This window comes from Pristiophorus japonicus, chromosome 3 (genome assembly GCF_044704955.1).
Source record: "Pristiophorus japonicus isolate sPriJap1 chromosome 3, sPriJap1.hap1, whole genome shotgun sequence".
Taxonomy (NCBI): domain Eukaryota; kingdom Metazoa; phylum Chordata; class Chondrichthyes; family Pristiophoridae; genus Pristiophorus; species Pristiophorus japonicus.
The window spans coordinates 221,353,968-221,642,325 of record NC_091979.1 but is presented as its reverse complement, the minus strand read 5'-3'; the positions used below and the strand labels follow the sequence as shown (position 1 = coordinate 221,642,325).

Genomic DNA, 288,358 nt, shown 5'->3' with positions numbered 1-288,358 from the left:
CCCATGAATGGCATTTCGGTAGGAGGCCACACAGATTACAGGTAGGTAGTCAGGCCAGGTCGAGGTCAATCGGGTGGGCCTCAGACTCTGAGATCGAGGGGATCAAGTGGGCCTTGGACAATGTGATCAGAGGATCGGTTAGCACTCGGACTCTGATCGAGGGATCGGGTGGGCCTCGGACTTTGTGATCGGGTGGGCATTGGAGTCTGTGATCAGATGTGAGGGTGTCAGCTGGGCGCGGAGTCTGTGATCGGGTGGATTGGGTGGGCCTCGGACTTTGTGATCGGGTTCAGGGGATCAGTTGTGCCTTCGGAGTGCTGTTAGGATGGAGACAGGGCCAGGAGGGAGATTAGAAGTTGGGGTCAGGACCTGAATGTCAGAGGTCATGGATTGCGGTGATGGGAGCAGCGGTAATTATGGTAAGTACTTACCTTTTTTCACTTACGTGTTGTTTAGAGTTGGTTTACCAGTGACTTGGCAAATCAACGTTACAGCAGAGTCCTGAAACAGGTGCTAGGCCCCTTATTTGCGTGTGCAAAAAAGGTCTGCTTCAGGCGTGGGTAAAGGATGCCTCTTGTTTGTCCTTACCAATATGGTGGGCGCCACACTTCCGTTTGTCATTTTGGTGTCTTAGGAGTCCGCATAGCTCACATTGTAAATGTTTTTCTCCTCAGGTATGGTCCGTCAAAATTGTCGTCATCACTCCCAACTCTGCCCCCAAAAATTCAACCCTTTTGACCTAGCAAACTATCGCCCCATCACCAACGTCTATTTAAACTGCTTTCTGTTAACTGCATTTTTAACTCGGACTAATTGTTTTCTGAGTCATAAAAGGAGACAACACAAACAACTCTTTGGGATCCAAATCTAATTATGTCAAATCTCGATTGAATGTTCCTTTTGTCTGTGCTTTGACACTACAGAAGTGTGTATACCAGATACCTAGGGGGAGAAATTTGACTGCTTTGCACCTGGGGAGGGAGGTAATGGGACGCTAATTCACCAATGCCTGCGAACTTCCTTGGCGGTTTTGCACTGGTGCGACCACTTCCCGCATTAAGTGCGCAGCATTCCGTTACCGCCTCGTATCAGAAATTCACTCTCGTCCCTTGCCTCAGCACCTGTCATTAGTAACAGAGGCGGTATGCAGTCGGATGGCCGCTGTAGGAGCGGTATTTAAAGACCTCAACATCCAGTTTATTTGCAGTCGGCAAAGAATGCTACCTTGCCAGATTGACATAGGCAAACAGCCATTTTCAGCGAATTAAACCTTTTTCAGTTTCAGGAGTCTTCTGCCTCATAAAAATTATTCAGTATCATTCAGGTGAGATTTAAAAGTGCTACATTCCATACATTAATGGGTGCTGTACTGGCACCTGACCTCGTCCTCAAGCGTGGAGCTTGACAGATGATCCGTATCTCAGGAGCGAGGACATTTGCTTGGGCAAGATTGCGGTATTGACCCATATCTTGCCTGTACAAATGTCCTCGCTCCCGAGATGTCTACGATCTGTCAAGCTTGACAGATTGAAAAAGCCGGTTTTCAGAGCGTGCGCATTGTGCACTGAAAATCAGCTTTTGCGATGCCTTCCCGGGTCCGTAGAAACTTCGTACGGGCCGGGACGTCGGAATTTCTACCCCATTTTGTTGTAAAAAAAAAACCCTGCCCACTACGTTACATTTATTTTTAACCATCATTAAAAAACTTTTTAAAAACTCAGAATTTTTTTTCTATGATATTTATTAACTTTAATTTTAATTATGAGGTCTATTTTTTATTTTTTATTATGTGTTTAGTGTGTTTGTTTTTTCCCCATTAATAAGAATGAGAACTCGTAGATACAGAGTTCTCATTGCTGTTAATGGGAAAGCTGTGGAATACAGTACCTGATTGCATCTTCTGCGAGGGAACCTGGAGGACGGGAGCACACTTAGCAGCGAAGACCTCCACAACGGAATTGCAGGCTCCTTCCTGACCACCAGGTACTTTCGTAGAAATGTTTCAGGTCCGAGGCAATTGCCCGCGGGAACCCTCTGACCGCAGTTTCAGTCCGAATGCAGTTCGCTGAGCATCGCCTCATCTGCGAGGTCACAGAGGCTGTCTACAGATGGAGAATGGACTACATTTCCTTCCCCATCACCAGAGAGAAGCAGCATGAGCGTGCATGTGGTTTTGCCAAAATAGGTGGCTTCTCCATGATGCAGGGCACCATTGACTGCACCCACATCACTTTGCAGGTACCGCATAACAATCCTGAGATCTTCTGTAACCGCAAAGTAATGCCTGTAGCTCCACACTGTGGACATATTGTGTTATTGCAACTAGAGTGTTTAATAAACAGACAGGTCACATGACAAGAAGCAGGAAGCTTCCACAGGCTTCCACAGGCTTCCGGAGATCTGCCATCGTAAAGACTTGTGTGCAGTGTGGCTCTGTGACTCTATCAAAAAAATGGCGACGATGTATGGGATAATCAGATAAAACAAAGCTGAAATTTTTGTTGGTGAAGGATTCAGCCAGCCGACAGAGAGACTTTGGAAGCTTCTCTGTTTTGATTACAGCTACAAATTCGAGGTAAATTACGAGCACACTGTTTGAAGTGCCAGAGTCTAAATGGTTGCACCCATTGGAGTAATGGGGCATTTAGGTGACTATAAACGCTACCGGGAAAGGTTCAAAATGTACGTGGGTTGGCTAGAAATGTATTTCACTGCAAATAACATAATCAAAGTCCCAGAGAATGCAGAGCAGAACCGGCTGTGTTGGGATGAAAAAGAGCTATTTTCTTAACTGAAGCTGGCCCTGAGTTGTATGAAATGCTGATAAATTCGCTTGTGCCTGCCGAGTCAAAGGACACAACACTTAAAGAGATTTTAATTAAGCTGGAACAGCATTACAACCCCGTTCCCTTGGAAATTGCTGAAAGCTATCGTTTCGGTATACGAAATCAAAAGGCCGATAAAAATATAATTGAGTACATTGTAGCATTAAAAAAGCTATCTATCAGTGTAATTTTGGAAACTTTCAGAACCGAGCATTGCGGGAACATTTTGATTGTGGGATGAAAAATGATGTGATCAGAAGAAAGTTATTGACAACGCCTGACTTGACTTTTGATTTAGCTTGTCAGACAGCTAGGTCGATGAGCATGGCCGACCAATATTCCCGAGAATTTCAGACTATTTTCAGTTGTCAGACAACCGAGGTGAATCGCCTGCAGGTTCAAAGTAAAAGGCGGTGGGGGCCCAAAGTCTCAGAAACTGGACACTAGATCGGTTTACTACAAGCCACATTCCGTACCATATGCACTCAAGGAGAAAGTTGAGCAAGAACACAAAAGACGAGAGGCTGAGAACATTATTTGTAAGATAGATCGATGTAATTGGGCTACACCCATTGTTGTTGTACCTAAGTCCAATGGTAAGGTAAGATTGTGTGGTGATTATAAAGTAACCGTAAACCAGGTTCTAGAGAGTAATGTCCCCAATACATTGCCAAATAGCGAAGATTTGTTCACAACACTGATAGGTGGTCAGATCTTTTCAAAACTGGATCTTACAAATGCCTACTTACAGCTTGAACTAGATGAGGAGTTCAAGTCATGTTTAACTATAAATACTCATCTAGGCCTATATCAATTTAATAGGCTACCGTTTGGAGTGTCTTCCGCCCCTGCTGTATTCCAAGGGGTGATGAACCAGATTTTCCAAGGTATCGAAGGGGTAGTATGTTATTTAGATGACATACAAATTTCAGCACCAAATAGGCAAATTCATCATAACGTATTGAATGAAGTCTTCAAACGGCTAGAGAAGCACAGAGTACGAGTGTCTGCTCGCAAGTTTGACTTATTTAAAAACTCAGTGGAGTACTTGGGGTACAGAGTAGACAAAGATGGTTTACATCCAACCATAGGAAAGCTGGATGCAATCAGAAATGTACCCACTCCCAACTTCGATCATTTTTGGGTCTTTTGAACTATTATGGGAAGTTCCTACCTAATTTGGCTACAGTATTACATCCACTGAATGAACTGTTGAAAAAACTATTGGAAGTGGTCGGAAGAATGCGATACAGCATTCAAGGAGTGTAAACGCGAATTGGTAGAGGGCACCATGTTAGTTCACTATGACATATCTAAGGAGATTAAGCTAGCATGTGATGCCTCTCCGTATGGAGTTGGGGCAGTGATCTCTCATGTAACACGTAGTGGGGAGGCGAGACCAAATGCTTTTGCTTCACGCACTCTCAGTGCCAGTGAGAGTAATTATGTGCAAATCGAAAGGGAAGCTTTGGCATTAATGTTTGGGGTCAAGAAGTTCCACAAATATTTGTATGGTCGTAAGTTTACCATCGTTACGGACCATAAGCTCCTGACAGCAATCCTCCATCCAAAGTCCCCAGTTCCAACATTAGCTGCTGTCCGAATGCAGAGATGGGCTTTGATTTTGTCAGCATATACATATGATATTGAATACAGACGATCAGCTGATCACAGTAATGCTTATGCTATGTCTAGATTGCCTTCCCCATACACCGGATAGGGAATAGTGTTCTATTTTTCATACATTGATGAACTGCCCATCACAGCTGAAGAGATTGGTAGAGCAACCAAACGTGACCCAGTGATGTCAAAGGTGTATGAGTATATTGCAAATGGATGCAATAAAGTCAATAAAGATTGTATCATGTGGGGTGCAAGAGTGGTAATACCAAATAAATTCAGGTCCAAATTATTAGGAGACCTCCATGACCAGCACCTGGGAATGTGCTTGACCAAGAGTTTTGCACGCAGTTATTTATGGTGGCCAGGTTTTGATAAAGATATAGAGTACATCGTGAGTCAGTGAACGACATGTCAATCGGTAAGTAAGCACCCACCATCAGTATCATTACAGCCATGGAAATGGCCTCCCAGAGTGTGGCAAAGGCTATATATCGATTTTGTTGAGCTAGAAGGTCAACAATTGTTCATTGTGATTGATAGCCATTCAAAGTGGGTCGAGGTGTTTCCAATGCGGAAGATAACAACAAGTAAAACATTAGACATTTTGCGAAGTTTATTTTCTTCATTTGGCCTCCCTGAAGAAATTGTTTCGGATAATGGACCACAATTTCGTTCAAAAGAATTTGCACAGTTCACGAGCAATAATGGTGTGAAACATACCAAGGTTCCACCATACCACCCTGCTTTAAATGGTGCAGCAGAGTGCACTGTACAAATTGTAAAATGTGCCCTCATAAAACAAATGTTAGATCTAAATCCAAAGAAATGACAGTTGTCATTGGATCACAAATTGGCTAATTTTCTAATTACATATCATAATACTCCTCATACAACTAGTGGTAGAACACCAGCAGCGTTGTTTCTCAAACGACAGCCACGAACCACATTCTCGTTGTTAAAACCATATTTGGCACAGTCCGTAGAAGAGACACAATTAAGACAGAAAGAGAATCATGATAGAGGTAGAATAAAAGAGAGATGTGTGAAATTAAATCAGAAGGTGAGAGTGAAGAACCATCACCATAAATGGATAAAGTGGTTACCATGAAGAGTGGTGAAGATATGTGGTCCTCGCACATATTTGATCAAGATGTTTGATAATAGACAGGTTAGATTTGTTCATATTGATCACATTTTACCCACAGATATGGAAGGAGTTGAAGGTTGGAATGATTCAATTATTTCTGACTCATCAGATAGTTTTGATATACCAGTAGCATATCCTACATCTAATGTACAGGAAACAAATCCAAGAGAAAATCAGAATTTAAGTCTGAGTCCGAGTCAGGAAAACAAAGAGTCTGAAGTTAGAGTGAATTCAAATGGAAATCAAAAACACCCCTTGGAGGAAAACTTTCCTCAGGATCAGCCTCGAATGAGTTTAAATTCGATACCATGTTTGGAAGGTTCTGTTCGAGAGTGAAGATATCCTCGTCGAAACAGAAAACAAGTGGTTAAGCTTAATTTGTAAATATGGCAAAATAAGTCCATATCTTTTGTTATGTATAACCATGCAAGTTATGTATGAAGTATGAAAGAACTTCACAAGACTGAGTACTGTGAGCTAAGACTGATGTGACCTTAGTCTCTTTAATACGACTCCAGAGTGCCTAAGCAGCATGGCAGACAACCTTTGATACTCGCTTGCATGAGGTGTGCAGGTGATCCTTGGGCTTCCAACAGTTGCGCCCTCTGGTGGCAAGTCTTACACAGTTACAATGTTTACATACATGACATCACCTCCACCCAAAGTCTTTGATACAAATTATTTACAAGTTGAGACGATCTGGGGCCCTACGCTCCCTGGTTGATTGTCTGAGTTCAAACTCTGGTATGGGTGAGTTGGTCAGACCATTGCTGCACTGCGGCGCGGCTGGTCTGACAGGACTGTTGGGAATGGTGGGTTCATCCTCTTGATTGACAGCGAGGTCAATTGCTGGTTGGGTGTGTGTTGGTGGATCGATGATGGTGATGTCCTCTTCAGGTTGTTCCTGGTTGTCGGTGAACCGCAGTTTGGTCTGATCCAAATGCTTTCTGCACGTTTGTCCATTCAATAGTTTGACTACAAACACTTTATTCCCCTCCTTGGCCAAGACAGTGCCAGTGACCCATTTAGGACCATGACCGTAATTAGGGACAAACACAGGGTCGTTAACATAAATGTCACGGGATACAGTCGCGCGATCGTGGTACATGTTTTGCCGGTGACGCCGGGTTTCCACATGATCATTTAGATCCGGGTGGACTAGGGTGAACCTGCTTTTGAGTTCTCTCTTCATTAACAATTCTGCAGGGGAACCCCAATGAACGAGTGGGGTCACGTCCGGTAGATGAGCAGAACCCGAGATAAGCGGGTTTGCAAGGAGCCTGACGTCACGCGTTTCAAGCTCTGCTTGATAGTTTGGACTGCCCGTTCTACTTGACCGTTGGATGCAGTCTTAAACGGGCAGACCTGACATGCTTGATGCCATTGCGGGTCATCAACTCATTGAATTCCGAGCTGGTGAAACATGGTCCATTGTCACTGACAAGGACGTCGGGCAAGCCACGGATGGCGAACATATCCCGGAGGATTTCAATGATGGCAGTGGATGTGCTGGACGACATGATTACGCATTCAATCTATTTAGAGTAAGTGTCCACTACAACTAAAAACATCTTTGTGAGAAAGGGGCCAGCAAAATCTACGTGGATCCTGGACCACGGTTTGGAGGGCCATGACCACAGACTCAATGGAGTCTCCCTTGGTGCATTGCTCAATTGTGAGCACGTGTTGCACTAGTATACACGTGACTCTAAGTCTGAGTCAATGCCAGGCCACCAAACATGTGACCTGGCTATAGCCTTCATCATGCGTATGCCTGGGTGGGTATTGTGTAGGTCGCGTATAAACGTTTCCTTACCTTTTTTTGGCAAAACCACGCGATTACCCCATAAGAAAGAATCCGACTAGATGGACATTCCATCTTTGCGTTAGTGAAACGGCTTAATTTCCTCTTGCATTTCCCCAGGAACGGCTGACCAGCTCCCATTGAGGACACAACTTTTTATAAGTGATAGCATAGGATTCTGGCTGGTCCCGGTCCTGATCTGGCGAGCAGTGACGGGTAACCCCTCGCTCTCAAAAGCATCCATGACCAGAAGCTAGTCTGCGGGCTGTGCCATTTCCACCCCGGTAGTGGGTAATAGTAGTCGACTGAGAGCATCAGCACAGTTCTCTGTGCCTGGTCTGTGGCGGATAACATAGTCATCGGCGGACAATGTTAGTGCCCATCTTTGGAGGCGGGACGAAGTATTGGTGTTTATAACTTTGCTTTCTGAAAACAGTGAAATGAGCGATTTGTGGTCGGTTGCAAGCTCAAACCGAATTCCAAATAGGTATTGGTGCATTTTCTTAACCCCATATACACATGCTAACGCCTCTTTCTCGACCATATTGTAGGCTTTTTCAGCCTTAGACAGACATCTAGACATGTATGCAACCGGTTGAAGTTGCTGTAACACAAACAGACCCCGTACGAAGATGCATCACAAGCTAGCACTAATCATTTACACGGGTCATACAGTACAAGTAACTTATTAGAACAAAGAAGATTTCTGGCCTTCTCAAAGGCTGTCTCTTGAGATTTACCCCAAACCCAGTCGTCACCCTTACGTAGCAACATGTGCAACGGTTCCAGCAAAGTGCTAAACCCGGGTAGAAAGTTATCAAAATAGTTGCGGAGTCCCAGGAACGAACGCAGCTCCGCCACATTCTGTGGTCTGGGTGCATTGTTGATGGCATCTGTTTTTGAGTTCTTGGGTCTGATGCCGTCTGCTGCAATCTTTGTCCCCCAAAATACGACCTCTGTCGCCAGGAAAACACACTTGGAGAGTTTCAGCCTGAGTCCCACTCTGTCTAGTCAACTTAGAACCTCTTCCAGGTTTGGTGCAGGTGTTCGATGATGTCACGACCGGTGATCAGGTTATCGTCTTGAAACACAATGGTGCGCGGAACCAATTTCAGCAGAATCTCCATATTTCTCTGGAAGATGGCAACAGCCGAGCGAAGATTCAGCCAGCTCCTGTGTTATGTAGGTGGAGGTTAGGTCCAACTTGGTGAATGACTTCCCCCCCTGCTAACATTGCGAACAGGTCATCCGCCTTTGGTAGCGGGTACTGGTCTTGTAATGAGACTCAGTTGATCGTTACCTTGTAGGCTCCGCAGATTCTGACCGTGCCATCGCTTTTCAACACCGGAAGAATCGGACTGGTCCACTCGTTGAACTCAATTGACGATATGATTCCCTCTCGTTTAAGTCTGTCCAGTTCGATCTCGACTTTCTCCCTCACCATATATGGAACTGCTCGAGCTTTGTGATGAACGGGCCTTGCATCGGAGACGAGATGGATCTGCACCTTGGCGCCTGTGAAGTTGCCGATGACCTGGTTCAAATAGCGATGGAAACTTGCTCAGCATTTGGGTGCACGAGGCATCATCCACTGAAGATAGGGCTTTGAAGTCATCCCAGTTCCATTAAATCTTTCCCAGCCAGCTTCTGCCGAATAGTGGGCCATCGCCTGGTACAATCCACAGTGATAAATCATGCACAGCTCCATCGTACGATACCTTAACTGCCACACTGCCAATGACTGTTATGAGCTCTTTGGTGAAGGTGTGCAGCTTTGTCTGAATCGGGCTCAGTTTCGGTCTTTATGCCTTGTTGCCCCACAGTTTCTCAAAAGCCTTCTATCTCATAATTGACTGACTCACCCCCATGTCCAACTCCATTGATACCGGAATACCATTCAATTTGACTTTCAGCATGATAGGAGGGCTCTTGGTGGTGAAGGTGTGTACCCCATACATTTCTTCCTCGGGTTGAGTTACCTTTCTTGTTTGTTCTGCGTGATCCACGCCAGATCGATCATCCTCTGCCGATTCTGCTACGTGGTGAGTCGTAGCACTCTTGCACATTCGCTGGAGGTGCCCCATTGTTTCACAGACCTTGCACACGTAGTGCTTGAATCGACATTGATGGGCTCGATGATTACCCCCGCAGCGCCAACATGGTGCTAATGGATTTGCATTCATACCCGATGGCGGACTCTGAGTCTTGCAGCTGCAGACGTGTAGGCCCTGCCATATGCAGTTCTGCCTGCTAGTGACGTTATTTTATGCACAGTACTTGCCGGTGAGCTTCGATGCTGGGAAGATATCTGTCTGGTATTATCGCTCATGGATATGAATGCCTGGGCTATCGTGATGGCCTTGCTCAGGTCTCGGGATTTGGCGGAACAACAGCTTGCGAAAAATGACCTTATGGCCGATGCCAAGCACAAAAAAGTCCAGCAGCATTTCCCACAAAAATCCAGCAAATTCGCAAATTCCCACAAGGCGTCTCAGGTCGGCGAGTCCACGTCCTGGCCCTCGGAGCGGTGGTGCGTGTCGAAGCGATACATGGCCATTAAGACGCTCTCCTTCGGATTGAGGTGGTTCAGAACTCTGGATAAGTCTTCTAGAAACATAGAAACATAGAAACATAGAAAATAGGTGCAGGGGTAGGCCATTTGGTCCTTCGATCCTGCACCACCATTCAATGGGTTCATGGCTGAACATGCAACTTCAGTACCCCATTCCTGCTTTCTCACCATACCCCTTGATCCCCCTAGTAGTAAGGACTACATCTAACTCCTTTTTGAATATATTTAGTGAATTGGCATCAACAACTTTCTGTGGTAGAGAATTCCACAGGTTCACCACTCTCTGGGTGAAGAAGTTTTTCCTCATCTCGGTCCTAAATGGCTTACCCCTTATCCTTAGACTGCGACCCCTGGTTCTGGACTTCCCCAACATTGGGAACATTCTTCCTGCATCTAACCTGTCTAAACCCATCAGAATTTTAAACATTCCTATGAGATCCCCTCTCATTCTTCTGAGCTCCAGTGAATACAAGCCCAGTTGATCCAGTCTTTCTTGTTATGTCAGTCCCGCCATCCCGGGAATCAGTCTGGTGACCCTTCGCTGCACTCCCTCAATAGCAACAATGTCCTTGCTCAAGTTAGGAGACCAAAACTGTACACAATACACCAGGTGTGGCCTCACCAAGGCCCTGTACAACTGTAGTGATACCTCACTGCCCCTGTACTCAAATCCCCTCGCTATGAAGGCCAACATGCCATTTGCTTTCTTAACCGCCTGCTGTATCTGCATGCCAACCTTCAATGACTGAGGTACCATGACACCCAGGTCTCGTTGCACCTCCCCTTTTCCTAATCTGTCACCATCCAGATAATAGTCTGTCTCTCTGTTTTTACCAACAAAGTGGACAACCTCACATTTATCCACATTACACTTCATCTGCCATGCATTTGCCCACTCACCTAACCTATCCAAGTCACTCTGCAGCCTCATAGCATCCTCCTCGCAGCTCACACTGCCACCCACCTCAATTTCCCTAACACAATTTCCTGACTAATAAGGATTTTATTCAGTGCCTCCTCCTCGCTAGACCCTCTGTCCCCTAGTATTTCCGGAAGGTTATATGGGTCTTCCTTCGTGAGGACAGAACCAAAGTACTTGTTCAATTGGTCTGCCATTTCTTTGTTCCCCATTATAAATTCACCTGATTCTGACTGCAAGGGACCTACGTTTGGCTTCACTAATCGTTTTATCTTCACGTATCTATAGAAGCTTTTGCAGTCAGTTTTTATGTTCCCAGCAAGCTTCCTCTCATACTCTATTTTCCCCCTCCTAATTAAACCCTTTGCCCTCCTCTGCTGAATTCTAAATTTCTCCCAGTCCTCAGGTTTGCTGCTTTTTCTGGCCAATTTATATGCCTCTTCCTTGGATTTAACACTATCCCTAATTTCCCTTTGTTAGCCACAGTTGAGCCACCTTCCCCGTTTTCTTTTTACTCCAGACAGGGATGTACAATTGTTGAAGTTCATCCATGTGATCTTTAAATGTTTGCCATTGCCTATCCACTGTCAACCCTTTAAGTATCATTCGCCAGTCTATTCTAGCCAATTCACGTCTCATACCATCGAAGTTACCTTTCCTTAAGTTCAGGACTCTACTCTCTGAATTAACTGTGTCACTCTCCATCTGAATAAAGAATTCTTCCCCAAGGGGCCTTGCACAACAAGATTGCTAATTAGTCCTTTCTCATTACACATCACTCAGTCCAGGATGGCCAGCCCTCTAGTTGGTTCCTCGACATATTGGTCTAGAAAACCATTCCTAATACACTCCAGGAAATCCTCCTCCACCGTATTGCTACCAGTTTGGTTAGCCCAATCTATCTGTAGATTAAAGTAGCCCATGATACCTTTATTGCACATATCCTTAATTTCTTGTTTGATGCTGTCCCCAACCTCATTATTACTGTTTGGTGGTCTGTACACAACTCCCACTAGCTCCGCAGGGCAGGCCACATAGTCCGCATGCCAGACACGAAACTCTCAAAGCAAGCGCTCTACTCAGAACTCGTCCAAGGCAAGCGAGCCAAAGGCGGGTAGAGGAAATGTTACAAGGACATCCTCAAAGCCTCCCGGATAAAGTGCGACATCCCCACTGACACCTGGCAGTCCTTGGCCATAGACCGCCCGAAGTGGAGGAAGTACACCTGGGAGGCCGCTGAGCACCTTGAGTAGCGTCGCCGAGAGCATGCAGAAATCAAGCGCAGGCAGCGGAAAGAGCATGTGGCAAACCAGATTCCCTGCCCACCCTTTCCCTCAACGATTATCTGTCTGACCTGTGACAGAGACTGTGGTTCTCATATTGGACTGTACAGCCACGTAAGAACTCATTCTAAGAGTGGAAGCAAGTCTTCCTCGATTCCAAGGGACTACCTATGATGATGATGATGATGATGAAAGAATTCTACCATATTATGGTCACTCTTCCCCAAGGGGCCTCGCACAACAAGATTGCTAATTAGTTCTTTCTCATTACGCATCACCCAGTCTAGGATGGTCAGCCCTCTAGTTGGTTCCTCGACATATTGGTCTAGAAAACCATCCCTAATACACTCCAGGAAATCTTCCTCCACCACCTTGCTACCAGTTTGGTTAGCCCAATCTATATGTAGATTAAAGTCGCCCATGATAACTGCTGTACCTTTATTGCACACATACTTAATTTCTTGTTTGATGCTGTCCCCAACCACATTACTACTGTTTGGTGGTCTGTACACAACTCCCACAAAGGGTTTTCTGTCCTTTGGTATTTCGCAGCTCTATCCATACAGATTCCACATCATCCAAACTAATGTCCTTCCTTACTATTGTGTTAATTTCCTCTTTAACCAGCAACGCCACCCCACCTCCTTTTCCTTTCTGTCTATCCTTCCTGAATGTTGAATACCCCTGGATGTTGAGTTCCCAGCCTTGGTCACCCTGGAGCCATGTCTCCGTAATCCCAATTATATCATATCCGTTAATAGCTGCCTGCACAGTTAATTCTTCCATCTTATTATGAATACTCCTCGCATTGAGGCACAGAGCCTTTAGGCTTGTCTTTTAAACACACTTTGTTCCTTTAGAATTTTGCTGTAAAGTGGCCCTTTTTGATTTTTGCCTTGGGTTTCTCTGCCCTCCACTTTTACTTTTCTTCTTTCTAACTTTTGCTTCTGTCCCCATTTTACTTCCATCTGTCTCCCTGCATAGGTTCCCAGGCAGCGACAAGTGCAATCTCGGGAGGAGTCCTCCAGGACTCAGTTGAGCAGGTGTCCCTTTTCATCGTTGTCTGCTGCATGCGGCACAACTTGGCCATCATGAGGGCGCAGACATTGCCACCAGGCATAGCCGCACCACCTCAGGAGGAGAAAGAGGGAGAGGAGGAGGATGTGAATGAGGACGAGAGCGAGGAGAAGGAGGAGGAACAGGGGCACGAACAGTAGCAAAGTAGGAGGCAGCCACTCAATCACCTTTGTGGAAGAACAGTTCGTGACCGCCTCATCAGACTTCAGTTCCGATGAATTTGAGTCCACATCACGGTTGCTCAGCACATTCCATCATTCCATCAACTTCTCATTCCATATTAAAGCACACTGCTAATATTAGACACACCACAAAATCTGCCACATCCCATTAACAAATTTATCCAATTCAGTAACCATGTATATACAACAATATTAACTTATCACCCTTGTGCAAATCCTCACTCCCCTAGAGCGCCTTTTGCTAATCCACTGCTCCTATGTAGTGTCTCCCCGGTGGCTGCAGCTGGGCTGGTAGAAGGTTGCTGAGTGTCGGTGCCAGAGACTACAGGTGGCCTTGCAGGACGCCATCAACCAGCTCTGGAAGGACCAGCTGTACACTGTACCACCTCAGGATGAGCGACGGCAGCGTGGGGCTGGCATGGACCCGTTGGGCCGAATTTGTGCCGTCTATCCTATAAGCAGCGACAAGTGCAATGGCGGAGTGGCAGTGGTGGGATCAGGAATGCTGTCATCCTTAGAGTGGACAGCAGGTTCCTGCTCCACTGACTCACTGACACACTGCCAATCCCCCGGGGCAGCACCTCAGCATTCTCGATAATCTGCTGGAGCACAGGTTGGTGGCCAGCTGCGACTGTGGCAGACCCAGCGATGATGGCAGCAGTCAGAGCTTGCATGGCATCCTGCTGAGACTGCATAACAGCACTAAGATGTTGTGTGGCTTCCACCTGTGCATCAGTGGAAACTGTCACATCGCTCATTACACACGTCATGAGGTTTGGGTACTCAGGATCTCTCTGGGAGTCCACCATCCTCTTCAGACTGGAAATGATGGTCTCCCTGGTGTGTGCAGAGCTCTGTGCAATGCTGGAAGCTGACTCCTCCACGCCCTTACCATTGCCGAGAGGCTCTTGGGCACCCTTGCCATTGTATCTATCATCTCCGAGTGCATGGCCATCACCCTTCATGTGAATGCCTCCCCATCGAGGCCCTCGTCTGAGTCCTGTGCAGCAGAACTCAATCGCAAACTTGCCCTCCGGGGTGATGGCTCCCGAGCTACACAGTTCCCCCGGCCTTGCTGCAGCCCGCTCGTCCCTGGTGCATCACCCAGTGCAGACCCATCTACTAAATTTGCCTCTAAAGATCGCATAGTGCCAGTCTCTGTGGCGGTGCCTATGGGTGAGAGCTGCATTTAGATGGTGCTTTGCTCCTCCTCCTCTTTCCCTGCCTCACTGTCAGTGGGAGGCTCAGGGACAGGCTGCTCATCTGGTTGCTGATTGTCTGAAAGTGTAAAGGCACAAGACTCGCATTGAGGTGAGGGCGGTGGGGGGGGGAAGGAATGGAGCAAGGAATGCAAACTGTGAGGGGGGAGTGGTATGAGAGGAAAGGGGATGAAGATAGCATTGTTGCCCCCAAGGGGGTCGACGTCACAATGGCTACATGCCCATCACCTGATGCCCAATGACTTGCAGCACTCCTCCTCCAGGTCTGTACATAAGAACATAAGAAATAGGAACAGGAGTAGGCCATACGACCCCTCGAGCCTGCTCCGCCATTCAATAAGGTCATGGCTGATCTGATCTTGGCCTCAATTCCACTTCCCTGCCCGCTCCCCATAACCCTGAAGTCCCCTATCGTTCAAAAATCTGGCTATCTCCACCGAGAGCGGAGGACAGACCCAACCCGGGAGCTGGGGAGAGAGCAGGTGCGATGGTGATTCCAGCCCCTGTGTCCTGTCCTAGTGTGATACCAGCCGTGAGACACAGTCGTTTCCGAAGGGGGCCCGAACACCTGGATGCCACTGGGGAGAGGTCTGGACATTCAGCAGCTTCTGTCCCTGGCTGAAGGGACCCCGTACCGGCTGCTTCTATCCCGGGCCAATAGGACTCTGCAACGGATTCCGAGGGCACCCAAGCGGCCGAGGGGACTCTGGGACGACCTGCCAAAGGGACCCGAGGACGTGGAACCGGCTGAAGGGACCGAGGCGTGGCGTCGTCTTACACCCCCAAGCAACTTTTAATTAATTTTTAAACTTTTAACCAACTTTTAAACTTATTAAACAATTTGGGAGAACTTTTAAAACTTACATTTTAGACTCTCAATCAAAATACTTTTAAATATCTTTTATTAATCGACATCTCTGACTTTTAACAACTCTTTGAAACTTTTTAAATTGGGGAAACTTTTATAATCTATTATTGATTTACATCTTGGACTTTTAACAACTCTTAGAAACTTTTTAAAAACTTTTTAACAACTATTAGAAATTTTTGAAATAAAGTGGGAATCTTTATCAACTTTTAACTTTTAAAATAACTTCCTAATACCTGCCCCCCAACCAAGCCTCGGGCCATCTACCATCAATGGTGTTACTCGGTGCCGAGCTTGCAGCCAACACTTTGCGTAGGCAATTAGGCTTATCGAGCTGTGTCTGGTCTCCAGTTGTCTTGGACCCCCTTGCCACTGGACCAAGACCTTGCTCGGTTAAGCCCGTGTGGTTGCCGATGTGCAGCGGCCACCCCACGTTAAAAGAACTCACGCACAGTCATCTTCCACTCCGTCAGTATGAAGTTCGGGACCTGGAACGTCAGAACCCTCATGGACAATCCCAAAAGCAACAGGCCGGAACGCCGCACTGCCATAGTTGCCCGGGAACTCAGACGTTTTGGCATTGACATCGCCGCCCTAAGCGAGACCCGATGGGCAGGGGAAGGCCAGTTGAAGGAACATGGTGGAGGTTACACCTTTCTCTGGAAAGGGAAACCAGAGGCAGAATGCTGCATTCGTGGAGTCGGCTTTGCCATCAAGAATGAGCTGGTCAACCGTCTCAAAGACTCCCCCTGTGGAGTTAACGAACGCCTCATGACTCTCCGTATCATCCTATCTCGGAACCAATGTGCCATAGTCATCAGTGCGTATGCCCCTACACTCGATGCAACGGATGAGGCTAAAGAGGGTTTTTATTCCAACCTCGAGACATCCTTGTCCCGTGTCCCCACAGGCGACAAATTGATCCTCCTGGGTGATTTTAATGCCAGGGTTGGCAGAGACACAGCCCTCTGGGGGAGGCGTGATTGGCAGAGAAGGGGTAGGGAAAGCCAAATCCAGCGGTACCCTACTCCTGACAAAATGTCTAGAACATGAACTCCTTATCACCAACATCCTGTTCCACCAGAGGGACAAATACAAGGCATCGTGGCAACACCCTCGCTCCAAACACTGGCACCTGCTTGACTATGTCATCGTCCGAGCCAGGGATCGCAAGGATGTGCGCATCACCCGCGCCATGACAGGAGCTGACGACTGCTGGACGGACCATCGCCTAATCCGATCCATCATCAACATTAATATTGCCCCAAAGCTGAGGGGGCAGCAGAAGCAGTTCTGCAAAAAAGTTAATGCCGGGGCATTTAGAGACCCAGCTAAGAGAGCCCAAAACAGCCAGCGCCTCATAGCCAATCTGGCATGCCTTGATGACCCTGAGATGGTGAATCCCCATAGCACTTGGTCTGCCCTCCAGGCCTCTATAACCAGTGCCTGTGAAGAGACACTTGGTCACTCAACCAGAAAACATCAGGACTGGTTTGATGAAAATGATCAGGAGATTGAAGAACTAATAGATCACAAGCGCAAAGCATTTCTGAGTCTCAAGCAACAGCCCAACTCGGGAGCTGCAAAACAACATTACAGACGGCTCAAGGTTCAGGTCCAACAAAAAACTCAGGACCTAAAGAACAGGTGGTAGATGGAGAAAGCACTAGAGATACAACAACTGGTCGACAGCCACGATATGCGAGGATTCTTCGCTGCAGTCAAGGCAACATACGGTCCAAACTCCCAAGACCCCACCCCACTCCTGGCCAAGAACGGGGAAACACTCATCAAGGACACCGAGGCTGTCAGGGCCTGATGGAAGGAGCACTTTGAACATCTCCTCAATCAAGACTCTGCCTTTAACTCAAGTGTTCTCGATTCCATCCCGCAGCATGCGACCCGCCACCAACTCAGTGAAACTCCAACATTGCATGAGTTAGGCAAAGCCATAAAACAGCTTAAGAATAACCAAGGCTACGGGTGCGGATGGAATCCCTGCTGAGGCGCTAAAATATGGTGAAGAGGCGCTGTTGGCGCGGATACATGACCTCATCTCTCTCATCTGGAGGGAGGAGAGCATGCTGGGAGATCTCAGAGATGCAGTGATTGTGACTATTTTTAAAAAGGGGGACAAGTCCGACTGCGGCAACTACAGGGGAATCTCCCTGCTTTCAGCCACTGGGAAAGTTATCGCTTGAGTTCTCCTCAATCGTCTTCTCTCTGTGGTCGAGGAGCTCCTCCCGGAATCATAATGCGGATTTCGTCCTCTACGGGACATAACAGACATGATCTTTGCAGCGCGGCAGTTGCAGGAAAAATGCAGGGAGCAGCGGCAGCCCTTATAACATGGCCTTTCTCGATCTTACAAAGGCCTTTGACACTGTTAACCGTGAGGGCCTATGGAGCGTCCTTCTCCGTTTCGGATGCCCCAAAAAGTTTGTCAACATCCTTCGCCTGCTTCACGATGACATGCAGGCCTTACCAATGGATCCGTTACAGACCCAATCCACGTCCGGAGCGGGATCAAACAGGGCTGCTTCATCGCTCCAACCCTCTTATCAATCTTCCTTGCCACCATGCTGCACCTCACAATCAACAAGCTACCCACTGGAGTAGAATTTAACTACAGAACCAGTGGGAAGCTGTTTAACCTACGCCGCCTCCAGACCAGGTCCAAGATCACCCCAACCTCTGTCGTTGAGCTGCAGTATGCGGACGACGCCTGCGTCTGTGCACATTCAGAGGCTGAACTCCAGGATATAGTCAATGTATTCACTGAGGCATCTGAAAGCATGGGCCTTACACTTAACATCCGTAAGACAAAGGTCCTCCACCAGCCTGTCACCGCCGCACAGCACTGCCCACCAATCATCAAGATCCACGGCACTATCCTGAACAAAATGGACCATTTCCCATATCTCTGGAGCCTCTTATCAACAAAGGCAGACATTGATACTGAGATTCAGCATCGCCTCCAATGTGCCAGCGCAGCCTTCGGCCATCTGAGGAAAAGAGTGTTTGAAGACCAGACCCTCAAATCTACCACCAAACTCATGGTCTACAGGGCTGTAGTAATACCCGCCCGCCTGTATGGATCTGAGGCATGGACGATGTAGAGAAGACACCTCAAGTCGCTGGAGATATATCACCAACGATGTCTCCGCAAGATCCTGCAAATCCCCTGGGAGGACAGACACACCAACATCAGTGTCCTCGACCAGGCTAACATCCCCAGTATTGAAGCACTGACCACACTTGATCAGCTTCGCTGGGCAGGCCACATAGTACGTATTGTGTTCCTAACACAGATGAGGCTGCACACAGGGAGGTTAAAGTAACAGTGACTTCAGTCTTTATGAGGAACAGGTCTTAGGGGCCAGCTTATATACAGTGCCCCCAAGGGATGCTGGAATCCCTTGGGACTTCAGGGGATGAGCTCCCTGGTGGCGGAACATGGGAGTGCATGCTTTACAGATACACAACATCACACCGCCCCCACCAAAGTCAAAGTGAAAACTATTTACAAGGTGAGGCAGTCGGGAGCCTTTCTTTCCCTGGTAGACCGCCTCGGTACAAATATCTGTTCTGGTGTGTTGGCTGTGCCCTCTCTGGGCTGGCGTGTTGTTGGCCCTGCAGGGCTGCTAGGTGAGCTTGGCCTTGCTGGGCTGTTGGACATGATGGATTCGATTTCCTGGTCCGGCGTGGTGTCGTTGATCCTCTGGGTGTGTTTTGTGGGCTCAAAAAAGGTGGTATCTGTTGTGAGTTGTTCAGGGCAGTCTATGAACAACAGCCTCATTTAGTCCAGATGCTTTCTGTAAATTTGTCCATTGTCTAGTTTGACTACAAACACCCTATTCCCTTCTTTAGCTATCACCGTGCCCGCGATCCACTTGGGACCATGTCCATAGTTTAGCACATACACAGGGTCATTCAGATGAATTTCCCGTGACACAGTGGCGCGACCATTGTTTACATTTTGTTGCTGCCACCTGCTCTCTATCTGATCATGCAGGTTGGGGTGAACCAGCGAGAGTCTGGTTTTAAGTGCCCTTTTCATGAATAGCTCAGCCGGGGGCACCCCTGTGAGTGAGTGGGGTCTCGTGCGGTAGCTTAGCAGTACTCGGGACAGGCGGGTTTGGAGTGGACCTTCTCTGACTCGTTTAAGTCTGTTTGATGGTTTGTACTGCCCGTTCTGCCTGCCCATTGGAGGCTGGTTTAAATGGGGCCGAGGTGACATGTTTGATCCCATTGCGGGCTATGAATTCTTTAAATTTGGCACTGGTGAAACATGGCCTATTGTCACTGACCAGTATGTTAGGCAGGCCGTGGGTGGCAAAAATGGCCCTCAGGCTTTCAATGGTGGTGGTGGCGGTGGCGGTGCTTCCCGACATTATTTCACGTTCAATCCATTTTGAAAAAGCATCCACCACCACCAGGAACTTTTTACCGAGAAACAGGCCCGCAAAGTCGACATGGATCCTCGACCATGGTCGGGAGGGCCAGGACCACAAACTTAGTTGTGGCTCTCTGGGCGCGTTGCTCAACTGAGCACATACGCTGCATTGCCGTACACAAGACTCTAAGTCAGAGTCGATACCGGGCCACCACACGTGGGATCTGGCTATCGCTTTCATAGAAACATAGAAACATAGAAAGTAGGTGCAGGAGTAAGCCATTCAGCCCTTCGAGCCTGCACCACCATTCAATGAGTTCATGGCTAAACATGCAACTTCAGTAACCCATTCCTGCTTTCTCGCCATACCCCTTGATCCCCCTAGTAGTAAGGACTACATCTAACTCCTTTTTGAATATATTTAGTGAATTGGCCTCAACAACTTTCTGTGGTAGAGAATTCCACAGGTTCACCACTCTCTGGGTGAAGAAGTTTCTCCTCATCTCGGTCCTAAATAGATTACCCCTTATCCTTAGACTGTGATCCCTGGTTCTGGACTTCCCCAACATTGGGAACAATGTTCCTGCATCTAACCTGTCTAAACCCGTCAGAATTTTAAAACATTTCTATGAGTTCTTCTGAACTCCAGTGAATACAAGCCCAGTTGATCCAGTCTTTCTTGATATGTCAGTCCCGCCATCCCGGGAATTAGTCTGGTGAACCTTCGCTGCACTCCCTCAATAGCAAGAATGTCCTTCCTCAAGTTAGGAGACCAAAACTGTACACAATACTCCAGGTGTGGCCTCACCTAGGCCCTGTACAACTGTAGTAACACCTCCCTGCCCCTGTACTCAAATCCCCTCGCTATGAAGGCCAACATGCCATTTGCTTTCTTAACCGCTTGCTGTACCTGAATGCCAACCTTCAATGACTGATGTACCATGACACCCAGGTCTCGTTGCACCTCCCCTTTTCCTAATCTGTCACCATTCAGATAATAGTCTGTCTCTCTGTTTTTACCACCAAAGTGGATAACCTCACATTTATCCACATTATACTTCATCTGCCATGCATTTGCCCACTCACCTAACCTATGCAAGTCGCTCTGCAGCCTCATAGAATCCTCCTCGCAGTTCACATTGCCACCCAACTTAGTGTCATCCGCAAATTTGGAGATACTACATTTAATCCCCTCGTCTAAATCATTAATGTACAGTGTAAACAGCTGGGGCCCCAGCACAGAACCTTGCGGTACCCCACTAGTCACTGCCTGCCATTCTGAAAAGTCCCCATTTACTCCTACTCTTTGCTTACTGTCTGACAACCAGTTCTCAATCCACATCAGCACACTACCCCCAATCCCATGTAACTTTGCACATTAATCTCTTTGTGAGACTTTGTCAAAAGCCTTCTGAAAGTCCAAATACAGCACATCAACTGGTTCTCCCTTGTCCACTCTACTGGAAACATCCTCAAAAAATTCCAGAAGATTTGTCAAGCATGATTTCCCTTTCACAAATCCATGCTGACTTGGACCTATCATGTTACCTCTTTCCAAATGCGCTGCTATGACATCCTTAATAATTGATTCCATCATTTTACCCACTACCGATGTCAGGCTGACCGGTCTATTAGTTACCCTCCATTCCATAGGAACTGATCCAGAGTCTATGGAATGTTTATTGGCCTTCAATCCCATCAATTTCCCCAACACAATTTCCCGACTAATAAGGATTTCCCTCAGTTCCTCCTTCTTACTAAACCCTCTGACCCCTTTTAAATCCGGAAGGTTGTTTGTGTCCTCCTTAGTGAATACCGAACCAAAGTACTTGTTAAATCGGTCTGCCATTTCTTTGTTACCCGTTATGACTTCCCCCGATTCTGACTGCAGGGGACCTATGTTTGTCTTTACTAACCTTTTTCTTTTTACATATGTATAGAAGCTTTTGCAGTCCGTTTTAATGTTCCCTGCAAGCTTCTTCTCGTACTCTATTTTCCCTGCCCTAATCAAATCCTTTGTCCTCCTCTGCTGAGTTCTAAATTTCTCCCAGTCCCCGGGTTCGCTGCTATTTCTGGCCAATTTGTATGCCACTTCCTTGGCTTTAATACTATCCCTGATTTCCCTTGATAGCCACGGTTGAGCCACCTTCCCTTTTTTATTTTTATGCCAGAAAGGGATGTACAATTGTTGTAGTTCATCCATGCGGTCTCTAAATGTCTGCCATTGCCCATCCACTGTCAACCCCTTAAGTATCATTCGCCAATCTATCCTAGCCAAGGCGCTCCTCATACCTTCAAAGTTACCCTTCTTTAACGTCTGGACCATGGTCTCTGAATTAACTGTTTCATTCTCCATCCTAATGCAGAATTCCACCATATTATGGTCACTCTTCCCCAAGGGGTCTCGCACAACGAGATTGCTAATTAATCCTCTCTCATTACACAACACCCAATCTAAGATGGCCTCCCCCCTAGTTGGTTCCTCGACATATTGGTCTAGAAAACCATCCCTTATGCACTCCAGGAAATCCTCCTCCACCGTATTGCTTCCAGTTTGGTTAGCCCAATCTATATGCATATTAAAGTCACCCATGATAACTGCTGCACCTTTATTGCATGCACCCCTAATTTCCTGTTTGATGCCCTCCCCAACATCACTACTACTGTTTGGAGGTCTGTACACAACTCCCACTAACGTTTTTCGCCCTTTGGTTGCCTGCAGCTCTACCCATATAGATTCCACATCATCCAAGCTAATGTCCTTCCTAACTATTGCATTAATCTCCTTTTTAACCAGCAATGCTACCCAACCTCCTGTTCCTTTTCATCATTATTATACCCGGGTGTGTGCTGTGGAGATCTGAGATGAATGTCTCCCTGCCCTTTTTGGGTAGCACTATGCGGTTACCCCACAACAGGCAGTCTGCCTGAATGGACAGCTCGTCCTTTCGCCGCTGGAACGGCTTGATTAGCTCTTGCATTTCAACGCGGATGCTGACCCAGCTCCCATTTTTTACTCGGGACAGCAGAGGATCTTGGCTGGTCCGAGTCCTAATCTGGAAGGCCATGACAGGTGATTTATCATTTTCAAACACTTCCATGATCATCAAGAAATCTGCGGGCTGCGCCACCATCAACAAGTTTTTAGGATGTGCAATGAGAGCATCCGTACAGTTCTCAGTGCCTGGCCTGTGGCAGATGGTATAGTTATACGCTGATAGCGCGAGTGCCCACCTTTGTATGCGGGCTGAGGCATTAGTATTTATCACCTTGTTTTCAGCAAACAGGGATGTGAGGGGCTTGTGATCGGTTTCCAGCTCAAATTTGAGGCCAAACAGGTACTGATGCATTTTCTTTACCCCGAACACACACACGCTAATGCCTCTATCTCAATCATGCTGTAGGCCCTCTCGGCCTTAGACACGCTCCTGGAAGCATAGGCGACAGGTTGCATCTTCCCCGCAACGTTAGCTTGTTATAATACACACCCGACTCCGTACGACGGCGTGTCACATGCTAGCACAAGTCTTTTACATGGGTTATACAATACAAGCAGCTTGTTGGAGCATAACATGTTTCTGGCTTTCTCAAAAACAATTACTTGTTTTTTTCCGCATACCCAGTTCTCACCTTTGCGCAATAACACATGTAGGGGCTCTAAGAGGGTGCTTAATCCCAGTAGGAAGTTACCAAAAGAGTTGAGGATTCCCAGGAACGACCGCAGCTCCGTGGCGTTCTGTGGCCTGGGCGCGTTCCTGATAGCCTCTGTCTTGACGTCTGTGGGCAGAATGCTGTCCGCTGCGATCTTTCTCCACAAAAACTTCACTTCTGTTGCCATGAAGATGCATTTCGACCTCTTCAGCCACAGCCCTACATGATCCAGTCGCTGGAAGACCTCCTCCAGGTTTTGTAGGTGCTCAGCGGTGTCTCGACCCATGACCAATATGTCGTCCTGAAAAACCACCGTGCGTGGTACCGACGTAAATAGGCTCTCCATGTTTTTCTGGAAGATCGCTGCAGCCGATCGAATTCCAAACGGGCATCTGTTGTAGATGAACTGTCCCTTGTGCGTGTTGATGCAGGTGAGGCCCTTCAAAGACTCCTCCAGCTCCTGCATCATGTAGGCCAAAGTCAGGTCGCGCTTTGTGAACGTCTTGCCTCCTACCAACATCGCAAATAGGTCGTCTACCTTAGGTAGCGGGTATTGGTCTGTAGCGAGAAACAATTAATAGTTAATTTATAATTGCCACAAATCCTGACCGTGCCATCACTTTTGAGTACTGGAACAATCAGGCTGAACCCACTCGCTGAATTCCACTGCGGAGATGATGCCCTCGCGTTGCAGCCTGTCCAGCTCAATTTCCACTCTCTCCCTCATCATGTGAGGTACCGCTCGCGCCTTGTGGTGAATGGGTCATGCCTCTGGGACTAAGTGGATCCACACCTTCGCCCTGGAAAATTTTCCAATGCCTGGCTCAAAAAGGGAAGGAAATTTGTTTAGAACCTGGGTACATGAGGCCTCATCGACATGTGATAGCGCTTGGATGTCATCCTAGTTCCAGTGGATTTTGCCCAACCAGCTCCTTCCAAGCAGTGTGGGGCCATCGTCCGGGACAATCCAGAGTGGCAATTCATGCACCGTGCCCTCGTAGGTGACCTTGACCATGACACTGCCCAGGACAGTGATAAGCTCTTTGGTGTACATTCTCAGTTTCGTGTGGATGGGGCTCAGGGCTGGTCTGAATGCCTTGTTGCACCACAGTCTCTCAAACATCTTTTTACTCAGGATGGATTGGCTAGCGCCAGTGTCCAGTTCCATGGCTATGGGTAAGCCATTCAATTTTACGTTTCGCATTATTTCATCGAAAATGTGTGCACCCCGTGTACTTCAGCATCTGCCTCCTCTCTCTGAGGGTTGAAATTGTTTTGATCCACCATGGACCGATCTTCCTCTGCCACGTGGTGGTTAGCAGATTTTACAGAGCTTGCAGCTCGTTTGCAAGCTCGTTGGAGGTGTCCCATTGTTCCACAGCTCTTACAAACATACCCTTTGAAGTGGCATGAATAGGCTGAATGGAAGCCTCCACAATGCCAACAAGGTGTGAATTGCCTTGCATTCATCCTTTGTTGGGGACTCTGAGTCATCTGGGTCACCTGAGGCTTGCTGGCAGTTGCAGACTCCTGGATTCTGCCCGGTACATTTCTGCTCGCAAACACAGTTCCAGTTAATTTATGAACATTGCTAGTGTGCTGAGAGATTTGTTTGGTGTTATCACTGGTGGACATAAATGCCTGTGCTATCGCAATGGCAATACAGTCAAAAGTTTTCGTAGGTGTCTCTACAGTCAAAAGTTTTCGTAGGATGGTCTCGTGGCCAATGCCCACTACAAAAAGGTTTCTGAGCATCTGCTCCAGGTAGCCATCAAACTCACATTGTCCTGCAAGTCGCCTTAGCTCGGCGACATAGCTCGTGACTTCCTGACCTTCAGATCGCTGGCACATGTAGAACCGATACCTCGCCATCAGCACGCTCTCTCTCGGGTTAAGATGCTCCCGAACCAGTGTACACAGCTCCTCATACGACTTATCTGTGGGTTTCACTGGAGCCAGAAGATTCTTCATGAGGCTGTAGGTCAGTGCCCCGCAGACTTTGGAGGACCGCTCTCCTTTTTGCAGCGCTTCCTTCTCCATCCAACTCGTTGGCTACAAAGTACTGGTCTAGCCGTTTGACATAGGCTTTCCAGTTCTCACCCTCTGAGAACCTCTCCAGGATGCCCACAGTTTGCTGCATCTTTGCATTGGATTCGTATTCTCATCGCCAGTTATTGTGTTCCGAACGGATGAGGCTGCACACAGGGAGGTTAAATTAACAGTGACCTCAGTCTTTAATAAGACACTCCAGAGTGAGGAACAGGCCTTAGGGGCCGGCTTATATACAGTGCTCCCAAGGGATGCTGGGATCCCTTGGGACTTCAAGGGATGAGCTCCCTGGTGGCGGAACATGGGAGTGCATGCTTTATAGATATACAACAGTACGCATGCCAGATACGAGACTCCCGAAGCAAAAGCTTTATGCGGAGCTCCTTCATGCTAAACGAGCCAAAGGAGGATAGCGGAAATGTTATAAGGACACCCTCAAAGCCTCCCTGGTGAAGTGCAACATCACCACTGACACCTGGCCTAAACCCGCCCGAGGTGGAGAAAGTCCATCCGGGAGGGCGTTGAGCTCTTTGAGTCTCAACGCAAAGAGCATGAAGAGGCCAAGCGCAGGCAGTGGAAGGAGCGCGCAGCAATCCAGCCCCACCGACAGCTTCCGTCGACGAATGTCTGTCCCACCTGTAACAGGGTCTGTGGCTCTCATATCGGACTGTTCTGCCATGAAAGATCTCACTTTGGGAGTGGAAGCAAGTCCTCCTCGATTCCGAAGGACTGCCTATGATAATGAAATATATTCAATGATCTAGCCTCCTCAGCTCTCTGGGTAGAGAATGTCAAAGATTCACGACCCTCTGAAAGAAGAAATTCCTCCTCATTTCTGTTTTAAATGGACAACCCCTTATTCTGAAACTATGCCCCCTAGTTATAGATTATCTCATGAGGGGAAACATCGTTTCTGCTTCTACCCAGTCAAGCCCCCTCAGAATCTTATACGTTTCAATAAGATCACCTCTCATTCTTCTAAACTCCAATGAGTATCGGCTCAACCTGCTCAATGTTTCTTCATTAGACAACCCCTTCATCTCAGGAATCCACCTTGTCAACCTTTTTTGATCTGCCTCGAATGTAAGTATATCCCTCCTTAAATAAGGGAAGAGCTGAAGTTGCGCATCACTCCCAGCTGTTTTCTGCTGCTCCCTCCTAGTGTGGGCCATCTTGGCTTGCAAGGGAAACCAATGTGTGTGAGTGAGAGTGCAGCTATGTTTGGGAGATGTGCATGCCATAGTTGTGTAATGTATATAAATAAGATCTGCCCACCACCAGAGGACTCTACTGTTGGAGATCCTAGGGTCATAGGGACACTCGTACTGGGCCCGGTATTTAACCTCTTCTTCACCTTTATATCTTCACTTCTGGAAGCCATTAAAGACTGACCAGGTTACACCTAGTCACTGGCTCACAGTACGGAGTTCATTGTATCATTTCATACACCACAACTGGCGATGAGGCAAATAGGAACCCACGCAAAAGTATGGCGAGCACAGCACGATCGAGTACTGTTGGAATTCTCAAGAGAGTCAATGAGGGAGAGGATTGGGGAGATTTCACGGATCGTCTTGACCAGTATTTCGTGGCAAACGAGCTAAACAAAGACAAGGATGCAGAGAAGCGCAGAGCAGTTCTTCTCACCGTCTGTGGCCCCACGATCTATGCACTCATCAAGAATCTGCTCTCACCCACTCTTCCTACTGAAAAGGATTACAAAGAACTGTGTGCTCGGGAACACCTTAAACCCACGGAGGAATCCTCATATCCTGATATCGCTTCTATATGCACGTTTGTTGCCGACCTGAGACATCTTGCAGGGCCTTGCAAATTTGGGCCTGCGTTGGAAGACATGCTGCGTGACTTTTTCGTGATCGGGGTCAACCACGAGATGATCTTAAGTAAGCTGCTGGCTACGGAGATGCCGGACCTCAGCAAGGTCATCACCATCACCCGGGCTTTCATGTCCATACAGAAAAGCACGAAGCAGATATCGCGACAAAACAGGAACTCCAGGGCAAGTACTGTGTACAAAATTGTATCGACAGCCGGCAGAGCTACACAGGGCAGGGCATACTCAACTGTGTCTGCAAGACCAGGAGCCGCTCAAAGTTTGCCATCGAGGGCCTACTCGACTGCGTATGCGAGAACGGGAGCCGCTCAAAGCCCACCTTCAGATGCAAATCCGAGCTCAACGTGTTGGCATTGTGGGGGCAATCATCGACCCCATCAGTGTCGCTTCAGGCAGTATGTATGTAGAGGGTATGCGAAGACGGGGCATCTTCAGCGGACGTGTCCGCAGCAGAGCAAGCGAGCTACGACACACCACGTGGATGATGATCAATTCAGCGTGGATCTGGCGATGCAGCCCGAGGCATTTGAGAGCTCCGAGGAGGAAGTGTATAGCATACGTGCATTCCTAACAAAGAGCCAACTGATCATGATGGAGGTAAAATTAAATGGCGTGCCGGTATCCATGGAGTTAGACACGGGTGCGAGTCAATCGATAATGAGCCAGAGGACTTTCGAAAAGCTGTGGGAGACCAAGGCATAGAGACTCAAGCTGAAACCGATAAATGCGAAGTTGTGTACCTACAGCAAAGAGCTCATACCAGTGATCGAGTGATTGGTTGTGCAGCAGTGAGACTGTCGTACAAAGAAGCGGTTCATGATCAACCGGTATGGATTATCCCGGGCAACAGCCCATCGTTATTCGGCAGGAGTTGGCTCGAGAAAATAAATGGAAATGGTACGATATCAAAGCTTTGTCATCAGTGGATGATGATTTGTGTGCTCAAGTGCTGAGCAAATGTCCCTCACGTTTGAACCGGGAATTGGCAGCTTCAAGGGAGTCAAGGGGCAGATTCACCTAGGCCCAGACGCAAGGCGCATCCATCACAAGATCAGGGCGGTTCCATAGAAACATAGAAAATAGGTGCAGCCCTTCGGCCTGCAACGCCATTCAATGAGTTCATGGCTGAACATGCAACTTCAGTACATAATGAGAGAAAAAGTCAAGCTCGAATTGGGCAGGCTACAACACGAGGGGGTCATCTCACCAATCGAATTTAATGAATGGGCCAGCCCCATTGTACTGGTGTTAAAGAGCGACGGCACGGTCAGGATTTGTGGGACTACAAGGTCACGATCAACCAAGTTTCGAAACAAGATCAGTACCCGCTACCGAAAGCTGATAACTTATTTGCAACGCTAGCCGGGGGAAAATCGTTCACCAAATTGGATCTAACGTCGGCCTACATGACACAGGAACTGGTTGAATCATTAAAAAAACTTACGTGCATCAACACGCACAAAGGACTGTTTATATACAACAGGTGCCCTTTTGTCATTCGTTCAGCAGCAGCCATATTTCAGAGTAACATGGAGAGCCTATTGAAATCCGTCCCCAGGACTGGGTATTCCAAGACGACATCCTAGTCACAGGTCATGACACCGCCGAGCACCTGCACAATCGAAGAGGTTCTGCGTCGTCTGGCCAAAGTGGGACTCAGGCTGAAATGTTCGAAGTACGTTTTCATGGCACCAGAAGTCGAATTCCTTGGACGCAAGATTGCTGCAGATGGAATCCGGCCTACAGACGCGAAAACAGAGGCCATGAAAAATGCACCCAGGCTCCAGAATGTGACGGAGATGCGTTCGTTCCTGGATCTTCTCAACTACTTCGGTAACTTCTTACCAAAATTGAGCATAGTATTAGAGCCTTTGCACAAGCTGCTCAGGAAAGGAGATGACTGGGTGTGGAGTGAACTTCAAGACAGAGCCTTTGAGAAGGTTAGAAATCTGTTGTGTTCCCACAAGCTACTGGTACTATATGACCCATGCAAGCATTTAGTTTTGACCTGTGATGCATCGTCCTATTGGGTCGGCTGCATACTCCAGCAACTCCAGAGTCAGGCAAACTACAACCAGTTGCATACACGTCTCCAAGCCTGTTGAATAGCTGTAATTATAGTCAAGGCGTTAGGTGTGGATCAGAGTTTTAGTAGGTGGAGATACTTGGTGGGTGAGTGGTGGGGGTGTGGTGGTTTGTGCAGTATGTACAGACTGAGGCCCATTGACCTGCGGAGGATGCGTGAGTGCCAGACAACTTACTTGGCCCCATCCTCCACCAGAATCAACTGGGAGAAATGTTCTGGACTCCTGGTGGGTCAGTGGCGGGTGGACTCCCTGCCGGAGGAGTTCAGGCCTTTTGCCTGGAGCACAATCCATCTCTATCTGGGAGTCTACCTTAGCCCTGACGAGGAAGCCTGGCCGGGGAACTGGCAAGAGTTGTGGAGGCCAAGGTCGCCGCTCGCCTAGGTCGCTGGACAGGACTGCTCCGCGTGCTGTCCTACAGGGGTCGAACACTAGTCATAAACCAGCTGGTGGCCACTATACTGTGGTAACGGCTGGTCACTTTGACCCCTCCCCCTGCGTTTGTCACCAAGACACAGAAGAAGCTGGTCGACTTCTTCTGGAACAACAGGAAGCACTGGGTCTCTGCCGCGGTCTTGAATCTCCCACTTAGGGAGGGCGGTCAGGCGTTGGTGTGCATCAGCACCCAGGCTGCGACTTTCTGTCTTCAGACCCTGCAGAGATACCTGTACGTCGAGCCCCCTCCTAGATGGTGTGTGCTGGCGACGTATTTCTTCTGCCAGCAGTACTGCCTCAATTATGACACGCAGCTCCTGTTTGTGAGCCTGGGGGTGCGTCAGGACTGCCATGTGGGGGCTGCCTGTCTTTTACCAGGAACTCATCAGGGTCTGGAACAGAGTCGCCACCAAGCGCAGTTCTCCCCCGTCTGGACTGGCGGCTGTCCTTCGGGAACCGCTGCTCAGGAATCTGTACCTCCACGACCGGGGTTTTAGGTGGCAGACGGACGAGAGGGCTGTGGCTGGCGAGGTGACCAGGGTCAGGGACCTGCTCGATGGCGGAGGAGCGGACTGGATGGTGCCAAACGAGCTGGCATGGTGCTATCCTGGGCCGACGTCCGGCGCACGACCAATGCCATTGAGTCGCTAAAAACAGCGCTGGGCCCTGACTCCATTAGGTGTGTCGAGGAGGCTCAAGCACGTGGGGCGATCCCATCCGAATTGACCCCCGTCCGGACGGAATTCCTTACCGGCGCCAAGTCCCGAAACCTCCCTCGGGAGCTGGCGCCTCACAACTTGAGCCTCCTCCGGAAAATCCCCTCCGTGTCTTTCAGTTCTGCGCAGAGGGGATTCCCGTACGGGCTGCTCCTGCACACTCTACCATCGGACATGCCATGGTGCACCATCTTGTCGTCTGGAGGAGGCCCAATGGAGTGCTCTCTACGTGGGAGTCCTCCCTTTATTTATTGGGGACTTGGCCTGGAGTGTCTTGCACGGAGCAGTCCCGTGCAATCGGTTCTGAAGTCGGTTCACGGGCTCCCAGGCCACTTGTAATTTCTGAGGTCTAGAGGAGTCCGTGTTCCATGTTTATGCAGAGTGTACGAGGTTGCAGCCCCTATTCCATTATTTGAAGGGACTGCTCCTCAAATTCTGGTTGCACTTCAGTTCCACATTCCTGATCTTTGGGTACCCTGTGTGGAGGGGAGCGGGTAGGTCAGAAGGCCTCCTCGTAGGACTGCTCCTGGGCATGGCCGAGGTGGCCATCAACCGGTCCAGGCAGCAGGCAGTCGAGGGGGTCATTCAGCCCGACTGCCTGCCTCTCTTCCGCGGTTACATCCGAGTCAGCGTGTCCCTGGAGGTGGAGCACGCAGTGTCCACCGGTACGCTCGCGGCCTTCTGCGAGAGGTGGGCACCGGAGGGACTGGAGTGCATCATCACCCCCGGCAACCAAATTTTTATTTGATTTAAGTTTACTGTCTAAAGTTCAATTTGTTTAAGTCTGTCGGTTTTAGTGGCCCCCCCCCCCCACCCCGCTTCCCTTTAATCAGAGAGCACTTGTATTAAAGTTTGCAACAAAATAGTTGTACAGATTGAGGTACAGATGCTGGTATGTAGGACCTATTGAAGCATCTACTCACCCTGACCAGCCAAGTAAGGTTGTTGAATTTCTTGTGGCACTGCATCAGGCTCCTCACAACCATACTGCTGGCCAAGACCTCCTGATCCACTTCTCTCCACATTGTCCTGAAGACCTGGGGCAATGGCTTCCTTCCAGTGGCTGGGAACAGCACTGTCTTCCTTCATTCCACTCCTGCAATCAATGCCTGGTTGCTGAAACGGCAAGCTCTCTCCCTGTGATCAGCCATAAGAATTTCCAGATTCAGTCACATTCACAGCCAGCAATGTTGATAATGATAATCTGCACAATGATAGCACCTTCTCTTTAAGAGCTGGAAGGAGCCAGTGTGAAGGATCATTCCTGATTGCATCACACCTGAAATTCATTATCGCTCTGCTGGTGGAGCATCTTTGCGGTCATTTGCGCTTGATTTAGCATTCCAGACCTTTCTTGGAGCGCTAACAGCCAATTTACCGGAAGTTCAGAATCATCAGCGCCTGGCGCTACTTTCACAACATTTCAAAAATTAACACCCCAAACGGGGAGCTACCGAATGTCTAGTCCATTATCTCCTTCTGCTAAGCAGACTTCATACACTGCCACACCCCCATCCCACAAACTACAATGTGCCTTTACATGCCCAATGTCTAGGTAAATATACGGAGATCCTGGGGGGTGAACAGACCGTTGAGCCACTGTACTCCAGCGTACTGAAATATATCACATGCTGCCATGTGATCGTCTCAATTTCGGTAGGTGAACGGACACCCTTTCAGATGAAGGCTCAGGCTATAAATGGACAAACAATTTTATTTAACATAAAACAGATAAATGAATAGCACTCAACAACAACAACAACTTGCATTTAAATGGTGCCTTTAACGTAGCAAAATGACCCCAAGGTGCTTCACAGGAAAATTTGATACTAAGCCACATAAGGAGATATTAGGAAAGGTGACCAAAAGCTTGGTCAAAGAGGTAGGTTTTAAGGAGCGTCTTAAAAGAGGAGAGAGGTAAAGAGGCTTTGGGAAGGAATGCTTGAGATTAGGGCTTTGGCAGCTGACGGTATGCCTGACAATGGTGGAGCAAAGAAAATCGGGGCTTCTCAAGAGGCCAGAATTGGAGGAGCTGAGAGAACACCGAGGGTTGTAGGGCTGGAGGAGGTAACAGAGACCAGGAGGGGGCAAGGCCATCGAGGGATTTGAAAACAAGGATAACAATTTTAAAATTGAGGTATGACCGGATCAGCGAGCATAAGGGCAATGCGTGAACAGGCCTTGGTGCGAGTTAGGATATGGTCATTAGAGTACTCAGTGCAAACACTGTATTTACAGTAGTTACAGAATTTACTTGTTGTATATCTGTAAAGCATGCACCCCCATGTTCCGCCACCAGGGAGCACATTCCCTGAAGTCCCAAGGGGTCCCAGCATCCCTTGGGAGCATTGTGTATATGCCGGCCCCAAAGGCCTGTTACCCACTCTGGAGTGTCTTAATAAAGACTGAGGTCACTGTTACTTTAACCTCCCTGTGTGCAGTCTCATCTGTGTTAGGAACACAATAACAGGCGACGAGTATATGAATCCAACGCAAAAATGCAGCAAACTGTGGGCATCCTGGAGAAGTTCTCAGAAGGTGAGGACTGGGAAGCCTATGTTGAACGGCTAGACCAGTACTTTGTAGCCAATGAGCTGGATGGAGAAGGAAGCACTGCAAAAAGGAGAGCGGTCCTCCTCACGGTCAGCGGGGCACCGGCTTACAGCCTCATGAAGAATCTTCTGGCTCCGGTGAAACCCACAGATAAGTCGTATGAGGAGCTGTGTACACTGGTTCGGGAGCATCTTAACCCGAGGGAGAGCGTGCTGATGGCGAGGTATCGGTTCTACTTGTGCCAGCGATCTGAAGGTCAGGAAGTGGCGAGCTACGTCGCCGAGCTAAGGCGACTTGCAGGACAATGTGAGTTTGATGGCTACCTGGAGCAAATGCTCAGAGACTTTTTTGTACTGGGCATTGGCTACGAGACCATCCTACGAAAACTTTTGACTGTAGAGACACCGACCCTCAGCAAGGCCATTGCGATAGCACAGGCGTTTATGTCCACCAGAGATAACACCAAACAAATCTCTCAGCACACAAATGCTAGCAATGTTCATGAATTAACTGGAACTGTGTTTGCGAGCAGAAATGTACAGGGCAGAAACCACGAGTCTGCAACTGCCAGCAGGCCACATAAGGACATAAGAATTAGGAACAGGAGTTGGCCATCTAGACCCTCGAGCCTGCTCCGCCATTCAACAAGATCATGGCTGATCTGGTCGTGGACTCAGCTCCACTTACCCGCCCGCTCCCCGTAACCCTTAATTCCCTTATTGGTTAAAAATCCATCTATCTGTGATTTGAATACATTCAATGAGCTAGCCTCAACTGCTTCCTTGGGCAGAGAATTCCACAGATTCACAATCCTCTGGGAGAAGAAATTCCTTCTAAACTCTGTTTTAAATTGTCTCCCCCATATTTTGAGGCTGTGCCCCCTAGTTCTAGTCTCCCGGACCAGTGGAAACAACCTCTCTGCCTCTATCTTGTCGATCCCTTTCATTATTTTAAATATTTCTATAAGATCACCCCTCATCCTTCTGAACTCCAACGAGTAAAGACCCAACCTACTCAATCTATCATCATAAGGTAACCCTCTCATCATCTCACCATCTCAAGGCCTCAGGTGACCCAGATGACTGAGAGTCTGCAACAAAGAATGAATGCAAGGCAATTCACACCTTGTTGGCGTTGTGGAAGCTTCCATTCAGCCTATTCATGCCGCTTCAAAGGGTATGTTTGCAAGAGCTGTGGAACAATGGGGCACCTCCAACGAGTTTGCAGACGAGCTGCAAGCTCTGTAAAACCTGCTAACCACCACATGACAGAGGAAGATCAGTCCATGGTGGATCAAAGCAATTTCAAGCCTCAGAGAGAGGAGGTAGATGCTGAAGTACACGGGATGCACACATTTTTGACGAAATGTCTACCTATAATGCTAAATGTAAAATTGAATGGCTTACCCATAGCCATGGAACTGGATACTGGCGCTAGCCAATCCATCATGAGTAAAAAGATGTTTGAGAGACTGTGGTGCAACAAGGCACTGAGACCAGCCCTGAGCTCCATCCACACGAAACTGAGAACGTACACCAAAGAGCTTATCACCTCCTGGGCAGCGCCATGGTCAAGGTCACCTACGAGGGCACGGTGCATGAACTGCCATTCTGGATTGTCCCGGGCGATGGCCCCACACTGCTTGGAAGGAGCTGGCTGGGCAAAATCCGCTGGAACTGGGATGACATCGAATGTTATCACATGTCGATGAGGCCTCATGTACCCAGGTTCTGAACAAATTTCCTTCCCTTTTTGAGCCAGGCATTGCAAACTTTTCTGATGCGAAGGTGCGGACCCACTTGGTCCCAGAGGCACGACCCATTCACCACAAGGCGCGAGCGGTACCTCATATGATGAGGGAGAGAGTGGAAATCGAGCTGGACAGGCTGCAACGCAAGGGCATCATCTCCACAGTGGAATTCAGCGAGTGGGCCAGCCCGATTGTTCCAGCACTCAAAAGTGATAGCACGGTCAGGATTTTCGGCAATTATAAAGTAACTATTAATCGTTTCTCGCTACAGGACCAACACCCTCTACCTAAGGCAGACGACCTATTTGTGATGCTGGCAGGAGGCAAGACGTTCACCAAGCTCGACCTGACTTCGGCCTACATGACGCAGGAGCTGGAGGAGTCTTCGAAAGGCCTCATCTGCATCAACACGCACAAGGGACTGTTCATCTACAACAGATGCCCGTTTGGAATTCGGTCGGCTGCAGCGATCTTCCAAAGAAACATGGAGAGCCTACTCAAGTCGGTACTACGCATGGTGGTCTTTCAGGACGACATATTGGTCATGGGTCTGGACACCGTCGAGCACCTACAAAAGCTGGAGGAGGTCCTCCAGCGACTGGATCGCATAGGGCTGTGGCTGAAGAGGTCGAAATACATCTTCATGGCAACAGAAGTGGAGTTTTTGGGAAGAAAGATCGCGGCGGACGGCATTCTGCCCACAGACGCCAAGACAGAGGCTATCAGGAACGCGCCCAGGCCACAGAACGTCACGGAGCTGCGGTCGTTCCTGGGAATCCTCAACTATTTTGGTAACTTCCTACCGGGGTTAAGCTCCCTCTTAGAGCCCCTACATGTGTTATTGCGTAAAGGTGAGAACTGGGTATGGGGAAAAAAACAAGTAATTGCTTTTGAGAAAGCCAGAAACATTTTATGCTCCAACAAGCTGCTTGTATTTTATAACCCGTGTAAAACACTTGTGCTAGCGCGTGATGCGTCGTCGTACGGAGTCGGGTGTGTATTACAACAAGCTAACGTTGCGGGGAAGTTGCAACCTGTCGCCTATGCCTCCAGGAGCTTGTCCAAGGCCGAGAGAGCTTACAGCATGATTGAGAAAGAGGCATTAGCATGTGTGTTCGGGGTAAAGAAAATGCATCAGTACCTGTTTGGCCTCAAATTTGAGCTGGTAACCGATCACAAGCCCCTCATATCCCTGTTCGCTGAAAACAAGGGGATGAATACTAATGCCTCAGCCCGCATACAAAGATGGGCACTCGCGCTATCAGCGTATAACTATACCATCCGCCACAGGCCAGGCACCGAGAACTATGTGGATGCTCTCAGTTGGCTACCATTGCCCATCATGGGGGTGGAAATGGCGCAGCCTGCAAACTTGTTGATGGTGGCACAGCCCACAGACTTGTTGATGTTCATGGAAGCATTTGAAAATGATAAATCACCTGTCATGGACCAGCCAAGATCCTCTGCTGTCCCTAGTAAAAAACTGTGTACTGCATGGGATCTGGACCAGCATCCCCGTTGGAATGCAAGAGCTAATCAAGCCATTCCAGCAGTGAAAGGACGAGCTGTCCATTCAGACAGATTGCCTGTTGTGGGGTAACTGCATAGTGCTACCCAAAAAGGACAGGAGACATTAATCTCGGATCTCCACAGCACACACCCGGGTTTAGTAATGATGAAAGCAATAGCCAGATCCCACGTTTGGTGGCCCGGTATCGATTCTGACTTAGAGTCCTGTGTACGGCAATGCAGCGTGTGTGCTCAGTTGAGCAACGCGCCCAGAGAGGCACCACTAAGTTTGTGGTCCTGGCTCTCCAGACCATGGTCAAGGACCCATGTCGACTATGCGGGCTCGTTTCTCGGTAAAATGTTCCTGGTGGTGGTGGATGCTTTTTCAAAATGGATTGAATGTGAAATAATGTCGGGAAGCACCGCCACCATTGAAAGCCTGAGGGCCATGTTTGCCTGACATACTGGTCAGTGACAACGGGCCATGTTTCACCAGTGCCGAATTTAAAGAATTCATGACCCACAATGGGATCAAACATGTCACCTCGGCCCCGCTTAAACCAGCCTCCAATGGGCAGGCAGAGCAGGCAGTACAAATAATCAAACAGAGCTTTAACGAGTCAGAGAAGGCTCACTCCAAACCCGCCTGTCCCAAGTACTGCTCAGCTACCGCACGAGACCCCACTCGCTCACAGGGGTGCCCCCAGCTGAGCTACTCATGAAAAGGACACTTAAAACCAGATTCTCGCTGGTTCACCCCAACCTGCATGATCAGAGAGAGCAGGCGGCAGCAACAAAATTTAAACGATGGTCGCGCTTCTGTGTCACTGGAAATTGATCTGAATGACCCTGTGTATGTGCTAAACTATGGACATGGTCCCAAGTGGATCGCGGGCACGGTAGCTAAAAAGGGAGTAGGGTGTTTGTAGTCAAACTAGACAATGGACAAATTTGCAGAAAGCACCTGGATCAAACGAGGCTGCGGTTCACAGCAGATACCACCTTTTTTGAGCCCACAACACACACCCAAAGCATCAACGACACCATGCCGGACCAGGAAATCAAACCCATCACGCCCAACAGCCCAGCAAAGCCAGGCTCACCCAGCAGCCCTGCAGGGCCAACAACACGCCAGCCCAGCGAGGGCACAGCTAACTCACCAGAACAGACATCTGTACCGAGGCGGTCCACTAGGGAAAGAAAGGCTTCTGATCGCCTCACCTTGTAAATAGTTTTCACTTTGACTTTGGGGGGGAGTGATGTTGTGTATCTGTAAAGCATGCACTCCCATGTTCTGGTACTCACTCTGGAGTGTCTTAATAAAGACTGAGGTCACTGTTACTTTAACCTCCCTGTGTGCAGTTCCATCTGTGTTAGGAACACAATATTACTAATCTACTAAAAATGTCAAAACAAGAAAGACGTGTCTTCTGTTGTTAACCCACAACTTACATGAGCTCTGAAACACAGTTGCTCATTTCTTGATTGTCAAAACACTACCAGAGCTTCTGAATGGCTCCATACCCCTGTCTGACTGCTGACTATGAGTTACCCAGGCACACATCTACCATTCACAATGCTTTCAGTATATGGCAGTACAAACTTGTATTTTTCATAACTAGATTAGGTGATCAGGTACTCACAGATTGCGAGTTACATAGGATACTTGTTCACAGAACCAAAGCTGCCAATTACAATAGAGTCCAAAGACACCTCTCAGCCTCTGTATGCATTCAACCAAGGAGTCAAGCTGACCAAATTGAATAGAACAACAAAGCAGGAACATGTCAAGAAATGTTACTTAAAAACAATTTGGAGCAACCGTTTTGTATCCCAGACTGTAATGTATAATCTTCACAACTTGTAAAAACAGCTAAGCTGATTATAACCCTGTGTATGCTGTAACTAGCAAGAAATAATCCAAAAGCTAATCTAACACAGACAGGGAGCTGTAGCTGAAATATTTCACAGCTCAGTAAATGCAAGAAGTTCAGTTCGATTAAACCAGAAAGACTATCCTGGTAGCTTATCTTCTGTAATAAAAACATTTATTGAAAAGCATTTAATGTCAGAAGATGAAATGATTACCCAACTTGGGTTTATCAAAAGCAATTCATGCATAACAAGCTTCTTGGAATTCTTTAAGGCTGTAACAGAGTTGGTGAAGGGGATGAGCAATGAGAGGTGGTGTGGTGGAATCCAACTAGTTCACTAATATCATTTAGGGAAGGAAACGATGGACTGGACATGGACTGGTTGGGCCAAATGGCCTGTTTCTGTGCCATTTATCCTATGAAAACTGCCGTCCTTACCCGGACTGGCCTATATGTTACTCCAGTCCCACACCAATGTGGTTGACTCTTAATTGCTCTCTCAAGTGGCTTAACATACAAGCCCACCACCACATTCTCCGGGCAAGTCGGGATGGGCAAGAAATGGCAGCAATCCCAGCGACACCCACATTCTGAGAATAACTAAAAACAAAGTGGTCATTGTTGAATTCTTCATGCGTGAGCCCAAAGAGTTTTCTTTTTTGGTCAGCCAGATCCCTGACTGCACGGATTCTCATCATCATTAACAATCTTTAAACTCAAGTACTGAGAAATCCACATGACAAGAGTTTCTATTTGTTAAGTTCAGAATAACTCCACGAGACTGTGTTGTAAGCTCAAACCATTGTGACCTTGGTCTCTTTAATATACTTCCAAAGTGAGGCAGCAGCATGGTGGACTGCCTTTTATACCTGCTTGCTCCAGGGTACACAGGTGACCCATAGGTCTCTCACAGGTGTGCCCCCTAGTGGCAAGTTTTACACATAGGTTAGGTTCACATACATAACACTATTTGCCTGATTTGCATTCTCTTTCCCCAAACCGACTCATCCTGCCCAGAAACCTTAGATGTAAGTCAGCGAGTACTAAGGTTTTGGGACCCTTAAATGTGTGCAGAGGTGCTGCTGGACTGTAACTGGATAAAACCACATAGCTTACCAATACAGACAGAAGAACACTGATTCTCATTGATTGTCCAGCAGGTGCCTCTACTTTTTGGGGCTTTGCTTTTCTGGGTTATCTGGAAGAATCCAAGGCCCCATCAAAGAGCCAACTGACTAATCAACCATCATCAGCCCACTGGAGTACAACAAGCCTGCCTTGTATAGGTCGGATATTATTAAGTTTGTCAAGAGTATCAATTTGGTACCAATCTCCCATTGCTAGGTGTATCATCTTGGAGCTAAGTTGTCTTCAAAGAGACACAGTTTGCAGCTCAGAGTGTCAAGAGACTCTGCAACGGGAATCCAATAGTCACACACAGACTACCAGCAGCGTCACTGAATGGCATTCAGAATCAGGAATCCTGCTGAATTCTTCCCTTTTTAGTTGTTAGCCTTGGTTTAGTGGTAGCACTTTTGCCTCAGTCAGAAGGTTGTGGGTTCAAGCTCCACTCCAGACTTGAGCACATCAGAACAGGAGTAGGTCAATCAGCCCCTGGAGCCTGCTTCTCCTTTCAATTAGATCATGGCCGATCTGTACCTCAACATCACTTACCTGCCTTTGCTTCGTAGCCCTCGATAGCCTTACCTACAAATATCGATCCATCTCAATCTTGAAAATTTGAATTGACCCAGTGTCCACAGCCTTTTGGGGGAAAGAGTTCCAGATTTCTACTAACCTTTGTGTGAAGACATACTTCCTGATTGCACTCCTGAATGGCTTAGCTGTAATTTTAAGATTGAGCCATCCATTTTTTCTGGATTCCCCCACCAGAGAAAGTAGATTTTCTATAACAACCCTATCAAATCCCTTTAAATTTAAAAAAACACGATTAGGTCACCCCTCAACTTTGTAAACTCAAGGGAATATAAGCCAAGTTTATGCAACCTCGTCTCATAATTTAACCCTTTAAGTTCTGTCTAATCTTCTGGTAAATCTGCACTGTACCCCTTCCAAGGCCAATATAAATCTTCTTGACGTTTGGTGCCCAAAAATGAATGCAACACTTCAGATGGAGTCTGATCAAGGCTCTGTACAACTGAAGCATAACTTCCTCCCCTTTGTAATCCAACCTTCTTGAGATAACTGCTAACATTCTGAAGCCTTTTTGACTACTTTTTGTATTTGTGGACTAGCTTTTATTGATTTGTGTAAATGGATACGCAAATCCCTTTGCTCCTCCCGAGTTGAACAACAACAACTTGCATTTGTATAGTTCTTAGTCTCTCTCCAATTCAACTTTCGGCTAACACTTCAGTGCAGTACTGAGGCAGTTCTGCATTGTTGGAGATGTTGTTTTTTAGGTGAGATTGTTAAACTGAGGTCCCGGGCTGGATTTGCGGCTTTGATGTTTTTGGGGCAGTAATGGTGGCGGGGCAGTAAAGTTTGCACCCGGGAACAGCTTGTGCCTCAGTATGTAACATTAGGCAGCAGGGCCGTGAGTCAGAGGGTGCAGTGCTAAGGGAGGTGTTGTACACTTCTCTTGGCCACTGGCATGGGAAACTTCCGAGCTAAAGAGCCGGGCCAGGCGCGCTCTGAGAGATGCCTAGTGGGGGAAAAATACCCTAAAAAAGAGGCACAACAACAATCATACTTACCTTAGGAGTCTATTGCTTACCCCTCTACTGTCGCTATCGTTGGCCGCCTGATTACCAGGCATCCACTGTGAGGCGCACCACCGCAAAACAGGGCCCGAGGATTGCTGCGGAGCGCTGGAGGCTGACCGCCTGCCGAGAACACCGCACCGCCGCCAATGCCGCCGTTTCGGGGCGAAAAACGGAGCGGAGAGGAGCCAAAAAACCACCCCCATCTGCCCCCTCAGGTGGATGTCAAAGATCCCATGGCATTCTTCAAAAAAGAGCAGGGGAGTTCTCCTCGGTATCCTGGCCAATAATTATCTCTCAACAAACATGATGAAAACAAATGATTTTAGTCATTTCTCTCATTGCTGTTTATGGGACCTTTCTGTGACCAAATTGGCTCCTAAATTTCCCTACATTACAACAGTGACTACACTTGTACTTAATTGGCCGTGAAGCATTTGGAACGTCCTGAGGCCATGAAAGGTGGAATATAAATGTAAGTTCTTTCTTTCTCTACCTTAGGGGATCTGAGGTTAACTATAATATCCCTACTGTGACCTCTCTGCGATCAACAAACTCAGCATAGATCAGGGAATCAAACCTAGACCTTTTGTTTTGTTGGCTCAGTGTTATACAAGGCAGTGCTGTTATCCATTGAGCTATTTGGGGAATGGGGACTGAATTAAGAAAGATTTGAAGCTCTTCTGATGGGACTAGGATCAGACTTGTGCTGCAATGCTCTCTACAATTGAATAGCAAGGTGATATTGTCTAGGCTCAGAGATGGCCATTTGGACAAGGTACATAGTGAACCCAGTGCCCGTGGAACTGTGCCCCAGCAGGAGAGACTTGGATGAAGGGACCAAGTGTAATGTAGCCAAGTTTGCTGAGGACACAAAGATGGGTGGGAAAACAAATTGTGAGGAGGACACAAAAAATCTGTACAGGCTAAGTGAGTGGGCAAAAAATTGGCAGATGGAGTATAATGTGGGAAAATGTGAGGTTATCCACTTTGGCAGAAAAAATAGAAGAGCAGATTATAATTTAAATGGAGAAAAATTGCAAAGTGCTTCAGTGCAGTGGGATCTGGGGGTCCTTGTGTATGAAACACAAAAAGTTGGTATGCAGGTATAGCAACTAATCAGGAAGGCAAATGTTATGTTGTCCTTTATTGCAAAGGGGGATAGAGTATAACAGCAGAGAAGTCCTGCTACAACTGTACAGGGTATTGGTGAGACCACACCTAAAGTACTGCGTACAGTTTTGCTCTCCGTTTTTAAGAAAGGATATACTTGTATTGGAGGCTGTTCAGAGAAGGTTCACTAGGTTGATTCCGGAGATGAGGGGGTTGACTTATGAAGATAGGTAGAGTAGATTGGGTCTATACTCATTAGAGTTCAGAAGAATGAGAGGTGTTCTTATTGAAACATATAAGGTAATGAAGGGGCTGGACAAGGTGGATGCAGAGAGGATATTTCCACTCTTGGGGGAAACTAAAACTAGAGGACCTAGGGCTAGATTTTACACTTTTGTGCAGATCGCCCAAAAATGGGCGATATTTCCGGCATGGGCGGTAAAAATGGGTTTTCAGATCACCAGCTTGTCACCCATTTTCAAAGCCCCTAGTCTCCATTTTAAAAATTGGGCGTTACCACGAGCGATCTGAAATTGGCGTTAGCATTAAATATCTCTGACCTTCCACAGTAAAGTGTCGCCGTCCTAAAGCAACGGGATGGGAACGCTCATTTCCCGCGATTCAGGAGGTCAGGGGTCATCATTACATGCGCAGAAGAGGAGACAGAGAGAGAGGAAGCAGAGAGGGACTGAAAGCATGTGTTGGTGTGGTATGTGCTTGTTTGGTTCTGTCTTCACTAAGGAAGACACAAATAACCTTCTGGAAATACTAGGGGACCGAGGGGCTAGCGAGAAGGAGGAACTGAAGGAAATCCTTATTAGTCAAGAAATTGTGTTAGGGAAATTGATGGGATTGAAGGCCGATAAATCCCCAGGGACTGATAGTCTGCATCCCAGAGTACTTAAGGAAATGGCCCTAGAAATAGTGGAGGCATTGGTGGTCATTTTCCAACATTCTATAGACTCTGGATCAGTTCCTATGAATTGCAGGGTAGCTAATATAACCCCACTTTTTAAAAAAGGAGGGAGAGAGAAAACAGGGAATTATAGATCGGTTAGCCTGACATCGGTAGCGGGGAAAATGTTGGAGTCAATTCTTAAAGATGCAATAGCAACGCATTTGGAAAGCAGTGACAGGATCGGTGCAAGTCAGCATGGATTTATGAAAGGGAAATCATGCTTTACGAATCTTTTAGAATTTTTTGAGGATGTAACTAGTAGAGTGGACAAGGGAGAACCAGTGGATGTGGTGTATTTGGACTTTCAAAAGGCTTTTGACAAGGTCCCACACAAGAGATTTGTGTGCAAAATTAAAGCACATGGTATTGGGGGTAATGTATTGGTGTGGATAGAGAACTGGTTGGCAGACAGGAAGCAACAAGTAGGAATAAACAGGTCCTCTTCAGAATGGCAGGCAGTGACTAGTGGGGTACCGCAGGGTTCAGTGCTGGGCCCCCAGCTATTTACAATATACATTAATGATTTGGATGAAGGAATTGAATGTAATATCTCCAAGTTTGCAGATGACACTAAGCGAGGTGGCAGTGTGAGCTGTGAGGAGGATGCTAAGAGGCTGCAGGGTGACTTGGACACAGAGTGGGCAAATGCATGGCAGATGCAGTATAATGTAGATAAATGTGAGGTTATCCACCTTGGTGGCAAAAACAGGGAGGCAGAATATTATCTGAATGGTGACAGATTAGGAAAAGGGAAGGTGCAACGAGACCGAGGTGTCATGGTACATCAGTCATTGAAAGTTGGCATGCAGGTACAACAGGCGGTGAAGAAGGCAAATGGCATGTTGGCCTTCATAGCGAGAGGCTTTGAGTATAGGAGCAGGGAGATCTTACTGCAGTTGTACAGAGCCGTGGTGAGGCCACACCTGGAATATTGTGTACAGTTTTTGATACGTCCTTACTACACAGTATAAATGCACACGAGGCCCATGCTTGAGAGAAGGTCAGTCTGTGACCTGTCCTTTATTCCTTAGCACTCAAGTGATGAAGGTGGGTGGAGCTTTTATACCTGAAGGTCCAGGTTAGGAGTGTCTCCCACCTAGTTGTCAGTGTTCTCACGGTGTACAAATTAGGTCAGTTTATACATGGGTTACAATGCTGGTTGAATACATGACATCACCTCCCCCCCCAAAGTCTTATTGGGATCACAGGTTGAGTTTCTCTGGTGGTTTACGCTCCCTTGTAGAGCGCCTGAGTTGGGGCTCCGGTTGTTGGGCGCTGGCCTGAGTGTCTGCTGTTTGCAGTGCCTTAGGCCTGTCCGGACTACCCACAGTGACGGGGCTCTCCTCCCTTTGGTTCCGGTGTTCGGTCACCTGTGGTGGAGTGAACTCTATAGCGTGTTCTTCCTCTGCTTCTTCTATGGGGTTGCTGAACCTCCTTTTTGTTTGATCCACATGTTTGCGGCAGATTTGTCCATTGGTAAGTTTAACTACCAGAATCCTATTTCCCTCTTTGGCAACCACAGTACCTGCGAGCCATTTGGGCCCTGAAGCGTAGTTGAGGACAAAAACAGGATCATTTACATCAATACATCGCGCCCTCGCATTCCTGTCATGGTAGTGATATTGTGACTGGCGCCTGCTCTCGACAATTTCTTTCATGGTGGGATGTATAAGGGATAATCGGGTTTTGAGCATCCTTTTCATAACTAGCTCTGCGGGTGGAACCCCTGTGAGCGAGTGTGGTCGGGATCTATAGGCCAACAGGAGGCGTGATAAGCGGCTTTGTAGGGAACCCCTTGGAATCTGTGCGTCCCCTGTTTGATTATCTGCACTGCTCGTTCTGCCTGGCCGTTTGAGGCCGGCTTGAACGGTGCCGTTCTAACATGGTTAATTCCATTGCCTGCCATGAAGTCCTGGAATTCAGTGCTTGTGAAGCACGGGCCATTGTCGCTGACCAAGATGTCGTGGGCGGCGAACATTGCCCGTAGTCTTTCTACCGTGGCAGAGGATGTGCTTGAATTTAAAATGTCACACTCGATCCATTTGGAGTAGGCGTCTACTACAACCAAAAACATTTTCCCCATGAAAGGACCTGCGTAGTCCACATGGATGCTTGACCAAGGCTTGGCTAAGAGGGGCTTCCCTGGGCGCATGGCCCAGCTGGGCACATGTGTTGCACCTGCGAACACAAAGTTCCAGATCTGCGTCTATCCCTGGCCACCAAACGTGTGACCTGGCAATTGCCTTCATCGTGACAATGCCCGGGTGCCCATTGTGGAGTTCTCTGATGAACACCTCTCTGCCCATCTGGGGCATGACTACGCGGTTTCCCCACAGTAGGTAATCGGCCTGAATCGAGAGTTCATCCTTGCGCCTGTGAAATGGTTTAAATTTCTCAGGGCATGCCCTGTACGTGGCTGCCCAGTCCCCATTCAGGACACATTTCTTGACTAGAGACAATAGCGGGACTCTATTTGTCCAGACTTTGATCTGACGGGCTGTCACGGGTGAGCCTTCGCTTCCGAAAGCTTCAACAGCCATGACCATCTCAGCACCATGCTCGGTAGTCCCCTCAGTGGTGGCTAGTGGGAGCCTGCTGAGTGCATCGGCGCAGTTTTCGGTGCCCGGTCTGTGCCGAATTGTGTAGTCATAGGCAGCTAACGTGAGTGCCCACCTCTGTATGCGGGCCGATGCGTTTGCATTTATGGCCTTGTTGTCGGCCAAAAGGGACGTTAGGGGTTTGTGATCTGTCTCCAGCTCAAATTTCCTGCCAAACAGGTACTGGTGCATTTTCTTTACCGCATATACACATGCGAGCGCCTCCTTTTCTACCATCCCTTTCTGCCTGGGACAGACTCCTGGAGGCATAAGCTACCAGCTGTAACTGACCCTTGGCATTGACATGCTGCAACACACACCCGACACCATAGGACGACGCATCGCACGTTAACACAAGTTTCTTACATGGGTCATATAGCGTTAACAGATTGTTGGAACATAACAAATTGCGTGCTCTATTAAAAGCCCTTTCCTGGCTGTCCCCCCAGACCCATTCGCGACCTTTGCGTAGGAGCACGTGTAGCGGCTCTAACAGCGTGCTCAATTTGGGAAGAAAGTTACCAAAATAGTTCAGGAGCCCCAGGAACGAACGCAGCTCCGTCGTGTTACGGGGTCTGGGTGCTCTCTGGATCGCTTCCGTCTTGGATGCAGTAGGGCTGATCCCGTCTGCTGCTACCCTCATCCCCAGGAATTCTACCTCTGGAGCTAGGAAGACGCACTTCGCTTTTTTCAGTCGCAGACCTACCTGTCCAGTCTGCGTAGCACCTCCTCCAGGTTGTGGAGGTGTTCTTCAGTATTGTAACCCGTAATGAGGATGTCGTCCTGAAAAACCACCGTCCCTGGAATCGACTTGAGGAGGCTTTCCATATTTCGTTGGAAGATCGCGGCGGCCGAGCGAATCCCGAACGGACATCTGTTGTACTCAAACAACCCCTTGTGTGTCGTGATGGTGGTCAGCTTCTTCGACTCACTCGCCAGCTCCTGGGTCATGTAAGCTGAGGTCAGGTCCAATTTTGAAAAAGAGGTCCTCCACTCTCGGTTGCGGGTACTGGTCTTGGAGTGACACCTGATTGATGGTGGCCTTGTAATCGCCACATATCCTGATCGACCCATCCGCCTTGAGCACCGGCACAATCGGGCTCGCCCAGTCACTGAATTCGACTGGCGAGATGATGCCTTCCCTCAACAGGCGGCCCAATTCGCCTTCTATTTTTTCCCGCATCACATACGGCACCGCTCTGGCCTGGTGGTGTACTGGTCTGGCGTCCGGGTTTATGTGAATCACTACCTTGGCCCCCATGAAAGTCCCAATGCCGGGTTGAAATAATGAGTCAAATTTGTCCAGGACCTGTGAGCATAATACTCGCTCCACAGAGGAAATTGCATTGACATCGCCCCATTTCCAGTTCATGACAGCAAGCCAACTCCTCCCCAGTAATGCGGGACCATTCCCTGGGACAATCCAGAGTGGCAACCTGTTCTCCGAATCTTTGTGGGTCACGACTACCGTGGCGCTGCCTAGCACCGGAATGATTTGCTTTGTGTAAGTCCGTAGCTGTGCGTCAATCGGCGATAATTTTGGCCTCCTGGCCTTGGATGCCCACAACTTTTCGAACTGTTTGATACCCATCAGGGACTGGCTAGCACCCGTGTCTAACTCCATTGATACTGGGATGCCATTGAGGAGCACTTTCATCATTATCAGTGGCGTCCTGGTGTATGAACTGTATACATGCTCCACATGAATTCGCTGAACTTCAGCTTCCAGCGATTTCCCCCAGTGTCCATTTCTGCAATTTCTGCAGGTATTTTGCTCATCTCTGCAAACTCCGGCTGAATGCATGCCTCCACGCCTCCAGCATTAGTTGCGGTTTGAAAAAAAAGGTCCCTTGCCAGTCGATCGTCCCTGACTGCCCCTGTTATTGTCCTTGAGTGCACCATTAACAGGTGTTGATGGCCCCATTACTGGCCGCATTGTCCCTTGCAATGGTGTGAATCACTGTTCAGCTTGCCATTGTCTCTGTCGAACTCCCCCTCTGGGTTCGACTACATGTTGGGGCATGCCTGACTGCCCTTGTCTGCCCGGAGAACTGTGTGCTGCTTTAACAATGTTGAATCTCTGCCCCAACCATTCCTTAACACAGTACCTCTCGTCTGTTCTGCTAGTGGCCATGCTCGCGTGGTTTAAATCCCAGTTTCTTGTCAGCATTGATACGTCCTTACTACACAGTATAAATGCACACGAGGCCCATGCTTGAGATAAGGTCAGTCTGTGACCTGTCCTTTATTCCTTAGCACTCAAGTGATGAAGGTGGGTGGAGCTTCCCCTTTTATACCTGAAGGTCCAGGTTAGGAGTGTCTCCCACCTAGTGGTCAGTGTTCTCACGGTGTACAAATTAGGTCAGTTTATACATGGGTTACAATGCTGGTTGAATACATGACAGTTTTGGTCTCCGAATCCCGGGAAGGACATTCTTGCTATTGAGGGAATGCAGTGAAGATTCACCAGACTGATTCCCGGGATGGCAGAACTGACATATGAAGAAAGACTGGATCGACTAGGCTTATATTCACTGGAATTTAGAAGAATGAGAGGGGATCTCATAGAAACATATAAAATTCTGACGAGATTGGACAGGTTAGATGCAGGAAGAATGTTCCCAATGTTGGGAAAGTCCAGAATCAGGGGTCACAGTCTAAGGATAAGAGGTAAGCCATTTAAGACCGAGATGAAGAGAAACTTCTTCACTCAGAGAATTGCGAACCTGTGGAATTCTCTACCACAGAAAGTTGTTGAGGCCAATTCGTTTGATATTTTCAAAAGGGAGTTAGATGTGACCCTTACGGCTAAAGGGATCGAGGGGTATGGAGAGAAAACAGGAATGGGGTACTGAAGTTGCATGATCAGCCATGATCATATTGAATGGTGGTGCAGGTTCGAAGGGCCGAATGGCCCATTCCTGCACCTATTTTCTTTGTTTCTATGTTTGGCTGTTGTGGGAGGCACGAGGGAGATTCACCAGCAGCAAAAAGCCTACTAAGCAGCAAGAACATAGCTGGCACCTAGTTTTTGTCCAACAAATAATACATAACATGGAAGGGATGGAGGAGACCCTGCAGCTGCTAGCCAGAGACACTGGTAGCAGAGGGCTCCCAGTGGTCCCGAAGCACAGCACTGCACCCCAAGGTGCCACAACCCCATTGCCAATGACACGTGAGAGCCAGGAGCAACATCTTGCTTCTGGCTCAGAGCACGTTCCCACCTCGGGACCGTCCTCCCCCGTATCCGTCCAAACAGCAGTTCTGCCATCATCCCCCCCGCCCCCCCAATGAAGCATCGCCTGAGGAACTCCTCGGCCAGGCGGCTTAGAGTCAGGAGGGGAAGGGGAAGGTGTAGAGGTGGGGATGAGAAGTGGGGGTGGGGAGGAAGGGTTGGTTTTTACAGATATACTTATGATTTCAGGCAAATGGTCGGTTTAAATGTTTTTTATTTAACATAACCTTGTTGCGCATTGGCTCAGACAGCTGCACCGTTACATGCTGGTGATTCCTTAACATCAAAGGGTATAATTACACTTAACTTCAATCAACTTAAAGTTTAACTGTCAACAAGGTGATGCATACCATTGATGTATGATGTGCACACCCAGCAGTGTGTCAACCTTGTAAATAACACCAATGTTCTTTCAGGCAAAGCGCTCATTTATGAGCCCCTGACGTAAGAGTCTTGCAACTAGGTAGCCATCACGGGCCATTTCCTGCGGTCTACAGGGGACGGGGGCATGGCTTCGGCATCAGCCTGATTATCTGGCCCAAGGTCATCGTCTACCTCCTCGTCCTTCTCTTCCTCTCTCTCCTGAGGTGGACCGGCAGTCCCTTCTGGCAATTCTTGTTCCCTCCTGATAGCCAAATTGTGCAGCATGCAGCACACCACCACGAATTGAGCTACCTGCTCAGGGTGGTATTGTAGCTCGCCTCCTGAGTAGTCCAGGCGTCTAAACCGCTGCTTAAGCACTCCAATAGTTTTCTCGACAATATTGCGAGTGGATCTGTAGTTCTTGTTGTATCACTTCTCGGCTTCGGTGTGGGTGTCACGCAGGGGGATCATCAGCCAGGTGGCGAGGCCATATCCTTTGTCACCAAGCATCCAGCATTGACCTTGTGGCTGATTGTCAAACAAGTCAGATACAGTGCTCTCATGCAGGATGTGAGCATCATGGATGCTGCCCAGAAATTTAGCATTCACTGCCATAATAATTTGCTGGTGGTCGACAATGAATTGTGAATTCAGGGAGTGGAATCCCTTGTGGCTCCTGAAAACCACTGCATCCTGAAAAGGTGCCCGTATTGCGATGTGCGTACAGTCTATTGCTCCTTGCACCTTGGGGAAGTTAGCAATTCAGTAGAATCCTAAAACCCTCTTAGTCTGAGCCTCCCTGGTCATAGGGAAGCTGATAAAGTCCATCCTGTGTGTGTACTGGGCTTCAATGACCTGTCTAATGCAGCAATGTGTGGCATGCCGAGACATACCGCAAATGTCACCAGCTGAGGCCTGAAAAGAACCTGACATGTAGAACGCCAGTGCCCTCGACGGACAGTACAGTCCTGATGGTGCTGGTAGGTTGCAGATCTCCCCTTATGAGCTGGCATATCTCACTGATAACCTCTTTGTGGCAGCACAGTCTCCAAAGGCAGGTGGTGTCGCATAAGTTGCCTGGTCCTTCTCATCAGTCTGTCACATCTTACATTGGGCATATGATGCTATCGAGCGTACCTTCTGCCATCTTGAGTCTGCAGCATGTAAGTGGTCATCAAGAGAGGGTGAGAAAGGACAGGCCCCATTCCAATAGCTATCTGTTTTCCACCGATTGTTCACAAAGAATGAATGTCCCACTAAGACACCTAGTAAATTCCAATCGTCCACAGTATAATAAGATGTTTGTTCAGATGTTCACATCACCTCCAAAGACCTCCAGAGTACACCTGAAAAGCCTTTTAAATGATGCGACATGTGATTTAGAACATGACGTCCATACCGCTGTGAATAGTTACAGTTAGTTCCACTTTTTCCCAATGTTTTTTTTCAGCGAGCGATACTGTGGACGAGATGTGTGCGAGGTGCTGAAAGTAAGGATGGGCGATATATTGGGCGTTAGTTTCGGCAAATGTGATCTTTACGACAAAAAACAGTGGCCAGGCGGTATTATTAAATCTCGGCGTTAATTACGTGCCAAAAGTAACACTGGCCGATATTATGGGCATTGGGATTGCCCATTCTGATGATGCCGCCCAAAAAACGTGGGTGGGCGGTATTATTTTTTCTCGGCGTTGCGCACATGCGAAAAGTAACGCTCGGTGATAAGTGACCGAGAAATGGGCGTCAGTTTCCATTTTGTGGCTAAATGTGCGATATCTGGGTGTTACACATCATTTCTGCGTTAAAATGGACATTAAGTGGGCGTTATGCCTGCAAAAATAATAGAAAATCTAGCCCCTAGTCTCAGAATAAGGGGACGCCCATTTAAAACTGAGATGAGGAAGAATTTCTTCTCTCTGAGGGTTGTAAATCTGTGGAATTCTTTGCCCCAGAGAGCTGTGGAGGCTGGGACATTGAATATATTTAAGGCGGGGATAGATAGATTTTTGAGTGGTATGGGAATAAAGGGCTTATGGGGAGCGGGCAGGGAAGTGGAACTGAGTCCATGATCAGATCAGCCATGATCTTATTAAATGGCGGAGCAGGCTCGAAGGGTCAAATGGCCAACTCCTGCTCCTATTTCTTGTGTTCTTGTGCCAGTGGAACTGTGCCCCAGCAGGAGAGAGCCCAGTGCCCGTGGAACTGTATATCGAATTCTAGATTGATACAGCACAGGAGGCCATTTGGCCCATAAATGAGTTATCTAATTAGTCCTCCTTCCCTGTTCTTTCCCCAGAGCCCTGCTATTTTCCTCCCTTCAAGTATTAGTCAAATTCCCTTTGGAAAATTACTATTTAATCCGTTTCCACCACCCTTTGAGGCAGTGCATTCCAGATCACAACAACTCGCTGCGTAAAAAAATTCCCCTCATCTCCCCCTCTGGTTCTTTTGCCAATTATCTTAAATGTGTGATCTCTGGTTACCGACACTTCTGCCACTGGAAAAAGTTGTTCTTTATTTACTCTATTAAAACATGATTTTGAACATCTATCAAAGCTCCCCTTAATCTTCTCTGCTCTAAGGATGACAACCCCAGTTTCTCTATTCTCTCTACGTAACTGAAGTCTTTCATCCCTGTTACCATGCTAGTAAATCTCCTGTATAAATGCTCTAAAGCTTTGACATCCTTCCTAAAGTGTGATGCACAGAATTGGGCCACAATACTCAGCTGGGACCTAACCAGTATTAGCAGAAGTGAGTCCACCCGTCCCCGCCCCCCGTGGAAATCTACCCCAGCAGAAGTTAGCACCTCTGGAAAGGAGGGGAAAATAAAATGATATAATAATGAGCTGTGTGTGTACAGAGCTGGGACTATCTGCTAAATGGGGTGGTTTGCTTAACACAGTGGCAACAGGAATTTGGTGAGCATGGGAATTGGGTGCAGAAGGGGAAGGAGGTGTTAAATGCTTTAAACCAAGGGGGCAACTTCCAATAATTTGCCTACCATTGAGGTTAGGCTGACTGGCCTGTAATTACTCGGTCTATCCCTTTTTAAACTGCTCTGACACTGATTTACCTTCAAGTAGCTGTTTCCAGTCTACTATGGCTAAATCACCTTTCAGCTTATCAAAATTGGCTTTTCCCCAATTGAGAACTTTTACTCCTGGTGTATATTTGTCCTTTTCCATAACTACCCTAAAGCTAACTGAATTATGATCACTAGCACCAAAATGCTCTCCCACTGGTAACCCTTCCATCTGCCCAGCTTAATTCCCTAAAACTAAGTCCAGAACCGCCGCCCTTCCTTGTTGGGCTTGCTACATATTGGCTAAAAAAGTTCTCCTGAATGCATGTCAGGAATTCCGCACCCTCTATACCTTTCACACTCATTTTATCCCAGTTAATATTAGGGTAGTTGAAATCCCCTACTATTATTGCCCTATACTTTTTGCACTTCTCAGAAATTTGCCCACATATTTGCTCTTCTATCTCCCTCTGACTGTTTGGGGGTCTATAGTACACTCTCAGCAGTGTGATCGCCCCTTTTTTGTTCTTCAATTTGATCCCTCATTTAATGATCCTTCCAACATAGCATCCCTCCTCACAGCTGTAATTGTTTCTTGAATCAGTACTGCGACCGCCCCCCTCCTTTTTTACCCCCCCTCCCTATCCCGTCTGAAAACCCTGTAACCAGGAATGTTGAGCTGCCACACCTGCCCTTCTTTCAATTATGTCTCAGTAATAGCTATAATATTCTGTATTCTCTGGAGCACAGAATGCTGCCAATATAGCAGTAAAGGAGGAGGAAGTAGCAATATTGGATAGGGTAAAAATAGATAAAGAGGAACTACTCAAAAGATTGGCAGCGCTCAAAATAAAAAGTCACCCTAGGGGTGGAAATTGGGGTTGCACTGGCCACAATCCTTGCATATAGGGATGGTCAGAGGACTGGAGGATTGCAAAGGTTTAAAAAAGGGGAGGGTCGGTAAACCTGGCAAATACAGGCCAGTCAGCCTAACGTTAAAAGGAAATTGATAGAGATGTTCAAAACCATGAGGGTTTTTATAGAGTAAATAAGAAGAAAGAGTTTCCACTAGCAGAAGGGTCAGTAACCAGAGAACACAGATTTACGGTGATTGGCAAAAGAACCAGAGGCGACATGAGGAAACATTTTTTTATGCAGCGAATTGATATGATTTGGAATGCACTGCTTGAAAGGGTGGTGGAAGCAGATTCAATAGTAACATTCAAAAGAGAATTGGATAAATACTTAAAGGAAAAATATTTCATCATCATCATCATCATCATCATAGGCAGTCCTTCGGGATCGAGGAAGACTTGCTTCCACTTTTAGCATGAGTTCTTAAGTGGCTGAACAGTCCAATACGAGAACCACCGTTTCTGTCACAGGTGGGACAGTCGTTGAGGGAAAGGGTGGGTGGGACTGGTTTGCCACACGCTCCTTCCGCTGCCTGCGCTTGATGTCTGCATGCTCTCGGCGACGATACTTGAGGAGCTCAGCGGCCTCCCGAATACACTTCCTCCACTTAGGGTAGTCTATGGCCAGGGACTCCCGGGTGTCAGTGGGGATGTCACACTTTATCAGGGAGGCTTTGAGGGTGTCCTTGTAACGTTTCCTCTGCCCACCTTTGGCTCGTTTGCCCTGGACGAGTTCCGAGTAGAGCGCTTGCTTGAGGAGTCTCGTGTCTGTCATGCGAACACAATGTATATAATTTAATCATTCTAAAGCATCAGCGGCAGCTTAGGATGGAAAGCAGGCTCATGGGGACACAAGTAAAATATTTTCTTATATATAATCAAAAAAAAATTTGCTGGTAAAATTATAAAATGAGGGATAAAATAGATGAGGCATAAAAAATAAATAATATAAAATTAGGATTGTGTATAACATCGAAGAAAGTAGACGACAGGGAAAAAGACAAGCTACAGAAATAAATAATGCAGATGTTGGAGATGTGAAGCAGAAACAGATAATGAACAGCAGGTTAGCCAGCCTTTGCAGAGATAAACAAGTTAATGGGCTCAATTTTCCCCAGTGATTTGCGCCATTTTTTTGGAGCAGGCTGCTTTTTTTGGCCTAAGTTAAAAATCCACAGTTTCCCCAATCAATTTGCACCAGCGTAACTCAGTTAGTTACGATTTTTTTAGGTAAGTTTTTTTTTTCAGCCAAAGGGGGCGTAACCAGCCTGCGCCAATCCTGACCATTTAGGGAACTTTGGCCAGCTGAGAGTTACTCCAGTTCTGCTTAGGCCAGCGTATGTGACCTCTCCAGAAAAACCTTGAGGAGAGTTAAAGATATCGGCGCAGGTAAGGAAATCGGAGGAAGCCCTTCGGCTTGGGCTAGGGGCGGGGAGTGGATGGGGAGTGCACTCGGATTGAGCATGCCCGTCCATTGGAGCGAAGTCAAAAATGTAAGTTATTTTTCCTGCGCATGCGCAGAAGGCCCGGCTTGATTTTTTGGCGCAGACTGCAGGCTCCAGCCTTCGAGGTGACTAAACACGTTGCACGGCTGCTAATTCAATTTACAGATCGGGGAAAGTTTGGACAAATATTTATGGTGCATTTCTGGCCCTAAAAACCCGGCGTAACTCTGGCAATACGCCTGAAAACGGGTTTGGCCAAAATTGAGCCCAATGTTTCTAGTTATACCAGACAGGTGGGTCCCAGGTCTGATCCCAGCTTTATACTGAGGTAGCTGTTCTGAGGGGCACTACCATCAGCACCCTGGGCTAAGGACAATGAGTCAGATTCCTGCCCGCAATCGCTATCTAGTGATGTCTGCTGGAAAGCACTTATGGATGTTGAATGAGAACAGTATCGTGCTCAGCTGTGGTGCCTCTGTCTGTCAAAATAGCATGTCAATACTCACTGGCTAGTCAATATTGTCTAATAGAAATCTCTTGGGTGAGCAAGAGAAGTTTTTGAATCCATGTTATGAACTACTTCTCTGCTTTACAACAGGAACTGGCAGTAATCTCTGCTACATGGAAGAAATGAAGAACATAGAAACAGTGGAAGGAAATGAGGGCAGTATGTGCATCAACACAGAATGGGGAGGATTTGGTGATAATGGGTGCATAGATAACATCAGAACAACCTTTGACAAATTGGTGGACTTCAATTCATTAAATTCTGGGGAACAAAAGTAAGTTAATACTTAATATATCAAATGACATTTATGAATACTTTTGCACAGTATAATTCACACAGTGACTGTGCTCATACATTAATTTCCTGTTGACAACGTTTTGCAATGCCGATTTTTTCCTCTCCTCTCCTGAAAACTCTCACCCTTGCTGGGTATTATGGGTGTAAGGTGCCCTTTAATACCCTTTATGTGTTTGGCTGGAGCTGTGTCATCAGGCTATTGTGTGAGGCATCACATGTGCATCATCAATCAGGGATCGTCAGAAAGTAATCAGGGGCATGATCCATGGCCCGGGACACAGAGACCGCCTGCTGCAACCTAACTCAGCACAGGCCAAGAATTGAAACTGAGAATCATCTTATAGCGCAGAAGGAGGCCATTCGGCACATCCCGCCTGTGTTGGCTCATTGTGAGAGCTATCCAATTAGTCCCACTTCCCCACTCTTTCTCCATATCCCGGCAGTTTTTTCCTTTTCAAGTATTTATCCAATTCACTTTTGAAAGTTGCAATTGAATCTGCTTCCACCACCCTTTCAGGCAGTGCATTCTAGATCATAACAACTCGCTGCGTAAAAATATTTCTCCTCCTCTCCCCTCTGGTCCTTTTGCCAATTATCTTAAACCTGTCTCCCCAGATTACACTCCTGCCAGTGGAAACAGTTTCTCCTTATCTATAATCAAACAGAGTGACTGCTGCCAACGAACCGGAAGCTAATAGAAGCTGCGCAGAAGTATTCTGCACATAACTGTCCGGTCCCAAATTTAAAAACTAATGTTCACCACAACAGACGGAGGAGCTGAGAAGTGCTGAAGCACATCACTAATAAAGTTTCATTAATGTTAAAGATTTCCAATCTAACGTCCCTACCACTGTTACAGGAATCTCCGAATGCTTCTAGTCTCAGAACAGTAATTTGCAAAATATTAACAAACCCAACTACCCATAGGCAAAATAGACAGTGCTGGGACCAAACTAGGCCCCACCTGAAAACTGCAGACTCTGACCAACCACAATTTAGTGCACAAACAAGTGGCTCATACCTGAATAAATTCTACATTTCACACAATTAATAAATTAAACTACAACTGAATAAGGTTTTTTTATCCACTTCTTTATTCCTCATTTTGCGAAGTCCACAACAACAAACAAAAAAACCCACTGGAACTGCACATGCGTAACTACTTCCGGTTCGTTGCCAGCAGTCACGTCCATCAAAACCCACCATGATTTTGAACACCTCTTTTAAACCTCCCCTTAATCTTCTCTACTCTAAGGACAACTCCTCCAGTCCCTCTACATGACTGAAGTCCCTCATCATTCTTGTAAATCTGTTCTGCATCCTCCAAGGCCTTGATGTCCTTCCTAAAGTGTGGTGTCCAGAATTGAGCACAATAATATAGCTGAGGCCTAACCAGTGATTTATAAAGGTTTAGCATAGCCTCCTTACATTTGTACTCTATGCCTGCATTTATAAATCCAAGTATCCTGTATGCTTTATTAACAGCCGTATCAACTTGTCTGGCCACCTTCAAAGATTTGTGTATGTGAAGCCCCCAAATTCCTCAATCAAGTTTGGCAGACATGAGTTGCCTTTCACAAATTTCTACCAAAATTCTCTAGACTCTGGGGAGGTACCAGCGGATTGGAGAGCAGCTAATGTAACGCCTCTGTTTAAAAAAGGGGGCAGGCAAAAGGCAGGTAACTATAGGCCGGTTAGTTTAACATCTGTAGTGGGGAAAATGCTTGAAACTATCATTAAGGAAGAAATAGAGGGACATCTGGATAGGAATAGTGCAATCAAGCAGACGCAGCATGGATTCATGAAAGGGAAATCATGTTTAACTAACTTACTGGAATTCTTTGAGGATATAACGAGCATGGTGGATAGAGGTGTACCGATGGATGTGGTGTATTTAGATTTCCAAAAGGCATTCGATAAGGTGCCACACAAAAGGTTACTGCAGAAGATAAAGGTACGCGGAGTCAGAGGAAATGTATTAGCATGGATCAAGAATTGGCTGGCGAACAGAAAGCAGAGAGTCGGGATAAATGGGTCCTTTTCCGGTTGGAAATCAGTGGTTAGTGGTGTGCCACAGGGATCAGTGCTGGGACCACAACTGTTTACAATATACATAGATGACCTAGAGGAGGGGACAGAGTGTAGTGCAACAAAATTTGCAGATGACACTAAGATTAGTGGGAAAGCGGGTTGTGTAGAGGACTCAGAGAGGCTACAAGGAGATTTGGATAGGTTAAGCGAATGGGCTAGGGTTTGGCAGATGGAATACAATGTCGGAAAGTGTGAGATCATCCACCTTGGGAAAAAAAACAGTAAAAGGGAATATTATTTGAATGGGGAGAAATTACAACATGCTGTGGTGCAGAGGGACCTGGGGGTCCTTGTGCATGAATCCCAAAAGGTTGGTTTGCAGGTGCAGCAGGTGATCAGGAAGGCAAATGGAATGTTGGCCTTCATTGCGAAAGGGATGGAGTACAAAAGCAGGGAGGTGTTGCTGCAACTGTATAAGGTATTGGTAAGGCCGCACCTGGAGTACTGCGTGCAGTTTTGGTCACCTTACTTAAGGAAGGATATACTAGCTTTGGAAGGGGTACAGAGATGATTCACTAGGCTGATTTGAGAAATGAGGGGGTTACCTTATGATGATAGATTGAGTAGACTGGGTCTTTACTCCTTGGAGTTCAGAAGGATGAGGGGTGATCTTATAGAAACATTTAAAATCATGAAAGGGATAGACAAGATAGAGGCAGAGAGGTTGTTTCCATTGGTGGGGGAGACTAGAACTAGGGGGCACAGCCTCAAAATACGGGGGAGCCAATTTAAAACCGAGTTGAGAAAGAATTTCTTCTCCCAGAGGGTTGTGAATCTGTGGAATTCTCTGCCCAGGGAAGCAGTTGAGGCTGGCTCATTGAATGTTTTCAAGTCAAAGATAGATAGATTTTTAAGCAATAAGGGAATTAAGGGTTACAGAGAGAGGGCGGGTAAGTGGAGCTGAGTCCACGACCAGATCAGCCATGATATTATTGAATGGCGGAGCAGGCTCGAGGGGCTAGTTGGCCTACTCCTGTTCCTAATTCTTATGTTCTTATGTTCTTAAATCCGTGTTGGCTGTCATTAATTAACCCATGTTGTTCCAAGTGACAGTGAATGCTGTCCAGATTATCTTCCGGAATGTATGGCTAAGTCTTGCACTGGCTGGTGGTTTTACACACCATCAGCAGGGTTAATAGACCATTCCTCCTTCAGGAAACAATGGAATTTATTTTAAAAGCATATCGATGGATGGGCCAAAACCAGGCAAAATCTTTAATAATCAATTAAACTTCATGAGGAATTGCAAGTTCAGGTTTAAGATAGGTCTCTGGTGTGGGAACCCAGAACAAGGTTACACGATCTTGGAGCTAGACCAGTTAGGTGTGAAATCAGTAAGCACTTTTCACAATGTTAAAGGTGCTACATAAATTCAAGTTGTTGTTGTTGAAAGGGGAGTGGAAATCTAGAACTCTCTTCTCCAAAAGTCTGTGGATGCTGGATCAATTGAAATTTTCAAGACCGACATCAATATATTGTAATTAGGTAAGGATATCATAAATGGAGTCGAGATACAGATCAACCATGATCTAATTTAATGGTGGAACATGCTCGAGGAACTGAATAGCCTATGTTCCAATGTCTCAGTCAGAGCCTTGTAATGTCTACAACGTAATAAAGTCAAAGGGTGATTTTATTTTGCTGTGAATCTTTTACTGTATCTCACAGTATAAAGTGCTAATTGTAGAGACCAGGTAACTCTAAGAGACAGTGAGACCTTTTAGACATTCTGCATAACACACATTGGTTTCTGCTTCTATTGGACAGAAGGTAGGTGGGAGGGAGCTCACTGGCCACACGATAAAAGCAGTCAGAGGCTCAAACCATTTTTATGGCTGGGCCTTATTTGAATTCCATTGGCAAATTGCTTGCACACTCCAGGCAGCTCTCCAATTGGAGCAGCTGGGAAATGTGGAGGTTCCTCTGAGTAGCCTAACCAGTCTAGGTAGGTTGGGGTGATAGAGGGAAGGCATGCCCAGGGTAGGCTGCAGTGGTTTGGGGGGGGATTTTTTAAATTTGAGTTTTTGGATGGCCAATGCTCAGGACATTCTATCCCTTGCACCAATGGGCAGAGAGAGCACTGCACAAGTCTGCCATTGATGTTCCAAAATTGCATTGGAACCTGACCAGTGGAAACAACCTCTCTGCCTCGATCTTGTCTATCCCTTTCATTATTTTAAATGTTTCTATAAGATCACCCCTCATCCTTCTGAACTCCAACGAGTAAAGACCAAGTCTGTTCAATCTATCATCATAAAGTAACCCTCTCATCTCCGGAATCAGTCAAGTGAATCGTCTCTGTACCCCCTCCAAAGCTAGTATATCCTTCCTTAAGTAAGGTGACCAAAACTGCACGCAGTACTCCAGGTGCGGCCTCACTAATACCCTATACAATTGCAGCAGGACCTCCCTGCTTTTGTACTCCATCCCTCTCGCAATGAAGGCCAACATTCCATTCGCCTTCCTGATTACCTGCTGCACCTGCAAACTAACTTTTTGGGATCCAAAAGAGTTTCATGCACAAGGACCCCCAGGTCCCTCTGCATCGCAGCATGTTGTAATTTCTCCTCATTCAAATAATATTCCTTTTTCCTGTTTTTTTTTCCCAAGGTGGATGACCTCACATTTTCAGACATTGTATTCCATCTGCCAAACCTTAGCCCATTTGCTTAACCTATCTAAATCTCTTTGTAGCCTCTCTGTGTCCTCTACACAACCCGCTTTCCCACTAATCTTAGTGGCATCTGCAAATTTTGTTACACTACACTCTATCCCCTCTTCCAGGTCATCTATGTATATTGTAAACAGTTGTGGTCCCAGCACCGATCCCTGTGGCACACCACTAACCACCGATTTCCAACCGGAAAAAGACCCATTTATCCCGACTCTCTGCTTTCTGTTAGCCAGCCAATTCTCAATCCATGCTAATACATTTCCTCCGACTGTGCGTACCTTTACCTTCTGCAGTAACCTTTTGTGTGGCACCTTATCGAATGTCTTTTGGAAATCTAAATACACCACATCCATCGGTATACCTCTATCCACCATGCTCGTTATATCCTCAAAGAATTCCAGTAAGTTAGTTAAACATGATTTCCCCTTCATGAATCCTTGTTGCGTCTGCTTGATTGCACTATTCCCATCTAGATGTCCCGCTATTTCTTCCTTAATGATAGTTTCAAGCATTTTCCCCACTACAGATGTTAAACTAACCGGCCTATAGTTACCTGCCTTTTGTCTGCCCCCTTTTTTAAACAGAGGCATTACATTAGCTGCTTTCCAATCAGCTGGTACCTCCCCAGAGTCCAGAGAATTTTGGCAGATTATAACGAATGCATCTGCTATAACTTCCGCCATCTCTTTTAATACCCTGGGATGCATTTCATCCGGACCAGGGGACTTGTCTACCTTGAGTCCCATTAGCCTGTCCAGCACTACTCCCCATAGTGATAGTGATTATTTCAAGGTCCTCCCTTCCCACATTCCCGTGACCAGCAATTTTTGGCATGGTTTTTTTGTCTTCCACTGTGAAGACCGAAGCAAAATAATTGTTTAAGGTCTCAGCCATTTCCACATTTCCCATTATTAAATCCCCCTTCTCATCTTCTAAGGGACCAACATTTACTTTAGTCACTCTTATCCGTTTTATATAATCGGTAAAACCTTTTACTATCTGTTTTTATGTTTTGCGCAAGTTTACTTTCGTAATCTACCTTTCCTTTCTTTATTGCTTTCTTAGTCATTCTTTGCTGTTGTTTAAAATTTTCCCAATCTTCTAGTTTCCCACTAACCTTGGCCACCTTATACGCATTGGTTTTTAATTTGTTACTTTCCCTTATTTCCTTTGTTATCCACGGCTGGTTATCCCTTCTCTTACCGCCCTTCTTTTTCACTGGAATATATTTTTGTTAAGCACGATGAAAGAGCTCCTTAAAAGTCCTCCACTGTTCCTCAATTGTGCCACCATTTAGTCTGTGTTTCCAGTCTACTTTAGCCAACTCTGCCCTCATCCCACTGTAGTCCCCTTTGTTTAAGCATAGTACGCTCGTTTCTGACACAACTTCCTCACCCTCAATCTGTATTACAAATTCAACCATACTGTGATCACTCATTCCGAGAGGATCTTTTACTGGGAGATCGTTTATTATTCCTGTCTCATTACACAAGACCAGATCTAAGATAGCTTGCTCCTTTGTAGGTTCTGTAACATACTGTTCTAAGAAACAATCCCGTATGCATTCTATGAATTCCTCCTCAAGGCTACCCTGTGCGATTTGATTTGACCAATCGATATGTAGGTTAAAATCCCCCATGATTACTGCCGTTCCTTTTTCACATGCCTCCATTATTCCCTTGATTATTGCCCGCCCCACCATGAAGTTTTTATTTGGGAGCCTTTTACGCTCAACAGTGACCTTTTTCCCCTTACTATCTCTAATCTCCACCCACAATGATTCAACATTTTGTTCATTAGAGCCAATATCGTCTCTCACAACTGCCCTGATAACATCCTTTATTAACAGAGCTACCCCACCTCCTTTCCCTTCTTGTCTATCTTTCTGAATCGTCAGATACCCCTGTATGTTTAATTCCCAGTCTTGGCCCCCCTGCAACCATGTTTCTGTAATGGTCACCAAATCATACCCATTTGTAATGATTTGTGCCCTCAACTCATTTACTTTATTTCGAATGCTGCGTGCATTTAGATAGAGTGTTTTAATACTAGTTTTTAAACCATGATTTTTAGTTTTGACCCCTCCTGCAGCCCCTTACAATTGAGGAAATTCATCCTCACTTTCATGTGAATCCACTCTTATAAAGCAGAGAGTCACTCTACAAGGGGGAAGGGAAATTGGGATGATAGTTGCAGCTGGGTGCTCTCTGGCCAATGGTCTGGGATATTAGAGGCAGCCTGGGAGCAGGATATGCTGTCCACCTTCATGGTGAAAGACGTCAGGGCAGGGAGATTAAATGTATATTACCTTCCCATTTTCCAGGGAGAGTCCCCAAATGGTGCATGAATGCACTTCAATAATGTGATGCCATATCCATGATAATTATATGCACATTTGTTTTGCATTTGTAGTGTATATGTGCAACTGTTAAAATATAGGCTTCTAAAAAGTTTTGCATCGCCACACTGCACAACCTACATTTTCTGTCCTAGCTACTTTGCTGTGCTCTCATCCTGTGTAGGGCTACACGTGGCAGGAACCCATATCAGGAATTCAAGTGTGCAGATCAGGGTACCCCGGAAAATATTTTGTCATTCAATGGACATGGGGACCTATAGACCCAAATTCCCATTATGCACTCACACCACATATAGCTCTGCACAAGGACTCCAAATTGGTACAATTCTGGTTACATTTTGAAATGTAATAACCATTGTTATGTAGGTAAAAACTGGATTCCGAAATATATTTTATTTTAATCAAACAAGGTCCTGCATTAATCTCTCTCTCGCTCATTTACCAGGTATGAAAAAATGATCAGTGGAATGTATCTGGGTGAAATTGTGCGCAACATACTGATTAGCTTCACAAAACAGGGGTTTTTGTTCAGAGGCCTCATCTCACAGAGACTAAAGACCATTGGCATTTTTGAAACCAAATTCTTGTCCCAGATAGAGAGGTAAGTAAATATAGCAGTATAAAACATGTATTATGCTCCTCAATGTTTTGATACAATGTTTGAAAACTTTTTTATTGAATAAGAACATTTATATAGCATACGTATATAGTGCCTGTCATATCTTCAGTGCTTCACAGTCAATGAATTACGCTTGAAGTGTGGTTATAGTTGTTAAGCAGGCTATAACTTTTTAAATCATCTGAATACAGTGACCGCCTGGCTCTGCTCCAGGTCCGTGCAATCCTTCAGCAGCTGGGCCTGGACAGCACTTGTGACGACAGTATCATCGTTAAGGAGGTGTGCGGTGTTGTTTCCAAGAGAGCGGCTCAGCTCTGTGGTGCAGGGGTGGCTGCTGTCGTCGACAAAATCAGGGAGAACCGCAAGTTGGATTACCTGGAGATCACTGTCGGTGTCGATGGAACACTCTACCAGCTCCACCCACAGTGAGTGTTTTGAGCAGTTCCAATGCCAAAATGACAGATCGTACGAATCTAACAGAAATGGGCATACGCTGGTGGAGAGTTGGGCTACCTGTCCAAAAGACTCTTTAAAATATGTAAATTTATTTTTCAGAAAATTAAATTTTTGTTTAAAATTATTAATTAAATTCCATTTTCATTTTAAATATGTAATGTTTTTATTTAATTTCTTATGTCTTTGTGTATTTTTAGGCATATTCCCATTCATACTTATGGTGATTCCGTACAGACGGAACTCACCACAAATATGAATGGGAATACCCCTACTTTGATTAGTTGGACCGGCTCACGTGATGCCATGGTCGCTTGCGAAACACTTATGTCCCTGGGAAACGTGGGCCTCTGCGCAGGTCTATGCATCGAGGCCCAGGCACAAGTCTCCAAATCTCCCCAACCACCAGACAAGGTCATAGATTTTTTTCAGGTCGGAGGCATCGGCCCACGGGAAGCCTCTGACCTCAATTTCTGCACCGATGTTTTGTGCAACAATGTTGAACAAATTAATCAACTGTGCCCGTCAAAGGATCTCGAATAGAAAAAGTCTTAAGAATGTAAGAAAACATGGAGCTACAAAACCATGTGCCCCATTAAGACTTGTCCTAATTAAATTTTCCATGTAACTAAATCAGTTTTCAAATGTCAAACAATCTCAAAATAACCTCTGAAAACCCATCTGTAGAATGGAAATAGCTACTCATAGCCATCATCATCATAGGCAGTCCCTCGGAATCAAGGAAGACTTGCTTCCACTCTTAAAGTGAGTTCTTTGGTGGCTGAACAGTCCAATACGAGAGCCACAGACTCGATCACAGGTGGGATAGATAATCGTTGAGGGAAGGGGTGGGTGGGACTGGTTTGCCGCATGCTCTTTCCGCTGCCTGTGCTTGATTTCTGTATGCTCTCGGCAATGAGACTCGAGGTGTTCAGCGCCCTCCCGGATGCACTTCCTCCACTTAGGGCGGTCTTTGGCCAGGGATTCCCAGGTGTCAGTGGGGATGTTGCACTTTATCAGGAAGGCGTTGAGGGTGTCCTTGTAAAGTTTCCGCTGCCCACCTTTGGCTCATTTGCCGTGAACGAGTTCCGAGTAGAGCACTTGCTTTGGGAGTCTCGTGTCTGGCATGCGAACTATGTGGAGCGGAGCTGATTGAGTGTGGTCAGTGCTTCAATGCTGGGGATGTTGGCCTGGTCGAGGACACTAATGTTAGTGTGCCTATCCTCCCAGGGGATTTGTAGGATTTTGCGGAGACATCGTTGTTGGTATTTCTCCAGCAACTTGAGGTGTCTACTGTACATGACCCATGTCACTGAGCCATACAGGAGGGCGGGTATTACTGAGCTTGGTTGCAGTTTTGAGGGCCTTTTCCTCAGCAATGGCAGATGGGCCTCTCCTCCACGACGGAGTCCTGATCCTCCTCAACGGCGACTGGGTCCTCTTCTCCTACGATGGCAACTGGCATCCCCTCCTCCTTCAGCGACGACTGGAGCTCTCCTTCCCCAATGGTGACCTGGCCTCGTCCCCATCTCCAACACGTGGTGAGTACCATGGCTGTGACCCTCCTGCCCTCCCACCCTGAACTTCAGTGGTCCACTGGCCCTCGCAATGCCTGCCCCCAACCAAGCCTCGGACAACCTACCATCAAGGGCGCTACCCAGCGCCGAGCCTGCAGCCAACATCTCGCCGTAGGCAAGCAGGCCTATATAGGAGTGCCTGGTCTCCAGTCGTCTTGGACACCCTTGTCACTGGATCAAGACCTTGCTCAGCTAAGCTGGTGTGCAATGGCCAACCTACGTTAAAAGAGCTCATGCACAGGCATCTTCCACTCATCTAACATGGATGATCAGGGCTGGGAACTCAACATCCAGGGGTATTCAACATTCAGGAAGGATAGAATAAAAGGAAAAGAAGGTGGGGTAGCATTGCTGGTTAAAGAGGAGATTAATGCAATAGTTAGGAAGGACATTAGCTTGGATGATGTGGAATCTATATGGGTAGAGCTGCAGAACACCAAAGGGCAAAAAACGTTAGTGGGAGTTATGTACAGACCTCCAAACAGTAGTAGTGATGTTGAGGAGGGCATTAAACAGGAAATTAGGGGTGCATGCAATAAGGGTGCAGCAGTTATAATGGGTGACTTTAATATGCACATAGATTGGGCTAGCCAAACTGGAAGCAATACGGTGGAGGAGGATTTCCTGGAGTGCATAAGGGATGGTTTTCTAGACCAATATGTCGAGGAACCAACTAGGGGGGAGGCCATCTTAGACTGGGTGATGTGTAATGAGAGAGGATTAATTAGCAATCTCGTTGTGCGAGGCCCCTTGGGGAAGAGTGACCATAATATGGTGGAATTCTGCATTAGGATGGAGAATGAAACAGTTAATTCAGAGACCATGGTCCAGAACTTAAAGAAGGGTAACTTTGAAGGTATGAGGCGTGAATTGGCTAGGATTGATTGGCGAATGATACTTAAGGGATTGACTGTGGATGGGCAATGGTAGACATTTAGAGACCGCATGGACGAACTACAACAATTGTACATTCCTGTCTGGCGTAAAAATAAAAAAGGGAAGGTGGCTCAACCGTGGCTATCAAGGGAAATCAGGGATAGTATTAAAGCCAAGGAAGTGGCATACAAATTGGCCAGAAATAGCAGTGAACCCGGAGACTGGGAGAAATTTAGAACTCAGCAGAGGAGGACAAAGGGTTTGATTAGGGCAGGGAAAATGGAGTACGAGAAGAAGCTTGCAGGGATCATTCAGACGGATTGCAAAAGTTTCTATAGATATGTAAAGAGAAAAAGGTTAGTAAAGACAAACGTAGGTCCCCTGCAGTCAGAATCAGGGGAAGTCATAACTGGGAACAAAGAAATGGCGGACCAATTGAACAAGTACTTTGGTTCGGTATTCACTAAGGAAGACACTAACAACCTTCCGGATATAAAAGGGGTCAGAGGGTCTAGTAAGGAGGAGGAATTGAGGGAAATCCTTATTAGTCGGGAAATTGTGTTGGGGAAATTGATGGGATTGAAGGCCGATAAATCCCCAGGGCCTGATGGACTGCATCCCAGAGTACTTAAGGAGGTGGCCTTGGAAATAGCGGATGCATTGACAGTCATTTTCCAACATTCCATTGACTCTGGATCAGTTCCTATCGAGTGGAGGGTAGCCAATGTAACCCCGCTTTTTAAAAAAGGAGGGAGAGAGAAAACAGGGAATTATAGACCGGTCAGCCAGACATCGGTAGTGGGTAAGATGAGGAATCAATTATTAAGGATGTCATAGCAGCGCATTTGGAAAGAGGTGACATGATAGGTCCAAGTCAGCATGGATTTGTGAAAGGGAAATCATGCTTGACAAATCTTCTGGAATTTTTTGAGGATGTTTCCAGTAGAGTGGACAAGGGAGAACCAGTTGATGTGGTATATTTGGACTTTCAGAAGGCTTTCGACAAGGTCCCACACAAGAGATTAATGTACAAAGTTAAAGCATATGGGATTGGGGGTAGTGTGCTGACATGGATTGAGAACTGGTTGTCAGACAGGAAGCAAAGAGTAGGAGTAAATGGGTACTTTTCAGAATGGCAGGCGGTGACTAGTGGGGTACCGCAAGGTTCTGTGCTGGGGCCCCAGCTGTTTACATTGTACATTAATGATTTAGACGAGGGGATTAAATGTAGTATCTCCAAATTTGCGGATGACACTAAGTTAGGTGGCAGTGTGAGCTGCGAGGAGGATGCTATGAGGCTGCAGAGCGACTTGGATAGGTTAGGTGAGTGGGCAAATGCATGGCAGATGAAGTATAATGTGGATAAATGTGAGGTTATCCACTTTGGTGGTAAAAACAGAGAGACAGACTATTATCTGAATGGTGACAGATTAGGAAAAGGGGAGGTGCAACGAGACCTGGGTGTCATGGTACATCAGTCATTGAAGGTTGGTATGCAGGTACAGCAGGCGGTTAAGAAAGCAAATGGCATGTTGGCCTTCATAGCGAGGGGATTTGAGTACAGGGGCAGGGAGGTGTTACTACAGTTGTACAGGGCCTTGGTGAGGCCACACCTGGAGTATTGTGTACAGTTTTGGTCTCCTAACCTGAGGAAGGACATTCTTGCTATTGAGGGAGTGCAGCGAAGGTTCACCAGACTGATTCCCGGGATGGCGGGACTGACCTATCAAGAAAGACTGGATCAACTGGGCTTGTATTCACTGGAGTTCAGAAGAATGAGAGGGGACCTCATAGAAACGTTTAAAATTCTGATGGGTTTAGACAGGTTAGATGCAGGAAGAATGTTCCCAATGTTGGGGAAGTCCAGAACCAGGGGTCACAGTCTAAGGATAAGGGGTAAGCCATTTAGGACCGAGATGAGGAGAAACTTCTTCACCCAGAGAGTGGTGAACCTGTGGAATTCTCTACCACAGAAGGCTGTTGAGGCCAATTCACTAAATATATTCAAAAAGGAGTTAGATGTAGTCCTTACTACTAGGGGAATCAAGGGGTATGGTGAGAAAGCAGGAATGGGGTACTGAAGTTGCATGTTCAGCCATGAACTCATTGAATGGCGGTGCAGGCTAGAAGGGCCAAATGGCCTACTCCTGCACCTATTTTCTATGTTTCTATGTTTCTAACATGAAGTTCAGGATCTGGAACGTCAGGACTCTCATGGACAACCCCAACAGCGACAGGCCAGAACGTTGCACCGCCATTGTTGCCCGGGAACTTAGACGCTTTGATATCAACATCGAGACCCGGCGGGCAGGGGAAGGCCAGCTCAAGGAACAAGGTGGAGTTTACACCTTCTTCTGGAAAGGGAAACCAGAGCAAGAAAGCCGTCTCCACGGAGTCAGCTTCGCAATCAAAAACGAGCTGGTCAACCGCCTCAAAGACTCCACCTGTGGAGTTAACGAACTCCTCATGACTCTTCGACTCAACCTATCCCGGAACCAGTATGCCACAGTCATCAGTGCGTATGCCCCAAAACTCGATGCAACAGATGAAGCCAAAGAGGGTTTTTACTACAACCTCGAAAAATCCCTGTTCTGCATCCCCGCAAGCGACAAACTGATCCTCCTCAGTGACTTCAACACCAGGATCGGCAGGGGCACAGCTCTCTGGGGAGGTGTGATTGGCAGAGAGGGGGTAGGGAAAGCCAACTCCAGCGGTACCCTACTCCTGACAAAATGTCTAGAGCATGAACTTGTCATCACCAACACCTTGTTCCGCCAGAGGGACAAATACAAGGCATTGTGGCATCACCCTCGCTCCAAACACTGGCACCTACTCGACTATGTCATCGTCCGAGCCAGGGATCGCAAGGATGTGCGCATTACCCATGCCATGACAGGAGCTGACGACTGCTGGACGGACCACCACCTAATCCAATCCATCATTGACATCAGCATAGCCCCAAAGCGGAGGAGGCAGCAGAAGCAGTGCTGCAAAAAAGTCAATGCCGGGGCACTTCAGGACCCAGCTAAGAGAGCCCTATACAGCCAATGCCTCACAGCTAACCTGGCATGCCTTGATGACCTCGAGACACAGAATGCCCACAGCGCTTGGTCTGCCCTCCAGGCCTCCATAACCAGTTCCTGCAAAGAGACGCTCGGTCACTCAACCAGAAATCACCAGAACTGGTTTGATTAGAATGATCAGGACATCCAAGAGCCAATAGATCTCAAGGGCAGGACATTTCTGAGCCTTAAACAACAACCCAAAGCGGATCAGCAAAGCAACATTACAGACGGCTTCAGACTGAGGTCCAACAAAAAAAAACCCTGCACATATCACTCTATGGACACTAACATGTTCATATAAAGTTCCTTTGTTGATTATTTTTACAGAGACATTAACCTGTTATTATTCACATGAAATAATTTCAAAGCCATTGTTACCTGTTAGCCTTGAGGAAGAGTTCATAGAGTGCATAAGGGACAGGTTCCTTGAGCAGTATATAATAGAACCAACCAGGGGGCAGGCTATCCTAGATCTGGTCCTGTGTAATGAGACAGGATTAATAAACAATCGCCTAGTAAAGGATCCCCTCGGAATGAGTGATCATAGCATGGTTGAATTTCAAATTCAGATGGAGGGTGAGAAAGTTGGATCTCTAACCAGCGTACTAAGTTTAAATAAAGGAGACTATGAAGGTATGAGGGCAGAGTTGGCTAAAGTGGACTGGGAAAATAGATTAAAGTGTAGGATGGTTGATGAATAGTGGCGTACATTTAAGGAGATATTTCATAACTCTCAAGAAAAATATATTCCAGTGAGGAGGAAAGGGTATAAAAGAAAGGATAGTCATCTGTGGCTAACTAAAAAAATAAAGGACGGTATCCAATTAAAAACAAGGGCATACAAAGTGGCCAAAACTAACGGAAGGACAGAAGATTGGGAAGCTTTTAAAAGTCAGCAAAGACTGACTAAAAAAATGATTACGAAAGGGAAGATGGACTGTGAAAGTAAACTAGCACAAAATATAAAAACAAATAGCAAAAGTTTCTACAGGTATATAAAAAGGAAAAGAGTGGCTAAAGTAGTGACTTACAGGACGAGACCGGGGAATCAGTGATGGGGAACATGGAGATGGCAGAAACTCTGAACAAATATTTTGTATCACTCTTTACGGTAGAGGACACTAAAAATATCCCAACAGTAGATAGTCAAGGGGCTATCACAATCACTAAGGAGATGGTACTCAGTACGGTAATGGGACTGAAGGCTGATAAATCCCCTGGACCTGATGGTTTGCATCCTAGGGTCTTAAGAGAAGTAGTGGCAGAGATAGTTGCTGCATTAGTTGTAATTTACCAAAATTCCCTGGATTCTGGGGAGGTCCCAGCAGATTGGAAAACTGCAAATGTAACGCCCCTATTTAAAAAAGGAGGGAGACAAAAAGCACGAAACTACAGACCAGTTAGCCTAACATCTGTGGTTGGGAAAATGATGGAGTCCATTATTAAAGAAGCATTTGGAAAAGTAAAATGCAGTCAGGCAGAGTCAGCGTGGATTTATGAAGGGGAAATCATGTTTGACAAATTTGCTGGAATTCTTTGAGGATGTAATGAACAGGGTGGATAACGGGGATAAAGTGGATGTGGTGTATTTGGACTTCCAGAAGGCATTTGGTAAGGTGTCACATAAAAGGTTACTGCACAAGATAAAAGTTCACGGGGTTGGGGGCAATATATTAGCATGAAGAGAGGATTGGCCAACTAACAGAAAACTGAGAGTTGGGATAAATGGTTAAATCTCAGGTGGGCAATCAGTAACTAGTGGGGTGCCGCAGGGAACTGTGCTGGGACCCCAACTATTTACAATCTATATTAACGACTTGGATGAAGGACCGAGTGTAACGCAGTCAAGTTTGCTGACGATACAAAGATGCGAGGAAAAGCTATGTTGAAGAGGATACAAAAAACCTGCAAAAGGACATAGACAGGCTAAGTGAGTGGGAAAAAATTTGGCAAATGGAGTATCATACTGGAAAGTGTGAGGTTATGCACTTTGGCAGAAAAAAATCGAAGAGCAAGTTATTATTTAAATGGAGAAAAATTGCAAAGTACTGCAGTACAGCGGGACCTGGGGGTCCTGGTGCATGAAACACAAAAGCTTAGTATGCAGGTACAGCAAGTGATCAGGAAGGCCAATGGAATCTTGGTCTTTATTGCAAAGGGGATGGAATATAAAAGCAGGGAAATCTTGCTACAGTTATACAGGGTATTGGTGAGGCCACACCTGGAATACTGCGTGCAGTTTTGGTTTCCATATTTAAGAAAGGATATACTTGCTTTGGAGGCAGTTCAGAGAAGGTTCGCTAGGTTGATTCCGGAGATGAGGGGGTTGACTTATGAGGAAAGGTTGAGTAGGTGGGGCCTCTATTCATTGAAATTCAGAAGAATGAGAGGTGATCTTATCGAAACATATAAGATTATGAGAGGGCTTGACAAGGTGGATGCAGAGAGGATGTTTCCACTGATGGGGGAGACTAGAACTAGAGGGCATGATCTTAGAATAAGAGGCCGCCTATTTAAGACTGAGGTGAGGAGGAATTTCTTCTCTCAGAGGGTTGTAAATCTGTGGAATTCGCTGCCTCAGAGAGCTGTGGAAGCTGGGACATTGAATACATTTAAGACAGGGGTACACAGTTTCTTAACCGATAAAGGAATAAGGGATTATGCGGAGTGGACAGGGAAGTGGACCTGAGTCCATAATCGGATCAGCCATGATTGTATTAAATGGCAGAGCAGCCTCGAGGGGCTGTATGGCCTACTCCTGCTCCTATTTCTTATGTTCTTATATCCCCCTATAAAGAATTCCAGTGGATGTCTGGGGCATTAACCATTGCTTCTCAAACCGTGCTGACTTCCTCAGATATAGTTGTTGCTTATGGCCAGCACTTCAATCCCTGGCTCGCGCCATTCACGTGGTTGTTTTTGAAGTTGCTGAACTCTGCGCACACTTTGCCCCAATTTATCTCTCCTGTTCGGCTAGAAATTCAATGCATTTGCATCTCCCGGAGGCCATGATGGCATCTGTTATGTATTTAACCCTTGCCACCCTATATCACACCACCACCAGAGGGTCTACCTGTTGGAATCCCAAGTGATCCCAGCATCCCTTGGGAGCACTGTATATAAGGAGACCATCCACGAGGTATCTGTACACTGGAGTCTTATTAAAGGAGCTAAGGTCACGATTGCTCATTGTTCACATTACTCAGTTTCATCCTTTATTATGAGCATATCAATTGGCGAAGAGGTAACGAACAACCGCGCGAAAATGCAAAGAACAGTTGGTATCCTGGAGAAGTTCTCAGAAGAGGACGATTGGGAGGCCTTCGTGGAGAGACTTGACCAATATTTTGTGGCCAATGAGCTGGAAGGGGACGAGAATGCTGCCAAACGAAGGGCGATCCTCCTAACTGTCTGTGGGGCAACAACCCATGGCCTCATGAAGAATCTTCTAGCTCCGGTAAAACCAACAACTAAATCCTATGAAGAATTGTGTATGCTGGTCCGGGAGCACCTAAATCCTAAAGAAAGCGTTCTGATGGCGAGGTATCGGTTCTACACCTGTCAACAGTCGGAGGGCAAGGAAGTGGCGAGCTATGCTGCCGAGCTAAGGAGCCTTGCAGGATATTGCAAATTTGATGGATTCGTAGAACAAATACTGAGAGACATTTTTGTGCTTGGCATTGGCCATGAGGTAATCCTTCGCAAACTTGACTGTTGAAACTCCGAATCTGAGCAAAGCCATAACGATAGCTCAGGCATTTATGTCCACCAGCGATAACACCAAACAAATTTCGCAGCATAAAGAGATTTCGGCCAGCATGCAGGTACAGCAGGCGGTTAAGAAAGCAAATGGCATGTTGGCCTTCATAGCGAGGGGATTTGAATACAGGGGCAGGGAGGTGTTGCTACAGTTGTACAGTTGTACAGAGGCCACACCTGGAGTATTGTGTACAGTTCTGGTCTCCTAACTTGAGGAAGGACATTCTTGCTATTGAGGGAGTGCAGCGAAGGTTCACCAGACTGATTCCCGGGATGGCGGGACTGACCTATCAAGAAAGACTGGATCAACTGGGCTTGTATTCACTGGAGTTCAAAAGAATGAGAGGGGACCTCATAGAAACGTTTAAAATTCTGACGGGTTTAGACAGATTAGATGCAGGAAGAGTGTTCCCAATGTTGGGGAAGTCCAGAACCAGGGGTCACAGTCTGAGGATAAGGGGTAAGCCATTTAGGACCGAGATGAGGAGAAACTTCTTCACCCAGAGAGTGGTGAACCTGTGGAATTCTCTACCACAGAAAGTAGTTGAGGCCAATTCACTAAATATATTCAAAAGGGAGTTAGATGAAGTCCTTACTACTCGGGGGATCAAGGGGTATGGCGAGAAAGCAGGAAGGAGGTACTGAAGTTTCATGTTCAGCCATGAACTCATTGAATGGCGGTGCAGGCTCGAAGGGCTGAATGGCCTGCTCCTGCACCTATTTTCTATGTTTCTATGTTTCTAAGTACTGTGCACAAAGTAACGTCATTTTCGAGCAGGAATATACTTGGCAGAACGTACACGCTGGCTGCTGCTGCACGACCTCAGATGGCCCAGAGTCCGCCATCATTCATTAATGCCAGACAGTTAACACCCTGTTGGCGTTGTGGGCCCATCAATGCCGCTTTAAGCACTATGCGTGCAATGGCTGCAGAACAATGGGACACCTCCAACGAATGTGCAGGCGAGCTGCAAACCCTGCAAACCCTGCAAACCACCATATTGTAAAGGAAGATCGATCCACTGTGGATCAGGCTGAATTGGAGACGTGAACCGAGGAGGCAGAAGTGTACAGGGTACACACCTTCACCACGAAATGTCCACCAATAATGTTGAAATTTGAACGGAACAATATTCCAGTATCCATGGAACTGAACACGGGTGCAAGTCAGTCCATAATGAGCAAAAAGGCCTTCGACAGACTGTGGCGCAACGAGGCACACAGGCCCAAGCTCAGCCCCATTCACACCAAGCTAAGAACTTACACGAAGGAACTGATCTCTGTAATTGGCAGTGCAGAAGTCAAAGTCTCCTATGATGGAGCGGTGCACGAACTCCCACTGTGGATTGTGCCAGGGGATGGCCCCACACTGTTCGGCAGAAGCTGGCTGGGAAAAATCCGCTAGAACTGGGACGACATCCGAGCGCTTTCGTCCGTTGCTGAAGCCTCATGTGCCCAGGTTCTGAGCAGATTTCCAGTGTTGTTCGAGCCAGGCATTGGAAGCTTCTTGGGGGTGAAAGTGCAGATCCATCTGGTTCCCGGTACACAACCCATCGAACACAAGGCACGGGTGGTACCATATATGATGCGTGAGAAAGTGGAAATTAAGCTGGGCAGGCTGCAGCGAGAAGGCATCATCGCGCCGGTGGAATTCAATGAGTGGGCCAGTCCGATTGTTCCGGTACTTAAAGGTGATGACATGGTCAGAATTTGTGGGGACTATAAAGTAACGATTAACCGTTTTTCGCTACAGGATCAGTACCCGCTGCCCAAGGCAGACGACCTATTTGCGACCCTGGCTGGAGGAAAGACGTTCACCAAGTTGGACCTGACCTCGGACTACATAACGCAGGAGCTGAAGGAATCTTCGAAAGGCCTCACCTGCATCAACACGCACAAAGGTTTGTTCATCTATAACAGATGCCCATTTGGGATTCGGTCAGCCGCGGCAATCTTCCAATGGAACATAGATAGCCTGCTAAAGTTGGTTCCTCGCACCATGGTTTTCCAGGACAATATACTGGTTACAGGTCGGGACACCATTGAGCACTTGAAGAATCTGGAAGAGGTTCTTAGTCGGTTGGATCGCGTGGGACTCAGGTTGAAATGCTCGAAGTGTGTTTTCCTGGCGCCGGAGGTCGAGTTCTTGGGAAGAAGAATCGTAGCAGACAGCATCAGACCCACCGACGCCAAGACGGAGGCCATCAAGAACGCGCCAAGACCACAGAACATGCTGGAGCTGCGGTCGTTTCTGGGACTCTTTAACTATTTCGGTAATTTCCTACCCGGGTTAAGCACCTTGCTAGAACCCCTACATGTGCTACTGCACAAGGGAGACAACTGGGTATGGGGGAATTCACAAGTGGCTGCCTTTGAGAAAACCAGAAATCTGTTGTGTTCAAACAAACTGCTTGTCCTGTATAACCCATGTAAAAGATTAGTGCTAGCTTGCGATGCAGCGTCATACGGGGTCGGGTGTGTGTTACAACAGCCTAACGAATCGGGGATTTTGCAACCGGTCACTTATGCGTCCAGGAGTCTGTCCAAGGCCGAAAGGGCCTGCAGCATGATTGAAAAAGAGGCTCTGGTGTGCGTTTACAGGGTGAAAAAAATGCACCAGTACTTGTTTGGCCTCAAGTTTGAGCTTGAAACTGACCACAAGCCGCTCATATCGCAATTCTCTGAGAGCAAAGAGATTAACACCAATGCCTCTGCCCACATCCAAAGATGGGCGCTCACGCTGTCAGCATACAACTATGTAATCTGCCACAGACCAGGCACAGAAAACAGCACTGATGCTCTCAGTCGCCTACCATTGCCCACCACCGGGGTGGCAATGGCACAGCCTGTGGACTTGCTCAGGGTAATGGATGCTTTCGAAAACGAGAAGTCCCTCGTTACGGCCTACCAGATCAGGACCTGGACCAGCCAGGATCCTTTACTGTCCTTGGTAAAAAAAACTGTCCTCCATGGGAGCTGGTCCAGCATTCAGGAGGCGATTAAGCTGTTCCACAGGCGCAAAGACGAAATGTCTGTTGTGGGGTAATTGTGTAGTCTTGCCCAAGAAAGGCAGAGAAACGTTCATTTGTGACCTACACAGCACCCACCCAGGCATTGTAATGTTGAAAGCCATAGCCAGATCCCATGTGTGGTGGCCCGGCATCGACTCAGATTTACAGTCTTGCGTGCGCCATTGCAACACTTGCCCTCAGCTAAGCAATGCACCCAGGGAGGCACCGCTAAGTTTGTGGTCGTGGCCCTCCAAACCATGGTTGAGGATCCACGTTGACTATGCGGGCCCATTTCTAGGCAAAATGTTTTTGGTTGTTGTGGATGCTTATTCAAAATGGATTGAATGTGTAATAATGTCTGTAAGCACGGCCGCGGCCACCATCGAAAGCCTACGAGCCATGTTTGCCACACACGGCCTGCCTGATGTCCTAGTCAGCGACAATGGGCCGTGTTTCACCAGTGCTGAATTCAAGGAATTCATGACCCGCAATGGGATCAATGATGTCACATCTGCCCCGTTCAAGCCAGCATCCAATGGCCAGGCAGAGCGGGCAGTTCAGACCATCAAGCAAAGCTTGAAATGTGTGTCAGAAGACTCCCTGCAGACCTGGCTGTACTGAGTGCTACTCAGCTACCGCATCAGACCCCACTCGCTCACGGGAGCTGCTCATGAAAAGGTTGCTCAAAACAAGGCTCTCTCTTGTCCACCCTGGTCTCCATGATCACGTGGAGGGCAGGCGGATTCAACAAAGTATGTACCATGACCACGCAAACGCGATATTGAGGTCAATGATCCTGTGTTTGGCTCGCTGGCACGTTCATAGCCAAAGAGGGGAGCAGGGTGTTTCAGGTCAAATTGGCCAATGGACTAACCTGCAGAAAACATTTGGACCTAATCAAATTGCAGTTCACCAACAGCTACAAACAACCTGAAGAAGACGCCACCAACTTTGACCCTCCAACACACACACAAGTGGCAACCGACATCATGGTTGACCACGAAGCCGAACTCACCATCCCCAGCAGCCCGGCAAGGCCGGCTGCCCAGCAGCCCAGTGAAGAACCAACCAACTCACCCACACCCGCATTTGCACCGAGACGATCGACAAGGGAGCAAAAAGCCCCAGATCGTCTCACCCTGTAAATAAATGTACTATTAACTTTACGAGGGAGTGATGTTATGTATTTAACCCTTGGCATCCTGTATCACCAGAGGGCCTACCTGTTGGAGTCCCAAGGGATCCCAGCATCCCTTGGGAGCACTGTATATAAGCAGGCCTCCCACACTGTACCTGCACTCTGGAGTCTTATTAAAGGAGCTAAAGTCACACTTACTCATTGTTCACAGTGCTGTTTCATCCTTTATTATAAACGCATCAGCATCACCCCGGTGGCAAAGTTCAATTTCAGTGCTTGTCTAGAAGAGGTGAATATTTGTGCATTGCCAAGAGAGTTCAATACACTAGCTATTATAATTATATGTGACACATTTAGAAAGGAAGGAGGGGAGGTAAAGTAGTGGTACTAGTTAAAGATAACATAATGACAGTAGAAAAAAAGGATGTAGGGGTCAAAATTGCGTAACGCTCCGGTTGGGGGCGGTAACCTTTCCAAGGCCGGTCATTGTGCCCCTGACGCAGAGGTCCCGCCCCGGAAGTGAAATTGGGGTTACTGCCCCTCACAGGAAGTGGAGCGCAATGTCAAGTGCTCCACTTCCTCTCAGGGCAGGATTGGGGGAGCACTGACACGTATCAACGCCCCCCCGGCTTCCGTTAAAGAGGAGGGACACTGCAAGTTCTGCAGGCATTTTGATGGGCCACCACTCGGCCAGCAGGGATGGAGGGTGCCGTGGCCCGATTCGTGACCTGCGAGGCTGACAGTGTCATCGCCTGCGGCAGCCTCATGGGGCGCTACCCAATTTCCATGCGGGTTGGAAATGTCATCGCCAGAGGCATGGCGGTCCGTGGCGTAACCAGCAGGGGCATAGCACTACTGGATTCGCGGCTCTGCTAAATCCCGTGCGATCACGTGGGAGTCTGTCACCTGGCACTTTCGCGCCCCGTTAGCGCCTCCTTGAGGGGCTAATGGGAGACGCACAACAGGGGGATTTCTCCTCCACAGAATCCATATGGATTGAGTTAAAAAATAAGAAGGGATCCATCACCCTAACGGGGTATACCATAGCCCACCAAATCGTGGAAGGGAATTGGAGGAAGAAATATGTAGGAAAATCTATGCGGTGAGTTGCAGGCATGGGATAATAATCACGGGGATGTCAACTACCCCCAAATAAGAACATAAGAAATAGGAGCAGGAGTAGGCCATACGGCCCCTCGAGCCTGCTCCGCCATTCAGTAAGATCATGGTTTATCTGATCATGGACTCAGCTCCACTTCCCCGCCCGCTCCCCATAACCCCTTATCCCCTTATTGTTTAAGAAACTATCTATTTCTGTCTTAAATTTATTCAATGTCCCAGCTTCCACAGCTCTCTGAGGCAGCGAATTCCACAGATTCACAACCCTCTGAGAGAAGAAATTTCTCCTCATCTCAGTTCTAAATGAGCGGCCTCTTATTCTAAGATCATGCCCCCGAGTTCTAGTCTCCCCCATCAGTAGAAACATCCTCTGTGCATCCACCTTGTCAAGCCCCCTCATAATTTTATACATTTCGATAAGATCACCTCTCATTCTTCTGAATTCCAATGAATAGAGGCCCAGCCTACTCAACCTTTCCTCATAAGTCAACCCCCCCCGCCATCTCCGGAATCAACCGAGTGAACCTTCTCTGAACTGCCTCCACAGCAAGTATATCCTTTCGTAAATGTGGAAACCAAAACTGCACGCAGTATTCCAGGTGTGGCCTCACCAATACCCTGTACAGCTGTAACAAGACTTCCCTGCTTTTATACTCCATCCCCTTTGCAATAAAGGCCAAGATTCCATTGGCCTTCCTGATCACTTGCTGTACCTGCATACTATCCTTTTGTGTTTCATGCACAAGTACCCCCAGGTCCCACTGTACTGCAGCACTTTGCAATCTTTCTCAATTTAAATAATAACTTGCTCTTTGATTTTTTTTTCTGCCAAAGTGCATAACCTCACACTTTCCAACATTATACTCCATCTGCTAAATTCTTGCCCACTCACTTAGCCTGTCTATGTCCTCCTGCAGCCTCTTTATGTCCTCCTCATACATTGCCCTTCCTCCCATCTTTGTATCGTCAGCAAACTTGGCTACGTTACACTCAGTCCCTTCTTCCAAGTCGTTAATATACAGTGTAAATAGTTGGAGTCCCAGCACTGATCCCTGCGGCACCCCATTCGTTACTGATTGCCAACCAGAGAATGAATCATTTATCCTGATTCTCTGTTTTCTGTTTGTCAGCCAATTTTCTATCCATGCTAATATATAAGAACATAAGAACATAAGAACATAAGAATTAGGAACAGGAGTAGGCCATCTAGCTCCTCGAGTCTGCTCCGCCATTCAATAAGATCATGGCTGATCTGGTCGTGGACTCAGCTCCACTTACCCGCCCGCTCCCCGTCACCCTTAATTTCCTTATTGGTTAAAAATCTATCTATCTGTGACTTGAATACATTCAATGAGCTAGCCTCAACTGCTTCCTTGGGCAGAGAATTCCACAGATTCACAACCCTCTGGGAGAAGAAATTCCATCTCATCTCGGTTTTAAGTTGGCTCCCCCGTATTTTGAGGCTGTGCCCCCTAGTTCTAGTCTCCCTGACCAGTGGAAACAGCCTCTCTGCCTCTATCTTGTCTATCCTTTTCATTATTTTAAATGTTTCTATAAGATCACCCCTCATCCTCTGAACTCCAATGAGTAAAAACCCAGTCTACTCAATCATCATAAGGTAACCCCCTCATCTCCGGAATCAGCCTTGTGAATCGTCTCTGTAACCCCTCCAAAGCCAGTATATCCTTCCTTAAGTAAGATGACCAAAACTGCATGCAGTACTCCAGGTGCGGCCTTACCAATACCCTATACAGTTGCAGCAGGACCTTCCTGCTTTTGTACTCCATTCCTCTCGCAATGAAGGCCAACATTCCATTCGCCTTCCTGATTACCTGCTGCACCTGCAAACTAACTTTTTGTGATTCATGCACAAGGACCCCCAGGTCCCTCTGCACCTCAGCATGTTGTAATTTCTCCCCATTCAAATAATATTCCCTTTTACTGTTTTTTTTCCCCAAGGTGGATGACCTCACATATTTTCCGACATTGTATTCCATCTGCCAAACCTTAGCCCATTTGCTTAACCTATCCAAATCTCTTTGCAGCCTCTCTGTGTCCTCTACACAACCTGCTTTCCCACTAATCTTTGTGTCATCTGCAAATTTTGTTACACTACACTCTGTCCCCTCTTCCAGGTCATCTATGTATATTGTAAACAGTTGTGGTCCCAGCACCGATCCCTGTGGCACACCACTAACCACCGATTTCCAACCCGAAAAGGACCCATTTATCCCGACTCTCTGCTTTCTGTTTGCCAGCCAATTCTCTATCCATGCTAATACATTTCCTCTGACTCCGCGTACCTTTATCTTCTGCAGTAACCTTTTGTGTGGCACCTTATCAAATGCCTTTTGGAAATCTAAATACACCACATCCATCGGTACACCTCTATCTACCATGCTCGTTATATCCTCAAAGAATTCCAGTAAATTAGTTAAACATGATTTCCCCTTCATGAATCCATGCTGCGTCTGCTTGATTGCACTATTCCTATCTAGAAGTCCCGCTATGTCTTCCTTAATGATAGTTTCAAGCATTTTCCCCACTACAGATGTTATACTAACCGGCCTATAGTTACCTGCCTTTTGTCTGCCCCCTTTCTTAAACAGAGGCGTTACATTAGCTGCTTTCCAATCCGCTGGTACCTCCCCAGAGTCCAGAGAATTTTGGTAGATTATAACGAATGTATCTGCTATAACTTCCGCCATCTCTTTTAATACCCTGGGATGCATTTCATCCGGACCAGGGGACTTGTCTACCTTGAGTCCCATTAGCCTGTCCAGCACTACCCCCCTAGTGATAGTGATTGTCTCAAGGTCCTCCCTTCCCACATTCCTGTGACCAGCAATTTTTAGCATGGTTTTTGTGTCTTCCACTGTGAAGACCGAAGCAAAATAATTGTTTAAGGTCTCAGCCATTTCCACATTTCCCATTATTAAATCCCCCTTCTCATCTTCTAAGGGACCAACATTTACTTTAGTCACTCTTTTCCGTTTTATATATCTGTAAAAGCTTTTACTATCTGTTTTTATGTTTTGCGCATGTTTACCTTCGTAATCTATCTTTCCTTTCTTTATTGCTTTTTTAGTCATTCTTTGCTGATGTTTAAAATTTTCCCAATCTTCTAGTTTCCCACGAACCTTGGCCACCTTATACGCATTGGTTTTTAATTTGATACTCTCCTTTATTTCCTTGGTTATCCACAGCTGGTTATCCCTTCTCTTACCGCCCTTTTTCACTGGAATATATTTTTGTTGCGCACTATGAAAGAGCTCCTTAAAAGTCCTCCACTGTTCCTCAATTGTGCCACCATTTAGTCTGTGTTTCCAGTCTACTTTAGCCAACTCTGCCCTCATCCCACTGTAGTCCCCTTTGTTTAAGCATAGTACGCTCGTTTCTGACATAACTTCCTCACCCTCAATCTGTATTACAAATTCAACCATACTGTGATCACTCATTCCGAGAGGTTCTTTTACTAGGAGATCGTTTATTTTTCCTGTCTCATTACACAGGACCAGATCTAAGATAGCTTGCTCCCTTGTAGGTTCTGTTACATACTGTTCTAAGAAACAATCCCGTATGCATTCTATGAATTCCTCCTCCAGGCTACCCCGTGCGATTTGAGTTGACCAATCGATATGTAGGTTAAAATCCCCCATGACTACTGCCATTCCTTTTTCACATGCCTCCATTATTCCCTTGATTATTGCCTGCCCCACCGTGAAGTTATTATTTGGGGGCCTATAAACTACGCCCACCAGTGACTTTTTCCCTTTACTATCTCTAATCTCCACCCACAATGATTCAACATTTTGTTCATTAGAGCCAATATCGTCTCTCAGAACTGCCCTGATATCATCCTTTATTAACAGAGCTACCCCACCTCCTTTCCCTTCTTGTCTATCTTTCCGAATCGTCAGATACCCCTGTATGTTTAATTCCCAGTCTTGGCCACCCTGCAACCATGTTTCTGTAATGGCCACCAAATCATACCCATTTGTAATGATTTGTGCTGTCAACTCATTTACTTTATTACCCCCAACCCCGTGAACTTTTATCTTGTGCAGTAACCTTTTGTGTGGCACCTTGTCAAATGCCTTCTGGAAGTCCAAATACACCACATTCACTGGTTCCCCTTTATCCATCCTGTTCATTACATCCTCAAAGAATTCCATAAAATTTGCCAAACATGACATCCCTGCTGAATCCATGCTGACTTTGCCTGACCAAATTTTGCTTTTCCAAATGTCCTGTTACTGCTTCTTTAATAATGGACTCCAACATTTTCCCAACCACAGGTGTTGGGACAGGAATAAACTGACAGGAAGAAGTAGCGAAAAGAGAAAAGGGAATGGAGTTTATACAGTGTAAACAGGACTCCTTTCTCACTCAGTATGTAAGAAGTCCAACAAGAAAAGAACCGCTGCTGGATCTTGTAATGGGTAATGAACATAAGAAATAGGAACAGGCGTAGGCAATTTGTCCTCTTGAGGCTGCTCCGCCATTCAATAAGATTCTGGTTGATCCGATCTTGGCCTCAACTACACTTCCCCGCCCCCTCCCCATAACCCTTGACTCCCTTATCATTCAAAAATCTGTCTATCTTCACCTTAAATATATTCAATGACCCAGCTTCCACAGCTCTCTGGGGTAGGGAATTCCAAAGATTCACGACCCTCTGAGAGAAGAAATTCCTCCTCATTCCGTTTTAAATGGGTGACCCCTTATTCTGAAACAATGCCTCCTAGTTCTAGATTCCTCCACGAGGGGAAACATCCTCTCTGCATCTACCCTGTCAAGCCCCCTCAGAATCTTACACATTTCAAAAAGATCACCTCTCATTCTTCTAAACTCCAATGAATATAGGCCCAACCTGGTCAACCTTTCTTCATAAGACAGCCCCTTCATCTCAGGAATCAACCTCGTGAACCTTCACTGAACTGCCTCCAATGCAAGTATATCATTCTTTAAATAAGGAGACTAAAACTGTATGCAGTACTCCAGGTGTGGTCTCACCAATGTCCTGTACAGTTGTAGCAGGACTTCCTTACTTTTATACTCTATCCCCCTTGCAATAAAGGCCAACATTCCATTTGCCTTCCTAATTACTTGTTATACCTGCTAACTTTTTTGTGTTTCATGTACAGATCCCTCTGTACCGCAGCATTTTGTAATCTCTCCCCATTTAAATAATAATTTGCTGAATTATTTTTCCTACCAAAGTAGATAATCTCACATTTTCCCACATTATACTCCATCTGCCAAATTTTTGACCACTCACTGAGCCTATCTATATTCCTTTGCAGATTGTTTGCGTCCTCCTCACAACTTGCGTTCGCAACTATCTTTGTATCATCAGTAAATTTGACTACATTACACTCGGTCCCTTCATCCAAGACATTAATATAGATTGTAAATAGTTGAGGCCCCAGCACTGATCCCTATGGCACCCCCCTAGTTACAGTTTGCCAACCTGAAAATGACCCATTTATCCCGACTCTCTGTTTTCTGTTAGTTAGCCAATCCTCTATCCATGCTAATATATTACCCCCAGCCACGTGAGCTCTTATCTTGTGCTTTAACCTTTTTTATGGCACCTTATCGAATGCCTTCTGGAAATCCAAATACACCACATCTATTGGCTCCCCTTTATCCACCCTGATCGTTATATCCTCAAAGAACTCCAGCAAATTTGTCAAACATAATTTTCCTTTCATAAAACCATGAGGACTCTGCTTGACAATTATGAACCAGAACAGATAGGAGAGGTAAGAGTAGGAGAGCATCTTAATAGTATTACAGTTCAAGATTAAGATCAAGAGTGATGTATGTAGGATGAAAAGAGCAAATTATGAGATGAGGATAGAACCAAATTGAGAGAAAATCTTGAAAACCGAAGAGACAGAAATCTTTAAAAGGGTAATCAACAGAGATCAAGATAAATGTATTCTACTAAAAGCCAAAAACAAGCAAGCTAATTATAGGGTGCTGTGGATGATAAAGAACTAAAGGTAAAATTAAATCGAAAGAAAAAGACATATAAGAAATACTTAAGATACTAAAGGAGAGGATGAAATGGAGCACAAAGAACTTAGGAGAGAAGTTAAAAAAAAACATCAGGAAGGCAAAGAAAAATGACAAAATCAAATTGTCAAGGAATATAAAATATAAAATGAAATAATAAAGTATTCTATATGTATATAAATAACAAAAGGAAAATTAAAGATGGGATAGGGCCATTAAAGGATGACCAAGATAAACTTACAGGTAATGACAGATAAATGGCAGAAGTATTGTTTAACCACTTTGCCTCAGCTTTTGCTAAAGAAGATAGCGAAATAGGCACTTCACTCGAAGAAGAGCTAAAAAAATATTAATACAGTTGGGAGAGAAAGATGGAAAATGATTGACAAACTAGCAGAACAAATAGAGGATAAAACCCCAGGACCAAATGTTATGCACCCACACATACTCAAGGAAACTAGGGTGGCGACAGCAGAGGCACTAATTGATATTTATATCTATATATATATACAGATATATATATCTATAGTTCCATAGAAAAGGGGACAGTGCCAGAGGACTGGCGGACAGCTAATGTTGTTCCTATATACAAAAAGAAAATAGTAAACCCTGGGAACGATAGGCCAGTCAGCTTAATGTCGCAGTGGAAAGATACTGCAATCTATAGTAAAAGTGATAAAAGAGCAACTAGAGACGGAAAATATAATAAAAACAATATTCAGTATGGATTCCGAAATGCTAAGTCATGCTTAACCAAACTGATAGAATTCCTTTGAAGAGGTAATGGAAAGAGTAGACAAGGGTAATGCAGTAGATATCATACTTTTGGATTTTCTTAATACCTTCAGTAAGGTACCATACGGTAGGTTCATGACAAAGGTTAGGGTAGGTGGAGTCGGGGGACAAATAGCTGAATGGATAACAAATTGGCTATAAAGAGAATAGGGGTAAAGGGTAGTTATTCAGATTGAAGGAAGCTAGAAAGTAGTGCTCCACAAGGATCAATGTTGGCTCCCACTGTTATTTATAATTTACATTCATGATTTGGACCGAGGAACATCATCGTCATAGGCAGTCCCCCGGAGTCGAGGATGACTTGCTTTCACTCTAAAAGTGAGTTCTCAGGTGACTGAGGAGATCAATGCAGGACCTGCAGTCTCTGTCACAGGTGGGGCAGACAGTGGTTGAAGGAAAGGGTGGTCGGGGAGCCTGGGTTGACGCACGCTCCTTCTGCTGTTTACGCTTGTTTTCTGCTTGTTCTCGGCACTGAGACTCGAGGTGCTCAGCGCCGGATGCTCTTCCTCCACTTTGGGCTGTCTTGGGCCAGGGATTCCCAGGAATTGGTGGGGATGTTGCACTTTGTCAAGGAGGCTTTGAGGGTGTCCTTGAAGCATTTTCTTTGCCCACCTGGGGCTCGCTTGCCGTGTCAAAGCTCTGCGTAGAGCGCTTGCTTTGGGAGTTTCGTGTCGGGCATGCGGATGATGTGGCCTGCCCAACGGAGCTGGTCGAGCGTGGTCAATGCATCGATGCTGGGGATGTTAGCCTGAGCGAGAACACTGACGTTGGTGCATCTGTCCTGCCAATGGATTTGGGATTTGCAGGATCTTGCAGATGCAGCACTGGTGGTACTTCTCCAGCGCTTTGAGGTGTCTGCTGTATATAGTCCACATCTCTGAGCCATATAGGAGAGCAGGTAACATTACAGCCTTTTAGAGCATGAGCTTGGTGCCGGGTTTGAGGTCCTGGTCTTCAAACATGCTCTTCCTCAGGCGACCGAAGGCTGCATTGGCGCACTGAAGGCGGTGTTGGACCTCGTCATCAATGTCTGCTCTTGTTGACAGTAGACTCCCAAGGTATGGAAAATGGTCCACGTTGTCCAAGGCCTCGTCGTAGATTTTGATAATCGGGGACAGTGCTGTATGGCGGGATCAGGTTGGTAGAGGACCTTTGTCTTACGGATGTTTAGCGTAAGGCCTATGCTCTCGCACGCCTGATTTGGACTGAGGAACAAGTAACTCAGTACCAACCTTTGCAGATGATAGCAAACCTGGGGGGGAGGGGGGAGTGGTACAGCTAACACTGAGGAAGAATGCAACATATAACATATAATACAAGAAGATATTAGAAAACTTGCAGACTGTGCAAGTTAAGTGGTAAATGAACTTTAACATAGAGATTAATGTGCAAAGTTAAAGCACATGGGATTGGGGGTAGTGTGCTGACATGGATTGAGAACTGGTTGTCAGACAGGAAGCAAAGAGTAGGAGTAAATGGGGACTTTTCAGAATGGCAGGCAGTGACTAGTGGGGTACCGCAAGGTTCTGTGCTGGGGCCCCAGCTGTTTACACTGTACATTAATGATTTAGACGAGGGTATTAAATGTAGTATCTCCAAATTTGCAGATGACACTAAGTTGGGTGGCAGTGTGAGCTGCGAGGAGGATGCTATGAGGCTGCAGAGCGACTTGGATAGGTTAGGTGAGTGGGCAAATGCATGGCAGATGAAGTATAATGTGGATAAATGTGAGGTTATCCACTTTGGTGGTAAAAACAGAGAGACAGACTATTATCTGAATGGTAACAGATTAGGAAAAGGGGAGGTGCAAAGAGACCTGGGTGTCATGGTACATCAGTCATTGAAGGTTGGCATGCAGGTACAGCAGGCGGTTAAGAAAGCAAATGGCATGTTGGCCTTCATAGCGAGGGGATTTGAGTACAGGGGCAGGGAGGTGTTGCTACAGTTGTACAGGGCCTTGGTGAGGCCACACCTGGAGTATTGTGTACAGTTTTGGTCTCCTAACCTGAGGAAGGACATTCTTGCTATTGAGGGAGTGCAGCGAAGGTTCACCAGACTGATTCCCGGGATGGCGGGACTGACCTATCAAGAAAGACTGGATCAACTGGGCTTGTATTCACTGGAGTTCAGAAGAATGAGAGGGGACCTCATAGAAACGTTTAAAATTCTGACAGGGTTAGACAGGTTAGATGCAGGAAGAATGTTCCCAATGTTGGGGAAGTCCAGAACCAGGGGACACAGTCTAAGGATAAGGGGTAAGCCATTTAGGACCGAGATGAGGAGGAATTTCTTCACCCATGAGAGTGGTGAACCTGTGGAATTCTCTACCACAGAAAGTTGTTGAGGCCAATTCACTAAATATATTCAAAAAGGAGTTAGATGAAGTCCTTACTACTCGGGGGATCAAGGGGTATGGTGAGAAAGCAGGTATGGGTACTGAAGTTGCATGTTCAGCCATGAACTCATTGAATGGCGGTGCAGGCTAGAAGGGCCGAATGGCCTACTCCTGTACCTATTTTCTATGTTTCTATGTTTCTATAAATGCAAGGTAGGAAAACACTAACAGAAACATCACCTACAACTTAGAAAATAAAAAAAACTGAATGAGGTAGAGGAACAAAGGGATCCAGGGATACAGGTGAATAATTATTAAAAGCAGCAACACAGATCAGCAAAGCAATTAAAAATGCTAACAAAGCACTGGGATTTATTTCTAGGTGTATAGAATTCAAAAGTAGTGAAGTTGTGTTAAACTTCGATAGGATCCTGGTCAGGTCGCACTTGGAGAACTGTGCACTGTTCTGGTCTCCATACTACAAAAAGGACAGAAGCACTGGAGGAAATACAAAAATGATTTACAAGGATGGCACCAGAGCTGAGAGATTACAGCTATCAGGGAAGATTGAACAGGTTGGGACTTTTAAGACTTAGAGGTTACCTGATAGGTCTTTAAAATAATGAATACATTGGACAGGGTAGATGTGGAGAGAATGTTGCCACTTGTGGGAGAATCAAAAATTAGGGGCCATAAATAGAAGATAGTTACTAATAAATCCAATATAGAAATAAGGAGAAATGTATTTACACAGAAAGAAGTTGGAATGTGAAATTTGCTACCACAGGAAGTGGTTGTGGCAAATATCTTAGATGTTTTCAAAAATAAACTAGATTAAGCAGTAAGAAAAAGTCAAAGCTGCAGGGCAGAGTAGTGATTTGGATAAAAATAAGCAGAGTGGGTCAGGAAGGGACAGCGAGCTTAATCAGGCATTAGTGACTAAGGTGACATCAGGGATAAATAGAAAAAGTTCAAGCTAAAGGGACTATATCTGTGCAAAGCATTTGTAACAAAATAAATGGATTAATAGCACAGATATAAATAAATGGGTTTGATCTAATAGCAATTACAGAGATGTGATTGCAGAGTGACCAAGGCTGTGATCAAAATATTCCAAGATTCTTTAATTTAAAAGAAATAGGCAAAATGGAAAAGGAGGCAGATGGGTATCCCTGAAAATAAAGGATGGGATAAAGTGTAGAGAGAAAGGATCCTAGCTCAGAAAATCAAGATGTAGAATCACTTTCGATGGAGATAAGAAATAACATGGGGCAGAAAATACTGGTGGGAGTAGTTTATAGACCCCTGAATGGTAGTTGTAACGTCGGGCAGAGTATAAATCAGGAAATTAGAGGTGCATGTTTCATGGGTAAAACAGTAATCTTCGGAGGTTTTAATCTTATATAGACTGTGCAAACCAATAATGTGGAGGACGTGTGCGTGGAATGTTTTCAATATAGTTTTCTAGATCAGTATGTCGAGGAACCAACTAGGGAGCACCCTATTTTTGAAACATGGTACGAAAACAGCCTCTGGGGAAGAGTGATCATAATATGATAGAATTTTATATTGAATTTTAAAGTGATTTAGTTAAATCTGAAACTAGGGTCTTGAATCTGAACAACAACAATTTGTTTTTATGTAGCACCTTTAACATAGTGGAATGTCCCAAGGCGCTTCATAGGAGTATTATGAGACAACGAATTTGACACCGATCCACATAAGGAGAAATTAAAGCAGGTGACCAAAAGCTTAGTTAAAGAGGTGGGTTTTAAGGAGCGTCTTGAAGGAGGAAAGAGAGATAGAGAGGTGGAGACATTTACGCAGGGAATTCCAGAGCTTAGGCCCTAGGAAACAGAAGGCACGGCCGCCAATGTTTGAGCGATTATAATCAGGGATGCTCGAGGGCACAATTAAAGGAACACAGACATCTCGGGGGGTTTTGGGGCTGGAGGAGATTACAGAGACAGGGAGGGGTGAGGCCATGGAGGGATTTGAAAACAAGGATGAGAATTTTGAAATCGAGGTGTTGCCTAAACGAGAGCCAATGCAGGTCAGTGAGCACAGGGATGATGGGTGAGCGGGACTTGGTGCACGTTAGGACACGGGCAGCAGAGTTTTGGATCACCTCTAGTTTACATAGGGTAGAGTATGAGAGGCCAGCCAGGAGTGCATTGGAATAGTCAAGTCTAGAGGTAACAAAGGTTGAGGACTTCAGCAGCGGATCAGCTGAGGCAAGGACGGAGACGGGCAATGTTACGAAGGTGGAAATAGGCGGTCTTAGTTATGCTGCGGATATGTGGTCAAAAGCTCATTTCAGAGTTAAATATGACACCATGGTTGCAAATAGCGTGGTTCAGCCTCAAGACAGAATTTGGAGAGAGGGATGGAATCAGTGGCTAGGGAGTGGAGTTTGTGGTGGGGATTGAAAACAATGGTTTCGGTCTTCCCAATATTCAATTGGAGAAAATTTCTGCTCATCCAGAACAGAATGTCGGTCAAGCAGTCTGACAATTTAAAGACCGTGGAGGGGTTGAGAGAAGTGGTGGTGTGGTAGAGCTGGATGTCATCTGCGTACATGTCGAAACTGACGCTGTGTTTGTTACTCTTCAGCAGTGAAAAAAACTGCATCTAAATTGCCTATGCCATTCCAACGAGCTCTTCAGGCTCTGTTCTTTCACTCCAAGCAATTACATCCAGGTTTTCAAAGATTGTGGCTTTGGAAATCCACAGGAAGCGCGACCTGATGTAACTGCTAGGATGTGCCCACCGTAGAACTGTGCCACCGAAGCTGCCAAAGGGTAGTGCACTGAGGGAATGTCCCATTATTTGAAAGTGGGAGAGAAGGTGGGGTATAGCTGTGGTGTCACATGGAGACTGTGATGTACAGAAGAAAAGACTCAAGTGATGAGATGTATTATCTCCATCGCTCTGTCTTCTCCTCCTTCTCCATGGCATATAAGGATATGCCCATAGGGAATGCCATACCTGCTCCTGCAAATCTCTCACTGCCGTGGACGGTGGGTAAAAATCTATTGGGGGTTTGACCCTGTGAGAAGCTGTCATAAGCAAGTCCGAGCATCTGTAAGCAGAATGATAAAAAATTTCTTTGCCAATTGCAGAAATCACTGATCAAACTCTCCAGGCTCAGATACTCTCCATGTTGCCGGTATCAGTTGATCCTGGCAGCTGCTGTGCCTCATTAAATCACAGTCCAAGTTACCAGAGTGAATTGGAAGTGTAGAATCAGGAATCTGGGAGCTGCAGCTCCCACTGGCCCTGGATATATGTTCATGGTGTGAGTGAGGACTCGGCAGGAGGATTGTGGGAACGCTAATATAAAATCAGTTTGTTTTTTGGTTACCTTCTTGCTGTTATAAGAAATTATTACTGTTCCATTTGACTTTGACAGCTCTGCACATTCCTGTGGGTTAATGTTCTGACTTTACACTGTTAAAAGACCTCACGCAAAGGGCATATCTGAATGTTGGACACACGATCTGCTAGGTCCATGTCGGGTAGCCTGGTGAATGCAAAACTTACTGTAGTATCTGCTGTGTCTCTATTTCGCATGCTTGGTTAAAAAGCAGTCACTGATCATCTCTATGGCATTGCTTACACTGAAATCTGCTTCCCTTAGTTTTCCTTGGTCCAACATTTCGCTGTGACATTTTTTGGAACCTTTTTGGCAGTCGTGCTGTTGACCAGCATGCGACTCAATTCACATCTGATTCCCAGGTATATTACTCCCATGCTAGATTTCAAATGTTTTGGCACATCCCTCGCCTCCCCAATATTGCATTTTGCCCATATAACATGGGCGTGCAACTGGCTGACTTGACCTTTCGAATTGTGTTGGTGTTTCAGTTTCTCAGAATGTGTGATTATATTTGGCTTATTATATAATTTCATCTATGTTTTTATTGCTGTATATGTCCTGTTGCTGCGCAAATCTATATTTTGCAGTGCAGGATTTTATTTACTACTTTTTATACAACAATTTTGCCTCTTGCTGATAGGAATTCCTTTTGGGGTTCAAATGGCATTCCATGATTTGAAGGATGAAGATCACGTCATGGCAAGAAGGCAGGTACAATCAAGCCTCAGCCGTATGCACACACCCCCTTACCCCAGGGCTCCCAATTACTGACCTGGGACTATTCGAGGAAAAATGTCTTCACATTGGAGGCTATTACATCGGTATGCACCTCCCGGAGTTCCATCTGCAGATGGCTTCCACCACAAACTTGACTCTTGCTGTGGGTGTGAAGGTCACTACAGTACAAAACTTCTACATCAGTGGATCCTTTCAAGCCAGCTTCCAGGCAACATATACCAAATTAATCAGCTGCCACAGATATATCAAGCAATGACAGAGTCACTTTCCCTGTGAGCAACACATTCATCACTTTCCAAGTGCGAATGAGTGAGGATATCGTAGAAGGGACCCAAAAGGCATCTGAAAAACAGGTTCCTGCTCCACCTCACATGTATACTCTGAATGACAATCTCCTCTCATTATTGGCTATCTGTGTCCTATGTGAAACTGTTTTTTCCAATCTTGGTCATTAGTAATGTTAGTAGATTCACAGCACAAAGTGACCACAAATTGGTAGTCTCATTCAGAGAGTTGGTATTAGAAATAGAAATATACACCAGCGCAGAAATAATACTTCTTTGAGGCTAAAGGTGAAGGACTGCTTTTGGGGGACAGTGTAGACGGAGCTTTACTTTGTACCTAACCCATGCTGTACCTGCCCTGGGAGTGTTTGATGGGATACTGTAGAGGGAGCTTTATTCTGGATCTAACCCGTGCAGTACCTGCCCTGGAAGTATTTGATGGGACAGTGTAGAAGGAGCATAACTCAGCATCTAAACCGCGCTGTACCTGCCCCAGGAGTGTTTGATGGGATAGTGTAGAGAGAACTTTAATCTGTATCTAACCCATGATGTACCTGCCCTGGAAGTGTTTGATGAGATAGTGTAGAGGGAGTTCTACTCTGTATCTAACCTGTGCTGCACCTGCCCTGGGAGAATTGATGGGACAGTGTAGAAGGAGATTTACTCTGTATCTAACCCATACTGTTATGTCTTGTATAAAGAGTCAGACTAGATAATGCAAGCTCAAAGTATGGTGTGATCGTAGTCCTTTATTACAGGTCTCAGATTGCCTCTCCAGCCTGTGAGGCCTCCTTATACACAGATGCTCCCAAGGGATTGTGGTATCCTTTGGAACTCTAGGGGATAAGCTGTCTAGTGGTTAGACATCGTATTTACGTACATAACAACACTCCCTCCAAAGTCAATAGTGTAACTATTTACAATGTGAGTCAGTCTGGGGTCTTCCTTTCCCTGGTTGATCATCTCGGTGCAAATGCTGGTTTTGGTGAGTCGTTTGTTGGGCCCTCGCTGGGCGGCTGCGCAGCTGGCCTTGCTGCACTGCTGGGGGTGGTGAGTCCTGCTGGGCTGCTGCAGGTGATGGGTTCTGCTTTGTGGTCAACCACTGGGTCGGTTGCCACTTGTGTGTGTGTTGGAGGGTCGAAAAAGATGGAGTCTACTGTGGGTTGTTCTGGATAGTCCGTGAATCTGAGTTTGGTTTGGTCCAAGTGTTTCCTGCAGGTGAGTCCATTTGAGAGTTTGACCACAAACACCCTACTCCCCTCTTTGGCCAAAACAGTGCCAGGAAGCCACTTGGGACCTTGGGACCTTGTTCAACACAAATACAGGATCATTTATCTCAATTTCGGGTGACACATTTGCGCGATCTTGGTATGTATTCTGTTGAAGCCGCCTGCTCTCTAACTATTCATGTAGATCAGGGTGGACTAATGAGAGCCTTGTCTTAAGTGCCCTTTTCATGAGCAGTTCAGCGGGAGGGACCCCAGTGAGCGAGTGGGGTCTTGTGCGGTAACTGAGCAGGACTCGGGATAAGTGAGTCTGCAGTGAGCCTTCAGTTACCCTTTTCAAACTCTGCTTGATTGTTTGAACTGCTCGTTCTGCCTGACCGTTGGACACTGGTTTAAACGGGGCAGATGTGACATGTTTGATCCCATTACAGGTGCCCTTAAACTCGGCACTGGTAAAGCACGGCCCATTGTCACTTACAAGGACATCAGGCAGGCCGTGCGTGGCAAAAATGGCCTGTAGGCTTTCAATGGTGGCAGCGGACGTGCTTGCCAACATTATCACACATTCAATCCATTTGGAGTACGCATCTACAACCACTAAGAACATTTTTCCCAAGAACGGGACTGCATAGTTGACATGGACCCTAGACCACGGTTTGGAGGGCCAGGTCCATAAACTTGGTGGCGTCTCCCTGGGTGCATTGTTTAACTGTGAACATGTATTACATTTGTGCACACAGGACTCTAAGTCTACATCGATACCGGGCCATCACATGTGGGATCTAGCTATCGCTTTCATCATTACGATGACTGGGTGGGTGCTGTGGAGATCACTAATGAAAGTGTCCCTGCCCTTTTTTGGCACCACTACCCGATTACCCCATAGTAGGCAGTGTGCCTGAATAGACATTTCATCTTTGCGCCGCTGGTACGGCTTTATTTCTTCCTGCATCTCTAACGGGACACTAGACCAACTCCCGTTGAGCACACAGTTTTTTACTAAGGACAGTACGAGGTCCTGGCTCATCCAGGTTCTAATCTGTCGGGCGGTAACAGGTGATTGCTCACTCTTGAATGCTTCCACTACCATAACTAAATCTGCGGGCTGTGCCATCTCCACCCCAGTGGTGGGCAATGGCAGCCTGCTGAGAGCATTGGCACAGTTTTCTGTGCCTGGCCTGTGACGGATGGCGTAGTTGTATGTGGACAACATGAGCACCTATCTCTGGATGCGGGCCGATGCATTCGTATTTATCCCCTTGCTTTCAGAAAAGAGGGATATAAGCGGCTTATGGTCAGTTTCCAATTCAAATTTGAGCCCGAACAGATATTGATGCAGATATTGGGCCTGATAGTCTGCATCCCAGAGTACTTAAGGAAGTGGCTCTAGAAATAGTAGATGCATTGGTGGTCATTTTACAACATTCCATGGACTCTGGATCAATTCCTATGGATTGGAGGATAGCTAATGTAACCCCACTTTTTAAAAATGGAGGGAGAGAGAAAACATGGAATTATAGACCGGTTAGCCTGACATCGGTGGTGGGGAAAATGCTGGAGTCAATTCTTAAAGATGCAATAGCAACGCATTTGGAAAGCAGTGACAGGATCGGTCCAAGTCAGCATGGATTTATGAAAGGGAAATCATGCTTGACAAATCTTCTAGAGTTTTTTGAGGATGTAACTAGTAGAGTGATAAGGGAGAACCAGTAGAAGTGGTGTATTTGGACTTTCAAAAGGCTTTTTACAAGGTCCCACACAAGAGATTAGTGTGCAAAATTAAGGCACATGGTATTGGGGGTAATGTATTGACGTGGATAGAGAAATGGTTGGCAAACATGAAGCAAAGAGTGGGAATAAACAGGTCCTTTTCAGAATGGCAAGCAGTGACTAGTGGGGTGCCGCAGGGTTCAGTGCTGGGACCCCAGCTATTTACAATATACATTAATCATTTAGACAAAGGAATTAAATGTAATTTCTCCAAGTCTGCAGATGACACGAAGCTGGGTGGCAATGCGAGCTGCGAGGAGGATGCTAAGAGGGGGACTTAGACAGGTTAGGTGAATGGGCAAATGCATGGCAGATGCAGTATAATGTGGATAAATGTGAGGTTATCCACTTTGGTGACAAAAACAGGAAGGCAGATTATTATCTGAAGGGTGACAGATTAGTAAAAGGGAAGGTGCAACGAGACCTGGGTGTCATGGTACATCAGTCATTGAAGGTAGGCATGCAGGTAGAGCAGGCAGTAAAGAAAGCAAATGGCATGCTGGTCTTCATAGTGAGGTGATTTGAGTATAGGAGCAGGGAGGTCTTGCTGCAGTTGTACAGGGCCTTGGTGAGACCACACCTTGAGTACTGTGTGCAGTTTTGGTCTCCTAATCTGAGGAAGGACGTGCTTGCTATTGAGGGAGTGCAGCGAAGGTTCACAGACTGATTCCTGGGATGGCAGGACTGACGTATGAGGAAAGACTGGATCGGCTTGACTTATACTCACTAGAATTTAAAAGAATGAGAGGGGATCTCATAGAAACGTATAAAATTTCGACGGGACTGGCCAGGTTAGATGCAGGAAGAATGTTCCCGATGTTGGGGAAGTCCAGAACCAGGGGACAAAGTCTAAGGATAAGGGGTAAGCCATTTAGGACCGAGATGAGGAGAATCTTTTTCATCCAGAAAGTTGTGAACCTGTGGAATTCTCTGCCACAGAAAGTTGTTGAGTCCAGTTCATTGGACATATTCAAAAGGGAGTTAGATGTGGCCCTTACGGCTAAAGGGATCAGGGGGTATGCAAAGAAGGCTGGGGTGTGGTACTGAGGTACTGAGGTTGAATGATCAGCCATGATCATATTGAATGGCAGTGCAGGCTCGAAGGGCTGAATGGCCTGCTCCTGCACCTATTTTCTATGTTTCTATATTTCTTTACCCCATAAACACACACTAACGCTTCTTTTTCGATCATAATGTAGGCCCTCTCGACCTTAGACAGACTTCTGGATGCATAAGCAACCGGTTGCAATTTCCCAAATTCATTAGCTTGTTGCAATACACACCCAACCCCGTACGACGACGCATCACATGCTAGTAACAAAACCTTACATGGATCGTACAACACAAGGAATTTGTTTAAACACAACAGCTTCCTAGCTTTCTTAAAGGCATTTTCTTGGCTTTTACACCATACCCATTCATCTTCTTTACGCAGGGGTTCTAAGAATGTGCTAAGAACCGGTAAGAAGTTACCAAAATAGTTCAGGAGTGCGAGAAACGACCGCAGCTCCATCACGTTCTCAGTGCGTTCTTGATTGCCTCCGTCTTTGAATCGATGGGCCTGATGCCGTCCATCGTGATTCTTCTCCCCAGGAACTCCACTTCAGGCGCTAGGAAAATGAACTTCGAGCGTTTTAGCCTGAGCCCCACACGATTAAGCTAACTAAGAACCTCCTCCAGGTTCTGCAGGTAACCAAGATGTTGTCCTGGAAGACCACGGTGCACGGGACTGGCTTCAGCAAGCTTTCCATGTTCCTCTGGAATATCGCCATGGCCGATCGAATCCCAACTGGGCATCTGTTGTAAATGAGGAGACCTTTGTGCGTTTGATGCAGGTGATCCCTCCAGCTCCTGCGTCATGTAGACTGAGGTCAAGTGAAGGTTTTCCTTCCCGCCAGCGTCGCAAATAGATCGTCTGCCTTTGGTAGCAGGTATTGATCCTACAGTGAGAAATGATTGATAATTACTTTGTAATCATCACAGATTCTGACGGTGCCGTCTCCCTTAAGGACTGGAACAATTGGACTGGCCCACTCATTGAATTCGATCGGCGAAATGATGCCCTCTCGTTGCAGCCGGTCCAGCTCAATCTCCACCCTCTCTCTCATCATGTAAGGTACCATTCTCACCTTAAGATGGATGGGTCGCGACCCCAGCATCAAATGGATCTGCACTTTTTCTCCTTGGAACTTTCCGATGCCTGGTTCAAACAGCGAGGGAAACTTGTTTAGGACCTGGGCACATGAGGTGTCATCGACGGACGAAAGCGCTCGGACATCGTCCCAGTTCCAGCGTATCTTCCCCAGCCAGCTCAGAACAGCATGGGGCCATCCCCTGGTACCACCCAGAGTAGTAACTCATGCACTGCTCCATCATAGGAGACCTTTACGGTAGAACTGCTGATTACGGGAATCAGTTCCTTTGTGTACGCTCTCAGTTTAGTGCGAATGGGAGTCAGGACTGGCCTTGAGGCCTTGCTGCACCACAATTTATCGAAAGTCATTTTGCTCATTATGGACTGGCTTGCGCCCATTCCATTTAATTCAACCTTCAGCATTATCGGGAGAAACATTGTGGTAAATGTGTGCACCCCATATGCCTCTGCCTCCACAGTCTGAGGCTCTGGTTCGTCGTGATCCACCGTGGATCTGTCCTCCTCTGCAACATGGTGGTTTGCAGGAATAGCAAGGTTTGCAGCTCGCCTGCACATGCGTTGGAGGTGTCCCATTGTTCCAGAGCCCTTGCAAATGTATCCTTTGAAGCGGCATGAATGAAAACGATGATCATCCCTGCTGCGCCAGAAGGTGTTAATGGCCTTGTATTCACCACCCTTGATGGTGGACTCTGAGTCATTTACGGATGTGCAGCTGCAGGCGTGTAAGTCCTGCCCTGTACATTTCGATTCGAAAGCAACGTTACTTTGTTCATAGTACTTGCAGCAGCACTCGTGTGCTGAGAAATTTGTTTGGTATTGTCACTAGTGGCGATAAACGCCTGGGCTATCGCTATAGCTTTACTCAAGATTGGGGTCTCTACAGTCAAAAGTTTGCGAACTATTACTTCATGGCCAATGCCAAGTACAAAGAAGTCCCTGAGCATGTACTCCAAGTGTCCTTCAAATTCGCAATATCCTGCAAGGCGCCTTAGCTCGGCGACGTAGCTCGCCACTTCCTGGCCTTCAGACCTCTTGTACGTGTAGAACCGATATCTCGCCATCAGAACGCTTTCCTTCGGGTTTAGATGCTCCCGGACCAGCGTGCTCAACTCGTCGTACGACTTGTCTGTGGGTTTCACTGGAGCGAGCAGGTTTTTCATGAGGCCATACGTTGATGCCCCGCAAACAGTGATGAGGATCGACCTTCAATTGGCAGCATTCGCTTCTCCTTCCAGCTCGTTGGCTACGAAGTATTGGTCGAGTTGCTCCAGGAAGGTTTCCCAATCATTTCTCTCCAAAGATTTCTCCAGGATACCCACGGTTCTCTGCATTGTTACGGTGGGGTTCGTCATTTGTATCTCGTAGCCAATTGTTATGTCTTGTATAAACAGTCAGACTAGATACTGCAAGCTCAAAGTAAGATGTGACCGTAGTCCTTTATTACAGATCTGAGTGCCTCTCCAGCCTGTGAGGCCTCCTTATATACAGGTGCTCCCAAGGGATTGTGGGATCCCTTGGGACTCCAGGGGATAAGCCCTCTGGTGGCTAGACATGGTATTTACAGGTTTCATACATAACACATACTGTACCTGACTTTGGGAGTGCTTGATGGGACAGTGTAAAGGGAGCTTTACTCGGTATCTAAGCCGTGCTGTACCTGCCCTAGGAGTGTTTGATGGGACAGTGTAGAGGAAGCTTTACTGTGTATCCAACGCCATGCTATACCTGCCCTGGGAGTGTTTGATGGGACTTTGTAGAGGGAGCTTTACTCTGCATCTAACCCATCCGTGACTTGGGAGTATTTGATGGTGTGTAGAGAAAGCTTTACTCTATATCTAATTTATGCTGTAACTGTCCTGAGCATGTTTGATGGGGCAGTGTCGAGGGAGCTTTACTCTGTATCTAACCCATGCTGCATCTGCCCTGGGAGTGTTTGATGGGACACTATCAAGGAACCTTTACTCTGTATGTAACCCATGCATCCCTAACTTGGGGGTGTTTGATGGGTGTGTAGAGGAAGCTTTACTCTGTCTCTAACCCGTGATATACCAGCCCTGGGAGTGTTTGATAGAACAGTGTAGAGCGAGCAAACTGGAGAAATGATTCATTCCTAGCTGTGATTTTTACCCATCGTGGGACAGCAAAAACATTCCCTGGTGAGGGGAGTGAATGGAAAAAAATCACCGTGATATCATTTAAAATATTCAGAGTATTACTGCACACGTTACTTTTAACCCAACAAATGACACTGTCTTATGCACTATTTTATGAAAGTTGTTAATCCCGACTTCATTAAAGTAGCCCACAAATGCATTTCAACCCCCCTTCCCCATTGCTGGCTGAGAGAAAATTCTTCACATTTTACTTACAATAACTTACTTCTCTTTCAGTTTTTCCAGAATCTTGGCGGACACAGTGAAGGACCTGGCTCCAAAGTGTAACGTGACCATCAGTCTTTCCGAAGATGGCAGTGGGAGAGGTGCAGCCCTCATTACAGCGGCAGCAAAACAATCTCCGTAAACTCACCAGCAATAAAATGACAAACAGGGCTGCAAAATCATACTCACTCATTGCATATGCTACAGGAACTGGGGACTAGTTGTGACATTGTTATCAGCTGATCAGTTTTGTCGAGATAAATTTATTCTTCAGAATGGAATTCTTAAAATATGTGTTTATAGCATAATTTTGTACATCACTTCATCTACAAATCACTTTTTTGACATTTACCAATATGGCCAATGGGGGGAAATGCCTGTGGAGAGTCCCCGCGTTACGAGTAATCAATTTAAGGTTAAAATTATTAAAAATACTAATCAATAAAAGGTCCGTATGTCATAGAAAGGAAACACGTGTTTTTGCTAAAATATGGTACACGAGTCACATTAGGATGGCCAACGGCAAAATTGTAATTACTTTTACATTTAGTGAAACTGTTTAAATCAGGCTCCTAATGGCCAGTAAAAGGCCTGCCTGGGTACATTTCATAATCAGCTGCAATGCTGGCACTTCTGTCATAAACAGATGCTTTTACGATATATGTTAGCAAAGATACATGCTTTGGTCCAAAATAAAATTGGGCAAATGGAAAGACTGTTGTAAATATAACATTCTTATAATGGACGTCTGTTCTTATACCGAAATAGGGAGAGATGCCTGAATCAGGGAAGTATAAGAGCAGACTGAAAACCTTTAATATCACAAAAGGCAGTACAAAGAGGATTAGGAGTCTGAAGGTATATAAGGGTCCAGGCCCTTGCAATTTCAATCAAGAGTGCAGGTTGAGTTGTATGAGGAGACTACAAATCCCCTCAGCGATATCTTTCAGAGTGCAATCGTTGTGTATAGAAGAATTCCACGAGGCTGAGTACTGTGAGCTAAACTTAGTGTGACCGTAGTCTTCTTTATTACAACTCCAGAGTGCCTAAACAAACTTTTATACTGGCCCTGCACGTGACCATTAGGACTCCAACAATCGCGCCCTCTGATGGCAAGTACTACATAGTTACATACATAACATCACTCCCCCCCAAAGTATTTGGTACAAGTTATTTACAGGTTGAGGCGATCCGGAGTCCTTCGCTCTCTGGTTGATCGTCTAAGTTTAAACCCTGGCGTGTGTGAGTTGGCCGGACCATTGCTGCACTGCACCGTGGCTGGTCTGACCGGACTGTCAGGAATGGTGGATTCATCCTCGTGATTGACAGCGAGGTCGATTGCTGGTTGGGTGTGTGTTGGTGGATCGTCGATGGTGATGTCCTCTTCAAGTCGTTCCTGGTTGTCAGTAAATCGCAATTTGGTCTAATCTAAATGCTTTCTGCACATTTGGCCATTTAACAGTTTGATTATAAACACCCTATTCCATTCCTTGGCCAAAACAGTGCCAGCAATCCACTTGGGACCATGACCGTAATTCAGGACAAACACAGGGTCATTAACATCAATGTCACGTGAAACAGCCGCGCGATCGTGGTACATGTTCTGCCGGTATCGCCGGGTTTCACCGTGATCATTAAGATCCGGGTGGACAAGGGAGAGCCTGGTTTTGAGGGCTCTCTTCATTAACAATTCTGCCGGGGGAACCCCGGTGAGTGAGTGGGATCGCGTCCGGTAACTGAGCAGAATGCGAGAAAGCCGGTCTGCAGGAAGCCATCCGTTATGCGGGCTTAAACGGAGCAGACCTGACATACTTGATGCCATTGCGGGTCATAAACTCGTTGAATTCCGAGCTGGTGAAACACGGTCCATTGTTGCTGACAAGGAGGTCGGGCAAGCCATGGGTGGCGAACATGGCCCGGAGGCTTTCAATGATGGCTGTGGACTTGCTGGATGACATGATTACGCATTCAATCCATTTGGAGTAAGCGCCCACAACTACTAAAAACATCTTTCTTAGAAAGGGGCCGGCAAAATCTACGTGGATCCTGGACCACGGTTTGGAGGGCCATGACCACAGACTCAGTGGAGCCTCCCTTGGTGCATTGCTCAGTTGCGAGCAAGTGTTGCACTGATGCAAGCATGACTCCAAGTCCAAATCAATGCCGGGCCACCAAACATGCATAGAAACATAGAAACATAGAAAATAGGTGCAGAAGTAGGCCATTCGGCCCTTCGAGCCTGCATCACCATTCGATAAGATCATGGCTGATCATTCCCTCAGTACCCCTTTCCTGCTTCCTCTCCATATACGACCTAGCAATTGCCTTCATCATGACAATGCCTGGGTGGGTACTGTGTAGGTCGTGTATAAATGTTTTCCTGCCTTTTTTTGGCAAAACCACGCGATTACCCCATAAGAGACAATCCGACTGGGTGGACATTTCATCTTTGCGTCGATGAAACGGCTTAATTTCATCTTGCATTTCCCCGGGAACGGCCGACCAGTTCCCATTTAGGACGTGACTCTTTAGTAATGATAGCACAGGATCCTGGCTGGTCCAGGTCCTGATGTGGCGAGCTCTCAAAAGCATCCATGACCAGCAGCAAGTCTGCAGGCTGCATCATTTCAACCCCAGTGCTGGGTAATGGTAGCCGGCTGAGAGCATCGGCACAGTTTTCAGAGCCTGGTCTGTAGTGGATAACATAGTCATAAGCAGATAATGTTAGTGCCCATCTTTGGATGCGGGATGAAGCATTGGTGTTTATATCTTTGCTCTCTGAAAACAGCAAAATGAGCGGCTTGTGGTCAGTTTCAAGCTCAAAACGAAGTCCAACTAGGTATTGGTGCATTTTCTTAACCCCATATACAGATGCTAACGCCTCTTTCTCAACCATACTATAGGCTCTCTCAGCCTTAGACAGACTTCTAGATGCGTATGCAACCGGTTGGAGGTTGTCTGATACATTGGCTTGTTGTAATACACAGCCGACCCCGTACAATGAGGCGTCACAAGCTAGCACTAAACGTTTACATGGGTCAGTCATAGTGTACAAGTAATTTATTTGAACATAGCAGGTTCCTTGCCTTCTCAAAGGCTGTGTCTTGAGATTTGCCCCGAACCCAGTCATCACCCTTACGTAGCAATATGAGCAAAGGCGCTAACAACGTGCTCAACCCGGGTATAAAGTTACCAAATAGTTGAGGAGTCCCAGGAACGAACACAGCTCCGTCACATTCTGTGGTCTGGGAGCACTCTTGATGGCCTCTGTCTTTGAGTCCGTGGGCCTGATGCCGTCCACTGCAATCTTTCTCGCCAAAAATTCGACCTCTGGCACCAGGAAATCACACTTGGAGCATTTCAGCTTGAGTCCCACTCTGTCGAGGCGACTTAGAACCTCTTCCAGGTTGTGTAGATGTTCGATGGCGTCACGATCAGTGATCAGGATGTTACCTTGAAACACAATGGTGCGCGGAACAGATTTCAGCAAACTCTCCATGTTTCCCTGGAAAATGGCTGCAGCCGAGCGAATCCCGAAAGGGCACCTGTGCTATATAGACAGCCCTTTGTGCGTGTTGATGTACGTCAGTCTTTTCAAAGATTCAGCCAGCTCCTATATCATGTAGGCGGAGGTTAGGTCCAACTTGGTGAACGACTTACCCCCCGCTAACGTTGCAAACAGGTCATTCACCTTGGGCAGCGGGTACTAGTCCTGCAGTCAGACATAGTGCATTAATCGGGTTCAGTTTGGGCCTTTGTGATTTATTGCCCCACAGTTTCTCGAAAGCCTTCTGGCTCATTATTGATTGATTCGCACCCGTGTCCAACGCCATGGATATTGGAACTCCATTTAATTTGACTTTCAGCATTATAGGAGGGCTCTTGGTGGTGAAGGTATGTACCCCATACACTTCTTGTTCACATTGAGTTGCCTGTGCTGCGTGATCCTCGCCGGATCGATCATCCTCTGCTACGTGGTGTGTCGCAGCACGTTTGCACATTCGCTGGAGGTGACAAAACGTTGCGCAGCCTTTGCACATGTAGAGCTTGAATCGACATTGATGGGCCCGATGATTACCCCCGCAGCGCCAACACGGTGCTAATGGATTCACATTCACCCCCGATGGCAGACTCTTGAGTCATCACAGGTCTTACAGCCGCAGACGTATAGGCCCTGCCATATGCAGTTGGGCCTGCTAGCGACGTCATTTTATGTACAGTACTTGCCGGTGAGCTTTGATGTTGAGAAGATATATGTTTGGTGTTATCGTCCGTGGCCATGCATGCCTGAGCGGTCGCGATGGCCCTGCTCAGGTCTAGGGTTTCGGCAGCCAGTAGCTTTCGAAGAATGACCTCATGGCTGATGCCCAGCATGAAAAAGTCCCGCAGCATTTGCCCAACGCAGCTCCAAAATCGCAAGGTCCCGCAAGGCGTCTCAGGTCGGCGACATAATCCGCCACGTCCTGGTCCCCGGAGCGATGGTGTGTGTAAAAACAATATCTGGCCATGAGGATACTCTCCTTCAGCTTGGGGTGGTCCTGAACCAGCGTGCACAACTCTGTATATTCCTTCTCCGTTGGTTTTGTCGGTGTGAGCAGATTCTTGATGAGGCCGTATATTTTAGCCCCACAAACGGTGGGGAGAACCACCCTACGCTTGGCCGCGTTCGTGTCACCTTCCAGCTCGTTGGCCACAAAGTACCGGTCAAGACGCTCGAAGAAGGCTTCCCAATCATCAGCCTCTACAAATCTCTCTAATATTCCAACAGCAGCCATGATTGCGTGAAGGTTCGTATTAACATAGAAACATAGAAACATAGAAAGTAGGTGCAGGAGTAGGCCATTCGGCCTTTCAAGCCTGTACCCTCATTCAATATGATCATGGCTGATCATGCAACTTCAGTACCCCATTCCTGCTTTCTCTCCATACCCCTTGATCCCTTTAGCTGTAAGGGCCACATCTAACTCCCTTTTGAATATATCTAACGAATTGGCCTCAACAACTTTCTCTGGCAGAGAATTCCACAGGTTCACAATTCTCTGAGTGAAGAAGTTTCTCCTCATCTTGGTCCTAAATGGCTTACCCCTTATCCTTAGACTGTGACCCCTGGTTCTGGACTTCCCCAACATCAGGAACATTCTTCCTGCATCTAACCTGTCCAATCCCGTCAGAATTTGATATATTTCGATGAGGTCCCCTCTCATTCTTTTAAATTCCAGTGAATATAAGCCTAGTCGATCCAGCCTTTCTTCATATGTCAGTCCTGCCATCCCGGGAATCAGTCTGCTGAACCTTCGCTGCACTCACTCAATAGCAAGAATGTCTTTCCTCAGATTAGGAGACCAAAACTGTAAATTCAAGGTGTGGCCTCGCCAAGGCCCTGTACAACTACAATAAGACCTCCCTGCTCCGATACTCAATTTCTCTCGCAATGAAGGCCAACATGCCATTTGCCTTCTTCAACACCTGCTGCACCTGCATGCCAACTTTCAATGACTGATGTACCATGACACCCAGGTCTCATTGCACCTCTTTTTCTAATCTGTCACCATTCAGATAATATTCTGCCTTCCTGTTTTTGCCACCAAAGTGGATAACCTCACATTTATCTACATTATATTGCATCTGCCATGCATTTGCCCACTCGCCTAACCTGTCCAAGTCACCCTGCAGCCTCTTAGCATTCTCCTCACAGCTCACACTGCCACCCAGCTTAGTGTCATCTGCAAACTTGGAGATATTACATTCAATTCCTTCGTCCAAATCATTGATGTATATTGTAAATAGCTGGGGTCCCAGCACTGAACCTTGCGGTACCCTACTAATCACTGCCTGCCATTCTGAAAAGGACCCATTTATTCTTACTCTCTGCTTCCTGTCTGCCAACCAATTCTCTATCCACGTCAATACATTACCCCCAATACCATGTGCTTTAATTTTGCACACTAATCTCTTGTGTGGGACCTTGTCAAAAGCCTTTTGAAAGTCCAAATACACCACATCCACTGGTTCTCCCTTGTCCACTCTACTAGTTACATCCTCAAAAAATTCCAGAAGATTTGTCAAGCATGATTTCCCTTTCATAAATCCATGCTGAATTGGATCGATCCTATCACTGCTTTCCAAATGCGCTGCGATTACATCTTTAATAATTGATTCCAACATTTTCCCCACTACCGATGTCAGACTAACCGGTCTATAATTCCTTGTTTTCTCTTGTCCTCCTTTTTTAAAAAGTGGAGTTACATTAACTACTCTCGAATCCATAGGAACTGATCCAGAGTTCCAACAGAATGTTGGAAAATGACCAGCAATGCATCCACTATTTCTGTGACCACTTCCTTAAGTACTCTGGGATGCAGACTATCAGGACCTGGGGATTTATCGGCCTTCAATCCCATCAATTTCCTTAACGCAATTTCTTGACTAATAAGGATTTCTTTCAGTTCCCCCTTCTCGCTAGACCCTCGGTCCCCTAGTATTTCCGGAAGGTTATTTGTGTCTTCCTTAGTGAAGACAGAACCAAAGTATTTGTTCAATTGGTCTGCCATTTCTTTGTTCCCCATTATAAATTCACCTGATTCTGACTGCAAGGGACCTACATTTGCCTTCACTAATCTTTTTCTCTTCCCATATCTATAGAAGCTTTTGCAGTCAGTTTTTATGTTCCCTGCAAGCTTACTCTCATACTCTATTTTCCCCCTCCTAATTAAACCCTTTGTCCTCCTCTGCTGAATTCTAAATTTCTCTCAGTCCTCAGGTTTGCTGCTTTTTCTGCCTCTTCCTTGGATTTAATACTATCCCTAATTTCCCTTGGTAGCCATGGTTGAGCCACCTTCCCCGTTTTATTTTTACGCCAGACAGGGATGTACAATTGTTGAAGTTCATCCATGTGATCTACAAATGTCTGCCATTACCTATCCACCATCAACCCTTTAAGTATCATTCGCCAGTCTATCCTAGCCAATTCACGTCTCATACCAACGAAGTCCCCTAGTCTCTGAATTAAATGTGTCACGCTCCATCTTAAATGAAGAATTCTACCATATTATGGTCACTCTTCTCCAAGGGGCCTCGCACAACAAGGTTGCTAATTAATCCTCTCTCATTAGACAAGACCCAGTCTAGGATGGCCAGCAATCTAGTTGGTTCCTCGACATATTGGTCTAGAAAATCATCCCTTATACACTCCAGGAAATCCTCCTCCACCGTATTGCTACCAGTTTGGTTAGCCCAATCTATATGTAGATTAAAGTGACCCATGATAACTGCTGTACCTTTATTGCACGCATCCCTAATTTTCTGTTTGATGCCATCCCCAACCTCACTACTACTGTTTAGTGGTCTGTACACAACTCCCAATAGCATTTTCTGCCCTTTGGTATTCCGCAGCTCTACCCATACAGATTCCACATCATCCAAGCTAATGTCCTTCCTTACTATTGCATTAATCTCCTCTTTAACCAGCAACGCAAGCCCACCTCCTTTTCCTTTCTGTCTATCCTTCCTGAATATTGAATACCCCTGGATGTTGAGTTCCCAGCCTTGGTCACCCTGGAGGCATGTCTCCATAATCCCAATTACATCATATCCGTTAACAGCTGTCTGCGCAGTTAATTCATCCACCTTATTACGAATGCTACTCGCATTGAGACACAGAGCCTTCAGGCTTGTTTTTTTAACACTCTTTGTCCTTTTAGAATTACGTTGTAATGTGGCCCTTTTTGATTTTTGCCTTGGGTTTCTCTGCCCTCCACTTTTAATATTCTCCTTTCTACCTTTTGCTTCCGCCCCCATTTTACTTCCCTCTGTCTCCCTGCATAGGTTCCCATCCCCCGGCATATTAGTTTAAACCCTCCCCAACAGCACGAGCAAACACTCCCCCTCGAACATCGGTTCCAGTCCTGTCAGGTGCAGACCGTCCGGTTTGTACTGGTCCCACCTCCCCCAAAACCGGTTCCAGTGTCCCAGGAATTTGAATCCCTCCCTCTTGCACCATTCCTCAAGCCACGTATTTATCTTAACTATCCTGCTATTTCTACTCTGACTAGCACATGGCACTGGTAACAATCCTGAGATTACTACCTTTTAGGTCCTACTTTTTAATTTAACTCCACGCTCCCTAAATTCAGCTTGTCGGGCCTCATCCCATTTTTTACCTATATCGTTGGTACCTATATGCACCACGACAACTGGCTGTTCCCCCTCCCCCTCCAGAATGCCCTGTAGCCGCTCCGAGACATCCTTGACCTTTGCACCTGGGAGGCAACATAGCATCCTGGAGTCTCGATTGCGGCTGCAGAAATGCTTATCTATTCCCCTTACAATAGAATCCCCTACCACTATAGCTCTCCCACTCTTTATCCTGCTCTCCTGTGCAGCAGAGCCACCCACAGTGCCATGAACTTGGCTGTTGCTGTCTTCACCTGATGAGCCGTCTCCCCCAACAGTATCCAAAATGGTATATCTGTTTTGGAGGGAGATGACCGCAGGGGACTACCTTCCTACTCCTGCTCTGTCTGATGGCCGTTACTCATCGCCAATTGTTGTGTGTAGAAGAACTCCATGAGGCTGAGTACTGTGACCTAAACTTAGTGTGACCTTAGTCTTCTTTATTACAACTCCAGAGTGCCTAAGCAACATGGCAGCCAACCTTTTATACTGGCCCTGCACGTGTGTGCAGGTGACCATTAGGACTCCAACAGTCGCGCCCTCTGGTGGCAAGTATTACATAGTTACATACATAACACAATGAAATTCATGTCCCAAAGGACTGAAGTAGCAAATGTCACTCCCATTTTGTTAAGGGCAAGAGATGAATCTTTAAATTACCTTGTTTGTGAGGAAAGTGTTCAAGACTTTGACGAGGGATGATATAAGAAATCATATGAAATAAAAATAAATGTTGCATTTATATACCTTCCATATTTTTAGGTCAATTAAGTACTTTTGAAGTGTAGTCACTGTAGGCAAATAGAGAAGCCAATTTGCACACAAGGTCCTACAAACAGCAGTGAGATAAATGAAGAAATAATCTATTTTTAGTGGTGTTGGTTAAGAGTTAAATGTTGAGCAAGACAACCGAAGAAATGCCCTGCTCCTCTTTTGATAATGCCATGGGACCTTTACCAAACAACTGAGAGGCCAGACAGGGCTTCCGTTTAACATCATCCAAGAGACAACGCCTGACAGTGCAGCACTGAAGTGTCAGCCTAGATTCTGGGTTCAAATCTGTGGAGTGGAGCTTTACAATCTTCTGATTCTGACTGCTATCATTGAGCCATGGCTAACTTATTCGGAAGGACAGGCTGTGATTATACAGAGCTAGAATGTGTTCAATAGTATCAGGTTGGATCTGAGCAATAGTCAGGTGTTACAAATCTTGGTTCTGCACTAGATGTTCCCTCGGGCTCAGCATCACTGGTCACTCCCATTAGTGGACCTTCCTAACAAACTACAGAGCCCCATGACAGCCCAATATCTAGCTAATTATGAGCATGATCCAGCGATTGTGACTCCTCGCTGTGTGCACTGGTTACTGCAAGCTTGATCATGCCACCATATGCGTCTTCTTATCTTTCGGAAGGTGGACTGAAAAGCACTCTAGTGACACGAGGCCAACTAGTTTCTTATATATATATATATATATGATATATCAATCAACAGAATAGTATTTTGGAGAAATTCATCTATTTCCTCATAACCTGAAAATAACAAACCTTGCACCCATACCGGAATTCTAGGTGAAAGCTTTGGCTTCGATTTTCCTTGCCGATACCCTCTAACCTCCCTTTCCTCTCAAGTCCTTGAACATGCTGTTGCCTAACCAAATCTGTGTCCATCTTTCCGGAACTCCATGTTTGAATCCCTCCAATCAGGTTTCCGCCCCTGCCACAGTACTCAAACGGCCCTTATCACAAAATACATCCTCTGTGACTGTGACAGTGGTAAACGATCCCTCCTCATTCTTCTCAACCTATCTGCAGCCTTTGACATGGTTAACCACACCATTCTCCTCCAATGCCTCTCCACCATCATCCAGCTGGGTGGGACTGCACTCGCCTGGTTCAATTCTTATCTATCTAATTGTAGCCAGAGAATCGCCTGCAATGGCTTCTCTTCCTGCTCCCACATCGTTACCTCTAGTGTCCCCCAAGGATCCATCCTTGGCCCCCTCCTATTTCTCATTTACATATTGCCCCTCGTTGACATCATCCAAAAACACATCAGGTTTGACATGTATGCTGAGGAGACCCAACTCTACCTCAACACCACCTCTCTCGACCCCTCCACTGTCTCTAAATTGTCACCTTGCTTGTCCGACATCCAGTTCTTTATGAGCAGAAAGTTCCTCCAATTAATTATTGGGAAGATCGAAGCCATTGTCTTCGGTCCCCGGCACAAACTTCGTTCCCTAGTCACCAACGCCATCAACTGTCCCTGGCAACTATCTGTTCACAACCTTGGGGTCGTAATTGACCCCAAGATGAGCTTCTGACCACATTTCTGCTCCATCACCAAGACCTCCTACTTCCACCTCCGTAACATCGCCCGACTCCAACCCTGCCTCAGCTTATCTACTGCTGAAACCCTCATCCATGCCTTTGTTACCTCTAGACTCGATTATTCCAACGCTCTCCTGGCCAGCCTCCTATCTTCCACCCTCCAGAGACTTGAGCTCATCCAAAACACTGTTGCCTGTATCATACTTTGCACCAAGTCCAGGTCACACATCTACATTGGCTCCCAGTGTGGCAACACCTCAATTTAAAAATTCTTATGCTTGTTTTCAAATCTATCCATGGCCTCACCCCTCTCTATCTCTGTAACTTCCTCTAGCCCAACAATCCTCCTAGATCTCTGTGCTTCTCCAATTCTGGCCTCTTGCACATCCACAATTTTAATTACCCCACCATTGCTGGCTGTGCCTTCAGCTGCTTAGGCCCTAAGCTCTGGAATTCCCTATTTAAACCTCTCCTCTCTTTTCTCTTTTAAGTTGCTTCTTAAAATCTTCATCTGTCCTAATATCTCCTTATGTTGCTCAATGTCAAATGTTGTTTGATAATGCTCCTGTGAAGTGCCTTGGGATGTTTACTACATTAAATGCATGCTGCTGTTGTTTTTACAGTAGATCCATAGATAACCTTTCCACAGAATATACTGACCTCAGCTTAACTCCTTACAAAAGCATTGATTTAGATGGCAATGCTTTCATTAGATATTGTTGGGGATTTATGCTAAGCACAGACTTGCAGCATATCTCAACAAGTAGCACAGCCTTGTCAGTGGCTGTTGACCTGACCACAGACCTGAATTTTTATGCCACCAGGTTCTTCCAGGTTGCTTTGGGTGACTTCTGTCACATCAGTCAATTGGCTGTGCACCACTGTATTAAAGTCACAGATGCTCTCTTCAGGGGAGAGTCTCAATTCACTTTCTCAATGAACCCTGCAAAGCAGAGTGGTTAACTTTTATAAGCTAGCAAGATTTGCACAGGTACAGATTTCATTGATGGTACTCATATGTTACTGAAAGCCCATTTGAAAACCTCCCTCAACAGGAAGGAGTTCCGTTCGATCAATATAATTTTACACATGAATGCGTGCTACCTAGGAAGCTTCTACAACTCATGTATACTTCGGCAATCAAACTGCATTGATGAGCCAGAAAACTGCATCAAGTTGGTTGAACATCAGGAATACTCCCTGCAGTATTGGCTGATGACATATCGAAGACATCCAGCCTCAGCAAGGACCAACTGAAAGAACCCGACTTGTTACATTGCAGACCACTGGAATCTTGAAGTCTCGTTTCAGGTGCCTTGACAGATCTGAGGGAGCCCCACAATAAAGCCCAGCAAGGGTCTCGAGAATAATTCTGGCCTGCTGCATGTTGCAAAATTATGCCATTCAGCAAGGGTTAGTCCATCCAGGTGCAGAGAGGATGACAAAGGAACAGGCCCTCCATCAACAGCAGCTCAAGAGAAATAACAACAAATTATCAACAACTCGTTTCAATAAATCTAACTCATGGAATACATCTAAGACCATGATTATTGAGGAACAATGAGGCAGCTACTGGGGAGGATTTGAACTAATTAAACTAGGATATGCTAGTTTATAAAAGTTGTAGCACATAGAGCAGATTGTCAGCAGAGAACACCCATAAGTACTAAAGCTTACAAAAATATACAGTAGTTAAGAACCACAAGGGAGGTTAAACCTTAAAGCAGAAAACCTCTATTAAATCTCCTCTTAGCCTGCACGTCTCCAATGGAAATAGGACCCAGTATCTCTTCCTAATGATACCTTCTCAGTTCTGCCATCATCCTGGTGAATCTACCCTATATGCTCTCGATAGCCTTAATTTCCTTTCTATAACGAGGAGTCCAAAACTAAACACAGTATAATCTGTTGCCTAACCATTGTCATGTACAAATTTATCATTATCTCTTTACTCTTGTACTATATGCCCGTGAGTTAGGAGGAAATACTGCATTTAATTGACATGTTAAAAAAAACATAAGGGATCCTAGATTTATAAGCAGGTGTAGAGAATACAAAAGTAAAGAATTAATGCTAAATCTATACAAATCGTTGTTGAGATCGGTGGTTCTCAAACCCTTTTGGTTGAAGGATCCCTTTTCACATGGATTAGTAATCACAGACCCCCCATCTAAATTATAATACTATATAATACTCATAATATGAAAGTGCTGCACATTAAAAGTGTTTTAATGATGCTTTTCAGAAAACGGGTATTTACTTATAGATATCAGTGCCTGCTTTCTTGTGTTTGAAGCTTTCTTGTGCAATATATGTTCAAAACCTTCAACTGTAAAGTGTAAGGGCCAAGGGCCTCTCATGGAAGGCTAACCGCTCTCCCGTTTACAGATGACCAGCAGCAGCTGACTTTATTTCACAGTAAAGTCCCCAGACGCAAGACATCAATTTAAACTAACAGCATTCGATATAACTCTAGACTAGTTCAAAGACCCTGGCCGGCTTCTTTAGATGCTCTATATTTCGAAGCAGATATTTTTCTACCATCTTAGATGCCATAGCCAAATAATAATTGTCATTTATTTCACCATCTTGCAATGACTATAAGTATGTAACTGTAACTCATGCATACTGTACCTGTACCCTTGTAATGCATACCTTGACCACAGGGAGTGAGCTCCTCACCTGGGCTTCCAGGTATAAAAGGGGAGGTCCCACCCAGTCCTGGAAATAAAGTGAAGGTCACAGAGTGATCGTGTCTGATATATCCATGCCTCATGTGAGTTTGTAACAAGGTGCAGAGACACTACATTTGGCGACGAGAATCGGGAATCACCGAACCACGAGGATGGCCACCGGTGGCACAGAGGAACGTTACTGTGTGGGTGAGGACTGGGACGACTTTGTGGAAAGACTCCAGCAGAGCTTTGTCACAAAGGACTGGCTGGAAGAGGCAGCGGCTGACAAGCGGAGGGCGCATCTACTGACCAGCTGTGGTCCACAGATGTATGCGCTAATGAAAGACCTGCTCGCACCCCAAGGGACAGCGGACAAGTCCTTCGAAGAGCTCAGCCAGCTGATTAATGAGCATCTCAAGCTGGCAAGTAGCGTACACATGGCCCGGCACTGGTTCTACTCTCACCAGCGTCAGGAGGGTCAAAACATCTCGGACTTCGTGGCGGAATTGCGGTGTTTGGCCAGTCTCTGTAAGTTCTCCAATGCCTGCAGGGGGGAGATGTTAAGGGACTTTTTCATCGAGGGCATTAATCATGCTGGCATTTTCAGGAAGCTCATAAAGACTAAGGATTTGACTTTAGAAGGGGCGGTGTTGATAGCTCAGACCTTTATGGCGGGGGAAGAGGAGACCAAGCTAATATATGCACACAGCCCTGATTTTAAAGTTGCGTTGAACCAGGGAATCAATGTAATAAAAATTACATAGAACTCCACAGGCAGGCAAGGGCAATTCGACATCATCCAGGCAGGCAGGCAAGGGCAATTCGACAGCAACAAGCTCCTGGCAACAGGGACAATGGAAAGGGGATCGGCAATTCACGCCATCATGAGGAACAATACATCCTGTGATGGGACAATTAACATCCCCCATCAGAGTGCTTAGAAACAGCCAAAAGGGCCATCAGAGAGGAATGCCTGGGAATAGTCCTTTTGTTAACAGCAATCTCAGCTCATGTTGGAGATGTGGGAGCAGACACACTGCAAAAATCTGCAGGTTCCAACTTTACACCTGTAGGATTTGTAATGTCAAGGGACACCTGGCCAGGATGTGCAAAAAGGCAGTAGCGAGGCTAGTCTGCGAGACAGACGAACCAGACGAGGGGTCTGAAATGTAGGATGAGGCCTGGGGGACAACCATGGATGCTGAAGTTCAGAGAGTTCATGTGGCCGACATCCACAGCTCATACACTAAAACACCACCCATGATGATGAAAGTCTTACTGAATGGCATCCTGGTGCATATGGAGCTGGATACCGGAGCTAGCCAGTCCCTCATGATCTTGACTTGGTGCGGGCTAGTACACGGGCTGCTGAGTTTTGGATGACCTCAAGTTTCCATAGTGTAGAATGTGGAAGACCAGCCAAGAGTGAGTTGGAGTAGTCAAGTCTAGAGGTAACAAAGGCAGGAATGAGGGTTTCAGCAGTAGAAGGAGCTAAGGCAGGGGTGGAGGCAGGCAATGCTATGGAGGTAGAAAAAGGCGGTTTTCGTTATGCCTCGGATAAGTGGCTGGAAACTCATTTCAGGGTCAAATATGACACCTAGGTTGCGAACAGTCTTGTTCACCCTCAGATTGATACTAGAGAGAGGGATGGAGTCAGTGGTTATGGAACGCAGTTTGTGATGGGGACCAAAGATAATGGCTTCGGTCTTCCCAATACTTAATTAAGTTCATCCAGTACTGGATGTCGGACAAGGAATCTGACAATTTAGATACCAAGCAGGGGTTGAGAGAAGTGGTGGAGAGGTACAGCTGGATGTCGTCAGCGTACATGTGGAAACTGACACTGTGTTTTCGGATGATATCGCCAAGGGGCAGCATATAGATGAGAAATAGGAGGAGACCAAGGACAGTTCCTTGGGGGACACCAGAGGTAATGATGTGGGAGTGGGAAGATTATGTAGCTACGATTAGATAGATAAGAATGGAACTAGGCAAGTGCAGTCCCACCAAGCTGGACGTTGGTGGAGAGGCGTTGGAGGAGGATGGAGTGGTCAACTGTGTCAATGGCTGCAGACAGGTCCAGGAGGATGAGGAGGGATAGTTTACCTTTGTCACACTCACAAAGGATGTCATTTGTGACTTTGATGAGAGTCGTTTCGATGCTGTGGCAGGGGCGAAAACCAGATTGAAGGGATTCAAACATTGAATTCATGGAAAGATGGTCACGGATTTGGGAGGCGATAACATGTCCAAGTACTTTGGACAGGAAAGAGAGGTTGGAAATGGGATGACAGCTAACAAGCAAAGTGGGGTCAAGGGTTGTTTTTTTGAGGAGGGGATGATGACGGCAGATTTGAAGGAGAGGGGGACAGTACCTGAGGAGAGAGAACTGTTAAAAATGTTTATTTTTTTGTGTATTTTCTTTTGCTCCCACTCATATCCACAGGAAAGGTTTTATAGCAAAAAATGTTTCAAGAAATAAATCCCTGACTTTTCATTGGTTAATTGACGAGATGTCGTGCGGCGATTGGATGGGGATCATGTAAGTCATTAGCAGCACGTTTGCGAGTATTTGAAATATTTCCATGCGAGAACAATGGAAGTGAGGAGGCACGCGTGGGAGCAATGGACAGTCACGGGTTTGCTCACGATCATCAGCAATAACCTCAGACGAGATTCACTAAGGTGATCCCAGACATGGGAAGCTTTAATTATGAGGAGAGATTTGAGCACAAAAATCTAGACTGACACTCCAGTGCAGTACTGAGGGAGTGCTGCACTGTCAAAGTCTTTCGGATGAGACTTTAACCGTGGCCCTGTCTGCCCTCCCAGTTGGATGTAAAAGTTGCCATGTCACTATTTTGAAGAACAGCAGGGGAGTTATCCCCAGTGTCCTGGCCAATATTTATCCCTCAATCAGCATCACTAAAAACAGATTATCTGGTCATTATCACACTGCTGTTTGTGGTATCTTGCTGTCTGCAAATTGACTGCCGCGTTTCCGACATTACAACAGTGACTGCACTTCAAAAAGTATTTCTGGATTTAACTTTGGGACGGCCGGTGGTCATGAAAGGCACTATATAAATGCATCTTTTTTCAATGGCCTCTTTTCATTAGAAAAAAGAAAATCAAGAGATTTGAAGTGTTCAAATTTATGAGAGGGTTTAATAAATTAAATAGAGAAAAATTATTTCCACTGATCAGTAAGTCAGCAACAGAGGGAATGCATATATTTAATATAATCACTAAAAAAAGGGAAGAGGTTAGTGTTACATATGTAAACCTGTAAATACAATGTTTAATCACCAGAGGGCTCATCCCCTAGAGTCCCAGGGGATTCCACAATCAGTATCTGGTCTGACTCTTTATTCAAGACTTAACAACTGGCGACGAGATACAGATGACGAACCCCACCGCAACAATGCAGAGAATCGTGGGCATCCTGGAGAAATTTTCGGAGGGAGATGATTGGAAAACCTTCATGGAGCGACTCGACCAATACTTTGTGACCAATGAGCTGGAAGGAGAAGCGAACACTGCCAAACGAAGGGCGATCCTCCTCACCGTTTGCAGGGCACCAACGTACTTGGCATAGGTCATGAAGTAATACTTCACAAACTTTTGACTGTAGAGACCCCAACCTTGAGTAAAGCCAAGTACAAAGAAGTCCCTGAGCATGTGCTCCAAGTGTCCTTCAAATTCGCAATGGCCTTCAGACCTCTTGTACGTGTAGAACCGATACCTCGCCATCAGAACGCTTTCCTTCGGGTTTAGATGCTCCCGGACCAGTGTGCACAAATCATCGTCACTGGTGGCGATAGCCCAGGTGTTTATCGCCACCAGTGACAATACCAAACAAATCTCTCAGCACACGAGTGCTGCTGCAAGTACCTTGAAAAAAGTAATGTTGTTTTTGAATCGTAATGTACAGGGCAGGTCTCACATGCCTGCAGCTGCACGTCTGCAAGTGACTCGGAGCCCACCATCAAGGGTGGTGAATGCAAGGCCATTAACACCTTGTTGGCGCTGCGGGAGTGATCATCGTTTCCATTCATGCCACTTCAAAGGATAAGTTTGCAAGGGCTGTGGAACAATGGGACACCTCCAACGGATGTGCAGGCGAGCTGCAAACCCTGCTAATCCTGCAAACACCATGTTGCAGAGGAGGACAGAGCCACGGTGGATCACGACGAACCAAAGCCTCAGACTGAGGAGGCAGAGGTATATGGGGTGCACACATTTACCACAAAGTGTCCCCCGATAATGCTGAAGGTTGAATTAAATGGACTCCTGGTGTCCATGGAGCTGGACATGGGCGCAAGCCAGTCCATAATGAACAAAAAGACTTTCAATAAATTGTGGTGCATCAGGGCCTCAAGGACAGAACTGACTCCCATTCATACTAAACTGAGAACGTACACAAAGGAACTGATTCCCGTAATTGGCAGTGCTACCGTAAAGGTCTCCTATGATGGAGCGGTGCACAATTTACCATTCTGGGTGGTACCGGGCGATCGCCCCACACTGTTCTGCAGGAGCTGGCTGGGAAAGATATGCTGGAACTGGGACGATGTCCGACTCATCCGTCGACAACACTTCATGTGCCCCGGTCCTAAACAAGTTCCTCTCACTGTTTGAACTGGGCATCGGGAAGTTCCAAGGAGCAAAAGTGCAGATCCATTTGATTTTGGGGGTGTGACCCATCCATCACAAGGCGAGAGCGGTACCGTACATGATGAGAGAGAGGGTGGAGATCGAGCTGGACCGGCTGCAAAGAGAGGGCATCATTTCGCCGATCGAATTCAATGAGTGGGCCAGTCCGATTGTTCCAGTCCTTAAGGGAGACGGCACCGTCAGAATCTGTGATGATTACAAAGTAATTATCAATCATTTCTCACTGTAGGATCAATACCTGCTACCAAAGGCAGACGATCTATTTGCGACGCCGGCGGGAAGGAAAACCTTCACTTGACCTCAGTCTACATGACGCAGGAGCTGGAGGGATCACCTGCATCAACATGCACAAAGGTCTCCTCATTTACAACAGATGCCCAGTTGGGATTCGATCGGCCGCGGCGATATTCCAGAGGAACATGGAAAGCTTGCTGAAGCCAGTCCCGTGCACCGTGGTCTTCCAGGACAACATCTTGGTTACCTGCAGAACCTGGAGGAGGTTCTTAGTTAGCTTAATCGTGTGGGGCTCAGGCTAAAACGCTCGAAGTTCATTTTCCTAGCGCCTGAAGTGGAGTTCCTGGGGAGAAGAATCACGGCGAACGGCATCAGGCCCACCGATTCAAAGACGGAGGCAATCAAGAACGCACTGAGAACGTGATGGAGCTGCGGTCGTTTCTCGCACTCCTGAACTATTTTGGTAACTTCTTACCGGTTCTTAGCACATTCTTAGAACCCCTGCGTAAAGAAGATGAATGGGTACGGTGTAAAAGCCAAGAAAATGCCTTTAAGAAAGCTAGGAAGCTGTTATGTTTAAACAAATTGCTTGTGTTGTACGATCCATGTAAGGTTTTGTTACTAGCATGTGATGCGTTGTCGTACGGGGTTGGGTGTGTATTGCAACAAGCTAATGAATTTGGGAAATTGCAACCGGTTGCTTATGCATCCAGAAGTCTGTCTATGTCTGAGAGGGCCTACAGCATGATCGAAAAAGAAGTGTTAGAGTGTGTTTATGGGCTAAAGAAAATGCATCAATATCTGTTTGGGCTCAAGTTTGAATTGGAAACCGACCATAAGCCACTCATATCCCTCTTTTCTGAAAATAAGGGGATAAATACAAATGCATCGGCCTGCATCCAGAGATGCGCACTCACGTTGTCCGCATACAACTACGCCATCCGCCACAGGCCAGGCACAGAAAATTGTGCCGATGCTCTCAGTAGGCTGCCATTGCCCAGCACAGTGGTGACGATGGCACAGCCCGCAGATTTAGTTATGGTAATGGAAGCATTCGAGAGTGAGCAATCACCTGTTAGCGCCCGACAGATTAGAACCTGGACAAGCCAGGACCCCTTACTGTCTTTAGTAAAAGAACTGTGTGCTCCATGGGAGTTGGTCTAGTGTCCCGTTAGAAATGCAGGAAGAAATAAAGCCGTACCAGCGGCACAGAGATGAAATGTCTATACAGGCAGACTGCCAACTATGGGGTAATCGGGTAGTGGTGCCAAAAAAGGGCAGGGACACCTTCATTAGTGACCTCCACAGCACCCACCTAGGCATCGTAATGATGAAAGCGATAGCCAGATCCCATGTGTGGTGGCCCGGTACCTGCACAAATGTAATACATGTTCACAGTTAAGCAATGCACCCAGGGAGGCGCCACTAAGTTTATGGTCCTGGCCCTCCAAACCGTGGTCCAGGGTCCACGTCGACTATGCAGTCCCGTTCTTGGGAAAAATATTCCTAGTGGTTGTAGATGCATACTCCAAATGGATTGAATATGTGATAATGTCAGCAAGCACGTCCGCTGCCACCATTGAAAGCCTGCGGGCCATGTTTGCCATACACGGCCTGCCTGACGTCCTTGTGAGTGACAATGGGCCGTGCTTCACCACTGCCGAGTTCAAAGAGTTCATGACCCGCAATGGGATCAAACATGTCACATCTGCCCCATTTAAACCAGTATCCAACGGTCAGGCAGAACGAGCAGTGCAAACAATCAAGGAGAGCTTGAAGAGGGTAACTGAAGGCTCATTGCAGACTCGCCTATCCCGAGTCCTGCTTAGTTACCGCACAAGACCTCATGATCACGCAAATGTGTCACGTGAAATCGAGATTAATGATCCTGTATTTGTGTTGAACTATGGACAAACCACTGTCATGGCCAAAGAGGGGAACAGGGTGTTTCAGGTCAAACTTTCAAATGGACTCACCTGCAGGAAACACTTGGACCAAACCAAACTCAGATTCACGGACTATCCAGAACAACCCACAGTAGACTCCATCTTTTTCGGCCCTCCAACACACACACAAGTGACAACCGACCCAGCGGTTGACCACGAAGCAGAACCCATCACCCGCAGCAGCCTAGCAGGACTCACCACACCCGCAGCCCAGCAAGGCTATCTGTGCAGCAGCCCAGCGAGGGCCCAACAAACGACTCACCAAAACCAGGATTTGCACTGAGACGATCAACCAGGGAAAGGAAGGCCCCAGAATGACTCACTATTGACTTTGGGGGGGGGGGGGAGTGTTGTTAAAAATGTAAATCTGTAAATACCATGTTTAACCACCAGAGGGCTCATCCCCTGGAGTCCCAAGGGATCTCACAATCCCTTGGGAGCACCTGTACATAAAGAGGCCTCACAGGCTGGAGAGGCACTCTGAGATCTGTAATAAAGGACTATGGTCACACCTTACATTGAGCTTGCAGTATCTGGTCTGACTCTTTATTCAAGACTTAACTGTTAGGAGAAATGTTTAGCAAAGAAGATTATTAGGAATTCCCGACAGTGGTGGAAGCAGAATCCAGAATAACTTTTAAAAGGGAACTAATAAATGTTTGAAAAAAAAAGCATTAAACAGATATGAGGAAAGGGCAGGGGAATGTGTCTAAGTGGATTACTTAGGATTACATAGGATATACATTACAGAAACAGGCTATTACGGCCCAACCAGTCGATGCCGGCATTTATGCTCCACTCGAGCCTTCTCCCGTCTTTCCTCACCTAAATCTCTCAGCATAACCTTTTATTCCCTTCTCTCTCATACGCTTGTCTAGCCTCCCCTTAAATGCATCTATACTATTCGCTTCAACCACTCTCTGTGGTAGCGAGTTCCACATTCTCACCACTCTATGGGTAAAGAAGTTTCTTCTGAATTCCTTATCTTTCAGAGAGCAAACACATGCAATTGGCTAAATGGGGACAGGGCAGGGGAATGGGACTAAGTTGATAGATCTTTCAGAAAGTTGACAAAATGCAAAGGGCCACAAGGCCTCTTGTGCTGTAAAATTCCTCTAGCACCAGTGTGGCTTGTGTTGTCTCATCTCTTTACTTTCTGCAGAAGGGAATGAAGGGGTTTTGATAGAGGTCTTTTAGAGGATTTGAGTCCAGGGAAGTGGTTCTGTTAAGTACAGGATTCAAGGACAATGAGACACAGTTTAAAGGTCCAGGGTATCGAAAGAAAATAAGAAATTTAGGAAACTGTTTTTTAGTAAGAGGGTGATAGAATTGTAAAGCAGATTGGCATCAGCGATAATGGAACAGAAACCATGGTAGGGTTTTAAAAAGTTGATGAATTCTGAGTCAGCACCATCAGGAGACCAGTGGAAAAGTGTCAAGTTTTCTTTCTGATGGTTTTCGTTTTTAATTCATTCATTTCTAAATAAGACACAAATTCCCTTATTGCTTCTTACAATTCCTCCTTCAATTTATTTCCCTTTTCTCCTGAAGTGGTACCTTTCCAAGATTGACTGCAGCTTTTCATCTCCTCATATAAAGAGCCATTCTCACATGTCAGCCTCAGTTAGTATCAGGAATTATTCCACCATGAGGGACAGCTCAACAAATCTAATCCTGTCATCATCTGATGTCCACACACAGGCAATCTGCAGCAGAAGTTACTGGATAGCAATCCACAACAGGAATCTTCAGTAATGTCAACCCTACTATTTCATAAATCATGACTCTTAAAATCATGTGATTTAGTAAGAAATCATGAGCTGCCTTTTTTTCAGCTCCTCAGTAGCCTTTGCTCCCGGACAGGAAGAGCATTGCTATCACCAACCGATTGCTAACATAAGAAACAGGAGCAGGAGTAGGATCAGAACCCCGCTGTCGCATCACTTGCAGGCCGGCCTTGGTCTGCTTTTGATCATTACTCTTTTCGGAACATTCAAGACAGAGATGAGGAGGAATTTCTTCATTCAGAGGGTTGTGAATCTTTGGAATTCTCTACCCCAGAGGGCTGTGGATGCTGAGTCTCTGAACATATTCAAGGCTGAGATAGATAGATTGTTGGAGTCATGCGGAATGAAGGGATATGTAGATCGGGTGGGAAAGTGGAGTTGAGGGCGATGATCAGCCATGATCTTATTGAATGGCTCGAGGGGCCATATGGCCTACTCCTGGTCCTATTTCTTATGTTCTAATATTCTTAATGTGAGGCCCAGGACATTTAATTTCCGGGCCTCATTTATGTTAAGTCCTGACTCTAATGTATTGACTTACACGAGACACATGCTGAAGTCAAGGTCACTCAGGACCTGCACCTTTAATTCCAGCTCTCCAGTGCTGCACTTTCCTGAGACCTCTCTTTATATACCTCAGTGGGACAGGTATGGAGTGTCTCCTGCAAGTGCACCCCTGGTGGTAAGGTATGCTTATTGTTACAGATCATATCAAGTTACAGTCATGTATAGCACGGTAAGATACAGTTATATACAGTAATGTGAGATACATGACATCACCCTCTCCCAAGGTCTTATTGCCTTTACAGATTCAGTCTCTCAGGTGGTCTGCGCTCTCGCGTGGAGCATCTTAGTTGTGGTTCAGTTGTTTGCCTTGGTGCCTGTTTTTCGTTCGGTGTGATTGCTGGTATCTCGCCTGGGCTGTCTGTTTCGTTCGGTGTGATTGCTGGTATCTCACCTGGGCTGTCTGTTGAGACTGCCCTTTCCTCAGATTGTTCCACCTGTCTGTTCACCAGGTGTGGTGTGAGTTCCACGTTGTAGTCTGCCTCTGGTTCTTCAGTGTTATCAGTGAATCTACTTTTTACTTGATCTACATGCCTCCGGCAGGTTCAGCTACTGTCCATTTGTACAACCAGTAGCCTGTTTCCCTCTTTGTCTGTTACTGTCCCTGCAAGCCATTTGGGACCCCGGCCATAGTTTAGCACAAACACTTTGTCCCCTATCTCATTCCACCTCCCCCTCGAATTTCGGTCATGGTACTCAGTTAGCTTTTGATGCTTAGCCTCAACAATTTCATGCATGTCTGGGAGGATTAACGAGAACCTGGTCTTTAAGGTTCATTTCATCAATAGTTGTGCGGGGGGAACCCCAGTCAACGAATGCGGACGAGATCTGTATGCCAGCAGCAGTCGCGACAGGCAGCTCTGCAGCGTGGGACCTTGGATTCTGAGCATGCCTTGTTTAATGATCTTCACTGCTCGCTCCACCTAGCCATTGGAGGCCGGCTTGAATGGTGCCGTCTTAACGTGATTTATATCGTGGTCAACGATAAAATCGTGAAATTCTGCGCTGGTGAAGCACGGACCATTATCACTGACCAATATGTCAGGAATGCCGTGCGTTGCAAACATGGTTCTAAGGCTCTCCACAGTGGTGGAGGTGGTGCTCGAGTTTAAAATGGTGCACTTGATCCATTTTGAAAATGCATCTACGACTACGAGGAACATTTTGCCCATGAATGGGCCCGCATAGTCTACATGCACCCACGACCACGGTTTGGTGGGCCAGGGGCTTAGGGGGGCCTCCCTGGGGGCATTACTGAGTTGGGCACAAATGGTGCACCGATGGACGCAGAGCTCCAAGTTCGCGTCAATGTCAGGCCACCAGACATGAGATCTGGCTATGGCCTTCATAAGGATGATCCCCAGATGCTCGCGATGAAGCTCCTGGACAAACGCCTCCCTGCCTTGTAAGGGCATAACTACTCGGCTGCCCCACATCAGGCAGTCTGCCTGTAGTGAGAGTTCATGCATGCGCCTATGGAAGGGTTTGACCTCCTCAGGGCAGGCATCACGAGCCTCTGCCCAGTCACTGGTTAAAACGCATCTTTTTACTAGAGATAACGTGGGGTCGCTGGTCGTCCAGGCCCTGATTTGGCGAGTTGTCATGGACGAACCTGTGGATTCAAAGGCATTGATTGCCATGACTGTCTCACAGTCCTGTTCGTCGGACCCTTCTGTGGTCGCCAGGGGTAGCCTGCTAAGCGCGTCGGCACAGTTGTCTGTGCCTTATCGTGTAGTCGTAAACCGTCAGCATGAGTGCCCACCGCTGAATACGCGCCGAGGCATTGCCGTTGATTGCCTTGCACTCGGATAGTAGGGACGTGAGGGGTTTGTGGTTGGTTTCTAATGCAAACTTGGCCCCAAAAAGGTGCATCTTTTTGACACCATACATGCATGCGAGCGTCTCCTTCTCAACCATACCGTACCCACGCTCCGCCCGCGAAAGTGACCTGGAGGCATAAGCAACGGGCTGCAATTTACCCGCATCATTGATGTGCTGTAAAACGCACCTGACCCCGTACGCTGACGCATCACACATAAGGACTAACTTTTTACCTGGGTCAAAAAAGGCTAAAACACTCTTGGAACATAGAAGGTTGCGTGCCTTATTAAAGGCACGTTCTTGGGCGACCCCCCAAAACCAATCATGCCTCTTTCTGAGTAGCACATGGAGAGGCTTCAGCAGCGTGCTCAAGTTCTGCATAAAGTTCCCAAATGATTGAGTAGCCCGAGACATTCTGGGGCCTGGGTGGCCAGGCGAATCGCTTCGGTTTTGGATTCGGTTGGGCGGATTCCATCAGCGGCAATCCTTCTGCCCAAAAATTCAACCTCAGGCGCAAGAAACAGACACTTGGATTTCTTAACTCTCAGGCCTACCCGATCCAATCGACTTAGTACTTCCTCAAGATTGCGGAGATGAGAGTCGGTGTCCCTGCCCATGATGAGTATGTCATCTTGAAACACAACTGCCCCCGGGATGGACTTGAGCAGACTCTCCATGTTGCGCTGGAATATAGCAGCTGCTGATCTGATTCCGAATGGGCATCGATTGTACACAAAAAGGCCTCGATGTGTGTTGATGTGGTGAATAGCTGAGACTCTTCGGTCAGTTCTTGCGTCATATACGCAGATGTGAGGTCAAGTTTCGAGAAAAGTTTTCCTCCAGCCAATGTGGCAAATAGGTCCTCCGCTCTGGGCAGTGGGTATTGGTCCTGTAGGGAGGCTCTGTTTATGGTAGACTTGTAATCCCCACAGATTTGTACGGATCCATCAGGCTTCATGACAGGGACGATGGGGCTTGCCCAGTCGCTGAATTCCACGGGAGAAATTATGCCTTCCCGCAGAAGCCGATCCAGTTCATTTTCAATCTTTTCCCTCATCACATAAGGCACAGCTCTAGCCTTGTGATGGACCGGTCTGGCATTCTGTGTGATGTAGATTCTAACTTTAACCCCTTTGAAGGTGCCCACACCTGGCTGAAAGAGATGTTCAAAACGGCTTAGAACTGTTGAGCAGGAGGTCTGTTCCTCTGGCGACATGGCGTGAACATCATCCCATTTCCAATTAAGTTCTGCTAGCCAGCTTCTCCCCAACAGGGCTGGGAGATCCCCGGGGACAATCCACAGGGAAAGTCGGTGCACCATCCCTTTGTGTGTGACTGAGAGCATGGCGCTGCCAAGGACTGGGACGATTTCTTTAATATAGGTCCTTAGTTTGGTGTCGATCTTTGTGAGTTTTGGTCTGTTGCTTTTGTGCGGCCACAGCTGTTCAAATTGTTAAACGCTCATGAGTGATTGACTGCCCCCTGTGTCCAGTTCCATGTTGACCGGTATCCCTTTGAATAGAACCCTCATCATAATTGGAGGCGTCTTGGTGTAAGAACAGTGGACATTGATCGTGTTAACCCGCTGTACCTCGGCGTCCCGTGCACTGTTCCAACCGTCTTCTGGTCTGCTTTCTGACTCTTCCGATTCGTATACCAGCTGAGCTGCTGTTTTTCTGCACATGCGAGCCAGATGCCCTGTATAGTTGCAGTTTCTGCAAATGGCATGCTGAAATCGACAGCCCCTTGTTGAGTGCCTTCCCCCACATCTCCAGCACAGACCGTTTCCATTGTTTCCGAAGGATGAGCTGCGTCTGGCTGATCTCCCTTGAGCTTCTCTCATTCTGTTGTTGATTGCTCACATTGTGGTTTGATGAGGTGTGATCGGCCGTTCATGTGGCCCTTGATTTTGATGGCTTCTGGCGCCACTGTCTGCTGTTGAAGGCCTGCTCTCCTGCCTTTGTCTGTGTGTGGGGGTAGCGGTTTGTTTCACAATGTGAACCCCTTGTTCCAATGCCTCGTTGGTTGTCATACCCGAAGTATAGATCAGCCTCGTTTCTTCTTCGCCTGCCAAGAACGCCTGTGCGACCAGTGCTGCTACCTCTAGAGTCAAGTTCTTAGTCTCTATAAGCTATCGGAATATGCCTACCTGGCCTATTCCTTCAATGAAAAAGTCTCTCAGTACTTCTCTCCTTAGTTCATCGGGGAACTCACATGATCTAGCCAGCCTCCGAAAATCCGCCACGAAGTCGGGTATGCTTTGGCCCACACAGCATCTGTAGTTATAGAACCTGTGTCTGGCCATGTGTAGGCTGCTCGCTGGCTTCAGGTGATCTCTCACCAGTGTGCTCATCTCCTCAAACAACTTGCTTGCTGGTTTCTCGGGTGCCAGCAGGTCTTTCATTAAAGCGTATGTTTTTGAGCCACAGCTGGTCAAGAGATGGGTTCTTCTCTTGTCTGCCTTATCATCGCCCAGCCAGTCTTTGGTCGCAAAGCTTTGTTGGAGCCTTTCTATAAAGTCATCCCAATTGTCTCCAGCATTGTATTTCTCATCTGAGCTGTTGGTAGCCATTCTGTGGATTCTGTGCTCCCGTAACTCGTTGCCACTGTTAAGACCTGACTCTAATATACTGACTTACATGAGACAGATGCTGAAGTCAAGGTCACTCAGGACCTGCACCTTTAATTCCAGCTCTCCCAGTGCTGCACTTGCCTGAGACCTCCCTTTATATACCACAGTGGGACAGGTATGGAGTGTCTCCTGCAAGTGCACCCCTGGTGGTAAGGTATGCTTATTGTTACAGGTCATATCAAAATACAGTCATGTATAGCATGGTAAGATACAGTTATATACAGTAATGTGAGATACATGTCAATTTAAATCATCCAAATCGGACTCACGCATGAATTTGGCTACTCGGCCAGTGGCGAGAGCGAGATTTTGGGCGACATGTGGCTCATGGGGACCCAACTGAACAGGCCCTGGCATATGGTAAGTTGTCATTGGGGGTGGGCATTTATTGGGGGGAGGGTCTGGAGGTGATCGCAGATGAGGGGTGGAAACCCGGGGCAGTGGTGGCCCAAGGTTCCGTTGCGCAGCCTGGAAGAGCTCCCGGCCCACAAGGAAAACCAACACTGTTTTTTCTAAATCCCTATGTTTATTTGCCTCTCCTGGCCCTGCTCCTGCATGCTGCTCGTGTTCATTCGAAGCTCAGGCACCAGGCAACACTGCGCGATCGACAGTTAAAATAATGTTGGGTCTGAATGACATCATCGGACCTGCACTGGGCGGTCCCAATGCCGCTGAAATACCAGCAGTTAAAATGGTGGTGGTCGTCAGTGTATCACAGAACAGCGGGTGGTGCTCCATCTGTTTCTGCCATCGGGCAGGGTTAATATCAGCCTTATAGTTGTTGTGAACAAAAAGCAAAAGACTGGAAATCTGAAACAAATCAGAAAGTGCTGGAAACTCTCAGCAGTTTGGACAGCACCCATGGAGAAAACAAAAGTCCATTGATGAATCAGGTATAAAGTCTCAGAACTGACAAGCATTAAAAGGGGGGAAATTGAGGAAAAGCAATTGAAGGACTTGTCTTGATCTGTCTTTCAGAGAGCATTTTTATTCTTAATTGCAATAACTTGTTCCACTTCTATTTGTGCCTTACTGCTTTATTGCTCAAGTAGAAGCCCTGTGTTAGCAGTAAGCACCTCACACAGCAAAACCTTTCTACTGTCTTCAGAATTCTCATTCCACATGGACCCCTCCCTCTGTGTTCTTACCCCCTCTCCATCTTTTCATTGGGAGCCGCCAGCGGGACTTTGGCTGTCTCAATTTCTCCATTCCACTCACTCAATCTAATCTATCTCCCTCTGAACTTGTAGCACTCCATTCCCTCAGGACTAACCCTGACATTGTCATTAAACCTGCTGGCAAGGGAGGCCCTGTTGTTTTTTTGGCAAACAGACCTCTACCTTGCAGAGGCTGAACACCAACTTTCTGATATCTCCTCCTACCTCCCCTTGGATGGGATCACAGTGCCGAACATCAAGCTGTCACTGACCTCAATCCCCCATGGCCTCCAAATTAATAGTCCCCCAACACTGCACAGTTCACATCTACCTCCTTCCCAAGATCCACAAACAGGACTGCCCAGGTAGACCCATCATTTCAGCCTGTTCCTGTCCCACAGAACTTATTTCTTCATAGCTCGACTCTTTTATTCTCCCTTGTCCAGTCCCTTCCGACCTACTTCCACAATTCTTCTGATGCCCTCCGTCACTTCAACAGTTTCCTAGGGCTAAAATTCTCCTTTACACAATGGATGTCCAGTCCCCCTGCACCTCCAACCAGCACCGGAACAGCCTGTGGGCCCTCCGCTTCCTTGAACGGAGGCCCAACCAGCTCCCAACCACCACCAGCCTCCTCCTCCTGGCTGAACTTGTTCTCACATTGAACAACTTCTCCTTTGACTCCACTTACTTCCTCCAAATAAAAGGCGTTGCTATGGGAAGCCGTATGGCTCCTGGCTAGGGCTGCCTTTCCATGGGATACACAGATCTCCTCCCTTATCCCTTTTTTCCAGTACATTGATGACTGTGTTGATGTCGTTTCCTACTCTCGCCTGAACCGGAAAATTTCACCAACTTTACTTCCAACTTCCACCCCTTCCTCACCTTCACATGGTCCATCTCGAGCTCTTGCTTGACTTCTCTATCTCCATTTCTGGGGCTAGACTCTCCACCAATATCTACTATAATCCTACTGACTCCCACAGCTACTTTGATTACACTTCCTTCCACCCAGCTTCCAGAAAGGACTCTATTCCTTTCTCCTAGTTTCTCCGTCTCATCTGTCCAACAATGCCACCTTCCATTCCAGTGCTTCCGATATGTCTTCTTTTTATCTTCAACCGAGGTTTCTCCTCTATTGTGGTTGACAGGGCCCTTGCCCGTTTCATTTCTGCTCTCACACCTTCTCCTCCCTCCCAGAACCACGATAGGGTTCATGTTCTCACCTTCCATCCCACTAGTCTCCACTTGTTTATAAACTATTAAATCTCTAACTTCCCATTCTGATGAAAGATCATTGACCTGAAGCATTAACTCTATTTCTCTCTTCACAGATGCTGCCTTGAGTTGCCAACTTTAATTGGCCATATTCCTGGAGGTTTCATCACATGACTTCCTGTCTGTAACTGCCCCATCCAGTCAAACAGCCTTTTTTATCATCTCCAATATTTTTTACAATGACTAAATAAAAATGCTCAAAGGAAATGAAAACAACATACAATTTATGATTTTTCTCCCGGTTTTGCTGGCAGCAGTGTGCTGGAGATTAATTTTTAATTCCTGAAGGGTTAGCAACCTTAATACTGCCCAATCTGCATATTCTATTTATATTTCACATTTCCAGCATCCACAGTATTTTCCTTTGGAAAAATTGTATCTGTCTTTTGATTATGAAATGTAATTTCAAAATGATAAAGTCTATATCTGATGACTCATGATTATTTTTATAGTCCTAGCCTCATAGGAGTAGCTGGAAACACTAGCAAAAATAAATAGTATATGAGGTACATGTAACGAGATTCTAGGCACATGAAACACATCTTACACCTTTAATTGTGGAATGATTAGTTAGGGGTTACTATGGTAATTTGTCAGTGATCATTGTTTGACGTGTTGTCTGGAGGCATAAATGTTTAATTTCTTTACCTTATAAGCCAAGCCAATGTTGTTAATATTTGGAAATGCCGAGTTTAAATTTGGATAGCTCTAACATTGCCACTGCTTATACACTGGCATTTTGATTAATTTGACACATTACAGTTTCTGACTGTAAAGTCGAATATTAAGATAGCAGCATGACAGAGTAAAAAGCTATTGCCACTGTGTGTCTCTTTAGTGCAATGTTCATTGGGCCATGGGGAAAGGGGGAGGGGAAAGGAGACAAACGGTGAGAGTGAGACAGGAGTTACGACTGACTGGTCACATGACGACGAATCAAGACCTGGCATATTCTCAAATTACATTGTGCAGCTTACGGCAGTTAGACTGTGAAGCATTTTACATTGCAGATCTCAAAGATATACTGTAGTATAAAGTGTAATACCTTGAATCAAAGGTGCACAATAAAATCATAAAACCTCCTCCCCAGAATTGTAGACTGTACGGTTCAGCAGGATTGGGATAGAGGGAGCAAAAAAAAATTATGTTAAATTATTTATGATGAGAGATCTTTTTATTCGAAGTATGCATCAGCCACTTAGAAAGAACTACCATAATGTTTAATGGCATTTGTTAGGTTAATTTGATGGTTATAATGCAAAGAACACGATTAAATGGAAAAAATGACCTCTGCATCTCTTGCCACAGGAGCTAGGTGTCAAAGCATTGATTTTTAAGACGTGAGGAGCGTGCTATGATGCATCAGTTACACCCAGGACTTCCCACACACACAGCTTCCTGTATGGGCCAGTCAGATCTCAAGAGTTCTGCTCCTTTCCTTATGCAGCAAAGGCTCTTTCAGTAAGCTGATTACAACACAGGAAGTGGGTTGGTCTAGGCCGTTGGCACACCATACCGAAAAGGCTACTGCATCTCTCAACTTGTACAAGAGGAAAAGCCCTCATAAGTGTAGGATTTTAGAATCATTTGTTTGAAATCATTCGAAGTCAGAAGGATTGTACACTTACACAAAGCTATAGAGAACTTGCTCAGCTTCAGCCAGCGCCTTTCGAAGCTCCTGTGTGTGAATTGTTTCCTGGATCCCAGGCAGGATGATAGCTGCACAGGTTTTGGCCTATTTCTTCACAGAATTAAAGGCTGATCAAGTCAAAAAGGTGAGCCTCCTTGTTCACATGTGGTTTATTGTTACTGTGGTAAATATATTGTTAGTGCTTTTTTGTATTTAATTAATTTGGGCAATGAGATCTATTTAATTCAAATGAAATATTAGTAGGAAACAATTGAGAGACAAGATACAGAAGAGCTAAGCTCTGCAAAATGGACCTCAAGTATTGTATTTATATGTGGTACCTGTAGTCTGATCTATAAATATAAAGGATTTGTAATGGCTTCCTTAATCTCTCACTGCAGTGTCCTTGAAACCAGTACCCTGTATGGTGGTGTCATTCATACAATACAGGGAGTGCTGTTTATATTTGTTATACTGAGGATGTTTTTTTGTTTTATTTAGTCTGGGGACTGATGGTAATCAAGGATAATGTGTGTAATGTCATCATTTTTTGAAGTTTCAAATCTTGATTGTTTTTCTATTGGCTTTCCCCATCTATCCTTTCTTAATTGTATAAGTGTCCTGGACTTGGGCCTTGCCAGGGTTCCTGTTTAAAAAGCTTTAAAGGAACAAAAATTATTTTAGTACTGGACATGCCAGTGAACACTTATTAATGAATTATTAACTAACCTGATATTAATGTTACAATAAAGTCATCAATGCAATAATGATATACTACATGCCATGGAAAATCAGTTTAAGTAATTATGTTATTTAGTATAAACTGAGTGTGAAATACTTCTAATTGTTTAATCAAGAATTGCCTTAACCAAGTGTCTACAGCTAAAATATAACCGGACGTGTTACAAAGCAGTAACATAAGGTTCTCTGTAAACCAACAGTTGGAACAAAAACCATTTATGGAAAAGCTTACTGTATTTTCATAAATATTTTGTACTGTTTTGCCCTGCTCCTTTTTAATAAATGGTGACCTCTATGCAGGATCTTACTGCCAATTAGCTTCCGGCTAGGTCATTACACCCCTCCCTACCCTTCAGGCCTAGCAGTTTATAAAAAAACCTATTATATTGTTCTATGAAAAATAACATTAATAAATCCATTTTCCACTGCCCTGTAGTACACAGGTTATACTAAAATTTGTCCAAATCAGACTATTTTTTATACTTTTCATCTACAATGCAAAATGGTGCTATTGCTTAGTTTAATAAACCAGCTCACAAAATGGAGAAAGGGGATTCCTCTCTACTACTATCCATTTAAGCAATGAATTGCAATCTCATTTGTTCATTCAACCCAATTAGCTAAAACCGTTGATTTAACTTGGCCTCAAGCAGTTGCATTTCTTCACGTCTCCACATCCTCCTGTATAAATAGCAGGCTGCTACAGCTTTCTGAGACTCTGAAACAATAAGTGGCCAAACGTGCAGAAAACCCATTCAGCTGCTTGAACTTTAACCTCCTCATTTGCGTCTGAGCTCGTCCAAAGATAGTGCTGTGTTCTGAATTTGAGCACATTGGCTATTTGTGCAGTTGTGTCTGTTTAAATTAAATGTGTTTTCTTTTTTCAGTTTTTTTTAACCATCCCTGCCAATAATTGATTAAAAAACAATGATTGAGAGCTTGATAGTTTAAATTAAAAATTGTACAAGAATGGCAAAAATGGCACAACATGATCCAGTGCAATGAAATGAATTGTCAGTTCATCTGTTCTTGGTGTTTGTTGAATGAGGAATGTTGGCCAGGACAACAGAAGAACTACTATTATTCTTTGAATAGTAGCATGAAATCTTTAAATAAACAACTTGTATTTATCGAGTGCCTTTAACATAGTAAAACATCCTATGTCTATCCTTCCAGTGGATTTGCAGGATCTTGCGTAGGCAGCGCTGGTGGTATTTCTCCACTGTCCACTGTCTACTGTATATGGTCCACGTCTCTGAGTCATATAGGAAGGCGGGTATCACACTGGAGGCAGTGTTGGACCTCGTCGTCGATGTCTGCCCTTGCTAATAGTAGGCTCCCGAGGTATGGAAAATGGTCCACGTTGTCCAAGGCCGTGCTGTGGATTTTGATGATCGGGGGGCAGTGCTGTGTGGTGGGGTCAGGTTGGTGGAGGACCTTTGTCTTACGGATTAACCACATTCAATCAGCTCCATTGGGCGGAACTCATCGTCCACATGCCCGACACGCGACTCCCAAAGCAAGCGCTCTATTCGGAACTCCTACACGGCAAGCGAGCCCGAGGTGGGCAGAGGAAATGTTTCAAGGACACCCTCAAAGCCTCCTTGATGAAGTGCAACATCCCCACCGGCACCTGGGAATCCCTGGCCCAAGACCGCCCTAAGTGGAGGAAGAGCATCCGGGAGGGCGCTGAGCACCTTGAGTCTCGTCGCTGAGAGCATGCAAAAACCAACCGCATACAGCAGAAGGAACGTGTGGCAAACCAGACTCCCCAGCCAGCCTTTCCTTCAATGACTTCCACCTGTGACAGAGACTGTAATTCCCATATTGGACTACACAGTCACCTAAGAACTCATTTTTAGAGTGGAAGCATGTCTTCCTCGATTTCGAGGGACTGCCTATGATGATGATGACATCCCAAGGTGCAACATAGGAGCATTCTGAAACAAGATTTGACACTAAGCCACATAGAGATACTGGGATAGGTGACAAAAAGCTTAGTCAAAGAGGAAGGTTTTAAGGAGTGTCTGAAAGGAGTATAGAGAAAGAGAAAGAGAGAGAGAGAGAGAGAGAGTTTTGGGGAGGGAATTCCAGAGCTTTAGGGTCTTGACCGGTGAAGGCACGGCCATCAATGTGGAGTGATTAAAATCAAGAATGCGCAAGAGGCCAGAATTGGAGTAGCGCAGAGATCTTGGAAGGTTATAGGGCTGGGGGATGCTACATAGGTAGGGAGAGATGAGCCCATGGATGGATTTTAAAGCGTGGATGAGAATTTTATAATTGAGACATTGCCGGACTGGGCACCAGCTTAGGTCAACGAGCATAGGGGTAATGGGTGAACAGGACTTGGTGCGAGTTGGGATGTGGGAAGCAGAGATTTGGAACATCATGTTAACCAGCACAATGGGCAGCCTTGGTTTAACATACCCTCTGAAGGCCGCCACCACTGATAATACTAAACTAACTAACATGGCCTCGCCGCTCCCTATCTCTGTAATCTCCTCCAGCCCCACAACCGCCCCCTCCCCCCCCCCCAAGATGTCTGCGCTCCTCTAATTCTGCCCTCTTGAGCATCCCTGATGATAATCGTTCAAACATTGGTGGCCGTGCCTTCTGTTGGCTAGGCCCCAAGCTCTGGAACTCCCTGCCTAAACTTCTCTGCCTCTCTACCTCTTTTTCCTCCTTCAAGACGCTCCTTAAAACCTACCTCTTTCACCTGCGCTAATTTATACTTATGCGGCTCGATGTCAATTTAAAAAAAAATCTCATAATACTCCTGTGAAGCGCCTTTGGACGTTTAGGCGCTATATAAATACAAGTTATTGTTATTGCTTCAGTACTGGACTGGAGTGGCAGACTAGATAATGAGCTCAAAATTCCTGAATGGAACCAGAACTCACAACCTTTTAACTAAGAGCCAGTTAGGGGTGGCATTGGAAGTGTCCACCCCCCATCCCACTAGCTCTCTGCCAATTTTCTGTCTCCCCTAATGTGATTGTTTAGGATTCCATGAGCACTAGGTACCTTCTCCAACCTCACATAAGTGACTATTCATCATTTATGAGCCTATATGTTGTGTTGGTACACTATTCAACTGTGGGCCACCACAGCCACCTGGTGTGCCTCCCCCCACATCATCACAAGTTTGATCCATTCTCCAAGTATTTAAACAAAATGAGCGAGCCTCGATGTGAGGGTTACGCGGTTATTCAACCGTGGGGTACTTCACAGCGAAGCCTGACCTGAATGATGTCCACACATGCTGACTTTGCAGCAGAGTTACCATAGTAGGAGCCCTGGCTGTATTTCTTCCTCTCTAGCCTCACACTAATTGTTGTAACAATGAAATCTGCAGTAGGGAGTGATTGTCCTCAGTTACTGAGAAAAAGTGTTTTGTGTGGAGAGCTGTGGATCTGGACATTGCAAGCATGCGAAGGATTTAATTCATATCTTGGACTAGGCCCCTTTACACTGAGGAGCACAATCAATACTTGTTGGGTGGACGTTTTGTTGAAAGAAGCCTGATTTTAACTTTGGCTGGCTGGTGGGAACAGGGTGGGCAGGTCATTAAAGTAGCGGTTGGACACTTTCCGCAGCATTTCCAATTCATTTGATGTCGCTGCCATGTTAAGCTCGCTGTTTCTGGTTGCTAGTGAGGGCACTTGCCACAGCTAGGCAAAGGTGTCAGCAAACTTTAAAGGTCAGGGTCAGTGGGTAGCACTCTTAACCTCTGAGTCTGAAACTCGTGGGTTCAAGTCCCACTCCAGGGAATAGAGCATGTAATCCAGGCTGACACTGTAATACTGAGGGAGTGCTGCACTATCGGAGGTGCCATCTTTCGGATGAGACATTTAAACCTGGGCCCTGTCTACCCTCTCACATAAAAGATCCCGTGGCACTATTTTGAAGAAGAGCAGGGGAATTATTCCCGTTGTCCTGGCCAATATTTATCCCTCAATCAACACCACTAAAACAGATTATCTGGCCATTTAATCTCGCTGTGGGATCTTGCTGTGCACAAATTGGCTGCAGCATTTCCTAAATGAAAACAGTGACTTCAAAAGTACTTCATTGACTGAAAAGTACTTTGGCACGTCCTGAAGTCATAAAAGGTGCTGTATAAATGCAAATTTATCTGTTCTTTTTCTTTCAGCCCCACTGGGCATAATGATCCACACCACATAAAGCACAGCAATAACATCCCCACCCCAACAAAGCAGAAATATTCGTATGTACCTTCACACCCCCTCTGACCCCTACCACTGAGCAGGTCAGTACACAAACTAACAAATGTCCAACAACAACCTCCATTCAACAAAAACACACATACTAACTCTCATCTCCTCACAGCAACAATTCAACCAACCGTCCCACTAAGGGCAATCTCTGTCTTCCTCGCCACATCTGAGGACAGAACAAATCCCCACCCCTCACTGATCTGAAGCATGCTCCCATACCCCCATTTAGAACAGATGTGGGACTATTCAAGTCCCCACAAATTTCCCCCCTCCACTCGCTGAGAAACAATGTACCTCTCCAGCCTTTAATCTCAAGGATGCTGGAATACAAAGAGGGTGAAATGCACCTCAGGCTGTTGAGCGAAGTAAAAGAGGAAATAGCAGAGGCCTTGATAATCATTTTCCATTCCTCTTTGGATTTAGGTATGGTGCCGGAGGACTGATGATGTGGTACCCTTGTTTAAGAAGGGAGAAAGGGATAGTCCGAGTAATTACAAGCCTGTCAGCCTAACCTCAGTGGTCGGAAAATTCTTGGAAAAAATCCTGAAAGACAGGATAAATCTACATTTGGAAAGACAAGGATTAATTAGGGACAGTCAGCACGGATTTGTTAAGGGAAGATAGTGTTTGACTAACCTGATTGAAATTTTTGAGGAGGTAACCAGGAGGGTGTACGATCTAGTGTATATGGACTTTTGCAAAGCTTTTGATAAGGTCCCACATGATAGATTGATCATGAAGGTTAAAGCCCATGGGATCCAGGGCAAAGTGGCAAGTTGAATCCAAAATTGGCTTAGAAGTAGGAAGCAAAGGGTAATGGTTGATGGATGTTTTTGTGACTGGAAGGATGTTTCCAGTGGGGTTCCAATACTGGGTCCCTTGCTTTTTGTGGTATACATCAATGATCTGGATTTGAATATAGGGAGTATGATTAAGAAGTTTGCAGATTACACTAAAATTGTCTGTGTGGTTGATAATGAAGAGGAAAGTCATGGACTGCAGGAGGATATCATTGTACTGGTCAAGTGGGCAGAGCAGTGGCAATTGGAATTTAATTTGGAGAAATGCACTTTGGGAGGGCTAATAAGGAAAGGGTATCTACACATTAAATGGTAGGCCATTTAGAAGTGTAGATGAACAACGGGACCTTGGAGTGCTTGTCCACAGATCCCTGAAAGTAGCACGCCAGCTGGATAAGGTGGTTAAGAAGGCATACGGAATGCTTGCCTTTATTGGCCGAGGCATAGAATACAAGAGCAGGGAGGTTATGCTTAAATTGTATAATACTCTGGTTAGGCCACAGCTGGAGTACTGTGTGCAGTCCTGGTCACCGTATTATAGGAAGGACGTGATTGCACGAGAGAGGGTGTAGAGAAGATTTACTAGGATGCTGCCTGGAATGGAGAATCTTAGCTATGAGGACAGATTGGATAGGCTGGGTTTGTTCTCATTAGAACAGAGGAGACTGAGGGGAGACCTTATTGAGGTGTACAAAATTTTGAGGGGGCTGGATATAGTAGATAGCAGGGGCCAATTTCCCTTGGTGGAGGGGTCAGTTACAAGGGGGCATAGTTTTAAGGTGGTAGGTGGAAGGTTCAGAGGGGATTTGAGGGGAGGCTGCTTCACACAGAGTTGTGGGGGTCTGGAACTCACTGCCTGGAAGGGTGGTGGATGCAGAAACCCTCACCACATTTAAAAGGGAATCCAAATACGGCCAGGGTGATCTCCTGGACTAGCTTTGATTGCCTGAATGGGTCGGAGAGGAAGTTTCCCAGATTTCTTTTCCCCCCAATTGGTCTGGGTTTTTATCTGGTTTTCTCCTCTCCCCGGAGATCGCATGGGGTGGAGTGTAGAATGTTTCGGTGCAGGGGGTGTCGTAGTTTTGTGGGTTGGACTGGTTGGGCCGGATGCTCTTTACTTTTCCGCCGTTGCTGACCGAAGGCCATGTGGCTCTTTGTCGGCCAGCGCGGACACAATGGGCCGAAATGACCTCCTCCTGCACTGTTGATTTCTATGTTTCTAAGTGATGCTTCAGTTGGACAGGGCCTTGGCCAGATCCCATCTGGAGTACTGTGTTTTGGGCACTGAACAACAAGTAGGATATATTAGCTTGAGGGATGCAGGGCAAGTTAACCAGAATGATACCAGAGGTCAAATTATGAGGATGAGTTGACTAGGCTTGTGCTCCCTTGAGTTTGGAAGGTTGAGGGGTGATCTAATCGAGGTGTTTAAGATGAGAAGCTCTACTGGGGAGTCCAGGACAAGTGGCCATAATCTTAAAATTAAAGCTAACCACTAAATGGAGTTAAAATACAGATCAGCTATGATCTAATTGAATGGCACAACAGGCTTATGGGCCTGACTGGTCTACTCCTGTTCCTATGCATTTAGCTGATAGAATACTTTGCTTAGTCCCTAACAAAATCTATTTGGTTATTTTTCCCCAAATATCGCTGGAGGAAAAATTTCAAGCGGCCGAAATTGGGCACACTTACCGACCTTTGAAGTTTTTCTCTGCCCCATGGAGTCTGCCGAAATTCGCACTTGGAAATGCTGACACGTCACAACGTCCCTCCCCTTCAGTTAATGGGAAGGGCTGCTGTGAACTCTGCATACTTATAAGTTAGGTCCACTGAGCCACCAGGGAAGATTTTGGCCAGGCCAGCAGCCTGGCACCCAAGAGGGGTTGCCGGGTTGCTTGTAGGCAGCCCGGCTAAACCCGTGGGCATCATTGTCGACCTTACCTGGTCGTCGGCCGACAAATAAAATAACATGACGTCCACGGCAGTGTGCCTTCCCCTTTAAGGGCGGACGCGGCGCCCAGGCATACACAACTTCCTGCAGGGGTAAGCTGTCAGTGGCACCCACCAGCGGCACTCCTGCAGGTCAATTTCCCACGCAGGGTGGAAAAGGGGTCTCTGCCGGTTGATGGTGCGGCAGCGTCCAGCTTGCCCAATAGGGCGGGAGCACGGTCGGAGCAGTAGCGATTACCGCTGGAAAACCCAGGTCGGGCAATTTCCAAAAAGGTCTTTACTCTGCACCGACTAGGCGGAGAATCATTCCCGACCCGTGGCCACCTCTTTGAGGCGGTCACGGCTCTTAAAAACAAAAAAGGGGCACTTTCGGCTCCAAAGTGTCATTTTAAATCTCAAGAAGCTCCTCAGTTTGATGAGTTTAGCCTGATTGGAATATTGGTGTGTGGGTCAATGAAATTTTACTTCTGCTCTATCAATATGCAGGATACTTTGACTATTTTCCAGAGAGGATTTGGAAAAATAGTTACCTTTAATGTTGGGTTTTTAAAAATACTGACAAGTTTTTAAAAAAGGTGTCTGAGACAACGGGTAGTTCTAATGGTAATGAGCGAGTATTATGTTGTTTTTCATTGTACTATTAATAAAAAGCAATTTTTTAGATTGTCCCGGCAATTGAAAAACACCTCACACTCATTATGTTAAAGTCCTTCTCTGGCTGTGCGCAGTGAGAAATAAAACTCAAATATAGACACAGGCAGGCAGATTTTTAGAACAGAACGCTATTCCAGAGGCACTCGGGCCACAACTGTTGTGAGACGGTCGGAGAGCATAGTCAGAAATTTTGTTAAGTATGGTGACCCACTAATGTGGGGAATCGTGACATGTATTTATTTTATATTATTACATGAAGATAAGTTGTGCGATTGAATTAAGTGAGTCTGATTATAATTGCTGTTCTGTATGAATCCCAACATCAGGGGCAGAATTTTGATGGGGAAGGCGGGTGGGGGGGACCTCCGAAGAGGTCAGGAAAGCTGGGACAATTTAACGGCAATGCCTGATTTGATGTGAAGCCTCTGTTCACCAGCCAGATTGAGAGGTTGACTGGCAACGGGCAGGTGAGCGGAGGGAGGAAGGGATCGCCGGAGGAGCACGGGGGGATGATGCGAAGATAATCGGAGGGGCGATCAGAGGAGCACGGAGGTGGGGGTGGAGCCTGAAGTGATCATGGGGCCAGGAGCAGCACGGGAGGGGAGTGGCGGGTGTGGGTGGCGGTGGTGTTGGGTGAGGATCAGGGCCGGGGAGCAGCACTGGGAGGACTAGAGGAGCTGGCGGAAATATCAGCAAAGATCAGTGGCCGAATAAGCATGGAGGGGTTCGGAGGCCTCTTTGTGGGGGGGGGGAGGCCTTGTGGGGTCTCCAGTCGCGGCATGTGGGTTATGTAGGGACACTAGATACAGGAGCTAAGTGTAAAAGCAGTCCTCTCCTTTCATTAGCTAGCTGGTTTGACGATGCGTACCAAACCCAACCAGCTAAAGCTAAATTCAAAATGGAGGTTAAAACAGCGGCTTCTGGCCTGATTATAATATTTAATGATGACCCTCCTCCAAGCAACGGATTGACTGCAAACCCCTGTTCTGCTTCCATTCAAACTGCAAATGGATGGGCTGGAGGCAGGTTCAACAACAGCAACTTGTATTTATATAGCGCCTTTAACGTAGTGCAATGTCCCAAGGCGCTTCACAGGAGTATTATGAGATAAAATATTTGACACCAAACCGTATAAGTAGAAATTAGCACAGGTGACCAAAGGCTTGGTCAAAGAGGTATGTTTTAAGGAGCGTCTTGAAGGAGGAAAGAGTGGTAGAGAGATTTAGGCAGGGAGTTCGAGAGCTTGGAGCCCAGGCAACAGAAGGCATGGCAACCAGTGGTTGAGCGATTATAATCGGGGATGCTCAAGCGAGCAGACGTAGAGGAGCGCAGATATCTCGGGGAGGTGGGGGGTTGTGAGGCTGGAGGAGAATACAGGGATATGGAGGGGCCAGGCCAGGGAGGGATTTGAAAATAAGGATGAGAATTTGAAATCGAGGCGTTGCTTAACCGGAAGCCAATGTAGGTCAGCGAGCACAGGGATGATGGGTGAGCGGGATTTGGTGCGAGTTAGGACATGGGCAGCTGAGTTTTGGATCACCTCTAGTTACGTAGGGTAGAATGTGGGAGTCCAGCCAGGAGTGTGTTGGAATAGTCCAGTTTAGAGGTAACAAAGGCATGGGTGAGGGCTTCAGCAGCGGATAAGCTGAGGCAAGGATGGAGACAGGTGATGTTATGGATGTTGCGGATATGTGGTCGAAAGCTTATTTTCAAATATGACACCAAGGCTGTGAGCAGTCTAGTTCAGCCTCAGACAGATGTTGTGGAGAGGGAAGAAGTCAGTGGCTAGGAACCGAAAACAATGGCTTCAGTCTTCCCAATATTCAGTTGGAGAAAATTTCTGCTCATCGTCAGACAAGCAGTTTGACAATTTAGAGACTGTGGACGGGTCGAGAGAAGTGGTGGTGAGGTAGAGCTGGGTGTCATCAGCGTACATGTGGAAACTGACGCTGTGTTTTCGGATGATGTCGCCAAGAGGCAACATGTAGATGAGAAATAGGAGCGGGCCAAGGATAGATCCTTGGGGGTTCACCAGAAGTAACGATGCAGGATGGGAAGAGAAGCTGTTGCAGGTGATTCTCTGACTCCGATTAGATAGATAAGAATGGAACCAGGCGAGTGCAGTCCAACCCAGCTGGACGACGGTGGAGAGACGATGGAGACGGATAGAGTGATTAACCGTGTCAAAGGCTGCAGATAAGTCAAGAAGGAAGAGGAGGGAAGGCTGTCATCTGTGACTTTGATGGGAGCCGTTTCGGTACTGTGGCAGGTGCGGAAACGGATTGGAGGGATTCAAACATAGAATTGCGGGAAAGATGGGCACGGATTTGGGAGGCGAAAACACATTTAAGGACTTTGGAGAGGAAAGGGAGATTGGAGATAGGGCGGTAGTTTGCAAGGATGGAGGGATTGAGTGCTGGTTTTTTGAGGAGACAAGTGATGAAGACAGATTTGAGGGAGAGGGAGACAGTACCTGAGGAGAGAGAACCGTTAGCAATGTCAGCTAACATGGGAGCCAGAAAAGGATGTTGGATGGTCAGCAGTTTGGTGGGAATAGGGGCAGGGGAGCAGGAAGTGGGTCTCGTGGACAGGATGAGCTTGGAAAGATTATGACGGGTGATCGGAGAGAAACTGATGTGAGGTCAGGGGGCTTCCTTAGAGGAAGTTTGGCCCGGTGGGCTCGGGGAAGGAAGGAAGGGAAGAGGCAGCCGAACGGATGGCCTCAATCTTAGAGACAAAGAAGTCCATGAGCTCCTCACACATTGAGAATGGGGAGAGGGGTTTAAGAAGACGGTTAGCAGTGGAGAATAGAAGCCGGGGTTTATCTTTGCATTCCAGAATGATTCTGGAATAGTGTGAGCTATTTTGGCAGACGAGAGCAGGACCCGATCTTGCTTTATATGGTCCAACCAGATCTGGCGGTGAATGGCTAAATCATTTGTCCGCCATATCCATTCAAGTCTGCGTCCCTTGGACTTGAGGGAGCGAAGATCAGGGCTGTACTAAGGGGAATGGTCAGGGTGAGCGAGAGTAATGTTTTAACAGGGACTAGGACATCAAAGGTGGTGGTGAGGGTGCGATTGAGCAGATCGGTAGTTCAAGACTGGATTCAGTTACACTTTAACTTTCCACATGCCCCCAACCCACCTGTTATTTTAGGTTAAAATCCCCCCCCTCCCCACCAAGTGTCCACTAGGTAAGTATTCAGAGAGATTGAAGAAGCATGTGGGTGAAAGACATGAGTATCCGTTTGGAATCACAAGGGAACACTATTGTTGCATCCCTGAACTGTGCAATTGTACAAGTAGATATAGGGCAGTGTGAATCAACTCCCAGAATCGTAAAATGCTCAGGTCGCATAAGGGTGCAGCTTATGCCACCGAACCCAAGAAAGTATCTACAGCAGATCATCATTTGTAACACGGTACAGCAACAGGCTATGCCGTTGGACTGGCACACAATCTTGTTTTAATTCCTCTAGTTCAATCTGTTTTCTCAGCTATGAAATAACTCTTGATAGAAAATTTCATTTTTCTTATCAACAGATTGACAAATATCTATTTGCAGCCCGCCTCTCAGATGAAACACTGCTTGATGTTATGGTGCGGTTCAGGACTGAGATGGAAAAAGGACTAGGAAGGGACACTAATCCAACAGCAACAGTCAAAATGTTGCCCACCTTTGTTAGGTCAACTCCAGATGGAACAGGTGAGATATTCTCTATACCGAGGTTCTCAAGTGGGTGTCCGTGAGAAGGTCTGCCAGCCAATTGGCGCGAGGAGAAGGCGGGACTCTTCTGAAGCACGTAAATGGCTGGACAGGCCTGTCAATCACATGGTTGTCATCGAGGTTAGGTTACGGCGCATCTGCTTGCCTGGAGTCAGGGTCAGCAGGGTGAAGGTTCAGTGTGCAGTGGGAGTGTAAGTACTGCCTGAGGGGTTTAATAGATAGTCAAAGGCATTTCAGTTAGTACCTCAACAACCCAAGTATTTATCAGCCCGCACTCTTGGCCAGCAACATGAGGAGTTTTAACTATTCAGGTTACACCCTCTGCTTGGCAGCCTGATTGTACTGTTATTTAGCTCAGAGCTTCAGTAATCTTCTGATTACAATAATACAAAATGTACAGTAACAACATTCACATTAAAGCTCAGTTGTTGAATTATTTTGGTTACAATGCATTACTGTTTATTTCCCACAGGGGTTTGCTGAAGGTGTAGTGTTACCCAGCTTGCTACCGAATAGAAATTCAAGGTCATAAATAATGCCTACCCATGATCATTTTCCTTAGTCAAATATTGCAGATGGATATTTAGGGGAAAAAATAACCTCCTCAGCCCCACTCCACCCACAGCCACCCAGCAATTATGTAATTTGGTAAACTGCTTGAGATAGTTTCCTGCTTGGCTCACAACAGCTCACTGGTAAACTTTCAGGGGGCTGTGTACTTGGATTTCAGGAAAATGCCCCATGTCTGTAACTTCCAAGTCTTGGTTGATTCAATCTTTCCTGTGATTATTTCATCTTTTACTACAGGGGGTCCATGCAATTTTTATGACATGGGTCACAGAAGCAAAAAGGTTGATAATCTGTACTGAACTCATCCAGGCAGTGTGCCAGAGTTTCGTTCATTTTAATCACATAAGGATATTAGGACAACTGTCCAATTGTAGTTACGATTTTAAGGCTATATTACTCTCAAACTTGCTGCCAAGGACCATTCCCACAAGAGAACACTTGGGCCGAAATTGCCCCTTTTGAAAGCCCGCGCTGACGGAACGCTAATGATTTATTGCCCACGGGCGGGCGGCAAAAGCGACCTGCCCAGAATTGCCCACGCGATGCCGCGGGCGATAACTGGTTTGTGCTGAGCCTCTTGCTTTTCGCCCTGGGCGGGATGCACACGGCAGTGATGTCATCGCGGTGCGCGCCAACCCCTAATCGCCTCACGCCGACCCCTTTTTCCGGGGGAAATTGCCCCATGGGACGCGAGATTGACGTGGGCCAATGACAGCTTCGCGAGTCGCAAAGCTGTCATGCTGGGCGCCCTGACTTCCCTTTAAAGGAGAGGGCCTTGCGCTGCGGCCGGCATTTTTTTTTTGATCGGCCGACTGCAATGACGGCTGCTGATTCGGCCGGGCCACCAACATGCAGCCCAACACCCCCCTCTTGGGTGCCGGGCCACTGGCCCAGCTGAAACCCTCTCTGGCGCTCCAGTGCGCGCCAGGAAAGCGACTGCAGAGTTTGCAGAGGCCCTCCCCTTTAAAAGAAGAGGAGGGACGTTGTGACATGTCAGTGCAGCACGCACGTCCGCGTCGCGCTGACATCCCGTTTATGCCCTGCCTATGTCGCGCTACCGCCCCATGGAGGTGAATCATGCCTCCGATACCGCCCCGCACATTTTTTTTCACACAGTGACCCCAATTCAGCGACATTTAGAGGCCCATCTCGCCGAGTGTAAAATATTCATTTAATTCAAATTGTGCACCCCAAATGGGCTGCGGTGCAATTTCACCCCCTCACTGCCTATACCCAAAATATCTGACATAGTAGTGATATGCAGGTCAATGGAAACAGCCTTATTAATGTAATTTGCTTACGAGGATGTTACAAACTCTCTCTTTAATAGTGATAGAGTAATCACTCTGTGGCCCAGGGTTTGAAGTAAAAATTACCAAAAGATCACCACAGCAGATTTTGTTATATTACAATATTCAATGTATAACCCGTCGGCTCATGAAATAATAAAACACTCGGGTATTTCAACTTTCCACCCGGGTGTAAGACCCGAGTTGTGGATCAGCTTCTTGTTATAGAAACAGTCTGATTTTATTTCCATTGTGGAAGTGAAAACTGAATGGTTTCTATAACGGACTGTATTTTAGCGGCCTACTGAGCGTGGGCAGAGTCTGTGTGATGAGGATGCTCCCACAATGGTTGGATAGGAAGATCCAGGATACCGACCCAGGGACAATGAAGGAACGGCGATATATGTCCAAATCAGGATGGTTTGTGACTTGGAGGTGATGGTGTTCCCACCACATCGTTGCTCTTATTTTTCTTGGTGGCGGAGGTCCCATGGGGGGAGAAGGATTGCAGCAGTGCATCTTGTAGATTGTACATACTATATCCACAGTGTGCTGGTGATGGAGGGGGTGGACCTTTGACTCCAGTGCTGGTGGCACTGATCAAGAGAGCTGATCAGTCCTGGTTGAGCTTCTTGAGTGTTGATATGGCTGCACCCATCTGGACAAATGCTGGATATTCCATCACACTTATGACTTAAGACTTGTAGATGGTGGAGAGGCTTTGAGAGGTCAGGAGGTGAAATACTCATTGCAGAGTAGCCAGGTCCAGCTGTAGACTGGCATGGGCTGTTATCGTTATCAGAGAAGTTGTGAAGAGAGTTGAACTCTGCAATCATCAGCTGATCTTATGATGGAGGGAAAGTTAGTGCTGAAGCTGGTGGAATGCTTCCCAGAGGAACTCCTGAACTTCTGTCTTGGGGCGGTGATGACTGTCCTCTGAAATCACGACCATTTTCCTTTACATCAGGTATGACTGCAGCCACTGGAGGGGTTTCCCTTTAACTCCCATTCACCTCAGTATTGCTGAGGCTCTAGTGCCAACATAGTCGAATGCTGCCTTGATGTTGAGGGCAGCTTTCTCAACTTAATGCCCAATAAGAACTAATGCAAGCCGACATTACATTCAAAATATATCCGAGACTGCAGGGCTGGCTGGTGCAACAAAGAGAGTGGTCAAATTGATGCACTAGTGCTTTGCTGAGATTAACATTACATAACTGAACCATTTGTGGAATTTAGACTGAACTGTCAGCGTTTGCTGTGTAGCTAGGAATGGATACAGCCTCCTTCAGCTGTAACATGGCACAGATGGTGGTAGAGTTGACCTACATTCATAGAAACATAGAAATTAAAACTTAAAAATTAGGTGTAGGAGCAGGCCATTTGGCCCCTCGAGCCTTCACCACCATTCAATAAGATCATGGCTAATCATTCAACCTCCGTACCCCTTTCCTGCTTTCTCTCCATACCCCTTGATCCCTTTGGCCGTAAGGGCCATATCTAACTCCCTTTTGAATATATCTAACGAACTGGCCTCAACAACTTTCTGCGGTAGAAAGTTCCACAGGTTAACCATTGAGTGAAGAAGTTTCTCCTCACCTCGGTCCTAAGTGGCTTACCCCTTATTCTTCGACTGTGACCCCTGGTTCTGGAACTTCCCAGCAATGGGAACATTCTACCTGCCTCTAACCTATCCAATCCCATCAGAATTTTATATGTTTCTATGAGATCCCCTCTCATTTTTCTAAACTCCAGTGAATACAAGCCCAGTTGATCTAGTCTCTCCTCATATGTCAGTCCTGCAATCTCGGGAATCAGTCTGGTAAACCTTCGCGGTACTCCCTCAATAGCAAGAATGTCCTTCTTCAGATTAGGAGACCAAAACTGAACACACTATTCTAGGTGTGGCCTCACCAAGGCCCTGTACAACTGCAGTAAGACCTTCCTGCTCCTATACTCAAATCCTCTAGCTATGAAGGCCAACATACCATTTGCTTTCTTTACCGCCTGCTGTACCTGCATGCCAGCTTTCAATGACTGATGTACCATGACACCCAGGTCTCGTTGCACCTCCCCTTTTCCTAATCTGTCAGCATTCAGATAATAATCTGTCTTCCTGTTTTTGCCACCAAAGTGGATAACCTCACATTTATCCACATTATACCACATCTGCCATGCATTTGCCCACTCACCTAACCTGTCCAAGTCACTCTGCAGCCTCTTAGCGTCCTCCTCACAGCTCACACCGCCACCCAGTTTAGTGTCATCTGCAAACTTGGAGATATTACACTCAATTCCTTCATCTAAATCATTAATGTATATTGTAAAGAGCTGGGGTCCCAGCACTGAGCCCTGCGGCACCCCACTAGTCACTGCCTGTCATTCTGAAAAGGACCAATTTATCCTGACTCTCTGCTTCCTGTCTGCCAAGCAGGGTTGGCAATCTGATGCAAAATATAGAATCTATTACCCCAAAGTCTGTCGGCAGAAATCCAAGAAGTGGAGAGTATTGTCGACATCTTATCATCCCTCGACTGCTGATGATTCCAATCTTGCTTACTTGTGGCATGGCAGTGTCCAAACTCAGTTACCATGCTTTAGGTGCGCAATCCAAGTGTCAGCGTTGGCTCAGTGGTAGCGCACTCTGAGTCAAAAGCTTGTGGGTTCAAGTTCCACTTCGGAGACTTTGGCGCGTAATGTAGGCTGAGGGAGTGCTGCACTGTCAGAGGTGCTGTCTTTCGGATGAGATGGGCACCTCTTCTCAGGTGGATGTAAAGGATCTCATGACCACTATTTTAAAGAAGAGCTGGGAGTTCTCCCATGATTATTAGCAAAATACTTGTGCTGCATTCTACTTTGTAGTTGCCATGATTTTACCCAGCTGATTCACTGTCCCAACTCGTTGCCATACTTACCTAGATTAACATTACTTAAATTACCTTTTCATCTGAATGCATTAAAGCTCTTCTGACCACAACTAGGTTTGTATTGAAGTGGCCTCACTCCTAACCTCACTAGTTTTCTTCCCTCCTTCCTTGAAGTTACTGACTTATGCTGGGGTCTCAGCAGACCTTCAGTACTTTGACCAATTCTTCATGTATGAACATGGAGAACAAACTTTGACTGGCTGTTCAGTCATGGATGGCATCATAAGCAATCCCAACCTTGTCTTCACTCAACATCTATATACATGCGTTTGTTATCGGAAGGGGAGGTAAGTCGGTAGTGCGTACATAGAGCAAGATTGAAGGCTGATTTTTGGCCCCAGTTCCCCAACAAAGAGCAGCTGAAGCCAATTATAGTAGCCCACCTGCTGCCTTTATTAAGATTAGTTAACTCAGCACAGGCCAGAAATCAATCTTGGGATCTTGTCTGTATAGCTCAGCACTACAATAGGTGGTGCCTTTACCCCACTAAGTCACTCTGGTAATTCCAAGTTGAGAGGAATGCTAAGCACGATATTTGGCTATATAACAAGACAAATTGAAATGCAGGAGACCGAGAGTAGGGGCCTCCCCCACTGCAGTTGTCCGGCAGTCCAGTTTCTGCGCGGCATTTAATTTGAAGTGCGCGTGGGCTCTGGGACATGTGCATGGCCACTTGCTTTCGAGGGAACACTGGTTAGGAGGCACAGTAAATAGTGTACATTTCAAAGGACATTGATAGATTAAGTGAGTGGACAAAACTATGGCAGATGGAGTTCAATGTGAGCAAATGTGAGATCATCTACTTTGGACCTAAGAGAGGGAAATCAGTGTATTTTCTAATACTGAGAAGCTAGGAACTGTGGAGGAGCAGAGAGATTTAGGGGTCCATGCACAGGAATCACTAAAAGCTAGTGGACAGGAACAAAAAATAATTTTAAATGCTAACCATTATCTCAAAGGATGCTGGAATACAAAGGCATGGATGTTGCAGCTGTACCGAGCTCTGGTTAGACTGCATCTGAAGTACTGCATTCAGTTCTGGGCTTGGAGGGGGTGCATCGCAGATTCACCAGAAGGAAACCGAGGCTGAAAGGGTTAAATATGAGGACAGGTTATATAGACTAGGCCTGTGTTCCCTTGAGTATAAAAGATTAAAGGGTGATCTAATTGAGGGTATTAAAATGATTAAATAATTTTATAGGGTAGACAGAAAGTATTTCTTCTGGTGGGAGAGTCCAGAACAAGAGAACATAACCTTAAAATTAGAGCTAGGCCATTCATGGGCGATGTCAGGAACAATGTTCCCTGTAATATTTTGGGAAATGCGTGGCCCCTTTAAGAGGCATGTACAGTTCTTCTATTTAATAGCCGGTTGCGCAGGATCCCTGGAGCGCAGCGAGGCCGTGCAGCTTACAGGGCACATTGGTCAGGAAGCACTTCTTCACACAAAGGGTAGTGAAATCTGGAACTCTGTTCCCTAAAAGGCTGTTGAGGAAGGGGGTCAATTGAAAATGTCAAAACTGAGATCAATATATGCATGCGTGAGCAAAAGGGAATGGGACATAGTGCAACACAGTGTGCACACAAGGGGAGAGGTACAGAACATGTGTAAAGGAGAGGGCAAGAGAGAAGGATGAGGGAGGGAGAGTGAGTGAGAGAAAACACATGTAAGATGGTACACGTAGGATACAAAATGGGTAGAGGGAGCATGAAGGGGAGACAGATGCATGCACTGAATCCTGCAAAAGGGGTAAGAGAGAGACAGCATGCGAGAAATAGCATGAGAGTGGGCTCGTGGAATTAGCAAAAGAAAGTGTGCACGAGAGAGTGCATACAAAAGGTGAAGAGCCGGAAAAAAGAATAGAATAACAAATACAAAATAACAGGAGGAGACTGAGACACAAACACCCATACACTCTCTGGCTTTCTAGGGGAGGGGAGATTGCAGTGTCATGGTTCTGTATGATAGTTTAGTGAACTTTATTGGCAAGTTTGAAAAGATACAGAACAAATGCTCATCTAATGTGGGTACGTCTTGAGCAGAATCGTTTTAAATCTGCTGTACCAACTATTTTCGAGAACCCCAACCACAGAACCATATAATGTTCTGGCCAAAAGGAAGTATGTGTACTAAAAACTCATTCTCTGAATGTGGGTATTGCTGGCAAGGCTGACAATTATTCGCCATTCCTGGTTGCTCTGAGATATTACAAAAAGAATAAAGCACCGGAGAAAATTTAGAGGGTACAACTATCAGAAAAGAATGAACAGGCTGGAGCTCTTTTCTGTAGAAAATAGTAGACTGAGAGGTGACCTGATAGGTTCTTTAAAATTATAAAGGGTAAACGTAGAGAAGATGTTTCCACTTGTGGGGAGTCCAGAACAAGGGGCTATAAATCTAAGATAGTTACTAATAAATCCAATAAGTAATTCAGGAGAAACTTCTTTAATCAAAGTGCTGAGAATGTGGAACTCGCTATCACAAAGAGTGGTTGAGGCGAATAGCGTAGATGTATTTAAGGAGAAACTAGATAAGTACATGAAGAAGAAATAGATAGAAGGATATGCTGATAGGGTGAGACGAAGTAAATAGAGTGCGAGGAGGCTCGTGTGGTGCATAAACATCAGCATAGATTGATTGAGCCGAATGGCCTGTTTCTGTGCTGTTCATTCTATGTAAGATAGATTTTTGTTAAGTAAGGCTATTCAGGGATACGGAACAAAAGCAGGTAAATGAAGTTGAGATACAGATCAGCAATGTTGTAATTGAATAGAACAACAGGTCAAGGGGCTAAATAGCCTACATCTGTTCCAATGTCCCTAATACCATCCAAAATATGTGAGTGCGTTAGGAGATCAGGATAAACCTGTAATCAGAAGAATAAGGAAACATGTCTATCCTCTATTAGTAGGAATAAATCACTGTTTTAATTCTGCCACAGTTGGAAGTGTGAGATCATGTGCAAATGACATGATTCTCAAACTAGTCCCAAGGACTGGTGGTGAATAGTCAGAATTTGTTTCAACATTGGGCTTGACACTCTCTTATCGTGGTTCTGTTGAATTCCTGATGGGCACCTTCAGCAGGTGAGGACCATGCTGGGAGCATGGTTTTGTAAAGTTTACCCTTACATTTCAGCAGTCTCTGCCAACCAATGTAGTCCCTGGTGAATGCAAGACAAATATTGTGTCTATCCACAAGACAAAGTTGCTTCCAAGGAAAATCTGGTGGACTGGAGCTGTGGCTTCCTCAGAGGGTGCAGAATCTACATCATCAATGAATGTGTGTCATTTTATTGCAACACCAATACAGAGATCCCTTAGGTTTTTTTTAATCAATTTGATGCTTGCCTTCAGTAACCTGGAATATTTCCATTTTAAAGTGCCATCTTTACTGATAACAGTGTCATACAGAGAAATACAGAATCACTGCAGCCTGATACAGTCAGAATTGTACAGCAGGCTGGCAATGTATTGTTGGAGTGCTCAGCTGACCAATTTGAGTAAGATTGACTGATGTTGCTTGTCTAACTCTACACTATAAGAGTAACATGCTATGTTTAACCCATTAGCTTTGTAATCACATCCATGTTTTGCTTGGGCAAACAAGGCTGTAATAGCTAGTGATGTGGTTCACCCATTCCCACTCTATTAAGATTATAACTGAGCATAGCTGAGTTAATCATTGACCAGTCAGCATGGATTTTGAAAAGGTAAAATATACTTCAACAACCTTAGAGTCAGAGAATGATATGGCACAGAAGGAGGTCATTTGGCTCATTGTGCCTCTGAAAGAGCTATCCAATTAGTCTCACTCCCCTGCTCTTTCCCATAAGCCCTGCAATTTTCTCCCCTTCAAGTATGTATCCAATTCCCTTTTGAAAGTTATTATTGAATCTATTTCCACCACCCTTTCAGGCAGTGCATTCCAGATCAAAGATCATAATTTTAATAATTCTTCCCAATGTTCAATAATTCTTCTGGCTGTTTTGAATCCTTAGAGAATTCTTTGAAAAGGAGGATAACTAAAGGAAGCACAGTTAATATGATTTCTATACATTTTTGAAAAATATTTGATAATGTACCACGTAAGAGACTTGTGCGAAAGATAATGGCACGGGGAAAGAAAGAGAATGTGTCCGTATAAACAGAGTTGTTTGGGAGGCAGAACACAATGGGTGAGAGGTTAACGGAAGTTTCTTGGACTGAAAAGATGACGAGTGGGGTTTCATCACGGGTGTATGTTGGCTCTGTTCTTATTACTATATATAGTCCCAACCACTTACCCCAGTAATCTTTGACAACCGCCTTCATCAGACAAATGGCACTGACCATTTACTATTACCATAGATGTCAATTACAGAGGCACCACTTAAACCATATTAAATGGCCAGCTATTTTGGGCCGTTCCAGCAGCTGTTCGGGGTCACCTTCCAACTGCCCCCTCACTGCCATTTGCTGTGCAGAACTGTTTTAATGTATTGAAATCACCCCCTTATTAAATGTTCATTTTTGAATGACATTCACAAATTCAGTGGCAATGGTTCGGGAACTTTGAAATTGACCAGGGCAGTTCGTAGAGTTTTCCCCCCTTCAAAGATGTTCTTAGGGACTCTGATGGATTTACCGTCTGCCACATATAGCAACCAAATCGCGTTAGCATGAACGTAACTGCTATATGCAGTGGAGACTGTACTTATAAAAGATATGGATTAGGAATTGAGGGACCAAGGAATTTTCTCATTACACTAAATTGGATGTGTGCAAATTGTAGGCTAGCAGGATGGACAGATAGGTGATACATACAGTGCAGTATAGAAAAATCTGAAGCAATACATTTTGGAAGTAAGAATAAGGAAAGGAAATATACCTTTAAGATTTTAAGTGGAGTAGAGGAGCAGAGGGACCTTGGTGTGCACACACAGGTAAAAGTGGCAGTGCAAGTATATAGGGCCAGAACAGAATTGGTGGTTTTATATCAGGCGATACAATACAAAAGCAAACCTTAGTTAGGCTGCTGTTGTCATATTATGTATAGTATTGGGCATCCTATTATGGGAATAGTATAAAATCATTGGAAAAGATCAGTGTACATTCACTGGGATGTTACCAACGATGAGGGGTTACAGTTATGAAGAGAGACTGCAGATGTTACGGCTTTTTTCACAAGAGGTACGAAGGTTAAGCGGTAATAGAGATCTTCAAAATTCTGAAGGATTATGACAGAGGAAATAATAATAGACTGTTTTCAGTGGTCAGCGAGACAATAGTGAGAGTTCACAAATGTAAGAGAATTATAGGGGTCGTTAATAAATAATTCTTTACACAGAGGGTGGTTAGTATGTGGAATTTTCTGGTATGAATTGTTGTTGGAGCAAGGCCCATAAATTCTTCTAAAAGAGAACTAGATACTTTCTTCAGAAAGAGAAATAGCGAGCAGGAGAGTGGGATTCGACTAGGCGGCTCGGAGAAAAATACTGGGCCAAGTGGCCAGTTTCTGTGCTGTCACATTGTATGTTTCTGTGATTGTACATTCCTCTCTGGGCCTGTTACAGGTGATCTATCATCCTTGCCTCCACTTCACAAAGAATGCTGTCACAGAGCTCTGCCATCTGCTGCAGGCTGACCTGCAGACAGCCACAACCCGTACCTACAATGGGAACTATCTGATGTATGGCTCTTGGTTCGATGTAGTCCACAAGAGCATAGAGCCATTGGGTCCAACAAACTCGTCTCTCTTTGGCCGATCTCTACCAAAGAACTTGGGGCCGAAATTCAGGGTCCCAGGAAGGCCCTTACCGCAGGTTTGTGGTGGCTATTCGGCAAACTCTAGTGGCCGGCGTGTTCCGGTCAATTGGCCATGGCGACACATATTCAGCGCGGGAGTTCTTGGGGCGGTATCGACTTCTGTCACAAGCCGCCGATTCCACTGTGGTATGGGGCTTGCGACCGTAATGATGTCATGAGGGTACGCACTGCTGCTATATGGCCACGCCATCCAAATTCAGTATAAAAACACCAGCTTTTTTTTGACAGTGCTCCCGCTAGCTTTTTGGGTTGGTGCACTTTGTCGGGCTGTTTGACACCACTGGAGGAGGAGAACGGAGGATTGCCACGATTGAGTATTTTTGGTCAAAACTTTTTCTGTTGGTTTGTGTGTATTTGCTAAACCTGCAGAGAACTTTTCATCACTGAGAGTTTAGAAAACTTTTTAACTCTCACTGGATTAGTGGAGGTGTGTAGGCCTCATTCTCTGCTCGACAAAGGCCTGCTTGTGAGGGTCCAGCCTTCACACAGAATGGGCTCAGTGTTGGCAGGGGAATGCCTTGTCTATCTTGTGAGACGCAGGGCAGCATGCAGGAGAAGGCAGCGCCGTCAGCAACGGGTACAGAGGCAGCAGGCAAGGGACACAGTAGCCATGGCTGCCCAACAGAGCAAAGAGCCTGCAGATGGCCGCAGATCTCCACGTAGAAAGGGTGGCCAGGAAAGAGATGGCGTGAGGAGGAGGGTCAGATATGCTGACCCTCCCCCCCCCCCCCCCCCCCCCCATACCACATACTGGGCCAGGAGCCTTGCCAGCCTGCAGAGGCTCCGAAACATGGGGTGGAAGAGGGAGAAGACGATCATCCAGCTGCCATGGGAAGTGGCCAGCACTGTCCTGGGGGAAGGAGGCTGGTTAGGATGAAGAAGGGGCTTCAACTTATTTTTTAAGCCATTTAAGCGGAACTTCATTGTGAAAACCGATTCATCCCAATTAATCAACTGTCTCAACTAACAAATCACAGCTGCCTTCTATTTGTTCATCTCTCTGACTCAGTGATCACCCCCTTATTGTATTAGTGAGACTCCGTTCTACTCTGTTGCACACCAGCCACCATACGGGCTTGACAGAGCTAGGTCTTGGTCCAGTGGCAAGGATTGACCAAGACTAACTGGAGACCAGCTCTGCTGCACAGATCTAGCGTGCACACATATCGCAGTGTGGGCTGGCCCGTGCTGCCCCTGGGCCCTCGCCTCCTCTGGGCCACAGATTCACGCCTCTCCTGGGCCCCGGTCACTTCCCTCTACAAACTCTTGCCGCTCCTTCGCCCCTCCTGCTGTGCCTGCCCGCACTGCAATCAGCGACCTGACTTCGCAGCCGTCGCTCTCCTGCAGCAGCACGCACTGCTCCTTGCAGTGGTATGCCACCGCACGCTGCTCCCTCCAATGGCCCCGGCCTGCTGATGGTCTTGCAGGCTAGGACCGCGCCGATTTCCGGGCCACAGCCTGTCTGTATGAAAAGGTGCGACCACACTTAGAATGTGTGCAGTTCTGGTCGCCACAGTACAAAAAGCACATTGCAACTACTGAAAGGATACAGAAGAGAGCAACCAGATGATTGAGGGGTTGGAGGGATTGGATTACGAGGAATGATTTATATAAATTGTGCATGTTGTCACAGACAGAGAAGGTTGAGAGGTCATCCACGATGCTGAGAATGATGTGAGTAGCACGTGTAGCGAGTTGATCTTATCGCAGGTGAAGGGTCCACAGCCAGCTAGGGAATGGAAGACCAGCAGGAAGAGCAGTGCAAGGAAGATAGTGCAGGGGTCCCCTGCGGTCATCCCCCTGCAAAACAGATACACTGCTTTGGGTACTGTTGAGGGGGATGACTCATCAGGGGAGGGCAGCAGCAGCCAAGTTCATGACACCGTGGCTGGCTCTGTTGCACAGGAGGGCAGGAAAAAGAGTGGGAGAGCGATAGTGATAGGGGATTCAATTGTAAGGGGAATTGATAGGCGTTTCTGCGGCCACAACCGAGACTCCAGGATGGTATGTTGCCTCCCTGGTGCAAGGGTCAAGGACGTCTTAGAGCGAGTGCAGGACATTCTAAAAAGAGAGGGAGAACAGCCAGTTGTGGTGGTGCACATTGGTACCAAAGACATAGGTTTAAAAAAAAGGGATAAGATCCTATGAGACGAATTTAAGGAGCTAGGAGCTAAATTAAAAAGTAGGACCTCAAAAGTAGTAATCTCGGGATTGCTACCAGTGCCACATGCTAGGCAGAGTAGGAATCGCAGGATAGCTCGGATGAATACGTGGCTTGAGCAGTGGTGTAGCAGGGAGGGATTCAAATTCCTGGGGCATTGGAACCGGTTCTGGGGGAGGTGGGACCAGTACAAACCAGACGTTCTGCACCTGGGCAGGACCGGAACCAATGTCCTAGGGGGAGTGTTTGTGAGTGCGCTTGGGGAGGAGTTAAACTAATCTGGCAGGGGGATGGGAACCAATGCAGGGAGACAGGGAAACAAAATGGAGACAGAAGCAAAAGACAGAAAGGAGATGAGTAAAAGTGGAGGGCAGAGAAACCCAAGGCAAAAAACAAAAAGGGCCAATGTACAGCAAAATTCTAAAGGGTCAAAGTGTAATAAAAAGACAAGCCTGAAAGCTCGGTGCCTCAATGCGAGGAATATTCGGGACCCAGGAGAGGGCTCTGAGCTAGTTAGAGTGGGTGAGAGCGCAGATGAACAGAACCCCAAGAAAGAATGCAAAAGGCAACAGAGCAGAGTAGCACTGGGGTAAGTGTAAACCACAAGGTGATAGGAAGGGACAATATGTATGAATGTAAAGGGGCTGCAGAAGGGGTGAAAACTAAGAATCATGGTTTAAAAACTAGTATTAAAACACTTTACCTAAACGCACGCAGCATTCAAAATAAAGTAAATGAGTTGACTGCACAAATCATTACAAATGAGTATGATTTGGTGCCCATTACAGAAACGTGGTTGCAGGGTGGCCAAGACTGGGAATTAAACATACAGGGGTATCTGACAATTCGGAAGGATAGACAAGAAGGGAAAGGAGGTGGGGTAGCTCTGTTAATAAAAGATGATATCAGGGCAGTTGTGAGAGATGATATTGGCTCCAATGAACAAAATGTTGAATCATTGTGGGTGGAGATTAGAGATAGTAAGGGGAAAAAGTCACTGGTGGGCGTAGTTTATAGGCCCCCAAATAATAACTTCACGGTGGGGCGGACAATAATCAAGGGAATAATAGAGGCATGTGAAAAAGGAATGGCGGTAATCATGGGGGATTTTAACCTATATATCGATTGGTCAAATCAAATTGCACGGGGTAGCCTGGAGGAGGAATTCATAGAATGCATACGGGATTGTTTCTTAGGACAGTATGTTACAGAACCTACAAGGGAGCAAGTTATCTTCGATCTGGTCCTGTGTAATGAGACAGGAATAATAAACAATCTCCGAGTAAAAGATCCTCTCGGAATGAGTGATCACAGTATGGTTGAATTTGTAATTCAGATTGAGGGTGAGGAAGTAGTGTCTCAAATGAGCGTACTATGCTTAAGCAAAGAGGGCTACAGTGGGATGTGGGCAGAGTTAGCTAAAGTAGACTGGGAACACAGACTAAATGGTGGCACAATTGAGGAACAGTGGAGGACTTTTAAGGAGCTCTTTCATAGTGCTCAACAAAAATATATTCCAGTGAAAAAGAAGGGAGGTAAAAGAAGGGATAACCAGCCGTGGATAACCAAGGAAATAAAGGAAAGTATCAAATTAAAAACCAATGCGTATAAGGTGGCCAAGGTTAGTGGGAAACTAGAAGATTGGGAAAATTTTAAACGACAGCAAAGAATGACGAAGAAAGCAATAAAGAAAGGAAAGATAGATTACGAAAGTAAACTTGCGCAAAACATAAAAACAGATAGTAAAAGCTTTTACCGATATATAAAATGGAAGAGAGTGACTAAAGTAAATGTTGGTCCCTAAGAAGATGAGAAGGGGGATTTAATAATGGGAAATGTTGAAATGGCTGAGACCTTAAACAATTATTTTGCTTCGGTCTTCACAATGGAAGACACAAAAACCATGCCAAAAATTGCTGGTCACGGGAATGTGGGAAGGGAGGACCTTGAGATGATCACTATCACTAGGGAGGTAGTGCTGGACAGGCTAATGGGACTCGAGGTAGACAAGTCCCCTGGTCCTGATGAAATGCATCCCAGAGTATTAAAAGAGATGGCGGAAGTTATAGCAGATGCATTCGTTATAATCTACCAAAATTCTCTGGACTCTGGGGAGGTACCAGCGGATTGGAAAGCAGCTAATGTCACGCCTCTGTTTAAAAAAGGGGGCAGACAAAAGGCAGGTAACTATAGGCCGGTTAGTTTAACATCTGTAGTGGGGAAAATGCTTGAAGCTATCATTAAGGAAGAAATAGCGGGACATCTAGATAGGAATAGTGCAATCAAGCAGACACAACATCGATTCATGAAGGGGAAATCATGCTTAACTAATTTACTGGAATTCTTTGAGGATATAACGAGCATGGTGGATAGAAGTGTACCAATGGATGTGGTGTATTTAGATTTCCAAAAGGCATTCGATAAGGTGCCACACAAAAGGTTACTGCAGAAGATAAAGGTACGCGGAGTCAGAGGAAATGTATTAGCATGGATCGAGAATTGGCTGGCGAACAGAAAGCAGAGAGTCGGGATAAATGGTTCTTTTTCAGGTTGGAAATTGGTGGTTAGTGGTGTGCCACAGGGATCGATGCTGGGACCACAACTGTTTACAATATACATAGATGACCTGGAAGAGGGGACAGAGTGTAGTGTAACAAAATTTGCAGATGACACAGATTAGTGGGAAAGCGGGCTGTGTGGAGGACACAGAGAGGCTGCAAAGAGATTTAGAGAGGTTAAGCGAATGGGCAGATGGAATACAATGTTGGAAAATGTGAGGTCATCCATCTTGGGGGAAAAAACAGTAAAAGGGATTATTATTTGAATGGGGAGAAATTACAACATGCTGCGGTGCAGAAGGACCTGGGGGTCCTTGTGCATGAATCCCAAAAAGTTAGTTTGCAGGTGCAGCAGGTAATCAGGAAGGTGAATGGAATGTTGGCCTTCATTGCGAGAGGGATGGAGTACAAAAGCAGGGAGGTCCTGCTGCAACTGTACAGGGTATTGGTGAGGCTGCACTTGGAGCACTGCATGCAGTTTTGGTCACCTTACTTAAGGAAGGATATACTAGCCTTGGAGGGGGTACAGAGACGATTCACTCGGCTTATTCCGGAGATGAGGGGGTTACCTTATGATGATAGATTGAGTAGACTGGGTCTTTACTCGTTGGAGTTCATAAGGATGAGGGGTGATCTTATAGAAACATTTAAAATAATGAAAGGGATAGACAAGATAGAGGCAGAGAGGTTGTTTCCACTGGTCAGGGAGACTAGAACTAGGGGGCACAGCCTCAAAATATGGGGGTGCCAATTTAAAACCGAGTCGAGAAGGAATTTCTTCTCCCAGAGGGTTGTGAATCTGTGAAATTCTCTGCACAAGGAAGCAGTTGAGGCTAGCTCATTGAATGTATTCAAATCACAGATAGATAGATTTTTAACCAATAAGGGAATTAAGGGTTATGGGGAGCGGGCGGGTAAGTGGAGCTGAGTCCACGGCCAGATCAGCCATGATCTTTTTGAATGGCGGAGCAGGCCCGAGGGGCTAGATGGTCTAAGCCTGTTCCTAATTCATATGTTCTTATGTTCAACCGTGGCTAACGAGGGAAATTAAGGATAGTGTTAAACCTAAGGAAGAGGTATTTTAATTGGCCAGAAAAAGCAGCAAACCTGAGGACTGGGAGAATTGTATAATTCAGCAGAGGAGGACACAGGGTTTAATAAGGGGGGGGTAAATAGAGTATGAGAGGAAGCTTGCTGGGAACATTAAAAACTGACTGCAAAAGCTTCTATAGATATGTGAAGAGAAAAAGATTAGTGAAGACAAACAGGTCCCTTGCCGTCAGAATCAGGTGAATTTATAATGGGGAACAAAAAAATGGCGGACCAGTTGAACAAATACTTTGGTTCTGTCTTCACGAAGGAAGACACAAATAACCTTCCGGAAATAGTAGGGGACCGAGGGTCCAGTGAGAAGGAGGAACTGGAGGAAATCCTTATTAGGCGGGAAATTGTGTTAGGGAAATTGATGGGATTGAAAGCCGATAAATCCCTGGGGCCTGATAGTCTGCATCCCAGAGTACTTAAGGAAGTAGCTAGAAATAGTGGATGCATTGGTGATCATTTTCCAACAGTCTATTGACTCTGGATAGGTTCCTATGGACTGGAGGGTAGCTAATGTAACACCACTTTTTAAGAAAGGAGGGAAAGAGAAAACGGGTAATTATACACCGGTTAGCCTGACATCAGTCGTGGGCAAAATGTTGGAATCAATTATTAAAGATGAAATAGCAGCGCATTTGGAAAGCAGTGACAGGATCAGTCCAAGTCAGCATGGATTTATGAAAGGGAAATCATGCTTGACAAATCTTTTTTTTTGAGGATGGAACTAGTAGAGTGGACAAGGGAGAACCAGTGGATATGGTGTATTTGGACTTTCAAAAGCTTTTGACAAGGTCCCACACAAGAGATTGGTGTGCAAAATTAAAGCACATGGTATTGGGAGTATTGTACTGATGTGGATAGAGAGCTGGTTGGCAGAAAGGAAACAGAGTTGGGATCAACGGGTCCTTTTCAGAATGGCAGGCAGTGACTAGTGGGGTGCCGCAGGGCTCAGTGCTGGGACCCAGCTCTTTACAATACACATTAATGATTTAGATGAAGGAATTGAGTGTAATATCTCCACATTTGCAGATGGCGGTGTGAGCTGTGAGGAGGACGCTAAGAGACTGCCGGGTGACTTGGACAGGTTAGGCGAGTGGGCAAATGCATGGCAGATGCAGTATAATGTAGATAAATGTGAGGTTATCCACTTTGGTGGCAAAAACACGAAGGCAGAATATTATCTGAATTACGGCAGATTAGGAAAAGGGGAGGTGCATCGAGACCTGGGTGTCATGGTACATCAGTCATTGAAAGTTGGCATGCAGGTACAGCAGGCGGTGAAGAAGGCAAATGGTATGTTGGCCTTCATAGCTAGGGGATTTGCGTATAGGAGCAGGGAGGTCTTACTGCAGTTGTACAGGGCCTTAGTAAGGCCTCACCTGGAATATTGTGTTCAGTTTTGGTCTCCTAATCTGAGGAAGGACGTTCTTGCTATTGAGGGAGTGCAGCGAAGGTTCACCAGACTGATTCCTGGGATGCCAGGAGTGACATATGAGGAGAGACAAGATCGACTGGGCCTGTATTCACTGGAGATTAGAAGGATGAGAGGGGATCTCATAGAAACATATAAAATTCTGACGGGACTGGACTGGTTAGATGCAGGAAGAGTGTTCCCGATGTTGTAGAAGTCCAGGACCATGGGACATAGTCTAAGGATAAGGGGTACGCCATTTAGGACTGAGATGAGGAGAAACTTCTTCACTCAGAGAGTTGTTAACCTGTGGAATTCCCTACCGCAGAGAGTTGTTGATGCCACTTCGTTGGATATATTCAAGAGGGAGTTAGATATGGCCCTTACGGCTAAAGGGATCAAGGAGTATGGAGAGAAAGCAGGAAAGGGGTACTGAGGTGAATGATCAGCCATGATCTTATTGAATGGTGGTGCAGGCTCGAAGGGCCGAATGGCCTACTCCTGCCTCTATTTTCTATGTTTTTATGATCTAATTGCTATTTTGAGAATTCTAAAGGAGCTGAATAATTGTCGACTATGACAAGCTGTTTCCCCTTTTCCAGGACAGGAGAACCAGAGGATACAGCCTGTACCTGAAGGAGGGTAAATTCAAAACTAATTTAAGCAGATAGTATCGATTTGTTCAAATCAAATTAGATAGGTTTCTTTCAAAAAGAACATTTTGGGATGCAGTATGTGAGTACTCTGAGACGTGACATGGTGAGTGTAGTGTGTTTGGGGGGGGAACAGGTGACTTTGGACCGACTCGCCTCATGTCTGGGTTTATAAAAACAAAGAAATAGGAGCAGGAGCAGGAGTAGGCCATTTGGCCCCTCGAGCCTGCTCCACCATTTAATAAGATCATGGCTGATCTGATCATGGACTCTGCTCCACTTCCCTGCCCGCTCCCCATAATCCTTTACTCCCTTATCGCTCAAAAATCTGTCTATCTCCACCTTAAATATATTCAATGACCCAGTCTCCACAGCTCTCTGGGGCAGGGAATTCCATAGATTTACAACCCTCAGAGAAGAAATTTCTCCTCATCTCAGTTTTAACTGGGCGGCCCCTTATTCTAAGACTATGGGCCCAAGTTTCCACATGATTCGCGCCTGATTTTTAGGAGCAACTGGTGGAGAACGGACTATTTTAGAAATCGCAATTCTCCACATTTTTTTTTTCTGCAGTTCTAGTCAGGTAGAACAGTTCTAGTTTAGAACAGAATTTTTTCTTCAAAAGGGGGCGTGTCCGGCCACTGACGCCTGATTTGAAAGTTTCCACAGTGAAAATGTACTCCAAACTAAAGTAGAATGGAGCCAGTGAAGATTTTTGTAGAACTGAAAAAAATCAGGAGCAAGTTACAGATTAGGCGTCCAGAACGCGGCGGCGGGGGGCGGGGGAGGAGGAGGAGGAGGAGGAGGAGGAACGGAATGGGTGTCGGGTAGGGGCGGGGGAGCAGGTCCCGGGTCCGGGGCAGGGGGCGGGTGGGAGCGGGTCTCGGGTCGGGGGGAGCGGGTGTCGGGTCTGGTCGGCGGGGGGGGGGAAGCGAGTGTCGGGTCTGGTCGGGGGCGGGGAGCAGGAGCTGGCCGTGGGCGGAGCCTCATTCACGCAGCCCCAGTGAGGCCATTGGGCCAGGGCTAGGGACTGCGTGCTTCGGGCCCCTCCCACACAGTTCGGCGCCTGGAGCTACTGCACTTGCGTGCCCACTGTAGCGCGCATGTGCAGAGGTCCCGGCACTGTTTTCAGCGCCGGGACCTGGCTCCGCCCCCCCCACAGCTCCTGCTTGCTGCGCCGAGTGCCAGAGGACCTATAAGTAGGTGGAGAATACCGAGGATTTTTTTAGGCGCCATTTTAGGCGCGAAAAACGGGCGCCCAGCTCGGAGGGGCGCCCGTTTTTGTCTTGTGGAAACTTGGGCCCTATGTCCCCTAGTTTTAGTTTCCCTTATGAGTGGAAATATCCTCTCTGCATCCACCTTGTCGAGCCCCCTCATTAAATTATGTTTCAGTAAGACCACCTCTCATTCTTCTGAACTCCAATGTGTATAGACTCAATCTATCCTCATAAGTCAACCCCCTCATCTCCAGAATTTAAGGAGATATTTCATAATTCTCAAGAAAAATATATTCCAGTGAGGAGGAAAGGGTGTAAAAGAAAAGATAGCCATCCGTGGCTTACTAAAGAAATAAAGGACGGTATCCAATTAAAAACAAGGGCATACAAAGTGGCCAAAACTACTTGGAGGACAGAAGATTGGGAAGCTTTTAAAAGCCAGCAAAGAATGACTTAAAAAAAAATGGTTAAGAAAGGGAAAATAGACTATGAAAGTAAGCTAGCACGAAATATAAAAACAGACAGCAAGAGTTTCTACAGGTATATAAAAAGGAAAAAAGTGACTAAAGTAAATGTTGGTCCCTTAGAGGACGAAATCGAGCAATTAGTGATGGGGAACATGGAGATGGCAGAAACTATGAACAAATATTTTGTATCAGTCTTTACGGTAGAAGACACTAAAAATACCCCAACAGTGGATAGTCGAGGGGCTATAGCGGGGGAGGAACTTAACACAATCACAATCACTAAGGAGATGGTACTCAGTAAGGTTATGGGACTAAAGGCGGATAAATTCCCTGGGCCTGATGGCTTGCATCCTAGGGTCTTGAGAAGTCGCATCAGGGATAGTGGATGCATTGGTTGTAATTTATCAAAATTCCCTGGATTCTGGGGAGATTCTAGCAGATTGGAAAACTGCAAATGTAACACCCCTATTTAAAAAAGGAGGCAGACAAAAAGCAGGAAACTATAGATCAGTTAGCCTAACATCTGTGATTGGGAAGATGTTGGAGTCCATTATTAAAGAAGCAGTAGCAGGACATTTGAAAAAGCATAATTCGGTCAGGCAGAGTCAGCATGGATTTATGAAGGGGAAGTCACATTTGACAAATTTGCAGAAATCTTTGAGCATGTAACGAACAGGGTGGATAAAGGGGAACCAATGGATGTGTATTTGGACATAAAAGGTTACTGCAAAAGATAAAAGTTCACGGGGTTGGGGATAATATATTAGCATGGACAGAGGATTGGCTAACTAACAGAAAACAGAGTCGGAATAAATGGTTCATTCTTGGGTTGGCAATCAGTAACTAGTGGGGTGCCGCAGGGATCAGTGCTGGGACCCCAACTATTTACAGTCTATATTAACGACTTGGAGGAAGGAACCAAGTGTAACATAGCCAAGTTTGCAGACGACACAAAGATGACTCGGAACTTCTACATGGCAAGCGAGCCCCAGGTGGGCAGAGGAAACATTTCAAGGACACCTTCAAGCCTCCTTGATAAAATGCAACATCCCCACCGACACTTGGAAGTCCCTGGCCAGAGACCGCCCTAAGTGGAGGAAGAGCATCCGGGAGGGTGCTGAGCACCTCGAGTCTCGTCGCCGAGAACATGCAGAAAACAAGCGCAGGCAGCAGAAGGAGTGTGCGGCAAACCAGACTCCCCACCCACCCTTTCCTTCAACAATTGTCTGTCCCATTTGTGACAGAGACTGTAATTCTCGTATTGGACTTTTCAGTCAACTAAGAACTCTCGATTTTGAAGGACTGCCTATGATGATGGAAGGAAAAGCAATGTGTGAGGATGACAAAAAAAACCTGCAAAAGAGCATAAGCTAAGTGAGTGGACAAAAATTTGGCAGATGGAGAATAATGTTAGAAAGTGTGAGGTTATGCACTTTGGCAGAAAAAATCGAAGAGCAAGTTATTATTTAAATGGAGAAAAATTGCCAAGTGCTGCAGTACAGAGGGACCTGGGGGTCCTGGTGCATGAAACACAAAAGCTAAGTATGCAGGTACAGCTAGTGATCACGAAGGCCAATGGAATCTTGGCCTCTGTTGCAAAGGGGATGGAGTATAAAAGCAGGGAAGTCTTGCTACAGCTATACAGGGTATTGGTGAGGCCATACCTGGAATACTGCGTACAGTTTTGGTTTCCATATGTAAGATGGGGGGGGATTGTCCTATGTGGCGAGATTGAGTAGACTTGGCATATATTTTCTAGAGTTTAGAAGAATGAGAGGTAATCTCATTGAAACATACAAAATTCTTGCAGGACTTGATAGAGTAGATGCAGGGAGGATGTTTCGCCTGGCTGGGGAGCCTAGAACCAGGGGTCACAGTCTCAGAATAAGGGGACGGCCATTTACCACTGAGATGAGAAATTTGTTCACTCAGCGGGTGGTGAAACTTTGGAATTCTCTACCACACAGGGCTGTGGATGCTCAGTCGTTTGAGTATATTCCAGACAGAGATCGATACCTTTTTGAATATTAATGGAATCAAGGGATTATGGGGACAGTGCAGGTAAGTGGAGTTGAGGTAGAAGATCAGCCATGACCTTATTAAATGGAGGAGTAGGCTCGAGGGGCCGAGTGGCCTACTCCTGCTCCTAATTCTTACGTCCTTATGTACCTTCTATCCACTCTATATAGCCCTCTCGTAATTTTACACACCGCAATTAAGTCTCCCCTTAGCCGCCTCTGTTCCAAAAAAAACAACCCCGGCCTATCCAATCTTTCCTCATAGCTGAAATTCTCCAGTCTTGGCAATCTCCTCTGTGCCTTCTCTAGTGCAATCGCATCTTTCCTGTAATGTGGTGACCAGAACTAGCTGTGCCCTAACTAGTGTTTTATACAGTTCAAGCATAACCTGATTAAACATATTTACCAATACAAACCGTGGATCACACTAGGTGGAATAGAATTAAAGGGGCATTAACATTATGGAAAATTGGGAAACCTCAGGAAACCAAAAGTTTCTTAACTTTTGGGAGCAGAGAAATTGTATGTAATTTTTGTTACAATAGGACCTTAAACATAAGAACATAAATAGGATCAGGAGTAGGCCATACGGCTCTTCGAGCTTGCTTCGCCATTCAATACGATCATGGCTGAACTGATCATGGACTCGGCTCCACTTCCTCACCCGCTCCCTATAATCCCTTATCCCTGTATCGTTTAAGAAACTGTCTCTTTCTGTCTTAAATTTATTCAATGACCGAGCTTCCACAGCTCTCTGAGGCAGCGAATTCCACAGATTTTACAACCCTCTGAGAGAAGAAATTTCTCCTCATCTCTCTTTTAAATGGATGGCCCCTTATTCTAAGATCGTGTCCTCTAGTTCTGGTCTCCCCCATCAGTGGAAGCATCCTTTCTGCATTCCACCTTGTCAAGCCCCCTCAAAATATTATACGTTTCGATAAGATCACCTCTCATTCTTCTGAATTCCAATGAGTAGAGGCCCAACCTACTCAACCTTTCCTCATAAGTCAACCCCCTCATCCCCGGAATTAACCTAGTGAACCTTCTCTGAACTGCCTCCAAAGCAAGTATATCCTTTTGTTAAATATGGAAAACAAAACTGCATGCAATATTCCATTGTAGCCTCACCAATACCTCATATAGCTGTAGTAAGATTTCCCTGCTTTTATACTCCATCCCTTTTGCAATAAAGGCCAAGATTCCATTGGCCTTCCTGATCACTTGCTGTACCTGCATACTAACCTTTTGTGTTTCATGCACAAGTACCCTCCAGGTCCCGCTGTACTGCGACACTTTGCAATCTTTCTCCATTTAAATAATAGCTTGCTCTTTGATTTTTTTCTGCCAAAGTGCATGACCTCACACTTTCCAACATTATACTCCATTGCCAAATTTTTGCCCACTCACTTAGCCTGTCTATGTCCTTTTGTAGATTTTTTGTGTCCTCCTCACACATTGCTTTTCCTCCCATCTTTGTATCGTCAGCAAACTTGGCTACGTTACACTCAGTCCCTTCTTCCAAGTCATAAATGTAGATTGTTAATAGTTGGGGTCCCAGCACTGATCCCTGCGGCACCCCACTAGTTACTGGCTGCCAACCAGAGAATGAACCATTTATCCCTACTCTCGTTCTGTTAGTTAGCCAATCCTCTATCCATGCTAATATATTATCCCTAACCCCGTGAACTTTTATCTTGTGCAGTAACCTTTTATGTGGCACCTTGTCAAATGCCTTCTGGAAGTCCAAATACACCGCATCCACTGGTTCCCCTTTATCCACCCTGTTCGTTACATCCTCAAAGAATGTTAGAAAATTTGTCAAACATGACTTCTCCTTCATAAATCCATGCTAACTCTGCCTGAACGAATTTCGCTGTTCAAAATGTCCTGCTACTGCTTCTCAGGATTGCTACCAGTGCCACGTACTAGTCAGAGTAGGAATAGCAGGATAGTTAAAATGAATGGTGCAAGAGGGAGGGATTCAAATTCCTGGATCATTGGAACCGGTTCTGGAGGAGATGGGGCCAGTAAAAACTGGACGGTCTGCACCTGGGCAGGACCGGAACTGATGTCCTAGGGGGAGTGTTTGCTAGTGCTGTCGGGGAGGGTTTAAACTAATATAGCAAGGGGCTGGGAATCTATGCAGGGAGACAGAGGGAAGTAATATGGGGGCAGAAGCAAAAGGTAGAAAGATGAGGAAAAATGGAGGGAAGAGAAATCAAAGGCAAAAATCAAAAAGACCACATTACAACATAATTCTAAAAGAACGAGTGTTAAAAAAATAATCCTGAAGGCTCTGAGTCTCAATGCGAGGAGCATTCGTAATAAGGTGGATGAATTAACTGCACAGATAACTGTTAACGGATATGATGTAATTGGGATTACGGAGACATGGCTCCAGGGTGATCCAAGCTGGGAACTAAACATCCAAGGGTATTCAATATTCAGGAAGGATAGACAGAAAGGAAAAGGAGGTGGGGTAGTGTTGCTGGTTAAAGAGGAAATTAACGCAATAATAAGGAAGGACATTAGCTTGGATGATGTGGAATCTGTATGGGTAGAGCTGCGGAACACCAAAGGGCAGAAAACGCTAGTGGGAGTTGTGTACAGACCACCAAACAGAAGTAGTGAGGTTGGAAATTAGGGGCGCGTGCAATAAAGGTATATCAGTTATCATGGGTGACTTTAATCTACATATAGATTGGGCTAACCAAACTGGTAGCAATACGGTGGAGGAGAATTTCCTGGAGTGTATTAGGGATGGTTTTCTAGACCAATATGTCGAGGCACCAACTAGCGAGCAGGCCATCCTAGACTGGGTCTTGTGTAATGAGAGAGGATTAATTAGCAATCTTGTTGTGCGAGGCCCCTTGGAAAAGAGTGATCATAATATGGTTGAATTCTTCATTAAGATGGAGAGTGACACAGTTAATTCAGAGACTAGGGTCCTGAACTTAAAGAAACGTGAATTGGCTAGGATAGACTGGCGAATGATACTTAAAGGGTTGATGGTGGATAGGCAATGGCAGACATTTAAAGATCACATGGATGAACTTCAACACTTGTACATCCTTGTCTGGCGTAAAAACAAAACTGGGAAGGTGGCTCAACCGTGGCTAACAAGGGAAATTAGGGATAGTGTTAAATCCAAGGAAAAGGCATATAAATTGGCCAGAAAAAGCAGCAAACCTGAGGACTGGGAGAAATTTAGAATTCAGCAGAGGAGGACAAAGGGTTTAATTAGGAGGAAGAAAATAAAGTATGAGAGTAAGCTTGCTGGGAACATAAAAACTGGCTGCAAAAGCTTCTATAGATATGTGAAGAGAAAAAGATTAGTGAAGACAAATGTAGGCCCCTTGCAGTCAGAATCAGGTGAATTTATAATGGGGAACAAAGAAATGGCGGACCAATTGAACAAATACTTTGGTTCTGTCTTCACGAAGGAAGACACAAATAACCTTCCGGAAATACTAGGGGACTGAGGGTCTCGCGAGAAGGGGGAACTGAAGGAAATCCTTATTAGTCAGGGAATTGTGTTAGGGAAATTGATGGGATTGAAGGCCGATAAATCCCCAGGTCCTGATAGTCTGCATCCCAGAGTACTTAAGGAAATGGTCCTAGAAATAGTGGATGCATTGGTGGTCATTTTCCAACATTCAATAGACTCTGGACCAGTTCCTATGGATTGGAGGGTAGCTAATGTAACACCACTTTTCAAAAAAAGGAGGGAGAGAGAAAACAGGGAAATATAGACCGGTTAGTCTGACATCGGTAGTGGGGAAAATGTTGGAATCAATTATTAAAGATGTAATAGCAGTGCATTTGGAAAGCAGTGACAGGATCGGTCCAAGTCAGCATTTATGAAAGGGAAATCATGGTTGACAAATCTTCTAGAATTTTTTGAGGACGTAACTAGTAGAGTGGACAAGGGAGAACCAGTGGATGTGGTGTATTTGGACTTTCAAAAGGCTTTTGACAAGGTCCCACACAAGAGATTAGTGTGCAAAATTAAAGCACATGGTATTGGGGGTAATGTATTGACGTGGATAGAGAACTGGTTGGCAGACGGGAAGCAAGGAGTAGGAATAAACGGGTCCTATTCAGAATGGCAGCCAGTGACTAGTGGAGTGCCGCAGGGCTCAGCGCTGCGATCCCAGCTATTTACAATATACATCAATGATTCAGACGAAGGAATTGAATGTAATATCTCCCAAGTTTGCAGATGACAGTAAGCTGGGTGGCAGTGTGAGCTGTGAGGAGGATGCTAAGAGACTGCAGGGTGACTTGGACAGGTTAGGTAAGTGGGCAAATGCATGGCAGATGCAGTATAATGTGGATAAATGTGAGGTGGCAAAAACAGGAAGACAGAATATTATCGGAATGGTGACAGATTAGGAAAAGGGGAGGTGCAACGAGACCTGGGTGTTATGTTCATCAGTCATTGAAAGTTGGCATGCAGGTACAGCAGGTGGTGAAGAAGGCAAATGGAATGTTGGCCTTCATAGCGAGAGGATTTGAGTAGAGGAGCAGGGAGGTCTTACTGCAGTTGTACAGGGCCTTGGTGAGGTCACACCTTGAGTATTGTGTACAGTTTTGGTCTCCTAATCTGAGGAAGGACGTGCTTGCTATTGAGGGAGTCCAGTGAAGGTTCACAGACTGATTCCTGGGATGGGATGGCTGACATGAAGAAAGACTGGATCGACTAGGCTTATATTCACTGGAATTTAGAAGAATGAGAGGGGACCTCATCGAAACATCAAATTCTGACGGGATTGAACAGGTTAGATGCTGGAAGAATGTTCCCGATGTTGGGGAAGTCCAGACCAGAGGTCACAGTCTAAGGATAAGGTGTAAGCCATTTAGGACCAAGATGAGGAGGAGCTTCTTCACTCAGAGAGTTGTGAACCCATGGAATTCTCTACCACAGAAAGTTGTTGAGGCCAATTCGTTAGATATATTGAAAAGGGAGTTAGATATGGCCTTTACGGCTAAAGGGATCAAGGGGTATGGAGAGAAAGTAGGAATGGGGTACTGAAGTTGCATGATCAAATTGAATGATGGTGCAGACTCGAAGGGCCAAATGGCCTACTCCTGATCCTACTTTCTATGCGCCCAAGTTTCCACAAGAAAAAAAACGGGCGCCCCTCCGAGCTGGGCGCCCGTTTTTCGCGCCTAAAACGGCGCCTAAAAAAATCCTCGGTATTCTCCACCTCCCTGCAGGTCCTCTGGCCCTCGGCGCAGCAAGCAGGAGCTGTGGGGGGGCGGAGCCAGGTCCCGGCGCTGAAAACAGTGCCGGGACCTCTGCACATGCGCGCTACAGTGGGCACGCAAGTGCAGTAGCTCCAGGCGCCGAACTGTGTGGGAGGGGCCCGAAGCACGCAGCCCCTAGCCCTGGCCCAATGGGGCTGCGTGAATGAGGCTCCTCCCACGGCCAGCTCCTGCTCCCCCCCACCCCCCGCCCCCGACCAGACCCGACACCCCCCCCCCCGCCTCCGGACCAGACCCGACACCCGCCCCCCGCCCCCGACCAGACCCGACACCCGCCCCCCCCGCCTCCGGACCAGACCCGACACCCGCCCCCCCCCCCGCCGACCAGACCCGACACCCGCCCCCCCCCCGCCGACCAGACCCGACACCCGCCCCCCCCGCCTCCGGACCAGACCCGACACCCGCCCCCCCCCCCGCCGACCAGACCCGACACCCGCTCCCCCCCCCGCCGACCAGACCCGACACCCGCCCCCCCCCCGCCGACCAGACCCGACACCCGCCCCCCCCGCCTCCGGACCAGACCCGACACCCGCCCCCCCCGCCTCCGGACCAGACCCGACACCCGCCCCCCCCCCCCCGCCGACCAGACCTGACACCCGCCCCCCCCGCCTCCGGACCAGACCCGACACCCGCTCCCCCCGCCTCCGGACCAGACCCGACACCCGCCCCCCCCCCGCCGACCAGACCCGACACCCGCCCCCCCCGCCTCCGGACCAGACCCGACACCCGCCCCCCCCCCGCCGACCAGACCTGACACCCGCCCCCCCCGCCTCCGGACCAGACCCGACACCCGCCCCCCCCGCCTCCGGACCAGACCCGACACCCGCTCCCCCCGCCTCCGGACCAGACCCGACACCCGCCCCCCCCCCGCCGACCAGACCCGACACCCGCCCCCCCCGCCTCCGGACCAGACCCGACACCCGCCCCCCCCGCCTCCGGACCAGACCCGACACCCGCCCCCCCCCCGCCGACCAGACCCGACACCCGCCCCCCCCGCCTCCGGACCAGACCCGACACCCACTCCCCCCGCCTCCGGACCAGACCCGACACCCGCCCCCCCCGCCTCCGGACCAGACCCGACACCCGCTCCCCCCGCCTCCGGACCAGACCCGACACCCGCCCCCCCCGCCTCCGGACCAGACCCGACACCCGCTCCCCCCGCCTCCGGACCAGACCCGACACCCGCCCCCCCCGCCTCCGGACCAGACCCGACACCCGCCCCCCCCCCCGCCGACCAGACCCGACACCCGCCCCCCCCGCCTCCGGACCAGACCCGACACCCGCCCCCCCCCCGCCGACCAGACCTGACACCCGCCCCCCCGCCTCCGGACCAGACCCGACACCCGCCCCCCCCCCGCCGACCAGACCCGACACCCGCCCCCCCGCCTCCGGACCAGACCCGACACCCGCTCCCCCCGCCTCCGGACCAGACCCGACACCCGCCCCCCCCCGCCTCCGGACCAGACCCGACACCCGCTCCCCCCGCCTCCGGACCAGACCCGACACCCGCTCCCCCCGCCTCCGGACCAGACCCGACACCCGCCCCCCCCGCCTCCGGACCAGACCCGACACCCGCCCCCCCCCCCGCCGACCAGACCCGACACCCGCCCCCCCCGCCTCCGGACCAGACCCGACACCCGCCCCCCCCCCCCCGCCGACCAGACCTGACACCCGCCCCCCCCGCCGACCAGACCCGACACCCGCTCCCCCCGCCTCCGGACCAGACCCGACACCCGCTCCCCCCCCCGCCGACCAGACCCGACACCCGCCCCCCCCGCCTCCGGACCAGACCCGACACCCGCTCCCCCCGCCTCCGGACCAGACCCGACACCCGCTCCCCCCGCCTCCGGACCAGACCCGACACCCGCTCCCCCCGCCTCCGGACCAGACCCGACACCCGCCCCCCCCGCCTCCGGACCTGACACCCGCCCCCCCCGCCTCCGGACCAGACCCGACACCCGCCCCCCCCCCGCCGACCAGACCCGACACCCGCCCCCCCCGCCGACCAGACCCGACACCCGCTCCCCCCGCCTCCGGACCAGACCTGACACCCGCCCCCCCCCGCCGACCAGACCCGACACCCGCTCCCCCCGCCTCCGGACCAGACCTGACACCCGCTCCCCCCCCCGCCGACCAGACCCGACACCCGCTCCCCCCGCCTCCGGACCAGACCTGACACCCGCCCCCCCCGCCGACCAGACCCGACACCCGCTCCCCCCGCCTCCGGACCAGACCTGACACCCGCCCCCCCCGCCGACCAGACCCGACACCCGCTCCCCCCGCCTCCGGACCAGACCCGACACCCGCCCCCCCCCCGCCGACCAGACCCGACACCCGCCCCCCCCCCGCCGACCAGACCTGACACCCGCTCCCCCCGCCTCCGGACCAGACCCGACACCCGCCCCCCCCCGCCTCCGGACCAGACCCGACACCCGCTCCCCCCGCCTCCGGACCAGACCCGACACCCGCTCCCCCCCCCCCCCCCCCCCCGACTGGACCCAACCCGACCCGCGCTCCCGCCCCCCGACCTGACCCACCCCCCCCCCCCATTGGACCCGACTCCCGCTCCCGGACTGGATCCGATCCGACCTGACCTCTCCCTTCTCTCTCCCCTCCTCCCCCTCCCCCTCCCCCTCCCCCCCCTCCCCCTCTCTCTCTCTCACTCCCTGCCTCCCTCCCCCTCTCTCTCTCCCTCCCTCCCCCTCTCTCTCTCTCCCTCCCCCTCTCTCTCTCTCTCTCTCTCTCTCTCTCCCCCTCCCTCCCCCTTCTCTCTCTCTCTCCCTCCCTCCCCCTCTCTCTCTCTCTCTCTCTCTCTCTCCCCCTCCCTCCCCCTTCTCTCTCTCTCTCTCTCTCTCTCTCTCTCTCTCTCCCCCTCCCTCCCCCTTCTCTCTCTCTCTCCCTCCCTCCCCCTCTCTCTCTCTCTCTCTCTCCCCCCCTCTCTCTCCCTCTCTCCCCTCTCTCTCTCCCCCCCCCTCTCTCTCCCTCCCTCCCTCCCTCCCTCCCTCCCCCTCTCTCTCTCTCCCTCCCTCTCTCTCTCTCTCTCTCCCCCCCTCCCTCCCCCCCTCCCTCCCCCCCTCTCTCTCCCTCTCTCCCCTCTCTCTCCCCCCCCCCTCTCTCTCTCTCTCCCCCCCCCCCCCCTCCCGCTCAGCGACACGAACGGCTGCAGAATTCTCCCTGGCTGAAGCACTTTCACACAGGTAGGAAGATGGTTTATTTAATCTTTTCTTGGCTTATAAATGTTTATTCAGGTTGGATTTATTTGTATAATATTTGTAGAAGTATAAATAAGGATTTATTGTAGAATTTAATGACTTTCCCCCCCCCCCCTCCCCCCCTCGTTCTGGACGCCTAATTTGTAACCTGCGCCTGATTTTTTAATGTGTAGAACAGGTTTTTTCAGTTCTACAAAAATCTTAACTTGCTCCATTCTACTTTAGTTTGGAGTACGTTTTCACTGTGGAAACTTTCAAATCAGGCGTCAGTGGCCGGACACGCCCCCTTTTGAAGAAAAAATTCTGTTCCAAAGTAGAACTGTTCTACCTGACTAGAACTGCAGAAAAAAAAATGAGGAGAATTGAATTTCTAAGATAGTCCGTTCTCCACCAGTTGCTCCTAAAAATCAGGCGCGAATCATGTGGAAACTTGGGCCCATAGTTTCTATGTTAATAATGGACTCCAACATTTTCCCAAAGGTGGTTCAAGGATGGTTTTGATGTAGTTTATGTTTCTGCAGTGTGTTATTGTAATTAAACAAGGAAAAGGTTTATTTTCATTGTTTGAAGATACCTTTTATGCAGTAAATAATTGTTTACATTTTAGATGAGCGGGAGTGCACTGCACTGAAAGAACCTCCACTTGTGTTCTCTTCATTTAGAGTGCATGACACTTCCAATTTCTGCCTTTTGATTTTCAAAGAATGAAGATTTATGATGCATATTCTCTGCCTTCTTCACCCCCTCCAAAACTTGGGCTATAAACAATGGGGTCTTTCTGCGGCGATTTTGTAATGTGCGCTGATATTTGCTAAGTGCCCAGGGGGGTTTTTGGGAGTGGTCACATACGCCGTTGTAAAAAAAATTGAAGTTGGCAAAACTTGCTTAAATGTCAAAAACTAGCGCAGACATCAGACGCAAAAAAATCGTAGCCTAAAAAAATTGTGCCTAAGTGAATTATGCTGTCGCAGAAACTTTGGGGAAACTTGGAGATTTTTATTTACTCCAAAAAAAAAACGGTGCATACCAAAGAAAACGGCTTAGGCAATTGGGGAAAATTGAGCCCAAAGAAAGAAATTTGAATGAAAGTGTTTGAGTTCAGCACTCACTGTTTGCTTTCCTTCATTCATCGACAACTGATGCGATTAAAATTACTGATGTCAATAGCTTTTTGAAGTGGGCTGTCAAATTAATAACTGGAACACTCATCATTTAGACAGTTACTTTATGTGCAATGTTCTGAGTGTGCTGATGTACATAAGAAGCAGGAGTAGGCCATTTGACCCCTCGAGCCTGCTCCGCCATTTGATAAGATCATGGCTGATCTGATTATGGACTCAGGCCCGTTCCCCATAACCCTTTATTCCCTTATCGCTCAAAAATCTGTCTACCTCCATCTCAAATTTATTCATTGGCGTGGAAATCCCAGCCTCCCCGGGTCTGTCCTGAATGTCTAAGGACCCGGAAAGGCATCACAAAAGCCGGTTTTCAGCGCATAATCGGGTGCAAGGGCAAGATTGTGGGATTTACCCATATCTTGCCCAGCAAATGTCCTCAAAATTCTTGTGCCTGTTAAAAGCAGATGTATAGCCTACTTTTACAGGCGTAAGAGTTTAAAAACATACAAAAACAAAATTAAATTAAATTAAAAAAATACTTTTTAAAAACCCTGCCCATTACGTTACATTTATTTTTAACCATAATTAAAAAAAACTTCTTAGAAAAAAAAAAATTCCGCGTTTTTAAGATATTTATTAACTTTCATTATGAGGTATGTTTTTTAAATTTTTTATTATGTGTTTAGTGTGTTTGTTTTTCTTTCTCATAGCAATGAGAACTGATAGATACGGAGTTCTCATTGTTATTAATGAGAAAGCTGTGGAATACCGTACCTGATTGGTTGAGCAGTCACACGTGACTGCACCTTCTGCGTGGGAACCTCGAGGACGGGAACGCGCTTCGCAGCGCGGGAAGAGAAGGCCTCCCCACCGGAATCCCACGCTCCTCCCGGACCAACAGGTACTTTCGTAGAAATGTTTCAGGTCGGAGGCAATTGCCCGTGGGAAGCCTCCAACCGCAATTTCAGCCCCAGTGACCCAACCTCCACAGCTCTTTGGGGCAGAGAATTCCACAGATTTACAACCCTCAAAAGAAATTCCTCCTCATCTCAGTTTTAAATGGGCGGCCCCTTATTCTGAGGCCTTCATTTGTTCTTCATTTACTTTTGAGCAAGGTCACATTTTTGGAAAAAAAATGAAATGTCTGTTAAAGTCTGAATTCACTGTATTTGCAGGAGAGTTTAGGGGATAATGTCCTTCTGTTTGATTTCAAATTGTAGCCATAATGCTCTTGTTTTATAAACTGCACGTTTCAGATACTGCAACTTTATGTATCTTTTTATGTATAACTTATGCATGGAGCATTTTTGTACATTTATCAGATTAGTTCATTATGTAGCACCTTTTTGGGCATGGCCCAATCAAAAAATCAATTTCATGGGACTCTTTCATCCAACTAGCTTAGATACTGCTAACCGATAAATCTGCAAACATTGATAAGCTTACACCATCCTCCTTGCTCTCTATTTCTGTTGTTTACTTTCTCTCTTTCACGTCTGTCTCTTGCTCTCTTATCTGTCTGTTTTTTCACTTTTCCTTTTTTCATGCTCTATCTTAGACTTGTTTTCATCTCCTTGTTTGTCTCTGGAAAACTTTTCCTTATATGTCCCTCTATAATGCACTCGCATTATCAGGTAGGGTGTAGGGGGAGGGGGCTGAGGTGCAGTCTGGGAGGTGGGTGGGGAGTCAGCAGATCGAGAATTGGATGGGTGGTGACAGATCATGAGTTGGGTCCTTTGCCACTCTTACTCAACTGAACATGACTTATAACGTCCTTAATGATCTGCTTATTTCAGGCAAAAACCGTTGGAGGCCAGTGTTTTATCAGAAAGTAAGCCAGTGATTGAGGTCAACACTGCAGATTTCTGTGGCCGGGAGGTTGCTGGGAGCCAGCTGGCTCTCGCGCTCGCTCGCTCTCTCTCTCTCTCTCTCTCTCTCTCTCTTTTGTTTGCCTGTCACTGGACCTGCCTGTTTTGCCTGGAGTCAGAGCTATAACTGGAGTTGCTGGGATCCAGAGTCGGAACCACACACTCTCCCTCCCGGCTCGTTGTTTACAGTACGTCTCCTTGGAAACACTGCCAAGAAGGCAGCATATTCAGAGATTCTTCCGTGCAATTGCTGAAATAAATACTGTATCTCCAGTGAGAACACCTTGGTTTAGCACGCAATGGCCGGACATCTCGTATAACGGGCAGATGGCGTTTACACATTCAGTGATTGGGACTTGTACTACTTTTCATATCTGCTGTTATTATGTTACAAAAATGGCATGCAGAGTTCACAGGAATGTAATAAGATTTCTTTGGTAATTTTTGTTAAACACTGTAACCAGACATGTTTTGTTTTCTTACAAATATATTTTAAAGGAATAATCTTCCATCTGCCTGCATGAGTGCTTCTGCTGTATCCTCAGTTTTCTCCCCATCTCTCTAAGGTGCACTCAATGTTCCCGCTAATTGTTTTATTTGTACTGAGCAGTTCACAAACTCCTTTGAGCACGACCTTTTTGTCCGTGGGCAAATTTTACAAGAACAACTTAACACCAGCAATGGAGGCAACAGCAACCACTTAAAAGCATATATACAGTAATGTCATGTTGACACCACACCGTCTCAAATCATGAAACAATCAAACAAGGTTCTATACAAATTTAACATTACTTCTCTGCTTTTGAATTCTATTCCTCTAGAAATGAACCACAGTGCTTTATTTGCACTTTTATGGCATTTTTAAACCTGCATTGCTACTTTTAATGATTTGTGAATCTATACTCCTAGATTACTTTGCACCTCTACTTCGATTAATCTCTTATTTTCCAAGGAGTATGTGGCCTCCTTAGACCTCCTACCAAAATGCACCACTTCACACTTACCGATTATGGAAGTTCATTTTACATGCCCATTCTGCAAGTTTGTTGACGGTAAAATTAACATCACTTTCCCGTATTTTTTTCCGCCTTTAAATAGTTTTCTGAATTTAAAAAAAATTCTGATATTTTTGTTTCTGACAAAGGCAATCGTTGATGCCCCTAGGCAGTTTGAATTCTTCAGCTGACAGATGTGTTAATTAGGTTGACTTGTAGAAAGTGAGGTGCCTCAACATTTCTAAAAATATAAACCTGACGCCAGAATTCTGATTTTCAAAAATAAGCTCCAATTTTCCCCACTTTTTGTGTTGTTAAGGTTTTTATTAACTTTCATCAGCAACAAGACTAAAACCATAAATCCACCCCTGGTGCAATATTGGATTTATTAACAAGTAGCAAATAAAATTAAGTTAATCTCTCTTCTTCCTTCTACTGAAATGCTTCCTTGCTTCATGCAGTGATTGAAAGCCTGATCTCACACAACCAGTACGCACATAGAATGGACTTTATCAGCTTCCTTATGACCAGGGAGGCTCAGACTGAGAGGGCTTTAGGATTCTACCGAATTGCTAACTTCCCCAAGGTGCAGGGAGCAATAGACTGTACACACATCGCGATGCGGGTACCTTTTCAGGATGCAGAGGTTTTCAGGAACCACAAGGGATTCCACTCCCTGAATGTGCAACTCGTTGTCGACCACCAGCAAATTATTATGGCAGTGAATGCTCAATTTCCGGCCAGCATCCATGATGCTCACATCCTGCGTGAGAGCACTGTTAAACAAATCAGATATAATCAGCCACAAGGTCAATGCTGGATGCTTGGTGACAAAGGATATGGCCTCGCCACCTGGCTGATGACCTCCTTGCGTGACACCCACACTGAAGCCGAGAAGCGATACAACGAGACCCATAGAGCCACTCGCAATGTCATCGAGAAAACCATTGGAGTGCTTAAGCAGCGCTTTAGATGCTTGGACCACTCAGGAGGAGAGCTCCAATACCACCCTGAACAGGTAGCTCAATTCGTGGTGGTGTGCTGCATGCTGCACAACTTGGCTATCAGGAGGGGACAAGAATTGCCAGAAGGGACTGACGGTCCACCTCAGGAGAGAGAGGAAGAGGAGGACAAGGAGGTGGACACTGACATCGGGCCAAACAATCAGGCTGACGCTGAAACCATGCCCCCGGGCCCCCCTGTAGACCGCAGGAAATGGCCCGTGGTGGCTACATAGTTGCAAGACTTTTATGTTAGGAGCTCATAAATGATCACTTTGCTTGAAAGAATGTTGCCGGTATTTACAAGGCTCACACACTGTGGGTGTGCAGGTCATAAGTCAATGGTGGGATTCCACTCCCTGAATGTGCAACTTGTTGCCAAACACCTTGGTGACAGTTAAAGTTTAAGTTGACTCAAGTTAATTGTAATTATACCCTTTCATGTTAAGGAATCACCAGTGTCTTAACGGTGCAGCTATCTGAGCCAATGCGCAATAAGGTTATGTTAAATAAAAAACATTTAATCCGACCATTTGTCTGAACTCATAAGTATATCTGTAAAAAAAAAAAAACAGCCTGCCCCGCCGCACCCCACAACAAATTTAATCACATTTACATCATTACAATGGTCCCCATTTCCAGCAAAACAGAACACAAATGCAAACCAACAAGGTGGCCACCTTTCCCCTTGCTCTGACCTTCCCACCAAAATAGCAGCAGCAATCTAAACATATGTCCCAGACAACACCTGCGGCCATGCACCTCACTTTCCCCCCCCCCCCCCGCTTCTCCTCCCCACCTCTACCCCTTCCCCTCCTGACTCCAAGCCACCTGGCCGAGGAGCTCCTCAGGCACTGCTTCATTGGCAGGGGGGATCATGGCAGAACCGCTGTTTGGACGGATACGGGAGAGGACGGTCCCGAGGTGGGAACGTGCTCCGAGCCAGAAGCAAGATGTTGCTCCTGGCTCTCGTGTGGTTGGCAATGGGGGTGCTGCACCTTGGGGTGCAGTGCCGTGCTCCGGGACCACTGTGAGCCCTCTACCACCAGTGTTGCAAGGTGGCCAGGACTGGGAATTAAACGTACAGGGGTATCTGACGATTCGGAAAGATAGACAAGAAGGGAAAGGAGGTGGGGTAGCTCTGTTAATAAAGGATGATATCAGGGCAGTTGTGAGGGATGATATTGGCTCCAATGAACAAAATGTTGAATCATTGTGGGTGGAGATTAGAGATAGTAAGGGGAAAAAGTCACTGGTCGGCATAGTTTATAGGTCCCCAAATAATAACTTCACGGTGGGGCGGGCAATAATCAAGGGAATAATGGAGGCATGTGAAAAAGGAACGGCAGTAATCATGGGGGATTTTAACCTACATATCGATTGGTCAAATCAAATCGCAGGGGGTAGCCTTGAGGAGGAATTCATAGAATGCATACGGGATTGTTTCTTAGAACAGTATGTAACAGAGCCTACAAGGGAGCAAGCCATTTTGGATCTGGTCCTGTGTAACGAGATTGGAAAAATAAACGATCTCCTCGTAAAAGATCCTCTCGGAATGAGTGATCACAATATGGTTGAATTTGTAATACAGATTGAGGATGAGGAAGTTGTGTCAGAAACAAGAGTACTATGCTTAAACAAAGGGGACTACAGTGGGATGAGGGCAGAGTTGGCTAAAGTAGACTGGAAACAAGGACTAAACGGTGGCACAATTGAGGAACAGTGGAGGACTTTTAAGGAGCTCTTTCATAATGCGCAACAAAAATATATTCCAGTGAAAAAGAAGGGCGGCAAGAGAAGAGATAACCAGCCGTGGATAACCAAGGAAATAAAGGAAAGTATCAAATCAAAGACCAATGCGTATAAGGTGGCCAAGGTTAGTGGGAAACTAGAGGATTGGGAAGATTTTAAGCAACAGCAAAGAATGACTAAAAAAGCAATAAAGAAAGGGAAGATAGATTACGAAGGTAAACTTGCGCAAAACATAAAAACAGATAGTAAAAGCTTTTACAGATATATAAAACGGAAAAGAGTGACTGAAGTAAATGTTGGTCCCTTAGAAGATGAAAAGGGGGATTTAATAATGGGAAATGTGGAAATGGCTGAGACCTTAAACAATTATTTTGCTTCCGTCTTCACAGTGGAAGACACAAAAACCATGCCAAAAATTGCTGGTCATAGGAATGTGGGAAGGGAGGACCTTGAGATGATCACTATCACTAGGGAGGTAGTGCTGGACAGACGAATGGGATTGAAGGTAGACAAGTCCCCTGGTCCTGATGAAATGCATCCCAGGGTATTAAAATAGATGACGGAAGTTATAGCAGATGCATTTGTTATAATCTACCAAAATTCTCTGGACTCTGGGGAGGTACCAGCGGATTGGAGAGCAGCTAATGTAACGCCTCTGTTTAAAAAAGGGGGCAGGCAAAAGGCAGGTAACTATAGGCCGGTTAGTTTAACATCTGTAGTGGGGAAAATGCTTGAAACTATCATTAAGGAAGAAATAGCGGGACATCTGGATAGGAATAGTGCAATCAAGCAGACGCAGCATGGATTCATGAAAGAGAAATCATGTTTAACTAACTTACTGGAATTCTTTGAGGATATAACGAGCATGGTGGATAGAGGTGTACCGATGGATGTGGTGTATTTAGATTTCCAAAAGGCATTCGATAAGGTGTCACACAAAAGGTTACTGCAGAAGATAAAGGTACGCACAGTCAGAGGAAATGTATTAGCATGGATCGAGAATTGGCTGGCGAACAGAAAGCAGAGAGTCGGATAAATGGGTCCTTTTCCGGTTGGAAATCAGTGGTTAGTGTTGTGCCACAGGGATCAGTGCTGGGACCACAACTGTTTACAATATACATAGATGACCTAGAGGAGGGGACAGAGTGTAGTGCAACAAAATTTGCAGATGACACTAAGATTAGTGGGAAAGCGGGTTGTGTAGAGGACACAGAGAGGCTACAAGGAGATTTGGATAGGTTAAGCGAATGGGCTAAGGTTTGGCAGATGGAATACAATGTCGGAAAGTGTGAGGTCATCCACCTTGGGAAAAAGAACAGTAAAAGGGAGTATTATTTGAATGGGGAGAAATTACAACATGCTGTGGTGCAGAGGGACCTGGGGGTCCTTGTGCATGAATCCCAAAAGGTTAGTTTGCAGGTGCAGCAGGTAATCAGGAAGGCAAATGGAATGTTGGCCTTCATTGTGAGAGGGATGGAGTACAAAAGCAGGGAGGTCTTGCTGCAACTGTATAAGGTATTGGTAAGGCCGCACCTGGAGTACTGCGTGCAGTTTTGGTCACCTTACTTAAGGAAGGATATACTAGCTTTGGAAGGGGTACAGAGACGATTCACTAGGCTGATTCGAGAAATGAGGGGGTTAACTTATGATGATAGATTGAGTAGACTGGGTCTTTACTCCTTGGAGTTCAGAAGGATGAGGGGTGATCTTATAGAAACATTTAAAATCATGAAAGGGATAGACAAGATAGAGGCAGAGAGGTTGTTTCCATTGGTGGGGGAGACTAGAACTAGGGGGCACAGCCTCAAAATACGGGGGAGCCAATTTAAAACCAGTTGAGAAAGAATTTCTTCTCCCAGAGGGTTGTGAATCTGGAATTCTCTGCCCAAGGAAGCAGTTGAGGCTGGCTCATTGAATGTTTTCAAGTCAAAGATAGGTAGATTTTTAAACAATAAGGGAATTAAGGGTTACGGGGAGAGGGCGCGTAAGTGGAGCTGAGTCCACGACCAGATCAGCCATGATCTTATTGAATGGCGGAGCAGGCTCGAGGGGCTAGATGGCCTACTCCTGTTCCTAATTCTTATGTTCTTATGTTCTTATGTTCCTGGCTACCAACTCCAGGGCCTCCTCCATCCCTTCCATGTTATATCTTATTTGTTGGACGAAAACTTGGTGCCAACTATGTTCTTGGTGCTTAGTAGGCTTTTTGCTGCTGGTGAATCTCCCTCGTGCCTCCCACAACAGCCAAACAAACACACACGCTTTCAGACCCTCTCTGCTCCTTCTTGCTCTGTCTCCTCTTTTGCGCATGTAATGGTGACCCCTGACCCCCTGAATCGCGGGAAACTAGTGTTGCTAAGGATGGCGACACTTTACGGCAGAAGGTCAGAGAGATTTAACGCTAACGCCCATTTCAGATCGCTCACGGTAACGCCCAATTTTTAAAGTGGAGACTAGGGGCTTTGAAAATGGGCGAAAAGCCAGCGATTTGAAAACCCATTTTTACTGCCCACGCCAGAAATAATGCCCATTTTTGGGCAATCTGCACAAAAGTGTAAAATCTAGCCCATAGTCTTCGGTCCCCGCTACAAACTCCGTTACCTAGCCACCGATTCCATCCCTCTCCCTGGCAACTGTCTGAGGAATCTCGGTGTCATATTTGACCCCGAAATGAGCTTCCGACCACATATCCACGCCATCACTAAGACTACCTATTTCCACCTCGGGAACATTGCCCGTCTCCGCCCTTGCCTCAGCTTATCTGCTGCTGAAAACCTCATCTATGCCTTTGTTACCTCTAGACTTGACTATTCCATCATCATAGGCAGTCCCTCGAAATCGAGGAAGACTTGCTTCCACTCTAAAAGTGAGTTTTCAGGTGACTGTACAGTCCAATATGGGAATTACAGTCTCTGTCACAGGTGGGACAGACAGTGGTTGAAGGAAAGATGGGCGGGGAGTCTGGTTTGCCGCACGCTCCTTCCGCTGCCTGCGCTTGGTTTCTGTATGCTCTCGGCGACGAGACTCGAGGTGCTCAGCGCCCGCCCGGATGCTCTTCCTCCACTTAGGGCGGTCTTTGGCCAGGGATTCCCAGGTGTCGGTGGGGATGTTGCACTTTATCAAGGAAACTTTGAGGGTGTCCTTGAACCGTTTCCTCTGCCCACCTGGGGATCGCCTGCTGTGTAGGAGTTCCGAATAGAACACTTGCTTTGGGAGTCTTGTGTCGGGCATGTGAACAATGTGGCCCGCCCAACAGAGCTGGCCCACGGCGCGGCCCTGGACAATGTGGACCACTTTCCATACCTCGGGAGCCTATTCTCAACAAGGGCAGACATCAATGACGAGGTCCAACACCGCTTCCAGTGTGCCAGAGCAGCCTTCGGTCGCCTGAGGAAGAGAGTGTTCGAAGATCAGGCCCTCAAATCTGGCACCAAGCTTATGGTTTACGAGGCAATAGTGATACCCGCCCTCCTGTATGGCTCAGAGATGTACACCATATACAGTAGACACCTCAAATCACTGGAGAAATACCACCAACGATGTCTCTGCAAGATCCTGCAAATCACCTGGGAGGATAGACGCACCAACGTCAGTGTTCTCGATCAGGCTAACATCCCCAGCATCGAAGCATTGACCTCACTCGACCAGCTTGACTATTCCAACGCACTTCTGGCCAGCCTCTCACTTTTTACCCTCCCATGTCCTAACTCGCACCAAGTCCCGTTCACCTAGCACTCTGTGCTCGCTGAATTACATTGGCACCCGGTTGAGCAACGACTTGATTTTAAAATTCTCATCCTTGTTTTAAAATCCCTCCATGGCCTAACCCCTTCCTATCTCTGTAATCTCCTTCAGCCCCACAACCCTCCGAGATATCTGCACTCTAATTCTGACCTCTTGAAGATCCCCGATTACAATCGCTCCACGATTGGTGGCCATGCCTTCTGTTGCCTAGGCCCTAAGCTCTGGAATTTCCTCCCTAAACCTCTCTGCCTTGCTACCTCTTTCCTCCTTTAAGGTGCTCCTTAAAACCTACCTCTTTGACCAAAATTTGGTGTCAAATTTTGTTTTATAATGCTCTTGTGCAGCGCCTTGGGACATTTTACTACGTTAAAGGTGCTATAGAAGTACAAATTATTGTTGTTCTTATACTGCTTAACCCAGGGGTGCTTGTGCTACGTGTAGTTCCCCAACTGCTGTTTAGGCCAAGCTCCACTAACCCAACATAGACTGGAGATCAAACCTGGGACTTTTCTGATCATAACTCACTACAAAATCCCATTGCAGCTTCTTTTGGTCTTTTCAAGAATTAACTACATCTCATATTTTGGCATCATCTGCAAATTTGGACACCAGTCCTTCTTGGCTGATATCCAAATCATTGATGCACACAGTGACCAGAAGGGGCCTCAGAACTGAACCCGAAGGGATACCATTAGCCATTTCCAACCATTCTGAAAAACTGCACTAAACTCCTACGCCTGGAATACCATGAAAGTTTCCTGTATCACCACGGCCTCGGATTAACAGCCGCTGAAAATGGTCTCGCACGCAACACTACAGCTTTGTGCAGGGGGCCAACGTTGCAAGAGAGGCCTTCTACCCACAGGGGCCAGGAGACCCTTCAGAATGAACAATGTGGGACCACATCACTGAGGCCATCACTGCCAGCAGTGTCGCTCCCACATCCTGGCTCCAGTGCTTAAAGAAGCTTCATGACCTCTAGTCAAGGCATCTTCAAAAGCTGTCTCCTAACAACTGAATCACTAGCCTCACACATTTCTCAATGCACGACTCCACCCCCAACCCAATCACTCATCTGCCAACAATCTATACCAAACACAAGGCACACCTCCCATTCCTAGCCTCACCTCACCCCCTTGGAAGAGCCGGAGCAGGCAAATCTTGGCAGGGGCACGGCTAAGTCAATAGCCAGTAGCAGGGCAGAAAGGATGCAAGATGCTGATATTCTCATACGTTATCCTCCTTCTCGCAAGGACCTCTGGCTTTCCTGCCCTCCCCTTGTATTTTATAGTCTCTTGAACACTCTTAGTTCAACTTAACTCTATATATTTGGGAGATCTCAGACAGCCATATGGAGCTTTAAAATGGTGTTCCTTCACAGACCCTCTCTCTCAATACAGCTCCCTATACCTCCTAGCTAGAGGGTGCTATACATTATATCGATACTGTTAAGTATGGAGAAAGAGTCAGATTGAACACTGTGAGCTCAAAGTAAAGTGTGACGTTATCTTTTATTGCAGGTCTCCCAGAGTGCCTCTCCAACTTGTGAGGCCTCCTTAAATACCTGTGCTCCCAAGGGATTATGGATCCCTTGCGACTCCAGGGGATGATCCCTCTGATGGCTGTACAGAGTAAATACAAGTTTACATATATAACAGATACCTCCTAGCTAGAGGGCGCTATACACTCTCGTTACACCCCTCACCACATCTTCACCCTTGTGCCTTCCTCATTTCACACACCCAAGAAATGCAGATTGCCCAGCCAGTGGTTGACCAAGAAGAGGGAGAGGAGAATGAAGAAGAAACACCATCACTCGATTTCATGCCACCAGTTCCCCAAGGTCGACCAGCAAGGCCATTTGCAGTGTTCCTCACTGAAAGTCAGCAGCCTTCTCCCAGCCATCATGCTGCAGCCACTGGGGTAGCACTGCATAACAACAGTAGGATAGGCAAAGGCACAACAAAACAGTAACTAAAGGAATGCATATGGGAGATGATTTGATTTTTTGGATGGATCGATGTATAAAGTTGGATTGGAAAGTTTGCTTTATGGCGGCTTTTATTTCAGCATAGTGGCAAAGAGGATGCAGTGATGGTCAGTAACACTGGGGAGGTAAGGTGTGTGACTAATGTTGAAAGAGGAATTGGGGTTGTTGTCACTAGTACCGCAGGTGGATGATTCCATCCCGGATATCCCGACCAGAAAGCAGCTGTCTGGATTGCATCCTTCCTTCTGCTTCCTTCTTTTCTGCGTCTTCCTCTTCACTCTGCGAGCGGATGCTGTAAATCTGAAATAAAAGCATAAAATGCTGGAAATACTCAGCAGGTCAGGCGGCATCACAACCTGAGACGTGATCTCTCCACGGATGTTGCCAGACCTGCTGCGTACTTGCAGCATTTACTGTCTTCTCAGAGGTCTTCCTTTACCATCCGATGCCTTGCAAGCATTCAGCAGCACTATCCTCACACTTAAAACAAACTTTTAGGGGCGGAAATTTCCCCTTTTTATAGCCCTGTGTGCTAACGATTTATCACCTTGTGTTGCACCCCTTAGTCATCGCCGTGCGTGCCAACCCCTTTGTGCCCCGCGAGGGAAATTATGAGTCGCGAAGCTGTCATGGCTGGGGCACCCCAGCCGTCCTTAAAGGGGTGGGCCTTGCACCGCGGCCGCCATTTTTTTTTGTCGGCCGACTTTGCATTTGACTGTACTTCATTTATTTATCCTCTCTGTTACTATTTCAAAGAATTCTATAATGATTCAAAAGAGCCAGAGATGATATGAGGAGAATGTTTTTTATGCAGCAAGTTGATATGATCCAGAATGCACTGCCTGATGGGGTGGTGGAAGCAAATTCAATAATCACTTTCAAAAGGGAATTGGATAAATACTTAAAAAGGAAAAATGTGATCAGCTATGGGGAAAGAGCAGGGGAGTGGGGCTAATTGGATAGCTCTTTCAAAGAGCAGGCACGATGGGCCGAATGTCTTTCTGTGCTGGAAGGTTTTATTGGGCCAAAATTGCCCACCGCTGGAAACCTACCGTGTTTCGTCTGTTGTTACCGGCGTGGCTGATGCGGTGGCCTCTTGAGCGATAATCCGCTCTTGGGCTTTTTTTTCAGCAGACTGGAAGTCAGACTTAATGGGGGCGGATGTGCGGTGGTGAGAGGAAGTTCGCACACTAGAGGGGCGGGTGTAGTGTCCCAAGACGGGGTGCCAGGCTGCCTTGTTGGTGGTCCGGCCGAACCTGGGGGCATAATTGTCGACCGACAGAAAAAAAACATGGCAGCCACGGCAATAAGTCCTCCCCTTTAATGGCAGCTGCACCATTATATTAGAAGCACTGGCAGAAAAAGCTGCTGGTGGCACAGAGCACCGGCAACAAGATTTTCTCGGCTGAATTTTGCCATCGGGCGGCGGAACATTGGCGATGTGCCCTCGCGTGATGCACGTGGGATGGATCGGCAGCAGCGGAGCAGTAGTGGGGGGGAGCAGGTCACCACTGGGATACCACAGGAGCGGGATTTCCAAAATGGCGGCCGTTCCATGAAAAATCGGCGGCCATTGCAGTCCGTACCGTGGCCACCGATTTCCGGCGGTAACGGGCCTTAAGGGAAGGCAATTTCGGCCCTTTATGATTCCATGATTTTCAATCCTTTAGCACCACTCTTGTTTCTAATGATTCCGTAACGGTAGTACCAGTTTTGTTGGCCACGTCTTTAAGTACCCTTGTAGTAATTCAATCCAGGCTTGTTGCCTCGTCTTCCTTTAATATCTGCAGCCTATGAGTGACTGCCTAATCTGATATTTTCCTTTCTTTTATTACTTCCTCCACCATTCCCCCCAGAAATTCACCTTCTGCATTGCGATCCAGTCCTGCTGTCCTAACCTTATTTTTTATTTTACCTCTGCTAATAGTTTCTTAACCTCCTTTACCTTATTTTTATATTTGTCTCCATTCACCATTCTAGCTTTATAATTTAGGAACAATTAATTCCATTATTGCTCTCATCACTCTTGTCCTTCCATTACCCTGCCTTTGTGCTATGTACCTATTCTGTACTCTGCTTGGTATTTCTATAACAGGTTCCACTTATCTTCCAAGCTCTCCCTCTCTAACATGCTCTTGGGTCCAGGTTGCTGAACTCTGTCCTCATCTCTCAAAATCTTCCTTTATCATGGAATGGGGGAAAAATTCATGTTCGCTAGCAAAGTTGCCCAGTTAACGGCCACTGGAAATGGCCGCAACGCTAACTGAGTGAAATTGGCCTGGGAGGCATGGAGATAGTTCTGTGCAACACCGTCCTGGTGGCATTGCTGGAGGGATCCGGGACAAAGTTTCTGTCCAAGTCCGGCGTTGCAGCTTCCCACAGGCTCTGAGTGAAGTTGTGGAGTTCGCAAAGAATTGTGGGCAACGAAGTGGACTGAGAATTAAAAGGGCCATGCACACTGAAGCAATACAAAATAAAATGCAGCGAATCAATACATTTTCAGCCCTTTCTGCCTTTTAAGAAATATTCAACATTTAAAAGAAGTTCCAAAAGTGAATATTCAGCTGTTAAAGCTGAATTACTTTCCTCACCTCAACAAATGGGAAAACTGCCTCAGCACGAGCACAAATGGCTCAGCAAGCCAGGGAAGGAGCACCGGGGGTGTCTCACGCAGCACTGCAGCTTTGTGCAGGAGGGCAAGACTGGCCCTCTACCTACAGGAACAAGGAGGCTCTCCAGAACGAATGATGTGGGAGTACATCACTAAGGCCATCACTGCCAGCAGTGTCACCCCCATGGCTCCAGTGCTCAAAGAAGCTCATGACCTTAGACCACTGGTCAAGGTCAGTCAGTGCATCTTCAAAAGCTGTCTCCTACCAACTGCAACACTAGCCTCACAGATTGCTCAACGCACAACCCAAGATTCTGCATCAATGACGAGGCATATCCCCCATTCCTAGCCTCAACTCACCACCTTGGAGGAGACAATGGAGGTCATTCTTGGCAGGGGCATAGCCAGCGGCAGGGCTGAAAGGATACAAGATATGGGTATCCTCATACGTTATCCTCCTTCTGGGATGCACCTCTTGCTTTCCCAATCTCCTGTCATACAACTCCTCATTTCACACACCCAAGACATGCAGCTTGTCCGGCCAATGGGTCAAAAAGAAGAGGCAACCTGCCCAGCCAGTGAGACCACAGGTGGATGGTTCCATCCCGGATATCCCGGCCACAAAGGGGCTGTGTGGGATGCATCCTTTTGTCTGATTCCTCTTCTGAGTCTTCCTCTTCTGCATCTTCCTCGTCCCTCTGCTAGCAGATACTGTAAATGTGAAATGACAGCATAAAATGCTGGAAATACTCAGTTGGTGAAGCAGCATCTCGACCTGAGATGTGAACTCTGTTTTTTCTCTCCACGGATGTTGCGTGACCTGCTGAGTATTTGCAGAATGTTCTGTCTTTGCAAAGGCTTTCATTTACCATCTGAGCCCTTGCAAGCATCCAGTAGCACTCCTTACACATTTAAAAAAAAACTTTTTCACATCAATTGCAGCAAGCCACCACTTCAATAAAAAACACAGTTCAAATCCTTAAATTCAAACTTGCCTGAATGATGTGTGCGTCCCTGAAGAGCTGTAGACATCGCCACTGTCAGCCTGCTTGCATGCCAGGTGAACTTAGCAAGCTTAGGATCAAGCGCTGAATTCAGTGCTCGGGTCGAAGTTTACATTGGCGACGTTAAGTCGGTGTTGCATTCCGATTGACGTCACCACGTCGTCAATTTTTTCCCAGAGCGGGGAGCAATATGGCAGCCGCTGTGGGCCCCGCCACCAGCTGGCAAAAGAGCGCGGCCATTATTATCGCCATTTCATGGCGCTACAGAGTGGTACTCAACAGATTAATTTCTAGCCCACTGTTTCTACCGAGCTCATTCTGTTTCCATCATAAGCCAAACGTCAAATTTCACCACATTGTGGTTACTGTTGCCAGGCTGTCCCTTTCTAACGTGCCATAATTTCCTGGTTGTCTCTGACCTACTCTGCCATCTCCTGATTGTTATTTAAAGCAGGTCCAAAAATGCCTCTGCTCACAGGGATTCCTTGGTTGATTCTTACAGGTAATAATCCTACATTATGTCAAAGATTAAGTTCTCACTACTAATCCACCCTTTTTATAGATCTCCTACTCCATCCCTGGGAAGCCGAAGTCGCTCATAACAATAGCATGATGCTGTACATGCTTACCTTTATTGATGACCAATCCTTCCTCCTGACCTGATGGTCTATAGCAGATGCCCAGAGTCAGCTGTCTTCCTCTCATGTGTCTCATCCTTATCCAAGGGCTTTCTCCACACCCACAACCAGATTTAAAGGACGTTGATGAACGAGTTGGGTTTTTATGAGTCAACAGCTTTATGGTCACTTTTATTGGTACCAGATTTTTATTTCCAGATTTAAAAAAAAACAAATTCAAATTCTCAAATTCTCAAACTCCCATGATGGGATTTAAACTCACGTTCTCGGGACTAATAGTCCAGTAACGTAAGCACTGCACTACCTTAGTGAAATAGGTCCAACTGCAGAAGGGCACTGAACACCAACTGCTCCGAGGAGCACCATCCTCCATCAGTGACAGGCTGAGACCACTTCCTCCAGCAGCAAATTTCACTAACTCACAAACATCAAAGAGATATAAATCAAATCAATCTTAGGACTTTGCAGTCATTTCCTTCAAAGAATCACTGAAATTGAACATGAAATGCAGCTATCTTATGAACACTCAGGGGCATGGGGGCTGAAATTGCCCCTTTCTTGCACCACCTTGAGCGAAATTGTCCAAGATTTTGGGGGCAATTTGCCGGTAGCGCTGCGCCTCACAGTTAGCTGACATCTGCCCGGGGCGCCCCTTAAAGGGGAGGCCATGTGCCCCTCGGGTCACCTTTTTATTTTGTCAGCGAAGTCTCCGGTTGGCCCGATAATGACGGCCCTCGCCTCAACAGAGTTGCTATCATGCAGCCCTGCACTCCCTTTTGGATGCCGGGCTGCTGGCCCGGTTGAGCGTCCCTGGTGGCCCAGTGGCGGCTGCCAAAGGGCCTGCAAAGTGGGCAGCGGCCCTCCCCTTTAACTGAAGGACAGGGGCATTATAACGCATCAGCGCTATGCCGAGCCTCCGTGTGGAGCTGACCTCTTCAGTGTGGTGCTGAGCTCAGTGCCCTACTGACGCTCCGGCAGTGCCCCTCTAACAGCACTCCGTCTCGTTTGAGAGGCGCGGGGTAGCCCAATTGCACGCCGGCGTGGGATTTCTGGCCCGGGTGGTTCTGGGCCTGGAAGATTAACATCCCCAAACGGGGCGTGGGGCAATTTCAGTCCCATGATGTTTACAGAATACAGGATGGGGACCTTGTTAGGTATGATAATCATCTGTGTTTCCTTCTAATACATCCAACGTACTAAATTTGGTATTTCCAGAAAATATAAACGTGGATGCAGTTTTGATCCACTGGGTTAAGTATTCGTGTCCTTCTTCTAACAAAATTTCAAATCTCAATATGTACCTCCTGGGTTTATTCCTAACAGCTTTATCTTAAAATGTTCAGCAGACACCAGTAACACCAGCTCTCTCTTTTGATATTTACTACAGAGAAGGGAGACTTTCTTGCTCTGGATTTGGGAGGCTCCAATTTTCGCATTCTACGTGTAAAAGTGTCTCATGAGCGACAGCAGAAGGTGGAGATGGAATCCCAGATCTATACTACGCCAGAGGATATTGTGCACGGCAGTGGCTCACGGGTACGGTTTATTTCATTCACTTTTATCAATCTAACTTCTTTGAAAAGTTACTTTACTTGAAGTAAAGAAGGAAGAACCACACCACAATATAAGTTGGCTTCAATCATCGAATTTGACAGCCAAATAGAGGTAATTCACCCATCTTTGAATGAGCTATCCACTTCGTCCTATTCCCTTACCCTTTCCACATGCCTCATGAAATGTTTCTTAATTTCAAATTATTTTATATTTTAAATATCTAGATAACTGCACAGCCATTCACTCCCACACAATTCAAGCAATGGTAAAATACAGATTTCAAAGTGCTAGCATGCCCAGTCATGTGGCTATATGTAAAGTGAGTGAATAGCAAAGAAAGCTAAGAGGAGATTTAAGAGATTTTTAAAATTGTAATAGAATGAATAGGGAGCCAGTGATGGGGGTGGGGGGTAGTCATCAGTTTAAAATTGTCACACAGAGAAAGGCTAGCAAGAATTTCTTTACACAGAAAGTTAGAGCATGGAATGATGTGCCACAGGGAGCGATTGAGGCAGAGACCACTGTATCTTGGAATGGAAAAGTGGATAAGTGTTTGAAGTAGAGGAAGATGCAGAGATATCAGGAAAGAGTGGGGCATTGGGATTAGTTCTGGATTGCTCTCAAAGAGCCAGCACAGACACAATGGATTGAATGGTCGCCTGTACTGTAAACATCTATAGCAACAATAACTTAGTTAGCAGCAAGAAAGCGTACAGAGCGAACCCTATAAACAAAAGCCTTGGGAATTTTAACCCCCAAAAAAGGGGTTGGTCGAGGTCGGGTGGATAATTCGTGTTAAAAATCTGAATCCCAACCACAACCCACCCACTTCCGGTTTTAACGGAGACGACGTGGGGGATGGGCAGCCAACCCGTTCCCAGGAGGCGAGTCGCCCATTTAAATATGATGAGGCAGGCTGCCTCAGATTTAAGCACCATTTTAAATTTAACAGTGGCTGGTTAGGTTTTGCAGGCCTCATGAAACCCGCCAGCTAATGGAAGACAAGGATTGCTGGATCCAGGAGGTAAGTGACTTTGCACTTGCCTCCTGGATCCAGCATCGCTGCCTAACCCACCCACACCAACGAAGCCTTTGATTCCCCAGCCTGAAGCCTTTGATTCCCCAGCCCCAAGCCTCAGTTTCCCCCCGCAAGGCCTCCGCCCACTATCCCAACATGCTCCTCCAGCCCCACACGATCCCTTCCTCCCTCCTCTCTGGCCTAGTTCTCCCGGGTTACTTGATCGCTTCCGAGCCCACCAAATCTCCCAACCCACCAAAGTATTAAAATTCAAGCCCGAGTGTCATTGATGTCAGAGTCACCAAAACCTTCCTTGGAGAGGCCATTTTATTGGGTGCCCGTGTCAACTGAGTGAGTGGTGACATAGCTGTTTATCTATCAGCAGCAGCAGCAGCTCTGGACCATGGGTCGTGCTTCAGGCAAGTCGATCTCTCAGTCCACCCCCGTACTGACCAGAATCAGGGAAGGTCCCAGTCTGATTATAGTCATGCCCTTCCATTGGAAGCAGCTCTGTAATAAAGGTGCAGTGCAAAATGGTTTAGATTAAAGTTTATAAAAATGTGAAATCTTCAGATTTCTGTATTGTTTTTATTGGAAAGGAAGGACATGATAGTAAGTGAGCTGCTGTTCTCCCTGTTTACATGACAACATTCTTTCCCTAACTCTCACTGACAGTACCATGGATACCGGCAGCCCTCTTGTACTTTACCCAAATAGCCATTCTGCATGTGTGAGTCAGATAGCATGTGTATGCAGGTCAGTTGACCATGAAGGGCATCACAGCATACACATGCATATGATAAGGATCAAGAACCAGAACTCTGATATTTGCTGCTCCCTAACACAGGTGTGCAGAGACCAATTGCGGTGCTTTGAATGCTCCACAATAATTAAATCGGCATAGGCCAAGAATCGAACCGGGGGCCGCCTCGATTTAATAGCAGTAAAGGCAGTAGCGATGGCTACAGCTGGAGACCTCTTTCCCCCGTTCAACAGCTGGAGCAGGAGGTAATTTTAATTCCCCAAAACGGGCGGGTTGGGCTCAGGTGAGATGTAAAAAAAAATTAAAAATTTCAAACCCGACCCCAGCAATGTCTTCAACTCACCCAATAGACATAAGAACTAGGAACAGGAGTAGGCCATATTGCCCCTCAAGCCTGCTCTGCCATTTAATACGATCATGGCTGATCTGATCATGGACTTGAATCCACTTCCCCGCCCGTTCTCCATTACCCCTTATTCCCTTATCGTTTAAGAAACTATCTGTTTTTGTCTTAAATTTATTCAATGTCCCAGCTTCCACAGCTCTCTGAGGCAGCGAATTCCACAGATCCACAACCCTCTGAGAAACAAATTTCTCCTCATCTCAGTTTTAAATGGGCTGCCCCTTATTCGAAGATTATGCCCTCTAGTTCTAGTCTCCCCTATCAGTGGAAACATCCTCTCTGCATCCACCTTGTCAAGCCCCCTCATAATCTTATACGTTTCGATAAGATCACCTCTCATTCTTCTGAATTCCAATGAGTAGAGGCCCAGCCTACTCGACCTTTCCTCATAAATCAAACCCTCATCTCCGGAAACTACCTAGTGAACCTTCTCTAAACTGCCGCCACAGCAAATATATCCTTTCGTAAATATGGAAACCAAAACTGCACGCAGTATTCCAGATGTGGCCTCACCAATACCCTGTACAACTGTAGCAAGACTTCCCTGCTTTTATACCCAATCCCCTTTGCAATAAAGGCCAAGATTCCTTGGGACTTCCTAATCACTTGCTGTACCTGTATACTAACCTTTTGTGTTTCATGCACAAGTCCCGCTGTACTGCAGCACTTTGCAATCTTTCTCCATTTAAATAATAACTTGCTCTTTGATTTTTATTCTGCCAAAGTGCATGACCTCACACTTTCCAACATTATACTCCATCTGCTAAAATTTTGCCACTCAATTAGCCTGTCTGTCCTTTTGCAGATTTTTTTATGTCCTCCTCACAATTGCTTTTCCTCCATCTTTGTATTGTCAGCAAACTTGGCTATGTTACACTCGTTAACATAGATTGTAAATACTTGGGGTCCCAGCACTGATCCCTGCGGTACCCCACTGGTTACTGATTGCCAACCCGAGAATGAACCATTTATTTCTACTCTCTGTTCTCTGTTAGTTAGTCAATCCTCTATCCATGCTAATATATTACCCCCAACCCTGTGAACTTTTATCTTGTGCAGTAACCTTTTATGTGGCACCTTGTCAAATGCCTTCTGGAAGTCCAAATACACCACATCCACTGGTTCCCCTTTATCCACCCTGTTTGTTATATCCTCAAAGAATTCTAGCACATTTGTCAAACATGACTTCCCCTTCATAAATACATGCTGACTCTGCCTGACCGAATTAAGCTTTTCCAAAGGTCCTGCTACTGATTCTTTAATAATGGACTCCCAACATCTTCCCAACCACAGATGTTAGGCTAACTGGTCTATAGTTTCCTGCTTTTTGTCTGCCTCCTTTTTTAAATAGGGGTGTTACATTTGCAGTTTTCCATCTGCTGGGACCTCCCCAGAATCCAGGGAACTTTGGTAAATTACAACCAATGCATCCACTATCCCTGCCGCTACTTCTCAAGACCCTAGGATGCAAACCATCAGGTCCAGGGGATTTATCTGCCTTTAGTCCCATTATCTTACTGAGTACCACCTCCTTAGTGATTGTGATTGTGTTAAGTTCCTCTCCCGCTATAGCCCCTTGACTATCTACTGTTGGAATATTGTTAGTGTCCTCTACAGTAAAAACTAATACAAAATATTTGTTCACAGTTTCTGCCATCTCCATGTTCCCCATTACTAATTCCCCGGTCTCGTCCTCCAAGGGACCAACAATTACTCTAGCCACTCTTTTCCTTTTTAGATACCTATAGAAACTCTTGCTATCTGTTTTTATATTTCGTGCTACTTTACTTTCCTAGACTATCTTCCCTTTCTTAATCATTTTTTTAAGTCGTTCTTTGCTGGCTTTTAAAAGCTTCCCAGTCTTCTGTCCTCCCACTAGTTTTGGATACTGTCCTGTATTTTCCTTAGTTAGCAACGGATGGCTATCTTTTCTCTTACGCCCTTTCCTCCTCACTGAAATATGAGGTGGGATGGCCATTTAATATTATAAATGAGGCTGTGTGCCTTTTATTTAACCCGTCTTCCAGGTTAACCGTGGCCGGCCGGGTTACATGGGCCTTGGGAAACGCAACAGATAAAGGGGGACAAGGACAGCTATGGAGAAAAGCTTGTGGGCTAGGAGGAGCAGGAGTGCTTCTTCCCCCCACCCCCCCCCCCTCCCCGGCCCCGGATCCCCAAGCTTACCTTCTTTCCTGACATCGGACCGCCCCATCCAAAGACCCTGCCCCGAATCTGACTTTGAGGACCATCGACCAGACCCATATCCGATTGAACTGCTATATTAGCAGCATGCGGTGGCACGGACCCGGCCTGTAAAACCATCAGCAGGCCGGGGCCATCAGAGGGAGCAGCGTGCAGCGGCATACCACTGCAGGAGGGCGACGGCTGCGAAGTCAGGTCGCTGATTGCAGTGGGGGCAGGCACAGCAGGAGGGGCGAAGGGGCAGCAAGGGTTTGTAGATGGAAGTGACCGAGGCCCAGGAGAGGCGTGAGTCTGGGGCCCAGAAAGGCAAGGGCCCAGGGACAGCATGGACCAGCCAACACTGCTATATGTGTGCGCGCTCAGTCCGTGCAGCAGAGCTGGTCTCCAGTCGTCTGGGGTAATCCTTGCCACTGGACCAAGACCTAGCTCTGTCAAGTATGTGGTGTGGCTGGTGTGCAACAAAAATCCAAGCACAGGCATCTTCGACCCTCCAAGATGTAGTTTGGGACTTGGAATATTAGGTCCTTCATTGAAACACCTGTGAACTCATCCCTTTTTGGCGTGGAAGCAAGTCATCCTCGTTTCAAGGGACTGCTTATGATGAAATGAACATTCAATTATATATATATATATATATGCAACTTGGTGACCGTGTGTAAGATAATAAGAAAAAACTGTTGCCAAAATCAATAAAAATAAGGAAATGATTTTCTAACTTTGTGTTTTGTGCCCCTTTCTGTCCTGCAGCTTTTTGACCATGTCGCTGAGTGCCTGGGAGATTTCATGGAGAAACAGGAAATAAAAGATAAAAAGCTCCCACTTGGCTTCACTTTTTCTTTTCCCTGCAGACAAACCAAACTGGATGAGGTGAGAGCGCGGTCAAAGGCAGGAAAGACGGAGCTATTGAGCAAAGTACAATGATCAAAGTGAAATATAAACTTGTAGAGTTTGTGAATGATAGCTATCACTAGCTAAGTAGGTCAAGGAATGGAGTGTATTATAATAATCACAATAAGTAATTTAGCAACTCTCCGCTGAGTTCACTGTTAGTGGAAGGAAAGGGTTAATCAGACTGTCCTGGGGTCTGTTAATGTTATAGTGCTATTGATTTCTCTTTATATTGTGGTAATAATAAACTTTAGCTTTTCCTGTGGGGACGGATGTATGGGTCATATAGATGCAGTGATCACTAAACTGTTGACTTAAGACTAACGTTAAAGCCGTGGTCAGTTTAGACAATAAACCTAATTAAAAGACATTTCTGTGCATATATTTCAGAGAGCTTTAATTAGTTAAGAACAAGTTCTACAGTGGGAAACATCTGCGACGAAATTCTTTTCAATAGCCAGAATTTGGTATGGAATGGTGCATACTTATAATTAAAAGTTTCACTTGGTAGAATAGTAACAAGAGTGAAATGATTGTATCGGTCTATAGAAAAATAACTCATTAAAAACAAAGTTATCGATGAGGGACAAGGGAAGAAGCTCATTAATATTCACCTTATATGGAGCTATATAAGATAATGCAGATTGTCAGGTAGAAAAGGTAACAAAAAAGTTTAAAAAGTGGATGTTGGAACAGGGATATGGATTCGAAGGTCTACAGCTTGTGTAATGAGCTGGGGACTGTAACAGGTTTGTTGTGTCCTCTGACTAAAACTCAAGGTTTTGTCCTAAGTACTGCTGTTAAGTGTATGTTTAATTATTGTATATTTATTAAATTTGTGACATCTAGCATTCAATGTTACGAATCCTATTGATTTGAGGAGTAAAGTATAAGTAAGAACATATACACACCTATACAAAAAGGAGACAAAAGCAAAAGACAGAAAGGAGATGAGTAAAAGTGGAGGGCAGAGAAACCCAAGGCAAAAAACAAAAAGGGTCACTGAATATAAAGGGGCTGCAGGAGGGGTCAAAACTAAAAATCATGGTTTAAAAACTAGTATTAAAACACTCTACCTAAACGCACGCAGCATTCAAAATAAAGTAAATGAGTTGACGGCACAAATCATTACAAATGGGTATGATTTGGTGGCCATTACAGAAACGTGGTTGCAGGGTGGCAACGACTGGGAATTAAACATACAGGGGTATCTGACAATTCGGAAAGATAGACAAGAAGGGAAAGGAGGTGGGGTAGCTCTGTTAATAAAGGATGATAGGGCAGTTGTGAGAGACGATATTGGCTCTAATGAACAAAATGTTGAATCATTGTGGGTGGAGATTAGAAATAGAAAGGGGAAAAAGTCACTGGTGGGTGTAGCTAAAAGGCCCCCAAATAATAACTTCACGGTGGGGTGGGCAATAATCAAGGGAATAATGGAGGCATGTGAAAAAGGAATGGCAGTAATCATGGGGGATTTTAACCTACATATCGATTGGTCAAATCAAATCGCACGGGGTAGCCTTGAGGAGGAATTCATAGAATGCATACGGGATTGTTTCTTATAACAGTATGTTAAAGAACCAACAAGGGAGCAAGCTATCTTAGATCTGGTCCTGTGTAATGAGACAGGAATAATAAACGATCTAGTAAAAGATCCTCTCGGAATGAGTGATCACAGTATGGTTGAATTTGTAATACAGATTGAGGGTGAGGAGGTAGTGTCTCAAACGAGCATACTATGCTTAAACAAAGGGGACTACAGTGGGATGAGGGCAGAGTTAGCTAAAGTAGACTGGAAACACAGACTAAACGGTAGCACAATTGAGGAACAGTGGAGGACTTTTAAGGAGCTCTTTCATAGTGCTCAACAAAAATATATTCCAGTAAAAAAGAAGGGTGGTAAGAGAAGGGATAACCAGCCGTGGATAACCAAGGAAATAAAGGAGAGTATCAAATTAAAAACCAATGTGTATAAGGTGGCCAAGGTTAGTGGGAAACAAGAAGATTGGGAAAATTTTAAACAACAGCAAAGAATGACTAAGAAAGCAATAAAGAAAGGAAAAATAGATTAGGAAGGTAAACTTGCGCAAAACATAAAAACAGACATTTAAAGCTTTTACAGATATATAAAACGGAAAAGAGTGACTAAAGTAAATGTTGGTCCCTTAGAAGATGAGAAGGGGGATTTAATAATGGGAAATGTGGAAATGGCTGAGACCTTAAACAATTATTTTGCTTCGGTCTTCACAGTGGAAGACACCATTCCAAAAATTGCTGGTCACAGGAATGTGGGAAGGGAGGACCTTGAGACAATCACTATCACTGGGGGTAGTGCTGGACAAGCTAATGGGACTCAAGGTAGACAAATCCCCTGGTCCTGATGAAATGCATCCCTGGGTATTAAAAGAGATGGCGGAAGTTATAGCAGATGCATTCGTTATAATCTACCAAAATTCTCTGGACTCTGGGGAGGTACCAGCGGATTGGAAAGCAGCTAATGTAACGCCTCTGTTTAAAAAAAGGGGACAGACAAAAGGCAGGTAACTATAGGCTGGTTAGTTTAACATCTGTAGTGGGGAAAATGCTTGAAACTATCATTAAGGAAGAAATAGCGGGACATCTAGATAGGAATAGTGCAATCAAGCAAACGCAGCATGGATTCATGAAGGGGAAATCATGTTTAACTGATTTACTGGAATTCTTTGAGGATATACGAGCATGGTGGATAATGATGTACCGATAGATGTGGTGTATTTAGATTTCCAAAAGGCATTCGATAAGGTGCCACACAAAAGGTTACTGCAGAAGATAAAGGTACGCGGAGTCGGAGGAAATGTATTAGCATGGCTGGCTAACAGAAAGCAGAGAGTCGCGATAAATGGGTCCTTTTCGGGTTGGAAATCGGTGGTTAGTGATGTGCCACAGGGATCGGTGCTGGGACCACAACTGTTTACAATATGCATAGATGACCTGGAAGAGGAGACAGAGTGTAGTGTAACATAATTTGCAGATGACACAAAGATTAGTGGGAAAGCGGGTTGTGTAGAGGACACAGAGAGGCTGCAAAGAGATTTAGATAGGTTAAGCGAATGGGCTAGGGTTTGGCAGATGGAATACAATGTCGGAAAGTGTGAGGTCATCCACTTGGGGGGGGGGGGGGAAAAAAACAGTAAAAGGGAATATTATTTGAATGGGGAGAAATTACAACATGCTGCGGTGCAGAGGGACCTGGGGGTCCTTGTGCATGAATCCCAAAAAGTTAGTTTGCAGGTGCAGCAGGTAATCAGGAAGGCGAATGGAATGTTGGCCTTCATTGCGAGAGGGATAGACTACAAAAGCAGGGAGGTTCTGCTGCAACTGTACAGGGTATTGGTGAGGTCGCATCTGGAGTACTGCGTGCAGTTTTGGTCACCTTACTTAAGGAAGGATATACTGGCTTTGGAGGGGGTACAGAGACGATTCACTCGGCTGATTCCGGAGATGAGGGGGTTACCTTATGATGATAGATTGAGTCGACTGGGTCTTTACACGTTGGAGTTCAGAAGGATGAGGGGTGATCTTATAGAAACATTTAAAATAATGGAAGGGATAGACAAGATAGAGGCAGAGAGGTTGTTTCCACTGGTCGGGGAGACTAGAACTAGGGGGCACAGCCTCAAAATACGGGGGAGCCAATTTAAAACCGAGTTGAGAAGGAATTTCTTCCCCCAGAGGATTGTGAATCTGTGGAATTCTCTGCCCAAGGAAGCAGTTGAGGCTAGCTCATTGAATGTATTCAAGTCACAGATAGATAGATTTTCAATCAATAAGGGAATTAAGGGTTATGGGGAGCGGGCGGGTGGGTGGAGCTGAGTCCACGGCCAGATCAGCCATGATCTTGTTGAATGGCGGAGCAGGCTCGAGGGGCTAGATGGCCTACTCCTGTTCCTAATTCTTATGTTCTTATGTTCTTATGTATCCTCTCTAACAGTAAGGGACACCGTGACAGAGCCTGGTCCTATCCTCACCAACATTGATACAAGCATATGCCATTGAATAGTGAACAGGAGCATATACTCCCTCTCTGGCCACGTGGTGCTGAGCTCAGTTGTCTTCTCCCAGCCACTGCTCCAGCTGAGATCTGCTAACCAGGGAATTGAATCTGGGACCTTTGTATGGCTCAGTGTACTTTAGGTATGGCAATGCCTTTACTCACTGGGCCATCTGGAGACGTGTTATTTGAAGCATGTTTGCTGCTGTTTATTGGTAGGCACATCTATGCTTATAAATTCATAGCAAAAGATCCAATTGGAGTGCAAGGAATAGTAGATAGGGTTTTTTTTCACACAGGCCAAACAAAGGGATTCTCCGAAGCTGAAGCTATCACGATATACGAGGAGTCACAGAGGCCTTCAGTTGTTTGTTTTCAGATTTATTTGTCTCTTTCACTTTATAAAGTTTCATTTCAAGGCATTTGCCGTTTTATAATGCTGAAATTGTTGGATGTTCAGCTGGTCATCTTTCTGTCACAGAGTGTTCTGATCACGTGGACGAAAGGTTTCAAGGCGAGTGGAGTGGAGGGATCAGATGTGGTGAAGCTGCTACGCAAGGCCATTGACAAGAGAGGGGTACGTTTTATACTGAGTGAGAAGATAAACCATTGTGTCCTTCTTACTCTGATTTGCTATTTCCAACACTTGCATTGAAAGGATGTATACTTACACCCACCCACCCACCCACCCATCCCTTCAACCACCACCTTGCCCCACCTGTGACCGAGACTGTAGATCCCACATTGGTCTCATCTGTCACCTTAGAACTCATTTTAGTGTGGAAGCAAGTCATCCTTGACTCCGGGGGACTGCCCAAGAAGAAGTAGGATTGAAAGGGACACTGAAACAAGTTGAGAATGGGTATTTCAAGAACCAGATAATGACAGGACTGATGCCATTGATTAGGATCAAAATATTAACTGAATGCCCATAACTGCTCATTATCCTAACCCTGTGTACTACCTTTGCTGGGATGTAATTCCACGGGCACCTGTCATGTTCTGCTAACTTGCCCACTCTTCAAGTGTGACTCCAGAGGCTATTGATAGTGGGGTCATCAGGAGCAGAAACATTGGTTGATTATTCCCTCCCAAGCCCAGGATTTCTGAGGCCAATTGTACCAGCTCTGCTGACTTCAGGAGGACATAGCCTGGTGAAATGGGCAGATACATGGCAGATGAAATTTAACGCTGAGAAGTGTGAAGTAACTCATTTTGGTAGGAAGAAGTTTTAGTAGGAAGAATCAAGAGATGCAAAATAAACTAAATGGTATAATTTTAAATGTGGCGCAGAAACAGTGAACCCTCAGGTGTACGTACACAAATCTTTGAAGGTGGCAGGACAAGTTGAGAAGGCTGATTAAAAAAAGACATACTGGATCATTGGTTTTATTAATAAAGGCATAGGGGTCGCCCAAGTGCCGCTGAGATACCTGACAGTACTTTGGGCAGAAGTTTCGGCAAAAAGGTCCTTGAAAGGGCGTCTGGCGGCAAAAGAGGGACTTTCGCCGTCAATCTGGGCGGCAGCGGGCGGGAGCTCCCAATCTCGGCGGCGAAGGTTCTTGCCGTCCAAGTGCTGCCGAGGATGGAGTCAGGCCCATGGAGGGTCGAAGAGCTGAAAAGAAAAATCAATGCAAAAAAAAAAAGCGGAACACCTTCGGGGGAGCCCATGCAGATAAGTCGCTAGGTAAGAATTTTTTCTTTACATGTTCACTAACCTTTTTTTGCAGGTCTTCATACCTACTGTCGTTGACAGACCAGCCTCCACACAGCGGTCCTTCCCGATTCTGGCGCCGACTCCCGCCCGCACCAATCTGGCATCTCGGCGGGCGGGAGGTTACTTGCGCCACTTGGCCGTCAGCGGGCGGTTCCCGCCGGTTCTCCCCTCCCGCCCACTCCAGCCCAAGTGCAAACTGGCACAGGGCGGAACCCGAAGCGGAACATCGGCGGATCTCGCCGGCTGTTGGCATTAAGACCGTCAATTTCGGCCCCAAAGAGTACAAAAGCAAGGAAGCTATGCTAAACCTTTTTTTAAAAAAAAAACACTGGTTCGACCTCAGCTGGGGTAATGTGGCCAATTCTGGGCACAACACTTTAGGAAGGATGTCCAGGCAGAAGAGATTTACTAGAATGGTGTCAGGGACGAGGGACTTCAGTTAGTGGAGAAGCTGGGATTGTTCTCCTTAGAGCAGAGACAGTTAAGAGGAGCAAAATAGTGACTGGTTTTAATAGAGTAAATAAGGAAAACTGTTTTCAGTGGCAGAAGGGTCAGTAACTGAAGGGCACAGATTTAAGGTGATCGGCAAAACCAGAGATGACACGAGGACATTTTTTTACGACGCGAGTTATTGTGATCTGGACTGCACTGCCTGAAAGGGTGGAGGAAGCAGAATCAGGAGTAACTTTAAAGGGGAATTGGATAAATACTTGAATGGAAAAAATTTACAAGGCTGTGGCGAAAGAGCAGGGAGAGTAGGACTAATTTGATAGCTCTTTCAAAGAGCCAGCACAGGCACAAGAGGCTGAATGGTCTTCCTCTGTGCTGTATCATTCTATGATCATTGGACTGGCTCTTACCTGGAATCAACATGGGACTGGCTCTTATCGGAATTGGCAGCATCTGGCAGGGTGCATTTTGGGAGAAATATGATGTCTCTGGAAAGAGACATGAGAATCTCTCTTTTTTTTCTTGAAGTAATTCCACAGTTCCAGTGGGGAGCCCCACTGATGGAGAGTGCAGGTCAGAGAATGGGGTCTCTCTCAACAACTTGCATTTATACAGTGCCTTTAATGTCGTAAAAAGTCCTGAGGCACTTTGAAGAAGCGTTAGCAAACAAAACTTTACACCGAGCCAACTCTTAGGACAGGTGACCAAAAGCTTGGTCAAAGAGAGATGTTTTAAAAAGGTCTTTAAGGAGGAGAGAGGTTTTGGGAGGGAATTCCAGAGCTCAGGACTGAGGAAACTAAAGGCACGGCCGGTATTGGCGGAGTGAAGTAGATCGGGATGTGCAGGAGACCAGAATTGGAGGAGCACAGATCTCAGAGTTGTTGCGCTGGAGAAGGTTGTCGAGATAAGGAGGGGTAAGACCACAAGGGACCGCCACACTCCTCGGCACCATGGGATCATCTGCCAGGGTTAAACTAACATTGTTTTAATGGAATACAAAATAAAAGTGCAAAGCAGAAAGTGATCAGTTATATATTTATTGAACTTTAATGCCCTTTTAAGGAGATAATTTTAACTTTCCCCCCCAGCGGCCCCTCCACCTGCCAATTTACGGTTCCACATGTGGCAGCAATCATTTTCTTTTATTCGTTCCAGGGATGTGGGCGTTGCTGGCAAGGCCAGCATTTATTGCCCATCCCTAATTGCCCTTGAGAAGGTGATGGTGAGCCACCTTTTTGAACCGCTGCAGTCCATGTGGTGAAGGTCCTCCAATAGGGAGGGAGTTCCAGGATTTTGACCCAGCGTCAATGAAGGAATGGCGATATACTTCCAAGTCAGGATGGTGTTTAATTTGGAGGAGAACGTGGAGGTGGTGGTATTATCATGCACCTGCTGCCCTTGTCCTCCTAGGTAGTAAAGATCGCGGGTTTGGGATGTGCTGCCGAAGAAGCCATGGCGAGTTGCTGCACTGCATCTTGTAGATGCTACACACTGCAGCCACGGTGCGCTGGTGATGGAGGGAGTGAATGTTTAAGGTGGTGGATGGGTTGACAGTCAAGCGGTTGCTGTCCTGGATGGTGTCGAGCTTTGAGTGTTGCTGGAACTACACTGATCCAGGCAAGTGGAGAGTATTCTAGCACACTCCTGACTTCTACCTTATAGATGGTGGAATGGCTTTGGGAAGTCAGAAGGTGAGACACTCACCACAGAATACCCAGCCTCTGACCTGCTCTTGTTGCCACAGTATTTTTGTGGCTGGTACAGTTATGTTTCTGGTCAATGGTTATCCCCAGGATGTTGATGGTGGGGGATTCTACGAAGGTAATGCTGCTAAATGTCAAGGGGCGGTGGTTAGATTCTCACTTGTTGGAGATGGTCATTGCCTGGCACTTTTGTGAAAAGAAAAGAACAAGAAAGACTTGGATTTATAAAGCGCCTTTCATCACCACCTGATGTCTCAAAGCACTTTACAGCCATTGAAGTACTTTTGGAGTGTAGTCACTGTTGTAATGTGGGAAATTGTGGCGCAAATGTTACTTGCCACTTATCAGCCCAATTCTGAACGTCGTCCAGGTCTTGCTGCATGTCGGCATGGACTGCTTCATTATCTGAGGAGTTACGAATGGCACTGAACACTGCAGTGATCGGCGAACATCCCCACTTCTGACCTTATGATGGAGGGAAGGTTATTGATAAAGCAGCTGAAGATGGTTGGGCCTAGGACACTGCCCTCAGGAACTCCTGCAGCGATGTCCTGGGGCTGAGATGATTGACCTCCACCCACCACAATCATCTTCCTTTGTGCTCGGTATGACTCCAGCCAGTGGACCGTTTTTCCCCTGATTCCCATTGACTTCAGTTTTACTAGGCTACTTGATGCCATGGTCAAATGCTGCCTTGATGTCAACAAGGGCAGCCATTTTCACCTCACCTCTGGAAGTCAGCTCTTTTGTCCATGTTTGGACCAAAGGTGTAATGAAGTCTGGAGCCGAGGAACTCAATCTGGGCATCGGTGAGCAGGTTATTGGTGAGTACGTGCCGCTTGATAGCACTGTCGATGACACCTTCCATCACTTTGCTGATGATTATAAAAAGCGTAGCGGCCCTGACCTGCGAGAGACCATCAGCGACAGGTCGGGGCCATAAAAGGAGCGGCGAGCGGCGGCCATTGGCAACGTGGCAGTGTACCACTTCAAGGTACAGCGTGAGCTGGTGCAGGAGGGCGATGGATGGCAGCGAAGAGGGACATTGCCAAGGTCCAGGTCAGTGATTGGAGCGTGGGCAGGTACAGCAGGAGCGGCGAGAGACTAGAGGGATGTGATCGGGCCCCGGGAGAGGCGTGAGTTCGAGGCCCAGAAGAGGCGAGGGCCCAGGGGCAGCACGGGCCAGCCCACACTGCGATATGTGTGCGCACTAGGTCCGTGCAGCAGAGCTGGTCTCCAGTCGTCCTGGGTAATCCTTGCCACTGGACCAAGACCTGTCAAACTGTGGTGGCTGGTGTGCAACGAGCACCACACATTAAAAAAATCCACGCACAGGCATCTTCCATCCTTCAATATATAGTTTGTGATCTGAAATATTGGTTCTTCATTGAAACCCATGTGAACTCATTCCTTTTTGGCGGGGAAGCAAGTCATCCTCGTTTCGAGGGACTGCCTATGATGATGGAGCAGTAATTGGCCAGATTGGATTTGTCCTGCTTTTTGTGGACAGGACATACCTGGGCAGTTTTCCACATTGTCGGATAGATACCAGTGTTGTAGCTGTACTGGAACAGCTTGGCTAGAGGCGCAGCTGGTTCTGGAGCACAAGTCTTCAGCACAGCAGCCGGGATGTTGTCGGGGCCCATAGCCTTTGCTGTATCCAGTGTGCTCAGCCGCTTCTTGATGATATGTCGATGATACGCCTGGTGCTACTCCTGGCATGCACACTCCTCATTGATCCAGGGTTGGTCCTCTGGCGTGATGGTAATGGTAGAGTGAGGGGGATGCCAGGCCATGAGATTACAGATTGTGGTGGAATATAATTCCGCTGCTGATGGCCCATAGTCACTCATGGATGCCCAGTTTTCAGCTGCTAGTTGTATTCTGAATCTATCCCATTTAGCACAATGGTTGTGCCACACAACACGATGGAGGGTGTCCTCAGTGTGAAGATGGGACTTTGTCTCCACAATGACTGTGCGGTGGTCGCTGCGACCAATGCTGTCATGGACAGATGCATCTGCGACAGGTAGATTGGTGAGGACGAGGTCAAGTAGGTTTTTCCCTCGTGTTGGTTCTCTCACCACCTGCTGCAGGCCTAGTCTGGCAGCTATGTCCTTCAGGACTCGGCCAGCTCGGTCAGTAGTGGTGCTGCTGAGCCACTCTTGGTGATGGGCATTGAAGTCCCCTACCCAGAATATATTCTGTGCCCTTGCTACCCTCTGTGCTTCTTCCAAGTGTTGTTCCACGTGGAGGAGTACTGATTCATCAGCTGAGGGAGGGCAATAGGTGGTAATCAGCAGGAGGTTTTCTTGCCCATGCTTGACCTGAAGCCATGAGGCTTCATGGGATCCAGCGTCAATGTTGAGGACTCCCAGGGCCACTCGCTCCCAACTGTCTACCATGGTGGGTCTGTCCTGCCGGTGGGACAGGAGATACCCAGAGATGGTGATGGAGTCTGGGCCATTGGCTGAAAGGTATGATTCTGTGAGTATGACTATGTCAGGCTATGGAACAGCTCTTCCAGTTTTGGCACAAGTCCCCAGATGTTGGTGAGAAGGACTTTGCATGGTCGACTGGGCTGGGGGTGCCGTTGTCTTCTCCGTGGCCGGTGCCGAGGTCAATGCCGGGTGGTCCTTCCGGTATTATTATTGGTTGTCGTAGCGGTTTGTTACAACTGAGTGGCTTGCTAGGCCATTTCAGAGGGCAGTTAAGAGTCAACCACATTGCTGTTGTCTGGAGTCCCATATAGACCAGACCAGATAAGAACGACATTTCCTTCCCGAAAGGACATTAGTGAACCAGATGGGTTTTTACGACAATCCGATAGTTTCATGGTCACCATTACTGATAGTAGCTTTTTAACCTCCAGTACTCGTCAGCTTAGCCAGTGAGTATCAGCAGACTATTCTACCACAACGTACCGCAGAAAGAACCTGTCCTCACCAACATCCACATAATGAGTACCACCAGATTGCGTTTGAGAGCTTGTTTTACTCTCCCTAAACTGGGGCATTGGGGCTACTTATCATGGCTGGGATCAACATAGATCAGGGATGGACGGAGGCCTTTCTCCAATCCACTATCGGGCAACAACGGAACCCTCTTAACTGCAAATTACATTTCCCTCATGACTGAGTTATGGAGCCAGTGTAAATATTGGGGGGAATTTTAACCTTAAAAAAAAAATGGATGGGTTGTGTGGGAGATTAAATAGTTAAAAATCTGAATCCCAACTCCAACCCTCCCACTTCCAGTTTTGATGGGGGCAGGTAGCCGACCTATTCCCAGGAGGCAGGTTGGCACTTTAAATTTTGGGCTTTTGGGAACGGGCAGATGAAAAAGGCTGATCAAATGGTTAAAGAGCAGGTAGGCTGGGTGCAATCTCATGGCTGTGAGGAAACATGTTTTAATTCAATTACTCCCCTTCATTATGAATGGGGGCTGCATGACTGGACCACCACTTGGGGATGATTTAGATACATTTGGGCCCTTGAGTCGTGTGCTCAATATTTGAACAGACTCTGAATACTGTCAGTGCTTTGGGTTCTGGCCTGGTTTGGGGTGGGGGGGGTGCACACAGCACATTGGGCGCAGGCGGGCCTCAAAATTGAGGATCGACACCTGATGAGCTTCAGATCTAATTTATCTATAAATTCATTCTTTTCCTGAACTGTCATCAGTGTTTATGGCTGAGAGTTGTTTCCTTTCTTCCCCAGGGCTATGATGTAGATATCATGGCTGTGGTGAATGACACTGTCGGCACCATGATGACATGTGGATTTGATGACCAGCGCTGTGAAGTTGGCCTTATTATAGGTAACGACCTTCAAATTAATACCTTTTTGTCTTTACTAGTGAACAAAGATACTCCTGGTGTGGCAATGAGTAATACACATGAGAAAATCTTAGGTGCGATTCCTGGTCTGACTCCAGCCAGAGGCCTATTTAAGATGCAAAAATTGTGGCCCGATGATGTGACGGAATATTAATGACAAGGCTGGGGGAAGTCTCACACTGTCTGCTGCCCGGCATCAGGAAAATGGTGCGAGGAGATGACTGGAAAGAAGAGGCCAAGATAACGTTAAAAAAAAATCTTTCTCCTTGAAGAGCTTGTGGGCCAGGAGGTGCAGAAATCCTTTGGCCTCCCCAGCCACACCATCTCTGATCACCAGGGAATTTCCCCCTGTCCCCCGGACGCGAGGGAATTTCCACCCCCCCCCCCCCCCGCCAAGGAATTTCTCCCATCTTTGATCGCGAAGAATTTCCCCCCCGATCACGACGAATTTGCCACACCCCCGCTCCATCTCTGATTGCCAGAGAATCCCTACATCCCCAATCGGCAACACATGATCGCCCTAGATACCCTCCTCCCACTGACTGCCGTGAACCATTCCCACGGGTCATCTGCTGCAGCCTCCTGCAACAAAATTCCTGTTCCCGTCCACCGGCCAGTTGTTCGCCGGTACTTCGGAAACTCTTATTTAAATGAGGCCCGGCTGTTCAGGTCAATAAGGCCTCCTAGTCCCTGGGCTCCCGGGTTGCCACCTGTTAACAGACTCACGTGCACCGTTCCCGCTAGTGATTAGGGCTCACGCACAAAGAATAGTGACATGATGGCGTATTGGAGGGCAGTTGGTTCCTGTGTTTCATACCCAGCTAGAGACAGCACTGTGGGGAGCACCGCAACTTGGTACTTTTACTTTTATTTTAAAAATAGTTGTATTTGAGCTGGTAACCATTCTGTCTTGATTGATGTGCAGGTACTGGAACTAATGCTTGTTACATGGAGGAACTGAGGCACATAGACCTGGTGGAAGGTGATGAAGGACGGATGTGCATCAACATAGAATGGGGAGGTTTTGGAGACGATGGCTCACTGGAATCCATTAGGACTGAATTTGATCGGGAAATAGATCGTGGTTCTCTCAATCCGGGAAAACAGCTGTAAGTTCTTAATCTTGCTTATTTGTTTATTAACTGAACTGCTGCTGTGTCAGGGTGGAGCTTTCCGACAGCCAGTATCAGTACACTACCTCCAACTTACCCGGACGTTAATTGCCTGACCTATCGCTAGTAGCATCCTTTCATTGCATGACTAAACAGGTGAAGATGGGATCATGTTAATGAGGAAAAGTTAGCCCCACTTCTGATTTTTGTCTCTTCCAAGGCAATGCAGATCAGGCCTTATTTTGGGACGTCCAGAGGTCGTGAAAGGGACTATATTAAAAAAAATACCAGTCTTTTTATCACCAGACAGGAAATATATTTAGACCCCGGCTGGGCACAGCTTGAGTTAATGCCCTGAAAGTTGCAGGACTCTGGCCACGTGACATTAGGACTAAGGGGGGGGGTGATCATTTTTTTTTTAAATCAGTCACCATTTTAATGCTGGGCTAATTATAGTTTGCAGTTTGCCAGTATTACAAATTTCAGGCATTGGAGTAGACTGAATACCACCAGCACAAAATCAAACGATTTGTCAGCCAGTCACTGTTTCAAGACCAAAGAATTTAGTCAAACTGGTATTCAACCACAGGAGAATTTGGCATTGATTATTGGGATGCGATACATGTGAGCTCATATCTGTATAATTTAACGGTACAGGTTTGAGAAATTGATCAGCGGAATGTATATGGGAGAACTCGTAAGGCTCATTCTCGTAAAGATGGCCAAGGAAGGACTGCTTTTTGAAGGACATATCACACCAGAACTTCTTACCAAAGGCAAATTGGAAACGAAGCACGTATCTGCCATTGAGAAGTAAGTAACACTTTGAGTAATATTAATTCCATAACAGCGCCCTTTCCCAGCACATTCTTAGTTTCAGGCTTAAACAGTGTGGACAACATCAAGTGATGTATTTTTCCAGCTGCCAATTGCCCCTGACTCTTGCTGGGTTACGATTCCACAGGGATTGGATGCTCTCCTCTACTTCACCCAAGTGGCTGTTTTCCCTTCGTAAGCCAAGGCAGAATCTGTGGATCGGTTATTGGTCTGTGGGAGTGAGGTCTCAGCCTGTCCCCTCCTGACATTCAGAGGGATGTTTCCTTTAGCATAAGGTTGATACACTCAACATTAGGCTGATATTCTGAGATCGGGCTGCCAGTGGGAGCCTTTTCCGCTGCCCATGCAGGTTGGGAAATTGCCTGTGGGGTGTGTGATTCTTGATGTGTGCCAGATGAATGAGGCTCACACTGGCAGCATGAAATTGGAGAATGACCCCCTACATACAAGTGTACTGGTGGATGCTAAGGGACTTTTCAAAATTGACTTAAATGGAATTTCTGTCATAAAATGGAACATAAATCTGGGAAGATGTAGCTCCAGCCCATTTAATCCAAAATTTCTGACTAGTGACTGCCCTACTTCCAAACTCGTTCCAGTTGTTGCAACTCTTAACTTGCATCCGAAGTGATTTTATGACCAGTCTTTGTTTTGCAGAACCAAAGGAGGTTTACTGAAAGCCAAGGAGATCCTGTCACGCCTGGGCCTGGAGCCATCAGAGGAGGATTGCATTGCTGTACAGCACGTTTGTACAATTGTTTCTTTCCGCTCAGCCAATTTGTGCGCTGCTGCCCTTGGAGCCATCCTGACTCGACTTAGAGACAACAAAGGAGTAACCCGTCTCCGGACCACGGTGGGAATGGACGGATCGCTGTACAAGATGCACCCACAGTAAGTCATCGCCATCGCATGCCTTCCGTAATTCTAAAGTAGGCCGTCTGTTTTCAATCTGCATAATCCGGTTTCAGGAGAGACCAGTCGTCTGCTTCAAAACTGGACAGTCCAGTTCAGGAGCGATCAGTGGGCAACTTTAAGCAGTTAGCAGAAGTCTGTTTTCCGAGTGATGTATTTTTTTTTTAAAACACTGTATTTAACTGTGAATGGGACAGCTTTATCTTCAAGTGTGCGAGCTCATCCATCTAGCCATTAAGAATGCCTGATTCTAAATCAGATTTTTCTTCTCGGAGCATTCCTCATGGCGTGTAACCCTGATATCCTGCCTACAGTCCTAGGAGGCTCAGATTGTGGCACGATTAAAGGGCAGCAACGGGCTCTTACAACACATTCATGATGGAGCCATCAAATCCTTTTGGCTCAACTCCATTTCTTCAGACTATCAACTTCTAGTGCCTGTAAATGAAACACTTCCTAAATGACAGGCCAACCAGGCCAAAGTAATATGGATGCTCATAACCCTAGAAACCTTTGATCCAACCCACGCAGATACAGCAAACTAATCTCGAGCGGACAGAGAATCTTTATTTTGATGCACCCGTACAAATGCAGCAAAAACAGCCTAGAACAGGGACCTGGGTCAAACCCTGTCCGACAATGATTGGGATTCCATTTGTGAAGCACCTCACACAGTCTTAAACAGTATTGAACTGAAAGAAAGGCAAATCAAACACATCACACCCCTGCCTGGCCACATGGGTAGAAACCCAGAATCACAGCAGAGTGAGTGAAAGACAGCGAAAAGGGGCACACTCCTTCACATTTTCCTGGCCCTGCTCAGAGATCCACTCTAACCGGCACTATGTGTTAGCCCACTGAACCTGACCGACCCTGCACTCTGGGCCTCCCCATTGTGTTCCTCGAGAGTAGCTAATGTAAACTGACAGGTTGCAGCTATCAGCGTAACCTGTTGAGGTGGCAGCAGGAGAAACCGCCTCCCTCAATGTGTATCTATGGAAAACAGCCAAATCCAAGAACACCATGTACTCCCTGAGAATGAGCAAGAGGAAGTTGTTACAAATCTATTTCTTGCTCTTGGACCACTGCCATAAGCTGGTTGGCATGTTAACTGCAACCCCCACAAGTGCCATGCCAAATACCCAAGGGGTGCTGCATGCCACCCAAGCAGGCAATGGGCCGCTGATCCGATACCGCCCATTTTGTGCCACTGCCCAAGACGAATTTCTAGGCGAAGTGCCTTGCCCTCCCTCACTGAATTCTGGTTTTACATCCACTAATCCTGCTCACCCCTGTAATAAGTACTTGTCCAATTGTTTATATTAATGGGTTATTACGCAATTGAATGGCCATTTAACAATATTCAAAAGTAACAGTTATAGTATCGGTCTTCACGGTAGAAGACACTAAAAACATCACAAAAGTGGATAATCAAGGGCTATAGGTAGGGATAAACTTAATTCAATCACTATCACTAATGAAGTAGTACTAGATATAATAATGGGACTAAAGGCGGACAAGACCCCTGGACCTGATGCCTTACAATCTAGGGTCTGTAGTGGCTACAGAGATAGTGAATACATTGGTTGTAATCTACCAAAATTCCCTGGATTCTGGGATGGTCCCAGCAAATTGGAAAGCTGCAAATGTAACGCCACTATTTAAAAAAAAAAGGAGGCAGACAAAAAGCAGGATACTATAGACCAGTTAGCCTAACATCTGTCGTTGGGAAAATGCTGGAGTCCATTATTAAGGAAGCAGTAGCGGGACATTTGGAAAAGCATGATTCAATCAAGCAGAGTCAGCATAGTTTTATGAAAGGGAAATCATGTTTGACAAATTTACTAGAGTTCTTTGAGGATGTAATGAGCAGAGTGGATAAGGGGGAACCAGTGGATGTGGTGTATTTGGATTTCCTGAAGGCATTCGATAAGGTGCCACATAAGAGGTTACTGCACACGATAAAAGCTCACTGGGTTAGGGGTAATATATTAGCATGAATAGAGGATTGGCTAACTAACAGAAAAGAGAGTCGGGATAAATGGGTCATTTTCCAGTTGGCAAACAGTGACTAGTGGGGTGCCGCAGGGATCGGTGCTGGGTCCTCAACTATTTACAATCTATATTAATGACTTGGATGAAGGGACTGAGTGTAATGAGGCGAAGTTTGCTGATGATACAAAGATAGGTGGGAAAGCAATTTGTGAGGAGGACACAAAAAATCTGCAAAGGGATAAGTGAGTGGGCAAAAATTTGGCAGATGGAGTATAATGTTGGAAAATGTGAGGTTATCCACTTTGGCAGAAAAAAATAGAAAAGCACATAATTTAAATGGAGAAAAATTGCAAAATGCTGCAGTACAGAGGGATCTGGGGTCCTTGTGTATGAAACACAAAAAGTTAGTATGCAGGTACAGCAAGTAATCAAGAAGGCAAATGGAATATTGGCCTTTATTGCAAGGGGGATAGAGTATAAATAAAGAGAAGTCCTGCTACAACTGTACAGGGTATTGGTGAGGTCACACCTGGAGTACTGCGTACGGTTTTGTTCTCCATATTTAAGGAAGGATATACTTGCATTGGAGGCTCACCACATTGATTCCGGAGATGAGGGGGTTGACTTTTGAGGATAGGTTGGGCCTATACACATAGGAGTTCAGAAGAATGAGAGATGATCTTATCGAAACATATAAGATAATGAGGGGGCTCGAAAAGGTGGATGCAGAGAGGATATTTCCACTCATAGGGGAAACTAAAACTAGGGGACATAGTCTTAGAATAAGGGGCGGCCCATTTAAAACTGAGTTGAAGATGAATTTTTTCTCTCGAGAGTTGTAAATCTGTGGAATTCTCTGCCCCAGAGAGCTGTGGAGGCTGGGTCATTGAATGAATATATTTAAGGCGGAGATAGACAGATTTTTGAGTGATAAGAGAATACAGGGTTATGGGGAGCGGGCAGGGAAGTGGAGCTGAGTCCATGATCAAATCAGCTATCTTACTGAATGGGCTCGAGGGGCCAAACGACCTCCTACTGCTCCTATTTCTTATGTTCTTATATTATTAACCTGACTCTTGGCAGTTCCACAAAGTTCTGTGCTCTCTGTGCTTGAGTTTTTAAAAAAAAAGATTAACCTCCACACTGTGGTGCTGACAAACTCCAAAACACAGTAACAGTGCTGCTCAGATGTCAGCATTATTATAATAACACTGTTCTAAAGATGTGGAGTTTAAAAGAATCCTGAACGTTAACACTTTCTAGCTCGTTTCTCCTATTGTTTCTTTGTTGTTATTTCTTAGCAATATTCTAGATTTATTCACCTCCCATTTTCTTCCTCTACCAGCACAATCAAGTGGCCATTGTTATTTGAGCTTGCACAATGAGTGTCGGCAAGTTATCCTACCATGAAGGGTATCACAGGGAGGATTAGACATGAGGACTTTCCAGTATGAATCTAGCTAGCTCTAATGGATATTTTCCAACGTTTCAGTATTCATTATCTTCATTATCTCCCTTCGCTCTCTTTCTCTCTTTCCACCTTAATTAGGCACAAGATATAGCGAATGTGATTAAAAGTAACTTGTACTTGCCCCAAAGCAATTTCATCCAATTGATCACACTATATTAATCGAACATAGAGACCTATAGAAAATAGCCATTTTCTCAGCAATCGAGAAGTCACAGATATTAAATAATCTGTCTTAAAATTAATTTAATGCATCTCACATGTTTATAGATACAAAATATAATGTTCTGAACAAAATTCCATTTTACAAAGAGAATGAACAAACATAGGCCTGATCTCAAGAAATGTTACAAACAGACTGATCCATCGGGCTAGAGGGTGGGTTTTATACTAATAATCAATTACTCAAAACGTTTTCACCAATGTTTCTTCAACTGGACCGATTGCTAATAACGAGCTCTTGTTTATGTACTGTGTCTAAATGCAGGACTTTTTATACGGACTGATGCATTCTGGATGTTTTCTATCCTTACTCAAGAGTTTCTGGCTCCCATGTTTGATAAGTGGTAGAACATCAAAACTTAAGATCTCACTTAAGTTTAAACTATTAAGTGAATTTATTTAACAGAAGATGAGCAAGTGGAAAAATAATATATTTACAGTAGAAATCTTTCTGTCTCACTCAAAGAAAACAATGAGAGTGCACGACTTGAATGCTAAACTGTGACTACCTCTCGTATACACTGTGTTACTTTCCTTGTATTTCTTCTCACTGTGGGAGCTATGTCAGTCTGAGCTGTGCCTCCTCGAAATTCCAAACTAACTCAGATTCAAACAATTGAAGCTCCTTAAATATCCCTGAAACAGTTACCAGGACTTCCTGGATCTGAATAACTGTCGGCCACATTGGGAAATAACTGTCCGTCACACACAACAAAGGACAGTCTGTGTTTATTCAAAAATAGCTGGGTTCCTCCCTCACACTGTAAAGAACAAACAAAACTTACAACTTGTGTATCGAGTTAAGCTTGCCAAGAGTCTGACTGTACTCTACAGGACGCAGACTCCCTCTTACTTGAATGATGGTACAGTTCTTTCAATAATAATTGACCCTATCTCTGGTGTTTGTTTCTTTTGGAAACACAAATGAACACACAACTGTTAGCAAGCAGGGCAAAATTTCACTGGTCACACAAGCCGTCATAGTCTCACATGATGACCACAGTTTCGAACAGTTAGTAACAGGAACCCTGGCTGATTATAGCCACCCTGACAGAAATCAGCTAACTCAGCACAGAGCAGGAATTGTGTCAGGGACTGTGTGGTTCGTGAGCACGCTGGCTTTACCAACTGAGGCATCAGGGCAGCTCTAAGCCTGTTTCTTATGTTAGTGGTTGGTAAATTGTTATTAAAATAACATTCCAGTTGAGCGTTGAGAATTCCTATTGTTCAATCTCTTACAGATTTGCCAGGCGCTTCCAGAAAACAGTGAGACGTCTGGTTCCTGACTGTGAGGTCCGATTCCTCCTTTCAGAAAGTGGCAGTGGAAAAGGTGCTGCTATGGTGACTGCTGTGGCCGCGAGGCTTGCATCGCAGTGCAAAGAAATAGACGAAACGCTGGCTTCATTCACACTTACACAAGAGCAGCTGTTTGAGGTGAAGAAAAGGATGAGAACGGAGATGGAGCTGGGGTTACAGAAGAAATCTCATGATGCTGCAACAGTGAAAATGTTACCAACCTTTGTTCGTAGCACCCCAGATGGGACAGGTACCTGAGTTATACCTTAACCTTTATTTTATGTACTTACTCATCATCATAGGCAGTCCCTCGGAGTTGAGGATGACTTGCTTCCACTCTAAAAATGAGTTCTCAGGTGACTGATGAGTCCAATGCCGGACCTACAGTCTCTGTCACAGGTAGGACAAATGGTGGTTGAAGGAACAGGTGGGTGGGGGGCCTGGGTTGCCGTGCGCTCCTTCCGCTGTCGACGCTTGGCTTCAGCTTGCTCTCGGCGAAGAGACTCGAGGTGTTCAGCGCCTTTCCGGATGCTTTTCCTTCACTTTGGGTGGTCTTGGCCCAAGGAATCCCAGGGTCGGTGTAGGTGTTGCATTTTTTTCAAAGAGGCTTACTATAGACTAGACTAAGCACCTTGGGACGTTTACTACAGTTAATGCGCTATATAAATGCAAGTTGTCGGGAGTGGAAGTATTAAATTACCCGTTTGCGGTCTGGGGAGCTGTATTCAACTCCTGATAAGGAGAGCACTAGTCTTGTGTGTCCCAGTCTCGGTTGATATTTGTTTATCTTATCCAAGGTTGGTTAAAATAACAGAGGGAAATCTACCCCTATTCATTTAAAAATTAAATTTACATATATAAGATAACATGAACACGGAAATAAGGGATGGTCTGAAATTGAAAACAAGGGCATACAATGTGGCCAAGACTAGTGGGAGGCCAGGGGATTGGGAAACTTTTAAAAGCCAGCAAAGAACAACTAAGAAAAATGATGGAGAGGGAAGATCGATTATGAAAGTAAACTAGCACGAAATATAAAAACAGATAGTAAGAGTTTCTATAGGTATATAAAAAGGAAAAGAGTGGCAAAAGTAAATGTTGATCCCCTAGAGGATGAGACTGGGGAATTAATAATGGAGAACAGGGAAATGGCAGAGACTTTGAACAAATATTTTGTATCAGTCTTCATGGTAGAAGACACTAAAGGCATCCCAATAGTGGATAATCTAGGGGCAATAGGGAGGGAGGAACTTAATACAATCACTATCACTAATGAAGTAGTACTCGGTAAAATAATGGGACTAAAGGTGGACAAGTCCCCTAGACCTGATGGCTTACATCCTAGGGTCTTAAAATAAGTGGCTACAGAGATAGTGGATGCATTGGTTGTAATCTACCAAAATTCCCTGGATTCTGGGGAGGTCCCAGCGGATTGGAAAACCACAAATGTAACGCCCCTATTTAAAAAAGGAAACGGACACAAAGTGGGAAAATATAGACCAGTTAGCCTAACATCTGTCATTTGGAAAATGCTGGAGTCCATTATTAAGGAAGCAGTAGCGGGACATTTGGAAAAGCATGATTCGCTCAAGCAGAGTCAGCATGGTTTGATGAAAGGGAAATCATGTTTGACAAATTTGCTGGAGTTCTTTGCGGATGTAACGAGCAGGGTGGATAAGGGGGAACCAGTGGATGTGCTGTATTTGGATTTCCAGAAGGCATTCGATAAGGTGCAACATTAAAGATTACTGCGCAAGATAAAAGTTCACGGGGTTGGTAGTAATATATTAGCATAGATAGAGGATTGGCTAACTAACAGAAAAGAGAGTCGGGATAAATGGGTCATTTTCCAGTTGGCAAACAGTGACTAGTGGAGTGCCTCAGGGATCAGTGCTGGGTCCTCAACTGTTTACAATCTATATTAATGACTTGGAGGAAGGGACCAAGTGTAATGTAGCCAAGTTTGCTGATGATACAAAGGTTGGGTGGGAAAGCGAATTGTGAGGAGAACACACAAAATCTGCAAAGGGATATAGACAGGCTAAGTGAGTGGTCAAAAATTTGGCAGATGGACTATAATGTTGGAAAATGTGAGGTTATCCACTTTGGCAGAAAAAAATAGAAAAGCAAATTATAATTTAAATGGAGAAAAATTATAAGTGCTGCAGTACAGAAGGACTTGGGGGTCGTTATGCATGAAACACAAAGTTAATATGCAGGTATAGCAAGTAATCAGGAAGCCAAATGCTACAACTGTGCAGGGTATTGGTGAGGCCACAATTGGAGTACTGCGTACAGTTTTGGTCTCCGTATTTAAGGAAGGATATACTTGCATTGAGGCTGTTCAGAGAAAGTTCACTAGGTTGATTCCGGAGATGAAGGGGTTGACTTATGAAGATAGGTTGAGTAAGTTGGGCCTATACACATTGGAGTTCAGAAGAATGAGAGATGATCTTATCAAAACATATAAGATAATGAGGGGGCTTGACAAGGTGGATGTAGAGAGGATATTTCCACTCAGAGGGGAAACTAAAACTAGGGGACATAGTCTCAGACTAAGGGGCCGCCCATTTAAAACTGAGATTTAAAGCTTTTACCGATATATAAAACGGAAAAGAGTGACTAGAGTAAATGTTGGTCCCTTAGAAGATGAGAAGGGGGATTTAATAATGGGAAATGTGGAAATGGCTGAGACCTTAAATAATTATTTTGCTTCGGTCTTCACAGTGGAAGACACAAAAACCATGCCAAAAATTGCTGGTCATGGGAATGTGGGAAGGGAGGACCTTGAGATAATCACTATCACTAGGGGGATAGTGCTGGACAGGCTAATGGGACTCAAGGTAGACAAGTCCCCTGGTCCTGATGAAATGCATCCCAGGGTATTAAAAGAGATGGCGGAAGTTATAGCAGATACATTCGTTATAATCTACCAAAATTCTCTGGACTCTGGGGAGGTACCAGCGGATTGGAAAGCAGCTAATGTAATGCCTCTGTTTAAAAACAAAAGGGGGCAGACAAAAGGCAAGTAACTATAGGCCGGTTAGTTTAACATCTGTAGTGGGGAAAATTCTTGAAGCTATCATTAAGGAAGAAATAGCGGGACATCTAGATAAGAATAGTGCAATCAAGCAGACGCAACATGGATTCATGAAGGGGAAATCATGTTTAACTAATTTACTGGAATTCTTTGAGGATATAACTAGCATGGTGGATAAAGGTGTACCGATGGATGTGGTGTATTTGGATTTCCAAAAGGCATTCGATAAGGTGCCACACAAAAGGTTACTGCAGAAGATAAAGGTACGCGGAGTCAGAGGAAATGTATTAGCATGGATCGAGAATTGGCTGGCTAACAGAAAGCAGAGAGTCGGGATAAATGGGTCCTTTTCGGGTTGGAAATCGGTGGTTAATGGTGTGCCACAGGGATCAGTGCTGGGACCACAACTGTTTACAATATACATAGATGACCTGGAAGAGGGGACAGAGTGTAGTGTAACAAAATTTGCAGATGACACAAAGATTAGTGGGAAAGCGGGTTGTGTAGAGGACACAGAGAAGCTGCAAAGAGATTTAGATAGGTTAAGCGAATGGGCTAAGATTTGGCAGATGGAATACAATGTCGGAAAATGTGAGGTCATCCACCTTGGAAAAAAATCAGTAAAAGTGAATATTATTTGAATGGGGAGAAATTACAACATGCTGCGATGCAGAGGGACCTGGGGGTCCTTGTGCATGAATCCCAAAAAGTTAGTTTGCAGGTGCAGCAGGTAATCAGGAAGGCGAATGGAATGTTGGCCTTCATTGCGAGAGGGATGGAGTACAAAAGCAGGGAGGTCCTGCTGCAACTGTACAGGGTATTGGTGAGGCCGCACCTGGAGTACTGCGTGCAGTTTTGGTCACCTTACTTAAGGAAGGATATACTAGCCTTGGAGGGGGTACAGAGACGATTCACTAGGCTGATTCCGGAGATGAGAGGGTTACCTTATGATAGATTGAGTAGACTGGGTCTTTACGCGTTGGCGTTCAGAAGGATGAGGGGTGATCTTATAGAAACATTTAAAATAATGAAAGGGATAGACAAGATCGAGGCAGAGAGGTTGTTTCCACTGATCGAGGAGACTAGAACTAGGGGGCACAGCCTCAAAATACGGGGGAGCCAATTTAAAACCGAGTTGAGAAGGAATGTCTTCTCCCAGAGGGTTGTGAATCTGTGGAGTTCTCTGACCAGGGAAGCAGTTGAGACTAGCTCATTGAATGTATTCAAATCACAGATAGATAGATTTTGAACCAATAAGGGAAGTAAGGGTTATGGGGAGCGGGCGGGTAAGTGGAGCTGAGTCCACGGCCAGATCACATGCTCTTGTTGAATGGCGGAGCAGGCTCGAGGGGCTAGATGGCCTACTCCTGTTCCTAATTCTTATGTTCTTATATTATGAGGAGGAATTTTTTCTTTGAGGGTTGTAAATCTATGGAATTCTCTGTTCCAGAGAGCTGTGGAGGCTGGGTCATTGAATCTATTTAAGGCGGAGATAGACAGATTTTTGAGCGATAAGGGAATAAAGGGTTATGCGAGCGGGCAGGGAAGTGGTGCTGAGGCCATGATATTAAATGGCAGAGCTGGCTCCAGGGACCAGGTGGCCTACTGCTGCTCCTATTTCTTATGTTTTTATGGAACACAGAAAAGTGAAATAATTCTCAAAAGAAAAATGACTCCGCTAAACCATAAAGCTACCTATTTTATTTTAGAAATTCTCGTAACAATGTTCTTCTCTGGAGCTGGAGTTCCCAAGCTTGCAGAGTTTAGCTGGGCTTTCCTGCCAATGCTCCTGGGCTCTGAGCAGGATCCACCTCAGTTTGCAGCTTGTAACATTGAGAACGCTGCCATATTTATTCCTGACACAATCTCTCTGGGCTGCAATAAATAAGTAGAGCTGGGAGTTTGTGCAGCTCGATTTTATGTATTCCTGAAATGTCTACTGCTGAAAGAAATAAATAATTAAAGTTGGGCAATGTTGATCCCATCAACATGGGCCCTGCTTTGGGAACATGTCTGAGTAGCGCTAATGGAGGTTTTGGTACTGGGTATGTAAGTGCACTGAATAAACACTACAGTGGCCTGAAATGATGCTGTGGGATCCTAGTGTACAAACACACCACATTCACATGATGGGCCTTCCTCTGCTATGTTAATGCAGTCATTAACACATTTATTTTAAATGGGCAAATGGCACTGTTAAAATAACAAGGAGGATAACTGTAAACTCCCGACTTTATTCATTTCAGCAGTGATCCTGCTCCCTCCGAGCCCCAGCCTTGCTGCCTCCCAGCCCCAGCCCCAGCCTTGCTCCTTCTGAGCCTCAGCCCCAATCTTACTGTTACTTGTCCTTAGATCAAATCTCCCTGTCTCCTGGACTCGAGCCTCATACTCTTTCAGCATTCAGACCTATACAGATCCACCCAAATCCTAGTTATTTCCTTCAGCAATAATAATGCCAGCAATCCACAGCAATAATGAAGAATACAAATAAAAATCTATCCCACCAATAATGTTAATTTACCAATCTGTCCATCTATCTACCTGCATCTATATATCTTATTAAAAATCTTGTGTTCATTCACACCACCTGTCCAATTAAACTACTTTCTGTTACATAGGATATACGGCACAGAAACAGGCCATTTGGCCCAACCAGTCCATGCTGGCGTTTATGCTCCACTTGAGCTTCCTCTCGTCTTTCCTCATCTAAATCCAGCACCATAACCCTCTATTCCCTTCTCCCTCATATGCTTATCTAGCCTCCCCTTAAATGCATCTATACTATTTGCTTCAACCACTCCCTGTGGTAGAGAGTTCCACATTCTCACCACTCTCTGGGTTAAGAAATTTCTTTTGAATTCCTTATTGGAGATCTTATATTGATGGCCTCTAGTTATGCTCTTCCTCACAAGTGGAAACATTCTCTCTCTGTCCATTCTATCAAAACCTTTCAGAATTTTAAACACCTCTATATTAGGTTGCCCCTCCGTCTTTATTCAAGAGAAAAGAGACCCAGCCTGTTCATCCTTTCCTGATATGCATACCCTCGCATTTCTGGTATCATCCTTGTCAATCTTCTCTACACCCTCGTCAGTGCTTCTATATCCTTTTTATAATATGGCAACCAGAACTGTACGCAGTACTCTTAAGTGTGGTCTAACCAAGGTTCGATGCAAATTTAGCATAACTTCCCTACTTTTCAATTCTGTACCTCCAGAAATAAACCCTAGTGCTTGGTTTGCTTTTTTATGGCCTTGCTAACCTGTGTCGCAACTTTTTGTGATTTGTGTATTTGTAATCCGAGATCCCTTTCCCTTCCCTCTAGCCCATCTAGACTCGTGACCTCCCTATTCGTCCTACCAAAATGCAATACCTCATATTTATCTGTGTTGAACTTCATTTGCCAATTATAAGCCCATTCTGCAAGTTTATTAATGTCTTCCTTTAATTTGTTGCAGTCCTCTTCAATATTGACTCGCCCCTAATTTGGTGTTATCCACAAATTTAGAAACTGTTTTTGATTCCAAAGTCTAAATCATTAATATAAATTGTGAACAGCAGTGATCCCAGCACTGATCCTTGTGGAACACCACTCCTCATGTTCTGTCATTGTGAATAGTTACCCTTTACTCCTGCTCTCTGCTTTCTGTCTTGAAGCCATTTAGCTCTTTGTCCTCTGACTTCGCATTCTCTGACCTTGTTCATCAGTCTATTATGGGATACCTTATCGAAGGCCTTTTGAAAATCTACATAAATTACATCTACTGCAATACCATTGTCTACCCACTCTGTTACCTCTTCAAAAAAATCAGTAAGGTTGATCAAGCAAGACATGCTCTTTTGAAATCCATGCTGACTATTCATTATTGTACTTTAGGTTTCTAGATGTTCTTCTATTTTCTCCTTTGTAGGGATTCCATTATTTTTCCTACCACCAATGTGACTGGTCTATAATTCCCTGGACATGTTCTATCCCCCTTCTTAAATATAGGTATTGTGTTCGCTATCCGCCAGTCCTCTGGCACTACACCTTTTTCTATAGAATTATTAAGTATGTGTAGCAATGCCTCTGCTATCTCTTCCCTAGATTCTTTTACATAGAAACAGAGAAAATAGGTGCAGGAGCAGGCCATTCTTCCCCTCGAGCTGCACCACCATTCAATAAGATCATGGCTGAATGCGTGAATGCAATCCATCCGGACCAGGGGTTTTATCCTCTGAGTTTGATTAGTTTATTTAATATACCCCCTTTTTTATTTTAAATGCACTTATCTCATTACTAATCTCATCATCCAATGTCATGTTCACCTGTTCTATCTCCCTGGTAAATACTAAAGCAAAATATTTCTGCCATCTCTCTATCATTACCTGTGGTATTACGCTGATTATCCCTTAATGGCCCAATTCCCAACCCAACATTCCTTTTTTATTGATGTGCCTGTAAAATATTTTACTATTTTTTTTCATGTTCCTTGATAATTTAATTTCATAGTTCCTCTTTACCTTCCTAATTGTTTTTTGACTTCTGTCCTAATCTCTTCATGTTATCCCTTATCATGCACTCCCCTGCTGTCTATGTACTTAATGTCCGCCTCTTTCCTTACCCCCAATTGTTCCCATGTGGCTTTATTCATCCATGGAGTCTCGTTAGTGATTGGTTTGTTCTTTCCTTTTAGCGGAATATATTTTTCCTACACTCTGTTGAACACCATTTTAAATGTTTCCCATTGCTATTCTACATTGTGATTTGCCATTATTGCTACCCATTTTATTTTCCCAAGTTCTATTCTGAGCCCCTCAAAGTCAGCTTTTCTCCAATCTATTACCATGGTTTTCGTCATGGTTATGTCCTTCTCAATTATCATAATGTATTATATTATGGTCACTATTGCCTAGATCTTCCCCTTCTTTTACTTCTCTTCTCTGTTCTGGTTCATTCCCCATTGGATTACTTGATCCAATAGTGAATCCTCCCTTGGGTTTTTTACATCTTGGGTTGGAAAGGAGTCCTGTACACATTGTAGGAACTCCATTCCCTTATCCCCTTTACCTATCTCTCCTGTCCAATTAGTATCAGGGTAGTTGAAATCCCCCATGATTATTATTCTATGTTTTTTTACACATTTCCCTAATTTGTCTGCATATTTCTTCCTCCACCAACCTTCCACTATTAGGTGGTCTATAGACTACGCCTATTCGTGTGATTGATCCTTTATTATCTTTTTATCTCTTATCCATATGGATTCTATTTTTGATTTGCTGATAGCTGCTTCACTTTTTTCTGCCACCATTGTTATCCCTGATAAGTACAGCTACTCCACCTCCCCTTTTTCTCCTCTCTATCTTTTCTAAATGTTATATCCTGCAATATTTAATTCCCAGTCCTGTTGTCACACTACTATTTCAGCACTTAACGGTAAAGGAGGGGGGTGGGGTAGCCCTGATAATAAAGGATGACATAAGGAGAGTAGAAAGGATCTTGGCTTGCAAGATCAGGAAGTAGAATCAGTATGGGTGGAGATAAGGAATAACAAAGGGCAGGAAACAGTGGTGGGTGTAGTATATAGGCCCCCTAACAGTAGCTATACCATTGGACAGAATATTAATCAAGAAATAGTAGGAGCTTATAACAAAGCAAAATGCAGTAATCGTGGGGGACTTTAATCTTCATATAGACTGGACAAATCAAATTGGTAAAGGTATTCTGGAGGACGAGTTCATGGAATGCATTTGGTACAGTTTCCTAGAACAATATGTCCTGGAACCAACCAGGGAACAGGCTATTTTAGATCTTGTATTGTGTAATGAGACGGGGTTAATTAGCAATCTCATAGTAAAGAATCCTCTGGGACAGAGTGATCATAATATGATAGAGTTTCACATTACATTTGAGAGTGACTTTTTTTAAGTCCGAAACTAGAGTCCTAAACTTAAATAAAGCCAATTACATCGGTATGAAGGGCGTGTTGGCTAAGGTAGATTGGAAAAATAGATTAAAAGATATGGCAATAGATAAGCAGTGGCTAGCATTTAAAGAAATATTTCATAATTCTCAACAAAAATACATTCCATTGAGAAACAAAAACTCTAGGAAAAATGATCCATCCGTGGCTAACTAAAGAAGTTAAGGATAGTATTAGATTAAAAGAAGAAGCTTATAATGTTGCGAAGAATAGAAATAAGCCTGAGGATTGGGAGAGTTTCAGAAACCAGCAAAGGGTGACCAAGAAATTGATAAAAAGGGAAAAAATAGACAGAGAAAACTAGCAAGAAATATAAAAACAGATTGTAAGGGCTGGATTTTAGGCTTTTCTGTTTTCGGGGCGAAAACAGAGGCGGGGCGGGAAAGTTACCGGCCTGGAATAGGTTGCGTTGTACAACTTTCGAGGCGCAAAAATGGGAAACTCGCGAATTAAAGTGCCGAGCTGTGTGCGCTCCAAGAGAGGCCTTGTTGTGGGGGGAACCCACAAAAACATTCCCAAAACATTGCCCACACCACCACAACACACATCACTTTTTTAAAAAAAAAATAATTAAAAGAACAAACACTCGCACTTACCTTTACAGCACTTTACCTTCCTCACCGCCGGCATCATGGCTGGACCACTATGGTTTACCAGGCAGTCATTATGAGTCGCGATTCCAGGCGTACAGGTCGGGTTCGAGTCAAAACTTGGACGGTGTCGCACCGAGCAGCGTTGCACAACCGGCACAGCTCTTCCCGGCGGTGCTGCTAAGCGCTGTCGCAAAACCCGGCCCGAAGCTCCCAACAAGACTCAGGAGACCATGCCGCCCCATTTCACGCTGCAAAGGACCAGAAAATCCAGCCCATGGGAGTTTCTACAAGTGTGTAAAAAGGAAGAGAGTAGCAAAAGTAAACATTGGTCCCTTAGAGACTTAACCAGGAGAAATTATTATGGGGAATAAGGAAATGCCAGAAACGTTAAACAAATATTTTGTATCTCTGTTCACAGTCGAAGACGCAAAAAGCATACCTAAAATGGTGGGGAACCAAAGGTCGAATGAGGGCAAGGAACTTAATGTAATCAATATAAGTAGATAAAAAGTACTAGAGAAACTAATGGGACTAAAAGCCGACAAATCCCCTGGACCAGGGGGCCTACATCCGAGGGTTCTAAATGAAGTGGCTGCAGAGATCGTGGGTGCATTGGTTTTGATCTTTCAAAATTTCCTAGATTCTAGGAAAGTAGCAAATGTAACACCGCGATTCAAGAAAGGAGGGAGAGAGAAAACGGGGAGCTACAGGCCAGTTAGCCTGACATCAGTCGTCAGGAAAATGCTGGAATTCATTGTTAAGGAAGTGGTATCAGGGCACTTAGATTAGGCACAGCCAACATGGTTTTATGAAAGTGAAATCGTGTTTGACAAATTTATTAGAGTTTTTTGAAGATGTAACTAGCAGGGTAGATAAAGGGGAGCCAGTAGATGTAGTACACTTGGATTTCCAAAAGGCATTTGATAAAATGCCACATAAAAGGTTATTACACAAGATAAGGGTCATGGAATTGGTGGTAATGTATTAGCATGGATAGAGGGTTAGTTAACAGTCAGAAAACAGAGAGTAGTGATAAACAGGTCTTTTTCAGGTCGGCGGGCTTTAACTAGTGGGGTGCCGCAAGTATTAGTGCTGGGGCCTCAGCTATTTACAACCTATATTAATGACTTAGATGAAGGCACTGAGTGTAATGTATCCAAGTTTGCTGATACTAATCTAGGTGGGACAGTAAGCTGTGAGGAGAACACAAAACGTCTGCAAAGAATATAGATAAGACTAAGTGAGTGGACGGTAAGGTGGCAGATGGAGTATAATGTGGGGAAATGCGAGACTATTCACTTTGATAGGAAGAATAGAAAAACAGAATATTTTTTAAATGGTGAGAAACTTTAAAATGTTGGTGCTCGGAGAGATTTGGGTATCCTCGTGCAAGAAACACCGAGAGTTAGCATGCAGGCACAGCAAGCAATTAGGAAAGCAAATGGCATGTTGGCCTTTATTGCAAGAGGGTTGGAGTATAAGATTAAGGAAGTCTTGATACAATGGTACAGGGCTCTGGTGAGACCACACCTGGAGTACTGTGTACAGTTTTTGTCTCCTTATCTAAGGAAGGAGATACTTGCCTTGGAGGCAGTACAATGGAGGTTCACAAGATTGATTCCTGGGATGAGTATAGAATGGGCCTATACTCTCTGGAGTTTAGAAGAATGAGAGGGTGATCTCATTGAAACAGACAAGATTCTGATGGGGATTGACAGGGTAGATACTGAGAGGTTGTTTCCCCTGGCTGGAGTGTCTAGAACTAGGGGGAACAGTCTCAGGATAAGGGGTCGGCCATTTAAGACAGAGATGAGGTGGATTTTCTTCACTCAGAGTTGTGAATCTTTGGAATTCTCTGCCCCAGAGTGCTGTAGATGCTGAGTCTGAAATATATTCAAAGCTGAGATGGATAGATTTTTGGAATATAGGGGAAAAAAGGAATATAGAGATCGGGTGGGAAAATGGAGTTAAGGACGACGATTAGCCATGATCTTATTGAATGGCGTAGCGGGCTCGAGTTGTTGTAGGGCCTACTCCTGGCCCTATTTCTTATGTTCTTCTGTTCTTAAATTGGCTGTGCAAACATTATAACTATCAGACTTAGACTCAGAACCAAACAGATGGTTTGCTTAAATGCTGGCTACAGAAAATAGGTAAATGAACAGTGGTCATCATCATAGGCAGTCCCTCGAAATCAAAGAAGACTTGCTTCTACACCTAAAGTGAATTCTTTGGTGGCTGAACAGTCCAATACGAGAGTCACAGAACCTGTCACAGGTGGGACAGATATTCGTCAGGTGAAGGGGTGGGTGGGACTGATTTGCCACAGGCTCCTTCCGCTGCCTGCACCTGACCTCTTCACGCTCGCAGGGTTGAGATTCGAGGAGCTCAGCGCCCTCCCGGATGCACTTTCTCCACCGAGGGCGGTCTTCGGCCAGGAATCCCCCAGGTGTCAGTGGTGATGTCACACTTCACCAGGGAGGCTTTGAGGGTGTCCTTGTAACATTTCCGCTGCCCACCTTTGGCTCGTTTGCCAAGAAGGAGCTCCGCATAGAGCAATTGTTTAGGGAGTCTCGCATCTGGCATGCGGACTATGTGGCCTGCCCAGCGGAGCTGATCAAGTGTGGTTAGTGCTTCAATGCTGGGGATGTTAGCCTGGACGAGGACACTGATGTTGGTGCGTCAGTCCTCCCAGGGGATTTGCAAGATCTTGCGGAGACATCGTTGGTGATCTATCTCCAGTGACTTGATGTGTCCTCTGTACATCGTTCATGCAGGAGGGCGGATTTTACCAGAGTTTGGTGGTGGGTTTGAGGGCCTGGTCTTCGAACACTCTCTTCCTCAGGCGGCCAAAGGCTGCACTGGAGGCGGTGTCGAATCTCTGCATCAATGTCTACCTTTGTTGACAAGAGGCTCCCAAGGTATGGGAAGTGGTCCACGTTGTCGAGGGCCACGCCCTGAATCTTGATGACTGTGGGGCAGTGCTGTGCGTTGAGGACAGGCTGATGAAGGACCTTTGTCTTACGGATGTTAAGCATGAGACCCATGCTTTCATATGCCTCGGTGAATACATCGACTATATCCTGGAGTTCAGCCTCAGAATGTGAGCAGACGCAGTCTTTGTTCGCGAACTACAGTTCAACGACAGAGGTTTGGGTGATCTCGGACCTGGCCTTGAGGCAGCATAGGTTAAACAGCTTCCCACTGGTTCTGTAGTTTAGTTCCACTTCAGCGGGGAGCTTGTTGACTGTGAGGTGGAGCATGGCAGCGAGGAAGATTGAGAAGAGGGTTGGGGCGATGACACAGCCCTGTTGGACCCCAGTCTGGATGTGGAATAAGTCTGTAATGGATCCGTTGGTAAGGATCACGGCCTGCATGTCGTCGTGGAGCAGGCGAAGGATGTTGACAAACTTTTGGGGACATCCAAAACGGAGGAGGACGTTCCATAGACCCTCATGGATGACAGTGTCAAAGGCCTTTGTAAGGTCGAAAAAGGCCATGTATAAGGGCTGGCGCTGCTCCCTGCATTTTTCCTACAGCTGTTGTGCTGCAAAGATCATGTCCGTTGTACCCTGTAAGGGACGAAATCCGCACTGTAACTCCGGGAGGAGCTCCTCAGCCACAGCGAGAAGACAGTTGATGAGAACTCCAGCGACAACTTTCCCAGTGGCTGATAGCAGGGAGATTCCCCTGTAGTTGCCGTAGTTGGATTTGTTCCCCTTTTTTAAAAATGGTCACAATCACTGCATCTCTGAAATCTCCCAGCATGCTCTCCTCCCTCCAAATGAGAGAGATGAGGTCATGTAACCACGCCAACAGCGCCTCTCCGTCATACTTTAGCGCTTCAGCAGGAATTCCATCCGCACCCGTAGCCTTGTTATTCTTAAGTTGTTTTATGGCTTTGCCTCCCTCGTGCAGCATTGGGGTTTCACTGAACTGGTGGCGGGTTGTATGCTGCGGGATGGAGTCGAGAACATTCGAGTCAAAGGTAGAGTCTTGGTTGAGGAGATCTTCAAAGTGCTCCTTTGATCGGGCCCTGACAGCCTCGGTGTCCTTGATGAGTGTTTCCCTGTTCGTGGCCAGGAGTGGGGTGGGGCCTTGGGAGTTTGGACTGTAGGTGGCCTTGACTGCAATGAAGAATCCTCGCGTGTCGTGGCTGTCGGCCAGTTCTATCACCTGCCCTTTCTACATCCACCACCTGTTCTTTAGGTCCCGGGTTTTTTGTTGCACCTTTGCCTTGAGCCGTCTGTAATGTTGCTTTATAGCTCCCGAGTTGGGTTGTTGCATGAGGCTCAGAAATGCTCTGCGCTTACGATCTATTAGCTCTTGGATCTCCTGATCGTTTTCATCAAACCAGTCCTGTTTCTGGTTTTCTGGTCGAGTAACCAAGTGTCTCTTCACAGGCACTGGTTATGGAGGCCTGGAGGGCAGACCAAGTGCTGTGGGCATTGAGCATCTCAGGGTCATCAAGGCACGCCAGAATGGTTGTGAGGTGCTGGCTGTATAGGGCTCTCTTAGCTGGGTCTTTAAGTGCCCCTGTATTTACTTTTTTGCGGCACAACTTTTGCTATCCCCTCTGCTTTGGGGCAATGTTAATGTCGATGATGGATCGGATTAGGCGATGGTCCATCCAGCAGTCGTCGGCTCCTGTCATGGCGTGGGTGATGCGCACATCCTTGCGATCCCTGGCTTGGATGATGACATAGTCGAGCAGGTGCCAGTGTTTGGTGCGAGGGTGTTGCCACGATGCCTTGTATTTGTCCCTCTGGCAGAACAGGGTGTTGGTGATGAGGAGTTCGTGTTCTAGACATTTTGTCAGGAGTAGGGTGCCGTTAGAGTTGGATTTCCCTGCCCCCTCTCTGCCAATCACTCCTCCCCAGAGGACTGTGTCTTTGCCTGGCATTAACGTCACCCAGGAGGATCAATTTGTTGTCCGTGGGGACGCGGGACAGGGATGTCTCGAGGTCGGAATAAAAACCCTCTTTAGCCTCATTCGTTCCATCGAGTGTTGGGGCGTACACACTGAACACTGTGGCGCATTGGTTCCGGGATAGAGTAAGGCGAAGGGTCATGAGGCGTTCGTTAACCCCGCAGGGGGAGTCTTTCAGGGGGCTGACCAGTTCATTTTTGACAGCGAAGCTGACTCCATGAAGGCTGCGTTCTTCCTCTGGTTTTCCTTTCCAGAAAAATGTATAACCGCCACCATGTTCATTGAGCTGGCCTTCCCCTGCCTGCCGGGTCTCGCTTAGGGCAGCGATGTCGATGTCAAACCGTCTTAAGTTCCCGGGTAACTATGGCGGTGCGGCGTTCAGGCCTGTCACTGTTGGAGTTGTCCATTAGGGTCCTGACGTTCCAGGTCCTGACGTTCCAGGTCCCGAGCTTCATATTAGATGAGTGGAAGATGCCTGTGCGCGAGTTCTTTTAGCGTGTGGTGGTCGTTGCACACCGACTACCACACAGACTTAGCCGAGCAAGGTCTTGGTCCAGTGTCAAGGGGGTCCAAGACGACTGGAGACCAGGCACTGCTGTATGAGCCTAGTTGCCTACGGCGAGATGTTGGCCACAAGCTCAGTGGTGAGTTTAACATCTCATTGGAAAAATGGCACCTCCAGCAATGCGACATTTCCTCAGTGAACTTGTCAGCCTGGATAATGTGCAGAAGTTCTTAGTGGGGTCTGAGCTTTGGTTTTCTCAGAGGTGAGTACAGCCAATTGAGCCAAGTTGATGCATTAAATAGGGGTTTTCAAAATTCTTGAGGAGGTAAATAGTAACTGCTTGGTGAATCAATAACAAGCGATCACAGAATCAGGATTATCACTTGGTGAATGAAGGAAGAAGTTAGAACTTTTTCCACACACAATAAAGAAAACTTGCATTTAGACAGTGCCTTTCATAACCTCAGGTCATCTCAAGGCACTTTACAACCAATGAAGTACTTTTGAAATGTAGTCACTGTTGTATTGTAGGAAACACAGCAACCAGTTTCTGCAGAGCAATGTCCCACAAACCGGAATGAAATAAATGATCTGTTTTAGGTGTTGGTTGAGAGATACATTTGGTCAGTATTAGAACATGACTGGGCCGAAATTGCCCACCACTGGAAAGGGGGCGCACCCAGCCAGTTTCTCGTGTTTTTACCGGTGCGGTGGATATGGTGGCCTCTTGAGCGAAAATCCGCTCTTTGTTTTTTTTTCCGGAAGCTGGTCATAATGGGGGCGGAAGTGTGGCGGTGAGCACACTAGAGGGACGGAAGTTGGAGGCAGGAGGAGTGGCCGCCACTGTCACTCACCAGCACAGTGCTGATGATATCATGGCGTCGCGTCACCACAGCTCTCTCCTTCATTTAAAGAGGGGAGCCTGCGTGATTGTTTAAGTTCGGTCCACTGGGCCACCAGGGAGGGTTGCAGCCGGGCCAGTGGCCTGGCACCCAAGAGAGGGTGCCAGGCTGCCTGTTGGCGGCCCGGGGAATAATTGTCAGCCTGGCATGCCAATTGGCCGACAAAAGAAACATGGCGGCAGCGGCAGTCGGTCCTCCCCTTTAATGGGAGCCGCACCACCATTTTACACCCGGACTACAGCCTCACTGCACCGGCAGCAAAAAGCAGCTTTTAGCACCATGCGGCAGGAGGAAGATTTTTTTAGGCGGAATTTCGTCATCGTGAGGTGGGGTGGGGGGCGTGGGAGGGGACATGTGACGCACTTAGGACAGATCGGCAGTTGTGGGAGCGGGAGTGGCTGTGGGATACCGCAAGAGCAGAATTTAAACAATGGTGGCCGTTATATAAAAAAGACAGTGACCATTGCACTCAGCAGCATGGCCGCTGATTTCCGGTGGTAACAGGCCTTAAGGGAAGGGGCAATTCCAGCCCCTACATGTTTTACCACAAGGGGCTATTGAGGCAGAGACTCTTTTACTATTTAAAAGGGAATTGGATAAAGCATTGGAAAGGATAATATAAAACGACAGCAGAGCGGGATTAGAGGGGACAACTCCAGTTGAAGAGCTAGCACCAGCACAGGCCCGATGATACAAATGCCCTTTTGTGCTGAAATTGCCATAATTCTTTGCAATAGCCTGAGAGCCAACAGGCAAGCACGACATAGAGAGAGCATGCTCTTATGTAGCGCCTTATCACATCCTCACAATTTTCAAAGAGCTTCATAAGTAATGAATTAATAACAGCTTCTCGAAACAAAAATTAATCGCATAAAACTTGAGGACTTTGAGATGTGACAAGGTGCTCTATAAATGTACCTATGCCTTTATTTTTTTCTTATTTACATAGGTACCAAGAATTATTGATGCAGTGTGAAAATTTTGTACCAGTCCAAAATATTATCCAAAAGAAAACCATAGTTATTTTTTACCTTTAATGAAGTAAACCTGATTTTTACAAAAGCAAGGATCAAAAGCATGTACTAAATTTCTTCAATATTTGTTCAACAGAAAATGGGGATTTTGTGGCCCTTGACCTTGGTGGAACCAACTTCCGTGTTCTACTTGTGAAGATTCGTAGTGGCAAGAGGCGAACAGTTGAAATGCACAACAAGATCTATGCTATTCCCTTGGAGGTAATGCAAGGAACAGGTGAAGAGGTAAGCAATTTTCTTGGTAATTCAGTGTGTAATACCAAGGGGTCTCAGTATCTCTAACAGTGTGGGACTCTCTAATCTTAGAGGCATAGAGGTTTACAGCACAGCGGGTGGCCGTTCAGCCCATTGCGCCTGTGCCAGCTCTTTGGAAGAGCAATCCCCAAACTAATCCTACTTCTCTGCTCTCTACCCATAGGGCTCAATTTTTCCCAGTGACTTGCGCCGTTTTTTTGGCGCAGGCCACTTTTTTTGCCCTAAGTTTAAAAAAAAACCCAGTTTCCCCGATCAATTTGCACCAGCTTAACTCAGTTACGATTTTTTTAGGTACGTTTTTTTTTCAGCCAAACCTGCCACCCGCGCCAACTCTGGCAAATTTGGCCAGCTGAGAGTTACTCCAGTTCTTCTTCGGCCAGCGTATGTAGCCTCTGGGGAGTTAAGGAAATCGGCGCAGGTAAAATAATCGACGCAGGTTAGCGCAGCTAATGCCTGGACAGCAGCAGCAAGAGAGAGGGGGAGGGGGGAAGCCTTTCGGTATAGTTAGGTGCAGGAACCTGGAGGGAGGAGGCCATTCGGCCTGGGATAGGTGCAGGTAGAACGGACCGGGAGGCCATTCGGCCTGGGATAGGTGCGGGGGAGCGGACCGGGAGGTCGGCCTGGGATAGGTGCGGGGGAGCGGACCGGGAGGCCACTCGGCCTGGGATAGGTGTGGGGGAGCGGACCGGGAGGCCACTCGGCCTGGGATAGGTGCGGGGGAGCGGACCGGGAAGTCGGCCTGGGATAGGTGCGGGGGAGCGGACCGGGAGGCCACTCGGCCTGGGATAGGTGTGGGGGAGCAGACTGGGAGGCCACTCGGCCTGGGATAGGTGCGGGGGAGCAGACCGGGAGGCCACTCGGCCTGGGATAGGTGCGGGGGAGCGGACCCGGGAGGCCACTCGGCCTGGGATAGGTGCAGGGGAGCGGACCGGGAAGTCGGCCTGGGATAGGTGCGGGGGAGCAGACCGGGAGGCCACTCAGCCTGGGAAGGTGCGGGGGAGCAGACCGGGAGGCCACTCGGCCTGGGATAAATGTGGGACCGGGAGGGACCTCAGTCAGGGCTAGGTACGGTAGGAGCAGACCGGGAGGCCCTTTGGCCTGGAATAGGAGCGGGGATTGGCACGGTGGGGGGGGAGGGGGGGACTTTAATCATTTAATGGAGGTAAGTTGCTGCAATGTATTTTAATGTGCTTGTGCAGGTTGCAAGCTGGCTGTATGTTTCACTTTCCAGCCTCAACCAGGCATTGTGTCCCTGGTTACTGTGGCAACCCAATCTTTTTGGCGCAGATCAAAGCTCCAACCCCAAAACTAAAGGACAAGCTAGGCTGCACCAACTGGGACTGGGAGAAATTTAGAACTCAGCAGAGGAGGACAAAGGGTTTGATTAGGGCAGGGAAAATGGAGTACGAGAAGAAGCTTGCAAGGAACATTAAGGCGGATTGCAAAAGTTTCTATAGGTATGTAAAGAGAAAAAGGTTAGTAAAGACAAACGTAGGTCCCCTGCAGTCAGAATCAGGGGAAGTCATAACAGGGAACAAAGAAATGGCAGACCAATTGAACAAGTACTTTGGTTCGGTATTCACTAAGGAGGATACAAACAACCTTCCGGATATAAAAGGGGTCAGAGGGTCTAGTAAGGAGGGGGAACTGAGGGAAATCTTTATTAGTCGGGAAATTGTGTTGGGGAAATTGATGGGATTGAAGGCCGATAAATCCCCAGGGCCTGATGGACTGCATCCCAGAGTACTTAAGGAGGTGGCCTTGGAAATAGCGGATGCATTGACAGTCATTTTCATACATTCCATTGACTCTGGATCAGTTCCTATCAAGTGGAGGGTAGCCAATGTAACCCCACTTTTTAAAAAAGGAGGGAGAGAGAAAACAGGGAATTATAGACCGGTCAGCCTGACCTCAGTAGTGGGTAAAATGATGGAATCAATTTATTAAGGATGTCATAGCAGTGCATCTGGAAAATGGTGACATGATAGGTCCAAGTCAGCATGGATTTGTGAAAGAGAAATCATGCTTGACAAATCTTCTGGAATTTTTTGAGGATGTTTCCAGTAAAGTGGACAAAGGAGAACAAGTTGATGTGGTATATTTGAACTTTCAGAAGGCTTTCGACAAGGTCCCACACAAGAGATTAACGTGCAAAGTTAAAGCACATGGGATTGGGGGTAGTGTGCTGACATGGATTGAGAACTGGTTGTCAGACAGGAAGCAAAGAGTAGGAGTAAACGGGTACTTTTCAGAATGGCAGGCAGTGACTAGTGGGGTGCCGCAAGGTTCTGTGCTGGGGCCCCAGCTGTTTACATTGTACATTAATGATTTAGACGAGGGGATTAAATGCAGTATCTCCAAATTTGCGGATGACACTAAGTTGGGTGGCAGTGTGAGCTGCGAGGAGGATGCTATTAGGCTGCAGAGTGACTTGGATAGGTTAGGTGAGTGGGCAAATGCATGGCAGATGAAGTATAATGTGGATAAATGTGAGGTTATCCACTTTGGTGGTAAAAACAGAGAGACAGACTATTATTTGAATGGTGACAGATTAGGAAAAGGGAAGGTGCAACGAGACCTGGGTGTCATGGTACATCAGTCATTGAAGGTTAGCATGCAGGTACAGCAGGCGGTTAAGAAAGCAAATGGCATGTTGGCCTTCATAGCGAGGGGATTTGAATACAGGGGCAGGGAGGTGTTGCTACAGTTGTACAGGGCCTTGGTGAGGCCACACCTGGAGTATTGTGTACAGTTTTGGTCTCCTAACTTGAGGAAGGACATTCTTGCTATTGAGGGAGTGCAGCGAAGATTCACCAGACTGATTCCCGGGATGGCGGGACTGACCTATCAAGAAAGACTGGATCAACTGGGCTTGTATTCACTGGAGTTCAGAAGAATGAGAGGGGACCTCATGGAAACGTTTAAAATTCTGACGGGTTTAGACAGGTTAGATGCAGAAAGAATGTTGGGGAAGTCCAGAACCAGGGGTCACAGTCTGAGGATAAGGGATAAGCCATTTAGGACCGAGATGAGGAGAAACTTCTTCACCCAGAGAGTGGTGAACCTGTGGAATTCTCTACCACAGAAAGTAGTTGAGGCCAATTCACTAAATATATTCAAAAGGGAGTTAGAGGAAGTCCTTACTACTCGGGGAATCAAGGGTTATGGCGAGAAAGCAGGAAGGGGGTACTGAAGTTTCATGTTCAGCCATGAACTCATTGAATGGCGGTGCAGGCTAGAAGGGCTGAATGGCCTGCTCCTGCACCTATTTTCTATGTTTCTATGTAAAATGAAGAAATTAAACGGGGAAACTTGGAACATTTTTTTTTGGCGTATTTGGGCCTCCAAAAAACAGGCTTCAAGTACGCCAAAAAAAAGGCTTTGGGGAAAATTGAGCCCATAGTTCTATTAAAATATGTCATGCCTCATTTCTGGAGTAGCAGGTTAGTAGCAGGTATCTAACTCACACCAGTACTCGCCCACTAAAACTGCTTGTCGTTGAAATTGGGCCGTATATCTTCCCAAAGTCTCTTACAGTCCACCTCAGTTTTCCAAACACCCTACTTTTGTGTTATAGGCACATTTCAAGATTGTTTTCCCCATATCCATGTCCAAATTGAACAAAAGTGGACCCAGAGCTGACCCTAACGGTACACCACCACCAACCCTTCTCCAATCCAAACAAGAACCAGCAACCCTAACTCTCTTTATCCTCTCAGTAACCATTTTTCTATCTATATTTCCTCATACCATATGTCTGAATTTTTGTAATAAGCCTTTTGTGAGACACCTTATTGAACACTTTCTAAAAATTCACGTCTACTGCATTCCCTTGATCCATTCAGTTAATTCTTCAAATATCTCTATTAAATCAGGCATAACTTGCCTTTAATAAATCTGTGCTGGCTATCCCTGATTAACTCATGCATTGTTAAATGCTTACTAATTTTATCTCAAGGAATGGATTCTAATTAGGGTCCGAACTTGGTGAAAGCCAAGTGCCACCCAAACGACCGCCGAGAGAGCTGGCAGTACTTTACCAGGAAGATTCCTCTCAAAAGATATGGCAGTACTGCCCAGCGGCAGAATAACGACTTACGCCGTGAATCTGGGCGGCAGCGGGCGGGAGCTCCCAATCTCGGCGGTAAATGCGATCCCCGCTGAGGATTGAGTCGGGCCCAGGGAGGGGGAAGCACATAAAAATAAAAATTTTCACCAAAAAACCCTCGAATGCCTTCAGGGGACCCCATACACAAGTCGCTGAAAAGAAGTTCACTAACCTTTTTTTGCAGGTCTTCTTACTTACCGTTGGGGTTAGATCTGCCTCCATGCAATAGTACTTCCCCCTGCAGCCACCGACTCCCACCCACACCAATATGGCAACTCGGCGGGCGGGCGGGAGGTCACTTAGCGACTTGTGCACCAGCGGGCGGTTCCCAGCGGTACTCTCCTCCCGCCGACGTGTCGAAATCTCGACTCCCAATAAACGACTCCGACACCTTCAGCTCCGGCAGAAGTTTCTTTAATTTACTTGCAGCAAGGGGAAAGGTCTCACCCAGTCAAAGGCTAGGTGGAGACCCCCCGAAATGGTACAATTTCACGAGATATTTATAACAGTAAAACCTAAGTTATGGCCTCTCCCTGTGTATTGGCTCTGTCTCGCAGTCAGTGAATATAAAGAAAGAATTAATTACTACATCCTTGTCCTGACATGGTTTCCAGATATTTCCTTTTGTCAGGGTTATTAGTTGGCCAGCCGGCCATCATTCGATGAGAGTGTGGTAATGAGCTATTACCTGCCTTGCATTGTGTCAGGATTGTCCAGTTTCCTGGTCAGTTATCTTTTTGCATCAAATGGATGAGGTCTCTACAAGAGATAATGGCTGGTGGTTTGAGTACTTCAAAAAGGGTGGGGTGGAGTGGAACTGGTGTTGTATAGACAATACAGTGGGGGGTACTTGTCTCAGCAGGACTTGCCTCCTAGCTGTCTGGTGGCTATCAGCCATTTCAAGCCAGGTTTAGCTGTTTGTGCAAACCGACTGCTTGTTGCAGAAATTTCTGGAAGGACCATTTTGTTTTATATTAAAAGGGCACAAAAATACAGTGTGGTACAGCTTAGATAAAAATACATTTCCACAGGCGGGAGACCTAAAGGAAACTGTCATCGAGGGGAGACCGCCCAAAAAACCCGCCAGCAGCCAGTGGCAGTGAGCGGTAAGGCCACCAAGTTTGGGCCCTAAGAGTTTGTCCACAGCTGACATTAGACTATAGTTACCCAGTTTATCCTTCTCTCCCTTCTTGAACAAAGTTGTTACATTGGCCACTCTCGAGTCATACAGCACACCTGCATATTTAAGGAAGGTTGAAAAGGAGGGTTATCCACCAGCCCCTGTTGGGTCTGTTAAAGAGCCAATAGGAAAGGATCAGCATTTTCTGCTGTCTTTGATGGCAGATCTTGTCAGCCACAAAACATCAGATCCCAGATGCGTTCAGAAAAGTGCAGTTCACCTCCCTTACATTGATAACATGCACTCAGCAGCGAGAGCACCATGTGCCTGTTACCGACAACACCGAATCAACATACACACACCATTAAACGTAAACTGCCTTCATTGAGTCTTTATCTAGATTCTCGATTAACATCCTGTTGGCTGGAGAAAAAAACTGCACTAGGCAGGGTCTGACTAAAGAATAAAGAGGGGAGGAGGATATTGAGAAGAATCGTGCTTATTGTGTGCTGATAATCTACCAATAATAATCAGGTGATTTTGATTTTTCTTATTTTCAGCTATTTGACCACATTGTTTCATGCATCTCAGACTTCCTCGATTACATGGGTATGAAAGGTGCTCGACTTCCTCTTGGTTTCACATTTTCCTTCCCTTGCGAACAGAGGAGTTTAAATGAGGCAAGCCCATTTATATATAAAACTTTAAAAATATTCCATGTTGCTTATACGAATATGGAATGAATGAATGTTGTTTCTAATAGTACACTGCAGTTTTAAAGTGCTTTCCAGACTACCTGTGTAATTATTAAAGTTTTGTTTTGTCTTTCTCAGGGTATTCTTCTTAAATGGACTAAAGGCTTTAAGGCAACTGATTGTGAGGGAGAGGATGTAGTTACTATGCTGAGAGATGCCATTAAAAGGAGAGATGTAAGTTGACAAATTCAAGTCATTTCTCTTTCATACTGCAGGTTGAGCGTCCAGAATCCGGAGTTCCGGAATGTTCCAGACTCCGGACCGATTGGTGGCAGGGTGGTCCGGAATCCGGACCTGCCGACCTCGGGGACCCGCCGCTGCCTGACCTCGGGCCTCACCTCGCTCCGCTCGCCGGCTGCTGCCCTTACCTCGGGGCCCTGCCGCTGCCTGACCTCGGGCCTCACCTTGTCCCGCTCGCCGCTGCTGCCCTTACCTCGGGACCCTGCCGCTGCCTGACCTCGGGCCTCACCTTGTCCCGCTCGCCGCTGCTGCCCTTACCTCGGGGCCCTGCCGCTGCCTGACCTCGGGCCTCACCTTGTCCCGCTCGCCGCTGCTGCCCTTACCTCTGGGCCCTGCCGCTGCCTGACCTCGGGCCTCACCTTGTCCCGCTCGCCGCTGCTGCCCTTACCTCTGGGCCCTGCCGCTGCCTGACCTCGGGCCTCACCTTGTCCCGCTCGCCGCTGCTGCCCTTACCTCTGGGCCCTGCCGCTGCCTGACCTCGGGCCTCACCTTGTCCCGCTCGCCGCTGCTGCCCTTACCTCGGGGCCCTGCCGCTGCCTGACCTCGGGCCTCACCTTGTCCCGCTCGCCGCTGCTGCCCTTACCTCTGGGCCCTGCCGCTGCCTGACCTCGGGCCTCACCTTGTCCCGCTCGCCGCTGCTGCCCTTACCTCTGGGCCCTGCCGCTGCCTGACCTCGGGCCTCACCTTGTCCCGCTCGCCGCTGCTGCCCTTACCTCTGGGCCCTGCCGCTGCCTGACCTCGGGCCTCACCTTGTCCCGCTCGCCGCTGCTGCCCTTACCTCTGGGCCCTGCCGCTGCCTGACCTCGGGCCTCACCTTGTCCCGCTCGCCGCTGCTGCCCTTACCTCGGGGCCCTGCCGCTGCCCGACCTCGGGCCTCACCTCGCTCCGCTCGCCGCTGCTGCCCTTACCTCTGGGCCCTGCCGCTGCCTGACCTCGGGCCTCACCTTGTCCCGCTCGCCGCTGCTGCCCTTACCTCTGGGCCCTGCCGCTGCCTGACCTCGGGCCTCACCTTGTCCCGCTCGCCGCTGCTGCCCTTACCTCGGGGCCCTGCCGCTGCCTGACCTCGGGCCTCACCTTGTCCCGCTCGCCGCTGCTGCCCTTACCTCGGGGCCCTGCCGCTGCCTGACCTCGGGCCTCACCTTGTCCCGCTCGCCGCTGCTGCCCTTACCTCGGGGCCCTGCCGCTGCCTGACCTCGGGCCTCACCTCGCTCCGCTCGCCGCTGCTGCCCTTATCTCGGGGCCTTGCCGCTGCCCGACCTCGGGCCTCACCTTGTCCCGCTCGCCGCTGCTGCCCTTACCTCGGGGCCCTGCCGCTGCCTGACCTCGGGCCTCACCTTGTCCCGCTCGCCGCTGCTGCCCTTACCTCGGGGCCCTGCCGCTGCCTGACCTCGGGCCTCACCTCGCTCCGCTCGCCGCTGCTGCCCTTATCTCGGGGCCCTGCCGCTGCCCGACCTCGGGCCTCACCTTGCCGCCGCTGACCTTGCCATGCTTGCCGGCGCTGTCCTTACCTCACCGGCCCGCCCCAACACCTCCTCTGCGACGGGGCCCGTCGGCCCAAAGCGCACCACGGCAGCGGGGCCCCGCCGGAACAACTCCTCGGCAGCTGGGCCCCGCCCGACGACCACCTGGATGGGGCCAGCGACCCAAAAAGCTCCTCGGAGAGCAACCCGCCCGCGCCCCCCCCCCCTTGACAGAAATATCCAAACCTGGGCTCGGGTGTTACCGAGGCTGCCGGATACGGGACGCTCAACTGTGTATTATATTTTGGTTGTATCTTTCTTTTTTTTAATAAATAATCATTATATAGACCACTATAGGAGCACAGAAGCAGGAGTTGATCATTTGGTCTATTGAATATTCTCCATGATACATAGAATATACAGCACAGAATCAGGCCATTTGGCCCAATCAGTCCATGCCAGTGTTTATGCTCCACTCCAGCCTTAGATTTCCTTCCCTAAAGGACATTAGTGAACCAGATGGGTTTTTACGACAAACCGGTAGTTTTATGGTCACCATTATTGATACTAGTTTTTTTTAAATTCCAGATTTATTTAATTAACTAAATTTAAATTCCCAGCTGCTGTGGTGGGATTTGAACTCTGTCTCTGGATCATTAGTCCAGGCCTCTGGGTTACTAATACAAAAGCAAAATATTGTGGATGCTGGAAATCTGAAATAAAAAGAGAAAATGCTGGAAATACACAGCAGGTCAGGCAGCATCTGTGGAGTGAGAAACAAGGTAACATTTCAGGTCGATGGCCCTTCATCAGAACTGGAAAATGTTAGAGATGTAACAGGTAGGGGCAGGGAAAGGGGGGAGGGGAGGAAAGAACAAATGGGAAGGTCTGTGATAGGGTAGAAGGCAGAAGAGATTAAGAGGTAAAAGGAGATGGTAATGGGACAAGTTAAGAAACAAAAGATGAGTCTAGATCGGGCGTAAATGGAAAAATCATCAACAGCTGCCTTGGGCAAGAGAGAAAGAAACAGGAAAAAAAGAGAGAAAAAAATTGGGGCAGGGGTTACGGTCTGAAATTGTTGAACTCGATGTTGAGTCCAGAAGGCTGTAAAGTGCCTAATCGAAAGATGAGGTGCATTGGACTTCATTGGAACAGTGTAAGAGGCCGAGGACGGAGAGATCAGAGTGGGAGTGGAGTGGAGAATTAAAATGACAGGCGACCGGAAGCTCGGGGTCACGCTTGTGGACTGAACGGAGATATTCTGCAAAGCGGTCACCCAAAATCTGCGTTTGGTCTCTCCAATGTAGAGGAGACCCCATCGTGAGCAGCAAATACAGTATACTAAATTGAAAGAAGTACAAGTAAATGGCTTTTCCACCTGGAATAAGTGTTTGGCGCTCTGGACAGTGGGAAGGGAGGAGGTAAAAGGTCAGGTGTTACATCTCCTGCACTTCCACGGGAAGGTGGCGTGGGAAAGGGAGAGGGTGCTAGGGGTGAATAAGGAATGGACCAGGGTGTCGCGGAATGAGTGGTCCCTTCGGAATGCTGAAAGGGGAGGGGAGAGAAAGATGTATTTGGTGCTGGAGGTATCGGAAATGGCAGAGGATGATCCGTTTAATATGGTGGGGTGAAAGGTGAGACAAGGGAAACCATTTAAAGAATTAATACATAATTTACAACAAATGCATATTCCTTTTAAGGCACAAAAACTCCACAGTAAGAGTCATCATCGTCATCATAGGCAGTCCCTTGAACGAAGATGACTTGCTTCCACATGAGATCACAGATGTTTCAATGAAGGACCCGATATTCCAGTCCTGAACTCCAATTGAGTGGGTGGAAGATGCCTGTGTGTGGATTTTTTTTAACGTGTGGTGACCGTTACACATCAGCCACCATATAGGCTTGACAGAGCTAGGCCTTTATCCAGTGGCAAGAGTTAACCAGGACGACTGGAGACCTGCTCTGCTGCATGGACCTAGCACACACATCGCAGTGTGGGCTGGCCTGTGCTGCCCTGGGCCCTCTGCTCTTCTGGGCCCCTCATTTGCCGCACCTCCCCCAAGATCTCTTGCCGCTCCTCCACCACAAACATTCGCTGCACCTCCACCACGATTACTAGTGGATGAGTCAACGTCAAGACATATCCAAGCCTGGAAAAATGGATGTAGGTTCCTGAGAGATGGGGCTCCTCTGGTATATCAATGTCAATTAAAGGACACTGGGGCATATCCGTGTTAGTTAAAGGGATACAGGGGCATATCCGTATTAGTTAAGTTAGCGTAGTGATGTGTCATGGGTAACCATAAGCTGTTAGATTGTATCAGGGAAGGATTTCCTCGAGCTTTTCCCTGATATTGGCCAGTTTTATGTGTGGCACAGGACTGAGCAGTTGGGAGACATCACTGCCAGTGAATGGGGGAAGCATTGATAGGCCAGGAAGAGTGGTCCAACCGTGGCTAACAAGAAGTTAAAAATAGTATTCGATCGAAGGAAGAGGCTTATAATGTTGCCAAAAAGAGCCGTAAGCCTCAGGATTGGAAGGATTTTAGAATTCAGCAAAGGAGGAGCAAGAAATTGATAAAGAAAGGGAAAATAGAATGAGAGTAAACTAGTGAGAGACATAAAAACAGACTGAAAGCTTCTATAGGTATGCAAAAAGGAAAAGATTAGCAAAAGTAAATGTGGGTCCCCTACAGGCTGTGACAGGAAAAATTATAATGGGAAATAAGGAAATAGCAGAGAAATTAAACAAACACTTTGTGCCAGTCTTCACGAAAGAAGACGCAAAAAACCTCCTGGAAATAGTGGAGAATCAAGCGTGAATGAGGAACTGAAAGAAAGTAGTACAGGTGCGACGTCCAAAATTCTGAGTTCCAGAATCTGGAATGTTCCGAAATCCGGACTCCTCGGCCTGACCACCTCTGGCCGCCCGACCCCTGGCTGCCTGACCTCCGGCCACCCGATCTCCCTCAGCCACCGGCCGCCCGGCCTCGGCCCAGCCTCCCCCCACCTCTACCTGCCTGACCTGCCCTGGTCTCGGCCCAACCGACATCCCCGATCTCCGGCAGCCCGTCTGTTCCCCTCCCCCCCCCCCCCCCCCCCCAAACCGGCCCGACTGAGTCCCAGAACTCCAGTGGCCCGACCGCCCCCCCCCCCCCCACCCCAACCTACCTTCCTCGGTCCAGGCAAAGACATCCCGGAATCCGGAATGGCCTCGGTCCTGAGGTTTCTGAATTTCGGACGTCACACCTGTATCAGTAAAGAAAAATTACTGGAGTAATTAATGGGACTGAAAGCCGATAAATCCCCTCGACCTGATGGCCTGCATCCTAGGGTTTTGAAAGAGGTGGCTATAGAGATAGTGGATGCATTGGTTGTCATCTTCCAAAATTCCATAGATTCTAGAACGGTTCCTGCAGATTGGAAGGTAACTAATGTAACCCAGCTATTTAAGAAAGGAGGCGGGGAGAAAACAGGAATCCACAGACCAGTTTGCCTGACATAGGTCGTAGGAAAATACTTGAATCTATTAGTAAGGACGTGATAACAGGGTACTTAGCAAATAATAATAGGATTGGGCAGAGTCAACATGGATTTATGAAAGGGAAATCATGTTTGATAAATCTTTGAGTTTTTTGAGGTTGTAATTAGCAGAATAGATAAGTGGGGGGGGGCAGTGGATGTGGTGTATTTGGATTTTCAGAAGGCATTGGATAAGGTGCCACACAGGAGATTATTAAACAAAATTAGGGCTCATGGGATTGGGGGTAATATACTAGAATGGATTGAGGATTGGTTAACGGGCAGAAAACAGAGAGTAGGAATAAACGGGTCATTTTCGGGTTGGCAGGCTGTAACTACTAGGGTACCACAAGGATCAGTGCTTGGGCCCCAGCTATTCACAATCTATATCAATGAGTTAGATGAGGGGACCAAATGTAATATATCCAAGTTTGCTGATGATACAAAGCTAGGTGGGTAAATTGTGAGGAGGATGCAGAGACTTCAAGGGGATATAGACAGGCGAAGTGAATGGGCAAGAACATGGCAAATGGAATATAATGTGGAGAAATGTGAAGTTATCCACTTTGGTAGGAAACATAGAAAAACAGAATATTTTTAAATGGTGAGAGATTGGGAAATGTTGGTGTTCAGAGGGACCTATGTGACCTTGTACACGGATCACTGAAAGTTAACATGCAGATAGAGCAAGCAATTAAGAAAGCAAATGGAATGTTGGCTTTTATTACAAGAGGATTTGAGTTTAAGAGTAAATAGGGTAGAAATTCACCCCCGCGGGAAACGGGGCGCATCTACCGTTTTTCTTGTGTTCTTGTTGCCACAATGGATGCGGCGGCCAATCTTGCCAATTTCAGCTCTTTGTCTTTTTTATTCTGGCGTGACGGAAGTTGGTCATAATGGGGACGCAATGGAATCTTGGCCTTTATTGCAAAGGGGATGGAGTATAAAAGCAGGGAAGTCTTGTTACAGCTGTAACAGGGTATTGGTGAGGCCACGCCTGGAATACTGCATGCAGTTTTGGTTTCCATATTTACAAAAGGATATACATGCTGTGGAGGCAGTTCAGAGAAGGTTCACTAGGTTGATCCCGGGAATGAGGGGGTTGACTTATGAGGAAAGGTTGAGTAAGTTGGGCCTCTACTCATTGGAGTTCAGAAGAATGAGAAGTGATCTTATCTTGATAAGGTGGATGCAGAGAGGATGTTTCCACTGGTGGGGGAAACAAGAACTAGAGGGCATGATCTTAGGATAAGGGGCCGCCCATTTAGAACTGAGACGAGAAGAAATTTCTTCTCTCGGAGGGTTGTGAATCTGTGGAATTTGCTGCCTCTGGGACATTGAATAAATTTAAGACCGAAATAGACAGTTTCTTAAACGATAAGGGGTTATGGGGAGCGGGCAGGGAAGTGGAGCTGAGTCCATGATCAGATCAGCCATGATCTTATTGAATGGCGGAGCAGGCTCGAGGGGCAGTATGGCCTACTCCTGCTCCTATTTCTTATGTTCTTAAGTGGGGCGGGACAGAGTGATCGTCACTAGCAGGGCAGAAGTGGGGACGGAACGGAGTAGCCATTGCTGCCGCTCATCAGCCCCGGGCCGATGGTGTCATCGCGCTGGCACGTCACCACATCTCTCCCCTTCAGCTAACGGGGAGGGCCAATGCGAACTCTGCGTTTTATTTTAGTTAGGTCCACTGGGCCACCAGGAAGGGTTTTGGCCGGGCCAGTGGCCTAGCACTCAAGAGGGGATGCCAGGCTGCCTGTTGGCCAGCCGAACCCGAGGGTATAATTGTCGGGCTGACCAGGCAGTCGGCCGACAATAAAAAAATAAAACAGTGTTGCTGGCAGCGCCACCTCCCCTTTAAGAGTAGCTGTGCCGCCGACCAACAAGGAGTGCACCGACACACAAAGCTGTCGGAGGCACCAAACAGCGGCCGGAAGACATTTGGAGGTGAATTTCGCTTCCGGGGCGGGACATCAGTGGTGCGCGCTCTGATGACACACTGAGGAGGCTTCGGCAGGAGCGGGGTGAATATGGTCACTGCCAGTAAAACGCTTGAGGGCAATTGCGCGAACGACGGACATGCCACGAAAAATCGGTAGCCATTCCACAACGAGCCCTGACTGCCGCTTTCCGGCAGCCAGAGCCCTTAACAAAAGGGACAATTTCAGTCCCAATATGTCTTACTGCAACTATCTTACTGTGACCCTGGTGAGACCACACCTGGAGTATTGTGTACAGTTTTGGTCTCCTTACCTTAGGAAGGATATACTTGCCATAGAGGGAGTGCAACGAAGATTCACCAGACTGATTCTTGGGATGGGGGGATTGTCTACTGAGGAGAGATTGAGTTGACTTTGCCTATATTTTATAGAGTTTAAAAGATTGATAGGTGATCTCATTGAAATATACAACATTCTTACAGGGCTTGACCGGGTAGATGCAGGGAAGATGTTTCCTCTGGCTGAGGAGTCTAGAATCAGGTGCCACAGTCTCAGAATAAGGGGTCGGCCATTTAGGATCGCGATGAGGAAAAATTTCTTCACTCAGAGGCTGGTGAATCTTTGGAATTCTATACCCCAGTGGGCTATGGATGCTCAGTCGTTGAGTATATTCAAAACATAGATCGATAGGGAATCAAGGAATATGGGGAAAGTGGAGTTGAGATAGAAGATCAGCCATGATCCTATTGAATTGTGGAGCAGGCTCTAGGGGCCAAATGGCCTACTCCTGCTCCTAATTCTTATGTTCTTAATTCTATCGTGGTTCTGGGAGGGAAGGGAAGGAGTGAGAGCAGAAGTGCGGGAAATAGAACAGACATGGCTTAAGGCCGTATCAACCACGGTAGAGGGGAATCCTCGGTTGAGGAAGCACTAATATGGAAGGTGCCGTCGTCAGAACAGACAGAGACTGAGAAACTGGGAGAATGGAATGGAGTCTTTACAGGAAGCAGGGTGGGAGGAAGTGTAGTCCAGGTTGCTGTGGGAGTATAATGAATGTTTATCAATAGCCTATCCCCAGAAATGGAGACAACGAATCATAAGATGGTTACAGCACGGAAGAAGGCCATTCGGCCCGTCATGCCCGTGCTGACTTCTCCGCTAATCCCACTCTCCTGCCGTTTTCCTGTAGCCCTGCAATTTTTTTTCCTTCAGATATTTATCCAATTCCCTTTTGAAAGATAAGATTGAGTCTGCCTCCACCATCCTTTCAGGTAGTGAATTCCAGAACCCAACCACTCGCTGCGTAAACAAGATTTTTCTTACATCGCCTTTGGTTCATTTGCCAATCATCTTAAATCTGTGTTCACTGGTTCTCGACCCTTCTGCCAATGAGAAAAGTTGCTCTCTCTCTACTCTACCCAAACCCCTCATGATTTTGAACACCTCTATCAAATCTGCTCTCAATCTTTTCTGCTCCATGACGAACAACCCCAGCTTCTCCAGTCAACGTAACTGAAGTCCCTCATTCCAGGAATCATTCTCGTAAATCTTTTTTGCACTTTTTCTAAGGCCTTCACATCCTTCCTAAAGTATGGTGCCCAGAATTGGACACATTGCTTCAGTTGGGGCCGAACCAGTGTTTCATACAGGTTCATCATAATTTCCACATTTTTGTTCTCTATACCTCTATTTATGAAGCCCAGGATCCCATAAGCCTTTTTAACTGCTTTCTGAACCTGTCCTGCCATCTTCAATGATTTATGCACACATACCCCCAGGTCTCTCTGTTCGTACACTCCCTTTAGGATTGGACCATTTAGTTTATATGTCCTTTCCACATTCTTTCTATCTAAATGTATCACTTCATACTTTTCTGCGTTAAATTTTATCTGCCATGTGTCCGGCCATTTCTCCAGTCTGTCTGTGTTCCTGAAGCCTATCACTCTCCTCACTGTTCACTATTTTATGTCATCTGCAGATTTTGAAATTGTGCCTTATACACCCACATCCAAGTCATTAATATATATCAAGAAAGGTAGTGGTCCTAGAACTGACCCCTGGGGATCATATACCTTCCTCCAGTCCGAAAACAATCGTTCACCACTATTCCTGTTTCCTGTCACTTAGCCAATTTCATATACATGGGCATCAACTTTGTGGCACTTTGTCGAACGCCTTTTGGAAATCCATGTATACCATATCAACCTCATCATCATCATAGGCAGTCCCTCGAAATCGAGCAAGACTTCCACTCAAAGTGAGTTCTTAGGTGACTGAACAGTCCAATATGGGAACCACAGTCTCTGTCACAGGTGGCACAGATAGTCGTTGAAGGAAAGGGTGGGTGGTACTAGTTTGCCGCACGCTCCTTCCGCTGCCTGCGCTTGTTTTCTGCATGCTCTCAGCGACGAGAATCGAGATGTTCAGCGCCCTCCTGGATGCTCTTCCACCACTTAGGGCGGTCTTTGGCCAGAGGCTCCCAGGTGTCAGTGGGGATGATGCATTTTATCAAGGAGGCTTTGAGGGTGTCCTTGAAACGTTTCCTCTGCCCACCTGGTGCTCGCTTGCTGTGTAGGAGTTCCGAGTAGAGCACTTGCTTTGGGAAACTTGTGTCAGGCATGCGAATAATGTGGCCCGCCCAATGGAGTTGGTCTAGTGTGGTCAGTACTTCGATGCTAGGGATGTTGGCCTGGTTGAGGACGCTAACTTTGGTGCGTCTGTCCTCCCAGGGGATTTGCAGGATCTTGCGGAGACATCGTTGGTGGTATTTCTCCAGCGATTAGAGGTGTCTACTGTATATGGTCCACATCTCTGAGCCATACAGGAGGGCGGGTATCACTACAGCCTGTAGACCATGAGCTTGGTGGCAGATTTGAGGGCCTGCTCTTCGAACACTCTCTTCCTCAGGCGACCGAAGGCTGTGCTGGCGTACTGGAGGTGGTGTTGAACCTCGTCATTGATGTCTGCCCTTGCTCCCGAGGTATGGAAAGTAGTCCAGGTTGTCCAGGGCCACACTGTGGATCTTGATAAGTGGGGGGCAGTGCTGTGTGGTGGGGTCAGGTTGGTGGAGGATCTTTGTCTTATGGATGTTTAGTGTAAGGCCTGTGCTTTCGTATGCCTCAGTGAAGATGTTGACTATGATTTGGAGTTCAGTTTCTGAATGTGCGCAGATGCAAGCGTCGTCCGCATACTGTAATTCGACGCCAGAGGTTGGGACGGTTTTGGATCTGGCCTGGAGACGACGACGGTTGAATAGGTTCCCAATGGTTCAGTAGTTTAGTTCCACTCCAGCGGGGAGCTTGTTGAGCGTGAGGTGGAGTATTGCAGCGAGGAAGTCAGAGATGAGGGTTGGCACGATGACACAGCCCTGCTTGACCCCGGTCTGGACGTGGATTGGGTCTGTGATGGATCCATTGGTCAGGATCACGGCTTGCATGTCATTGTGGAGCAGGCGGAGGATGGTGACACACTTTTGGGGGCAGCCGAAACAGAGGAGGACGCTCCATAGTCCCTCGCGGTTGACAGTGTCAAAGGCCTTTGTAAGCTCAAAGAAGGGCCTGCATAAGGGTTGGTGCTGTTCCCTGCATTTTTCTTGCAGCTGTCCCGCCGTAAAGATCATGTCCGTTGTACCCTATAGTGGACAAAATCCACACTGTGACTCAGGGAAGAGCTCCTCAGCCACAGGGAGAAGACGGTTGAGGAGGATTCTAGCGACGACTTTTCCAATGGCTGATAACAGGGAGATTCCTCTGTAGTTGTCGCAGTCGGACTTGTCCCCTTTTTTACAGATGATCACAATTACTGCATCTCTGAGATCTCCCGGTATGCTTTCCTCCTTCCAGCTGAGAGAGAGAGATAAGGTCATGCATTCGTGCCAATAGTGCCTCTTCGCTGTACTTTAGTGCCTCAGCGGGGATTCCATCTGCTCCCGTTGCCTTGTTCTTGAGCTGGCGGATGGCCTTTTCTACCTTGTGCAGGGCTGGGGTTTTGCTGAGATGATGGCGGGTAGCATGCTGCGGGTTGTAGTCGAGGACACTCATTACCCTCATCAACCCTCTTCGTTACCTCATCAAAAAAACTCGATCAAATTGATTAAACACGATTTGCCTTTAACAAATCCGTGCTTGGGTTTCCTTAATTAATCCACATCTATCCAGGTGACTGTTAATTTTGTCCCTGATCACTGTTTCTAAAAGCTTCCCCACTGCTGAGGTTAAACTGACTGACCTGTAGTTGCTGGGTTTATCTTTACACCCTTTTTTGAACAATGGTGCAACATTTGCAATTCTCCAGTTCTCTGACACCCCCCCTGTATCTATGGAGGATTGGAATATTATGACCAATACCTCTGCAATTTCCGCCCTCAATTCCCTCAGCATCCTAGGATGCATCCCATCCGCTCCTGGTGAGTTATCTACTTTTACAGTCAGCCTTTCTAATATCGCTATCAATTTTCATCCTATCAAATGTCACCACTAGCTCTTCCTTCACTGTCTATCGCAGCATCCTCTTCCTTGATGAAGGCAGATGCAAAATACTCATTGGTATCTCCGCCATACCCTCTGCCTCCATGCAAAAGTCTCCTTTTTGGTTATTAATCAGCCCCACCCCTCCTCTTACTACCTGTTTGCTATTTATATGCCAATAGAAGACTTGTGGATCACCTGTTATGTTGGCTCTTTGCCCCTCATTTTATTTTTCACTTCTCTGACCTTTCTATATATAGCCTTATTCTCAGATGTATTTGCAACCTGACATCTGTCATACGCGCTCTTTTTCTGCTTCATCATATTCTCTCTCTCGCCATCCAGGGAGACCTGACTATAGTTGCCCTGCCTTTCCCCCTATTGGGAATGTACCTCAACTGTACCTGAACTATTTCCTCTTTAAAGGCAGCTCATTGTTCCATTAGCGTTTTGCCTGCCAATCTTTGTTTACCTGGGCCAGATCTGTTCTCATCCCACAAATTGGCCTTCCCCCAGTTAAATAATTTTACTCTAGATTGCTCCCTGTCCTTTTCCATAGCTAATCTAAACCTTGTAGATCCAGAAATGCCTCCTCCCTTGTCGGACTGGAAACATACTGATCAAGGAAGTTCTCCTGAACATACTTCAGAAATTCTTACCCTTCTCTGCCCTTTACACTATTACGATCCCAGTATATATTAGGATAGTTCAAGTCCCCCATTATCACTATTTTATAGTTCTTGCACCTCTCTGTAATTTCTCTGCACATTTGCTCCTCCATATCTTTATCACTATTTAGTGGTCTATAGAATACAGCTAGTAGTGTGATGGCACCTTTATTATTTCTTAACTCTAGCCATATAGATTCTGTCCTTGACCCATCCAGGACATCCTCCCTCTCCAGCACTGTAACGTTCTCCTTAACCAATACCCCCACACCACCTCCTATCTTTCCTGAACACCTTATGACCAAGAATATTTAATTCCCAATCCTGCCCTTTTTTGAGCCGGGTCTCAGTTATTGCCACAACATCATATTCCCATGTGGCTATTTGTGCCTGCAGACCACTTACCTTATTTACTATGCTTTGTGTGTTCACATACATACACATTTGACCATCGTGTATTCTGTTAGTTTGACCTCACCTAATACCTTTCTATTTCTTACTTAATGCTCCCTGCCTCTCCCAACCCTTTGAGACCTTTTTTTTCCCAATCTAATGTTATATCCTGGTGCCCATCCCCCTGCCAACAGCACTAGCAATCCTCCCTGCGAGGATATTGGTTGCACCCTGTTGCAGTACAACCTGTCCGGCCTGTACAGGTCCCACCTCCCCCAGAATTAGTCCCAATGCCCCAGGAAGTCAAGGAAGGGAAGGTCCCCCGTGGCCTATATTGGACCCAGCTGCGAACGCAGCATTGATGTGTCGGGTGGCATCGAACTGAGACTTCATGAGAGCAGCCAGAATGTCAAAGCCACCAGACATGGCAGCAGTTTGACGTACATGACAGCAGTAAGAAGCTCCCTGGCCTGTTGCCCAGAGTGAATAAGAGCATTCTGAGCTTCCAGGGCCGCGGCCATCCTCTCCAATCCAGCACCGATGCGCTCGTTCCCTCGCGCCTGTGCTGAAATGGCAGTTGCCACATCACCTGCAGGTTGCAGCATGACGGGTGGATCCACACGGTCACTCTGGGAGTCCACCATCGCCTGCATACTGGCAATGATGGGCTCCATGGAGTGCGCAGAGCTGTCGACTATACGGGAGGCGGACTCCTCAACACTCCATACCACTTCCGACAGACTCTCTGGCATCCTTGTCAGTATCCCCAACATCTGGGAATGCATGGCCTCCACCCTTCTTTCGTAAGTCGCTACATCGATGGCATCGTCTGAGTCCTCCTCGACAGAACTCTGGTGCGGACTCTCCCCCCGGAGCGATGGCACATGAGGTTGCCCTGCCCTGTCACCATGCTGCAGCCCACTAGGCCTCAGTGCAACAACCAGTGCAGATCCCTTTACTACCTTGTCTATATCAGACCGCGCACTCCCAGTATCTGAGTTGGCGCATGTTGGTGGTAGCAGTGACACGTTGGTGCCATCAGTGTCCTCCTCTTCCTCTTCCTCCTCAGTCATATCCCCAAACGATGGAGTGATGTGGATGCTCTCAGCAGGACTTGATCCTCAATGCCTTCACTGCTGCGACTTGATGTCTGCGCTCATGTGAAGAAGGGTCTCATGCAGGCCGCCAGCTGGTCTGCAAGGGCGACTGCGCTGGCTGAGCTGCCACTTGGTCTGTCATACAACACAAGAAATAGGAGCAGGAGTAGGCCATTTGATCCCTCGAGCCTGCTCCGCCACTTAATATCGTGGTTGATCTGATCATGGACTCAGTTCCACTTCCCTGCCAGCTCCCCATAACCCTTTATTCCCTTATCGCTCAAAAGTCTGTCTCTCTCCACCTTAAATATATTCAATGACCCAGCCTCCACAGCTCTCTGGGGCAGAGAATTCCATAGATTTACAACCCTCTCATCTCAGTTTTAAATGGGCGGCCCCTTATTCTGAGACTATGCCTCCTAGTTTTAGTTTCTCCTATGAGTGGAAATATACTCTCTGCATCCAACTTGTCAAGCCCTCTCATTATCTTATATGTTTCGATAAGATCACCTCTCATTCTTCTGAACTCCAATGAGTACAGGCCCAACCTACTCAACCTATCTTCATAAGTCAACCCCCACATCTCTGGAATCAACCTAGTGAACCTTCTCTGAACAGCCTCTAATGCAAGTATATCCTTAAATACAGAGACCAAAACTGCACACAGTACTCCAGGTGTGGCCTCACCAATACCCTGTATAATTGTAGCAGGATTTTCCTGCTTGTATACTTAACCCCCTTGCAATAAAGGCCAACATTCCAATTGCCTCCCTGATTACTTGCTGTACCTACATTCTAACTTTTGGTGTTTCATGCACAAGGACCCCCAGGTCCCTCTGTACTGCAGCACTTTGCAATTTTTCTCCATTTAAATTATAATTTGCTTTTCTATTTTTTTCTGCCAAAGTGGATAACCTCACATTTTCGCACATTAAACTCCCTCTGCCAATTTTTTGCCCATTCACTTAGCCTGTCTATATCCCTTTGCAGATTTTTTGTGTCCTCCTCACAATTTGCTTTCCCACCCATCTTTGAACCATCAGCAAACCTGGCTGCACACACTCGGTCCCTTCATCCAAGTCATTAATATAGATTGCAATTAGTTCAGGCCTCAGCACTGATCCCTGCGGCACCCCACTAGTCACTGTTTGCCAAGCGGAAAATGACCTGTTTATCCCAACTCTCTCTCTTACATAGAAACATAGAAAATAGGTGCAGGAGTAGGCCATTCGGCCCTTCGAGCCTGCACCGCCATTCAATGAGTTCATGGCTGAACATGCAACTTCAGTACCCCATTCCTGCTTTCTCGCCATATCCCTTGATCCCCCTAGTAGTAAGGACTACATCTAACTCCTTTTTGAATATATTTAGTGAATTGGCCTCAACAACTTTCTGTGGTAGAGAATTCTGTTAGTTAGCTAATCCTCTATCCATGCTAATATATTACCCCCAACCCGTGAACTTTTATCTTGTGCAGTAACCTTTTATGTGGCCGTTAAGGAAGTGGCTGTAGAATAGTGGATGCATTGGTGGTCATTTTACAACATTCTATAGACTCTCGATCAGTTCCTATGGATTGGAGGGTAGCTAATGTAACCCCACTTTTTTAAAAAAGGAGGGAGAGAGAAAACAGGGAATTATAGACTGGTTAGCCTGACATCGGTAGTGGGGAAAATGTTGGAATCAATTAAAGATGTAATAGCGCATTTCAAAAGCAGTGACAGGATCAGTCCAAGTCAGCATGGATTTATGAAAGGGAAATCATGCTTGACAAATCTTCTAGAATTTTTTGAGAATTTAACTAGTAGAGTGGACAAGGGAGAACCAGTGGATGTGGTGTATTTGGACTTTCAAAAGGCTTTTGACAAGGTCCCACACAAGAGATTAGTGTGCAAAATTAAAGCACATGGTACTGGGGTAATGTATTGAGGTGGATAGAGAACTGGTTGGCAGACAGGAAGCAAAGAGTAGGAATAAACAGGTCCTTTTCAGAATGGCAGGACTTGACATATGAAGAAAGACTGGATCGACTAGGCTTATATTCACTGGAATTTAGAAGAATGAGAGGGGATCTCACAGAAACATAAAAATTTCTGACGGGATTGGACAGGTTAGATGCAGGAAGAATGTTCCCAATGTTGGGCAAGTCCAGAACCAGGGGTCACAGTCTAAGGATAAGGGGTAAGCCATTTAGGACCGAGATGAGGAGAAACTTCTTCACTCAGAGAATTGTGAACCTGTGGAATTCTCTACCACAGAAAGTTGTTGAGGCCAGTTCGTTAGATATATTCAAAAGGGAGTTAGATGTGGCCTTTTCGGTTAAAGGGATCAAGGGGTATGGAGAGAAAGCAGGAATGGGGTACTGAAGTTGCATGATCAGCCATGATCTTATTGAATGGTGGTGCAGGCTTGAAGGGCCGAATGGCCTACTCCTGCACCTATTTTCTATGTTTTTATGTTATCGAATGCCTTCTGGAAATCGAAATACACCACATCCACTGGTTCCCCCTTATCCACCCTGCTCGTTACATCCTCAAAGAGCTCCAGCAAATTTGTCAAACATGATTTCCCCTTCATAAAACCATGCTGACTCTGCTTGATTGAATCATGCTTTTCCAAATGTCCCGCAACTGCCTCCTTAATAATGGACTCCAGCATTTTCCCAACGACAGATGTTAGGCTAACTGGCCTATAATTTCCTGCTTTCTATCTGACTCCTTTTTTAAATAGGGGTGTTACATTTGTGGTTTTCTAATCCACTGGGACCTCCTCAGAATCCAGGGAATTTTGGTAGATTATAACCAATGCATCCACTATCTCTGCAGCCACTTCTTTTAGGACCTTAGGATGCAAGCCATCAGGTCCAGGGGACTTGTCCACCTTTAGTTCTATTATTTTACCGAGTACAACTACTTTAGTGATTGTGTTAAGTTCCTCCTTCCCTATAGCCCCTTGATTATCCCCTATTGGGGTACCATTAGTGTCTTCTACCATGAAGACTGATACAAAATATTTGTTCAAAGTCTCTGCCATTTCCCTGATCCCCATTATTAATTCCCCAGTCCCATCCTCTAGGGGACCAACATTTACTTTAGCCACTCTTTTTTCTTTTTTATGTACCTGTAGAAACTCTTGCTATCTGTTTTTATATTTCGTGCTAATTTACTTTCATTATCTTCCCTCTCTTTTTATAAATTTTTTAGTCGTTCTTTGCTGGCCTCCACTAGTCTTGGCCACATTGTATGCTCTTGTTTTCAATTTGATATAATCTCTGATTTCCTTAGTTAGCCATGGATGGTTATCCCTTCTTTAATAACTTTTCCTTCTGCTTGCGATACATTTTTGTTGAGAGTTATGAAATATATCATTAAATGTCTGCCACTGCTCATCAACAATTCCACTCTTTAATCTATTTTCCCAGTCCACTTTAGCCAACTCTGCCCTCATACCTTTGTACTCTCCTTTATTTAAGCTTAGTTAAAGATCCAACTTTTTCACCCTCCAATTAAATTTGAAATTCAATCATGTTATGGTCACTCATTTCTAGAGGATCCTTTACTTGGAGATCATTCATTAATCCTGTCTCATTACACAGTACCAGATCTAAGATAGCCTGCTCCGTGGTTGGTTCCGCAACGTACTGTTCAACAAAATTATCCTGGATACACTCTCTGAACTTTTCCTCAAGGCTACCCTGGCCAATTTGCTTTGTCCAATCAATATGAAACATAGAAACATAGAAAATAGGTGCTGGCGCATGCCATTCGGCCCTTTTGAGCCTGCACCACCATTCAATATGATCATGGCTGATCATGCAAATTCAGTACCCCACTCCCGCCTTCTCTCCATACCCCTTGATCCCTTTAGCCGTAAGGGCCACATCTAACTCCCTTTTGAATATATCCAACGAACTGGACTCAACAACTTTGTGGTGGAGAATTCCACAGTTTCACAATTCTCTGGGTGAAAAAGTTTCTCCTCATCTCGGCCCTAGATGGCTTACCCCTTATCCTTAGACTGTGACCCCTGGTTCTGGACTTTCCCAACATCGGGAACATTCTTCCTGCATCTAACCTGTCCAATCCCGTCAGAATTTTATATGCTTCTATGAGATCCTCTCTCGTTCTTCTAAATTCCAGTGAATATAAGCCTAGTCGATCCAGTCTTTCTTCATATGTCAGTCCTGCCATCCCGGGAATCGGTCTGGTGAACCTTCGCTGCACTCCCCCAATAGCAAGAATGTCCTTCCTCAGATTACGAGACCAAAACTGCACACAATATTCAAGGTGTGGTCTCACCAAGGCCCTGTACAACTGCAGCAAGACCTCCCTGCTCCTATATTCAAATCCTCTCGCTATGAAGGCCAACATTCCCTTTGCTTTCTTAACTGCCTGCTATATCTGCATGCCTACTTTCAATGACTGATGTACCATGACATCCAGGTCTCGTTGCACCTCCCCTTTTACTAATCTGTCAGCATTCAGATAATCTGCCTTCCTGTTTTTGCCACCAAAGTGGATAACCTCACACTTATCCACATTATACTGCATCCGCCATGCATTTGCCCACTCACCTAAACTGTCCAAGTCCCCCTGCAGCCTCTTAGCATCCTCCTCACAGCTCACACTGCCACCCAGCTTAGTATCATCTGCAAACTTGGAGATATTACATTCAATTCCTTCAATTAATGTCTAAATCATTAATATATATTGTAAATAGCTGGGGTCCCAGCACTGAACCTTGCGTTACCCCACTAGTCACTGCCTGCCATTCTGAAAAGGACCCATTTATTCCCACTCTTTGCTTCCTGTCTGCCAACCAGTTCTCTATCCACGTCAATATATTACCCCCAATCCCATGTGCCTTAATTTTGCACACTAATCTCTTGTGTGGGACCTTGTCAAAAGCCTTTTGAAAGGCACACATCCATTGGTTCTCCCTTATCCACTCCACTAGAATTTTTTGAGGATATAACTGGAAGATTTATCAAGCTTGATTTCCCTTTCATAAATCCATGCTGACTTGGACCGATCCTGTCACTGTTTTCCAAATGCTCTGCTATTACATCTCTTATTGATTCCAGCATTTTCCCCACTACCCATGTCAGGCTAACCCGTTTGCAGTTCCCTTTTTTCTCTCTCCCTCCTTTTTTAAAAAGTGGGGTTACATTAGCTACCCTCCAATCCATAGGAACTGATCCAGAGTCCATGGAATGTTGGAAAATGACCATCAATGCATCTGCTATTTCTAGGGCCACTTCCTTAAGTACTCTGCGATGCAGACTATCAGGCCCTGGGGATTTATCGGCCTTCAATCGTATCAATTTCCTTAACACTATTTTCTGACTAATAAGGAGTTCCCTCAGTTCCTCCTTCTCGCTAGACCCTCGGTCCCCTAGTATTTTCGGGAGGTTATTTGTGTCTCCCTTAATGAAGACAGAACCAAAGTATTTGTTCAATTAGTCTTCCATTTCCTTGTTCCCCATTATGAATACACCTGATTCTGACTGCAATTTTTCACTAATTTTTTTTCTCTTCACATATCTATAGAAGTTTTTGCAGTCAGTTTTTATGTTCCCTGCAAGTTTACTCTCATATTTTATTTTCCTCCTCCTAATTAAACCCTTAGTCCTCCTTTGCTGAATTCTAAATTTCTCCCAGTCCTCAGGTTTGCTGCTTTTTCTGGCCAATTTATATGCCTCTTCCTTGGATTTAACACTATCCCTAATTTTCCTTGTTAGCCACGGTTGAGCCGCCTTCCCCGTTTTATTATTACGCCAGACAAGGATGTACAATTGTTGTAGTTCACCCATGTGATCTTTAAATGTCTGCCATTGCCTATCTACCGTCAACCCTTTAACTATCATTCGCCAGTTTATCCTAGCCAATTCACGTCTCATATCATCGAAGTTACCTTTCCTTAAGTTCAGGACCCTAGTCTTTGAATTAACTGTGTCACTCTCCATCTTAATGAAGAATTCGACCATATTATGGTCACTCTTCCCCAAGGGGCCTCGCACGACAAGATTGCTAATTAATCCTCTCTCATTACACAAGACCCAGTCTAGGATGGCCTGCTCTCTAATTGATTCCTCGACATATTGGTCTAGAAAACCATCCCTTATACACTCCAGGAAATCCTCCTTCACAGTATTGCTACCAGTTTGGTTAGCCCAATCTATATGTAGATTAAAGTCACCCATGATAACTGCTGTACCTTTATTGCACGCATCCCTAATTTCCTGTTTGATGCCATCCCCAACCTCACTACTATTGTTTGGTAGTCTGTACACAACTCCCACTAACGTTTTCTGCCCTTTGGTGTTTCGCAGCTCTACCCATACAGATTCCACATCATCCAAGCTAATGTCCTTCCTTACTATTGCATTAATCTTCTCTTTAACCAGTAACGCTACCCCACCTCCTTTTCCTTTCTGTCTTTCCTTCCTGAATATTGAATACCCCTAGATGTTGAGTTCCCAGCTTGGTCACCCTGGAGCCATGTCTCCAAAACCCAATTATATTCATTAACAGCGATCTGCGCAGTTAATTCATCCACCTTATTACGAATGCTCTTCGCATTGAGACGCAGAGCCTTCAGGCTTGTTTTTTTTTTTAGCACACTTTGTCCTGTTAGAATTATGTTGTAAAGTGGCCCTTTTTGATTTTTGCACTTGATTTCTCTGCCCTCCACTCTCGCTTTTCTCCTTCCTACCTTTTGCTTCTGCCGCCTTTTTACTTCCCTCTGCCTCCCTGCATAGATTCCCATCCCCCTACCATATTAGTTTAAACCCTCCCCAGCAGCACTAGCAAACACTCCGCCCAGGACATCGGTTCCGGTCCTGGCCAGGTACAGACCGTCCAGTTTGTACTGGTCCCATCTCCCCCAGAACCGGTTCCGATGTTCCAGGAATTTGAAGCCCTCTCCCTTGCACCATTCCTCAAGCCACCTATTCATCTTAACTATCCTGCTATTCCTACTCTGACTAGCACGTGGCACTGGTAGCAATCCTGCGATTACTACCTTTTTGAGGTCCTACTTTTTAATTTAACTCCTAGCTCCCTAAATTCAGCTTGTAGGACCTCATCCTGTTTTTTAACCTATATGCACCATGACAGCTGGCTGTTTACCCTCCCCCTCCAGAATGCCCTGCAGCCGCTCCGAGACATCCTTGACCCTTGCACCAGGGAGGCAACATACCATCCTGGAGTCTCGGTTGCAGCCGCAGAAACGCCAATCTATTCCCCTTACAAGATTAAAATCGCCCATGATTATTGCCGTTCCTTTTTTGCAAGCATAAATGGGAGAAGGGCTGCCATGTGTTGGAAGTGGGGGATGAATGCATGGAGGCTGCAACTTGCAGACTTCCAGAAGGAAAAGAGCAGCAGGCGCTGGCGCATTCAAGGTGAGAGCGCATTAAAGGTGGGCCTTCACTTACCCACATCAGCGTCAGCAGTACCCTGGCCCACAGGGAAGGCACCATGTCCGCCTCGACCCTCTCCTCCAAAGGCGTGAGGACATTGATGACTGCCTCGCCAACCCCCGCTTTGCTCGACTCTATTGTGAGCCAGTTTGGCCTGCAAAACAAAGAATGGTTGGTGAGTAGCACTGTGATGATGCATCAGAATTGAGTGCACAAATGTTGTCCCTTACATGCAGCTTTAAGTGTGAGATGAAAGGGAGCCTCCATTGCGAGAACACACACACATATTTATAGAGAGAGAGGCGTGAACAATGAAATGCTGCTTCAGTGACTAAACAGTGAGGATGGGAATTAAGAGAATGTTGAAGGAGAGGCTCACAGATGCAAGGTCAGCAGTTGGTGGAAGAGGTATGCACTTTCATAAGACAGATGATATCATTGAATCGTTTCCTGCACTGCATGGGAGTCCTCTCATGAATGGAGGTGCCTGAGACCTCCCCTGCAATCTTTCTCCATGCATTGCTTAATACCTCCCGAATTGGTCTCCCCACGTCGGGATACAGCAGTCTCCTCCTGCCCTCGACACCTTGCATAAAGGTCTCCAGCTCGTCATCGGTAAAGTAGCTTGCCCTCCTTGCTCCTCTAGCATAGCCACCCTGAAAGTAAACTCCTTCCCTCCTCAGTGCCTAGCTGCAAACTCTGTCCTTTAAGAAGGCCAGGGAGCACCTGGCTCATTAGATCCACATTACTAAGCTGCTGAATTTCTCCATGGTGATCCCGCTTCACTCAAGACACCCACACCACTGCAAAGTAGAGTGCAGCCGCTCGTTAGTGCAGGAACCCATTTTTTAGGTGTTTTTGGTGAATTTCGATCGGGTGCCCACCAAAAAAGTTTTGGCGATGATGGCCCCAAAAAGTCAGGAGATGCGCTAGCTTTCTTGTGGACATGAATTTCAACCCCGCCATCTCTTCTTCTTCTTAGGCAGTCCCTTGGAGTCGAGGATGACTTGCTTCCACAATAAAAATGAGTTCTCAGGTGACTGATAAGTCCAAAGCGGGACCTACAATCTCTGACACAGGTGGGGCAGACAGTGATTGATTGAACGGTGGGTGGGGTATTGGGTTGCCGTGTGCTCGATCCGCTGTCTATGCTTGGCTTCAGCTTGCTCCCAGCGAAGAGATTTGAGGAGTTCGGCGCCTTCCCGGATGCCTTTCCTGCACTTTGTGCGGTTTTGGGCCAGGGATTCCCAGATGTCGGTGGGGATGTTTCACTTTTTCAAGGAGGTTTTGAGGGTATCCTTGAAGTGTTTCCTCATTCCATCTGGGGCTCGCTTGCCGTGTTGGAGCTCCGAGTAGAGCGCTTCTTTTGGGAGTCTCGTATTGGGCATGCGGACGATGTGGCCCGTCCACCAGAGCTGATCGAGCGTGGTCCGTGCTTCGATGCTGGGGATGTTGGCCTGAGCGAGAACACTTACGTTGGTGCACCTAACCTGCCAGTGGACTTGCAGGATCTTGCGGAGGCAGCATTGGTGGCACTTCGCCGGTGTTTTTAGGTGCCTACTATACATGGTCCATGTCTCTAAACCATTTAGGATGGAGGGCATCACTACTGCTCTGTAGACCATGAGCTTGGTGCCGGGTTTGAGGTCCTGGTCTTCAAAAGCACACTTCCTCAGGCAACCGATGGCTGCACTGGCACACTGAAGGCAGTGTTGGACCTCGTCGTCAATGTCTGTCCTTGTTGACAATAAGCTCCCAAGGTATGGAAAATGGTCCATGTTGTCCAAAGCCTCGTTGTGGGTTTTGATAATCGGGGGGCAGTGTTATGTGGCGGGGGCAGGTTGGTAGAGGACCTTTGTCGTACGGATGTTTAGTATAAGGCCCATGCTCTCGTACGCTTCGGTGAAGGTGTTGACGATGGCTTGGAGTTCGGCCTCCGCGTGTGTGCAGACACAAGCGTCGTCTGCTTACTGTAACTCAATGACAGAGGATGGGATGACCTTGGCCTGGAGGCAGCGGAGGTTGAACAGATTCCCATTTTGTTCTGTAGATTAGCTCCACTCCAGTGGGGAGCTTACTGAGGGTGAGATGGAGCATTGCAGCAAGGAAGATCAAGAAGAGCGTTGGTGCTTTGCTTTACCCCCAGTCCGCACGTGGATTGGGTATGCGGTGGATCCATTAGTCAGGATCACAGCTTGCATGTCGTGAAGCATAGAAACATAGAAAATAACTGCAGGAGTAGGCCATTCGGCCCTTCGAGCCTGCACCACCATTCAATAAGATCATGGCTGATTATTCACCTCAGTACCCCTTTCCTGCTTTCTCTCCATACCCCTTGATCCCTTTAGCTGTAAGGGCCATATCTAACTCCCTCTTCAATATATCCAATGAACTGGAATCAACAACTCTCTACGGTAGGGAATTCCACAGGCTAACAACTCTGAGTGAAGAAGTTTCTCCTCATCTCAGTCCTAAACGGCTTACCCCTTATCCTTAGACTGTGTCCCCTACTTCTGGACTTCCCCAACATCGGGAACATTCTTCCTGCATCTAACCTGTCCAGTCCCGTCAGAATTTTATATGTTTCTATGAGATCCCCTCACATCCTTCTAAACGCCAGTGAATAAAGGCCTAGTCGATCCAGTCTCTCCTCATATGTCAGTCCAGCCATCCCGGGAATCAGTCTGGTGAACCTTCGCTGCACTACCTCAATAGCAAGAACGTCCTTTCTCAGGTTATGAGACCAAAACCGAACACAATGTTGCAGGTGCGGCCTCACCAAGGCCCTGTACAACTCCCTGCTCTTATACTCAAAACCCCTAGCTATGAAGGCCAACATACCATTTTCCGCCTTCACTGCCAACTTTCAATGACTGATGTACCATAACACCCAGGTCTCGTTGTACCTCCCCTTTTCCTAATCTGCAGCCATTCAGATAATATTATGCCTTCGTGTTTTTGCCCCTAAAGTGGATAACCTCACATTTATCCAACATAAGAACATAAGAATTAGGAACAGGAGTAGGCCATCTAGCCCCTCGAGCCTGTTCCGCCATTCAACACGATCATGGCTGATCTGGCCGTGGACTCAGCTCCACTTACCCACCCGCTCCCCATAACCCTTAATTCCCTTATTGGTTAAAAATCTATCTATCTATGACTTGAATACATTCAATGAGCTAGCCTCAACTGCTTCCTTGGGCAGAGAATTCCACAGATTCACAATCCTCTGGGAGAAGAAATTCCTCTCAACTCGGTTTTAAATTGGCTCCCCCGTATTTTGAGGCTGTGCCCTCTAGTTCCAGTCTCCCCGATCAGTGGAAACAACCTCTCTGCCTCCATCTTGTCTGTCCCTTTCATTATTTTAAATGTTTCTATAAAATCACCCCTCATCCTTCTGAACTCCAACGAGTAAAGACCCAATCTACTCAATCTATCATCATAAGGTAACCCCCTCATCTCCGGAATCAGCCTAGTGAATCGTCTCTGTACCCCCTCCAAAGCTAGTATATCCTTCCTTAAGTAAGGTGACCAAAACTGGACGCAGTACTCCAGGTGCGCCCTCACCAATACCCTGTACAGTTGCAGCAGGACTCCCTGCTTTTGTACTCTATCCTTCTCGCAATGAAGGCCAACATTCCATCCTAATTACCTGCTGCACCTGCAAACTAACTTTTTTTTGGGATTCATGCACAAGGATTCTGCCAACGTCCGCCACGCGGCCGATGCCATCGAGTCACTAAAAACAGCTCTGGGCCCTGACTCCATTAGGTGCATCGAGGAGGCTCAAGTACGTGGGGAGATCCCGTCCGAACTGACCCCCGTCCGGACGGAATTCCTCATCGGCGCCAAACCCCGGAACCTCCCTCGGGGGCCGGCGCCTCACAACTTGAGCCGCCTCGGGGAAATCCCCTCCGTGCCTTTCAGTTCCGCGCGGAGGGGTTTCCTGTACGGGCTGCTCCTGCACACCCTTAACTTTGCCATCCTCGCCGGCCTTCCGGACACGCCATGGCGTACCATCTTGCCGTCCGGAGGAGGCGGGGGTCCCCGATGGAGGGCACTCTACGCAGGGGTCCTCCCACTATTCATCGGGGACTTGGCCTGGAGGGTGGTGCACGGAGCAGTGCCGTGCAATAAATTTTTAAGCCGGTTCACGGACTCCCAGGCCGCCTGCAATTTCTGCGGTCTGGAAGAGTCCGTGTTCCATGTTTTTATGGAATGCACAAGGTTGCAGCCCCTGTTTTATTATTTGAAGGGGCTGCTCCTGAAATTCTGGCTGCACTTCAGTCCCACTCTCCTGATCTTTGGGCACCCTGTGCGGAGGGGAGCGGGTAGGTCCGAAGGCCTCCTCGTAGGACTGCTCCTGGGCACGGCCAAGGGTGTCATCAGCAGTTCCAGGCAGCGGGCGGTCGAGGGGGTCGTTCAACCTGACTGCCTGCCTCTCTTCCGCTCTTACATCCGGTCCAGGGTGTCCTTGGAGATGGAGCACGCGGTGTCCACCGGTACGCTCGCGGCCTTCCACGAGAGGTGGGCACCGGAGGGACTGGAGTGCATCATCACGCCCGGCAACCAAATTTTAATTTGATTTTAAGTTTTAAAGTTTAATTTGTTTTAATTGCCGGTGCTTTTAGTGTCCCCCTCCCCTTTTATAGGGGGCACTGGAAAAAATTTGATTTTAGCGCCCCAAAAAAAAAACCAAAAAAAAAAGGAAAAAAAAAAAGGGGGCCTTGAAAATGTCAGCTGTGTCACCCAGGCGGGTGGCACGGTTTAATGTTTATGTTATTTTCAGGTAAACTCAAAAGAGTTTCATGCACAAGGACCCCCAGGTCCCTCTGCACTGCAGCATGTTGTAATTTCTCCCCATTCAAATAATATTCCCTTTCACTTTTTTTTTCCCCCAAGGTGGATGACCTCACATTTTCCGACATTCTATTCCATCTGCCAAATCTTAGCCCATTCGCTTAACCTATCCAAATCTCTTTGCAGCCTCTCTGTGTCCTCTACACAACCCGCTTTCCCACTAATCTTTGTGTCATCTGCAAATCTTGTTACACTACACTCTGTCCCCTCTTCCAGGTCATCTATGTATATTGTAAACAGTTGTGGTCCCAGCACCGATCCCTGTGGCACACCACTAACCACTGATTTCCAACCCTAAAAGGACCCATTTATCCTGACTCTCTGCTTTCTGTTAGCCAGCCAATTCTCTATCCATGCTAATACATTTCCTCTGACTCCGCGTACCTTTATCTTCTGCAGTAACCTTTTGTGTGGCACCTTATTGAATGCCTTTTGGAACTCTAAATACACTGCATCCATCGGTACACCTCTATCCACCATGCTCGTTATATCCTCAAAGAATTCCAGTAAATTAGTTAAACATGATTTCCCCTTCATGAATCCATGTTGCGTCTGCTTGATTGCACTATTCCTATCTAGATGTCCCGCTATTTCTTCCTTAATGATAGTTTCAAGCATTTTCCCCACTACAGATGTTAAACTAACCGGCCTATAGTTACCTGCCTTTTGTCTGTCCCCTTTTTTAAACAGAGGCGTTATATTAGCCGCTTTCCAATCCGATGGATTGGATCAGAGGCATGGACAATGTACAGAAGGCACCTCAAGTCGCTGGAGAAATATCACTAACGATGTCTCCGCAAGATCCTGCAATCCCCTGGGAGGACAGGCGCACCAACATCAGTGTACTCGCCCAGGCTAACATCCCCAGTGGTAACAACAAGCACTGACCACACTCGATCAGCTTCACTGGGCAGGCCACGTAGTTCACATGCCAGACACGAGGCTCCCTAAGCAATTGCTCTATGCGCAGCTCCTTCACGGCAAACGAGCCAAAGGTGGGCAGCGGAAACGTTACAAGGACACCCTCAAAGCCTCCCTGATAAAGTGCGACACCACCACCGACACCTGGGAGTCCCTAGCCGAAGACTGCCCTAGGTGGAGAAAGTGCATCCGGGAAGGCGTTGAGTGAAGAGGTCAGGCGCAGGCAGCGGAAGGAGCATGCGACAAATCAGTCCCACCCCCCTTCCCCCGACTAATGTCTGTCCCACCTGTGACACGGTCTGTGGCTCTCGCATTGGGACTGTTCAGCCACCAAAGGACTCACTTTAGGAGTAGAAGCAAGTCTTCCTCGATTCCGAGGGACTGCCTATGATGATGATGAGAGATTGTTGGTAGCTGGGTGATGAGAATTGAGCAGTGGTTGTGGCTAGTGGTGTAGTTGGTAGAATGTGCCATTTGATGATGAACTTGCTGACCTTGATCAATCCTGTCTGATCGTTAAAGAACTTCCTGGATTGCATCCATTTTATTGGAGCCATACACCTGGCATTGATCTTCACCACTAATTCTTCCCACTGCCTCCTGAGCATCTGTCTGGAGGGCCTCCTGCCCCCCTACCTATATAGGACATCTCTCCTCCTCCTCATCTTGCACCAAGACCTCCAGTGCATTGTCTGAATATCTTGGTGAACGGTTTCTCATATGTTCAGCCATTGCTCAAAGTTTCACCGCTCAGATTCACATTTGAAAAAGCTCTCACCACTTCTTGCAGACACAATGCACCTCCCATTTAAGAGATACAGGCTGCCTTTAATTAGCGCTAGCCACTCGCAATATCGGGTCCTCTGCTGATGCGTGCAGCCAGTGAACAGCGCTGGTATTATTGGTTGCATGCAGCCAATCATTTAACACGGCAGGCAACACAAATTTAACGTTGCCTGCAACGCAATGAACGGGCGTGGGTTAATCATGTACCGTGATCCCCACACCCGTTTTCAGGGGTGAGCCAATTCAATCCCCAGAAACTTTAAAGGGGCCGAAATTGGTTGACATACCACCTGCGGACCGCCGGCGTAACGCCTAAAAGAGCGATTTCGGTCAGAAAACAGCTACATACCGCTTGGCGGAATGTTCACAATGACATACCGCTGAGCGGCATGCACACCGTCCGCTGTGCAGGACCGCCTGCAGCCCGCCCAAAAAGTGCAATTTTCATCGCATACCGCTGACATACCACCAGAACTGCATACCGTTCTGGAAAAGGGATTTTACGCGATGGTGCGTGGCCGGGAATGGACGGATTGCACGGAGCCGCCATTTTGGAAATCGGGAACTGTCAGCTAAAGTAGCAGCTCTATATCTCTGAGGTAAAAAGTGATTTTAGAGTGCGATTTTGATTGGAAAAGGTATATTTACTATTACCGAGTAAATTATTAAGATAGAAAGGCATTTTATTATTTTTTTGATTGAAAAATATTGTGGAGATTTAAAAAGATTGGGGCCTGTGTTATCTCGGCCTATATTGATGACAACCTGTCTAATGGAGGAACCAGATGTGAGGAAGTTTATTGAGCAGATTATAAGGCTCATTGAAGAGGTTGCAGAATGAGGAGGAGGAGGCTTGACCCGCAAAGAATCTTCAGGGAGAAGTGTTCATACTTGGGGCCTGACCGATCGACAGTGTGTCCGAAGGCTGCGCTTCCGAAAAGAGGTAATCACTGAGATTTGTCAGTTCATTAAGGCAGACCTGCAGCCCGGTAGCACCAATATTACTGCATTCTCTGTCGAGATGAAGGTGACTGTGGCACTTTCCTTTTATACATGTGGGTCTTTTCAATCATCAGTTGGGGACATAGTGCTATTTCTCAGTACGCTACTTGTCGGTGCATGCACTGTATGCACACCGGACGGAATTTATAAACTTCCCAATGACGAGGGAGGATCAGAGTGACAGGGCTTTGGGATTTGCGCACATTGCCAGTTTCCCCAAGGTGCCGGATGCTATTGACTGTACCCATATTGCCCTGTGAGCACCATTACAGGAGGCGGTGTACCGAAACCATAAGGGATTTCACTCCCTCAACGTGCAGCTCGTATCCGACCAAACACAGCGCATAATGGCAGTAAATGCCAACTTTCCAGGGAGCATCCATGATGCGCATATCTTGCGGGAGAGCACTGTGTCTCACTTATTGAAGTCTGAGCCACAAGGTGAATGCTGGATGCTCAGTGACAAAGGGTACCTGGCCCTTGACCTCCCCCCCCCCCCTCTAGAACCCTTCGACAGAAACTGAGCAACAATACAATAAAAGCCATATAGCCACACGTAACATAATTAAAATTGGAGTGGTAGAGCAGCGCTTTCGATGCTTGGACCACTCGGGAGGCAGGCTGTAATACTACCCTGAGCAGGTTGCTAAGTTCACAGTGGTGTGCTGCATGTTGCATAATTTAGCAATCATGTGGGGACAGGAATTGTCATGGGGACTGCGGGACTACTTGAGGAGAGTGCAGGAGCCGGAGGAGGAAGAAGAGGACAACGAGGGGCAGGAGGATCACGAGCCTGCAAATGTACCCATGGCACCACCCCAAACACCACAGCGGAGCTTATGCCACTGTAAAGTTCTTACATTAGCAGCTCATAAATGAATGCTTTGCTGCGTTTTGGGATCCTCATTACTGTTACCTCAGAAGATTGACACTGTACAAGAGTGGCTAAATTCAATTCAAACCTTTATCCAAAAATTTTAAAAATAGACTATTTCAAAACTTTGTAAAAAAAAATTAACAACTGTTACCACTTTAATAAAAACTTTAACAAAACTTACAAAACTTTATCAAACATTTTATAACTTTAGTAACAAACCCCTTACTTTCCCCGTCCACGCCCTCTACCCCCTCCGCAGCCGCGTGGTACACCACTCTTGGGACTATTCCCCCAACCTCCCCCTGCCTTTCTTACTGCCGCCCTTTCCTTTCCCAGTGCCCGTAGGCATGGACCTCCCCGGGTTTATACCAAGCTGGCATCCAGCACCGCACCCCAAGTGCCATGGCTGTCGTTGGGAGGGGGAGTGAGACATTGCAGGCGCAATAACTGGGGTCTCAGGAGAAGCTCGCGATGTGGAAGGTGAGGCTTCAGAGCTGGGAGATGATGTCAACTCCCCACCCTCAGGTGCTGTCGACCTGACTACTATGGCACGTGGAGGGGGGTTCTGCGCCATGTCCCGATCCTGTCAATTGCCGCATGGCTTCGATGGCGTTGGCGGTTCGCTCCATCGCAGCGATCATATTGTCGCTCTAATAGAGCCGCGATATTAGTGGCTATTGTAGTCATGGCCTTGAGCAGCTCTTGACCTATGTCGACACTGGCCTGTGACAGGCACACCATGTCCTGGTACACGCCTACAGCAACCAACCATTCTTGCACCAACCTCCATTGCTGCGGCAAAGGCACTGCAACACTGAAGGGTGCCTTGCTGCACACAGCTTGATCCGGCAGAATCAGAGGAGCCATGGGGGAGTTTCCTGAATATAGACTCCGTGGTGGTGGAGGATGCTCCAGCTGTCCTACATGGAGCTGTCTCCACCACCAGCTCCACCTCCACTGGCTGCTGGATCAGCAGCTCTTCATGTTCTTCTTCCTCGTCCTCATCAGGAGAGGGCTGAGTGACGCCAGAGGTGGGGGCAGTGGGTCTGACTCATTGGAGTCTGGAAGTACAAAACAACATTTTAAAAAGCTTGGCAGTAGGGAAGGGGTGAGGGTTACATTCGTACATAGTACAGTGACTTATCGCAGTCTTACTTAAATGTCCACCACTGCTGCAGTGCTGCATTACATATCGCAGACTGAATACATATAGGCATTGCGTTGCATGCCCCCAACATTCCAGTACATCACATGAGGCCAACATTACAGTGCAATAAACTTACATTACATTACATCAGGCCAACATTACAATTACAGTTAGATTACATGACATGATAGGACCACAATACAGACTGTATTTTATTCTGTGCTGGGGCCCCAGCTGTTTACATTGTACATTAATGATTTAGACGAGGGGATTAAATGTTGTATCTCCAAATTTGCGGATGACATTAAGTTGGGTGGCAGTGTGAGCTGCGAGGAGGATGCTATGAGGCTGCAGAGTGACTTGGATAGGTTAGGTGAGTGGGCAAATGCATGGCAGATGAAGTATAATGTGGATAAATGTGAGGTTATCCACTTTGGTGGTAAAAACAGAGAGACAGACTATTATCTGAATGGTGACAGATTAGGAAAAGGGGAGGTGCAACGAGACCTGGGTGTCATGGTACATCAGTCATTGAAGGTTGGCATGCAGGTACAGCAGGCAGTTAAGAAAGCAAATGGCATGTTGGCCTTCATAGCGAGGGGATTTGAGTACAGGGGCAGGGAGGTGTTGCTGCAGTTGTACAGGGCCTTGGTGAGGCCACACCTGGAGTATTGTGTATAGTTTTGGTCTCCTAACTTGAGGAAGGACATTCTTGCTATTGAGGGAGTGCAGCGAAGATTCACCAGACTGATTCCCGGGATGGTGGGACTGACCTATCAAGAAAGACTGGATCAACTGGGCTTGTATTCACTGGAGTTCAGAAGAATGAGAGGGGACCTCATAGAAACGTTTAAAATTCTGATGGGTTTAGACAGGTTAGATGAAGGAAGAATGTTCCCAATGTTGGGGAAGTCCAGAACCAGGGGTCACAGTCTAAGGATAAGGGGTAAGCCATTTAGGACCGAGATGAGGAGAAACTTCTTCACCCAGAGAGTGGTGAACCTGTGGAATTCTCTACCACAGAAAGTAGTAGAGGCCAATTCACTAAATATATTCAAAAGGGAGTTAGATGAAGTCCTTACTACTCGGGGGATCAAGGGGTATGGCGAGAAAGCAGGAAGCGGGTACTGAAGTGCATGTTCAGCCATGAACTCATTGAATGGCGGTGCAGGCTAGAAGGGCTGAATGGCCTACTCCTGCACCTATTTTCTATGTTTCTATGTTATTCAACTTGCCATCTTGTGTGAATGGGTCAGCTCCAATGCTGGTGGTGGCACAGTTGCTATCCCCAACCAGGGACAGGGCACGAATCTCGATATCTGTGAGCAGCTCCTGGGTTGTGGGGCCACCCTCCCGTGCAACGCTGATCGGCTGCTATTGCAGATGTCTTCCTCTGCAGAAAGGAAAGTAAATCAAAGTATAAATCTTCAATCCATTTAACATGGCACACACACACATTAAAAAAGCACTGCGTTGATCCTCTTCCCATTGTTTGAAAAGCACAAATACATCGCCGTAACCTTACAATAAATAACATCGTCCGTGTGACACTGAACATACATTTACATGGTACATAGCACATTGGCGGGGGAGTGCATAAATAAAATCATTACTTACTTTTGCAACCCTCACTAGGTCATTCCACCTTTTACGGCACCTTTCCCCAGTGCATACCATGGTACTTTTTGAGGACACAGCCTTCCCGATCTCATCCCAAATTCAGTTGTACTCCTTTGGGAGGGGCTTTCCACGACCACCCATGGTGAGGTCAGAGTACCTCTCTGTGATGTGCTCCAGAAGGGCAGGTAACTCCGTTTCATCGAAGGCAGGCGCTCTCAACCTCCCCTCCTTCTCCCGATATTCCTGCACTTGGATGTTTTCTTTAACATTGGCATAATATTTTTCTGGATATTAATTTTCCCTTCTTAAAAAATATCTGTTCTTGTGTTGAAACTGAATAATTATTAGTTCCTACCAATGTTTTTCCACTACTATCTATTTGCAAACTCACTTCGACTATCTTGTTGCTCCTTCTCACTCTCTCTCTCCTCCTCAACTCACTGATCCCCAAAATCGCGGGTAAAATGCTTGTGAAAAAAAAATCAGAAAAAATTAAAAAATTTGCACATGCGCAGTTCCGTGCTGCACCGCCCATCGAACAGAAAGATGCTTACCGCCCGATGCAGACCGCTGACATACTGCCGACATAACGGCGAAAAAATTTTCACCAGTTTTGCCTCCTTTGATCTCGACGGTATGCCGGCAGTGTGAAACGACATACCGCCGAGAAATGGGTGGACCATCGGTATCGACCATTTTCGGGCCCAAAATGTTTTGTCATCCCCAAGTATTAGCAAAAAGTAATTTCTAGCTTTAAGTTTTGCTTTGCTACTATCTAATTGATCATTATTAAGCAAAATCTTTCTCCACAATCATATTCCAGGAAAGAAATCAGCAAGATATAGATGTCATGGCTGTTGTCATAGAAACATATCAAATTCTGATGGGACTGGACAAGTTAGATGCAGGAAGAATGTTCCCGATGTTGGGGAAGTCCAGAACCAGGGATCACACTCTAAGGATAAGGGGTAGGCCATTTGGGACCGAGATGAGGAGAAACTTCTTCACTCAGAGGGTTGTTAACCTGTGGAATTCTCTACCGCAGAGAGTTGTTGATGCCAGTTTGTCAGATATATTCAAGAGGGAGTTAGATGTGACCCTTACAGCTAAAGGGATCAAGGGGTATGGAGAGAAAGCAGGAATGGGGTACTGAAGTTGCATGATCAGCCATGATCTTATTGAATGGCGATGCAGGCTCGAAGAGCCGAATGGCCCACTCCTGCACCTATTTTCTATGTTCTCACACCTGCAAAAGTAACCTTTATCACTGGAAACCACGTGTGTGGATATCGGGTGAGGGCAGGATCGGGCTTGGCTGTCACATTCGCTGTGCTCAGCCTGCCAGCACATACTCGGCGACACGGGAAGAAGGACTGGCTACTTGGCAAGGTACCAGAGGGTCATCAGCACTGGTGAATCGTGCTCCAGCATGAGGCACAGGAGAGGATGGAAGAATATTGGGTAAAATGGAAAAAACAGATGCTTCCCATCCTGGAGTCAGGAACAAAGGGGAATATTAATTTCAATCATTCCAGGGTTGACGTGAAATTAATTAGAAATACTCTGTTGAATCACATGTTTATTTCTGAAAGTTTCTTGATGCTTTTTTGTCTCAATATATTTTTCAGTTAAGTTCTTTAACAGCTTTTTTCTTCCTGAGGCAATTCTTGAAAATTCAGTTGAGGTGTGAAATCAAGTAACAAATTACAGTCAGGAGACTAGAGTGTGAATGAAAAGTGCATATGAATATATGTCATCAAACATACATCAGAAACAAGTAATGTGTTTCCCCTCCACCCAACAACTTCCTCCCATTCTGAAGGCACTGACCCCTGGGTTGTGGTCCCACAGACACTGACCCCTGGGTTGTGGTCCCACAGACTCTGACACCTGGGTTGTGGTTCCTCAGGCGCTGGTTGCCATTGAGTACCTCACTCATGGCCTGTTACATGTGTGAGGCTGGACACTGACTGTTACTTGACTACAGGAAACTTCAGAGTCTCCCACACGTGCAGTTTTCAGCAAGAATTGGATCCTTCATCACTTCCTAGGGCACTGAGGCCAATTATGTTTCGACCAGCACTGTAAGTGCTTGAGTTCGGCACAGTCCAGAATCAAGCCTTCAGGGTCTGTAGGATCCAGCATTTTGTTTTCTACGATACAACAGTGACTACACTTCAATAGAATTTCATTGGCTGTGAAGCCTGAGGTGGAGGAAAATGCTATACAAATGCAAGTTCTTCTATTTAGTCCACGCAGTGAATTTACCTCACCGTTCGAGGCAGTTATAAGGGACATTTTAATCATCCTAATTCATTATGCTCTCACATTTGTTTCTCTCTGGTTAATTGCGATGCAGTTTTCACTTCTCTTAGTCTTCAGGCGCACAGTAATCCAGGGCTCCCTTGTGAGACCCTGACCTCTGCCCTCTTAATGGGGTAGTGCAATACTAAGATGTTTTTTTAAAGTGACCATCTTCAGGGATCCAGGCACAGACCCTGTCTTGGATTCCCAGTGAAGTCACTTACACCTTTTCTGGAGACCATTATGCCTCATCTGACTCGGCATATCATCAGAGATACACCAAGTCGGTTCTCTCAGCGCAGGGAGACCCTGCCCTCAGTCAGGCTCCCTCTGTCATGGTGGCCTTGTAAGGATTGGGCCACCAGTATTTCCTAATCAAATCGGGGCCTGGTGTATGTATGGTATGTGAGAGTACGGCTGATTTTTATCTGGAGCAAACCGCCCCTTCAGAACATTTGTTGAAGTCCTTTGCTGCAGATATTCCAGCCAGGACAGCTCAGAGTAAGTGGAGGTGAAATTGGATATTGCATCTTATGGGGCGTTACACTTTTAAATGTTTGAAAAATTAGCACCAGGCGCCAATCATTTCAAAGTTTTAAATAATTCGGCGTTTGTGCTCCAAGAAGGAAGTGAAACGCTAAATCAAGCACTCCACTTCCTTCCTGGAGCGCAATCGGCAGCAGGCAGGGCGGTGAGTTCAGCAGTGCTACACACTGGGCCATGCGGTGCTGCCGTGTTGAAAGGCTCCTTCCCTCCCTTAAAGGGAAGGGCCATCACTGCAGGCTCTGCAAAGGAAGAACAACTTACCTTCTCCACGATCCTGGCAATCAGCCCGGCACTCGAGCATTACGGCAGGAACCCACGAAAAAAGCTGGAAGAAAAAAAGTACGTTTTTATTTTACTTACCTCGGCCACCTCGCCTTTAAGCATTACCCCCGAAGCAGCCGGCCGCCCGTTGCACACCTCCTGCAGCTGTCTGTGTTTTTGCCCGCCGATGCTGCAGGAGACTGAATGTAATTTGGGGTCTGGGGCGCTACGAGGCCAATGCACACAGCGATGATGTCACGAAGGAGATTGGTGTGCAATGCCATAGCGCTGCCACAAAACTCCCGCCGAATATGGCAGGAGTCACTGATCTCGCCCCATTTGTGCCCCGTTATCGCCCCCTAGGGGCGCTAACTGGAGGCGCAAAGGAACCCAATTTTGCCTCCACTAACTCCATCTAACTGATACAGATTGAACAGCAAGTGCTCGAGTGTGTTACATAGGAACTGGAATAGGTCATTCAACCCCTCGAGCCTGTTCTGCTGCTTCCCTATTGATGTCTTACTGAATTTTTTTATATTCTCACTAGGAGTTTGAACTTGATATTGTGTCGATTGTGAATGACACAGTTGGGACAATGATGACCTGTGCATATGAAGATCCACAGTGTGAAGTTGGTATGATTGTCGGTGAGTAACTTACTGTGAACCTTCTCACACCTGCAGCATTTAACTGGTTTATGGTTTAAGCATGATGAAAGCTTCAAAGTAGTTCTTTGCCTTTTCTGAAACCTTGAGTTAAATGTTAAGATTTAGCACCCACGCTCTGGAGCTTTGTCAGGGTAGATAGACTAATCGACTGTGGACGTTGTAACCACATTAATAACTGGGAAATTGGGAGGGCTGCCAACTGGAGCTCATTGAGCGAGACTCTACATCAGGAGCACTAACTTGTAAAACATGTTACCTTTGAGGTTACAGGGCTCATTTTTTCACTGAGTGTTTCCGATAGGAGCCTCACCTGCCAAGAGCATACACTACACGATTTTCCGACCAATTCATAGTTCAATCACTGCCCGCACGCGCACAAACTTCTGATAGTCACTCCATCGGAAGGGCAATGTCAAAAATGACCCCTTGTAGCTTTTTTTATTCATTCATGGGCTGTGGACATCGTTGGCAAGGCCAGCATTTATTGCCCATCCTTAATTTCTCTTGAGAAGGTGATGGTGACACACCTTCTTGAACCGCTGCAGTCCGTGTCCAGACTTTAAAGCACTAAAATTTGTTGTGCTAAATCACATGGAGGCCAAGGTTTGTCAAAAGGGAACAGGCTAACTGCCGAAGTAGTATAGTAAGTGCCCATTAACATCAGATCTCAGAGCCTCCTATATCGCAAAAGCATTGAATAATCCAGTTTTAGCATTATGCACAGATTGCCCGTAAACTTGTATCATCCTGGATTTTTATGTGCATTTTTTCCCTCATCAACTTTTGCTCAAATGTAGCACGCTTGCCTCAGAGCCAAGAGGCTGTGAGTTCAACTCCCACTCCAGCGACTTCAGCACGAAATCCAGGCCAACACTTCAGTGTAGTGTTGAGGGTGTTTTGCACTGTCAGGTTCCGTTTTTCGGATGAAACATTAAACCGAGGCCCTATCTGCACTTTCAGATGGACGTAAAAAGTCCCATGGCACTACTGTGAAGAAGAGCAGGGAAATTCTCCCCCGTGTCCTGGTCAATATTTATCCCTCAACCAAAGCCACTAAAACAGATTATCTGGTTATTTATTTCATTACTGTTTGCTGTGTTTCCTATATTACAACAGTGACTACATTTCAAAAGCACTTAATTGGCTGTAAAGCGCTCTGGGACATCTTAAGGCCATGTTAGATGCTACATAAGTGCAAGTTATTTCTTACTTTCTTTTCAGTTGTGCGTCATGTAAGGTGTGATCATGTACCCCCTGTGAGGAGCTGTGCTCACGGAAGCTGTGGCTTGGAGATAGAGTGACAACACTGTAGCCCTGATTCTCTGGCCTGGGCTCCCTGCAGTGTGACTCTCTGCTGCAGTTAGCTGTATAGGCTGGAACACTCCACAGAACTGCTCCCACTCTGCTGGTGTTACTTCACCAAAAGTGTGAGGGAAAACACTCGAGCGTAAACGCCGTGTCCACCGCATTTCCAGTGAAATATTGGCAGCGGACCACATCCTGTCCCCCAAAAGGGGAGCTGTATCTGCAAGTATCGTGGGACTTGTCGATTTCTTGCAGCCAAATAACTTGACATGGGACTTGGCAACAGATGATAGAATCATACAACACAGAAGAAGGCCATTCACCCCATCATACCGTGCTGACTCTTTGAAAGTGTTATCCATTTAGTGCCATCCCCCTGCTTTTTCCCCATAGCCCTGCAAATATTTCCTTTTCAAGAATATATCCAATTCCCTTTGCAAGTTATTATTGACTCTACTTCCACCACCTTTTTTGGCAGTGCATTCCAGATCATAACTCACTATGTAAAAATGATTTTGCTCATCTATCGCTGGCTTTTTTGGCAATTAGCTTAAACCATGTCCTCCGGTTACCAACCCGCCTGCCACTGGAAGCAGTTTCTCCCCATCAACTATCAAAAACCCCTCATAATTTTGAACACCTCTATTAAATCTCCCCTTTAACATTCTTTACTCCAAGGAGAACAATCCCAGCTTCTCCACTCTCGCCGCATAACTGAAATGATGTGTAAATTTATCTGCCTTTTTGATCCAGATGATTATTTGTGGATTAATTAAGGGAAGTTGTAGATTAATTAAGGAAGGCCTGCATGGATTTGTTCAAGGCAAATCGTGTTTAACTAACTTGATCGAGTTTTCTGATGAGGTAACAGAGGGTTGATAAAGGCAATGCAGTTGATGTGGTGTACATGGACTTCCAAAGTGCCACATAATAGGCTTACCAGCAAAGTTGAAGCCTATGGAATAAAAGGGACAGTGGCAGCATGGATATGAAATTGGCTAAGTGACAGGAAACAGAGAGTAGTGGTGAACGGTTGTTTTTTGAACTGGAGGAAGGTATACAGTGATGTTCCCCAGGGGTCGGTACTGGGACCACTGCTTTTCTTGATCTATATATTAATGACTTGGACTTGGGGGTACAGGGCACAATTTCAAAATGTGCAAATGGCACAAAACTTGGATGTATAGTGAACAGTAAGGAGGATAGTGATAGACTTCAAGAAGACATAGGCTGGTGGGCAAAATAGGCGGACACGTGGCAGATGAAATTTAATGCAGATAAGTGCAAAATTATACATTTTGGTAGGGAGAATGAGGAGAGGTTATATAAACTAAAGGGTACAATTCTAAAGGAAGTGCAGGAGCAGAGAGACCTGGGGGTATATGTGCACAAATCATTGAAGGTGGCAAAGCAGGTTGAGAAAGCGATTATAAAGCATATAGGATCCTGGGCTTCATGAATAGAGGCAGAGTACAAAAGCGAGGAAGTTTTGATGAACCTTTATAAAACGCTTGTTCAGCCTCAAATGGAGTATTGTGTCTAATTCTAGGCACCAGACTTTAGGAAGGATGTGAAGGCCTTGGGGTGCGGAAAAGATTTACGAGAATGATTCCAGGGATGAGGTGGATAGACCGGAAAGCTGGGGTTGCTCTCCTTAGAGCAGAGAAGTTGAGAAGTGATTTGATAGAGGTGCTCAAAATCATGAGGGGTCAAGACAGAGTAGATAGAAAGAAAGCGTTCCCATTGGCGGAAGGGTCGAGAACCAGAGGAGACATGAGGAAAAATCTTTTTGCGCAGCGAGTGGTTAGGATCTGGAATGCACTGCCTGAAAGGGTGGCGGAGGTAGACTCAATCATGGCTTTCAAAAGGGAGTTGGCTAAGTACCTGAAGGAAAATAATTTGCAGGGCTACAGGGAAAGGGCGAGGGAGTGGGACTAGCTGAAGTGCTCTTGCAGGGAGCCAGCATGGGCTCGACGGGCCGAAAGGCATCCTTCTGTGCTGTAACCATTCTGTGTTTCTATGAATTAGCAAATGAATTCAGGGCGGTTTCACCATTTACAGATCTGATTTAAAGATGATCCGTGTTCACTCAGCTTGCTGAAACAAATATTTGATACCCATGCTAATTGGGAGTTGTTATAAAACAAAATGTCCAGTTTTTGTCGCTTCCTCTCCTGAGGGCACTGACTCACATTGGGAGTGTCCCATGGGCACCAGTACCTCTCTCACTAGCCCTTAACTAGACGGAATGGATTTAACATTATCACTAAAAGAAGGAAGGAAGAGGTTGGGAGAAGTGTTTTACAAAGAAGGTTGTTCGGACATGTTATGCCCGACTGGTAACAGTGGCGGAAGCAGAATCCAGAATAACTTTTAATAGAAAGATTGATATGTATTTGAAAAATAAAAAATGAAAAGGATCTGAGGAAAGGGCAGGGCACTGACCTGGCACTCTAATCAGTCCTTGAGCTGGTTCTTTGATCATTTGATCTCTTTCTTTCAAGGAGAATGAGTGTGACCCAGCCCCACCTGCTCAACATACAGAATATGTGGTTGAAATGGAATCACTCTCCTCAAACTGACCCAATACCACTGCCCTCGCTCCTCTGCTCCCAGCCAGGCTCACTGTGACCATCAGCCATCCAGGCCTGCAAGCAAATGGTCAATCAGCTAGGCCTGGGACCCTGAATGGCACCTCCCTTCCAAGCCCCCTTTACCAAGATCTCTGCACTGAGCGGCGACTCATCCTCGGTCATTTGTCGTCTCTTCTACACTAACTCTTCACATCAACTTCCCAACCGACACAAACAGCCATCCCCCTCGGCCTCATCATCACATACGGCCTTGTCATCTCAAAGGCTTCAATCACCAACAAGGGGGTCCACATTGCCTGCTACTAAACCCAACCACCTTCACCATTTTCCCTGGAAAAAACTGCCCCTAACGTTCTCTCCAACAGACTCTTAAGCTCCCTAATTCAAAATCCTCCTAAGAACAGCTCTTCAATCTTGGCGTCAGTCACCTCCATAATGCAAATTGGCTGCTGCGTTTCCTACATTAATAGCAGTGACTACACTTCAAAAGTACTTCATTGGCTGTAAAGTGCTTTGATATGTCCTGAGGTCATGAAAGGCGCTATATAAATGCAAGTTCCTTCTTTTACTGTTCGGTTATGCTGGGAGTCCATTCATCTCCCTGAAGCAGTAGGTGATGTTTACTGCATTAAAGACAATACATGAACACAAATTGTTTTTATTTTTAAATCTTTGCCTTCCAAATACTTCTGTGTTCTCTGAACCTAAGGTGAAACTCAGAGTGAATTGCAGTATTCATTGTTTTATTTTAATTTGAAACCATAAGGCTATTTGTGTCATAATATTTTGATGCTGCAGTTTTTAATGCTGATGTCACTGTTTCTTCACAGGGACTGGCAGCAATACCTGTTACATGGAAGAGGCGAGAAACACAGAGACTGTGGAGGGAGACGAGGGGCTCATGTGCGTGAACATGGAGTGGGGAGCTTTCGGTGACAACGGATGCCTTGATGATATCAGGACGGAGTATGACAACGCTGTGGATGATCTGTCGTTAAACCAAGGGAAACAAAAGTGGGTTGATACAATGGTGATTTGCTTCACCAATCTGAAGCATTTTAGCTGGATTGGGGTTAGGGTATAGTTGGGTAATGGCAGCGTATCAACTGGAGATACTTCACCTCTGGCTGCATTTGTCTAACTTATGGGAATTCTTGCATTGTTTAAGGTTAGTGTGGGGGACCAGAAGCAGACCAGTGTCGATTCCCCACCCATATTTCATTGCTTTCAGTCAGCCATGATTTGTGGTGAGGTGCTGATATTTATATAATGAGCTGCACGTGTACGTCCAAGTTTTGTGCAGCGAGTACTCAACGCAAGGCTTTAAAATGCTGATTTGCTTTTGTGGAGTAGATTTAGATATTTATTGGAATATAAACAGAAACAGAATTCATGTTTATACAACAATTGGGATACTTGGGGATCTTAAATGGAAAATGTTGCAGAAACGTTTAACAGATTTTGTCTCTGACACTACCAGATATGAAAAAATGATCAGTGGGATGTATCTGGGTGAGATTGTGCGAAATGTGGTCATTGATTTCACCAGACGAGGATTCCTGTTCAGAGGGCAGATATCGGAGAGACTAAAGACTAGAAGCATCTTTGAAACAAAGTTTCTGTCCCAGATAGAAAGGTATGCAGTCTTTTTTTAGATGACCCATCCAGTTTGACTATGCTGGTATTCATGGCTGATGTCCCATTTTGTTCTCTACATCTGAATATAGTGACCGCCTAGCTCTGCTCCAGGTCCGTGCAATCCTTCAGCAGCTGGGCCTGGACAGCACTTGTGACGACAGTATCATCGTTAAGGAGGTGTGCGGTGTTGTTTCCAAGAGGGCGGCTCAGCTCTGTGGTGCAGGGATGGCTGCTGTCGTCGACAAAATCAGGGAGAACCGCAAGTTGGATCACCTGGAGATCACTGTCGGTGTTGATGGAACACTCTACAAGCTCCACCCACAGTGAGCATTGAACTTTTAAAATTATTTTTGTGCTGATTAAGATGAGGGGTACTGTGCTGAGGAATGAAACACTTTTCACTTCAGGCACCCAGTGTCAGCATCAAGCATTCTAAGGTCAAGAAGAGTACAACCAGATACAGAGTAAAGCTTCCTCTAAGTTGCCCCATCAGTGTGCCTCAGCAAAGCGCCCCCAATAAATCAGTGCACCATTTGTTCCATTTCACACCACAACCATCCTCAGGTCTGTCTGAGTAACATTGACGGTTAGTGACAAACTAGAGCCAGTTTTGTACTGTGGGCATATACCCTCTAGGAACTGGACTGATATTGTCCAAACTCATTCCACATTAGCCTAAAAATTACATTTACAATCAAAAATTAATGGATTAATTGCTATTTGATGGTTTGTCATTTAGAAATTCAAAAGATTTTATTTTTCATTATGACTAACTTCCAAATAGAAAGAACTGAGAGAGGCCCCGACATCGCTGATCCTAATGCCCCAAGTGAGCCTGTTTGTGGGGCATTCGGTAGAGGAGAAAGGGGCACAGACCTATAAGCTGGGACTTACGTGCAGTTCCATTGAAGTTGGGGCAGAGATGGGAGCACTGTATGAGAGTCTAGGGCTGGTAGACAGATAATAATTATATAAAAGAGGCATCAAATCACCTAGATGTCACTTTCCTTGGGTTATGCCAGATGAGGGTAATGTCTAAGAAACACCCCTGTAAACATGGCATTTAAGAATTGCCTGACTGTGCTTAAAGGCAGAAGTAGTTTAAAGGAGCTAGTGCTGTTCTGAAGTGTCCAAAAAGGATAGTCATTACTAAAATGTTTTACTGTAGCTGGCTTTGCCTGTGTGCGCTGTTCTAGAAGGCAACTTGATTCTGTTCATCACAATGGGGCATTCCTGGCCTTCGGCTCATTTCTTGTGTAGAATTCAGGGGGACCTCTTGCCCTGGGAGGGGCCTCACAGTAACAGCGACAGAATCGCAGGGCCTCAGAGTGACTCCTGCAGGGCCTCACAGTGATTCCTGCAGAACCTCAGGGCCTCAGAGTGCCCTGGGAATGGGTGTACACCGGGCGTGCCCTGGGAATGGGTGTACATCGGGCGTGCCCTGGGAATGGGTGTTCCAGGTGGTAATTCCATGCGAACTTTAGGGAGCACGTACCAGAAAATGACAGGTGCTGCTTGCGATTGAAATGAATGCACGGCGCCTGAGCAAGAAGATCTGAGCGAGCAAAGCACAAGCACAAACACAAAGACCATTTGAGGCAAACAACAAAGCTGCAGACTAGTGCATTACACAATGGAAGTGAGGCCGGCTTTCTGGTGCTTAGAGATCCTGTGTAGCACCAGAAAATGTCAGATCTGATCAGGTCCCTGCTATGCTAACTGTTATCAGTCAGGACTGCAGCACCCTGGGACTATAGGGAGTAGAGCAATAACCGTGGTCCCATTCCCAGCCAGAACCTGAGCCTTGCTTCTAACTCTGTGCTGTGCCTATATTCTCCTATCAGTCGGGTGTTTGATTAACTCCTGGTCTGTACTCCTGAGTGCACTGATGATGCTTTTAGTCACTTGGTCATTGATGATATGGTATGTTGTGGGACTGGGTTTAGGCAGAATTCATGACCAAACAATCACACTGAGATGTTGTTTCTTTTTCCTTAACAGTTTTTCAAAGATCATGCATAAAACAGTGAAGGACCTAGCCCCAAAATGTGATGTGACATTCCTGTTATCCGAAGATGGTAGTGGAAAGGGAGCTGCGCTTATTACAGCAGTGGCATGTAGACTTCGTGAATCTGGGCAGTAAGACCCCTCATGGACAGTTGTCAGCACTAACTCCTGGGACAGGGGTAGTATTGCATATTCCCTGCACTTTTCTTTTTAAAACAGCTATGGCTTGATCGTCATAGTTGAGGCTTTTCACAAGTGTGTTCTGCTGAGCACGGCATAAATAAACATGCAAAAAACTTCCGTATGAAATGCCAAAAAGAACAGCAGCAACACACAGGTTAATTGGAGGCTGCTGGATTTGCAAAAGTCCCAATTTCAAGTCATCATTGTGCTCTGTAACAACTCCTGTTTTATGCTTACTGTCACCCAAATACACTAGCTTTTAAACTGCCTGTTCACTGATTTTCCTAAGGCTGTTGAAGGGGATAAAACTGGAATTGAGCTCCACCTAACCTGCTTTGTTGTAGCTGTACAATATTGTAAGTAACAAAGGTATTCTGATTTACCTGTTGTTTGTTACTTAATTTGTGAAGTATTGTGTCGTGTCTTAACAAAGGTAACTTAAAATTCCCCCTGAGAAATGAAAGCAGTTGTTACAATCTGCATTTGTAGATTGCATTTTCAGAAAACGTCGTTGAGTGTTGTGTTACTCATTGCCGTCACCTCTTGTAGATGAGTATGTTGAGATTTGTGTAAAATGCATGCCTTGATGATGTAGCAGAACCTTTAATTTTATACACTCTAGTAGAGGCGCACGTGTTATTGATATTGTGAATACATTAAACTTGATCTGATGTGCATCATATAGAACACTGTGACTTCTTTGGGAGAACATTATGGGATATGGTCTGCACAGAGCGGTCTTAAAGGGAGTGGACTTAAACAGAGTGGTTTATTTGTGAATTTGGAAAGAGTGGGAATGCGGGGAAGAAAAGGGGCAGACCGGAGCAACGGCGGCAGCAAGCAGGTGGAGTATAAATTGAGCGGGAGGCCCAGATACAATGCAGACCGGAGCAACAGCAGAAGCAAGCAGGCGGAGAGCCGATAGCAACTCAATACAGGAGTGACGTCAGAAACCAAAAGTGACATCGGCACAAGGGAAGGAGCTGATTGGTGAGTTGTCGGTGTGTATTTTTTTTGTCTTCGAGTGTTAAGTTTATTTCATAGTTTAGTTTATAGTCAATTAACTAGAGGCATGGCAGGGCAGCTCAGTCCCGTGGAGTGGCATGTGTGAAGTCCTGGATGCTTCTCGTAGCCTGGACGACCATGTGTGCAGGAGGTGTCTCCAGCTGTAGCAACTTAAACTCTGCATTTCGGAGCTTGAGAGGCAGCTAGAGTCACTCGCAGTGCATCCGTGAGACTGAGAATTTCATGGATAGCACTTTTCTAGAGGTGATCCACCCCACATCTAAAGAGTGTGCAGGCAGGGAGGAAGTGGAAGACTAGGCAGGTGGGGCAGGAGTCCCCTGAGTCCATCTCGCTCTCCAACCGGTATTCTCTTCTGAGTACCGGTGGGGGCGATGGTGCCTCTGGGGAGTGCAGCCAGAGCCAAGTCCACAGCACCACGGGTGGCTCAGCTGCAAGGGTGGGGGGGGGGGGGGTGGAGTGAAGAAGAATGGAAGAGCTATAGTGGTAGGGGATTCAATAGTCAGGGGAGCAGACAGGTGTTTCTGCGGCCGCAGACGTGACTATTGAATCCCCTACCACTATTGCTCTTCCATTCTTCTTCACTCCCCCTGGTATGTTGCCTCCCTGTTGCCAGGGTCAAGATTGTCACCAAGCGGCTATAAGACATTCTGGGGGGAAAGGGTGAACAGCCAGAGGTTGTGGTCCATATCGGTACCAATGACATAGGTAGAAAGAGGGATGAGATCGTTCAGGCAGAGTTTAGGGAGCTAGGAGAGAGCATAAAAAGCAGGACCTCAAAGGTAGTAATCTCTGGGCTACTACCGGTGCCATGTGCTCATGAATACAGAAATAGGAGGATAAAGCAGATGAATGCATGGCTGGAGAGATGGTGCAGATGGGAGGGCTTTAGATTCCTGAGGCATTGGGACCATTTTTGAAGGAGTTGTACAAGCCGGACGGGTTGCACCTCAACGGAGCTGGAATCACTATCCTTGTTGGAGGAGTTGCAAGTGCTGTTGGGAAGGGTTTAAACTAGCCTAGCAGGGGGATAGATTCAGAAGGGAGAGAAGCAAAGCTGGAATTGGGCAGCAGAAAAGTTGAAAGTGAATTTTGATGACGGAGGAAACAGCTGCTGGAAAATAGACGACGAGAGTTTGGCAGCACTAAATGGGATATACTTCAATACAAGGAGTATAGGGAATAAGGCAGATGAGCTGAGAGCACAGATAGACACTTGGGAGTATGATATTATAGCCATTACTGAGACATAGCTGAAAGAAGGACAGGTATGGCAGCTCAATATTCCTGGTTACAGGGTTTTCAGACAGGATAGAGAGGGAAGTTTAAAAAAAAAGGAGGGGGGTGCAGTATTAATTAATGAAACCATTACAGTTGTGAGAAGGGGTGATACATTAGAAGGGTCATCAAATGAGGCCATATGGGTTGAATTAAAGAACAAAAAAGGGGCGATCACACTACTGGGAGTGTACTATAAACCCCCAAACAGTCAGAGGGAGATAGAAGAACAAATATGTGGGCAAATTGCTGAGAAGTGCAAAATCTAGAGAGCTGTAATAGTGGGGGATTTCAACTACCCTAATAATTTGGAAAAAAGCAGTGTGACTGGTACAGAGGGTGCTGAATTCCTAAAATGCATTCAGGAGATCTTTAGCCAGAATGTAACAAGCCCAACAAGGGAGGGGGCGGTTCTGGACTTGGTTTTGGGGAATGAAGAGGGGCAGGTGGAAGGGGTATCAGTGGGAGAGCATTTTGGTGCTAGTGATCATAATTCAGTAAGATTTAGAGTAGTTATGGAAAAGGACAAAGTTCTTAATTGGGATAAAGCCAATTTTGCTGAACTGAGATGAGATTTTGCCAAAGTGAACTGGAAACAGCTACTTGATGATAAATCAGTGTCAGAGCAGTGGGAGGCATTCAAGGAGGAGATCCTGAGGGTACAGAGCAAGTATGTTCCCTTTTTTGAAAAAAAGGTGGGGCTAACAAATCTAGAGCCCCCTGGATGTCAAATGATATACAGGGTAAGATAAAGAAAAAAAGGGAAGCTTTTGTCAGATTCCGAGAACTCAATACTGCGGAGTGCAGGGATAAAATTAAAAAAGATATCAGGAAAGCAAAAAGAGAGCATGAAAGAATATTGGCAAGTAAAATCAGGGAAAACCCAAAGCTGTTTTATAAATACATTAAGAGCAAGAGAATAACTAGAGAAACAGTGGGGCCTATTAGAGACCACAAAGAAAATCTGTGTGGAAGCAGAAGATGTGGGTATGATTCTTAATGAATGCCTTGCATCGGTTTTCACAAAAGAGAGGGGCGATGGATTGTGAAATGTGAAATATTAGATTATTAGACAAGATAAACATAGTGAGAGAGGAAGTATTAGAAACATAGAAAATAGCAGCAGTAGTAGGCCATTCGGCCCTTCGAGTCTGCACCGCCATTCAATATGATCATGGCCAATCCTCTATCTCAACACCATATTTGCGCTTTTTCCCCATACCATTTGATGTCTTTTGTGTCTAGAAATCTATCTATCTCCCTCTTAAATATATTCAGTGACTTGGCCTCCACAGCCGTCTGTGGTAGAGAATTCCACAGGTTCACCACCTTCTTGGTGAAAACATTTCTCCTCATCTCGGCCCTAAATTTCCTATCTTTTTATCCTGAGACTGTGACCCCTTGGTCTAGACTTCCCAGCCAGGGGAAACATCCTCCCCACATCCAGTCTATCCAACCCTGTCAGAATTTTATATGTTTCAATGAGATCCCCTCTCATTCTTTTAAACTCTAGTGAATACAGGCCTAGTCGACCCAATCTCTCCTCATACAACAGTCCTGCCATCCCAGGAATCAGTCTGGTGAACCTTCGCTGCACTCCCTCTATGGCAAGTATATCCTTTCTTAGGTAAGGTGACCAAAACTGCACACAATACTCCAGGTGTGGTCTCACCAAGGCCCTGTATACTGTAGTAAGACATCCTTGCTCCTGTACTCAAATCCTCTTGCAATGAAGGCCAACATACCATTTGCCTTCCTAACTGCTTGCTGCACCTTCATGTTTGCTTTCAATGACTGGTGTACAAGGACAACCAGGTCCATCTGTACATCGACACTTCCCAAGCCATCACCATTTAAATAATACTTTGTCCTTATGTTTTTCCTACCAAAGTAGATAGCTGCACATTTATCCACGTTATACTGCATCTGCCATGTGTTTGCCCACTCACTCAACCTATCTAAATCGCCTTGCAGCGTCTTTGCATCCTCCTCACAACTCACAATCCCACCTAGTTTTGTGTCGTCAGCAAACTTGGAAATATTACATTTGGTTCCCTCATCCAAATTATTTATATATATGTGCGTGTGCGCGCCCGTCCATCCCAAGCACTGATCCCTGTGGTACCCCACTAGTCACTACTCGCCACCCTGAAAAAGACATGTTTATTCCTACTCTCTGTTTCCTGTCAGTTAACCGCAATTTTCAATCCATGCCAATACATTGCCCTCAATTCTATGTGCTTTAATTTTGCACACTAACCTCTTATGGGACTTTGTCAAAGGCCTTCTGAAAATCCAAATACACTACATCCACTGGTTCTCCCTTATCTATTTTATCAGTTACTTCCTCAAAAAAAACTCCAGTTGGTTTGTCAAACATGATTTTCCTCTCATAACTCCATGTTGACTTTATCTAATCCCGTTGATATTATCTAAGTGTCCCATTATCACATCCTTTATAATATTTCCCTACTATTGATGTTAGGCTAACCGGTCTGTAGTTCCCTGTTTTCTCTCTCCCTCCTTTTTTAAATAGTGGGGTTACATTTGCCACCCTCCAATCTGCAGGAACTGTTCCATAATCTATAGAATTTTGGAAGATGACAACCAATGCATCTAGTATTTCCATGGCTACCTCTTTTAGTACTCTGGGATGCAGATCATCAGGCCCTGGGATTTATCGGCCTTCAGTCCCATTAGTTTCTCCATT

General features: G+C 46.5%; 2 protein-coding genes across 4 annotated transcripts in view; both read left to right on the top strand.

Annotated features, from left to right (window-relative positions):
* The window catches only part of LOC139260120 (hexokinase HKDC1-like), a 448,074-nt gene extending 348,458 nt beyond the window's left edge, over nt 1-99,616 (top strand). For all 3 annotated transcript variants that reach the window (XM_070876304.1, XM_070876303.1, XM_070876302.1), the window contains 4 exons: nt 55,364-55,547; nt 63,140-63,295; nt 63,505-63,738; nt 99,408-99,616. In XM_070876304.1, coding sequence (XP_070732405.1) covers nt 55,364-55,547; nt 63,140-63,295; nt 63,505-63,738; nt 99,408-99,537 — 704 coding nt within the window. In that variant the 3' untranslated portion in view covers nt 99,538-99,616. The remainder of the gene's footprint in view (nt 1-55,363; nt 55,548-63,139; nt 63,296-63,504; nt 63,739-99,407) is intronic.
* A 30,315-nt stretch (nt 99,617-129,931) lies between these two features.
* Nucleotides 129,932-284,024, top strand: hk1 (hexokinase 1). Its single transcript, XM_070876301.1, has 18 exons — nt 129,932-130,446; nt 142,233-142,395; nt 191,185-191,333; nt 196,485-196,604; nt 201,140-201,235; nt 208,248-208,347; nt 209,292-209,475; nt 210,136-210,291; nt 210,973-211,206; nt 216,154-216,458; nt 233,252-233,400; nt 239,219-239,338; nt 239,492-239,587; nt 275,500-275,599; nt 280,350-280,533; nt 281,000-281,155; nt 281,247-281,480; nt 283,159-284,024. Exons 1-18 carry the CDS (start codon nt 130,384-130,386, stop codon nt 283,298-283,300), a joined length of 2,751 nt encoding a protein of 916 aa, XP_070732402.1. The 5' UTR covers nt 129,932-130,383; the 3' UTR covers nt 283,301-284,024.
* Nucleotides 284,025-288,358: the final 4,334 nt, after the last annotated feature.

What these genes read in the sequence shown, in the direction of transcription:
- hk1 (XM_070876301.1), top strand. Translation starts at nt 130,384, where the DNA reads ATGATAGCTGCACAGGTTTTGGCCTATTTCTTCACAGAATTAAAGGCT. An exon ending in GTCAACTCCAGATGGAACAG is followed by an intron (nt 142,396 to 191,184) that starts GTGAGATATTCT and finishes TATTTACTACAG; the next exon opens with AGAAGGGAGACTTTCTTGCT. An exon ending in GACAAACCAAACTGGATGAG is followed by an intron (nt 196,605 to 201,139) that starts GTGAGAGCGCGG and finishes TTTCTGTCACAG; the next exon opens with AGTGTTCTGATCACGTGGAC.